Genomic DNA, 288,358 nt, shown 5'->3' on the forward strand with positions numbered 1-288,358 from the left:
AGAAAACTGTTTATGTTTTACAACAAAAACTTTTGTTGGTTTGTTTCAAAAAATAAACACTGCAACAAGACGTTTTGTGTGATCAGTGATTACAAGAAATGCAGCTAGGCCAGAAATAAGGAAAAAAGACAATTAACTGAAGAAAAAAAGTGGGATGCAAATTGATGCCGCAAAACTAAGTCTACTCTACCAGCAGTGTCTCTCCTTTCTGGCATAGAACATGCCATTGACTAAAATTAGGGCGGTAAACTAGAGTGGATAGCACGCTTTTCATTGACTAGCTACAAAAGTCTGAGATGTTTGGGTTGAGCATTTTGTTTTGGCCTTTTGTATCAAAGTCACAGCATTCAAAGCTGATCTTGAATCAGTACAAAAAACAACAAGGTATAATTGCCTTGTCCTGGATCCCAGTCAACAACAAAAACAGACATAGACAGTGACACTCTTCATCCTCATTTGCACAAAGCAAATGAGATTTAAAAAAAAAACATTCCAGACACAACACTGAGCATCCTTGTTTCCTTGTTTTTGGAATATTAAGTTGTAGTAACGGCAATTACATCATTAGTTTGGTAAACTATACTGTGCTCACACCTGACACATTCCATAGTGACAGCCTGTTAAAGTCTTAAAATAGGAAGGTGGAATGCTTCCCAGAACCAGGGTCTGACATGTCGAGAGGTCACAGCCAGACGGAAAGGGAATAACTGACAATGATGAGGAGTGTGATGACCACACCAAACATCAAATCAAGCACATGCAGAACAAAAGCAACTTGCAGATGAGAAGAGACGTTTGTAATTGCTTAGATAGGGTGTAGAATTCAGTGTCCGGCTGCTGTTAATGCATTGTGTTTCAGAATAATTACCATGAGCTTGGGAACCTCATTGTACATGGCAGCTGTCGAGAAATAATACAAGCCACGCTGCAGCGCGTTTAGAGGACGGAATGTACCAAGTCGTGTCGGCTTACTGTGCAGACGGGGGGTTGTCAGTCGGCTATAGATGCCACAGTGTTTCAGGCATTCGGTCTGCAATTGACTGAAATAAGGGCAGTAAAGTAGCATAGATTCCACCAAAAATGACTATGCAAACGAAACTTGTGAGAAGGGGAAGTTTTTCGGGTATGAAAATATGGTTTGAAGTTGGTGGGAATTAAGTTTAGGGTTGAGGTTTAGGTTAAAGTGATGACATGAAATTAAAACAATGAAAAATATCACAGTGTAGTATTCCTCATGTTGTTACCTGGAGGGTCCATGATTTGAAGGCTGTAACGAGCCTGTTGAATGAGCTCTATATATTTGCTTTATTAACTTGCTATCACTGCCTTTCTGTTGAACACTTTAGCGTGGCTTCATTGCACTGATACAACATAATGAAAAACATGGTATTTTTTTCTTTGGCACCTGGCAGCAATATGGTTCATGTTGCCTCTATTTGTTTTTGCTTTTATTGAAGTGGATTTGTGATTTAAACGTACATTTCAACATTGCACGCTGATGTTTTAAGGGCTCTACGTGTGTTTACCCAATCTGGTCTCCGCCTTTCTCTGTGGCTTCAGAGCTCTTCTCTCTCAGAAGTCCTTCAAGATGGGAAAACAGAGACGTTTCTCTGTGCTTTCTCTGAAGTTTCTCAACTTCCTGCACCCATAATCACAAACAGACAAACAAGAGACACGCAAGGTGGCTCAGCTTACTCTCCAACTCACAGATATTATCCTGCGACTCTGGAACAATACAGAGCAAGACTGATAAAATTGTAACAATCATGCTTCTTTCTGGAGTTCAAATAAAGCTAAAGGAAATAATCTGTCCTTACATCTTCAGACAGCAATCCTCTGTTTGGTTTGTGAAGCCTGTAAAGCAGAGTGGCAGCATGGGAGTCTGACAGAGTGCCCTTTAGGTCTCCTGAGGAGTCCACTCTGTCCTGAAACGACACACACAAATTGGCTTCCTGTCCAGATGGGGGAACACCCAGCCTGGCCTGAAACAGCTCCCCCAGACACTCCTGCAGTATCTGTGACATAAGATAAAAAAAGACATCCAACAGACAGTGAACCCCTAAAACAACTGCTAGAGTTTCAAAGTTCAGCTTTGTTTGAAGCTGAATTCGACATCAAAATGCACTCTGACAGCTACAATGTATTCCCAAACCGTTAATGATTCATGCACAGTCTGAGTGTTTGTGTGTACCTTGAAGAAAAGCCTCTGAAAGGCAGGACTGGAGTCAGAGCTCATGTCTTTAATTTTGACGTGGGACAGACAGTGGAGCAGCAACAGCGAGAAGCCTCCAACTGACTGGAGCCTCTGGCGACGGACGAAGAGTGTCTCTCCTGCCTCCTGTCAACAGAGCCAGAGTCATCAGCGTGCATCTGAGAGTTATTCTCAGTAACACACAGCAGCTGTGCAAAGACATATACAGCGCATGCATAATTCGCTGCTAAAAAGCAAGCACGGCACCACATTACATCACATGTATAATACAATGCTGTGTGTCTTTTGGCATTTGAAAGGAATTTAAAGATTTATATGTCACATTTTTAGTGTTATGATAACTGGAATATGCAAGTGAGGAAATACAGGGGGGCAAGCAGAGGAAGCCCCAACTTTGCTAATACAAACATCTCGTTTGCTGGAATGATTGTTTGCACTTAACAATGATAGATTATAAACTGGAGTTGCATCTATGTGCTTTGCTATGTAAGCAGCTGATATGTAGCAAGGAAATCATTTCAAACATTGCAAACTCTTCATTAAATCCTGTGTTTGTCCAACCATGGGATGAAGTGGTTGCCAATAGTCTGCAGCTGGATTCCTCCATCTGCTAGGAAGCGCAAATCCCTCTGCACTCTGAAGGAATCTGAATTAGTGAAACTTGACAACCTGGAAACAAACTTTATAACCCTGCACCCGCGCAGGAAAGCTGAAGGTTGTGGAATTGCAGGTTATTTACTGATTTAAGGGGTCTTTTAGTCTGACCGCTCTCCCCTGTGAGCAGAAAGAGATGAACAGAGAGGGAGTCTTTTGTGTCCAGAGATCAGTGGGGCTGAACAGGATGTTCTAAAAGGTCTTTCAATGTTGGGACTGTGTACTGACTTGCCCCTTCAGCATTAGTGGGGGCTCCAAAAAGATGTGAGCAGCAGATGGATAGAGCAAACTGCTGTTGTGGTGTTGTCTGAGCTCTTTCGCTTCAATTTTCTGGTAGTGACAAAGTTTGGTTGGGGGGCTGATAATTGTTCCACCTTCCTTGACTTTCTGCTGCATTTAATAGTATTCCCTCAATTTCTCCTTTAACTATTCTCTCTGCAGTATTTTGGATTTTGTTAAATCTCTTCCTCCTTTCTGAAGTCTCATAATTATCATGACAGTATTCAGCGGTGGGAGAGGTATTCAGATCTTTTGCTTAAGTAAAAATAGCGAAACAACAAATCCTTCACTCAAAATGTTAATTAAGTATTAACAGCAAAATATAGATACAGTATGTGGCTGTGGTACTCATTACAAAGCAAAATGTTAAAATAATAATTCTATATTGTATTTATGTTATCATATAATCTTGATATTGGATTACTGATGCATTAACATGGAAGCAGCATTCTCAAAGTGGGGGTGTTCCACATAGTTCAGGGTCATAAAAACTGAAAGCAGCCTCATCAGATTTCCTTTTGGAACTTTTCACATAAAGGTAGTGGAAGATCTAAGCAGCATCTCTTGTGAGGGCATACAATGAGAGGTTTTATGGATAAGTAAAAGGACTTCGCCATCAATTCTAAAAGATACCGAGAGCCAGTGCAGTGATGCGAGCAGAGGGATGATGTGATCTCTGTTTTTGGTGTTGGTGAAAATCTCGGCTGTGTTCTCACTTATCTGTAAGATTTTTTAGGGAGACCAGAAAATAGAGAGTTCCAATAATGTACTTGGCTGGTAATAAAATAATTTATCAGTTTGTATTGCGATTTTGATTTGCTTGGTCAGGCTGGTAAACACTGACTCTAATCTCTGCCTTTGTGCTTTTGAAGCTACCAGTGGAATTTCTTTTAAATGTTTTTCCCATCCAGGTGTTCATGTCAGTAAGATGGTTAAAAAGAGTGTTTAAAGAGCGTTGTCTGGTGAAACAGAGATATATAGTTGTGCATCACCAGCGTAACAGTGATATTTGACGTTATGGTGACTAATTATGTTGCTTAGAGAGAGCATGCACAAGAAAAAAAAGACTAGGACCTAGAATGCATCCCTGAGGAACATTGTATTCATTGTGACACAAAGTCGACTGAACTAACAAAAAATCTCCTTTCTGACAGGTATGAGCAAAACCAGTCAAGCACTGTGCCAGAGAGATCCACCCATCTCTCAAGATGATTGATTGATAACAACACCTTGGACGAGACAGTTTCAGAAGGTCATCCACTGTAACAACCTTGGAGACTCTGTGAAGAAGCCACCTCAGCTTGGTCATGAGAAGCCCCTGCTGCTCGGTGATTAGGCCTGGGAGATCGGCGAGAAACAGGCAGAAATTCTTGCTCATCCAGAATGCTGAACCTGTTGAACACCTGGATATCGTGAGATGAAGTAGCATGAGAGGAGCCCACTGCACAGAGTTTACCCGTAGTGTTCCAAGGATCATCACAATATGGAGCGGAGTTAACTAGAGCAACATTTGGTTTGGCTGTTCAGCTGGAGGAGGAGGCTCATCACATGGCACCGTGGAGTCAGTTCTCTGTCTGCTGTAATGTTGGCAGCGGGACCCAGGACAACTACTGAGCTGAAGAGCTGCTCATCTTCCTTAATCTGATGAAGGACAGAGATGCTTCCCTCCGGTTCAGTGATCTTCTTGCCCAAACAGACACAGCTGCTCACACGATGGAGGAGAGGTAAGGGGTGGCATACTGATGCCGGTTGACACACCGTGGAAGTTAACTGCCAGCTCCATTTACGTATGAAAGGCATTGAAGCTAAAGTGATGACAACAGTCAGCCACACAGCATCGCATGGTGGTGATGCCCGTGCAGTAAAGGTACATCATTTCCCTCTGAAATGCACTGAAATAAAAGTAGCACAAATTGAACCTACTCCACTGAGTAGTTAGTTACTTTCCACCTCTGATATTATGTTTGTAGTTCTCACAGTCAAACCAGCTGAAGGAACCAGTTAAGCTGCAGATTCTAACATTCTCCAACCCGTCATCCAAGCAAGTACACACACCGCCTACACTTTTTCTGGATCTCTGCCATGCATACTTATTTACCCACGGGTATCAACAGAATACATTATGACAACACAAAAACTCCAGGCAGACCAGCATCTGCACACCATGCTGTGCACAATATTGTTTCAGCAGAGAAAAGAAAGCCCTTAAAACCACACGATCACAAAGCCCTCACAGGTTTGAGCTGGAGAATATCATTACTGGAGTTTATAATTGAGACTGAGGTTCATACAAAAACAAGCAAACAAACAAACAAAACAGAAACTACATAATGTTCTCTAAACGGACTTTGGTAGCTCTGAAGTAATTCTCAGGATTTTACAGTTTTATGTGAACCACCACTATTTCACAACTTTTACAGAGCGCTTTCAAACATGGGCAGATTGTTCGAGGAGCACTGCTATCTGTGCTTCACAGTACAAATGCTCTTGATGAGCGAGGGACTAATCTTCAGACAACCTGCAGTGTGTGTGAAATGCTTTAATGCTTGAGCTTCCAGATAGCTAAAACCTAATCTCTGCAGCTTGTTTGGGTTTTAGATGGGTTTGGGTTTCAGAAGTCAGTATGTACAGTGAACACAGCAGGCGCACAACCAACTGGAAGTCCAGCTAGGGACAAAATCCTGTGATTTTTGGAAGTCATTTTAATATCCATTTCTGAGATATTTTGGGGTTTTCATTTAACATGCATTGTCTATTTTATTGGTCTTGTTTTAGGTGCGTCACTTGTGACTTTATTGGTAAATTAACTTGTGCTAATAATGCGCAAATATCTATCTTGTCAATGCCAATACACAGCATTGAGGACCTGCACTGAAAATGAAGAAAGTCTCAAAGGCCACATTCACACAAAATAGCTCTAAGTTTACCTGATAAAAGAAGGAATTTCTGAAGGCGTTGTTCATGTAGTTGTTGTTTGGGAGACTAGCTGCTATCTGAAGTGAAATGACTGGAGCCTGTTGAAAAAGAGAATAACAATTACAGCTTTGTTTATATATCTGCTGAAGCTCAGCCCACACTGAAAATGAAAAAAATTACATGTTGAGGCTAATATTTATGTAGGAATTAAAATAACACAGAATAATTCATAAAGAAAGAAAGAAATATGGGTCAGGGTGTGAGTTCTCACACCCAAGGCCAAGTCACCTTTGGTCTTTAAGCGAGATGCAGGGATAGTTAGAAGGTTTCCTGTCTGAGTGCGTCAGGAGGCTCATGAGAAATTAAACTTTTAAAGATAGCTTGGGTCAAGGCCACTTGACGCCTCAAAATTAAACAGACAAAACAATAAAAAAAGAACCAGCGACAAAGTTGAAGGTAAGACCAAAACTATGGCACCAACCAGTTTTAGATTATTCAATGTGCGCATCAGGAAGAGTCCGTGCTGATAGATCAGGAACTCTCTGGGGTTCAGGACGGACAGGTCCAAAGGGATCAGCTCTCCCTCACATTCCCACTGAGCGTCGAGGACATCTATGAAACTCTTGCCTCTGTCTGAACAAAACACAGAACATCACTTACTCTACTGTCATAGCTGCAAACTCGTCACCTTTTGACAAACTGAAATTTGCAAGGGAGGCATGAACGTTTGTACCAAATTTCATGAAAAATCCATTCAAAAGTTGTCAAGACATGTCACTTAAAGCCAGAAATGTCAAAGCCATGTTGGTATAAGGGGATCACCAAAGTCAGTAGGCTTCATCCTCGGAGGACTGTAAATGTCTGCACACAATTATCCAATATTCGTTGAGCTATTTCAGTCTGGACCAGAATAGTGGACTAACAGACCGACACTGCCGTGCCCCGAGTCACACCATGAGCATGGCACATGAAAAGCACCGTTTCTTGAAAGCCACACCCAGATCTATTTTCCACTGCATCATTTTACGTCGCCTCAGACAGACAGATCTGATGAAAGTTGCCTAATCAAACCCCTGAGTCTCTGAAGCCAAACAAACGAACATATTCCTAAACACTTGAGGCTCCAGAAATGTCTACCATCTGGGCCTCATCACGGCTCTGGAGAGGAAGAAAAAAAGAGCGGCTGAAAAGCAAGCAGGCTGTGCTGAAGTCTAGAGAATGGGCAATGTGAACAAGGTTGTAATCTGCCCATTTTACAAAATTACAACATCACATATGGGACCCTTAGTCAGTATTCATACATTTAAAGAATACCTTGAGAAATCAAGACTATATTCAAGTTTTCTCCAGGTTGGTTTGATTTGAGGAGAAAATATCTCTAACGAGTGTCATGCTTGATTTCAATGAATACCCAGTGATTATGCTAGCGGCGTCGTATGTGTGTGTGTGTGTGTGTGTGTGTGTGTGTGTGTATATATATACATATATGAGCCTCTGCTTACAGTTGGTGCCAATTACTCAACAAAAAAAAAAGTACTCTCAACTGTATCCAACCTACCAGCAAGCTCTCCTTGAACCAGCCCTGCCCCACAGGCCCAGCCCTTCAGCTGGAGCTGCACCCCTTTCAACAGCTGGAACAAAGGAGAGAGCTCCAGCAGCTTTCTCCACTCCTCTTCTGGGGAATAAAAGCAATATGGATGGATGAAGTGGATGTGACATGTAACGCGTTCCAACTGTGTATTTTTTCACATCATGGTGTTACCGGGAATTGCAGGGACAGACACATGTGAAGGCTGAGCAGAATCTTTCATCGGCTGGCTCTCTGCTGGGAAATCAAGGTTAAAATCGTCGTTATTGTTCAGGAATAGGTCGACATTTCTGTCTTCTTGCTGAGGGTTTAATAAGGAAATTAGCAGCTCTCTCAAATATGTGTTCAGCATGAAGCTACAGCCAGCAGCTGGGGGACAATCATCATTCCAATGGCCCATTATTCCTTCCACCAACACTCTGAAAAAATTCTAAATGGACCCAAGCAGTGTCCCTCTGATTGGCTAGTGTTCATTGCTTGATTAGGCTGAGAATCAGATGGTTGGTTAGGGTCAGAGCCAATCAGAGGGAGAGGCAGAGCCAATCAAAGACACACAGTGTGTATATATGTATGTCCTTTCCCAGAAGTCTGTTATTACAATCTAGTAAAGAAACTGCAGAATCACTGAAGCAAAGCCCAACACAGGACAACAGGGCGAACGGGGTCTTATATCCGGCACCACTGTATAGTTTGTGCTTTGTCTCACCCTGGGAGTGAATGCCAGAGGACGCGGTGTGTCTTTGCGAGTTGTGCGCCGGTGCTGAGCTGGCCTGCAGACCTGTGTCCTGGGACTGGGCTAAATTGACAGGCTCCCTCAAAGACTGGGTGGAGATTCCTTCAGAAACACAAACTGTTAGAGATCTTTTAAACGTTGCGAGCCAGAGATCAAGGCAAATAGTGTGGAAAAAAGCCATCTCCTCTAGCAGCTGAGAGAATTTGTTTTGTGAGGTTAGGTCTCTACAGACCTAAGACACATGATTTTGAGGTAATGCTTTTTATTTTAGAGGGTGAGTTTTGATAGATACATAAACTAACTGTAACACTTTCCCTTGTGGTTGCACAAATACAAGCTCTGTCCTCTCATAAAAAACATTATATTCAACACTTGTCCAGATCATGATAATCACCTGGTTCTCCACTGATCTCCTTCTACTCCATCTCTAATCCCCACATAAGTTAAAGAAGCAGAACAGCAGCCTAGTGCAATTGATTTCTCACTCCAGGTCACGTCAACATGGTGAATTTTTACCAGCACAGCGTCCGTTTCCCTTCTCACCCTTCTATCCCGATGCATTGAACATGCTTCACACTGTTTCGATACACACACACACACAGACATGTTATCACATGGCTTGAGTGGCTTAAGAAGCACATACCTTTCACCACAGGCACAGAGGCTGTCCAGACTCTGGAGGCTATTTCCAGCCCATATGCCTGCTTTGTTGACAAACCTGAAACATGTCAAGCTTAAAGGATAAGCCCAGTGATATAGGTTTTTCTTATTATCTACAAATCATGAAAAGACCAACACAAACAATGAATTGATCCTTCTAACAAGTAGTGTCTGTGTACTAAAAGCCTGACGTGCCATAGCTAATTAATTTGTGCCAAAAAGCTCTGTTGTTTGTTTTTTAGACTATTAAAAACACATAAATTAGCCTGGATGAAACATTCTTTCATTGGAATGGACATGGGTGCTGTAATTTGTTAACAGTGAATCCCACAACCACAAATATATATTAATACACAGCTAAAAATAGTCCCTTTTGAAAAATAAGTCAGCCTTTTTTTTTTTAATTAAAGGTTTGGGTCTTTTGAAGAAACCACAGATGCTTGGTTGTGTTCTTTTCATGGGATCTGTTGGCAAAAAGAAAAATATATAATAAAACAAGCCTTACCCTATAACCACAATAACAGAATGTGTTACGGAAAATGTAGATAATGGCTTCATATCTAGGAATTTTCAGGGTCAGGGGGGAAAGTCAAGGAAATGTGAGCTGCAGTAGGCCGAGAGCAATTTCAAAAATCATATATCAAAACACAAACTGAAGCAGAAATTAACTAAAGGGTCCAAATCATGGCATTATTCACTGAGGACCTGTGCTTTCTCCAGAACAATTTATCAAAACGTTTGCTTCCTATCCTGTATTAGTACCCCTATCATGTAGTAAATATAGTACCCCTATCTTGTACTGATTCAGTACCAGAGACGTGCTGGTTGCAGGTGTTGGGGGTAAAGCTGGCAGGCTGTTTGTCTTCCAGGAGCTGGTTCAATCTCTCCAGCAGAGGCAAAGTAATGTGCTGGAGCAAACCGATGACCTTCACAGTCGGCCTATGCACACTGCACTGGACCAGACCGTATTCCTTGTACCAAAAGTTCCCGCACAGTACTGCCTAGACAAGCAAGGAGAGAGAAAGAGAGTTCAGAATAACACTGGGAGAGAACAAAATAAACATCTCTCAACTTCTTGATAAAGCTCTATAATTACGCAGTTAAGCATAATTTTGCTTTGATGGTTTATCTTGGTTTAAACTAACTTTGAGAGTTAATGACAAGAAATGCAAATTTAAAAAAAACCCTTCCGCTTCCCTGCAACATATGATTAGGTTTGTTTACAGTCAGTGCTGTTTATGTAGTGAGTCTGTGTGTGTGTTGACCTGAGCGGTGTCGGCGCGAAGCTGAGAAAGGTGTCTGACAAAGTGCAGCGCATTAAGAGCAGCCTCCAACTCTGTCTGTCTGCAGCAGCACTGCTCCCACAACTCTCTGTGTCTCAGCTCTCTGTCCTGGAGGATGAGCAAACACAGGCTTATTTACATTTGCAACAATGCAGCCGAGTGTATTTCGCAGCACAGAGCTCAAGGTTCAGTCACTGGATTTTCCAAAACTCCCCATAGCATCATGAGTCATTTGGCACTGATGGCCTGAGAGGGACGTGGAACATCTTACATACAGGGCTAAAAAAATTGCCCATTATTCTGACCATAGCTTGGAGGGATGTAGCCCAGTCTCCTTCCTGTGATGTCCATTTTTCTTGGTCTTGCTGCCACTGCTCCATACATACGTCCACCTTATCAAGGCCTGACACAAGCTCTGAGTACCAAACACACTGCTGATCCCACTCCTCCCCGTCACCTATACACAAAGACAGAGATGCACAAAGATGTGCTGCTAACGCAAATAAAATATAGAGCATTGCATTTTTAAATGGCGTCCAAATGAAAGGTGCCATGTGAGAAGCGCCTCTGCTCTGGAAAGCGCTGAACGCAACAGCAGCGCACGGGCCATGAGTGTAATATCCTTCGCGCTTTTCATTCTGACAGCTTGCCAGGCAATTTACCCAGTGTGAGGATGCGTAATACATGTGGAGGCAAGATCAGAGCCAAGTGGGAGTGCTGAGCTGCTCTCCTCTGGGCCTCAGTCTGCGCTGAATCCTGCAGCTCCATGGCTGTTTCCCTCAGCTGCCTCCCTGACCACTGGACCTGCAGCAGAGCACGCACTTACACTTGGAACATGAAAAGTAGAGGCACATATTTGCATACTGGCACACAAAGAAAGACATCCGCACACACACTCAGTTTAAGGACCAAAGGCACCACACACAAAGATGCGTTGACTTTGCAGAAAAAACACAACCTGTTCACAGCAGGATGTGAGAAGCTTCGCTAGAATTGCTTTCCAATGCTGTTTGCCAGAGCATTCATGCATCCCCTCACTCATTTTTGCTTGTTCAAAAGGCTCGACAAATTTGAATTTCTCCAAACCAAATCAACAAACTCCCCCTGCCAACCTGAGACAAGTTCGCTTCTGTGACTCTGAAGAGGTGCTGGAACAGAGCAGAGTCCAGATCAGAGAGAATATCTTCCTCCCGCTGCCTCTGCTGCTGCCAGTGAGTGTTTCGCACACACACCTCTCTCTGCAGCGCCTCCACCTGGCATACAACAGCAGCAACAAAAGGAAGTCCATCAGATTGACTAAACTCCATGTCAGCAGATACAGTGGGCTGCAAAATGAAAAGCTGGAGATTAAAAGCATAAAGACTTGAATCACTTTCATCAAGTTCAGAAAAATTCCCTCTTGCTGAATCCATTAGACTGTAAAATCACATTTATTCACCTTGCTCACGCTAAAGGTGTCCTGTGTTTTTTCCATTACTTCCCCACCTGCACACTATCAGTTTGATCCTCCACCGTTAGCCAGTAGGAAGCTGAGACAGGTACAGCGTTTTTTCTGGATGCATCCAGCCTGGCTCCAACCACTGGGGCCAGCACCCCTGTCACTGGATCAATAGTCTGAGATCCATAACAGATGGCCACTAAACCTGAGAAGTGCAGCAGCATGGATGCAGAAGAGGGTCACCTTGTTTTTTTCTCTGTTGTTTAATGGATTTGAAATGTGGATTAGATAAACTGTGTCAGGATAGCAATGAGCTATGCCCATAGCTCATTTATTCACTATACCTTTTCCATCTGGGTCCTCCATGGTCCCTGCCAATGGTATCATAATCCCTGAGACAGGGTCAGTCTGACACCCCAGCACAGGTACGCTGAGGCCAGATCCCATGGGGTCAGGGTACTCCATCCCCAGCAGAGCTGGAACACACACATCTGAACCTGGGAGAGGCATCTCTCCTGGTTTGAAGTCAGAGGGTTAGAGTGGAGGAAAAGAAATACAGCAGGTGCTCAAATACTTATTTCCAAAATATTCCTGCACATTTCTTCTCACATTTCAACAGGATTTCTCCAACCGGTGTAGAAACATTAACATTAACGGAAATTTTACTTTACTTTAGTGACAGCTTAAAATACCGCTGTTAAAGCTGTTCCCTTTGGCTAAGATTAAACAACTTCTCAACTAAAGCAAATGCAAAAATAACCACAGCCAGAGTGAGGTACATGAAACAGGATTGTGGCTGCATGGTACATCTGGCAAAGCATATTAAGCACTATAAGAAGCAAGACTACGATGTAGACTATCAAGCAGAGGACACACGGCCATACAAGCACAGCAGATGAAATTAGCCAGAGTAGAGTTGCATTGTGGGCAAAAAGCAGACGACATGATAAGCCTGCCAAATGGCAACGGCCTGGAGCAGAGTTTTCAATACTGACATTTGATTATTGATGAGCTCAAACAACTAAAAAAAGAAGAGCCTACAGTGCAATTAACTGTCATATTTACAGAGTTGAATTTCAGTGAGACTTTTATCACGCTTGCCACTTTTATGAGATGAAGCAGATCTCTCCAACAGCATTGTGGGTAATCTGCTTCTCTGCATGTTTCAGCAGTGTGATGACTCCAAATTGTGTGTCCTGCAATAAAGGTTTTAATCTCTTTGAGTTCATGGCATCCATGTAATAGTTTTGTGTTCGCCATGTCCTTGTATATGGATATGGGTTACATGTAAGTGACTGTAGTGCATACGCCATTATAATGTGGTTATGTGAGAGAAGCAGGTCATATGGTTAACTTCTGTGGAGGGTGGCTGCTCGTGACAAATAAAGGTCATTGAGGTCTTTGAGGAAGGAAAATGTCATCCTCCTTAGGCTCATGAAACCTTTCCAAATCTCATTTTAAACTTAGACGAATACACAAGTAATTTTAGTCTTTTGTTTATTTTAAGGCATTTAAGGCCAACAGGCATTATCATATCTAAAATATTCACTGTTCTTACTTTCCACAGCAACAACAGGCTACACATATCTGTGTAGCGGAGAAACAGATTAGTAAATACAAAGTGATGGGTCTACACTGTATATTTTTCTACTCAGCAATGAACCGATTTGCGGCAGTGAGGACAAGCAGAGATTACACAATGAAAAGGTGAAGGGAGAAAAAAAATGGTACGACGTCTCTCCATTTCGGGTAATATTTTATCAGACACGAGCAGAAGTTTCACCAAAAGCGGAGGGCAAATAGCTTATAGGTGCAGAACAAAAGACAGAAGCTCACATACAGTAACAAAGTGAGGAGCGAGAGAGGATTATATCAGCACAGATGGAAGAAGGAGAAGGAATTTCAAAAGTTTCGTGATATATTGCCCACAACAGACTACTCAAATCCATGCATCCTCTCACTGGCATTTCCTCACCCAGAGTCCCTCCATCCTGCTGGAGACCCACAGCCCAGTCCTGCAGGATCTCCAACCTGGTCTGCAGCTGCAGCTGGCAGTGCAGGCTCCGTCCCCAGGCCTGCCGGAGCTCTTTTGCTGCAACGAGGAGGCGATCTTGCCGGCCGCTCCCTCTCTCGCTGCCCTGGTGGTGCTGCAAAGTTTGGACTGACCCCCACTCCTCGGTTAGTGGCTTCAGTAGCTCCAGTACTTTAAACATCACTGCCAGAACCTATTTGAGACAAGTTTTATATTCACTTTCTTTGGTCAAACATCTGCTGAATGAATCTGTCATTTTTCTCATAACATGTACCTCCTTCATAGAGCTACAAGAACTTTGAGTGAGTGGAAATCTGTGCTGTCATATTTCAAATACAGTACGTGTGCCATACCTCCACAAACAGCTACTAAATGGGCCGTGTGGTGAGATTAATTCTTTTATCTTCCATAAAATAACATTATCTTTGGATTTGTCTGACAGCACCTTGCAGTCTAGGAGAGTCTGGTATCCTCCCGTATTAGGCAGCAGTTGCCCAGCTCGTAAGCTGGCCCCCCCGACTCTCACCATCCGCCCACTCAGAGGTTCAATGATGGACTCGGCCAGCAGAACTCCACCTACTGGCAGCACAGCTCCTTCACAAACATATAGAAGGAGGTTAGCTCAGTGGAGATGCAGAAACCTCGACACAGGTTTTACTGAACACCCTCTGGCAGCTTTTACCTGTTACTGGGTCTAGACTGACCCCAACAGTGAGCACGACATTGCCTGTCCTGGAGTCCAGCATGGGATAGCCGATCTGTATGGGCTGTGGCAGGCGGGTGAGGGGACAGACATGCACCCCGCCCAGTGGGTAGACAAGTCCTGTCTGGGGGTGGATGGTTACAGCCAGAATAGGCACCGGGACCCCCGTGTCTGGGTCTGCCATGGGAGCACCGAGCTGCAGTCGCTGGCCTGGCCTGAGGCCTCTGAGCCGAGTGCTGGGCAGAGGTTGGTCTGAGTGGTGGGAGGTTGGGTAAGGAATGAAAGGAAGGAGGGGACTGTCCCACTTCCTGTTGTCTCCTGAGAGTAAGAATGGCACAGGTTAGGCTTTTAAAAACACTCAAAATCTTTCAAAATAATACATCATCCATCTGAGTAATCTTTTATACATGCAATGAGTTATTCTGTATGATAAATGTTTTTTTTTTATCTTTTAGTTATACCTACTTAACCACTATCTATGTCAGTTATTGACTACGCCCACTTCTACTAACACCTGTCAGCAAACCACAGACAATGAGCAGGATAGTGCTATATTCATCTTATTTTTAAGTTATTTCTGAATTCTCACCAATAAGGTGATCATGCTGAATTTATGATCAGTTTTCAGAAACAAGGAATCAGGAAAAATGCAGCCACCTTGTGACAAATGTAAAACACTAATGAGCTCCATTCAGTCTCCCTTGATATATGCACTAATTAGACCTCTAAGCCTCTGGCCAGTCCATCACCTACACATGTTATAGCATATAAAATGTGAGCAAATCAGTTTAATTATCTGAAAGTCAAGAGGAACAAAACAAAGAATAATAAAAGTCGTCCCTTATGCAAAACAATTGAAGAAAAGACATTTTCTCCTTCCTATTAGTTAACTGAGGCCACAGTCGAAGAGGAATCGCTGTTGGTACTGAACTTTATGCAAAATCATGAGTCTAGACAGAAGCTAATGAGCTTTGATCTCAGAGGGGCTGACAACAACACTTTAACTGCTTCATTCATATACTGTCGGCAGTTGAAACTTTTGCTGTCATCAAACTTTATTTCAGCTGCATTAGAAGCAGTTAAATGTAATGTTATGTGATGGATATTTGCTGCACAGGTACATCACCAGTGTTTCGGCCACCTCACACGCACCCCCCATGTTACCTGCACATGAGTCAGTTGTGAACACCAAAGTAGAGCTTGCGGGATCATAAGCCACGTTGCCAGCTACGGGCATGACTCTGCCAGTCTGTGGGTGGAGGAAGAAATCAGGTGGCACGGCCATGGTGTGGCCGCTGCTCAGCAACATATGGCTGTGAGCATTTGGCCTTACGAGGCCTGTGACTGAATCGCAATGAAGTGTCCGACAGACACGCAGGGACCCATCAGGACCTGGAGCGAGGCACAGGGAGAAATGGCTGAGAGCGCTCATCGTACTGTAAATGATTGTGACGAGGATTTAAGCTGTTTTGAACGAGAGAACAGTCACATGCTGGGTGGACAGGTTTTCATGCTGATTTCCTCTCAGGATTGGGGTTGTAAAAACGTGAGTCAAACAGAAAATTGTGTTTCTTTATGATTTAGGTACACTTCTGACCCTCTCACCAGCATAAAGTAGATAGATTTGTTCAAAATGCCTGTATTCCATTTTATGAGATAATTGTTAGTAGAAAATAATGTTTTTACTGTACCTAGAATGAGGGAAAACCTGAAAATACAAAATGAGTACAACTTGTAATTAGGGTCTTACCAACCTCTACAGTTACGTTTTAAAGTCATTTTTGGGACATTTAGACCTATTTGTCCAGAACTTGCAGATATCATACAGCTCAGACAATAAGATCTTCACAGGATGAGTGAATGAAGAATGAATGGACGTGTATGGATGTGAAAGGTGTGTCTGTACATTTCCAGGATACAAAAATGTGATTTCAATAAATTTACTCATTGTGAACATAACTCTTATTTGATAAATTAATTCTAACTTACATGTTTGGGGGTGTTTTACTGTTTCTTTGGGTTTTTCATTTAGGCCATCTTGTTGTTGTAGTGCATGTTTTTAGCAATAGATGGTGCTGTTCATCTAGGATTCAAGGATAGAGTTTTTGGACTATTTAAGAAATGGAACTCAAGGTTGTTGGACTCACCAAAGATGTGGTCCTTGGTCAGCACAGTTCCAGTATCAGGGCAGAGCAGCTTAGCCCCTGTACCCTCACCCAGTAACCCCCAGGCCCCCTGGCGCTGGCACTCTGCTGACACCAACTCTCCCATCTCATCAACCAGGGCTGTTAGCCTCTGAATCCATCTGAAAGACAACAGATTGAAGATGTGAGGGGGTTTCCTCTGTTCCACATGTTGTTTGTGGCACTTTACAAAGGACAAATGGCAGCTTTACATTTGCTGGTGTAGTTCACAGGACAACTGGTTGTTGTTGTAAACCTTGGACAGCAGTCTGGTGCACTCTCTGAGCTGAGCTGTGAACATGCTGTGGACCCTCTGCTGGGCCTGCTGCTCTCGCCTCAGAACCTGGAGAAACCAGCAAAACAATCACGCAAAATGCAATATACTAACATGGTAACTAGTATGTTGTAATTTAGTAAATTTAGTAAAATAGCACTGACAAAGTGCAGTTAATACCAAAAATAATGTGCAGATTAACTGAAAATGAAAATACTAGTTTAAAGTCTGTCTAGCGCCCATTAATACACAGTCTCATTATCTTTATCTTTCACTGTCCATTAGAGTTAGTTTTCAGAAGGAAAACAGGATTTTTCCTATGTTTTCTAATGGGATAATAGGGGCATTACAGTTGGGAATTAATGTAAACCTGCAGCTGACTGTCAAGCAGAGTCCTCAGCTGTGATGCCAGAGTCTTTCGTCGCACCACCTCCCTCTCCACCTCCCTCCTCATCCTCTCATAACCCTCCCCCATCCTCTCCTCAGTGATCAGGTGTGGGTGGAGTAGCTGCAGTTTTTCAAGCACTCCCTGGTATAACTCCTTTACCTGGAAACACACAGACAAATATATGAAAACAAAACAGTCTCTTCATAACTGCTAATCAAATCACACATGCGACCCCACCCCGATGCAGATAGGACGCAGCCAACACTGGTGGGACGTGTGTTTGAGGGATAACACAAGGGTGCGAGATGCGTCATCTCCCCTTACATCTTTATCGCTGCAGTTGTCCTGAGGGCTGTAATGCCAGCCTCTGTCTCCTACGCTGCAGCCAGCACTTTCATGGTACAAACAGGAAGGACACAGGTGAGAGAAGTGTGTGACAAAAAACAGAGAAATTCCAATGTGACACTCAATCTGTTTCAATAGAGCTGAACTTCATGCACGGAGAAGGGACAGAGGAGAAGAAGAGGAGATAGAGATAGGAGCGAGTGACTGGATTGAACCAATGATTGTGAGAAATGAGGGTATGTGAGGTTGATTGCAAGGCTATGATATCCAGTCCTGGAAAGCAAACTGCTAGTCCTGCCCTCCTCACTAGTTTTTGTACAAACTGAAGCATCCACACTTGCTTAAATACAGCATTTACCTGCAAATGGTGGCACCTAAGACCCAGCCTAATTCTTTGAGAATGATAAAAATAACAAAGAAACACTAAATAAGATGATAAATGCAGGCTGTCTGCATCTGTACATGCATATGAATGTTTTTTTTTTTCACTTTGCTTTTGTTTTCTTATCAAATTTTCCTGCTATGTCACAGCTCTGTGGCCATAACTCCAACCCTGCAGCCACAACCCAGCATTTGGCTATTTTGCCAATTACACCCATCTAACGCTTGCCAATGGTTAATAGATTATAGCACAAATCATCCCAAGCACTGTGAAAACAAATTCAGACCAACACAGGCAGGCATATGGATACAGATGAAATAGTATATTGCATGACCTATTTATTGTCGTGCATATCGCCTCAAGTTTGGAAATGTGCATATTCACGTTCTTGCTGAGATCAAGGACTCCAATATCTGTAGCGTCAACATGAAGCTGCAGTCAGGAGCTGCTTAGCTGTGGCACAAACACGGGAAACAGAGCTAAACAGCTGACCCGGTTCTGTCCAAGTGAACCTACCAGCACGTCTCTTTGGACTACAAGTCGCTGTTACAGTTACATTTTTACAAACTAAGCAAACAAGATGTAACATGTTCGCCAGTGAGCTCTACAGATGCTAGTAGGTGGATTTTGTTAATCTACAATTCTGACAGAGCCATGCTAGCTGCCCCCCCCAATTTCCAGTCATTGTGCTAAATTAAGCTAAAGAGCAGTAGCTTCATATTTAGCATACAGACATGAATGTGTGAATCTGGTTTCTGATGGGTGTAGGATGTTTTCCTTCCATTGGGACAGTGAAAAGGAAAGCTATATTAAATGAGTTGTTGCCTGAGGCCTCCTTCCACATTAACTATTCATGAACTATTCTTAAAACAGTAATGTAGGCATGTGTAATGTAGGATATTAATGCATCGATTTGCATGTAAGGCCGTTCAAAGGGCGATACGCTCTCAGAGGAAGGGCTTACATGCATCAGATTGTCTGTCTGTGTGTATGTGTGACAGAAAATAAGGGGGAATATTTCAATCCGTTCACATATTGTTTGTTTACTTTGCCTTTAAGCTGAGAGCTACAGACCTCCGTGGTGAGCTGTCCCAGGCGTGTGGTGACAGACAGGCTCTGTTTGAGCAGAAGGCCGTACAAGGTGTTGCTGCTGAATGCCTCCAAATCCACCTGGTGTTCGTAATCCCAGAACTCTTCCGCAGTGTCTGCACAGGCTGCCGTCAAGAGAGCGAAACACAAAGAGGGACAGAGCGGGAGATCAGTGGAATATAAAAACCACATCAAAAAACCTGTAACCTCTCTGTCACAAAGAGAACTTTTAAGAGGGAGCAAAATGTGCTGCCTGAGGAAGATCAATGAGCTTGAAACGTGTAGCCCACTGATCTGCATGTTTTGTCATCCACTCTCATGTTCTTTTGTGGCGTGTGCTTTTGTTAATGTATGCACATCAGAAGCTTTGATGAATAATTTCACTCTTTACGGCATCAGCGAGGCCCATTTCAGAAGGCCTTTATTTTGTCCTGGGAGCTCCGATAAGGCAGGATATTTTATGTGGTCTCAATGTTGCAAGGTTAAAAACTCACATCGTGACAACAGCATTCATAAAATGCACCATCTCAGGATGTCATTCGAGGTGATTTCCAAAGTCCTGTGACATTTGGACTGTTGTCATCTTTTATTGTTAGTCAGTGCACGTGATATCAGGTGCACGACAAGAGCCTTTTCAACAGTAATTGGTTGGGTGGGAGCAACACCCAGGGGTCACTGTCAGTGTTACATAAGATGTCACAGCGGCTCTCAAAAACCAGCAAAGTGTCAGTATGTGTTTATCCACATGTAACAGTGCGTGTGCCGTGTGCACACTGCTGGTGCGTTCATTGACGAGTTGCAGGTTACGTTTGAATGCAAGTTACGTAACGCAATGGCCTTTAGGCTTTCACATGAATGAGGTGAGTGGTCATGTGCATGTGTGTCACATGTTAGTCATGTTATGGGGACACAAATCTGTTTACACACTCACACTTGCCTTCCTTATGGGGACAAAACACAGGTACCCATAATGTAACTGATTAGATTTTGGGATGACACCTTGGGTAACGTTGGATTTTGATTAAGTTTAGAGTTAGGGTTAGGTAAGTAGTGGTTATGATTATGGTTGTGTTTGTGTGTGCCTTTACAGCTACTATGTTTCACCTGGTTGAATGGAGTCTTGCGTCATTCTAGCTTGTTGGTTTCGGTGAGTCTTACTAAGGGAGATCACCCTTGAACCTTTTGATGAGTAGTCATCCATGTGGTAGGCCAGCTGCAACAAGCGATACCGTGCTCTGATTGGCTCCTTCTCAGGCCATCCGTACTCACGGAACAGGATCTACACGTTGGATAGATTTAATTATTGTTGGATTTATTTCTAATGTTGTAGTAAAATGTTTTTGTGCATGCACACTAACCAGCAGTGTAACACATAAAGAGAGGATGACCACAGCTCCGAATAGCAGTCCCCCGGTCACCAGCCAATCTGGCCTCAGCAGCAGGTTGCGTCTCCTACTGATTCCCACCCTGGTCACATGACGAGGGATAGTGGGAGAGAAGGGGCCGGGCTCATAACACTGGCCGCCGGCAGGCATCACCCTCACATACTGAGTAAGAACAAAATGATGGGTCAGTTTGAGCAATTTGACAGTATTTTAATTATCCAAGTTGTGAATTTGCATTTTTGCACGAAATAACTTTGCCCAGACCCAAATCAAGGTATCTGTCAGGTTTTGCTTTAAATCTATAAAAACTCCAGATTATTTTGATTATTTTTATTGATTAGACAGTGCAATTTGAAGAAGAAAGCTGGATGTTTGTTTTTAATGAGAACTTCACAGAGTAGCTTTAATGCTTGTGTTATTTTAAATGTAGCTACCAAGTGTTTGTGCTGATGGCTGCTGAGTGAGAAAACGTATACTCCAGGCTGGCTAAAGACCACCGAAAAGAAGCTGGGAGGAGTCCAAGACAGGGTCAGCTCTTCTTTTAGGAGTCTGAACGCACCCCAGTCGAAGTCACTGTTTGTGTTGTACAAGTTGTCGCTGGAAGACATGAAATAAGGATTAAAGGCAAGCGCAAAGTGAGTCAAGACGCAGATTCAAAGCTGCAAAAACACACCTAGCATCTGACTCACAGATCATACTGAGGATAGTGATGCGTGTTGACAGTGAACAGCATAACGTCGCCCAAATGGAGACACGCTGTGGGGTTCAGAACTCCAGTTACACTCATTTCTCTTTCTTGTTCCTTCATATCTCCCCTATTTCCCGTCCTGCTGCTGGAGTTCATTTCTTGACCCACATTAGTGATATTTTCAACTTTGGTGACCTCCCACGGGGCGTCAGAATCGCTTTCTAAAAATAAACACAGCACAGGACCTTCATTATTGAGGTAATGCATGACGTAAGATGGCTTAAGTGTGTTTTAATGATCAAAAGGTATTGTTTTGTTGTGACAAACCAGCTGAGCTCAGAGTGTCCCGCTGCGTGGTGGCAGGAAACAGTTGCTGGAGCTCCTCTGGGAGGCCGCTGAGGAGGCCGAGGAAGCCTGCCTCTGCAGGCAGACAACAACAGAGGCCACGATAAGACACACACACACACACACAGAAAGTCACTTTGTGTGATGTGTCTCCACCTGTTGTCTGAACAATGTGGACAGGATGCGAGGAGCTGAGGTGGCTGTTGCACAGAAGAGTCCCCTGAGAGTCCCACCGTTTAAAAACCGTCTCCAGCAGGCTGCCTGAGAGGCCCGACACCTGCACACACACAATGGCAGTGTTTGCCATTAATAGGCCACTGCAACACAAGAGATGCTTGTCTTGTGCTTTCACTGCTGCTGCAATTAACGTGGATGGTGCATTGTGAGAGAGTTTTGTATATATTGTCTGACCAGGCAGCGTAGCTGAAACTATTCATAATGTTTACTCTAAGATGGTTTCAATGAAATACTGCATGCATCGGTATGGATATCACAAGGGTTTACGGTGGGTTTTAGAATAGCAGAAAGCATGCTTTCTTTCTTTCTTTCTTTCTTTCTTTTCTTCCTCTTGTGCATGAGCATGTTAATGTATGTGTGTTTTTATGTTATTCTGCAGCTGCCTATGCTCACCTGACTACCATAGCTCCACACCAGCTCCATTTCTCCACCGGACCGGCACTGGAGCTTCAGCTCAGCAGCCGACCTTCTCCTGCACAGGCCTTCACACGCAGCTCTTCCATGAGGCTCTCTGCAAATGCACAGACCCAGCTCTCCGTCGTAGCCCCGGTAGTCCTCTGCAGATTGGCACACCTGCAGGAAAACAAAGCTAGGCTAAGGTAAAGGCTTGGTCAGTCAACTCTAATTCTTTTTGAAACCAAGCAAATGTTAGTTATTTTTGTTACTTGTGTTCAGTTTGAGTAATTAACTAGGTGTAAGGTCATTTGTACCAAAGACTGCCATGGAGGACAGCAACAAAAATAAACACTGCATGGGGAGAAAAGTAAAGGCCTCGCTAACCGGCAGTCAGATGGAGCAGTTTGCGGTTAAAGATTAAAGGAGACTAATACAAGCCTGTACTAGATATACTATTGTAAGGTTCATGGAGGACAGGGCAAAGACATCTAGGTTGAACTCATTGCCTTGTCTATGTTAGCTGAGCATGCTTTGTCCGTTTCATAAACAGATCACAGTTTACAACATATCAAGCAAAATTCAAACAGATCTTCAGGGTGAGTTTCCTGCCGTTTGGTGAAAGACATGCCAATGACCTCTGCTCTACTTTGGTGAGTGCGTCTGTGTGTGACATGATTGCACAAGTCTAACCTGCTGCCTACAGTGAAGTAACCAGTGATATCTGTCCAAACAGTCTCCATACTGTGTACGTGTTTTTCCGTCTCTGCAGACATCGTACAGCTTGTGTACACACGCGTCTCCGTTGTTGGAAGGTTGGTAGCTGATGGTACAGTGGCACTGCCCATCACTGGGCTGCAAGAAAAAGCAGTTCAAACGTTATGCTGCAACACATGCTTCACTTTGTGCTCACAGTGTTTCATTGACTCTTATTGCTTTTTGCTTCCTTCTTTCCATCACTGACTCTTTCATCTGGCTTTCCCTCCATCTCTCCTCCTGTCCTTCATTCTTTTATTAATTCCATCAGCAGTTTTTTCCATCCTTCCTTCCACCCTTCCTTCCCTCCTTCCCTAACATTTCCTTCCTTTATTGATACCTTGATCTTTTTTCCTTCCTTCCGTCTTGCGTTGATTCTCCCATGTTTTTCCCTCCTTCTTTCCTTCCTTCCTCCCTTCCTTCCTTCCTTCCTTCCTTCCTTCCTTCCTTCAGTCATTCATTCATTCCTTCCTTTTATTCACTTACATTAACACCCATGCAGCAGTCAGAGAAGAAAATCTCATCTCAATCTCATTCACTTACCATGAGCTGATGAGTGGAGGACTCATCTCCCGTGCAAGCAGAAGCACAGTAGGAAACAAGATCCCACTGTGAGGGAACTTGATCTAGAGCGCTTTCAGCTTGAAGCTACAGATTGTTCGGTCTAAAGTTTCGGAGAGACAGTGAGGAAGCTGCTCTCATGTTAGCGTACACAAAGTATCCCAGGATACGAAAATTAATAGGCAGGAGAAATTAGAGTTCATCGTTGGGTTTATAGAATAAAGAAGGAGCTCACAGTACAGAAGAAGTGGATGACTGGAACAGCAGGAGGTGGTGGTGTTGATATGAAATTGAGGATTACATGAACAACACACATGCTGCAGAAATAATTGACTTGATCCTTCTGTTGTGTAAAAATGCAGTGTCACCTGGAAGCTTTGTCCTTCTCCAGGACAGACGCAGGAGTCCTGACCAGACAGAGGCTGCTGAGCCACAAGGCCACAGGGCAGGGAGGCATGCAGACCTGGTCTAGGACAGTAGTGGTGAGGAGGACACCTCAGACAGCTGTCTATGGACACAGCACCAACAGTTGGCCCATAGGTCCCCTTAGGACAGGGGACTGGACTGAGGCTCCCCAAAGGACAGTAGAAACCTGTTAAAAAATGTTATGTTCTGATAGGCAGTTTTATATATTGCTTTTTAATGATGATGCTGATTATATTTATTTAGATTGTAATATCTCTTAAGATGCATACTCGCTGTAATGTCCCTATCAATAATGGCTAAAAATACCAAAGAATAATAAAATGAATAATAATCAGATAGATTGGAGCTGAGAGGCTGTAACAGACAAAACTTTACTTTGTTTATAGATTTTGACAATTGCTTAAGAACATTTATGATTTTTCTGAAACACATTTCTCTAAATATTAAAGCAAGCTCCTTTTATACTGTGCATAATGTTGATCTGATGTTAGGAATCAAACACTGGTTTATTTTTTGCCTCGCTATTAAAAGATCATTATTTGCAGTCAGGGCAGCCTACCTGGCTGGCAGGGTGGCCTCTCCTGGAACTGTTGACTGAAGTTGTTTCCATGAACCAGAGTAAGGAGCACAGCACACAGCCCCCATGCACACCTAAAACTCCTATATCTGCTCGTCCTTAGCATGGTTGATATGTCCACTTGCTGAAGAGAATAACCTGTGCACCTGTAGCCCAGCTCAGGCCAGACTCAGATAGGATTTTTTTAATTCTTCATCCAGGATCTGTAAATCGTCTCCTGATTGCCTGCCATGTTTTGGTCATAGCCGAGAAAGTAGTTACGAAGATGCCGTATCAACCTCCCTCCTTTAAAAAAACCTCTCCTGACTGATGTTGTTCTGCACACATGACCCGATCTGTCTGTGGGTAGACAGAGCTGCGAGGTAAATAGTGAGCTAGTTAGTCTGCATAACTTTCGATGGTGTGCTGAATGATTTATGAGGCCTGTGAGGTAAGGTGACAGTGACAGTGGAGGGAGCGGTTGCTGGTGGAAAAGCAGTGGTGGAAACAGAGAGTACAGCTGCCTGGTGCCGCCGGATCATATTACTGCATTTGTTCCTCTAAGTCCTCCCATGAAACTGATTAAAGATTTGGCTCCCAGTGCACACCAACACAGCTTTGCTTTAGAGGAGTCTGCTGAGCACCATGTGCGTCTACCATGCTGCTTTCTGCAAGCTGGCTGCAACTGTTCAACTTCACCAATTTGACAAACACATAATAAATATTATTGGTGTTGTTAATTTGTGCGTACTTGTTGATATTGGCTCGCAATCTTGCACAAAGCAAAATAAGACTGTTATGCTAGGTCTGTGTGGTCCACAGCTGACATCAACAAACAGGAACACAGCTTGCAAATAAAACTGTTTTATTTGTAAGCTGATTGAGCAAATGCAATTTTTCAGGCATGCATTTATTTATGTAAGTAATCTGGTACACACATGTTGCTTTATTTGGTAAAATATAAATACACATTTGGAAAAATTACAGTTTTTTATGGAAACCTTGGACTTCTGAGTCTACGCCTGTATTCAGTAACCAGGGTGAGATTTTTAGCCTGTGCTCCATGTTGAAATGAAACAGGAGACCCAGCCCATGGTTAGCTTATGATTATTCTCATGTGTACGTGTGCATTAATGCACAGCTATGTGTGTAACAAGGCCTTCTGTCAGCACATACACCATGTTCAATACTGTCCAGCAATCAGCAGCACTGTTTTTATGTACAGTAACCAACTCACACTTGCACACTGTTGTTGTACTGAAATAAATGTTGGACTTTGGTTAAGTGGAATAACCTACATATTTCATCACGGTAGCCATGGACTATGATCCTCCAGTGACGTCTCGTAACTTATCTAACTGAACAGGATTCAACTTTCACCCACATGTCCATGTCACTGGTGCAAAAACCCTCCACATCGCATTCACAAATACTTGAGTGGCTAACAAGTGAACAATATCACAGACAGGAAATTGTCGGCATTTTTGAAGCTACCTATGCAGACACATCACATATTGTAAATGAGCAGTAATGCGCTTCAAGTTGACTTTGTACGTTGGCTTCTGTCTTGTTTTGTTGGCAAAAAGAACACAGAAAACAGAGAGTTGGATATAATCAGCAGTGTTTGCTCGGGTTGTTTTGTCCTAGTTGCAGCACAAACAGTCGTGTGTAAACTGTTGATTGTAAAGAATCCAAAATAAGCCTTCATAATCAAGGCTCTGTGAGCTGGTCCGATTAACTTCTACCTCATTTTCACTTTTTTATACGGATTAATAGCGCAAAAGTGTTGCTAAGTCGGCTGCATTCTTTCTATGCCATTATAAGGACAGAATTCTTATCCTACAGCAGTATTTTTGTAATTTTGTATTATTATTCTTATGCCGTCATACTACTTACGCCTTCTCCGCCTTTAAGACTGTATCTCAAAGTGTGGCTTCCTTATTGACATGACATAATTTCTGTCGACCAATGCTGCAAGAATGCTGATAAGTTTTATGAAGGTTCAACAGTGGATGCTAATAGCATGGCCTCATTCTGTTTGTCTGTGCATGTGTGTATGTGTGCGTGCGTGTGCGTAGCTCCGTGTGCGTAGCTCCGTGTGTTCTGTCATCAGTGTGACCCTCCACGTGTTGACTGTTGACACAGGCAGAGTTTGGGCTGCCGCTCTGATAACAAGGAGCTTTATAAGTCCGATGAGAGGGGAAGTCACTCTGCAGTGCCCTGATCCTCAGGTAAAGACCAGCCTTGTTTGCATATTGATCTTCCTGTCTGGTCCTAGACCGAGAAGTAACTTCTTATGGAAATGCTCTGAGTATTCAGTCGTTTGTTCATTCTAATGTGAATTCTCTCATCTGTCCCTCCACAGAAAGATGAACATGCATCTAAAAGTCGTGATCTTCACCCTGTCATTCTTGACAACTTCAGGTATACGCTGCTCCTCAAATGCACCTTAATATCATTTATTTTGCCCCCTTTTTTTTACCTATTTTTTTCTCTCTGTGTAGCATACCCACTCCACCGGAACAGCAGGCAGGCGACCTGGACTGATTCAATAGCCAACCAGGCTCATGATAAGACAGAACTCACAAAGGATGTGGAGTAAGTGACTGAACTAACTACTATAAACCAGTTAAAGCTGAAATAGATCTGCATTCATACGCTCAAGTCAAGGTGAAATATATAAGAGAATAAATATCAAAACACTTTTTAATAGAGTGCTGTTGTCCCTCTTTGCTCAGTGCGATTTACAAGAGCCACATAGACAGCAGCGGCCTTTACAACCAAGATAATCGCAGCAAAAACCCTGTTGCTGAAGAGGTGCAACGCAAACTCAACATGGAGTCAGAGCGTCTGCGTGCCCGTCTGCACCAAGAGCTGGCCGAGCTGCGGGAGAGGCTGTCCCCATCTCCGGCCCACCTCAGCTCCACCCTGGCCAGCATGAGAGAGCGCCTGGCTCCTCTCACCCAGCAGCTCCAGAGCTCTCTCAGCAGCAACACCCAAGATCTGTGTGGCCAGCTGAGCCTCTATCTGGAGGGTCTGGAGACAGCAGAGGCCCAAGCTAAGGCCAGTCCAGCTCTCTACCAGGAAGCCTTCCACTGGATGAGCCAGACCCTGGAGCAGAGTGGCTCCAAGGTGGCCGACATCGTCAGCAACTTCCATACCAAAACTGTCGGGGTGATCGAACATCTGAAAGAGATTAGTAGTAGTGAGGAAGAGGCAGCCAAGCCAGAGTTCTGGCAGGAAATTAGCTCCAGGCTGGGACAGGAAGTGAATTCACTGAGTTTGGAGGCACAGAACAGGGTCGCGGCTCTCAAAGCAGACCTTGCTGCTGTGCTAGAAACTGCACAGCCTCAGAAGGCTGAACTGACAGCCAGTATGGAGCGGTTCTGCCAAAATGCAGCCCTGCAGAGCCAAGTGTTTCAGGCCCGAATAGAGAGGCTGTTCCAGGAGCTGGAGGTACAGGGAGCCTCCAGCCTGTATCCTCCTTTTTCTTCCTCCTCATTCATACAGCCGGGAGGCTCTTTGCAGGAGGACTTCACAGTCAAACTCTCTGCTCTGATCCAAGACATTCTGCACTCAGTTCAGTGACAGAGGCAACAAACTAACTAACTGGTCACATTAAAATGATTCTTACATTCTTGTCCATGCATTTGGTTTGTTATTTGCCATTGTACAAGCAGCCTGCAAATCATACCTGTCAACATTAGGTTTTGAAAATGTGGGAGATTTTCTGGCATCCCGCCCTGAGCCGTCCCACCACCCTTACCACGGTCCACATACCCTTTACCCTTGGGCAAGGATACACAGAGTGAATCCTAAAATCACCACGAGGAAACCACATGCTTTAAAATATCAGAGCGACAAGGACTGGGTTAACAAGTTCCTGCAATAAGTAAGTGACGACAGTTAGGTGGTCGGAGTCAGATGAAATGCTGTGAACATCCCTGTAATATATAAGTGATACACACAAGGGCATAGAAATTCAGCACTTAGCTTAGTTATGTATTACTTGAAGGATATGGACACGTCACTTACAAATTATGTTTCAGCTGTGACTTTGAGAGAGGCTGCTGGCATGTGAGACCACTGGCAGGAGAGCATGACATGAAAATGCAAAAAGCATGACATTTGGTGAGTTACTTGCACCAAATTTAGCGAAGGAAACATCAAATAGGTAATTATGCATCCTGTCAAAACTACAGGCAGTTTGTTTGTTTTTTAAAAAAAGGTTAAAAATACGTGAGAGTCCCGATAAAAAGGGAGGTCAGGTCTGACTGTAAATATTTATGAATGTCTGGCTTAGGTTGATGCTTCATTCTGTAGGTGAATGAGTGTGTAAATGTCAGTTGATATTTCGTGGTCCATGTAAAAAGATTCTGCTTTTGTAGAATAAAGTTGTTGGTGATGCAAATGACCTGTTGTCGTCGTTTCATTGTGTGATCTCAACCACAGAACACCAGCCTGATTTCAAACTTTACTTTTAATCTGTACAAAACATGAGAACAAATGTCTGACTTACATAAAACTGCAAACTGATAAGACTGGCAGCACTCAGAAAAACAAAGGAAATTCATAATAAAATAAACATATTAAAATTACTCTATTGTTTAATTGCTTCCATAGTTAATTATGCTTTTTTTTTTACCCGTATTTAGGTTTAACTGTTCCTTCATAATCAATAAATGACGGTACTATAGACAGAAAAAGTTATATAACAATAATACCAGCGTATTTGCTTGGTTACCATGGTCACCTGGCAAGAACATTTGATAATCACTGGAAAATCACAAGGTTATCAGATTTTGTGATTTCCCAAAAAAAGCAGCAAAATGGTCGGTCGATCTGTCAGTTGAAGGCATGAGGTAATCCTCCCGCCCAGTAAAACTTCTTCAGGACGAACCAGCCACCCAGAACCAGCAAGGCAGCGGCAGCCGAGCCGAACACCACCCCCACCACCAGGCCCGTCACGTCCACATCGTCCCTCTCTGCCACGTCATTGCCTGATTCATGCACGGGGAGATTGATGGAGATTACTTTTTTGGGCTGTCGTTAAATCTTCCAAGATATTGAGATGTCTTTTCAGTATGATGAATGTGATTAAGATATACTCACTGTAGGCAGCTGAATATGGCCTGTCTTTAGTAGGAGAAGATAAGAAAGAAAGTCAGAGAAAAAAAATCCACTGTTTTAATCACAGTTCCCTAAAGTGTGTTTTGTTTTTACTGGGTCTCACCTTCTCTGGCCATGTAAAGGGGTCCAACTGACAAAGTGGCAGAATTGGTGCTTTCTTTTCCAAACGGAGTCACAGATCTTTTTCTTCTGCTATTACAGGCCTGAAAAACAACAAACACCCATTTAGTTTTTGTTTGATATGCATTATATGATGTAAAAATGACTCAGTTTTTGTGACTCAACACTAAGGATTTAAAGATTCTATGTCTATACATTGATTTCTATTTTCAGACGCAGAAAACAGGTCAGCTGTATGTGATAGTCATTCAGAGCTTCGCCCTGGAAACAACGCCATGGGGTACCTTTCAAAGTTAAATTACTGTTCCTTTTTCTGACATCTTTAAAGCAACTTACAGACAGCAGCTCTTGACATTTGCTGGGCTCACAGAGTCTCAGTATGCAGTGCAGATAGATGCTGGACTTTGGCTGGTCACGGTGCTGAATGAAGCGGAAGGCCTCAAAGTTAAACTGGGCCACCTTGGAAAGGCCGTTGCTCACCACAGATGTCCTTTGGTCCACTTCACAGCTAGAGGAGAAGTGTTTAGTTTACATTTTAAAAAGTTATTATTTTATTTCTCCTATGCGTGAAGCTAAGCTAATGATGTGTGCTACCGTACCCGATGAAGAAGTTGTGCTGCTCGCTGTGCGATATGTTGTAAGCAGTGGGAGTACTGAAGCAGTGATCCAGCAGGACATGGAAACTGAAAACAGGACAATGGGCCAATGAGCTTCTGTTCGCCACAAGTATACACTGCTCTTATTTTTATTTTTAGCTTTCAGGTAAATGAAATCATTATGAGCATCCACTCGTCCAAATGGGCTTTGCTTACTTTCCTGTGAGGTTAACAGCCACGACCTCCACATAGATCCTGGTTCGTAATTCAAGTCCTGTTGACGGTACCACTAACGGATAGCCGTAGTCGGTGTCCTAGAGAAAGAACACATTATATCAGATTAAAAGAAGCCAAGAGAAAGAGCTCTATAGAGAGTCTAAGGCAACTGAATCCAAACTTGCACTTACATTAAAAACACCCATTCTCAGTGTATCAATGAAGGTTCCATTATTATCACTGGTGGCCACAGAAACTGAGGAGCTGAAAAAAATGCATTAGGATAACTTTACAACCTGCTAACCTGCTTAAGTAATCGTCACAGATCTATAGCCCTACTGCACGGTGTAGACAGACAGAAACTCACGCTACAATCTGTGTGTTGTTCATCAGGTACTCCAGCGGGTAGCGGCAGGAGAAGTGATAATAGAGGTCTGTCGAGTAGCTGATCAGCCCCTGGTCAGATCTGGGTGTGTCGATGTACCCAGTGATGATAACTGACTGGATACTTGAGAAGCTGCTGAAGGGGCCAGTGGGGTCCGGGGCCTCATCCACAATCTGAACAAGACAACAGAAAACACAATCATTACATGACACTCTTCTGTATCACCACAAGATCCTAAATGTTCCTCTACACCCCTGTTGCAGAAAACCACTGGAACTACTCGTCTGTTTGAATGTATGTGACCATCTCCCAGGTGATTCAACATCACTCAGCATCTTATACAGGACACTTTCTGACCTGCAGAGACTGGCGGCAGGGGTTATCCTGACTGTGGTTAACAGGAAGCTGGTAACGGATGACTGGAGGGTCCACACTGGTGTCGACAGAACCCAGGCACTCAGTGGTGTTGTGGTTCCCGTTCAGAGCCAGGTCAGTGGTGTTGAAGCCCGCCCACTGAGCCGTGCACAGGTTGATCTCCAGGGTGATCGTACGGGCGCCGCAGTCAACTGTCAGGTCCGAATTGTCTGTGACACAGAGAGAAACCAGCTGATTTAAAGGATAGCTAGGATTTATGTCCTGATACTGCTGGAAAGACAAGCAATCAGGGGAAAAAGTAAATTGGCTGATAGTTAACCCACCTGGGGTCCTCTCATACTCGGATGAGCAGTTGTAGAGACATCGAGCTGGATGCAGCAGCACAACCAGCAGAGGGAGACAAAGGTACAGAGTCATGCTGGCTGGAGGAGGCTCACTCAGACTGATGAGTGCTGCACTTAGATGGAGAAAAAAAATAATGGTATCAACTGTAATTAAAACCAACATGAGTCAGAGAAGATGCACAAAAATGCTAATGATTATTTACAAAAAAAACATGATCGTGGTAATGATTTTCAGTGTCAAATTATGTTGCAAATTTTGTTTTGCAGAGCTGAAACTGTTGATTATTGCAATCTCTCACTAATTCCTTTTTAATTTAGGACAATCTGTTGTGACAATCTGTGGAGGGTCTTACCTTAGCTGGTACCTGAGCAGGTGTCATAGAAGTAGTCATGCAGTGTGGCTTTTATAGTGTTTGACATCCTTGAGACACCTAAAACCACAGAGGTGTGACTCTCAAGCCCTCCCTTCAACTAATTATAGACCCCACACACACACACACACACACACACTCACTTTCTCTGTGTTTCTGCCGTGACTTCTCGTTCAGGCAGCAGCAGCTCCTGGCTGGGTTCACTGTCAGGTCTTAATCCAGTAGATTAATGTGTCAGTGGGATTTGACACAGATCCCTTAGGTTGGCTGCAACTGCTGTTTCAGGTTTCCCTCCATCAAACATGTTCACTGATCATGCTACCTTTTTGTGCTGAGGCAGATGAGCTTTCAACTTGGATGCTCGGTAGATATTTATTGAAAAGCAAATTTGTCGTATTTCAGGGAAAGAACTGCATTCCAAAACTAATAACATAATAATTGGCCACAAGCACAGTTCATCCACATAATATATACTTTGCACCAAATTCAGGGAACTTTACCAAAAACCTGCAGGTTCTTGCTCATGGTTCTTGCATAAAACATGCTAATTCTGATCATACTCTATCGATAACCTCTCAATTATAACAGATACTGTAGTGCGTTACAAACAACTCTCAAAAGACAGATGGTCATTTTCAGAGATATAAACATCATTGTGTAGAGTCTTGAATAAAGGACTCATATGTTGAGAATGAAACACCTTGAATGGTTGAAAGGTGATCATGCTTGCCACAAGCTATGAAGCACTCAGCCAACCAGGACCAACCTTTGTTAATTTCCCTCGGATGTCAAACCACTCCTCTATTGTATCCAAAGACTTGCATTGCAGCTTCTGTATGCAGTAGCTATAGGCCACAACTGTTACGGCTCAACTGAGAAGCCCCATTGTTCCTCAGAAACATAGCATGAGAAGGAGCATTTTTGCCCAAGTGCTCATGGTGGGAGAAGACATTTGTTACACTATCCACAGATGCGTCACTCTTTCACAATCCCTCCAGTCGGCGGCTGCATCTGAGGACTTCACTCATTGGCTACTCTTCTGCACTCTAATCACATTCTCCATTTCATTTCCCTTTAATCCCTCTGGCTCCAAATACTCCATACATGAAATAATCATGAAAACAGCTAACAGCTCATAGTTCATAGCATGTTAAATATTTGAAAGAGCATGTTGTCGCTTCCAGGTGAAAACTATGCATCTCCAGTTTTAGGAATTTTGAGATAATCAGAAAGATTATTTGGAGTTGAATTGAATTTGTGGAGTGTGAACATTTTCCTACTTCACATGAGCTAAAGTGCTGGTTGTCATGGGATGGAGAGCACATGTGAGTTGTACTGATTTGAAGATAACAGCATAACAGAACAGGATACAAATGAATCACACAGCAACCATTATGTTATAGAGAGGCTAAATTTAGAAAGCTGCCAGGATTATAATGACAGTGTGCTGCCATCGTGAGCAGTGTACATCTTTACTGGCTCCTTTCACCAAGAGTGACAATGGGTTCTGTCATCCAATCACATTAGAAAACAATGACAACAAGTCCCAGGGCAAGACACGGATTTGGTTTTGGAAGAAAGGGGATACGCTGGGAAGCTTGTGAGGACACAGTACTGTACTCTGTGGGCATGTACAGTAAAGCAGATAATTAGTGGAGCTAATGACCCCTCAGGGTGTGAGTATACTATTGCACATAGACAACTAACTGAAATATGTTTAAAAATAGCTGCAGCCCTCCTGTTTACTTGTGCAGCTGCACAGATGAATTCATTCCCTCTTGTGACATAATGCTGCTATTTTGTCAAATATTTCTGGCACTTAAATCGGTGCTGCAGAGAATACATCGTCTGGAACTGGATGATCTGAACAGTTATATAAATGAAACCATCAAAGAAGAAACTTGAAAGAAGGAAAAGAGCCACAACAAAACACAGATTTTTTAGAAGTGGTCACAAGCAAAAAACATGGGTACATGGGGACGTGATGAGTTGTATTTTATAAACGTTTTAATGTAAAACCTTAAGAGAAACCACTGACGCCAGCTGCCAGATAAATACTGTGCAGTAAAGGAACATTTTTCCATCTGAATTGTAGTGGAGTAGAAGTATCTTAAAGTGGAAATACTCAAGTTAAGCACCATTACCTCAAAATTGTATCTAAACGCATTACTTGAATAAATGTACTTGGATAATTTCCACCACTTACACGATTGGGCAATAGCTGAGAACAAAGTTGCTGCTCTGCCTTATTTCACGAGTGGTTTGGTGTCATCTGCTGGCCAAAATTAGACAGAGCTGAAACGCCTTGTTGTTGTCTGGGTCTAACAGACTCGTGATTCTCCGGCGTTGAGGAGCGCAAGCCAAGAGGCACAGCTTCCTCCTCAGTGAGCAGACAGCACAGTGACAGCCATTGTGCATTTGTGTTGGCAGAGAAACGGCAATTAACATCCACTCCAGCAAAGAGAAGACAAATAATCTGGAATTGACAAAGACACAAAAGTAAAGTGATCAGCAGAAAAATCATGTTTTGTCCTGTCGCAACTGGGCAAAATGGGCAACCACTCTGGGGCCCTGAAAACTCCAGGCTTGCTGTTAACTGTTCTGTGCTAATTTAATGGAGAATATGTGTGAAAATATGCACCTCGTAAGTATCAACTAACGTAATAATGGCCTTAAGGGAATCCTGATCTTGAATTCTTTGAAGATGTCTTAAAATCTATCTAATTTTCAAGACAAGTTGGAGTAACAGATGTTAATGGTTGCCAATATGCTCGTTTTTGAGTCAGGGCCCCCTGTCAGGTTAATGTGGCAATGTGTCTGCTCTAATCCTGAAAGACAAATGTTTATCTACAAAAAGGACCTCCCACAGCCAAAACCAGACTGTGCAGCCTCCAAGACAGACTATGTGGCAGTGAATACAGTACAGAGGTGATTTACAGCAGCTCCCACCAGGACTCTGACTCCAGGTATAACGGAGACACAGCAGGTTCAGAGGCGTGAAGCAGAAAACCACCTCTGTGTTGTTGGACTGAGGGCAGGCTGGATGCTACAGTGACTCGCTATCACCTCCTGAGGTACAAAGTGGTATTACAAGACAGGACAGACCAGGGCTAGCTGGTTAGCTTTGACATAATGTCAAAATTCTTATTTCTTCACATTCTGTTGATGATTTTAGTTCATTTTTTAACTTAAATTCTTACATTTTGCTCCTTTAAAGCCTTGCTGTAAAATCATATGTATGTGCCTGTGCAGCACAAACAATTATTGAACCTGTTGCCCAACAATGAGCATGTGAGAAAAGGCCAGCGGGGGCCACGCTGGTAACACACAGTCACAGCTCTTCATCACATGATAAACATTTGCCTGCACTGACCAGTACTCAGATGAAGTTTAGAGGCTTTATAAGACCAAAACAAGGCAAAATCATTGTAGGTCACACATGACAAGCAAGGTCTGACAGCAAGCCTCCTGCGTGATGGACGCACTTATGCCATCCGTAGAAAGAGACAGATAGAGAGATGGCCTGAAGCCAGGTAATAGACAACAGACCCACACACAGAAAAAACAGCCTGTGACTGTCTGTCCTCTCTCAGCTCTCCACGGAGAGGAGCTGGTGTTTATTACTCTGCTTCCAAGGTCATCTGTTGATGGATGTTGTTAAAAATCATGCAGCACAAGAGGAGGATAAGCTGCAGGCTGTGGTGAGGTCTGTGTGTCTCTTTATGTCTTGTAACATCAGACTTACCCAGATTTAAATCTTACATTGTGCATGGTGTCACAGTACTTGACACAATAACATGGGTTGCAGACAATAAGCAAACTATGGAAGGGGCTACAAAGAGGGTCATGGCAGACCATTGTTGTGTTTTTGCTCTGTTCAGTCAGTTTTCAGTCAGAGTCTTTATGTGCTGCTCAGTACTGTGTTCAGAGCACTAGTTGGTTTGATGTAAGTGTATCGCTCTGGCTGCAATTTTTTGTTTTTGAGAATGTGAAAAGTTAGCTGAAAGTGTTCCATTTTGGTGGGGAAATGTGAGGTTTAGTGAAACAGGTGTGAAACGTGTGAACGCAGGTGGTAACTTGTGGTTTAATGTTGGTTGGTTTTTAAGGTAATAAGTAGATGCATGACAAAATCTCCCATAGGTGTGACTGCAAAGCCTGTAACAGTAATAATAAGAATAATAACAAACTTCATTTATAGCACCTTTCATACAGGAATTGCAGCTCAAAGTGCTTTACGAGAAAGAAATCACATGCATTTGCATGCCTTACATAGAAAAAGATAAAAAATGAATGTAAAAAAAAGACAGAGTAAATCTCTGATAATGAAAGGAAAAGTAAGATAGAATAAGGATGAAAATAGAAATAAAGATAATGCATAAAACCACAGAATAAAATAAAAACAGAAGAGGTTGCACAAGTGCAGCAGTGCATAGGCTCGCCTGCTGCTCGTCACGTGGCCTGACACTGGAAGAGACTGCTCCCATTACATAAAGGTGATCACTCTGAATAACTTTGCATTCATTTGCAGCGACCTGTTCCTGCAGCACAGCAGTAAATCCAGCCCCGCGACAACAATGTATCGCATGCTGCTACTGAGCCATTTGCTGCTATTTGTTTTCATTATATACTGCTGTTTATTGTCTCACAGGTTGAGTCACCTCTTTATATTTGGTTTAAATTGCATTCACTGGTCTCATTGATGTGTGATTTAAACTTTTTCTGTTGTTGTTGTTGTTGTTGTGTGGACCCCAGGAAGACCAGAGACCGCTTTGTGGGAGCTAATGTGGATCCAAGTGAAGAGTAAAGAATGTGAACACTGCATAGACCTGACATGAAGTCACAGCTGAACCTCCACAACTTCATGAAACACGTATCTCTTGAATTCAAACACAGTTTTGCTTTTACAGCTTCAGCCTATTTGTGCAGAACGGATTTTGGTCCCACATGCAGCAATGGAGAGCTGAGGACAGCCTTTAATAACAAAGCAGCAGCAGCAACAACAACAACAACAACAGGACTTTCATTCAGCTGTAACTGAGGCAGGCCTCCATTTAACTGCGTCACTCAGGGGAAAGTCTCAGTCTGATGGTTTTGCTGGATGAAGCAGAACGATTTATTTTTGCTTTGCCGACTCACACGACTTTCTCCAGACTTTCACAATCAGTCATATTCTGGATATTAGCCCGCAGTGCCTGGAAACCAAACCAAAGCGACGAACAGGAAGCACTGTTCTGGGAAAACAAAAAAATCCTTTCCTCTTCCTCCTCTGCTTTCCTGTTCCATGGGCAATCTCCCTCTGTCACCCTCTTCCTCTTTATCTCTTCCTCTGTCCCAGTCTCACTCTCATGTCTTTGCACGGTGTTTTCACTCCGTGCTCTGACTCAGTTTCCTAATGCTTATGCTTGCTTTATTGGATTTTTTTTCTTTATTCATTTGTGTGGCTCAGCTGCCTCAGACATGTGGTCTATTAACTTCACATCACATGAGATCAGCATGTTTACCCGACGACGAAAAGGAAAAACTGAGGTGTACTGTTAACACGCACCGTTTACATTTTTGAAGTCAGCCTTGTGTCTGTTTCTGTTTTCTCGCTTCATTTTCTCCTCTGAGCCTTTTTCCCCCAGACAGAACTCAATCACTGCATGTGTGTGTGTATTAGTAGAATAAGAATGAGAGATACTCATTTATTTTAACACAGGGAGCATGACATATGTATGCACAAAGAACTCTATTCATTGCATTAAAATGACATTACTACATGTGAAATGGGATTTTGCTAATTTAATAAAAAGGGGACACAAGCTGCCCACTGACTGCACAAATTCATCCCTCAGTGGTTTGAGTCGTTGTCCAGAGAGAAAAGAACCGCGGTAAAAAGCAACACTTTGTCTTTCTCAAAGCAAAAAAAATCTTGGACTTTCTCACTCTTGGTTTTTCCCCCCCTCAGCCAGACGCCATATGCACGCCTCCACCAGTCGACCCACTTTTGACTGGACGGACTCTGCTGCCTCTATCATTAGTCTGCGTCTGTCACAGAGTTTGAAAATCCGACGTTTATCTCACAGCAAACTGCTTCACACTTGATCTGAGAGTCCAGAACAGCCTCGTGAACATGTAGAGATGGATTTTATGAAGCTGTTTGGCACCGTTATCGCTGTTTTGTTCCACCCAGGATCCGCTTCTAAGTTAAATGGTAAGAACTTACGCACGAAAAGGCGCTTTAATGACGTTTACTGCTGTTTATTGTATTTGTGAGGCAAGACTTCGACTTGTTTGTGTTCACCGATAAAGTTTCTTTTTAAAGTGCGCGTGCAGCGCGGATCGAGCCCGTGCATTTGTCCTAGACACATTTTGTATTCGTGTTTTGTATCGAGGTTAATAGCAGAACTACGGTAAAGAAGCCTGGCGCACAGTCTGTGCATTACAATGACAAACAGGCCGCAGTCAAACTCTGATGTCTGATGCGGTGGAAACTGAACATCAGCAGCTTGTTTACGATTCAGATCACTGATCTGAAGTCAGGAGGTCGCACAACTACGCTTCAGAAGCTTTTGTGTGACCAGTGCACCATTACGCAACAGATGCCCACATCTATTGGCTGGCACTTTGACACCAAGGTAAAAATAGAAATATAATGATAATGTTTAAGTTAAGAGGTCCGAGATGGATCAATATCTCTTACTTATTTTAATTACTTGTTTGTGGTTTCCCAATCTGAGGCTCAGGATCCTCACAAGTGACCCTGAGATGAATCGAAGGGGTCACCAGATGAGCAAATAATAAAAAGATGAGTAAATAATAGAAATAAATAAGTTATGTTGTCTCTAGTCTTTGTGTTTTGTCTGGAAAAGTGAAACCCCTATGTCACATCACAATCTCAACTCGTTATGCAGCCTGTTATGGGGGAGTCAGAAGTAAGCAAAAAACAAAACAAAAGGTTGGTTTAATCTCTCTGTCTGTTTGTCTATTAGTTGGCATATTTAAAAATGTGTCTTGTCATTGTCTGTCACAGTGCACCACAGCATGAAAACTACTTAAAGTGGCACCAGTGTAGAAAAAAAGCCTTTTTTAAGCCCTTTAAAATATAGCTTTTATACTATAATTTCACTACCATATGGTTTACTCTACCCACATCGCAGGAAAATGTGGCTAGACTTTGGCAAAAAATTGTGGTTCCTAATTTGTCCATGATACTGTTGGTTGTTTATAATCTTCCTGCCACGTGGGTGCTACAGGAAGTCTTCAGGAAACAAACAAAAACAACAGCAATCCTGCACTGATGGCCTTGTTTTCTCCCTGATGTTGACTGTGGCGTCCAGGCCCAAGGATCTGTCGGCATGGGACAGAGCGCCCATGCTACAAGGTGTTCTACATCCAGGACAGCAGGCGGAGGCTGACGTTTGAGGATGCCAGGCAGGCCTGCAGGCTGGACGGAGGCGAGTTGCTCAGCATTGAAACGGAGCGCGAGCAGCGACTGATGGAGAGGTTCATCCAACAGCTGCAGGCTGGAGACGGGGACTTCTGGATCGGGCTCCGCCGCAGCCCACAGCGCTACAGGGCAGGAACCACAAGCCCGGGATGCCCCTCGCAGTACTATTGGCTGGATGGAAGCAAGGCCAAGTTCAGGTCTCTGCCATATTTTCAACATTTTGCTCTTTATGTCTGAATGTTTTGGCTGCATCAGTGAAAATGGACACAGCAGACTAAATATGGAAACATCAGTGGAAAAAGACTGTCATCAGTTGTGACTTAGGTCAAGTGATGCTTGTGTGGGAGTGAAGGAATGTCTACAGTCCTCTGCAACACTTTATGAATGATAAATCCAAATATGAATAAAACAGTGCAATGCAAATTTAAATGCGATACGAGTCTGAAAGCTCTTTTTTGCTGCAGGAACTGGCACTGGGATGAGCCATCGTGTGGTGGTGAAATGTGTGCGGTTCTGTACCACCAGCCCTCAGCGCCACCTGACGAAGAAGGTCATTTCCTGTTCCAGTGGAATGATGACAACTGCAACTCCAAGAACAACTTTGTCTGCAAATACCCAGAAGGTGAGCCAGTAGATCACAGACATCGTGTTGTTGTATCTGGCTGCTCAGCGCTGGGAACTACTGACATTTGGTACTGGCACTTGGTTTTATTTGGTTCTCGAATCCACAAAATTTGAATTTTATCTTCCAGAAACCATTACTAAAATGCGGCCACTGCCGTCAACAGCTAGCACTAAACACGTTTAATGTTGGTGGTCTGGATTACTGTAATCCTCGGCTCCCATGGCAGGCTGAAAATATTTTTCTGCCTGTGTTTAAGGTGTAACTGATGCCTTCAATATTTATTCTTGAAGTAATCTATTGGGTTTTTTTTTTTTTACTTGATTGCATACGGATCTCCTTAGAAACAACCCTTTCCTGAATCTGTGTGCACTTTGTGGTCATATTTATATGACAGTTAATAAAGTTAAGCATATCTTTTACTTTAAACGGTTTCATGTAGACTCCTCTGAAGATTATTCGCTTGTTTTTAGTCAATTAATTTGACTTCCTTTTTTAATGGTTCTTCCTGTTATCTGTCCTTTCTATTTCAGACTTGAAACAGTTTTTGAATGCATGCCTTTATTTTAGCTGACTGAAGCAGCGTTGATTACATAATTTTACAAAAATGCACTCTATATATAGAGTATTGAATGGCTGCATTGTGTGAACTTTTTTACTTATTTTCTCTGTCTTTTGCAGAAAAAGTACCAGTATTTACTGTGGAGGGGAGCAGAGCACATGCAGGTACAACATGCACTCGACTGCCCCTTGTCTACGTATGCATGACGTTTCTGTGGGATACAGATAACAAGAGTCTGCAGACTGCAGACTGTGTTTATACTTAGATGAAGAAAAGCCAGACTAAACCAGCACATCACTACTTTTTATCGCTTATCTTTAACGTCATTTGCCACATTCCTTTCGTGCAAATAAAGACCTCAAGTGATCAGAATGTGTTAAGGTTTGTTTACTTTGTATAAAAGCTGTGTCCATCAAGGATAGATGTTATTCAGGAAAAAAACAGACACATCATTCTAAAGTGGAAATTTAACCAATCAGGCACAATATATGCAATTTATTCTGTATGATACTTCTTAATGTTTCAAATCATGCTCTCACCTGCTTTTTATTGCTTTGTTTTGAAAGAAATCACTTCAAATCTGCAATGATTAGTTAAACAATCCTATGTGTCATATTTACTCCAGTTCCATCTCTGAGGCCAAACTTATTCTCAACTACAGAAAGGGATGAGAGGATAAAAATAGGACTGCCCGAGTCATCAGGTAAGAAAAGTTTTAATAAATTCACATTTTATTATTGATACTTTGAGGTAGCACTTAGAATTTATATCTTCAGTAGTAGCCAAATCATAATGGCAAGTAATATTCTTTCCTTTGCAGTGTCTCTCTCAGACGACACCCTGTATGTTTCATACATCCTTTATGCAACCATTCCTGCTCTGCTGCTGCTGCTGTTTGCAGCTGCTGGGTTCTTCTGCTACAAACAGCATGCTAAGAGGTAAAGCCCCCCCAAAAATATGCTGCTATCCTAAAAAGTATACCATATAGTTATCTGTTGTACTCCAAATATAAAACACTGTGTTTCTGGATGCGGAGTAGTATAATAGAAAGGATTATGGATTTATTTGCAGAAGCTTCTGTGTATAATGCATTTATGGAATATTTATTCTTCTCCAAGGATTTGCTCAATGTGAGCACACATTTCCAAACTATAGATAACTTATGTACTGTACAATTTGTTTCTTTGGTCTTTGAAAAGTTTGTGAGAAACCTCTAAGGGAAATGTGTTTTCTCCCTTTGTGTGATTTCAGTGTATTTCACTGATAAGATAAAATAAGATAAGATAAGATAAGATAAGATAAGATAAGATAAGATAAGATAGCACTTTAGTTATCCCCACCCAGGGAAATTTGGGTATTACAAGCAGCAGGCAATAGCAGTGTTTCTCCCTTTGAGCTACTTGTGATGATCCCACTGTGCTCTTTAATGTTATTTCTTTCACATTCAGGAGGAAAACAGAAACCCAGAGCTATCCCAGCAGATCAAAACCGTGGGCGCCAACGACAGCTTCACCTTATGCCGTACAAGGACCCTACGCCTTTAGTGACATTACCAAACTTCCTCACACTGCTCTGAGCAGCAGCGTGCCAGCAGACATCATGACCAAATACCCCTGTGCTCCTTCCCACGACTCCCAGTGTGACGATTATGAGAATGTGTCATGTGTGGACAGGCAGAGCGGCTTTGTCACCAACGACATCTATGAGACCTGCAAGGCGCAGAGCCGGCGCTGCCGCAGCCAGACTGGTTGGGTGGAAAATGAGATCTATGGCTAACTGTGTTGATGCCCATCTGGTGAAATTAATATGACCCAGCTAGACAGAGGAATGCAATGTTCTCCAACCTGTTCTTCACCCAAACATATCTCCAGTGTAGTATTGCATCCAAAGCATCCAGCATTCAAAGCTGCAAGTCAGATTAACGCTTAAAGCAGGTTTTCTCAAAGTTCTGTCGGCTGTGACTCCATATTTAGTCTGCAAATGTCCCAGAACCCCACCAGTAGAGAGTCCTAAAATTGTAAATCTGAGCGTGGCATACCTTTGGATTCGAGAGTAATGCATGGGTTATGTGAATATGATAATATATTTAAAATCTTATTAATACATTTTATTATTAAACATGACTAAAGAGTCATGAAGGCAGCTCTGTGAGGCTGTGTTGAGGTAAATGCGTCAGTGTGCTCACAAAGGCCAATGCTAACATGCTAATGTTCAGCAGGTATAAAGTAGACCATGTTCACCATCTCAGTGTATTGTGCTAACATTAGCTAAGTAGCACTAAACACAAAGTACAGCTAAGACAGTTTGGAATGTCATTAGTTTTGAATGTATTTTGTCATAAAACGAAGTATTAAATAGATGAAAAGTTAGAGCATCATCAAAGTTATTATAGTGATATGAGTAAGTGGTCCAAATTTCATGGCAGTGTTGAGACACTTCTCTTTAAACTTCACTGACATTGATGTAACTTCACAGCAGGTCTCAAACAGGCATTAATGAACTCAAATAAGCAGAAATGAGTCCGTTCAGTGCTGCTATATTTGGCATGGAGGATTGCACATTTAACCCGGGGAATAAGTGCAGGTTTTGAGGACTCACGCAAGGTTGCTCGTGTTGTAAACAATCCAAAATTAAACTACTCAGCCCTTTTTTCCAATCACGTCATCATATTATGACACACAAGGACAAAAAGATCCTGTTAGCGCTCTACGGCGGCGGAGTCGTCCTATTCCGGGACTTTCTCTAAACCTGAAGAGTTGTGTCAGCCCTGTGCAAGGCTTCCTGTTTGGACTCATGTCAGGGAACAGGACAGTACATGCGGAAACACTGATGACAGAACTCTGCTGACCCCAGTAAACCTCAAAGCTGTGGGCTTTCCCGACTCCACCTGACTGTGTGAGAAGCTCAACCCTCCCACTGATCTGACAGAGACTTTTTGGGGGGTTTGGAATATGTCACGGACTCATTCGTCAGCTTCTGCTTGTGAAAGCATGTGCCTGCCTTGTTAATTTTTAAACTAATCATGGATATACATTACTGAACACAAATGCCTGTGTTATTTCTGAGTGTGTACTGAGTGGGCTGTTGGGCCTGTGTCTTGGAAAGATGTGGCAAGCCCAGTAAGGAGAGGCTGAGTGTGTTCTTGGAGAATGTTAGACAGGAAATGCCAAAAGCACATCTGGAACTCTTACATTCAGGAAGTCTATGCGTGACAGCGGAGGCCTCCGGAGCGCTGCTCTGCCTGCCCGTTAAGTAATCCACTGTTCTGTGTTAGACTGTCACTGCACGAGCTGAAAAGAACGACTGCTGGGCGTGAGTGTGTGCTGTAGCTCAAAACATGACAAGATTTTGGCTGTCAAATAAAGTTTGGTTACAAGATATTGTGGTAAAATTGCTTATTTAACAAAAAAATGCATATATTCAAATGTGTTTGTATTTGTGTACGAATGTGTTACTGCGCCTGTTACTATGCCTGTTACTAAAGTACAAATACTACTGTACTGGGAACAGTATTTCAAAAAGGAAATGTGTAGCCTTGCTTCAATTTTCTATTTTTGCCAACAGATGGCGCTGTTATGTAGCTGACCAAAGTGTCTTTGTGGCTGGTAAAATGTCTAGTTTCACATGAGGTCCTGCATGTTATATTATATAATGCTATATATAATATGATATGACATATTTGTCATGGCCATTGTACTTTTTTCTGGATTATATGCCTAAAGGTGTGCATGCAATGGGATTATGTATCTTTTTGTCTTTTAATATTAGACCCTAGCAAATTGTTTTGTTTAATTGTTCTTTCCCATGCATTCTTGCAGAGCACATCACAATGAGGGAGCAAAAAAAGAAAGAAAAAAAAGAAATAAGGGGGTCAGTTTCAGGCTGATTTCGAATGAATTTAACCCCCCTCCCTGCACGTTTCACTCGCAGCCGACAAAAGCGTCTAAAACACCTGCGGGGCAAAACTTCAAAGTTACCTATGCGTGCAATCAAGGAGGGCAGGCGAGCAAACAGATTTCAGAATAGCAATTTTACCGGTTGACGTAAGAGGTGGGTCTGGTTGTCTTGGCAACCAATTGGCACTGAAGTGTGGAGCGGCTCCGTGGCCCCGCCCCCTGTACAAATACCCCTATGGCTTTGACGTCAATACACGTCAACCGGAGAACATGATGCCTCTTTGCAAGTCAACTCGTGTGCTCTGTAGCTGATAGAGGCACCTCGAGCTGAAATATTATAGCTCTATTGTATTGGAGGACGTGGTGTGACAGCCCCCGGCAGCAGTAAATGGCCTGCTTCGTACCGCCGCACTGAGGGAGAGTGTCGCCACATCGGCGTTCAAGCTGGCAGGGCGACACAGAAATCAACTTTGTCTATTTTTAATGGACGCGCTTCGAGCGGCGGCGGCGGCAGCGGCGGCAGAAGCGACGGCGGCGGGCGGTTTGTTTTCCTTGCGTCTTTATCTGTAGCTCGCCCGAAAAGCGAGCCCGTGCGGAGCCCCCCGTGTGTCCCCCCGCTCGTCTGGCTGCCTCCTGCTCGTCCACACAAAACAGTCCCAGTTAAGAACAGCATGGTCATGGCTGACAGTGTCCAAAAACCGCTGATCCGGGGTCCGGTCCGAGTGGGCTTCTACGACATCGAGCGCACTTTAGGAAAGGGCAATTTCGCTGTCGTGAAGCTGGCCCGACACCGCATAACCAAGACCGAGGTGAGTGTGTCGGTGAACTAGTTAGCCTGAAAGCTAACTTGTGCTACTGTTCAGCTGAGTTACATAACTTTTCGGCACTAGTTGACGCCACAGATATTCAAAGCAGATACCGAAATGCTGTCCACATCGTGCGCTAATAGAAACTTGGATCAGGTAACTGCCCGGTCTCTCGGCTGCTCCACTGCGAGCAACAGCTGCTAGGTTTGAGTCCCGCAGGTACACGAGCAGCGACTGAGTGACTGACTGCATGCTCGCCCCTCCTCAGCCAACATCACTGCCAGTAAAGGGGTCTGACCACCGGTGCTGCTGGGAAACACATACTGTAAACATGCGTGCTTTCTCCCCAGACCTGCACCGTACACCTGCACTACTTTGTGGTAATGACCCAGACAGTGGCACAGTGTAGCAGCTCAAGAGTCTTGGCCTGTGTAAACATCCTAGCCGCTGTATCTGGGGCATGCAGCATGGGTCGGTGGTCCCATTATGTAATCCAAATAATGATGTGATTTAGTGGTTTCTTGTGCCAGCAGTGCCGAGAGCTTTGTGAGGAGCAGGATATGCCAGCCAGAAATCTGTAATTGCAAAGTGTTCTGCACGAATGCATGCAGACAGCAGCCCACTGACACTGCTCTGAGGGGGGGGGGGGTCTTCACTTAGTTTGGTTTGATATCACAAAGGCTGCACACGCACAGGCCATGCAGCACGAGCGCAGAGCGAACAGGGCTTGGATTTGTCTGAGTTTGCTAATAGTTTTATGTCAGCTCTCTACAGAGAGGTCTTTCTTCACCAGTGCCACAGAGTGCCATGACTTTCTATTGTAATGGCAGAGACACGGGGATTAAATGTAAACAGTGTCCAGTCTGTGTGTGACAGAGGGAGTGATGGAAAAATAAACCGGGAGACTTGTGAAAGCACTCTTGCACACTTTGATCTTTGGTCTCTAGAGCCTCCGACTGTTTGTTGTGGAACGTGAGCAATCACACTTTACAGAAAAGCAAAGGTTTGCATCATCCAGATGAGGCCCTTGGTAGGTTTAATGAATAACTAGGCAAGAAAATGGCTCTTAAGAGTCTTATCGTGTTAATCTGGTTATCGAAGCCTGTGAGGTGACGCAGTGTTCGTCTAGCCAGGTAATCTGCCACTGTGTAATGCAAACAGCTATGTGAATGCAGGTTTCAATTCCACCCAAACACCAGGTGATTTCACCGACTGGCTGCACGTCTCCCTCAGTCGTTGTGATTGTGGAGCTTGAACGAAAACGTGCACAGTTTGGTAGAGGTCACTCGGTGCTGTTTGGTGCAGCTGCGTGGCTCAGCCACAGCCAGGCTGTTTGCTGGAGTGTCCAAGGTCGGCTGGTGAGGCAGGCTATCAACTTTATGTGGTGCCATCTGTCTTGAGCATTTGCCAGGGCAAAAAAGATGTTAGCCCAGAGCATGTGTGCAAAGAAAACCGGAGTTTAATGACATGTGAAACAGCAGCATATTCCTAGATAGGTGTACCTGTGTGTGCATAACCTACTTTTTCTACTCACAGCCCCTGCGTGTTATACTGACCCATTCATCCCATTATGTACATATTGCAGCCTGTGGGCTCACATCGCACCAGCCCGTTTCCATGTAGTCCTGTCTGTCAGCCCAGCAGGTTGTACAGTTATCCATCTCTGATTGTAGCGTCGTCCTGCCTTGTTCTGCTCCCATTACTTTGTGTTTAAACTGAATTCCCCTGCAACTAGATGCCCTCAAATGACCTTGTTCCAGCAGAGCTTGCAAGAAGTGTGTGTGTATGTTTGTGTAGTTGACAATGTAATCAGTTAGTTCAGATCTTTTCATGCAAAGTACGCTGTAATCCCTCTATACTAGGCCAGTGATTTAAAATTTTATGCCCTAGAGGCCTCGACTTGCAGCTGGAGTGCCATTAAAAGATTTGGATTTCTTCACAGGATTTAACGCCTAATTGCATACCTGCCTGTGCTCCGGCTAGGGAGATGATAATGGAGAGTGTTAAACGTATCAAAACACCCATTACTGCTCATCTGTGAGTGCTAACTACAAATATGCTGCAGAGGATCAAAATGGGTGTCAGCGACAGTCAAATGCACGCAATCGCACATTCCTGGTAAAGTAGTTTGTGACGTGAGCGGGGTATATCTGGTGTTTGGCTGCCAATCGTAAAGATGGAGGATAAAATGCTTGTCTCTGTGATAAGTCTCCAGAGGAAAAACCTGTGACAACATTATGAACTCCAATGCAGAGTTTTGGCATCTGGTAAACCTTTAGACCCACGGATCTGCTACTCAAACCAGCCTTCCTGGATCCTGTGTTATTATCTCACCTGTAGCTGCAGCTAATACTTACTCTCATTATTGATTACTGTAGTTTCTCACTTAATTGAGTAATCGCTCAGTGATAAATGCCATCACAATTCGGCAAAGGAACAAGTTGACATTCAGACGGCTTGTTTTGTGTGACCAAAAGCCAAAGATATTCAGGTTTGTATCATAAAAGACACATGCTTTTATTACAGATGCTCTTTTCCTGCGTATTAGCTTTAAACAAAGACTTAAATGATTGGCTAATTATCGAAATAATTGCAGTCATTTTCTGTCTCATGGCTTCCTGAAACAGCAGCCCCGTACACGTCTTTTAATGCCGTCCTGTTTTCAGTCAGAGTTTTCCAGCTCAATCTAACAGTGGTGTGTTTGCTGAGAGGGGAACCGGGGTCTTGTGTTGTTTACTCCCCCAGCTTTGGCTCACGAACGCTGGGAACAGTTGGGATCACACTGATGAAATGCTGTTTATGGGACCGTCTGAAGGAGAGATGTTAATATTGCCTTGTTACCTAGCGGACATCATTAATCAAAGCCAAGAGTGTTGAAGTTGTGAGTGTGCGTACGTGTCATTGTGCATGTGTGTGTATATCCGAGGAGGCCTGTGTTTGCCTCCTTCCTTCATGTGATGTTTCATCACGGCTCAGATTTTAAGACTGTTTATGAAGGTTTCAGCACAAGCTGTATTTAAGTATTTATCTTGTGTCTCTGAACATTCTGTCTGCTTTTGCCTCTCGGAGAATATTAAATTGCTGTCTGTGCTGGTGTGCATGTGAGTGTGGGGTGGTGTGTCTTACTGCCCATCAAGTCTGATGAGCCCTTACAATGATTTAGTTGTTTGTTATTGAGAAACCGGCTGATAACAGTTGTGTTGTTGATGCTCGCTCTGCAGGTGGCCATCAAGATCATCGACAAGACCCAACTGGACGCTGTGAACCTGGAGAAGATCTACAGGGAAGTGCAGATCATGAAGATGCTGGACCACCCCCACATCATCAAGCTCTACCAGGTGAGCCTGCCATCTAAAGTAGTTCAACATCTATGACGGCCTTGTATGCAAGATGTGGACAAAATTGGTAAAATTTTTGAGTGGTGCTGCTTTCCAATCAATCTCTAATGGAAATATCTTTGTATGTTGTTATTCCCCATGCTGCGATGCTGTGTCAAGATAAATGGTTTCATCTGGTTTTTGTTTGCTTCTTTTATAACTGGTGTTTTTGCATTCATGGCATTTTCTTGCTTGTCAAGCTGTGTCAATCAAGAGTTTTTCAGGAGATTTATTTCGGTCCTGGGTGCTTTGACCTCACCTTTGTTTCCTTTGTCCCATCACAACTCCAGGCAGTCTGTCACTGTCATTGTAGCAGCAGTGTTTACTCCAGTCCACACATAGGCAGGGATGTCTGTTAATTTAAGTAAAAGCTGTAATGTCTCTTACATGACCCCAAATTCACACACTTATTTGTGCCACAGCAGTTTGTCGTTTGATATAAACTGTTCCAAGGGGCGCTGTAAGCTCCTCGGGCCAGTTTCACAAACATATTTTGGGCTGGTGTATGCAGGTTAGACAGTTTCATAAAAATATAGTCTTGACTTATTTTAAGCCTGAAAAGTTAGTCACCCTACCCCTCAGTCTAACACAGAAATAAGACTCATGGGGCGCCCAAACAGCCCATGCACCAATGTACTAAGGCCTAACTGCAGCGGCCCAGGTTTGTTTCCAGTATGAGCCCTTTGCTGCCTGGCAGGCCCCTGCCTCTCTTCAACTGTCACTATCCAATAAAGGCAGAACAAAAAACAAAAAGGAAATAAGATACACTTGCTGACTATTGGCACCAAATAGTAAAAAAAGTACAGATCATGGTCAATGATTTGTGTTTTCTAACAATGTTGTTGAGAGAGCAATGAGAAGGGAAATAGATTTTAGAGAGCGCAGTCACCTGTTGGAAATAATCTCTCATGCTGCTGTCAGTTGTGGGACTATTCACTGTCATGCAGTTTTTCCCAGACCAGGTTTGTTTTTTTTTAATTATTGTTACATTGGTCTAAATGATTTTTTTTCTGGTAAAATGCCCTTCAACTGTTCAATTCTGCCAGAAAACAAACATTTTCTGCTGTAATGAACGGAACAGCCATTTTTGTACCTTGAAAAAGTGATTAATTTATCCCTTAAAAGGTTAAAAGATTCATTGAAAATTAGTCCAACTTAAGATAATCAAGAATGAGATGGTTTGTACGGCAGATGAATTCAGATGTCTATCTGAAGGATGGCTATCAGATAGATCTAAGCCACAGGCAAACTCTTAACATGCAATGCTGTGGGAGGGCCCCAGTGTAACATCTGTTGAGGAGGTATAGAATTAGCCGTGCCTCTGGCTAATCTGTGAGCAAGTCAGTTTCCTGGAGCGGAATTCACCGCTGCTCCTTGTTGATCTTCTGTCCGGGTTGTTTAGCAGTCGGCGGTGTTAATGCGCAGGACCAATCCAGGTCATTTTCTAATGCATTAGCAAACAGCCGCTGCCTAGCAGAACCTGCTACCGCTGGATAGTTTAAGATATGAGAGCGTAGTTAATGACTGACTGGCACTCGGCTCTGAGAGCGTCTGTGTGTGTTCCTCTGGCGTGATTCAAACTAAAAAATGGTAATAGTCAAAGGTTATTTGTATTAAATGTGTTTTTATTGTACTGTGACATCAGATCTGAGATTCACTGCAGTGTCAGACACTATTTAGACTGTTTAAGAATCAGATATGGATGTAAACCCTTGTTAAATAACATTATCTCTCCCCTTTACTCTATGGGACTACTTTACTACTACAGGTACCACAGGCAATGTTAGTGTTCAGCATGCGCAGTTTCCTTTGGTATTTCTCTTCACATTGTGCATAATAAGCTGAGCTGCAACAAGACTGGAGTTCCATGCAGATGAATCAGTCCAAAGCAAGTTGCTTCAGTTTCAGGGTCCCGGTATTGTGCACGATCCCTGTCATGGCTTTCTGGGACACCTGAATAGAACACAGCCAATGTTAATGTAGCACCTGTGCTTTTCCTACTATGACAAAGTCAAAATATGTGCTGTGAAAAAGGCTTGATTCCAATCATCTTTGTCTCTTCCTCTTGTCCAGAAATGCGTCCTTTGCATACTGTAGAAATTTGCTTTAACTATCTAACATCAAGAAGTAAAAATCTTGTGTGGTTGTCTTTGCACTTGCACTCTTCTGCTATTAAATCAGAGCCCATTGTCACTATCAGTAGTATGATGTGTGCTAAAAGCATCTTTAGAGAATCACATCCCATAAATGTCCCTGATGCCATCTGTTATAGTCGTTATATGCATGTCCAGGTGTGGAAGGCAAGTTCACATACATTTTTATGGTTTAAGTTTAAGTTTATTTTCCAAAATGATCTGTTCTGTCTGCAGCACTTTGTTGGCACCTTAACAAGGCAAAAGGAAACCTAGTTACCATGATGTCTGCTGTCTGGCACAAAATAGCCTGACCACAAATAAATCAACAGTTTTGGTGATTCACTTGCATTACATAAGCCTTTGGGTCCTTTTAGTTTGTTTAGGGAAAGTAAATGAGTGTTCATTATCATTACACAACCAGTGTGGCACTGTTCCAGCTTTCTGCTGTGGTATTTTGGTGTGTATCATTATTTCCAGCGGCCCGTCCATCCAATCAGCTCGGGTCAATTAGTGATTTCCTTTCCAGTCTCATAAGCTAGGGTTGGCCCTGTGGCCCAAAGCGAAGCCCGAGCCAATGAAGGCACACAGAGACAACCCAACAGTGGACCCCACACTAGTTTGTCATGTGTTGCGTGGCCTTTTCTCTGTTGACCCCAGTCTGCCGTCATTTTCTTCACTTTACCCCTTTTACATCTCACCGTCCTTCTTTGCACTTTCTAGACTGCCAAGAGTCTCTGTACAAAGGTTTTAAGTTAAGTTGTTTCCTGGATATTGTTTTCAGAATTACAAAACCACTCTCTGAATTTGATACCTGCAGCACGTTCCAAAAAAGTTGCAACAGGGGCATGTTTACCACTGTGTTACATCGTCTTTTCTTTTAACAACAACAACATTCTTGTCTTGCTTGATATATATGACCTCAGTTGCTCAACAGTCTCTGTTGTTGTATTTTTGTGCTTCAAAATGTGCCACACATTTCAGTGAGGGACAGGTCTGGACTGCAGACAGGCCGTTTTAGTGCCCACACTCTTTTACTACGAGACCATGCTGTTGTAACACGTGGAGGATGTGGCTTTGGCATTGTCTTGCTGGAATAGCAGGGACTTTCTGAAAATGATGGCAGCATGTGTTGCTCCAAAACCTGCATGCACCTTGCAGCATTAATAGTATTTGATAGTAATTTGATGCAGCAACATGTTTTAAAAAAGTTGGGACAACAAAAGCAACAAAAGACTGAGAAAGTTGTGGAATGCTCCAAACAGGTTCATTAGTAACAGGTGAAAGTATCATGATTGGGTATGAAAGGGGCATCGTGGAAAGGCTCGGTCATTCACAAGCGAGGATGGAGTGAGGGGTCCCCACTTTGTGAACACATGATGGATAAAGCACCTTCTGCATGGGCTCAGGAACACTTTGTAAAACTGTTGTCTGTAAACACAGCTGGTCTGCAAATGATTGCGTTCTGTTTATATTGATGTTTTACACAACGCAACAACTTTTTTTGAATCAGGGTTGTAAATAATATATATTGGTATAGTGATTATCGGCAGTGCATCAGTGCTTTTACTGTTAAGCAGCTGCAGGTATTTAATATATGTGGAAGACTTAAAGGTCCAGTGTGTACGATTTAGTGACATCTAGCTGTGAAGGTGCAGATTGCAATCAAATGAACACCCCTTGCATCGACCTCCCCCAGGATGGCCCCATTCTGGGATACTGTAGAAATGTGGCGGTGCAACATGGCGGACCTACACTCTCTGTAAATATAAATTGCGCCGTCTAAGGTAATGAAAACATGAGTCTTACTTAAATTCAGGTGACTATTCACTAATGACAACACAACTATGAATATCATGTTACATTTCTGCCAATGAAACCCCCTAAATCCTACACTCTGGACCTTAAAAGTGTGGCCACAGGGCCGCTGTAGGAAGGTCACACAGTACTAACATCCTGTTGAACTTCACTCATTTCACACAGAAGCACGAAGCATCAAGCTGGTTTAACATGTGGTCTTGCAAGCAGGGCTTAGTATCAAACCTCAGCATGTTTTTTTTTTTTTTGTATTAACGACTGTCATGAATGGAAAACCTTCATCAAATCTGTAAAAATAATCCCCTTTTCTCATTTGTTGATCTATTGTGCAACTGCTTGTGTTTAGACACAATTTAACAATTCTTTTGTTAAATGTGAAAAGTATTTTATAGAAAATCATGCTTTTATTTAATTAGCATCTCAGAAAAGGTTGTTTTTTTAAATTGGTGATGTATAACTTTAACCTGCAAAGAGACTGCACATAACTGCCACAGTTGCATCATGTCAGTGTTAATCAATGGTGCTAATGCCGATTTCGAAAATGCTGCCCAAAGCATCTGCTTTTTGCACTGATTAATACAGTTAATATGATCCATGAGGGAGAACATACGAAGCTAGTTACCATGTAGCTGCTGCATTCAATCACAGCAACAACAAACAATCGAAACATATCCGCCATAAATTGAAAACAGCCCTCTCTCATGGTGGATAATTTATCTTGTCAAACACAGGTGTAACTAATAACATTAATAATGGCTGCATTCCACTCAGGTGTGCCAATGCCAAGGCCCTGCTATTGTTCGTGCTGGTTTCCTGGCACACCTAAATGAAACAGGGCCATCGTTAATACTATTAGTTACACCTGTGCTTTTCCTGCTGTGACAAGTCAAAATGTCCGCTGTGAGAAGGGTTTCTGTCCCAGATTAGATGCCGCGCTGGCTCACAGTGCTATTTGTTTTGATTGGACGAGTACCTATAAATGAGCTTAATCCATCAATCAGTTGTATTCCAGCTCCACGATACAGAGAGGACAAACAAAAAGTTGTTTGTTACACAACCAAGGCCAGCCCAAAAAAAAAAATACTGGCTTTCATTTCCTTAATCCATGAATTGGTCAGTGTAACAGATGGAAAATTGATCATAAACAATGAGCGTGGGATTTCTAGTGTGAATGTCTGGCTCGCTGCGTCTGATTCATCCTCCCCCTTCCATCTGATTCTCCCCTCCGCATTTAATTCTATTCATCTCCCGAGTGTTTCTGCTTCTAAATCGGTCCTCCACCTCCTACACAACACGGCACCGTGTGAGGACCGAGAGGTTTTAAGTACCATTCAGATATACTCGGCAACACCAACCGTCCACCTCCGTTCTCTTACATGGATGCCATATTTAGAGCCTGTGCCATTCATGCATTTTGTTTCGCTCTTGAGTTCGTGGTTTCCAAACACTGCGGCTGAACCTCAGAGGAAGCCATGTGGACACTTGTGCAATGTTTTGGTCATTTGTGTGTTTTCTCTTTCCTCACTCTAATTCTCACTTGTTGCAGGAGACTGTTCATTTGGATTGTGTGATGATTATTGCTGTTGAAAAGTGGTCTTCAGTGTGTATTCACTCTCCCACTCTTTTCTCCCACCCCCCTCGGCCCCCGTTCCTTCGTCCCTCTCTCAGGTGATGGAGACGAAGAACATGCTTTACTTAGTCACGGAGTATGCCAAGAATGGGGAGATCTTCGGTGAGTGATCTTTTCAAGTACAAGACCAGTTTGACGTCAGTATCTTAAAAACTTTGTCCCACCCAGCTCATTCACGTTCTCCCCATATCAGCTGCACAGAAAAATCTGCACTGTTGCATCAGTGGTGTTTTTGACAAACAAGGAAGTATCAATGTTTGCTTTGCTCTTACACTTATCCCAGCCTCAATCTCAAAGGTCACATGATTGATGGATACCCGAGAACACTGTCCTGACATGGCCCGTGTCATGTGCTGCTGGTAATTGCTGTGTTAAATGTGCTGACTTTGCTTTCTTGTTGTATAAGTTGACATCACTGATGGCCTATGAAGGCCTCAGAGAAGCAGGAGGAGGAGAAGACTGATTTATTACCACATGTGGTGCAGAATCGCAGCTCACTGGTTTACTCTTAGGATGCAAGACATCACAAGTACTTTCTACATGAGCGTTACATGGCACGTAGATAAATTCTGAATACTCCCTGTTGAACTTTTGTTCTGCTTCTAACTTAAACTGTTGGGATGTTTAACAGCAGATCTGCAAAACGTCGGAATAAAACAGCCACCAGCTTAGTTAAGTTTGATTTTATTTGCACCATGAAGGTTTATGCAATGGACCTTTCCCCAAATCAATTACAATATGTATGGAAAAACATGAGTTCTCAAAGTAAAGACCCAGTATAAACAAAGCAATGTGGCACCAATCAACTGATTTATAATCATATAAAAACAGACAGAAGGAAGTAGTAGACTTCATCAAGACTAATTGAACTAATAGGTTAATTTTTCCTGATGGTTTAGCTAAGATTAGCTAATATTTTTTATGAAAATGTAGGACTGCCGCTAAGCATTTTCATTGAGTGATCTGCCTATTTTCTTAATAATCAACTAATCGTTTGGTCTTACAAAATGTAAGATAATGAAAAATGTCCATTATAATTTTTTTTGTCCAACCAAAACTCAACAATCCAAAGATAGTCCATTAACCAACGCAGAAGACAAAGAAAAGCAGCAAATTCACACGTCTGAAACAAGGGAATAATTGATAAATGAATCTGTTTGTGAAGAAAACATGGCAAAAAAAAAACAAGATGACATATTCAAATAGCTTATTTTCTTAAATAAACAGTCCAAAAGCCAACGATATTCAGTTTACTAGTGTACAGCCCCGATTCCAGAAAAGGTGGGATGCTTTATAAAACAAAAATAAAACGTAATGTGAAAATGTGCATTTAAAAAGCTGCAACCAGATTTTTGCTTAAAAAAGTACTTAAATGATTAATGACTTTTTAAATGTTTGCCAATGATTTTTCTGTCACTCACCAAATCTATCAGTCATCTAATGGTTTCGGCTATCTTAACATTTTCTCTTTTAGAAGAGCGAAACACCACGAAACATGCCAAAGGCAAACTTAATGCACGATTCTTAATTATAACGATCACACAGAACAGCATTCTTACATTCACAATATGAGCAGTGAACAGGTCTTAATGGGAGCGAAACAGATGTCACGTAAACAAAGAATCTGTGATTCATGGCTGTCTGAATGATTTTAAATTAAAACAGGCCAGATGTTGTAGTTTTGACTCCACGCAACACGTGGCGGAAGCAGATCACAGAGAAAATAACACAGCTCTCTTTATTCCCTTCGGACGTTTGGGACAGAGAGAGAGAAAAAACAAGGGGTTCCTTTGGTATAAGCAATAATTTCCAGTCAGTCATTTACCAATTTTTGAGACGCAGAAGTGATCAACAACGAAGCGGGCTCACATTTACCAGATAAACATTAAACAAGTTTCCGAGTGGACGGTTTGAACTTACATGATACAACAATGAGGTTTTACAGTATAAGTGGTTTCCACACGCTGCTTTAATAGTGAAGCACAAATAAAGACACATGTACTGGACAGAACGTAACCAAAATAGTACATAAAGATAAGAAATTATCTTAGTCTGCCACAGCACCACATACACTCTATCACCAAGACACACATGTACGGCACTGAAACAGCTATTTTTTATGTCTTGTTGATTTTATGATATCAATGTGTGTTAATTTACTTTATTAGAGTGTTTTAGTGAGTTTATATTTTCATTATTATGATGTCTGTTCAGGTTGAAGGAATAAGTGTGCTTGTGTTAAACTGTGAGCTTTTGTTATTTAAAGTTGCAAAAATGAAGACGGACATGTTTTGGGCTGCACACACGCAACAAACACACAGTTAATGCCACGTGTACACACTGCTATCTCAATTCAGTGTATTGGATATTAGTCTAAAGAAGGAGCATGTTTAGTGTACTTCTTTTGCATTTGTTGCAGGATTACAGATGTTCAGATCAAATGTCGCAGGATTATCTTTTCGAAATAAAAAAAAATCTTGATGTTATTCCAGTTCTGAACATGAACTAAATCGTACGTTCAAATATTTCTCAAATTTCTGAAACAAGTACGGACCTGTCTGATGCGGACAACCTGTAAGTGTATGATGATCCACAGAGATTATTGGCCTCACCTATTAGACAGTCTGAGAATGTTTAACACTTAGCCTACTTTCAGACACAGTAGCCGAGAGGATTAGTCTATGGTAAACTTAAAAGTCGTGTGTGTGTGTGTGTGTGTGTGTGTGTGTGTGTGTGTGTGTGTGTGTGTGTGTGTGTGTGTGTGTGTGTGTGTGTGTGTGTGTGTGTGTGTGTGTGTGTGTGTGTGTGTGTGTGTGTGTGTGTGTGTGTGTGTGTGTGTGTCTTTGAGGCCAGTGTTCCACTTGTGATGTTGACTCAGCAGCAACTCCTGCTCCTGTGACCTACAGAGAGCTGTGAAGCAGACATGAGAAAAAATGAATGAAAAAAGAGTGCGGGTTAAAAATATGAGGGAAGTACAGAAGTGCACAGCATCCTGTCCTCAGTAGCATTGTGTGTTTGTGTGTGTTATAGCCACTGCAGCTTATTGTGTTGAGACCAAACAGCAGCTTTTGTTAGTCTGTGTCAAACTCTGTAATGACAGCAATATTACAGACGTCTCACTGTACTATATGCTCTTATAAACTCTGGTTTAATTGCTTTGATGCAGCAGATTAGATGAGAAGAGCAACGCCATTGCCATACTTGTCTGTTAAATATGAAGCTCCAGCCAGGAAAAGGTCGGTTTAGCTTAGCTTAGCATAGAGACTGGAAGCAGGGGAAAACAGCTAGCTTTCTGTATCTTGGTTTTTGTACAAATGATTAACAAAGTAGGGCTGTACCGAATGTACTTTTTTTTTTTTTTTTACACTGGAAGCTTCTATTGAGGTTTTCAGTGAAGTCGTCTGTCATCGTATTTTTATAACATCATCGCCCAAAAGATATAAATAAAAAAAACCTTGAGCAAAATCCTCATTTTGGATAAAGTGATTCATCAGGTGAAATTAGTCTTTTTTTTTTTATTAAATTATAATGAATATAACTTCATCAACATACATGTAGGTAGCAGGCTAATCTTGATCAACAAAGCGACAGAGAAAAATGTTGCTGTGTCCCTTTAAATAACAGACATGATTGGTCAACCTCATTTTCCATTATCCATAGATTTTCTCATGGATCATCTCAGGCTATTATAAAACCATTGTGTCCTGATTCCTCAGACCCCTCTGCCCTGATTGCACAATGTAATATAGTTATGTAAGACATTCATATGTCATCATCAGCTGCAGCAATAGCACCGTTGACTCAGCCGGGCAGACACTGACTGGAAGCTGCAGCACTAGACTAGTATTAAAGTATTCAATCTCCCAAAATTGAACAATCATTTCTGATTTCCAAATACGCTTTCTGGAGATGGATCAAGTCATTCAGTCGTGATGCACTCAGACAAATGGATAAGCTGCCAAGCCACATCTCTAGCCTCTTCCTCCGCTGTCGCCCTCCAGAGAGTTGCCTCCGCTTTTCTGACATGATGAATTTCTCAGGTCTGCTCCTGGCCGTAGGTTACAAAGAGCGAAGGATGGGAAGTTGTTGTGGATGCTTAGCAGAGGCCAGCCTGTTACAGCGAATCAGTGAGACAATAGATGAGCCTCTGATTCTCTCTTCAGACCAAACAGTAAATGGTGTTGTGGAGGAGTAGGAGGGGTGTAGTGTGTAGTGTGTGTGTGTGTGTGTGTGTGTGTGTGTGTGTGTGTGTGTGTGTGTGTGTGTGTGTGTGTGTGTGTGTGTGTGTGTGTGTGTGTGTGTGTGTGTGTGTGTGTGTGTGTGTGTGTGTGTGTGTGTGTGTGTGCGTCTGCGTCTGGAGCCATAAAGACAAAGAAGCGGAGCTGGGTTTGGAACAAGGAGGCGGAGAGTGATGGGTTCATTCTCGCAAAGGGGTGGGTGGGCACGGTAATGGGCACAGCAGAGGCATCCATACCAGCTTGTTGGTGCGCCTTTGTGTCTGTCTGTCTGTCAGTCAGTCTGCCGCTCCACAGTGTGCCTCAAAACCGCAGGATGGATCAAACCTGGAAATTGGGTCAGCCACAAATAAAGCGGAGTTGCAGAGAGCAGAGGCAGGAGGGGAGAGGAGGCAGAAGAGAATAGAGGCGAGAGCAGGGGACATCCATTTGAATTTGGAAGGTGGTGGGGAAATGTAGGGCATGCATATTTAAGAAAGCACTGCTGGAGAGAGGGGCGTATGATAGCTGACAGTGAGTAGAATCACTCATGCAGATCTCTTGTCTGAGTGATGGAGAGGGAATGAGACAGGGAGACTGTTGACTTCAAAGAAATACTCAGGCTATTTTTTTGGGATGCGTTCTTATGTACTTAGCCTGTCAATTTCTATTTCACCATAAAGCATCCTTCATATTTACTGGGTCAGTTTTCTGCAGATCTGTCAGCAGGCAGGGTGTGGCAGCTTAGACTTTGATGACCAGAAGAGGAAAAACATAAATGAATGGAGGAATTGCTGCCCAAAGTAGGGCCAGTTGTTTGCTACCAAATCACTATAGTTAGTTATGGCGCCTATAAATCTCAGTTGACATGGCAGAGCCATGTCCAAAGAAATTATATGCATAGAGAAAATCATTCAATTATACATATTAGGCATGGGTGATATGATACCACCTCAGGGATTATGCCAGATATGTTGCACTCACTACATTTGTTAATTACAACAGCACACGTGGTCTTTGTTTTAGCCACGGCGTTCGTTTTCAGGGTGGATATATCCATGTCTAACTGATTCCAGCAGATGAAATATCTACCTTTCTGTGCAGGGTTTTGGTGAAGCTTTCATTTCCTCCCTTTTGATATTTACAATAAGTGTTTTCAGTTGAGTGACAGGCGGCATCTTGCATGGCAGCTTTCAAGGATCCACCTGCTGAAGGATGAATTGCAAGGAGGAAAATGTTGTACCAGAATAAACCTGACATGTTTTTTTTTTCTACATTCGAGCTGAGGTAATTTGTGCTCATCTTTGGTGATTGCAGACATTTGGAAACAGTGGAGTGTTTTTATACTAAATAATCAAAAGGTGTATAAATAACATGGCTTTTTTTTCATTTTTACGTCTGCATCTGTCAGTCCTTCGCCTAAATAAACTAAACTGAAAAGGTAGTGAGAAAATTTCAGTTGTAGCCTGCCATTGAATTCTTCACTAGTGTTTCTTAACCACCTGCATTCACCTCATACTGTATGAAGCAGAAAACTGTTGCACTGACATTAATCATCCTGTATAAGAAAGCCAACAAGGGTAATATCATCTACATTATCTTGAATGCTAAACATCTGTAAGAGAGGAAGGTTTGTTTCGTGGCACATAAAAACACCATGTCTGAAAATGATCTGACTCTCGGATGGCATCAAGAGGCAGTTCATCCAACCCAAACGGGTCTTGACCTGACCAGGCCTACGTGAGCACAGGGAACTCAGTCCTCTGAGGAATGAGTGAAGGATCTCACTATAGGAAGCGACAGCTGGTGCGACCAATCACCGAAGCTGCACTACTACCACGTCTGTCATGGCACGGACCAATCATCTGAAATATTTTATATATTAGTTAATATATTTTATAACAGGGCGTGGCCGCAAACACCATAAGCTTATTGTTTCCACATGCCCCAACACATGCAAGCAGGGCGGTGTTGTGAGATAGGCTGCTGTTAATTGCAGGTAGATGTGTGGCTGTGAAGAGCAACATAATGTGAAAGAGATTGAACGGATTAAATTTTGCAATGGTGTTCCAGAAACAAAAGAGTGTTATTTTAAAAAAAATCCCAACTCATTTGTGGATCATTAGCAGGTTTATGTGAAGATTAAAGGAAACATGATGACCATATGGTTTGTCAACATGTCCAGAAAACTCAAAGAGGCACATCGTCTGTTCTTGGCAGTATATTTGAGCTGCTGTATTCATATGTGAAGCTCTGCAGGTCCCAGACAGTATGTTTTCTCTGATGTAAGCTCTCCACGGGATTCCCAAACTGTCAGTGCGTCATGATGGGTGAGCCCTGCATTGAAAGGCGCAGAAAGTAATAAATGTGATTGTCACAGGCCTGCATATTCTGTTAAATTCAGAACTGTTTTGAGTAATTTGGGAATAAATGGGGTGGGAGTGGGAGACAGGAAAAGTTTTAACATATTGCCCAACTCTATTCAACCCTGCCCTGGAGGCTGGGTGAAATAGCCCATGAGTTTGAATGGAAAGGGTATTATAAGTTGGTGGTTCGCGCAGGAGTGAGTTATGAGCTTTGTTTTTTTAGGCAAAACAAATAGGATTACGCCTCCTGAATGAGCACTTGTAAGTATATCATGGAAGAGAAGTCACAACCAGTAGCAGCAGCTGATCTTTGGCGGGTTATGACTTGGATGAAAGGGCAGTGCTCAGCTCCAGCTGGCTCCAGCCTGATTTAACCCCTGAGGGTGCCAGTATTAAATCTGCACCAACATCTATCAACGCCCACATACACTGACTTTAATGTGGCTGCTGTATTTAAATGGTTTGGGTATCAGTTACTGATGTGGAAACAGAGTATGTGTTTGCCCCTTGTCCTCTACACACACTCACACACACACACACACACACACACACACACACACACACACACACACACACACGCTCCCCATGCTTGCCCGACTGTGTTATCTGAAGTCCAGCCAGAGGTCTAGCCAACATGCCAGTTTGTACCCATGATGTTTGTCCCCTCCAAACCTGAGCAGCTGTTAAGAGACTTAGCTCCTCATGCAGCTCTCAGCAGAAGTGGAACACAGTGGTTGTTGAGCTGTTCCCTAATACCCCTATGATTCATACTTGTTCTGTTTGCTTTCCCAGAATGCAGCTCTGTATGCCTCACTGTGCTGAGGTCCTTGGCCTCGCCAACATTGTATCAGTGGATTACTCATCCTTCCACTGGGGCAACATACCGCATTGTGTGTGTGTGTGTGTGTGTGTGTGTGTGTGTGTGTGCGCGGGTGCGTGCCCGTGTCTTGATTGCTCGGACAGTAATGACTTGTTTTTCAAGTGCTGCTGTCGAACAAGCAGTAGCAGCACAGTGCTGCCGTTCATACGCAATTAAGACCATTTGGTTTGTTTAGCATTTCAGTGTCCAAGTGTTAAAGAGTCTTTCAAAAGAAGTTTTTTAGAGCTGAAACCAGTAGTCGATTAATCGAGCAGTCAACTGATAAAAAAAAATTAATATGCCACAGTTTGTTTGTTTTTTCAACCAAAAGACATACATTTACTGATTCTTGCTCTTTTCAGTATAAAAGTGAATACAAGCTTTTCTTTCTTTTATATGATAGTAAACTGAATATCTGGACGGATGAATTATGGACTGTTGGTTAGACCATCAGGCAATATAAATTTGCCAGTTTGAACACTGGGAAATTGTGATTTTCTGACATTTTATAGACCAAACAATAAATCAAGAAAATAACTTAGGGCAATTGAACTCATATTGGAAATATCCTAGTTTTCTTATTATGATCTCAAAACTTTATGATGTTGTTTGAAGGAGGCATGGCTTTTGTAGGGCAAAAGATAATAGCTCTGTTTTAAGTGTATGTGTGAGAGTGAAGGCGTCAGTATGCAATAATCATGTGCTTGTTGGATGGTTAAACAGCGTCAGGAACCCCCACACCTTTCCATCTTCAGAATTGCGAGGGCTGTGTCCAGCCATTATGTTTTTTTCCTATGTTTTTCAGCAAACCACAGTCCAAACATGCACACCCACTTCACGCAGTGATTGGCCAGGTGTGCAGAAGTGAGAAAACATGCAGGGTTTCTCTTTTTTTTCCACACAAAACAACTTCAGTCCCCTTTTGTGTGTACAAATGAATGCAACACCATGTATTCCATACAGGAAAGTCAGAAAGTGTGCGCCACATTGAAGACAGTGGAGTTGAAGTGCTGCTGGGTCTTTGTTGTGGTCACGTACAGGTGCTCTTTGGATACTTGATGTCTTGTGAAAAGCTCAGTGCATGGGCGCAATATGGTCTAAAAAAATGTTAAATGCAAGTCTCCCTCAGAAATGATCCAAGGTACACATGCAAAATTGAGATGCCTTTATTTTACATAGCAATATGTATTTAAAATGAGCAACACATTGCAAGCAACATAGGTCTTCATCAGGGTCATTGTCAGCAGTAGCTTATAGACCTGTATTGAGTTAGATTAATGAGTTGAGTGGGAGGGTTGTTGTCTGTCAATATGTAAACCTATTGGTCAAAAACAAGGAAGCGATGCCTCACCAGTAGAAGGGAGTAAGAAGGAGAAGGGAAGAGACGTTTGTACAACTTGTTGCTCTTTGATCGTCTGACAGCTGCTTTGGTTGAAGCATACCAGGCCAAGAAAGAGCGAGGTTTGATCCCACTTTAGAGCCCTGTTCTCCTCACAGGTGCATACTTGGACCTCCTCGACACATTCCCCTCCCCAGTGTGTTTTTTGATTAGCAGCGTTGCATGAAAGCTGCCCTGGTCACTGAATGGCCTCCTCTATGGAATTTGCCAGCCGCTATCTAATCAGGTTTCCTCACTCTGTCAGATGTAAGCTATTTGTCAAGCACGCTGTTGAAGATGGAAAGCAACATCTCCTTGAAGCTTAATATAATTCCTTTATCCATTTTTATGGTACAGTCTTTGTCCCAATACACAGCTGGCCTTTGGTCAACCCTGAGTTGTTAAGATGAAGAGTTTGCAAGGTGATGCATGCCGCTAGCTGCGGGATATGTGTTGCTACTCTTTAAATATCTCATGCGAAGTTGATGGCACAATGTTTTTGATGTTAATGGACTGTGAAATTGGCTTAGTGTGACTTCTCTGCATCTTGACAGAGGCCTAGTTTCAAAATTCTGTCAGGGATTTTATCTTAAATAAATATGTGTGAACACAAGGGAAATCACAGCACAGCAATATTGTGTAAAAAAAGGCAAAGATATAAAGTATTTCTAACAAATGCAAAGACCAGGCAAAGGGTGCTTTTTTAATATCTTGAGCAAACAAAGCTGCAAGTCCCCGTCTGCCTAATGACTACAAAAACGCTCTTTTATGAGATTGACCTTGTGGGTCTTCAGATAATTGCGTTCCTTATATTTTGCACACTCCGTTTGCCGATATGAAGTTTTGTCGGCTGGGTTTGTTGTGGTTGTTGTGCATTGTCGTCAGGATTGGTCGGTGGTCTGTGTCCATGCCAGCTGGAAGGAAAGCCAACACAGAGTGTCCTATCTTGTTTGCCACAGAGTGTGAATTGAAGAGTTTGCGAGCTATCTGGACAGAGAGGTGTGAAGAGGAACCCTGCTGACAGCAACAAACACCACACTTTCCAAAGTTCACGGGGCTGCAAAAAATCATGCATCCCGTGAAAAATAGTCTGTCAGGCCGACTTTGTAAAAAAATTAGTGAACGCTGAGTGTGAAAGGTTAGAAAAACAGCGAGGGCGGCGTGAGAGCAGACAATGAGAAAAAGGTCAGTGATGTGGATGCTTGGAGAAAGAGGACAGTTAAATTTATGGCTTTGACCCTCAGGGGCAGCACAGACTCTGGTTTTATGCGTCTTTCTAAACAACCACAAACTCAGCCTGTCTTATTGAGTACGTTGATAGGCAGAATAATGAGTTTTGCTTTTTGTTGTGTACACTGGTATCTTGATTTCTCCCACTAATTGTAATGTGTGTGCACTGCAATCAAACACCTCTCACTAACCCTCCCCACTCACGCCCTGTTCCAACTCGTACTAATGTGGACATTATGTAGCAGAAGACCAGTTCTCAGAAATCTTGTCCTCCCCTTTCCTCCTCTGGCTATGACAACACATTGCATTCTCCGCTGTCAACCATTGCCCACTCAAACATTCGCAAGTGCAACACACTTTAACACACACACTTACATGCAGGGTTAGAACAGGGGAAAAATTGCACCGTACATCTTACACTGAGTCACTTGACAAAGCATCCTGTAATGTATAGCAGCTGTAAACTACTACTGGCACCAGGCCTGAACCTCATCAAAAGCAAATTATCCTTTCAACACAACCACCAACACTCAGTGGAATGAAAAATCTGCACAAATGCGCTCTTTTCAGCTGTGCAAATTGATACCTTATACTGTGTTTGAAAGGCCTGTTATATAAGTCAATGTAAAATATTATCTGTGTATACTTCTAACTTGACACCTCTCTCTGCTGTCTTGCTGCAGACTACCTGGCGAAGCACGGCCGTCTCAGTGAGCTAGAGGCCAGGAGGAAGTTCTGGCAGATCCTGTCGGCGGTGGAGTATTGTCACAACCGCAACATCGTCCACAGGGACCTGAAGGCGGAGAATCTGCTGCTGGATGGCCACATGAACATCAAGATTGCAGGTACCGTACTGTTGTAGCGCAGGAGGGCCCGGGAACGCATTTATGAATGAGAAACACAGGAATCATTTAGTTCTGATCCATTGCCTGCCATGATCTCAGTGGTGGTGTAGTTCAGAAATGTCTTGAACCCCTGCCCAGGCCATTTGCACAGTGTTGAGAAGTGGTCAGACGTTGCTCGCGGCACGGCTGTTGGCTGAAAGATGCCACGACAGACATCTTAAAATCACAGCAAGAATCCAAGGCTTCATCAAAACTGATCAGAGGACATCCAAAACCCCTCCCCAGTGACCCCTAGCTTTCATTTACAGGAAACATTAAAGATAGAGGACAGAAAGGGGAACAGACCCAGAGGCGGAGATTTGAGACTAAGCTGGAGGTCTGTAGTACAAGCTTCAAGGTGTGATTATTAAGCAACTGGCATTTAGAGCTAGCTAGTGAGAATGTCACCCTGCCGCTGTTTCCCAGAGTGGAGGAGGGGGAGGCTGGGATGGAGTGGGAGGGATGAGGGTGATGGGAGGGAAGGGTTTGATTTAATTGGAGGAGGAGGATAGGAGGTGATGATATGGATTGGTTACTTTGGAGACTGGAGAGTGGCGGATGAAGGGAGAATGAGAAGGGGCGGGGCATAGCCTGGTGGCGGGACTGCAGCTGTGAAAATGCTCTGAAAGAGGACAAGGTTTATCTTAGGCTTTGTTCGGAGATACTGATACTAAAATCCATCTAAGGTGAGCTGATCATATGAGGACGGCTATAAATACAGGTGTGAAAGGATACCAGACACACTGAGCACGAGTGTGTGCTCCAGGGAAAATGGCCTCTTGTCCTCAGAGGACTGCATATCATGTAGTGCTTTTCCACTGACACTTTTGGCCGCGCAGACCATGCCATGTTGCATTGCCATTATGCGCCAAGTTGCGTCCAAGATAGACCGTCTCCAGAGTCGGGTCGAAGCGTGCCGATCGCCTCCGAGCAGACTGGGGTGACGTCTGGATGATTGTCACTTAGGGACGATTCAGCGACATGTTTAAATTGTCTGCTTGCTCTTGCCAGACATAGCAGATACTTCATCAGTCTCTGTTTTTCAAGCAAAGTCGTAACAGCCTGAAAATCCATGATGAGGAGCTGGCCACAACAACTGTTGCACAGTGCAATAGTAAACGACGCTAAAGGGAGCGCTGCTTTTAAACGCCATTGGCTCAAGATGCAGATCTGTGCTGCACTGGGCTGACGTGCCGAGTCCAGCCAAGTCAGCATGTGTAAATGGGAAATAGATTCCAAATAATAAAATAAAATAATTGTTTATAAGTCCGATAAACGGTATTTAAGGGGTGAAAGGACAGATGAGTTTCCCAGTGAGCACCGCGGTTAACCTTCATACAAGTCATGCCCAGTGTTTTGTGGCTTTTATTTGTTCTAATAGGTAAAATCAGATAAGGACAAATTACGATCTATAAAATAACCGAGTGTTTCACTTGCATCATTACTCGCATCATCCTGTGTCCACTGTTTCTCAGAAGGGTCCAAGATGATAACCTGGAGATGTTATTACCCCAGCAGTAATTTTCACAAACAGGTCTGACTCACAGCCGATCGTCCGCACGGCAGATTAGATTTGAAGCAGGAAAACAAAGAACAGAACATTACCTGGCTTGTGATTGCAGAAGCAGCACGGTACGTACTGTACTGCTTTTACCCACAACGCGCTCAGACAAGTTTGGTAAATAGTACATAAAGTTTAGACACATGTCAGATTTGTACTGTGCATGAAACAGTCCTCGTTTCAGATGTCCTTAATGCATTAGTAAAACTGGTGTCAGTTAAGACCAGCCGTGGTGAAAGAGAGGTGAACATTTCCTTTTCTCTTTGTGCTCATTTAGGGCTAATCTGCATCCAGAGCTGCATCTAATGGTTGTTCTCATTATTAATTAAAGTGCTGATTTTTTTTTTTAGAGGTCTAAAAATCCATTACGTGTGAGTCCCCTTGAGATCTAATAAATGTGATGAATGCATGTCCTCTCTCATTAACAAAATAGCAAAGTTGACTTTTCTTAAAAGTTTGACACCTGCATTGTTTACATCCACGTACAACAGCAAACAGTCTTCTTCTTTGCTGCCTTTGTTGGCATGTTGCTGCATATCCTATGGCACATTACCACCACCTGTAGATCAGTGGAAAAGTGTGACACCATTGGCAGGACTGTGTATCGCCGTGTGTGGGCGACAAATAAAACGTGGAAGCATTGTGCTACGATACCAGAAACTCCACAGGTTACCTTTAAATAAAAATTTTGTCGGGCTGAAACCAACAGGGCCAGGTTTGCTCACTATGGTCCCCATATACATATATATATATTTATAAGGGTGTAGTACAGACCTTGCTCTCTGCAAGATGGGCCCTTGAGATTAGAAGCAGCAAATCCTTGCGTTTGTGAACCTGGCACTGCTGAATGTTGACCCTTTTTGCTTGATGGATGCCTTTTAATGAGTTAATCAATTATCAAAATGTCTTAGTTTTCTGTTTCTAGTCAGTAAATGCGTGTCTAGAAAGAGCACCTTTACCTCTGGGTTTCTCCAGCTGTGATGTCTCCCTGCTTTGGAAAGGCCACCTCTGGTCAGTCTGTATGAAGCTTAATCAGGCAGCGGTCAGTCAAAGAAAGGTCATGCTCATGGTGGCTGCAGAGGAGAGGGGAACTGCCGCAGCGGGGGGTGCCCTTCATGTTTTCACTTCAAACCGCCCCTTCACGTTCAAGTTGACAGATTGAAGGGGATAGAAAGAGAGGAGGAGAAATAGCAAAAAACAAAAGCGAGTTGCTGGAGGAGAGGAGGAGGGGCGGGGGGCAGCCTTTTGTGGCTGAGCAGGAAAATATGTATTCTATGTTTCGGGATGTGTTGAGTTTCTTAAAAACAGAGCAACACTGTTCTGGGGGAAACACTTTCTAAAGTAAAATCCGATGTGTCATACATTGTCTCACATCATCAAACTGTTTATAGCTTCATTAACTAGTATTTGAATTTTTCAAGGTTGAAACCATCCCGAGTGAAGTCATTGGAAGTGCACCAAACCCTAAAGGTGTTTCATGCTCCATTAAGTGTTGTAGAAAGTACAAACAATCTCCAGATCAAAGACATGTGTTGGAGAAACAGTCTCTATGTACTTTTTGTCTGGACATCTATAACAATAGAAATAAATGGAAACCACTGAGGTTGTACAATATGACGATATATAATATACCGTGAAACAATAGATAGAGATAGAGACTTTTTCCTGTTCTCTCTTCATCCTGGTCTTCTTTTATTATCTGTGATTAGACTGGGTTATTGTGGTCTGTGTTTGAAATCAGTGAACAGGACTTCTTTCTGGCTGAACGCTCGATTTCAAATCGGAAATACTTGTCAGATCAGACTCTGATGCAGATGTTGCTAAATCCTGATTGGCGCTCAGAGGTGCATGACACGCCGTTTTCCAACTGAGCCCCCTTTAAAAGAGTCGGAAGAGATACACACAAGCTAGTTGATTGAGAAAGTAGTTTATCAGGGCCTATCTAAGTCTCTAAAAGGTTATCCATGTCTATCTGTAAAGAGCTTGTCTAATGAGTCTATCAAAAATACTCAATGAAAAATCATTTTTACCATGTTAAATGTTGCGTACTCCGAGCGAACGTTATCACAAATGTCCTATAAGTGTATATGTCCTTTAAGTTTGCAGTGAAAGTTGCTTAAAGTGGAACATGTGACAGTTTGTGATAATGGTAAGTTAAGTGCGGGAATAGCTATCTGAAGTTTGTAGCTATAAGGTACTGCACTGGTTCCCAACCTGGAGAACCTGACCCCACTAGGGGTCGCCAAAAGCTGAGACCATGTCGAGAAAACGTTTTTTAAAATGTTAATTAAGCCTTTATGTCGCCGTTTTATTCATTTCTGTGAAGAAAACCGGATGAAATTCTTTGTGTTAAAGTTTAATTATTCAAGATATAAACTTGTAAAAAAAACAGGATAAGGGCATAATAGGAAACTGAGCTAATAGAAAACTGGTCAAGCACCAGTGAGAAGAAAACAAAAAAAAGGAGCCCATGAAATATGTATGATATTGTTAAGAGTTCTGAAAATATGTAATACAGAAAGATAATTGCATAAAAAGTTCATTAAAATATCAGGAAAACTCATCTCTGATGTAATATTCAGATGAAATACTTCATTCAAATCACTTGTGATACACAAACTTCCTGCAGTTTTTGTTTTCACTGTTTGGGTTAATTGTTCAGTTTATCAGGGTTCCTGCAGCGTTATTATTGTGCTTTGAACGCAGTATGAAATATCCATAAAATACGTCACTTAGTCAGGAGACATCTGCAGGCAAAACCTGACTGTACTGCATTATGCAAGTCATCGCTCATGAATTCAACTTTTTGTTTCAAAGTGAAAGAATGTGTTGGTTCTTCTTTCAAAAGTTAAGTAAATGGAGAACAAGTTTTTAGGAAATTAACAAGTGTGTGAGAAGAGACGAGGAGAGAAGAGTAAACCCAGGGCCGTGCATCCTGACTGCAGCCATAACAATATTAATGCTCACACCTTATTAGAAGTGAAACGCTAACACTTCTGACTGCTGCTGTCCTCTAACTGCAGCATGACGATATCCTACTGTACACTCATCACACACACACACAGTTTTATAAGCCGTTTGCTGGAGTGTGTTCCAGTGTGACATGTTTAGGCTAATATTATGCTAATACTGTTGTGCGCGGCACACACGCGCTCCCCCCGCCCCGCCCTTCCTGTTGAGCTCTGAGTGCTGTTAGTCGCCTGCAGTGTGCCGGAGCGTTTGACGTCAACCGGTCTGCTCAGTATTCAGCTCCATGAAATGGGTCACAGCTTCTGACGATAAACCAACTGCACTGCTCCACTCTGCTGCGCCTGCATCTCACATCTCACCTTCACAGCAACATCAGACAGTAAACATACATGTAATAAACCCCGCTGTGGCACTTCGCTTTACCCTCCACTTTATTTCAACCACACCTGCCGCTACCTGCACTGCAGTGATTAAATGGAGTGAACACATGCACTGACGTATGCTCTTTCCCTTTGGGCTGGAGTTTGCACTGTACTTATCTCTCAAACCTGATTTCGATGAACGGTGCGCGTTTCCTGCACCTCTCCTTTTCTGTACAGTCACAATACAGTATGCAGTCCACATGCGGCATCGTCCTCATCATCCACAGCCCTGTTTTTTGAAGTAGTTTTCAAGCATTTTGCCTTCCCCAGCCAGAAACAGGTTACAATCACAGTATATGGTATACCTTGAAACCATTAGACCTCCAGATGCCTTCACAACTTAAATTTTAGTGCTGAAAAACATAGTAAATCAAACAATTAGTCAATGGACACAAAACAAATAACAAAATGTCATCATTTAGCAAGGAGAAATAACAAATATTCATTGTGTCCTGCTTCATAAATTTGACGATCTGCTGTTTTTCTGTTTTATACTCTCAGTGGCCAGTTAATTAGGCACACCTAGCTAAAGCTAATGCAGTAGAGGTACTGATGATCATTTTTGGAGGATGTACTTTGTGGTGCTGTTGAACTGCACAGATTTTTCTGTTGTTTGCCCCATTTGTGTCAGTGAGGGTAGGCTAAATAACAGAAACACCTCTCTGTATAATGCAGTGCAATTCAACATCACATAGACAATTACTTATGTATTGATTAATTCTTGATTGAAAGTTATTGGATGCAGCTCAACGTAGGGCTGCTCAATTATGGCAACAATCATAATCATGATCATTGTTCTGGTCCACACTGAGATCATGATTAACACAATTACTCTTTAAGTTTTTCACATCATGCATTTATTGAACTTAAAACAAAAAAAAAACAACATAACATTGGATTTCCTTGAACTTTAAAAATTATTAATTTGAAAAAACATAAAAAAGTATAAGGATTGCTGGAGTGCGACACTCTTATCCTTTTTGGCCACTCCGAGCACCAGTACAGTAACAGCACGGGTAGAAGTTCATCCTAATCCGAGCTGGAGCTGACATGACCGGCCTTTCAAAAACAATGTTTGACTAGACCACAGCGAGCTGAAGAAAACATGCCGCAGCCTGGCCGAGAGTGAATTTGAGCTTTTAGGGTGGAGCGCTGTAAAGGAAAGGGGTGCGCTGGATTTATATCACAAAACGAGGCCATCATCGCAAAACAGAATGAAGCACAAGAGTCGTTTTATCTCGATTGTCTGGTTTGCATAATCTCTGGGGGCCAACATCATAATTGAAAATAAGATTTGACTAATCGACCATTCCTTGTTCACCACAGTGTGAGATGTGTGTGTGTGTGTGTGTGTGTGTGTGTCAGCCTGACTTACAGTAGGCTGTGTCTTTGTGTCTTGTTAACTGTAAATGATCACGATGGAAAGTAAAGGAAAAGGAATTGGTTATGCATTCTCTTACTGTCTCACACACTGCTTAGTCTGTGTGTGTGTGTGTGTGTGTGTGTGTGTGTGTGTGAACCCACATCACCTCCAGCCCCATTATGTAAGACATATTTTTTTTTTTTTTTTTTTTTATCAGTGTTATTTATTTGTTTTTCGGTACATTTTTTCTGTTTATGTAACCGTTTCGAATTCTGGAAAAAGGGGCAGGGGTGGATAGTTAAGCGAGCCTGATTGCCTGCTCCTGTTGCCAGGTCCCATGACACCATCACAGGGTCCCGATGATCATGAACTAACTAAGCATGGATTATTTTCCTGATCTATCATCTGCCGATTCACTTTGTTTCACGTATCGTTAAATCAGTCGGGCCAGTCCCTGTCACAAGTTGAAGAAATTCTATTTGCAGTGATAATGAGGCGGAGATAGCCGTGAAATCCTCACATCTGAGTGGATTCTTTTGATAAAGGATTTCAGTTATGAGAATACAATTTCTGTAGATGCACCAGTCATTGTAGCTGCAGTATCACCAGTCTTGTAAAACCAAATGAGGAAGAGGAGACAAAGGATCATTTACTGGAGAAGGTTTGAGAAGGAGGGAGGGAGAGTGATACGAAGTAATAGAAAAAAAGGGGGCTGGCAGAGTAATTGCAGCCACACTAGTTGGCTCGGTGTAATTTGGAAGATATTACTGCAGCTTTTAGTTGGATTTTAATGAAAGGCAGACGTGAACTTCTCAGCGTTTTGTGTGTAACTTGCGTGAGTATAAGTTAGACTTTTCTGTCGTGTTCCTCCAAAGAGTCAAATCAGAGTTTCAGTCACTCGACAGACAGCCAATCGACGCACAGCACTGGTGACCTCACGTCAGTCTCCGGGGGAGGTTACCTCATACAGCGGCCCATTTCCTCAACGTACAAATATGTGGCTCACATATTACATTATGCAAAACCTGCAGACCTCATGGAGACGCTGACAAACCCTCAGTCACAGGGCATAACCCACCTTTGTTCTGGACATTTTCTTTGTGCACTTGGAGCTCTTCAGATCACCGCAGCCCGAATGTAGATATCCTCCATGTGCCTAATCTCTTCCCTCTCTACAGTCACAAGTAATACAGTTAGAGGTTTTCTGTTTCATACGGCACCATGTGTAAAGCAGTTCTTGGAATGGCCTTCAGAGTTTTAATGTTTAAATTATTTTTACCTTTCCTCCAACTTCCCACCCCCGCCATTTTCCCCCCGTGTAGATTTCGGATTCGGGAACTTCTTCCAGCCCGGGGAGCCTCTGGCCACATGGTGCGGCAGCCCGCCTTATGCTGCTCCAGAGGTCTTTGAGGGCCAACAGTATGAGGGCCCACAGCTGGACATCTGGGTAAGATGAGTGAGTGCATGAAGCACACGATTGCACCACATCATTTTGAATGCACTGAACTGCAACTCGTTGATCTCTTTACTTGAGTGCAATTTTGTTCAGCATTTACTTCGCTAAGCCACAGGAAATCAGCTGATGCGATTCATTTTTGAGAATTATTATATAACATCACAATGAAAATAAAGTCTGGGTGATTGAGTCAGCAGCTTTTGCTCCTGTCATATGGCGCTGGCTTCCCAGCTGCAAGTCATTTGTCATATTTTTGCATGTTTCTGTTGTGTCAGGGCCATGCATTCGTGTGTACAGTATGTACACGCAAACAGTCTTGATATTATTAACATCCAGACACCTCTGACAGGTTTATCCACCGCCCTGACCTTGTTCTCTGTTTGCATCTTTTCATGTTGACAGAGTATGGGGGTGGTGCTATATGTGCTGGTGTGTGGAGCGTTGCCCTTCGATGGGCCCACTCTGCCTGTGCTTCGACAGAGAGTCCTAGAAGGAAGGTTTCGCATCCCCTATTTCATGACTGAAGGTAAGAAGAGCCGCCTCTCTGGGATATTAAACACAAAATAAGATTGGAGACTAAGCCACCTCCAAGCCCTCCGTACCGCACGTTCCTGTAAATTTGCACGCATGCATCTGTGAGACACCTTCCAGCCTTTTTTATCATGGTATGTCGTCGGGCCGAGGCGAAAATGGCACAAGAATTCCTGAGGGACAGTGGATCACCATACATACATTAATGTTCACCGGCAGCCTCTCTTGTGGGTGGGGGGGTCATTTCATTACGAGAGAGCATTAGGCTGATTTGACGGGGATACAGTGGGAGACACTCTGTCATTGTCCTCTGCAATGTGTGTACGTGCGTCAGTGTGTATGTGCACGCAGGCCGCGGGGTGAGTCAGATTGGCTAACTGTCTCAGAGCAGCCCTGCTGTTAGCGGCTGTGCTAGCTAGCTGGCAGCAGATTAAGTCCAGAGCTGGAGCTGTTTATGTAACCTGGTGAAGAGCCAGTGACGCCTTCCAGCAGCTTGCCTGTCTGTCTCTCCGAGCAGACTCTGCCTGTCTGTTTGTACGTCTGTCTGACTCATGCTCTCTATCTGTGAGACATCTTCCTGTCCGTCTGTGGCCCTGTCTGTTTCTCCTGTCTTGTTTCTCTGTATCCCATCTGCAAGTCTGCAGCACTTTCTCCACGGGGGGTGTGGTGAGAGAGTCCACCAGATTTCTTTTTTTTCTTTTTCTTTTCCGTTCAGGACCTTGAAACAGTTAAGACATAATGGGAATGTAGGAGTGTAAAGTCGGCTCAGTGGCCAAACTGACACTCAAACCCACCTCCCCACCCCCAGTCCAGCCCCAGTTCCCCGAACAAGGAGAACAGAGTGTGCCGATTTCCTCATCCATCTCATCTCTTCTTGTTTCTCTCGCCGGCCAGCCCTGTGGTACACGGCACAGCCTCGCACCACACAGTAAACTCTCACTGAAACATCTCAGCGCTGTGACAGTTGTGGTCTACTCCCAGCTTACTGAATTAATAACAACAGTAGATGTTGTTTTATGTTTCTCCTGCTGTTGTGCAGGCCCGGTAGATAGCACAGAACATCCTAGAGTCAAGTTATCCAGAAGAACAAACAACTCGATCTCTGAGTTTGTATCCTGTATGTGTGCATGACATTTGCTTCACAAGTTCCCAGAGTCCCGATCCATCACCCAAAATCCACCATCCTGAGGACACTAAATCAACAATGATATAAAACTGAGAAAAGCAGCACACATTTGGAATTTGTGCCTTGAGAAATGACTCAATTATTAATTTTTTTGCAGCTCTCTGATAAGTGAGAAAGTGGTTCAGCTTGACTCCCATTTGAAAACAAAAATACATGCGTTGCCTTTTAAGCGTAGCTGCTGGTGGCATTTGTTTTTGCGTCTGTCTTGTGTTGCAGCAAGCTAGCCAATCACAGCCCGCACTGAAACAAAACAGGGTGTCGGTTGTGAAATTCAAGTGAAATCTGGTGATGTTTCAAGCTTCAGATTGCAGCATTTCATTCACAAATGTCTTCATGTCGGGTTATGCTCATGTTTCATCGTCATGCGCTGCGGTTACATTTTTTAAATATCATTTATAAGCGCCTGTGTATGATACAATCAGTGAAATAGAGAACGTAAAGTCAGCCTCAGTACCTACTCTCTGCTGTTCAGCTCCTCACTTAGAGTGCTGTGCTCCTTCATTGGGGGACATGGTGTAACTCTACACCACTGGGACATTGCAAGTGTTAACTGGGATGGTTGTGTGGTTAAGTCATGGTGGTGTAACCTACTGGCTAAGAACAGTGTGTCAATCAATCAGCCAGAGAAGCTGGGCGGTTATGCAGCGTCGGCCTCTTTACATAGTCCAAGCTTCCCTTTGAAAAATGTGCTTAGCTTCAGCTGTTGCTATAAACACGGCTGTAGCAACGAGCAGAGCCTGAGTAACTTCTGGGTCGAACAAATTGTACCGTATTGTATTTGAAGCAGGTTGTAACTTAGCAGCTGCATAAGCTGCTAAGATGTCACAGCATGATGTAAAAGGGCGGTGAAGGGCGCGCTGCTTATGCACATAATGGGGGGAAAAAAAATTGAGTCGGCTGAACCGCCGACCACGAGGTAGAAAGAATGTGATGTAAGCAGACGTTTGTAGAGCAGGGCAACTGGGAAGAATGCGAAGCAGGGAGTTAATGTTGGCAGCCAGGTCCTTGGGATTATGAACTGCTGAGGCCTCTCTCCTAACTCTGACAGAAGTTAAGTAATATTAACCAAAAATGACTGATCCTGTGAAGTGTCACTTATATCTGAGAAGTTTAATTGCTGTGCCTCAAGACAGTATGTTAATTAGCTTTAACAATGTACTTCAATGTCCCTTAATGATGGAACATGACTACTGTAGAGATGATTCATTTTAAAAATATATCTCTGGGTTTATCTGTTGAAATTACACCCGTTTGGCCTGAAGACCACAGCAGCAGGGTATATGGGTAAAGATGGCCTGTGGCGGGCAGGAATGCAGTGCAGGCTGTAGGGCTGGCAGGCCAAAGCGCCACAGCCAGGGGAGCTGTAATCCTGTTCAGAACCCAGCTGTGTCTGACGTCAAACTCATCTCGCCACTAACTAGAGGTGAGGAGCTCTCATTAGGAGGGGAGGAAAGAAGAAAGAGAGAGTGTAGACACACAGTTTAGAAGTGACGGAGGAAAAGAGATTTAGCATTTACAGTTATTTCTGCCCCACTTCATCTGGGCCGCTTTGACGAGGACTCGACGCTTTGTGGCTTAATTTGCTTCATGATAGCTTACACACAAAGTGCTCAGTGTGATCGAACACAAGCAACAATTTCCTTTTCTTAAAAAGTGGTGAAATGCTATAAAAACCTTCTCACATCCCCTGTGATTGTTCTTTCCACCCCTCGCAGACTGTGAGCACCTGATCCGCAGGATGTTGGTCCTGGACCCATCGAAGCGTCTGACTGTGGCCCAGATCAAGGAGCACAAGTGGATGGCTCTGTATGTTCCCGTACAGAGGCCTGTTCTGTACCAACAGCCTCTGTCTACTGAGGGCGAGGCAGGTGTGGGAGAGTACAGCGAACAGGTCCTTCGCCTGATGCACAGCCTTGGCATCGACCAGCACAAGACGATAGAGGTGAGGGCTGAGCTGGAGGGAGGACTGTGCTTTATTTATTCAACAGGGGTATAAAGGGGTGAGGTTTAAAGGTCAGGGCCTCAGACTGTGAAAACTAGACGCTGGATGTGCATCGCTGTACACATGCAGGAAACAGAATTCTCTCTGTGCATCCAAGCAGAATGGCTGGTGTGAAGGTGAGTGCCCAGCAGCACAGCTGAACAGCATATAAATAGATACAAGCTGGATAAAAATAGGTGGAATAAGGCCCTCTTTCTTGTGGCAGATTGAATCATTTAGAGGCCCCAGGCAAACCCGGGCATGGGGCCTTCCTTGTGCCTGATTCTTTCCCAATTTGAGAATATTATTGGCTGCTAACTGGACAAGCCAGTGGGGGAAAGTGGCAAAGTACTTTTTGTGAAACGCTTCTTTTTTTCCGATAACAGCTGCTTATTTTATTCACCCCAATGGGAAATTGCAGCGTTACAGCAGCTGAGTCACACGTGAATCACAGAACAAACAACATAAGGGCATTCAAAGAGGTAGAGACTGTAAGAAAATTGAATAATGAAAATATAAATGATTCAAATGTTAACTAGAAACTGAACTGAAACTATGATTTAGGACTGTAAATGGGGCGAGCTTGCAGCCTAATGGGTAGTTTAGCAGTAAAATTAATTTGTAATAGTCAGTAAAAATATCACAGTGATGATATGCGATTGGAAAATAAAAGGAAAATATATCAACTCCATTGAACACACCACAAGCTCTGCATCAGTGTAATGGAAAGCTGTAATTTCTCTGCAGTACAGGGCGTGTGCTGCCTTTTCTTTAAATACAGTCCAGTTATTGTGTTTTTAATCTACACTCTGCTCTTTAGCAAAGCAATAACCCGATTTCAGTGAAGAATTATCTATGTTAAGAGCTGTCACAGTTAAGTCATCCAGAGAGGAAGGTGTGCTCCAGTAATAACTTCAATTACAGACGTCGCCATTTATGTTGTCTGTCACCCTCCAGTCTCTGCAGAACAAAAGCTACAACCACTTTGCTGCTATCTACTACCTGCTGGTGGAGCGGCTCAAGGCCCATCGCTGCAGCTTCCCCGTCGAACAGCGGCTCGACGCCCGCCAGCGACGGCCCAGCACCATCGCTGAGCAGACTGTCGTCAAGGTAACCACAGGGTTACGAGGGGGTTCTGAATAACCATTTCAGAGATTACCATCTCCACACCTCCCTGATCAAAGCTCTATTATTCACACCTGCACCCAGGAACAAACAACCGGACAGACACGGCCCATCCGTTCATTTATCCTGCCAGGTTCTGTCTTCACCTGGCCTCTCCCAGTCTTTTCTGCCCAGCCTTGATCTTACTGCTTCTCCCTCACTTACATTATTCATTATTTTATTTTCTTTGTCCGCTGTCTCTTCTTAGCAACACTGTGCAATTTCTCTTTCATTTCCCTCACCATGTCGGAGCTGGCTTTTGTGTCTCGTTTGGATTATAAAGTCAAATTCACAGCAGCTCAATTTTGTCGTAATTGGATTATTATCAAGGATGTTGTTAAGTATTGGCTGTGAATTGGGAGGTTTTTTGATGTAATGTCAAAGACTCTCTCTGTCTCTGTTTTCTCCCTCTCTGCAGTCGACCAGTGGTTCAGCCCAGGTGGGTTTAATCCCGCAGGGTGTTCGTCTGCTGCGCTCCCCTGCTGTGCCCCAAGCCTCCTCCGATGCTTTCACCTTCCCCCAGACTGCATGTCCCCTGGAGCAGAATTTCATGGTGGAGGACGTCAACACGCCCAAAGTAGGTCCAATACCAGTAAAAAAAAAAGAAAAAGAAAAAGGGTGAGGCTTCGGGGGCATGGGTGTTGTTTTGTTTGTGTGTTCGTCCCCTGCACTCAAATGACGGCTCACTCACATCCAGCCTGTCGGTCGTGGAAGTTGCAGTTATTACGGTTGTTATCAGCCTGCACAAGTATGTCCTGAAAAAATGATCCCGATAAGCTTGACAGTGATTCGCTTTGATAAGCATATCCGCTCACTGTGAATCAGAACTGTCTGTGCATGCTTGTGTGTGTGTGCGTGTGCATGTGTGTGTGCGTGTGTGTGTGTGTCAGACTCCTTTGAGGTTTCGAGCGCTGGCTTGCTCCGTCAACCTGCCAGAGTGCAGCTGACTTGTTCTGTTATGTAAGAACTCAGCCAGCACTCACATCAGACAGGACAGCTGCCTGTCCTGAACAGCTTCTACACACACACACACATACACACGCACACACACACACACACACAGTGCTCTTCCTCTTTCTCTGTTTATCTGTGCCAACCAGCGACCTTTTTCTCCAGACCTGTTGTTGAGCTGACCAACTATTAGAGAACACAGACACCAGTGGTCTGAGTTGACGGCCTCACACACCTGCAGGGCTACACACACACACACTCACACACATACACATACACATACACATACACAGCAGTATCATTCTTCAAGATAGATTTCTTTTCCATCCCACCCCCTCTCCTGGCTCCAATAAAGAGTGATGTGTATGTTGTTTTATGTGTGTGCGAGTGTGTGTCTGTGGTAAGCAGAGAGAGCGAGACAGAGGGTGCGTTATCTGCGTGAATGGAGCCTGGTTATGTAAGCAGTCCTGTGATGATGATGATGATGATGTGACCTAATGCGAAGCTGAGTGAACACACATGGACAGGAAGCTGCTGTGCTGCTCCAGCGATCTCACCGCGGTGACCCTCCTACCCATCAGCCAACAGCTCATCTTTTCTTTTTTAGTTTTTTGGCTCTCCTGTTGTTTCACATTTTTTCTTTTCCATTCAGCTTCTTCGCTCCCTCTCTCCTCTTCCTCATCCTTTAACTTCACTCTCCATTTAAGAGCCCTCCACCCTTTTCCATCGTCTATTTCTCAATGTCGTTTTCCCCTTCTTATTCTCTGTGTGTGTGTGAGTGTGTGTGTGTCAGTTGAGTAACAGCATTCCTCTCCCAGCACACTACAGAAAGCAGATGGGGAATTGGGCAAAGTTGCTCTTTCTAGGCCAACACCAGGCTTTCCGGTTGCTGCGGCCACTCATGCAGATGATCTTTGTCTGTGTGTGTGTGTGTGTGTGTGTGTGTGTGTGTGTGTGTGTGTGTCAGTCACACAGCACTTTCAGTCAAAGCTCACTTCCTGGCCCTGCATTCCTTAATCCCCACCCTCCACCTCTAGGCCAACACGCAGGCCTGTCTACATGCTGTAACACACACACACACACTCCCAGTATGACACAAACTGTGGTGAGTGGAGGGAAAACTGTGGGAGGAGAGTAACTAATGGAGCCCTCATTCTCAGTATGGTGGTCGCCTTTTGTCCATGTGGTCCAGTGCAAATGGATTTATTGTGTGTGTGTGAGATGTGTGTGTGTGTGTTTAAGATGCCTGATTTGACTAACAACGTGTCCCGGCTCGTGCTTTTTTCTTCCTGGCACAGTCAGTTTTGGATGTATGGTTATTGCTCTCCCTCTTTTTTTTCTCCACCCACCTAGGTGAACGGCTGCCTGCTGGACCCCCTGCCTCCCCCCACTGTCCTCCGCAAGTCCTCCACCTCGTCGCCTAGCAACATGATGGAGACGTCCATCGATGAGGGCATCGAGACCGAGGAGCCAGACGCGGAGGATGATCCGCCCCACCTGCTCTCGGCCTACCAGACAGCTCGGTTCGGCCAGCGGCGACACACCCTCTCTGAGGTGACCAACCAGCCGGGGCCTTCCAACCAAGGTATGACGTCACCTGATGAAACGCTCACCTGTAGACGCATGCATCGGACGCTGAAACGAAGCTGGTTTTCTAGATCACTTGAACTGAATGAAAACATTTGTCCCCCAGGTAAATTATTCACTCTAGGCCACAACCCCTCCATGGGTAGCGTGGACTCGGACATCGGCTACGACATGGGCTCCATGCACAGCGACCTCGGCCTGCTGGAGGACCCCCCCTCTCTCAGTGAGGTGGTAACGGCCAGCAGCCCCGCCCCCACTGTCACCCCTACGCCTTTCTTGAGCGCTCGGCCCGCCAACCCAGCAATGGCCGCCCTGACTTCCCAGCATAGGGAGGCGCACAACCGCTCCCCCATCAGCTTCAGAGAAGGACGCCGTGCCTCTGACACCTCCCTCACCCAAGGTCAGAACCACCATGTTAATTTATCTTTCCTTTCCTCCATATCTGTTCATTCTTCTCTTTGGACTGTCTCTCAAATCACCCACTTCTCTAAATGCACTCAGACTATTAAGGTCCTCGCCAAGTATCTGCAAATCCACCTTAAAGGGGAACTGCACCGGTTTTGCTTGTTGACCTGTTCTGACTTTTGACTCTGATGGAGCTGCATGAAAGCCTGTTAAACTGCCTTGAGTGATGTCACTTGAGTCAGCGTCAGTTTGGTTTGAGGACCAAAAATTTGACAATGGAAAGAATTTAAAAAGTGAGCTCATCAGACCTCTGCAGCCCATATCTCTGCTTGATAGCAGCTCGGAGCTTAGTTAGCCGCTACTAGCATAATGCAAACAAATCTCTGGCTGGCGGTCAAGTTGCATTGTGCATACTTCAATTTTGATGCTTTTTGCTGCCTTACTTAACAGTCAATAATATCCATATACTGAATAAAATCCCTATAGCCCCATCGACACAGCTAAATGCAGCAAAGTTCAGCTGTGCTCTCGAGAGATCATGCTGAAAGACATTCTGTGACTTATAGAAAATCACTGTCTTAAGTGGAAGTGAACAAGACAGGTTGAGTGAAAAGCTTCGAAATCCCAGTCAGTGACAACTGTCAATTAAATGCCAGATACGACACGTCTCCTTAAGCTCAGTCACTACAAACTGCAGAGAGCTTGATGTATCGAGTGTCACAGTGCATATGTCTGAGGCTCCAGGATCCACAGAGCACTGGAGCACCATTCAAGAGGAAGAGCATTGAGTCTTAAGACACAGATGCAACACCCTCACACCCTGCTGCACACACACACATATATATATATATATATATATATATGTACTGCCTTCTGGATAAAAGTGCCTCATTCCCACTCCCCCCTCCTCCTTTTCACACCCTTTTTTCCCCCCGTCTCTTCCTCCTCTCTGTTGCCTTCTCTCATCCTCTCCAGTCCCTCTGACGACTACCACGGTGATGATTCACGTTATGAATCACAGACAGATATTTGAAGGTTTCAGCCCACATCTCTCTCTCTCTTCCCCCTTCTCTCTCTCTATCCATCTCTTTTCCCTCGCTCTCTGTACCGCTCGTTCTCCGTCTTGCTTTTCTTTCTCTTTTCAAAGTTTCAGTCTGCAGCAGGCAGGATTTGTCTTTTACTCCACAACAGAGAGGAAGAGGAGCCGAGATATAAGAAGGGATATTAGCCAACCTATCCACCTCTCCATTTTTCTTCCTTTACAGCTACATTATTCTGTGCTTGCCGGTTGTAAATCACCTGCGCTTTAGTAGAAACTATAATTATAGCTTTAAAATGTGTTACTTCCTTGGCTCCACATTGACAGGCTGCACTGTGTACTCCCAGTTGGTATTTGCAGTTATTTATATATTTATTTTTCGTAATCCTCTTTGGAGAGTGTTGATGCGGTGGATTCTTTTGCGTCAGACCGCTGACTCTTGTTTTAAATAACTCCCACCATCACGGTGAGTCAGGTCCTGTCGTTCACAGCCACCGCTCATCACCACTGGATGGGTCTTATCAGAGCCACTTCACACAGATACTGTCACATGTGCACACACGAACACACACACCCACAGCGGCTCATGACGTACATCCAGACACATTGTCAGTAGGGGCGATGAAAAGTGTGAACCGGCCAGCCAGTTTGCTAACGTCAGTGAGGATTAAGCCCGACTCTCTGACCGGATGGAGCCTCTGACATCCTGTTATGAAGAGCTGTTGGATCAGCTGCAGAGAATCAATACTGACTTCGTATTGTTGGGATTTGTTTGTGCTCTCAGGTCTGGTTGCGTTTCGGCAGCACCTCCAGAACTTGGCGAGGACCAAAGGCATCCTGGAGCTAAACAAAGTCCAGATGCTAGTGGAGCAGATGGGCTCCGGGGAAGGGGCCGCCATGGGCCCCCTGGGACCACAGCACCACTTGCACAACCTCCTGGAGGTCAGTTTATGCATAATCATACAAAAACACACACGCATATCTTTCACTCATACCCATTCCTTCCCAAACCCGTTCTCAGCCTCAGCCCCTCGACTATCCTCACCCCATGTTGGCCAGAGAAAAAAAACAGGCACCCAGGCTGTTGTGTAACCCCAGGAGAGGCAGCCAACTGTGGCTTGTTTACTGTCTCCCGTCCCCCTGGGGCCTGGAGCCTGGAGCCTAGGCCAAAGTGAATGCAGCCATTGTTGAAGTCAGTCAGACTTAACCATAGTAGTGACTGGCACTCAGTAGGCCCAAACTGCAATCGCGCACAAAGACGGGCACACATAAACACAAAATAATACACTCACATGAACACACTGCAAGGGGAGCCATTTGAGGAAAGAGCCGTATCCCTTCCTGTAAAAAAAAAAGAAAAAAGAAAAACACACAAAATTAATTGTAGATGCAGACAAGATCTATCGTTTTACCATCTCTCATAATGCAATAACGCAGCTCTTTGTTGGTTATGATGCTCAGGCCCCATCATCCTTTTAATTTGCTTTCATTTCATTTAACTACTGTGTAATCCCTGTGGTACATGCCATTTAGAGAAAGGCATCTGGCTGATCAGTCACCACACAGGCATTTGGGCAGGAGACAGCATGGATAATCCAGTTACACCGCACGATGAAGCACCCAGACCCTGACACAGCTTTATTAACTGACGGGAGAGGGGATCTGGGATACGCGTGTCCACGTGCACGAGCGCACAAGTGCACGAGCGTAAACGCCCCTTGTTCTAATGCTTTGTGTTTTTGATCGAAGGGCGAGGCATCCAAGCAGCAGGAGGGCCTAGCTTTATACCAAGGTGGGCTGCATCCACCTCTCCTGTCCCGCAGACAGAGTTTGGAGACACAATACCTCACTCATAGACTACAGGTACAGTCTAACACCAACTACACTCCCTCATTATGACTTTATTCAACCGATTTATTACAAGTTTATGATATAGATACAGATGAGTGTTCCGATCTGTCTTCCCCTCTCAAGCCAAACAGCTGCTTTGTGTAACATTCAGTGATATCGGTTGGAAATTCACAGATTTTTAGAAATGATGCAACAGTGCTGCAACAGTTTGAAGCCTGTTACCATGGTAATTATCTTAAACAACAGTCACGAGTCCCAATCTCTCCTCTGCCCAAAAGGCCAACAGTCCTGCTAGCTGCCAACTATTCTGCAAGGAGACTCCTCGAAGTTTAGAGCAACAGCTGCAGGAGCACAGGTAAATCACGCCGTGAACGTCTGCTTCACACATTTTCTCATTTTTCTTTATTTCCATCTTCTGAAGTATTTTCAGTGTTTTTCTCTTGTGTTGATTTAGCTGTGGTGACCTTTCACTGCTGGAAGAGTTTATGTGGAGCCAAAAAAAGCATTTGCAATTATTTGCAATAAGAGTTAGTCATACATTGTAGTTTGGCAACATGAATGGAACTTTTTTTAATCACCCAGGAACGAAACTGCTGTCAGAGCAACAACGACCATTTGTTGTGCCATTCATTCACCCTGACACTGCGACCGTGTCAGCTGATTTCTCGATAGAAGGGGGTTATGTTGTTTATGTTTTGCCTTAACTTTGTCTGTAACAACTGACATTTTTCTGATGCTAATTATTTTGGATTTAGCCAAATAGCAAGCTAGCTCTGTAGGAAGATCGACCCCGTTCCTAGTCCCATATATCAAGCTCTGATTGGTTGACTGTTTCTCTGACCGTCAAAGAGCACCACAGACCTACTTGAATCGCTGAACATATTGATGATGTGGGCAACGATTCAGTGGTCGGGGACCAGGCAAACAATTACTGCCACATGTGCAAAATGTGCAGGAAACGCCACGAATTCAGCGTTTTGGCTTCCCATAAATGCGTAAATTGTACATTGTGTTTTGCTCTCACCTTGTGTTGATTCAAAGTGTTGTGGTACTGCTCTCTCCGCAGACTGCACCAGAAGAGGATGTACCTGCAGCAGTCACAGGGCATGGGGCTGCAGGCCTACTTCAACCAGATGCAGATCGCTGAAGGATCCTACCCGACAGGCAGCCCTGCTCTGGACCCGGCGGCATCCCAAAGTTCCCCTCAGGGCCCCCCTTTGTCAGCTGCCCACCAGCCTCAGCCCCAGCAGCAGGGCAGTCCTCAGGCCTCACCTCCATTCAGCCACCCCCATAGCCTGAGCCCTTTGATGGAACCGGGTGAGGGGCTAGTCTATGATCCCTACATGAGCCACCACCACTACACCCAGCACCTGCCCCCTGGATCTCACCTCCACCACCTCCATAATCCCCAGCCCCATGAAGGCCCTGCCAGCGGGCTGGCCTTCAGCTACCCTCCAGGCTGTGAGCAGCAGGTCCTGGGGCCTTCCACTGAGGCTCTTCTCCCAGAGCAGTATGAGTTCCCATTGGACCCCGCCTTGCTGCCCCCACCCGCTCCAGGAGAGGCAGAGGCCGCAGCTATGGCCGGGGTTTTGGCCGGTCCGGCGCAGTCAGACGGCCTGGGCCTGCCCGAGCTGCAGAGCTCCCTCCTGGACAGTGAGATGATGGAGACCGTGGACTCCCAGCATGGCTTCGTACTGGTCAACTAAAGCAAGCTGAGGGGTTATTAGAAAGCAGTATTAAGCAATGAGAACCCACGCAGCACTAAGAGCAGAGAGAATGGAGATATAAGTGGAGGCCACAACCGTAGCAACAGGGAAGGAGAAGTGTTAACTTTTGTACGACTAATACAAACTTCATTTCTTAGTTGTGACGAACCTCAGACGACCTTTCTACCAAAATCCTCCCTTAGCCTACCTCCCTTTCTCCCTCTCCTCCTCTGTTCTCGTTCTCATCAGCTCTGTGAGGCAGGAAAGGGTCCGATATGTGGCACAGCGTGAGCTTCGCCCCGCTGACTTGGCGAGACCGCTGTTGTCACGGACGTTGTGCCACCTGTGAGGACTGCGCCGTGCAGCCGGGGGGGGGGGCGTGCTGCACATCCTGGAGGCTGCCAGAGTGCAGCATTTCACCTAGAAATGGTTTGGAAGTGAACTAATTTAGGACTGACTGACAGGCAACCAAAAGGACAATGGCTGGCAGTGCTTTTTGTATTTAAAATAGGACACCATCGACAACAATAGACTGGTTCTTAAAACACTTTAGTGCATTTTTTTTATTTCAGTAGATAAAAAAAACAACTGAACAAGAGAAAATGGCCCTCATTTATCACGGTACCATGGATGTCTCCGCAAATTCATGTGTTAAAGGTGTTTTTGTTTTTTTGTCCTCTGTATAGAAAGGATCTCACACACTAATGTGAGCGCAAAGGCTAACGCGATGGTCGTATTCGTAGGTTTCAACACTAATATATACAGTATTCCTCCAGAAAAAACGTCAGGCTACTCTTGTTTGTCATTTCTCTAAACAAACAAATACCTGAAACATGCGGAATGAAGCACCAGGCTGGTGAGTAACGCACCATTTGTCGAGCTGCATTTGTGCTTTGAACGGCGCTAAACTCTCTCCAAGCTATTTTTAGTTGACTGACTAAATGAAAATAATAGAACGCCGATCTGTAGCTGCAGGGTTTCGTGTAGGCTATGTGACATGAATAGCTTTAGTTTTCTTTGTGTTTTTTGTGACTTGTAACTACTGATCCTGATTCATTTCTTACACTACTGAACCGCTGCTTCACCTTTCCATCCGATTGCACACACTCGCCAGGTTTCATTCTACTCAACACGATGAGAGATAATTACCAGTTTTAGCAGGAGAAATGGCCACGCGTCTATTTAACAGTTGAATTGTGGGTCACGTGTTTGCCTGATAAATGAGGGCTGATGTAATTAACGTGCATTTGGTTGAGAAGTAGCGGTGTTAGACAGTCAATATTATTCTATTTTTGTGGCAATACTGAAGCAATATTAATCTTTAATGTTTGAGGGATTGTGAATGGAAGACTCACCTGTACAGCCAACTCTGATTGGTTCCCGGGGACCTCTGAGTCGTCAGCAGTGACATCACTTGAGCTGATGATGTAACCAGGAGATAATCTCTCACTCGCTCGTCCTGGAAGTGCAGGGACAAGCCTGGAGACAGAGTGTGTGTGTGTGTGTGCGTGCGTGCGTGTGTGTTTGCACAATTCATACTTCAAATTTGTCAAATCATTTGTCGTCATTACTGAAAAAGACAAACACTGTATTGACGTCTCCACTCAGAAAAACACAAACTGTGCTCTTCCTTCGGTGCGCAGTCGTAGCTTTTAGATTAATTCTGGTTTACATCCTCAGTGCTCCAGTCGTGCCTCTGTGTTGTTTTCTTGATGAACCGTGTTTAGAATAATGGAACGACCCCTGCATTAGATTTCATGAAAGAATGTTTCCTCTCTGACGCTGTGGCTGCTGTGAGATGAAGACCAGCAGAACGTCGGTCACCTGACACTGGATTTTTGACTACAGGCTCACCACCGCTCTTTGACTGACAGCAAGCCGGCAACAAGACGAGAGATCTTTTTGCTTTTTTTTGTTTTTGTTTTTTGAAGAGCACATAGACTGTGTTCAATCTACTTGAAGCGCACAGATGTAACTTCTCTGACAGATGATGATGATAATGATGAAAAAATAACCTGCTTTTCATTTTAAGAACAGGACGGCGAGCGTCAGACGGCTGAGATGAGATTATCAGACTGTGACCATCTGCAGACTGTTTGACCTTCAGAGGTCGCGGGTTAAACTGGAGGAGTGCTTGTAGTCAGATTAGCCTTCAGACAGGACAGGCGCTCTCAGTCAGTCGGCTGGACTGAGCAGATGTATCTCAGAGTTCTCTCAGACTCTAAATACAGATCTGATTTGACTCTTTACAGCTGCAGTTAACAGGCTGGAGAATATGGACCAACTGCGGTTGCAGTCCTGTGCAAGACCTGAAGGAAAAATCCACCCTGATATGCTTTTGACACTGTTTCACAACAGATTAGGGCTGCAGCTAATGATCAAATTGTCATCTGATTATTTTCTTGAGTAATCAATAAGTTGTTTGGGCTATAAAATGTCAGAAAGTAGTGAAAATCACAATTTCTCAGGGCCCAAGTATTCACATTGCTTTTTTTTGTCTGACGAACAGCCCAAACCTCAAACATGTTTGGTTTATTCTCATAGAAGAGGAAACTTAACAAGAAAACAGCCAAATTTCTGTCAGTTTTGCATAAGAAAAGCAGATTGACACTGTTGACAATGCACACGTTACTGCTGGCCTCTTTTGTTCTGAGTATAACTGATCACAGTGAGGTCTCAATGAGATATTTCTGGCATTGAACACAGCTATCAAGAAAATACCGACTTTTGATGTCAGTCCCTCAGGATCTTAGTGCAAATGCTCAGTGAGTCACCATTTAGCTCTGACATTTAACAGACCTACTAATAACTCCAGCAACAATGGCCTCGATAGGGCAAAGTGCACAGCGGCCACAAGACATGTTGCAAAACAGGTCTTGTGGTTGCATTAATAGTTCCACCCTGAAATTTACAAACTAGTTGGTTAGCTAAATATGTTTATATGGCCATACCACAGTTTACTGACAGGAATAAGCTCACACCCAGTTTGTGGGTCATGTTTGAAAGTGGCCTTTAGAAAGAGAAGTAGAAGAGTGAGGCAGGTTTTTAGCATAAAATAATAATTCTGGACTTTATGGAACGGCAGTGCAGGAGTACTGAAGGGTGGATTTCGTCTTCAAGGGAACATTTTGATGATTGTTTTCTTTCATTCTGTCAATGGTCAGGCTAGAACAGCTACAGGACGACCTGTGGAAGTTGAATACTGGAGCACTTTGTCAACGAGGGGAAGACGAGACGTAGCGGGAGAGGAGGAGGCGGCGGAGGTGGAAAAGGTTGCTATTGCTCTGCTGCTTCCTGGCAGATGAAACGAAGCGTAATCTGTAGGAAACACCTTTCTCCTCTCTCTCTTCCCCACCAATAATGGACACAAAACAAATTTCTTTCAACGAAAGACCAGACACAGTAACACTTTATCTGATTGTTGATTTTGATCCAAGACAGAGTAACTCTTTCTTTGTACAGATTAGAGGTGTAGTGAATCTTCGGTGCGCGCTCAAGTTGCGCCGAGGTTGAATTTTGTGTTGAACGTGAAAAGTGTTCAGTGTGCCTTTTACTTTTTTCAATCTGAATGAAGATTTTTGAATAGCGCCATTTGTTTCTGTTTGGACCCTTCTCTCGTTTATTTTATTACTTTATTTTTCTTTTCTGTATTTTTTTTTTTCTTTTCTTCCGAAAGTCAGTAGAGCCAGGTTTTACAAAGGTACAAAACCAAAGTCCCTCAGAAGTTTCCCTGTACGACCCACCGTGTGGAGTTTTGGAGCTTCTTTATCAGCTTCTCTACCGTGCTTTTTTTTGTTGTTGTTGGTCAATCAGTGTATGCCATTTAAAAGTATTATAGCAATATTTCTCTAGTTGAAGACTAAAGTCATGAAGATTCTAGTGGACGTGTTTGCGAGTATCATAATTTCACCTCCTGCTGATAAAACAAAAACATCAATCTATCAATAGAAATCCAGTTTTATATTTACCTTCATTGATGTTGACCACACATAAGCTAACTTGCTGTTGAGATTAAAAAAAGGTTTATTGAACATAAAAAAAAAAATCCTGTCTGTGTTTTCTTTTGTGTGTCGCTGAGCCACATCACTTCTCAGTGTGTTGTGGCAATACTTTAATATTTATTTACGGTTCGTGTTCATACTGGTTATTGAAACTACAGAGCTGACGCTTAAGCATTTTCTAGCAGACACTCTGCCATCTTCTCCACATAATCCAATTGTCCTGTAACTACAAACTGCAGCCGTCTGATAGCACCCCAGCGTTGCATGGTGTAGGCGTAGGTTAATGACCTGGAAAAATGAATCACACCGAGTGCTTCGTATAAACTGTTGAGTCACCGCTGAACCTGAAATCATTTCAACCAGAGCTAAAGCCCCCGGGGCGGCCGATCCAGCAGGAGCCGCAGGACTGGCTCTGTTGCATCATTTAAATATTTATATTCTCCAACGCCAGACTTCAACTGCTAACAAAAACATCTGTTCATAGAGGTAACACTGTCACGGTTCTGGCTATAAAGGTGTTGCATATTCCTGGTCGCAGCCTTAAATGACAGATATGCAGCTCTGTCTCATGACAAAAGAATAAGTAGAAGGATGTTAAGGCAGTCGGAGGAAGTACTTAAAAGGTCGTATATTTACCTGTCAGTACCTGGACAGAATTACCCTGAGGCTGTAAACTCTACCCATCTGCTCGACAGGTGAGGAGACAAAAGAAGCAATTGAGCGGAGTCGCTTTCAAGTGCTGGTTTGGCTGAGGTTAGCAGAGGGGAATTTACATAAAATCAAAGAGCGTACACAAAGTAATGATTTAGACACGTCCAACCCTGCAACAGGAGAGGAAACAGCAGCCATCCAGCCCAGAAAGCCTGACTGTTAGATGCTTCATTTCCTGCATGCTGCTCACTTCTTCTGTGTGTACACAACCACAAAAACTACCTAAAATCCAGCCAAGGAAGAGGGGCACTGCAAGGGCCAATCACACTTCAGCTCTGGACAATGCCCCGCCCCTGGGTTATATCACCTGCCCTCAGGGGAAAACTAGGGCAATTTGGTTAAACACAAATTGGCTTAGGAACACTCACCATGTAAAGCACCTGCATCGATAATTTCAGTCCCAAACATTTGTGCCACGAATCAGCAACACAAACTGACACCGCAGGCAATATGAGGAACTCGAGGGCGGATGCCTGCACCAACACAATGGAAGCGATGAACAGAATTTTATATGTGGTGCTTTTGATTCCCGAGGTACCAAAAAGGGTTTGCACACACATATTAATCAAACCGCTCCTTTAATCCAGTTCTCAGTCTGTAAGTCCAGCACAAGGAGATAATGTTGCAGCGTCCTTAATTATGCAAGGAGGGTTGAATCAAGGGCAACTGGACTCGGCCTCGCCTCTCATCCAGGGGGCTTCTTCACTTCTGTCTGGCTGCCTCCCATCCCTCAACAGCGGAGGAGGTCTACAACACCACTTCTCAACCCAACCTGCTGCTTGAGTAATTTCAATTCTAAACTGAGTCCTTCATGTCTTATTTTGTTATTTAAAAGCATCAAAATCTGTGTAAGAGTGATGTAAGAATACTCCAACTTCTTTAATGCCACTGAACTTGTTTCAGGTACGTTCTCACATTTAATTTTTCATAATTCTCGTGTAGCAAACTGTCTCATTCTTTTTGGCTTCCAGCTACAGAAGTTCAGAGCATTGATTTAAATAAAAATGCAGGACTTAATCTCATATATTTAAAATAACAGCAGCAAATAAGCCCTTTTTTGCACGAGCTTGTTTGCTTTTAAATGAAGTTCATTTTGCTGATCACGCTTACATACTGTTAGTTAGGTGGGATTTTGAATATAGTGTGGAATTCCTACTTTTACCTGGGTAAAGGTTTTGTTCATCTACCACTGCCCCAAAGTCAATCCACTAAAACAAAAAGCAGCAAACAAGGAAAGATGGACAAATAAAAACTGTCTGTGATAAAAAGACAAAGAATCACACGTCAACCACATCAACCAGACTCTCTTCTTTGTACAAACAGATGTGAGCCACTGCAGCGCTTTGCTCAACTCTTCTGTGCTCAGACTGAACTGAGGCAGGAGGACGGACTGAATAATTCATCACCGCTGATAAGAACTGAAGCCCTGACCGGCGGCTGATCTGACATCACATTTAGCCCATCTCTCCCAGTATTTATCAAACTACCTGACACTCAAACAGCTGCTGGTAAAGCGCAGGCTGAGGGGGGCGGGCCAGAGCCGAGCTCTGATTGGCTGGCCTCAGCTGCACATCTGCAGGAGAACATGGCAGGTTTCTGTAAATACACTGAGAGCAAAATATGCTCGTGGAAAACGAAGGGACCTCTAAACGCTGTTTGAGAGCAGAGGTTTGTCCTTCCTGTGTGGAAAGGATCATGTAGAGAGAACACGTCAATCCAATCAGCCCACTCAGACTGAGAACAGCTAATCCCACTAATACACCGCCAGAGGTAGCTGGGGGTGTAGCAGGGTGTGGGGGGGTCAATCTGTTCATGGAAACCAGGGTCTCACTTCTTTTCCTGGGATCAGACCATGTACACAACACAGTGCTGGTACTGCTGATCCAAACTGATAAGTCTGACCCACGGCAGCTCACACTCAACCCGTATAAAACTCCCCCACGATAGCGATCAGGTTTCAGCTGACGTCGCCTCACATTTTGCATCTGTTGCCTTTAATGCAAAGTTAATTTGACTCTGTGAGAAGAGCTGCGAGACAGTGGCTTTAAAAGGGATCCACCCATGAGCTCTGCTGGGGATTAAATAAATAAATAAATAAAAATCTCCTCCCTGCTCTGGTATGAGGAGAAAAAAAAAACAGATACAACAAAAAGGGTATTTTGACACACTGAAATTTTACATTTGAAAAGTGTGACCTCAAAATTTCCATCCAGTGTTTTCCACTGAAACGCAGTTATTTATAGTATGTATTCAGAGCCATTGTCTGCCGTTGAGACTTCAGCAGGCTGCCTGTCACAGACACTCTTTGGGGGAAGAGACTGACGGAGAAAAGAGAGCTGATACGAGCGCATGCAGCCGTAATCTTCCTTTCCAATAAAATATCACAATATCGGAGGCCTATTCACTCATCAGGCCAAAGTATACTGTAATGACATCAATGGTTGCCATGACAACAGGGGGAGGGTGGATGACAACATCCTACTGCGTCTTTTTAGAGCAGGAGATCACAGCACTATTCAGAATTAGAGCTGCAAAAAAAAAAAAAAATGCTCTGAATGCAGAGGGGAAAAAAATAACTTTTATAACAAGCGGCGCCTTTTCTGTGATATTCACTGAGAAATAAATACAAAGAAACATCCCAGTGCAGCATGAGGACCTCGTAGCAAACCAGTCTGACGTCGTTGTCGTAGCTCAGGCCCGCCACTGAAACACTTTCATCTGAATTCAGCTCTTCAGAGAAGGTCATACAGCACTCATACGCGTGTCCCCCATTATTCAGCTTCAGTCCCTCGTCTCTGAATCCACGCTGAACACATGCTGGCCGGCAGATGGACAGAGTCAGAAATCCCAGTACAGATGACCCAGTAGTGTCTGGGAAAGAAAAAAAAAAATCAGCTCCTGCAGGCTCTGGGCTGGATGTTACAGCCGAGCCAAGAGTCACACACACTGCCTGAGCGACCGTGTTTGCTCTGATATTATCTACAGGAGAAAGTTTGCACAGTTTATAAAGTCTGTGCTGCAAGATTGACAGAATAAGAGGGGGGGGGGGGGGGGGCGGGGGGGTCTGAAGTGACAAGGTGACTTGAGGAAAATGAGTGGGCCAATGCTAGTCTTCTACCAGACTGATGTTTGTCATTTGTCACCCTGAGAGCTCTGACCTCTGTGTGTGTGTGTGTGTGTGTGTGTGTGTGCGTGTGCCGTGCTGCGTGGGGGGCTTTGCTTGACTCCTTTCATTATAAATGACACAGTCCTGGGAGGCAGCTGCATTGACGTCAGGGCTCTCAGCGCTGTCAAGAGCTCTGGCTGCTGAAAATCCCCCCAAATAACAGGACCTAAATAGAAAGAAATAGGTTGCTGCTGTTTCATTACTGCCTCATGAACTCTAGTGGATTTGAGGGGGGGGGGTGTTGGCCCTCGCCCTCCAGTAATCGTGTTTTAATGAAGATTTTAGGCTGCAGGAAAAACTGCAGTTCAAAGCTTGTCATGTTCCTCCTCCTGCGTCGAGATCACCAGAATAAAAAAAGACAACTCGTCATATGAAGCATGGTTTGTTATCAGTCCCAAAGGATCCATCTACCTTCAGTCCTCCTCCTACTGCGCACCGTTTCTTGAAGGCTCAGCCTCCCTTTGAAGCTGCTACGTTCTAAATAGCTCTCGAGGTGGTCTCGCCGTCGCAGAATGTGCTGACACACAGCAGCTACGCCAACCTGTGCATTACAGTATATGTGCATACGGCGCTCTGGCGATGAGATGTACAGTCGAAGGGCCGGGTGGAGGATTGGGAGGGCTCGTGGCTCAGAGGAGGGCTGATGGGAGATTTGAAGAGATTAAAAAAGGAAGGTTGAGATTCTCATAAAGATCTCTGCCATGTGATTTATTGCCCTAATCCTCTCTGCTGATTGCTCATTTGGAAACGGTGGTGCATCGAAGACCTGCTCAGCAAAAAGAAAAACGACGCACTGCTCAGACTTTGAAAACACGGGTCATGAACGTGTTTTCATACATCCAAACTAGACACTTGCTTGAGAAAGACCAATAAGCTTTCCCAACCCAGCCCTTATTTTGCAGCGTTCCTCTCCCCAGCAGTTGTCAGGGTGAGGGCAGTTGTCAGCTGCAGATCCTGCCCTGCTCCGCATGGTTCCCTGTGGCCATAACAGCCCGAAGGACCTGCGCTTTCATCTCCACAGCAGCTGCCTGCCAGGTTCGAGCTGACTAAATATGAGACCAGGAACATGTGAAATTAATCCCACATTTTCTAGAGTCTTTTACAGGCTGGGAAGCTATACTTTATGCTTAAAAGGGTATTGTTTCAAAGCCCGCAGAGTATTTATCATTCTTGGACTCAAGGTTTTACATCACAAAGTCACAGAGGATATAATTAGGCCTTTTTTCTTTAAAACTGAACAGCTTTGAACAAGGTTTTCGTGCACTGCAATAAACACTTGGTTTGCTGAGAGCACAACATCAGAAACACATCATCCCCGTCATGAAGCCTGGGGGTGGCATCATCCTGCTATGGGGATGCTTCTCTGCAGCGGGCCCTGGAAGGCTTGTCAGAACTGAGGAGGAAATGAATGCAGCAAGAGAGAAATCCTCGAGGAAAACCTGCTGCAGTCTGTGACTGGGTAATTTATTTTCCAGCAAGAAAATGAGCCCAACACCAAGACAAAGCTGCACAGAAATGGCTGCAAAACAACATCCGTAGTCCTGGAGTGGCCGATCCAGAATTCTGGCAGGACTTACTAGTTGTGCACTCATGTTCACCATGTAGCTGGACAAAAGTTGAGCAGTTTGCAACAAAGAATTTTTGTTTAATTTTTTTTTTTTTAATATTTCAACTGCAAAATTCCAGCAGTTAGTCAGATAATTCAGCATTTTCTTTTTTTTTAGTGTTTAACTTGCTGGGATTTTATTGATTACAAACATTATATATGTTAGTTTGTTGGTAGTAAGATGTTGCTTATCATCTGGACTCTTGCTTCTTTACGTCAAGGAAGTACATCAGATTTCACTATTGACATTTTCATAGCCGCGAGTTGTCCTTATGTCGAACTTGAACTTGTATTACTTGTATTTTAACTGTTGATTGTTGACAATAATTTCATGTGAATGTTGTTTATATGAACTACATATTCCCTGTTGTCACATTGCAGAAAATTGCCAATTACAGTGACAAGAGGCCTTGATGTACATGAGCAGAAAAAGGCTAGAAAATCAGGCACCAGTTCCTTTGTGTTACTTTATTCAGATCAAGATACAGTAGTACAGCATCCCAATTGTGAAGAGAATTCAAAATAAAAATAAAAGCACAGTCTTCTTGATACAGGACAATCAACAATCAGGGTTTATTCAAGAGAACAAAATGAGAGGGGAGAAGAAGGGAGCAGCAGGAGCAGTTCAGGGAAAGACAGAAGTTTCTTTTATCAACACAGACGATAAGTTTATTCAACCCGCCCATAACCACCCCAGCACCCACCCCATAATAAAACAATATGCAGCCTTACGTACACATGCTCCATGCCTCCATCCCACTTTCTTTGAAAGCATGCGTTTGTTCTCCATCGTGTAGAGATTTGTAAGCAATAATCTTGATGTTCGCTGACCTTATGCGTTTAAATCTCATGTTCGGTGGAGGACTTAGCATGGATTTAAGCGGAAAACTGGGTGGCTCTAGGACACAAGGAGTGCTGTGGTTTTGTTAGCCCCACTGCCTTAACAGCTGTTATGTATGTAGCTTTAACATCTCATTAACGTCCAAGGAATAAAGTGTCCCTTACAGAAAAGAACATTTTCTTTTCACGGAGCAGGGAAGGTGAAAACTGATTACCCAGGCATACTAAAAGAAAACACCACTGCTTATCAAAGTCATTGGCACAAAGATTAAGAGCAATGCCGAGAACATATTGCAGAAAATCACAACTACAACTTCCCGCCCTAGCACATCAACGAAATCACTGAGGATTTAGAGGAGGGATAATTATGAGCAATGCTTTAAGACTGAGCTGGTCCCTATTACAGTGGGCCGAGGTAATTCATTTGTTAGACCAATTCAATCTGCGTTACTGCCGAGAACAAACAGTGCAGGAGGGCAGGGCAGTCTGGTCGAGTTGGGAAAGGACACCATTTGAGATTGATTAGTACATGTAATCACTGAGAGTGTTCATCAGATTACATGCAGTAAAGGACACCCCATTATTTCTTTCTCAGAGCTTTGTACTGAACAATCCTGTATAGTATTTAGGAGACACGGCAGGTTTGCTCTGGTGGAGAAAAAAAAGACTGCCTACTAGACCTGCACAGACCTTTCAATACCTTCTCTGGAGAGCCATGCCAGAGCCTCGGGGATAAGAGAGCCATCAGAGGGCTGATTGAGGAGGAAGCTCAGCAAAATAAACAGCTTGTTGAAGCATCTGCTGCTCAAAGTTTGCATTTAGCATTGGGAGGAAAGTGCAGCAGCGCAGAGAGTTAGTATGGCCCTTGGTGCTAGGTAGCGAACATAGACGTGTGGTATGCTGCAATGACTGTGGCTCGAGTACAACAGTGGCCAAGGATGTAAAAGGGAGGAATGTGAGAGGGGTTCTGGTTCGCAATGCCTAGCTAGTACAGTAGCACATTAGTCAGCATGCACAACTTAATGAAATTTCATCACACTTCGTCTTTGTTAAAGCACCCATTTACAGCAAACAGGAAGGTTAATGAAGAAGTCTGTGCTATGCCTGGACATGGTCTACCATTGGACAATAAACAAAAGGAAAAAAGAAAAAGGATAAAACAATTGTTAACAGCTTTCTCTATACATTAACCAGTTGTTCCTGCACATCAATAAATATCTTGTAAAAGTGTTTGCGTTGTTGTTGTTGCTTCGGGTGGTTGTCTGGTTTAGCCTTGTTGGGTTGGTTTTATGCTAGGTCCAGAACTGTGTGAAAAGGAGAACACGATTTTTTTTTACTACATCAAGTTTCTAACGCATGTAAAACACAATTCAGGAGTGAGAAACAGGGGAGAGCTTCTTACCACTGATAGCCTCCTGGGCAAAGTACTTGACATCCATGTCTGTGTCTGTGGCCAGCTTCTCCAGCACTGGCTTCACTTCAGCTTGAAGAAGGGCACTTTGGGACAAAAGCAGACGAGAATTATTAAACACGCTGTCAATGCTGGCTCTTTGTTTCAGTGTAATAGAACATTTTTTGTGACTGGAAAGAAACAAAATCTGATTCTGAAATTACAAAGACAACCTACTTGCTGTCAAGGACGGGGCCGATCTTCTGAAGGGACTTGGCCACATTGAAGCGTACGTTGGCCACCTGGTCATTGGACATCTTGAGGACCACTGGTAGCATCTGCTTGGTGGTGATATCCTGGCCACATGCCTCTGACAAAGCCTGAGAAAAAATACAGGTGGTCACTTGTGATGACAACAGTGAACAACATTCACAGATAATGGACAAATAAGTTTTAAAAAAGAAACATGTATTCTTGTTTTAGACAGAAACTGATAATAGCACAGAGAAATGTGTACTATTGATGAGACGTTAAACCCTTAAAAGTAACTCCAAGGAACTAAGCATGGGAGCAAGCTTGCAAGGAAATGATGCCATTGACTCACATTGATGCAGAAAAGAGTAGTCATCCTGTGGAGGTAATTGGGGTCGTTGGCCATACCCAGCACTTTGGGCACGATGGTGTTCTGAGCCCACTCAGCTCCAAACCTCTTCACCAGCTTCATTAGGTTGCAGGTGGCCGCCTCACGGATGGCATAAACTAGAAAATTACAGCGATAACATTCTGTGTAAATGGTGCGCTCGGGTTTCGTCTCTCCAGGTCTTCATGGAGGAGGAGATCGCGTGGCTCAGGTGCCATCAGTTTGGCGGCACCTGGATGTTGCTCAGTGTCTCCCCCGTATCAAATTCTTCATATATATTTACAATCTATCTATAATTTTGCCATTCTGGCTGTCCATATTATAACTTTGCTATGTTGGCCTTTCTGGACACACATCGATTGCATGTCTGTTCATTCTGGAATAGAGTTCATCCTCTGTTGCTCCTACTGAGGTCTTTGTAATTTCCCCCCCCCCGTTAAGAGGGGGAGTTTTTACCCCCAGTTTGCTAAAAAAAAATCAGAAATCATTGCATTTGTGTTTCATGTGAAATGTCAAAAGGATACAAAGACATCTCTCTATAATACATGTCAGTGAGAGAAAAGATTCTAGGCTGATTTCTGTAGTCCCGTCTTTCTTTGAAGGGCTTACGTAAGGGTGGCACAGACCTAACCCCAGCCACACACAGACGAGCACACACACAGAAACTCACACCAGTAGCATTCCAATGATGTAACCCAGTTGGCCCTTTGTCCTCAATAGTGAGCGTGTGTCTCGCTAATTGGAAAACTTGATGTGAAGAGAACACTATATACTCTGAACGAAAAATTTATACAAAAGACAGTGTTCTAGGTTATAAAATGGAGCAGGCTGTGTCGTGTAGCTCTATGAGTACACAGCTCTTCCAGCATTTGTCTATGGGTGATTGTCTCACAGAACTGTTTAAACTGCTGGGTAAAGACAAGAGCCCAGGGCAAACCTGCTCAGACATAAACAGAGTGAGCCGGCTTTGCTGTGCTGAATTTTAAAGTCCATTAAGTACAGTATAAATGTATACAGGTAAAAAGGTTGCAGCCTGCAAGAATGAGGTTGAACCAAGGAAAAGTAACACAGCCAGAAAGGATGAAAGTGCAAATGAGTAGTTTAACTAACTCATGGCGACATAAATCGTGATAACTTGTCAAAACCATGTAGTTGTCTTTCACATTGCCCCTTGCCTACTCACAGCTGTAGTATTCTGACAAGGAGTTGGAAGGGTGTGAATAGGAGACTTTTTCTCTCTATTAGGCTGTAGATGATGGCAGAGAGCTGCAGATTCACACAGCTCTCTCTTACCTTAACCCCCAATTCTCTCACACCCATCTTATATGCTCATCAATCCATTTCCTTCAACCACAGGCTGTCTGTTCTGGTAATAATACAGTCTCAGAGTGGTGGGAGGAGACCTGCCGACTGCCCAGACTCAGGTGAGTAAGAGCACTGGGAAACTTAAGTCAAATACAGTGACGACTAAGGCAACCTTGCCAAAGTGTGTAATAGAAATAGAGCAGATATTGCAGGAGTTGTAGGATTGTTTAAAAAAAGGGTGAGTGCATTATAAGAAGTCACAGGCTGCAGCAAGTGTATCAAGTACCAAAGCAAATAAAATAATCACAACTGTAAAACATGGAACAAGGGATTTGTGGGTAGTTGGCAGAAACTTGGTTTGGAAATTGAGTGATTCTTTTCAAGGTTATGGTGTAAGGACATCAATAAAACTAGAAAACGGGGACAATATTTGGGACTAAATCTGTATTCATAGAGTAAAAGAATACTGGCAAAAGAGCTGCTAATTACTGCCTTGAGATTCTATGCCTTTGCCAACAAATCATGTTGCAGTTTACATCCATGTCTGTCCAGACTCATACTATGTGTAATGAAGACTTTGAAGGAAGTTAATAAAAGGTATTAAGTGTCTTTTTGGTGAAATGGAAGTTATCACTGTATTGACATACATGATTCCAGTGAATAATTCAACAATCACCTGAGGCTCAACATCAGCAGAACCAATGAGCTTGTGGTGGACTATACAGATATGGGTGTTGCTGCAAAGAAGCTACAAACTGTAAAACACGGATGCTTCACACCCAGCAGCACAGAAGATCGATACAATTACCACAGCTTCGAGGTAGACACCGAAGACTAGTGTCACCAAGTCAGTATCTGACCAAATGTGAAATATGGTCACATTCTCCCCCTCTGTTCTTGACTTATGGCATTGAATAATAGGAGATGTGCAAGTGTTGTTGCACAACATTTTGATGTCAGGGTAAAGTTGACCTTTGGGATATAAAATTCTTCACTTCATTATATCCTATTAGACATTTGTGTGTATTTTGCCACGTACATATGCACAGGCGAACAGATGGACAGACAACCCGAAAACACGCTGCCTCTGGCCGGATTGTCGCAACAGAAACAACCTGCTTTGTATCGGGATCGGGATCTCACATTTTATGAGATAAATTTGTGAACATTTCACATGACTCCTTGGAAAACTTGAACCCATAAGACTGCCTTACCGTGGTCAATAAGCCAGGCCATACAAAGGGTGTTGAGTTTCTCGTCAAAGAATTCCACTCCCTGAGAAAACATGGACAGCGTTATTAGTGCGTTTCCTGGATGTCGACAGTCAGGCCTCTGTTTGTCTGAGTATTTCTAATATTTCTGGTTCTACACATGGTACTAATTAGAAAGACCTTTAAAACATATTTTATACGAGTTTCTGCTGTGTTCTTATCCTCGATGACTCACCAGCTGTCCTGCCAACAGGGGCATGTACTCTATGATGGCGAGGCGGACCCTCCACTTTGCATCCTCTGCCAGCTCGACAATGGCGGGCAGCAGTGATTGGGAAAGCTGACGGATGCCAATCACCTCATTCACACAGTCTAGGTTGGAGATGATGTTGAGACGCACCTCAGGGCACTGTCACAGAAAATTTGACAGATTAACACGTTAAGCTTGCGGCTGCACAACAAAGAATTCAAATATTAGATTAATATTAGAAAAATCACATTTATCTCATTAACTTGAATTTAAAGTAAATTAAGCTCTTTAAGCTTTATTTTCAAAAACCTTAACACCGTGTTTTGTTTTGTTTTTTTACTCTCCTCAAGTAATTATCTCTTGGCTCTGGCCAAGGCAAGCAAATTTGGTTACTCTAAACAAGGTAGACTTCCAAGCAAGTTTTATCAAGAATAATGAAACCCAGGTTTATATCCAATAGCCTTAAACAAAGATCTGCTTTAGTTCTGATTTGGACACGATATCAACAACTGGGAGGGCTAAACAAACATTTTCATCTACATATTGCACACATGATTCGACATTCAGTCAGGCCTGTTAACTAAGTGAGAGCAGAGTAACGGCCAATAAGGCACAGTGACAACGTGAAATAATTTGGCTCTTAAATGAATGATATGTCTGCAGAATGTTGTCCATGTGGCTCCCTTTAAAACTGTCAGATATATGCACCTTGAATTATTGAAATTTGCAAGATAAAGCTGTCAGTTTAGACTGTAATCTAATTAGACACTCGTCATCTTGTGTTTGTGCTGCAAGGAAACGGGGCCATCTTTAAATAGGACTAAGGAAAGCAGGGGAACGACTGACAGCCGCAAGCAGTCCAAAGTATTCATATACCTTCATGCATAACCTGCCAAACTCGTGTATGATCTCACACATTTCCCAATATGCAAATTAATTTGCATTTTGGGAAATGTATTTGTTGAACAACATATTACCGGGCCATCTTTGTTCTGTTACGTTAGAGGAAGACAGAGCAAGGACATTAATCATCTAAAACCCATCCTATTGTCACTTTATGCAGGCTCATGAAACACACTGTACTACAATTTCTTACTGTAAAAGCTCCACAAACAAAATGATTTCAAAAGCATGTCTAATACTGATGGTCACAAAAATAACTGAAATGCAAAGCACACAGACTGATCAAAGGACGTGCCCAGTTTCATAACACAACTATCCTCTGTGCAGGTAGGACCCCTAGCCTTGTTCAGCATACTGTAACTAGTAAACACCTACATTTACTACTGTACAATCAAAATGCACCAAGCAATAACTTATCTGGTTGCACTGCGTCACGCTTTTCATTATGCTTTCCTCTAGCCACAACAATCAGTCTTTGAATCGTAAGGTCGCAGTTTGGCTGCCAACTGCATGAATCATACTCCTACCTGGCCAGGTGGCAAGCAGGTACGTCTGGTGGCTGCGACTAAGTGGCTTTACCCGGTCTTAGTCGTGCCAATCACTAAAGACTAACAAGGTTGGTCAAACTCAAGACGCTCCACAGGAAGCTTTTGAATGTTACCACACTAAACACTGCCTTGAGGATTTCCAAAGGCAGCTGTGTAGAGCAGAAAACAGAAATTGGGGCCCAGGATTACAAGTCTGCATTTCCTTTACCTCGTCCTTGAGCTGAGCCAGGAAAAGAGGCAGCAAGTGCTCTATTGTGTTGTCCTTGCCCAGGATGGTTGAAAGGCCCATAATGACCGAGGCCAGAGCTGACTTCACATGCTGGTTGGTGTCTGAAACAAGTTCCTGGAGACAGAGAGATCAGCACAAACAAATAGTTAAGTCAGAAAGTGCGTAAATAAACATCAAGACTCCTGCTATGGGTCATTTTCACAACACACTACGCAAGTCGATTATAGCCTCCCTCTCTGTAAATACACAGCAAAATGGACTTAATACGGGTGCAGACAACAGTCATTGCAGTTAACTACTGTAGGTGGAATAACTTCAAGTATGATACAGACACAAACAGATATGGCATAATATAAACAAGGGGCACAGAAATTGCATATTACCCATGTCTTATTCACTGATTATATTGAACACAACCGATCAAACCAATATCTTGTGGCAGGAACTGAGTACTGGAGTACTGTAGCACTGTTGAGCATATCAAGTTTGCTATTTATGAATTCTAAGTAGATCACCTACCCTGTACTATCATGATGCAAATGCTGTGAGGTATATGCTGTTTTATTACTTTGTGAGGTTGTGAGTTTGTTTCTACAACTGAACTTCTTATTGAACAAACACAAAAAAACAACAACAGTGCCATCTGCTGTTCAAAATCTGATCAACACTGGCAGACAGACATAATGTATAACCCACTACCTTTTGTAACTGCCCCACAATACTGTCCCCTCAGTAGCCACTGATGGTTAGGGTCACGTTAGTGGGATTTTTTTTTGATATCTAAAGGCTTTCTGTGTCTACTGTTTCATTCAATTTCTTGTTAAATGATTTGTGTTTACACCTTGGTTCTTCGAGCAATTCTAGTCATTGATCCCTGAGTCCCAAGTGAACATTTTGTACCAGATTTAATGAAATGTTCTGAAATATCACATTCACAAAAATGCACTGATCTGAATTATTGCATATTTTAATGAGTTTGTCTGACTGCAAACATGGAGTAAACTACAGGAGAATTAGGCCTCTTTTAACCTGGTCAGTCAGGAAATAGCTATGAAGTTTAAAAAAAAAAAAACCATCCACTTTCCTGACTGATCAGAACTATTGTAATTCAGGTCAGATGTATGATGTGGAAAAAACATATTACTGCAGGAAGATCCATCACAACATCACATGTTTTATTTATAAAAAGATGATGTAGAGCATCTGACATCAGTTTGCATAACTGATAAATGGCAAAAAATACACACTCTCAGGCACGTTAAACTGCAAAATTACAGTGTGAGGCTGAGGCATGACCTACATTTTCTTCCTATGACATAGGCCTGTTACTTTGACAGCATTGCCTGATTTAGTTTGTATTATTTATTGTAGAAGCTGAGGGAAAATGTGGGCATTTATATATACCCATATATAGATGGGCAAGCAATATACAGCTTGCAAACAAAGCCATGGGGACCACAGTGGGGAAAAAACTGAGGTTAATGCGAAAATAAATCAAAACTGTGAAACTTTGTAATAGACATTTTCAGTGTGCACACTTTCAGTTTTATAACTACTATATATAAGTGCTTCACCACATTTAAGACATCAGCAATCGAGCTGGTAAATAAATTATAGTCATTATCAAAAGGAATAATGGCCAACTTTCTAAAAATAAGACCAAGGTTGTATAAACAACCCAGTAAACACTCAGCTTTCATTCAAACAGAAAATCACAACACTCCATTCTGTATGAACACCCTGGGGAAGACGATAAAAAGATATGCCTCTGGTCGTTTCCATGCTTAATAACTCATAGCAAATCAAAGTATTTTTCTGTTCAACTGAGAAATGAAGCACCAGAAATATCACAATGTGGCAGACAAAGATTTTTTTTTCTTTACCTTGACGCAGGGCAGAATGTGAGTCATGATGATTTGCTCACGACTGTCCTCTGGGAGGTTCTCACAGAATTCTAATGAAAAGAAGAGTACACGGTCAAAATACGGAACAGACTAGACATGAAGTTGAAACAGTTGTTTAATTAACCCATGCCATTAATCTTTTCAGCAAGTCTCCCTCCGGCATAAAGGTTTTATGCAGTTATTGTGTATTCGTGTACTGACCTTTGACTTTGTTGGCTGCAGCAGCACGGACCTCAGCTTCACAGTCCTTCAGAAGATTCTGAAAGGCTGGGACCAGATCGTTCTTGGTGATCTCTGGCCCCACTGCTTTCTGGAGCTACATTCAGAGAGAAAGCAACAAGTGTCAATATACAAATAAGCATGTGGGAAAAATATCAATATAAAACACACATTATGAATTAAGGGTGTAATGAAAGATAAAACAGGTGAAATAACAATTATGATGACCAAAGTAATGTCTGTTTTTTCACCCAATCACTTGACCTCAACCATGTTAGAATTTAGTTAATATTAAAACTATAACCTCCATCTGCATCTGACATCAGTTTGCATAATTGATAAATGGCAAAAAATACACACTTGTTCTCAGACACGTTAAACTGCAAAATTACATTGTGAGGCTGAGGCATGACCTACATTTCTTTCTATGACATAGGCCTGTTACTTTGACAGCATTGCCATGATTTAGTTTGTGTTAGCACTGCATCTTAGAGATGCCTCTGCTGTAAAGAGTGCAAATAAAGTGGAAATAAAGATAAATCATTCAGTCATTAGACCATAAGCGTCTTTGTGGCATATATGGAAAATACAGCGCTTTCAGTGGATTTTTCATGCTTACTGCACAATTGTCAAGGTGCAGCCACTAGCGCTTTCTGTGTTTTCTGAAGCAGCCAGTGTAATGAGAATGTCCCCTGAGTGGGTTACCGTGTCATATAAAGATTTTGCGGCACTCTTTTTGAGTAAACTGTCATTGATACATTATGGTACCAAAACAAATTCCCGAAATAAACAACTAAATACTGAGACAAAACAAGATTCATTAAGTCCACATTAAATGTTAAACCTTGCTAACCCCAGAATTGATTGGCAGGATCACCGGGAGTCCTTAAATGAATAACGTGCTACAAAAAAAAATAACCAACTCTAAGTGATATTTCATTAAAATCACGTTATTCCACATGTCCCATTTAAAATTTTGCCGAAAGTAAACTGTTTGCACTAACCGGAAGCTGTAAAAAAACATTAAATTCTGTGCTCATCACGGCAACTTGCGAAGCAGCAAATTATTTCAATGACAATAGAACACAGAACAGAGAAATTAAAAATTACTAATTTGAAGCGATAGTAAAATGTATGTAATAGCATGGGTCTGGGACATGATTTGCGATACTGTAAGTATGTTGAGCTCAGTCAACAGTTAAATAAATACATTTATATGTATTGCTTTCAACAATATAACAACTGAAGTTGTATAATGTAGACCAGTGAATGCACGTTTTGAGTCTATTCATACGAGAGTCTACAAGAATAGTGTCACACACATCATTGCTAAAACACTGAATTACATTATATACAATTTGTACAAATTACAGTTAATTGTTAATTTCAGTTTAGTTTCTCACGCAAACATATTTGCCAGTAGTCTTCCTTTCAGCAACAAGTTGACTGAAAAGTATGCATGCAACAGTAGAAAACAAACACAAATTCAAGTGGCAAAAAAGTGACATAAGCACTCTGGAAGTACTTGCTGCACATCATGCTCCAACATCATCCAAGAGTCAAAATGGGGCAATGCTTAAAGTGCAACAAAACATTGATTTTCATTGATCTTCAAAATAGGCACTTATTCAACAATACTTAAGCTGTCTTTGGTTTTTATAAGAGATTTTAACATAACATCTGACCTATGCTCACACTTGTGCGAACATGAGGGAAAGCATCACATCTTTTTTTATAGGATGCATATCCCACAAAAAAAGTAAACATTTGGATTGTATTTCACCCTTATACTGTGTGCATGACCTAAAATATATCAATCACAGCATTAAGCCTTGTGTGCAATAAGTAGACGTCAATATTGTTTGCACTGCATGGCTCCTATGAGCTTGAAAACTTGACGGCGGCTCAAAATATGAGTTGATTCTCAGTTGTCATTTATACATCTAACCAGAATGACAGCAAGGGGAGAAGAAAAGGAAGGAAAAAAACTGTCTGCTTACCTCAGAGAACTTGTCAGCCACCATGTAGCGGACCCTCCAGGATTTGTCTTCTGCAGCCTGACGCAGGGTTGGCATCACCAGGGTCTCCAGGTCCTCCTGAGGCAGCAGAGTGGCAATGCTAACACAAGCCTCCACTGCAAGCAGCCGAACAGAGTCCTGATGGAGAGAGGTTATGGGGTTAGTATTGCCATTCTTGGGTTTGACCCCCAAAGAGACTTGGATGAGATTGCTGAAGACAGAATGCAAACGCCGTTCGGGTTGAGAAGAAGGAAAAAAAGTGCTTATACCTGCTCATCAGAGGCCAGAGCAGTGAAGAGGGAAATTATGTCACTTTTTACGTAATCCAGTTCCAGGACTTTGGCAAATTCTCCCAGTTTAGATGCCGCAGCACGACGCACCATAGGAGTGTCATCTGAGCACAAGGTGCGAAAATGCCTAGAGATAACCATCAACAGACATCTTATCAGAGAAACAAAACTGACTGCAGAACACCTCAGGTCTAAATTACATGCCTAATGCCATGTCATCCATAATGTACATAACTGCAAACAAGAATTTAGAGCAAAAAGGTATGCGTCTTTGTTCAAAAGCCACTTACTGGCGGATCTCAGCCTTGACAGTGCTGGAGACACGGGGGTAGCAGACACTAAAGAGGCCGCAGGCAGATGTGCGAGAAGTGAACCAGTCACCACTGGCCAGCCGCTTGACCAAAGGCTCAAAATGGACCTCCAGGTCAACTGGAGAGTGCTCCTGAGAGATCTTCCGCAGAGACTCCACGGCTTTATCTCTGACTACTGTCTCCTCCACTGTAGCAAGGCTCTCAAGAGGAGGCTGTGTGTCAAGGAGGAAGAAGTTTAAACAGGGGAATAGTCGACTAATCACACAAACAAGACATTATGAGGATGTGTATGTAGTTTTTAGTAGTAGTAAAGTAGAGGACAATATCAGAGATTTTACTCTCCGATTTTACATCTCTGCGAGGGGGGGGGGGGGGGGGGGGGTGTTTTCGGTCCAGTTTGTTTCTCTAGCTGCCTCTCAGCAGGATTACAAAAAACTAGCGGCCCAACGATTTTCATGAAACTCGTTGGAAGGGTGTAGCATGGGCCAAGGAAGAATCCATTAAATTTTGGAGTGGATCCAAATCACAGGGCGGATAAAACGTTTTTTTTCACTCTCATTAACATTGTGAGACAGGGCATTTGGCCCTGGCTTAATAAATACCAGACATTTTAAAATTCAGTAGACAACAATTATATTAAAATACTGACAAAACATTGCCAATTGTAGAAATATGATGATTCTGTGTCACAATCCACATTCAAAGGTAACAGCAATCCTCTTGGGTAGCCTACACATGTAGCTGCACAAACTTTCAAACAGAAAGCAGTCATTATGGAACACTTGGAGGCAGCGGTTTCATGGGACAACCGATACACTGCCACAACTGTAACAATACAAAAATCTGTATCCTGAGTTGTACCCTTGAATCATCTAAATTATTTATTATTTACAAATGACATGGCAGTATACTGTGCTGACAACACAGACTTCTCAAATGACTTGAGGTTGTCTGTCTCTACTTTAAAAGCAGAGGAAAATATGTCCCTAATGAACACAATGTTTTGACTTGACTTACCAAGAGACAGTGCACGTACTCTGGCCCTCCCACCAGCATAGTGAAATTGCCAAGCTGCTCAGCCAAGGCCAAGAGAACCTCATCTTCATCATAGATGGTGTCTACAGAATGACAGAGAGGCTAGTGAAAAACTTGTGTAGTGTATATATATGTATACATTCAAGTCTGGAAAAAAATGACACCACGACTGGTAGATCTTGCGACAGTTTTGAATGGTCAGTACCACGCATTCAGCATCTTTCCATGTGACAAATTTTGACAATACAGTTGAGTTCAAAGCTGTGTCAAACATCAGCTGATTTTCACGGGTAAGATAACGAATTTTACTACCTGTGAGGAAAGGAAGGAGTTCGGTGCGTGTCCTCTCAACACCGAGGGCCAGAGCAATAGTGGACAGCTTCTTGATGCTGTTCAGTCGCAACTGCATAAAAAATAGAAACACGTTAATGAGGCGTTCAGATACAAGTATAGGCATATTAAATAACCAAAGTCAATGTGTAACGTTAAGCCTCACTTATTCCCAAATATCCAATTTAGAATGTAGAATTATGTTTGTTAGTAGCCATATTACGGTCCGCCTCTTGGCATCAAATAGCTAACGTCAGCCCTCATTTCATAACGCGATGAAATTAAATAGCCGAATCGAAAGGCTAGCTTTACATTCATTGATAATACACACGCTAAAGGCAGTGAGCTCTGCCCACTGCGGCCTTGAACGCCCTGCTATTGTGATTGCTAACTTTCATGTTAGTTAGCTAACGTTACAGCTAGCCACTTACGATGTTAGCGCTAGCGGCTAAACCACTGACCTGGTTGGCTTGTCTTACCCAATTAATGTTATTACCTTTACATTTCGGTTGATAAACCGATCGTAGACTACATTAGTCGATACGCCAGATTTATAATTAACGTCGTAAATCATGACAGCAAATCAGCTACACTGGCATGGCAGGGTGCGCCCGGCATAAAATTCCTGTTAAAGTTAGGCCTAGACCGCGAACGTTAGCTAGCATATGCGCTAGTTAGCTAGTTGATAAACAGGATGAGAAAATACCTCAAAATGACTTAATCTTACTGTACAATTTTAACAACGATTGAAGTAGAACTCAATGTTTCTACCTGAACATCCTCATTTCGCAGTTCGTCAATGAGAACAGCGATAGGGTAGAGAGAGTCGTCTCCATCAGCTCCTGCCATTTTGGATACAATTGCAGTTACCGAATGGCGCTGTTGTGCAGCACTACGGGGTTTCTGTTAGAGACCAGCGGCTGCAGGACCCTCCCACTATATAATTTCCTAGGATGGCGAAGGAACGGCCCACCCTACTTTGACTATGATTGGCTTTGCCCTAATTTTAACCAATCATCACTCCTCAACAACCGACGGCAACGACTACTAGCCAATAAGAGACAGACTAGGGAGGGTCATTCGTTCACCATCCTAGCAAAAAAAAAACAAAAACATCCATACTTTTGAGAGTCCCAGATATTTAACCGTACAATACGAAGAGTGGTTAGTTTTAGTGGTAGTAGTAGAATAGATTTTAAGGGAAATTCAAGATTACACCTGACTGAAACGCCTTTTTAATGTTTGGCTTAACATTGATGACTAAAATATTTGTAATAAATAACATTCGAAAATATTATCTTATACAGTGTATAGTGTTAGCTTTACAGACAGATAGACTACATTTCATTTACAAAGTAAATACACACACAAGCACATACAGACACGTTAATATCTACAATGTAAATGCAAAGTAGTTGTTCAAAGAAGTTAGTGGGAGTGGAGTTGGTGTTGTATTCCATCAGCGTCAGGGAAGCTATTTCGTTGAGGAGACGCTTTTACTTTGAAAAACCATGAACCGGATATTTACCGTTCTTCCGGCTTGTGTGTCTTCCCGTTCAAAATGGCTTCTCAGCAGCAGCAGCAGCCCGGTGGGCCGATGTCCCAACCCGGATTACAGCAGTCCACCTCATTGCAACAGCAACAACAACAACTGAGCCAACAGCAAGACTTCGATCCAGTCCACAGGTTTAAGATGCTTATTCCACAACTGAAAGAGAGTCTACAGGTAATTGTGGCGCATCAAAAATGCTCAAAACATCTGGTAACAATAGCTAAAGTTGTCTTGACGAGTTAACAGTCGAAATACTGTAGTTTCACAAATAAATAAGTCATATGCATCATTGTGCTTTAAACCTATCGCTTTATTTAATTTATTTTTTTTTTACTTTCAGAATGTAATGAAGGTTGCATCCCTGAATTTGGCCCATAACACGTCAATTGACAACGGCATGTAAGTTACCCAGTTGTGTGAACGTTACAACAATGGTCCTGGAGAAGAATGTCATCCAGGTCTCAGCATTTATTTATTTAATTTTTAATGTATCTATTGTTTCTTCTGGTTTAGCAAAAGCAGCGACACATCTGTCCAGCGCTTTGACAAAAGCCTAGAGGAGTTTTATGCCCTTTGCGATCAACTGGAACTGTGTTTGGTAAGGCTTCAACACAGTAACACACACAACCTAAGTGTTGATATGAAACCAGGACTAAAATGTCAATTTATTTGGTACAAGCGCTCATTTGGGCACCACAGCTGATTTTAAGACAGTTTCCTCGCGTATTTTTAACTTAATTATTGAATTTCTGTTTCTGTTCTTTATCCCGCTAGGTTTGTCAAATATATAGAGATGCTTCTGAATGAATGCAGTGGAATGGATCATGATTATAACATAGTATTGAGGAAATAGTCATGTGTGTACTGCAGCCACAACACACTCTGACTGCTGCATCAAGATAAGACTGGAAATAAGTGGGAATTTCCTCTGAGGACTTTCACCTGAATTGGTTTTTAATCAAATTTTCCCTGTCCCGTAGTTTAAAATGTCGATTGAAAGAATTTTCCAACTTGTCTTGGTCAAACCTCACCTGTTAATGTTTAGCACACGCCACATAGTACACTATATGTACACTTGAAAGTCCAGTGTGTTGGATTTCGGGGGATCTATTGGCAGAAATTGATTATAATAATCATAGTGTGTTTTAGGAGCAATGGAATGAGCTCTTTATATCTACAGAAAGAGCAGGGGTCCTCTTCCACAAAGTCTGCCATGTTTCTACAGAAGCCCAGAGTGGACAAACCAAACACTGACTATCGAGAGTACCTTTTGTGTTTTTAGCAGCAAGGGGTGTTCACTTGTTTGCAATCTGCAACCTCACCGCTAGATTCCACTGACTAATTCCACTGGTCTTTATAAAGATACCATTTAGACTTACATTTTTTCTCCTCTGTGCAGCGGCTGGCATACGAGTGCCTCTCCCAGAGCATTGACAGCGCCAAACATTCACCCAACCTGGTCCCAACTGCCACCAAGCCAGACACAGTGCAGACAGAGTCCATGTCTTATGCCCAGTACCTCGGCATGATCAAGTCTCAGATTTCCTGCGCCAAAGACATCCACAACGCTTTGCTGGAGTGTTCCAAGAAGATCGCAGGAAAGGGTCAGCCTCAGGGAATCATGTAGACCTGCACCTGACGATCCCACCGCTCTGCATCTGGGGACTTTTTTGAGAAAGATGATGGGCTTTCATATTTGGGGCTGGCCCATGTTCAGAACTCATTTTTGTGCTACATTGGTCAAGATGCTGTTTAATTTCTCAAGATCCTGTATATTTGGTTAAGATTTTTAAGTAAGTTATGTTTCCTATCAACGACGTGTAAATATTCCTGACAGAAAGTCATGTGGTAAGATGACCAGCAGGTGGTGGCAGAGTTGTAACTGCCAGCTCAATATTCACAGGTCTTTTGTAGCCTATTTGTATTGAATATTAAAACCTTTCTACTCATACTAATGTTTTCTCATAATTCAAGATGCACAAGGAACAAAGGACCTGGCTATCAATAACATCGTAAACTGATAAGGAGGATGTAACGTTAGCATGATTCATAAGAGCAAACACCCATCAGTGGTGGATGCAGGTGCTGTAGAGGCAGATACATGAGAAGATTATAAAAGAAATCCTGCAGCTGAAGTTTCTTACAGCAAAGTCTTAAATAATTACTGGTTCAATTGTGCAGATGAATTAACACCATTTGATTTTACTGTTTATCTTGTCTGCAGTCAGTTTTTCTTTTTAAGATTTAACACACTGAAGTAGAAGAAGGGAAGAAACCATCAGACTCGAATGGACGCAGTAAAGTGTATTTTAAATAAAAGCAGTCACAGACATTGAGTAATAGCTGATCTCTTTATCCTGTGAAAGAGGCAGTGTTGATATAGCGGGTTAACTGATTTCCAGGAAGTCAGTGAACATTTTATAAGCTGTTAAGTCATCTCACCTACCTATGACAGTGATTTGTGTGAGATAGCTTACCTGTGATTGGCAGAGTTGGGGGATGTTTGCGCCCTCCTGGCCTCCATGACAAGTACATTTTTTTCAACTCCCCATAAAGTTCTCTTGAATGGCACATCTGCCACGTTACATAAACATGACTAAGGCAATGAGCTGACACGAGGATCCTTGTTGAGCTGCGGTATATGTTGGTCAGAAGCTTCTCCATTCCTTGCTATCTGTATGTTGACGCTGAGGGATTAATGAAGTCGGATAGACAAGCACGTGAGAGGGGAGCCTGGTGGGCTTGCAGCTGTGTTACATCTCAGAACAATCTGAGCCGCTGACAAGTGCTTAGATCCAAAAATACTAGCCTGGGTCACTACCAAACGAGAGATTCATCACAATACACGCTCACTCACACTCTCAAAGACCCTCTGCAGGCCTACAGTCACATACAAACAGAGGCTGATAAAAACAGAAAACACCAGGTCAATGTTCATATTTTTACATTTTCATTTCCAGACAACAGTCTGTGTTGGTACAGAACCTATTTCTAAAGCTTGAAAAAATATACAAGAACAAAGCCAGAATTATTGAGAATAATCCAGATGTCGTCAACATGCTGTGCTACGCAGCGGAGTTTATCCAATGAAAAACAAGAGAAACCAAAAGTAACATATAAAAAGGGAAGAGTACTATTTTTTTCTTTTTACAAAGATTACAGCAAATAAAATACATATATCTAGAGCATCAGTACTAGACAACATAATTACAAAATGACAATTTTGACATTTCGAAGTGCATTGGTGGATTTCAAACGGTCAATAAGTCAACATTTTGTGAAAATGACAATGTGAGAAACAGATGATGTCAATGTCAACAGAATACCTTACATAGAGCAAATTCCATTCATCTGATGCAAAATCATAAGAAGTAATTGCTCACTGGTTGTTCATGTGTAAGTACTGTCTACGTGTAATAAAATGTACGCATGACTTTTAATAAGCACACAAACATGTTTTTATTGCTTTGTTGAGCCTGAGCCTTTGACTTTGCTTTCACCCTCAGCGTTTCTCTTTGATTGGTCCCTGTGGAAAAGCAAGAAAACACAGTTCATTCAAATGACCTGCAGTATTATAACATGATAACATACTTATAAGGCACAGTGTATGTGTCTGCTATCAGTGTCTCCCACTTGTTTGTCATTTGACCCTGAACTGCAGATTCTGGCCTGTCTTCAATACTACACGCGGTCTGAGAACGTAATACTGACCTGACGGCCTGCTCAGAGCTGGTGAGGGCTGCCCTGTGAACACCACGGTGTCGGGGTTCCTCCAGGCGAGACATGGGGCCAGACGAATGAAAGCTGGACACCTTCTGCTGCCACTCAAAGTCAAATGACTGTGCTTCAGCTGGGGGTGGAGGATCAGGTTCAGTTTACATTATTTTACTTGTCAAAATGAAAAATGTTTTCCATACCGATCTCTGAAATAGCCTCTTCATGCAGTTACATTTTTGAAAATTGAAATAAATATGGCTGCACCCTCCTAAATAGCGACTGCAACCACTCAATGAAGAAGCTGAAGAAGCTGAATTCAGAGCGTTGACAGCAGATGATCAGGGAATGGAAAGCAGTCTATCTATACACTCCCTGTTTCAAGGTGAAAATAAATAAATACATATGTATATATCACTTTAACGTACATTCATCCATATTCTGGAAGTCCTGGCTGAGCTCCTTCTCTCCCGTTTTCTTGTTGTATTTCTTCTCAACAACATGTCCCCTGTCCTGGATGTGGTGACCAATGGCCATCTTCTCCATACCACTCTCAGAGTCTTTCAGTGCTCGCCGGGTCTCCTTGATCTGGCGGTTAAACATTAAACCCACGAGTCAAACATGAGTGCAGCTAATAATAGTCTTAATGGCCGCATTCCATTTATGAGTGCCAGTTCTAGGTACTGTGTTTGTGGGATGATTTCTGGCACATCTTGATGGAACACAGCCATGAAGTGCCATTGGGAGAGTTTGCTTATGGTAATGTTCTCACAAAGAACGGCCAGCGGGAAGTTATCACCATGATCACTCAGGAATGACAGCGTGAATCCAGGCTCAACGTCGTGAACTGTGCTCTAACGTACTGTGATATAAGGTACTAACACATGTGATGGGGCACTTACCCCTCCAGGGGCACGACGTGTCGATGAGCTCGCCTGGAAGACCTTCGGAGGCTCATTTCCAACCTTTGAATATGTCATGACGGATGAGGAGCTGAATGAGTGGGTGTTTGGATCTGCAGACATGTTTTCCTGAAACACACACAAACACAGACTATTAAGCAGCTGCAGTTCATGCACCACAGCAGTTTGAGAAGCCAGCATAACAAAAAAAAAGAGGACACAGAATCATTACATGAATAAACTCACAAAGTTTCTGTGCATCTCCTCCATACTGTTTCTCATGCTGGCCATCATGTTGTCAAACATGCCGAAAGGGTTCCTCATCATGTCCTGCGAAAACACAAAAGGGAAAGAACAGGGGAAGGCCACGGGGGTTGAATGGCTGGGCTCGTATGTTGCACGCTCACAAGGCATTATCAGCTCGTAAACAACTCCAGCGTGTGTACAAACACACATGCACAGAGCACAGGCCACTATATGTGTCTTCCATGTGTGCCATCTGGAACAATGTAGCCAGGACATTCACATTTTTTCACGTCACAATATGTGACCTAGTGCAACAACAGTCATAACAAAACGTCCAGCATGCACGTAAAAATGCTTTTCATGTCTTTATTAAGGGTTTATAGAGAATCTAATGGTGGACAACTTGCTCCAATTGTGTGCTGCTTTTGCCAAAACATAATAATAAAAATAAAACATCGCTAGTTAAATGCATTGACGTGACTGCATGTTTGATAAAGGTTGGGTTTATTGCAGGGCACATTTGTTTGTGTAAACTGTATCATTTACATCTAAAAACACATTCTATAAATATAACATTATATTTTATAATTGCAAAGCATCTGGTGGAACTGGATTGTAATTCACAAGCTTTTTTAGTTCTTAGGAACGAGTGCATGTTCACATTTATTTTGAAAAAAACACAATTAAAAAAAAGTATCTGTAGGTCACAGTCGAGGTACCACCTTTGCCTCATTTTGAGCCAGGAAAAACTGAGGACACCACTCAAGTCGGACAAGCATGTCGCAGTAGGATGCCATCACTCATCAAGCATTTAAAATAAATGTGTTCACATCAGATACTTTGATATCGTTGAGGGTGCAGCCACAAATTTTCTTTTTCTCGTTAAAATGGGCCCGCATCCGAAACACATCATCAGCCTTGTACAACAGACAGAGTCAGAGGAACAGGGGTGATGATGTTGCACTTTAGGAGGGCACGAATAGAAAGCAACCCACTGGTCATTCCACATACTGGTCACAGTGTTTCCACAAGAATTATGTTGTGTGGCAGTTGTGTGTATGCTTTTTTGCAGGGGGTGTAACAACAGGTTAGCCATTTGTGGGCTACATTCAAAATATTCCCTAAACTCTGCAAATGACTTGTTGTAAATCTATATTAATCTAACCTATTTGTCTCACTGTTAAACTTTGCATCCTGTTATACAGTATGTGGATCAGTCACCTTGCCTGTCTGGAGTTTAGTAAATTTTAATTTAACAGTTTTTAATGGAATTTGTAAAGTGACTGCAGAGGAAACACTGTGACCACTTTGCCGACCACTTTTAGTCATGCACGTGGCCGGTACGAGTATACATGAGAAACTCATGTGATTGAACAGGAGAGGACTCTACTGACCGTGTTATCAATACTGCCAAAGGGCAACAATGACCGGCTCATATCCTGAGGATTCAAACAATTTCAGTTTAGCAACATAGCATGGTATTGCATTGTAACATGGTATATATACGCACACACACACACGCAAGCACACACAAATCACGGTGACTTTTTGCATGTCTGTTGAGGTTGTTTCCAGTAAGCAGTTGGGGGGTCTTCGGTCACTAAGCCCTTGACACAGCTACACAGAGCCCTCCCTGTGGCCTTAAGCACAGCCCTTCAAGGCTGTGAACCCTCTAGAAGTGCATGCACCAAGGAGTGACAGGCCAGTGAGGAGGGAGCAGCCTGCAGCCAGACCCTGTGTTCTCTGGGCCAAAACCGCAGGTGTTTATGACCCCACAGCCCTGGATAAGCATCTCAGCAGTCATCGCTATGTGTGTGATGCATAGGGGTATTGTGCGTAATCAGTGGGGTGTTGAATGACTTGTGTTCCATGTGTAATTGGGTCGCATTGCCAGAGATTAACGTGGGTTTAACACTGAAACTGAGCTTCATTCTAGGAAGGCTGCAGTGTGCTGGACGGACCAGCCGGGACTGGGACCTAACAGGGGGCAAAGAGTCCAAGGCTGCTCTCTCAGCTCTTTTCAAATGTCAAGCTTACGTAAAACTCTCCTGACCAGTATCTATGAAGCCTCACAGCCAATTTTATCCCAGAGTGGCATGTATGAACTAATAAATGCCAGTTACATATCTGCCAGCATTATATTTAGACTGGGGTTGAGCAGAGGAGAGACTGAGGGTGCAAAATAAGGAACGTACACCAAATGGTCTTTAACACATTATTTTAGGCTGTCTGGACAACTGCAGATTGATATATTCTTTTCTATCTCTCTCTCTCTCTTTCAATCTGATATTGGACCTGCCACTGTGTCCTCTGAGGCGAGCTTCTCCTGCTCCTGGGGGAGCTATGGGTTTCACCACAGGGGACATGTACTGTAGATATGATTCCATCTTAAAAGGAGAAGTGGAGTTGTGCTGCAAACACATACTACAAGGAAGTGGCGCATCACCAGGGAGTTTAACTCATCTTCTCTGTGATCTTAAAAGATCACAGAGAAGATGAGGAGGCACTTAATCCGATTGTGTCGACTGTGATGTTTTTAAAGCAGTTGTAGGTGAAGGAGCGGTGTAGGAAACACATAATTTCTTATTGCCAAACTTTACTTCTCACTTTATTTTGGCAGACTGTCTGAGCGGAGGGAAAATCTGGCTTAAAGGGTATAAATCTACAACAAAGACAACATTAGCCCCACCTATGCTAGTTGCCGCGTTTTTTGCCAGCGCTAGCACCACCAGCCTTACTCAGTTCAAAAACCACAGAATCAAAGTAAGCACACCCAACTGATAATGATGCTTGATTGTCATTCAACAGTACTTTTATAAACAAGCGCTCAGATGAACAAGTACTTGGAAAGGTGATATGAACCTGGCAGTGGATTTTGGCAAGAGAATGGGAAATGTGAGAACTCACAGCTGCCTTGGAAGGTAAGACAGGACTTATTCTCCCATTGGGAATCTAATGCTTAGCAAGCTAATACAAGAAGTGCAAGCCTTCCAGCATTATGTATCCAATGAGTGTGTGTTTATTTGCATGCCAGCGTGTCTGTGTTATTTTGCATGCTGCGACTGTGCGTAACTGTGCTTGTGAGCATGTTTCAATACTGTATGTGTGTGTGTTTATGTATGTATTTCTGTGTGCACATTTGAGCCTGTGATATTGGAGAGCAGTATGAGAGTGAGCTGTCTGTCATCTTGCTGATAATGCACCAGCACTGCCAAGGCACGTTCTGCCAAGCAGATGGACCAAAAGAGCAACAATGAGAAAACAGAGGGTCCATGACATCCGCACACATGCCTTTACCAAGCCAACAGCTCAGCACCAGAGCTGCAGCCCTCTGACCCCCGCCGGGCACCACAAGACTGCTCCTTGTCTTCTCGTAAATGAGAGTGTGTGGGAGTTCGAGAGCCAAGATCTGTGATAAAACTGGATCCTTTTGGTTATTCAATTAACCTTAATTCCATGTATCTTGACATACATTAGAAATATTGTTCGCCACAGTTGAATTAGTCTAGAGATCGAGAGGCGATAGAGATGTTTTTTTCTTTTAAAGTGCAAAGACCCCACATCTGCATCTAATTTCCAACTCTCTGTGTGCGCATTAACAAAAACAGTTAATTGCTTTTGCTGCCACTTGTGATCCAGCTCAACAGAAACCTACTCTGTTTTTGTGCTGCAAAAACTTTACACCTCACACATAATTCAACCTTTCATGAATCCCCATAATATCCTGTTATTTTATAAAAAAGAAAAAAAAGCCTTCCAATAAACTGAGATACTGTTACCATACTCACAAGTAAACAACATTGTGTCAAATTTATAAAAACAGTTTAAAACTCCAAATATTAGATTAAATGATTCGTTTGGGTGGACAGTTTGCAGTGTAGCTCCATTTCAAGTGTTCAGAGCCCCCCCTCAGATGACGTTAGCTAGTTAAAGATGGAGCAAGTGATTCTGGAGAAAGACTGTTGATATTTGAGCCAAACGGCCAAACAAAACCCCCCTCCTCACTGCAAAAAGCAAAAGCTAAGTAAGATTAAATGTCTTAAATTGAAGGAATATATGCTTGTTTTCCATCTGACAAGGTATATCGTCTTACCACGCAGTTTTTGTTAGAGCTTTTCACTTGTTTAAAGCTTTTTGTCGTTAATTATCATAATGAGATATGACAACTTCTTACTGAGATTTACTGGTTCTGAGTAACTTACTGCTTGAAACCAGAATTATCAAGATGTTTGATCGACGCTGACAAGTACAAAACATTGGTTGAAGTAAGAATTTCTTTGTATCAGACAAATGTACTTGATTTTAGTCTGGCTACACTGCTTTTAAGATCACTGTGGGTTCTTTGAGACAAGATATTTTTACATGTTTAAAAATCATGGCAAGTGAAATTTGTCTGCTCTGTTGGCAGATCATTTTGCTGTTTTTAAGTCAAACTGACCTGAGAGCTGAGTTTTTCACTGAATCTGACAAACAGTGTATTGGATTAGAATGACGGTACCTTAAAGGTCATAACACTAATACAGAGAAAGCAGGTTGCTGGCTATTGAAGCTAGGCTTCTGATGAAAGTCATTAACAGGGATAAATATACAAGCTCTCATGAGGTAGTGGGATTAGAGCAGGTGACAGGGACTAAGTTTGACTTGCAGAGATATATAAGCAGTACAGGGCCTGATTTGATTTGGGAAAGGTTAACGGGTGCAAAACATGGCAGACCAAAAGTATCCCTCTGCCTGCCTCCCTGCCTCTTCATTATAATGCTGCACAAATAAAAGCAATATGGTCCAAAGTAAACAATTCGTCCATGATCCCTCCAAAAGGCCACAGTTTTTACAGCCCTATCCTGTATAAAAGTGTACAAAATCAAAGATATCTGGAGAAACAGTTATACTTGAAGACAAACTATACTTTAACGTGAATGTGACAACTAGGCCAACTGGAATGATATCAAAATAAACTGTTATTTTCAGCAGCGGCTCACCTCAGCACAGCAAATTCTCTGGGGTCCTATTGGTGTGAGTGTTAAAGGAGTCTGTGCGTGTATTCGCAAGAAAGCAGTGTGTCAGTGGAACAATGCACTATAAATAGGGCTCCTGAGGGCTAGATATAACTGTCCAGAGAGGCCAAGGGGGTTGCCCTTCCACTAAACCAGAGATTGACATGGCCCCATACTTCAGTGAGTGGTGCTCCAGTTACGCTGCCAGTGGCCAGCTTCCACTATAAACTTAGTAAACTTAGCGCCCATGAGCAGTGAACAGAGAGGGTCATAAGGCCTAACTGTATGAGTGAACTGCCGAACCGGCTTCATCCTTGGTCCTGCATAGACCCAAACAATATGTATGTATGCTAGTCAGTCACATGACACATATGGATACTGTCATAGTGCTTCTTGAAATGCATGTTCTCACCCTGTGTCCATCCCTCAGCGCCAAGGATGAGGTAGGGTGTTCTGCTCTGTCACAACCACGGCCTCTCCCATCCATTATACTGGACATAAAGGGCCCGCCGAATGGCTCAGAGAAGCTACGCATCATCTGCCGCATATGTTCCCTGTGAGCCCGGAAATTATCCCTGTGGCAGAAGAAGAGGAAGTACAGACAAAATGAATCTCAGCATTCACTGAGGAGGATTACAAACCATGATTACATTTCCAGGAGTGAAAAAATATATCAAATGTCTCTTAAACACAAACTGTACGCCTATATTTAGTGACTTCTATCACCTATGCCAGCTTGGAACCTATTGCAGATAAATTCTTCAATGAACATAACACACTGAAATAAGATGCACCCCTAAAATAATTTCAGCCACCCTTACTCTCCCCTCAGGTCAGGTCAAGTGTGGCCACACTAACTCAGCAGGTGTTCACTCATGCAGTCAGTCAAAGTCACTGTGTCAGGGTCAGTGTAGATACTTATTCAAAAATGAGCAATTACTTATAACCATTACTAAAAACTCTACTTCTGTACACCCCGTCTCCCCTGACATTTTTAATTTACCTACTGTTTACTTTCAAAAATATAAAGTTAGCTACATACAAATCAGTTAGTCCCCACAACAGTCCATTCCATATCACAGCAGCTGTTGCTAGGCAACTTCATTAAACTGCAGCAGAAATGGCTAATGCAGCTACATGTTATTTAGCTAGCTATGTCATAACAATTATGTTGAAATTCAGTGTAGCGGTAACGTTATTGATGTGATGTAGGCTGACAAACGTTAAAATCTGCTCAATGCAGAGTGGAAGAGACATGACAGTTAACAAGAAGCCATAAAATGTGGCTTCTTAAACATAAACTGCTTTTATGTGTAAGATGCTACATTTTATTGTTTTATAGATTACAAATCAAACGTTGGTGTGCAAACGGTTACCAAATATGCTAATAATGATGGACATAATCAGTCCGAGTTAAGAGGCTTAATACGTCAACGTCTCGTTTTAATAAAAGTAATTATTAGATGTGGAACTAAATGTTGACGTTAGTACTTCGGACAGTGACTCGCTCGTTCATTTAAGGTTAGCCTAGCTAAAAATATGTAAAAACGCTAACGTAAAAATCGCTAGCTTTCTGCGGTAAATTATTAGCTTGTGGGCATTACTTTGGAGTTGATTATTTTAGTTAATTTAGTTTGTCGGAACTTTTCTACACACTGTCCTGAAATCTCTTTACTCGGATATATCACCTCATATGCTATTGCATATGCTACTGCTGTTACACTGAATCGCACTTGAGAACCAACCTTCAGAAGCCAAAACATTTTAATAACAATTAACGTTATAACGTTAATAGACTCAATACAAGTTTAGTTTATCTACTCACGACAAGAAGAACGGATCCTCATCGAGTTCCCTGAGATTACTGTTGGACATTTCCACGGATTTTAAAGATGTACACAAAAATCTAGATTCAGGCTATTCAAGAAATAATCCGTTCCGCCGCAGGTGCCCCAGCTCCACCGCACAGCTTCGGTAATATTATGATGAAGGATACAGAACGAAACTTACTCCGACACCTGCCATGTGATGCAAACCCGGCCCTCCGATTGGCTGGTTATTCGGAGCTTCGAACGGCAGCTATCGGGCTGTATGTTGTGGATGGCTGCCATGACAACGGCGCTCTATTTCTTTAAAACTGAAATTTTCTTATCTTTCTCGCGCACGTCACCAGAAAATGTGCTTATCTCACTCACCCTCTCAGAAACTGTGCAACCTCTATGCAGCTAGTTATACTAATTAAGAAGTACAGAAATATCAATGGTTGTTAGGGTGAGGGAGAAATCACGAGGCAATTCTCCAGGATTACATTGCCAGACTTTTGTTTCTGATTGGGTAATTGCAGGGTGTGAAGACATGCAGGACAGCCACTTGGCTCATGAGGGGGGCTTCTACACAAATTTCACACATTCACAAAGCAAAGCTTAATTTGTGTGCTTGCCTTAGCAAATCATTTTGTACATTCTCATTTATTATTTCAGTACAACACAGACTATTTTGGAGGGCACGGCAGTGACACACCATGTCCCAGACGCAGTATAGATTTACCATCTGGCTCTTCCACAAATAGGCCTGACTGTGGACTCTACACTGCCTTTAATCCCTGCTCAAACAGGGACACTACATTAAACAAACATAAACATAAATCACTGATAAGCATTTATATTTAAGAGAAGAGGAAAGTTTAGGGAGGGCGAGAAGATGTTTATGCCAGTCTTATTTCAATCCTGTTACACACCAAAGAGATAAGGTTACCTCAGGGTGAGTCAGGCTACTTTTAGTAAGTTACTGTATGGCAGGGTGACTCATTTAACTGTAGCTAACTGAAGATACTCCTGCTATCTTACATTAAAACACATGTGTCCCACACTTTAGGTGAAGAAGGAGATGCTGTTTCTATCAAATCAATCCCACTTACAGGTCTATCTACATCATTCACCCACAAGACAGTTTTCACACACAAACACACACAAATACACACACACACACAAATCACAGCTAGCTTTATTTAACGAGTTGATTAGAAAAAACAAAATGTGTCAAATGCTACATCTATATGGTAAAACAGGTCACCTTATCTGACTGTAAGATCTTCCTTCATTAAAAATAAATGAAGCCAAATAAAGAACAGCAGATTGTTTAATTGAATTACATTAGCAGTAATAAAATAATCAGCACATCAGGACCAAAAAAAACTGTTCAATCTGCTCAAATGTTCACAAGTCTCTACATTAGGCAAGAGAAATTGGTGGAACAGTAAAGTAAGAAATATTGTCACATCCTAAAACAAGACAGACACAATATGGCGGTGACTGAGACAAAGTAAAAGCAACTGAAACATTCTGGAGAACAAGAAGGATCTTCTAGGTGTCTGGTGTGCTTTAGGTCACAGGACTTCCCATCAGCCTCTCTTGTCGCAGCGAGATCAGTCTGTTGAGCCACAGCTCTTCGGCCTTCTCCTTGTCCATGAACAACTACAGGACAGCGTAGAGAGGATGTGTTAGTTAGCAGACAGATAAACACGCAGACAAGAACAGGGACCACAAGACTAAAGAGAACCACCAAGGGTTTAACAGAAGTTTTGACTTAAACATCAGATCCAGGATTCAAGAACCAGTGCTGCTTTATTTTAGATCACACTGAGACAAACATAAAAACAACTATGGATGGACAGAAATCTCAGAAGAACAAAACAAGAAGTTCATTCTAGATGAAGCATGAATGAGTGGGAAAATCTGACAGTGTCCTGAAAAAGACAAGATTAAAAACTGCATCTTTTATGTGAAGGTAAAAAAATCTAAATCTTAGACTTGAGTGAACTTATTGTTCGGTAATCTTAAATCATGTTTGAAGACATTGAAAAAAAACTGTTTTGTTCAACTATCAGTCAGGGAACCCAAAAATATTAAATTTAATGTGATGTGAGACGCTAAAAGCATTTGATGGAGAAATAATATTTGTCTTGAAACCCAGTAAAAGCAAATGTGTTTTGTTTTTTTTCAGTTCCACTGCCTGTCTAAATAAAGGTACACAAACATGCAATCACAGGTATACACACGATATACATACACGACTAGACTGAAACAAATTTGTGAATTTGAGCTCCTCAAAACAAGTGACTTGACCAACAAAGGCCACCTCAACACACAGGGCTGCGCGATCTGACCAAAATCTCAGATTCCGATATCTCCTGATGACTGTGATTGTAGTGTTGTGGCTCCTCAATCCACCTTCCGAAACCCCTCACATGCAGAATGTGACAGAAATGAATAAGCTATGTTTGCTAGTAAGTTCCTGAGCATGGCACAGAATTGTCAGTACTGCACATCAACACCCATATTACCTCAGTGTGGACTTGTGAGTACCAGTGATGCTGCTTTAATACTAGAGGAAGGCTGTGGTATCTTGCATGTCATATTAGTCTTTCCCTGTCTACTCATTTCAAAATGAACACGAGGAGAAAAAAACCTTTACTTTAAAACATATAACTCATCTAGCTCAGTGAGCCCAGCAGTGCGTTAGCCTGGTGACAGAAAAAGACCTACACATGTGACTTTTATTCCTCGCAGTACATCACCAGCAGCAATGATATTGATTGTAAGGGGGCTATAAAACTGCTGCTGCAAGTGTCTGATGAATGAAGGCATCTGTTTATTAGGAAGTAACATAATGACTATGAGCCTGAGAGGCAAGGCACTGAGGCATAGGGAGAAATTGGAAGATGATTTCTATATTCACTGTGTGTTTGTGTGAGAGTTAATGTTGACATGCTGGCTATGTGTACATACTGTACATCTATGTGATGATCTGTGTCTATTATTATGCAGATTGTAGAGCAACCCCGGCCACGTCAATCCTTCATTCCTGAAGCTACGCTGCTTACAGCGGCACCGCATGTTATCTGTGTGTTAGATTCAACACCAGTGAGTTCTTGTCTGTCCGCCCTGCGCTGGTGTCATGGTGCTAATGAGGCTGTGTGTGTAGGATGACAGTATCTGGGCTGGGCTAATGGGACTCATCTGTTCTAATTGGAAGTGGATCTGGAGCTGAAGCTGAGGCCGGGGCCCGCCTGGGGCATATTGCTACCATACATCAGCCTGTCTGAGGGTGTGTATGTGTGTGCATTTCAGCTGGGGGGGGTGGTGTGTGTGTGTATTTGAAGGGGTTATCTGCATACGTCAGGGCATAACTTCGTTTCCCCGGTGGAGATAGATGACTGGGAAGCCCCAGAGAGCATTATTGGAGTTTAAAGTTTCCTTCTCGTTTTTCATCATTGGTCTGCAGGCAGGGGAAGAGGTGATGTTGGGAGGCTTTAATCTACTATCCCGCAGTGTCCTCTACTATACCAAGCACAGTGTCAGAATATGCAGGAATGGTGTAAATAGAGGTGGTGGTGTTAGTAGCAGCAGGAGCATTAAAAAGAAGAAAAAAAAAGTTTACAAAGTTTGTCCACCTATCAATAAGCGCTGCACTCATAAAAACAAGGCGGCAGCAAAAGATGAAATGACAAGAAGTGAGATCTACTTCAGCTGAGCCAGAGGCTTGGAAGTTGCTTTGTTGGGTGTTAAAAAGTCTGTGTTATAGAACTTCATGACAGCTTAGTTGTAAACCTAGAAGTGGAAGTTTGCCTTGTGTGTAAACTTACACTTGGATGAGCGAGCGTGTCAATGTCACTGTAGACTATGGAGATGGGAAGAGTGATGTCCTGAGAATCGGCCCTCTCGGACTCCTGCTTCACGCCAGCCGGCTCGTTCTGATCTCACAGAAACATACAAAACATGCAAAAAAAACACGTCACTCTCACACTAAAATGAGCACATTCAAGCATTTAAAGCATGACATGGTGATTAAATCTAAGCATATAAATGGCAGCTGTAATTAATAAAATATGAAACTAAAATGTTGAAAAAAAAGAATATAATAGCCAAACTAACAACAGTATCAACATAAACATACAATGCAAAATGCATGGAGGCACTATGCAGGGATATAAGATGTATAACTGCAAAAAGCTCCAGAAATTGCATAATTTCCTGTTGGTATAAAACATTAAAGTCTGACTGCAGTATTTCTGTAACCTAAGGCACACAGATATTTCGTAGAGTTTGGACACAGAAAATAATGGTGAGATGCAATACAACATTTGTGCAGCAGATGGCAGTGAAAGTCTGGCTAATGCAACAAGACTATGGAAAGCAGTGTATTGATGGTAACCAGCTTGTGTCCTCAATCTAATTCTTATGTCTCGTCTATCTGTGCATGTGTTCCTCCTCACATATTCTCAGCCCTACATGTTCTGTAAGTGAGTCTGATTGTGCTAAACCAGCAGCTGCAGAGTGAGCGGGCTCATGTAAATATTCAAACACCTCGAAGGATCAGCTTCATGACACCTCGGCTTGGTCAATTGTTCCCCAACGTTACACACAAGCCAAAAGAAATGTGTCTTCCCCTTCCTTTACGACTGAGGAGGACTTCAAGTAAAGACGAAGGCTCTCTGTTCCCCTCATGCTGCCGTGGGTCCAAGCCGATTGAAGAAAATATGATGTTTAAAAATGATTCTCCCTTCTCCCTAGAGGTATTACTTAAAACTATAATAAGCCCCATACTTGGACGGATGGCTTGTTCTCCTTGTTGTACTTGATGAAGAAGAAATACCAAAATTAATACTTTGCCAAGTGCATTCATGTTTCAAACACTCCTAAAACCTGCCCCAGAGCAAATGTTTACCCAGTTGGAAAGATCTATTTAAAATTCATTTGGCAGGATACAAAAAGTGAGCGAGATATAAAACACACAGACTAATAAGTATGGTGATGTGCCAAATATCAGACAGTATCACTGGTCATCACAATCCCTGCCAAAGATATGCTGAATATACATTTCTAATGAATGCAGCTTGTTGGCACAACTTAGTTTAAAAAGGGTTTAATTAATTATCAGTCTCATTAAATTGGAAATAACCCAACGATATCTGTCCTAGGGTAGTCAAACAATGTGCATTATATTCAGCCATCATCCTCTTCACTGCAGCCAAAAATGTGGCATAGATAACACAATAAAAGACAATGAAATCCTCCCAACTAAGGATGAATCGTGTGGATATCTTTAGTAATATTATACACAACTGAACCTTTTCAGTTACTGTGTCTTGGTACACACATGGCAAATACATTAATCAAATGCAAAAAAACCATTTAATTAAATATTAAAAGTGATTCTTTTCAAGCACAAATGCCAAATATTCACTTGTTACAGCTTCTCCAATGTTTCTCAACCTCTGTGTAAGCAGTGTCAGCCAAGTGCTCCAGACGTTGGTAACCTGAGGGTTAACCCAAAAAGCATCCACTTCCCTGGCTTAGCGGTAATGCTGCAATTAACTAGCATTAATGTTAGCCGAGATAGCTTTTGGAAATAAAACACCTTTTTTTTTTTTTTTTTTTAATAGAGTAATGCTATGCTTGTACATTGGTAAAATGAGGGTTGTCCATACTTAAATATTGCTTGGTCACCCAACTAATTCATCTAAATGATTCAACAATGCTAGTGCTATTAAGTTTAACTAATATGCTTGCGATGGTCCCTCTTGACTGCCGCTCAGACTTTGCAATCAACACTGCTCCCAGTCGACCATAAACACCAAAAATCCACTTGTGGATACTAAAGTGTGCAATATCAATATTCTCATGTATAACTAAACCACTGCCTTGTTTTCCTTATCACATTGTTTACATGCATATCATATCTTGCTATTTTGATTGATGCTTCTTACTACTACACCATCCCCTTTGCTGCTGCAACACTGCTGTGGGATTAATAAAGTATTATCATATCTTATCTTATCATAACGGTCAACCGTAACTGACATCTGACTGACTGAAGTTAGACCAGAATTTGATTCATGCTCATATCTGATGTGGAAACGCTCATACTAAAGAGACAGAGATTGCTGAAGTGCAAGAGCAATGTCTTGATCAGAAAAAGACCCTTTTGTGGCTCTTTGATTTGGGGGGATAGAACCCTGGGGGTCCTTATTGAACCTTTTTACAAGAGAATTTGTAAGCGTGTGAGGACGATTCTCAGAGAGCAGCTGATGAAAATATTGCAGAACTGCACCCCGTTTTTGTTCTTCAAATGCTATTTTCTTTAGAATTAAAAAAAGCCTTTCTCTATGTTCCTACATTAGGTTTTGTGAGTTGATTTTACAGTACGAATCTAATTTTACATCCATGTGAGAACAGACCTGACATGTATTTTTCTCCATAAAAGAGATCCTTATGTGAACAATGAAAGCTGCTACCCGGTTGGATGCTTGAACCTGGTTAGGATTCAGGTTCAATATGTGAAAGGCGCATTGCACTGGAAGGTAGAGTATCCTGTGCACGTGCAATCTGTGCAGACTGGCCAGGCCAGGGCTGTCCAAGCTGCAGCAACACGGGTCTTGACCTTCGTCAGACTCACCAGAATGTGTCCCAAATGTCTGTGCAGGTTTGCTGTCACATGTTGTCGCCTATCTTTTCAAAACAGCCATGAGCCCCAACAAATCTAATTCCTGCTCCTTCAGAGACATTTCGATAATGACTTCTGTGTTTTGTCTGCATCTGCCCGACCAGAGGGGGGAGAGAGAGAGACAGGGAGAGGAAGACAGAGGATGGCTGTTGCCTGCTGTGGCTTTTGTGTGGGTGCTGCCGCTTTGGAGGCGGCGAACAGTGGAGCGTCTGATGAAACCGTCTCCAGTCGGAACAAACGGCGCTGAATGAATGTTTGATTTGGTCTGGGCTGTCTCAGGACAGACGGCACAGCGTTGCAGAGGTAAATTCAATAAGAGACAGAGTGAAAAGATAGCGAGAGTGAGGGGTAGGGAGAGAAAGAGAGACAGAACGCACCTTTATATCATCCCTGGATGATTTGAAAGCCTGAGGAACAAAGGAATCACTCTCGATGGCCTCAATGTCCTTTATCCTTCGCACTTGCTCCTCCAGAGAAGTTCCCTCTGAAACACATGTTACACAGAAGGAAGGCGATGAACAAAAGCACGCACACATGTCCAGAAACACACACACATGTACACACACACACACGCACACAAACAGGGTCAGCCATCCCTTGTCATTCTCTGAAAAGAACCAGATTTCATTTGGACTGAGCTTAGTTGATTGTATGTTATCTCTCTTTATAATGCTCTTTGACACGTACAATATGGAATATCTGATATTCCCGTATTTTAATCTCGGCCGCCATGAAAAAGGACTCTTGCTAAGCCAAGGGCATAGAGTTGCAACAAAAGGCAAGTGGAAAAAAAAAAACTAACAAGATAATAGCCAGACAGTGAATTACGCTCAGATAATGCATTCTAAAATAATCAAAATATGAACACAAACTCACTGCAGTGGAATTTCATTATGGAGACTAAATGCGATTAGGTTTCATATAGTTTTCATGTATCAGAAAGTATTTTGCTTTAGCCCGTCCAATCAAACAAAAAGACAGAAAGGGTTTCCAGTAAATTACTCTGGGATATAAACACATCAGGATTCTGCATATCAGATAATAAGAATTCAAGAGCAGTCGTCGTAGCGTAGGAGGGCAAAAAATAGGTGTGCCAGGAAAGTTAGCAAGAGGAAAAAAAAAAAGACAGAGTCTGAATGCTCCCATTATTCTCTGGCTGTCAATCTTTCCACTGATCAGTCAATATTCATCCCTCTCTCCCCCATCCATCCGTCCTCTCCTGCACTCTCCCATCTCTCTATCTGTCAATCCAACAGACATCCATGTTTCTCTGCTCCACTCATGTAGGCTGTGTCATGAAAACAAGTACACAAATGGGAACACACACACACACACACACACACACACACACACACACACACACACACACACACACACACACACACACACACAAAACATCAGGATATAAGTACTCCCACATGTACACGTGTGTTTGCAAACTTACATACTTTGCATTCACACTCATGGCTGGCATTAATACATACACACACATGCACGCGCTCACACACAGAATTGGAGCTAATAGCAGGAATTAATTCAATCCATTAGCAGCTACAGAAAGGGTGTCACAACAGATCTTCATGGCCCTGGTGTTTAATGAATAAATGAATATTTGTTCCGGCTTTCACAGCAAAGCATCACATGCTATCTCACGCACACGTACACATGCATAAGCACACATACGCACACACACACACACACACACACACACACACACCCTATTATAGTTCATAATAGCACTCAAACAAACTGGGTTTTGATTTAAATGCACTGCAGAATTGGACAACTGAGTGACAAGTGGAATTAAGCTTTCCTATATGACTGACTATCAGCTTGTCATCCTGTGCGGGAAGATGTGAGCAGAGACACATTGCACAGCGGCTCCAAAAATAGTCATTACCTTGACTGGGCTGCTAAATGAAGTCTGAACACTGGCCCAATATCCTCCTGGCGACTGTGGCCTGTCCTTCACACCACTATCACCACTGCTCACTGCTCGGCAGCGTGAGCATGCGCGTGCTCGAATGAAGACTCGCCTGTGACTGGCCGGCAATTAATTCAGCACAAATAATTCACTTTTTCAATTACCCCTTCTCTGATGTCCCTGTGAGCATAAATGCCCTACATAAAGAACTACCATGCACACCGCCACACTGACTATGCATGCACACACTCACACACACAAACACACACACAACCCATATCTGCTAGCATCTCCTTGGCAGGCCCGTCTGTTGCTGGGCTTTCCGTGTGCGCTGGAGGAATCCATTAAGACCTCAGACTTTTTGACAAACACATTATTAGTAGATAAAATGACTTCCATATGCTGTTTGTCAGATGTCAGCGGGAAAAGATATGTATTTCATGAGAAAATCAAAAATAATGGACTTTGAGTGCGGGCCTTGCGAGCTTAGAGGCAGACAAAAATCAATACTCTAGCTGGGCGAGCGCACTCTGCAGCTCGGAGAGGTCAAAGTTGATATTTAATATTGACACATTATCCGGCAAATTAATTTAACAGGTCGACTCAATTGTCACCGCATTAGGGACGTTTCCCTGTCAGTGATGAGAGGAGGATAAAGTGAAAGCTGAGAGAGCGAAGAGGCAGCAAGGAAACAGAAACAAAAGCAGACACAACTGAGTGTACAGTATGTGCTGCTTTAAACTAGGTTATTGGTAGCGCTCTATGACAGTTGTGTTTAGATGCTGAAATGCATTACATCCGCCACTGCGAACCAGGAAATGGAATCAAACTCTGCAGATTAGAATAATGGATTGTGACTGAGCAATGTCCGTTTACATGTCCTTTACACCCATGCATGTGAGTGTGTGCGCGTATATAAAAGAGGGAGTCAGAAAACTCACTTGCCATCTCATTACTGAAATTAGTTGGACAGACTGCGCTGCTGATGAGTGGCTTGGAATCAATAGACTATTGTTCTCTCTAAATAGCTGTTTGTCCACTTCATTGATTAAGACCAGAAGACGAGAGAGAAAATCAAACCAGCCAATGAAAACAGATTTCAGCTCATCTCCTTCAGCCTTGAAGATGAGCCCATTATAAAGCAGCTGCACTTCTCCGCCAGAAGAGGGAGCTGTTCAACAACACATGTCTACATACGAGCAGAGGCCTTGGGCTATGGCAGCGTTGCCTTTGTAAACTTGACTTTGGTCTACAGTTTGTCAATCAAGAGCAGCCGAGCTGAATATATTGCTGCTGCTGATTAATTCTAGTAATTGAGTGCACTAGCGTGCCAGCTAAATTACCGCAGCTCTTGTTGTTGTGGGGAGAAAAATAAATAAAAAGGAGAACTAACTGCTTGTTTTATTGAGGTCTCGCAAATTGCAGAAAATCTTTGATGGTGTTTTAGAATTATATTGCAAACAGCGAACTTAATGAATGAATGCATTAAAACTGAATAGGCCACAGCAAAGAAAGGCCAAACTGTGCTGCTGCGTTTATGGTGGGTACTGCGACTTCAGCACCGCAAGTACAAGACTTGTGGAGACTCGTCACGTCAGAAAAAAAAAATGGAAGTCACATTTTTTTTTTCTGACGTGACGAGTAATTTGGCCAGTTTAATCAAAGAGAGATTCAAATTCACAAAGATTTGTTTTAAATTTTAGATATTTTCTCAATACCCTTCTGGAAGCATCACAGTCTCCTGCAAAGCCAGCAATGACACAAACCCCAGTTCTTAGGATACATGAGGATAAGCATTTATCTAAGTTTTGTAACCCACGGCCAGCTTTCACATGTGCACACGCTCACACACAGCAACATCTCTTGGTTTCCCAGGTTTCAATAACGTGCCCTCCCCTCTTCTGCCACCCCCCTCCACCTCTCTCCCTGCACCGCGGCAAAGATGTGTAATTCAATGCTCAATTTAGGCCCGTCTCAGTGGAGATTTTTTTGCCTGCTAATTGATAGAAATTAAGCCATTAATCAAGCCACTAGCCATCATTCAACCCAGGGAAGATGAATACAAACTTTCATAATAACCACCTTCCCCATTTTAGCCCTCATTAGCATTAATTTTTAATGTAATTATGCTATTCTTTTACACTGAGCTCATAAATTACTGCTCTTTTGTTGCTGGCTGGCCTTGTAAAATCCAAAGTAATGCTTTGTAGTCTGATCTTTAAGGCAATTACTGGCTTCTTCACTCTTTTATCTCCCTGCATTTCCAATAACCTGCTCTCTAATGATTTATCTCCGCTGTACCCCCCCCCCCTCCCTCCGATCCCCTTCCCCGCTCTTTCTCTCTCTGCACCAGCGGCCAACTGCCCCGCTGCCAGCCTCCGCCTCCAATCCCCCATCCGCCCACATTCTCCCCATCTCTTTGCAGCAGCCCCAGATACATCAGGGATGCACACAAACACATGCACGGATGCTTGCCTCCACCAAGTTAACTGTATTAACGCACGTGTATGAGTGCATTCAATGTGTGTGCGTGTGCTGTAACTTTGTTTACTATCTCCTTCAGTCATTTTCCAGCTCGCCCTTCATTAGTGAATATCCAGCTCCAGCAATGGCGACAACACCAAGGGAATGCCAAGGTAAGAGACTGGCGCTCCATCTCACTCTCTCTCTCTCGGCTGGTCTCCTGTGGGTCTTACCTGTAGGCTAGCTGCTCTTGTTTATGTAACCCCTGAGCTGGGTAAACACACACACACACACTGAACACACACTGCACACACACAGGCACACACTCGCAGCGCTTGGCATCAAACAGCTGAGTTAAGCTTAGCAGGGCTGTGTGCTAGGGGCGATAGAGGGGCTCCGGTCTGGCCCCGTTCTGAGCAGCAGCATCCTGGATGCATCAAAGTCTTTACCGTACGATTCTCCAGGCCCAAACAAACAGGCTGCTCCAACGCATGCCTGGGAATTGGACTGAACAACAACTGAAAAAATGAAACAATAGGTTACTTATTAAAATCCGACTGATGAAATATCATTATCAGCACCGGCGACTCTCTGTGAGACATTTGGCTTGGCGGATGAGGATTTCCACAAAACCGACACTAAAACAACTAAATTAAGAAACCTAATATGTCTGCTTGGTGTCTGGGAATGCTGCTGCTAATGACGTATTTTGTTGATATGACAGAGAAGCTAAAGCCTGTCCTGCTTAGGCTCAGAGCCATCGAGTCAGACTTATTGCTCTACTCCTACACAGAAAGCCAGACAGCCAACTTAGGTTATTAAAAAGGTGTGTGATGTGGGCCTTGGTTAGGTAATACTTTTAGACTGTATTGATTAGGGGCCGCTGACAGGTTCTGATGTTAGCCCTGGAAATGCATCAAGTGGCTAATGAGCAGCTATTAGGCCCATCGATTTGCTGATTTCAATTGATAGCTAGCAGGGCAAAGCTGCACGTCAATATTTGCATAACTAATACCCTGCAGCTTTAGGCACTGAAAAATGAGACCTCAATGAGTGAGGGAGACAGAGAAGAAAGAGAGAGATGCATCCAAAGAGAGACAGAGAGGAGATGAGGATAACAAGAGCAGACAAGTACAGATCAGAACCCAGAGAGTCAAGCAGAGAGACACCTGAACCATCAAACAAACCACCACAAGTTTCCTCCTCTCTGCACAGATTTGTAGGTCGTCTGTAAGGCAGCAAACCACCAATAGTGGCGTTGCAACAATGACAAGATGTGACGCTGATGCCTGTCTGACGCCTGTGGCTGCCGGGGGTCAACCGGTCACACGAAACGAAGGAAAATTCTGACAGGCTGAGCCAGATGTCCTGAGTGTGTCCCCGAGGAGTATGCACATATGTATGTATGCGTTTGTAAGTGCGCGTGTGAGCAGGGAGATGTCCAATGACAGAGCAGGTGGCTGAGCCAGTCTAATGTGCGTTCCCACGAGACCACACACACGCACACATAATACGCACAGTCACTCATATACTACCCCCACGCTGCTCCCGCTTGCCAAAAAAACCACATGTCTCCATAACCCACGTCTCCCAACAATGCACCTTCAACCACGAACACATACACGGGCCGCGTGATCCCCTGCGGTGCTCACCCTGTTATCATAGTGTCAACTGGTCTCTGCGGAGTCTGCCGTCCTGACGGCTCCTGTCACTGCCGTCAGAGGCCTGCCACACATCGCTCACGCTCATTTGTCTCCCTTAAGCCTCTAATATTAATTGCCAGGTATAGGTTTACTGGAACTTATGGAGAACGCCATATATGATCACATTCTTTGGATAAAACGGCCATGTAGCCTCGAGCATTATTTGACCTTAGCAGATAATGGCATGTGATATGTTTATGTGATATCTATTTGGCATCAGGAAATGAAGAGCAGCTGGTGACTGAGTGGCAAACACACGCGCTCCTTCTAGTGTCTCCGAGTGATAGCGATCTCCCACTCTCCAGTCAATAAAGGTCTGAATGATGAATTAAAGACCCAAACAACCCGCTAATGACAGGATGACATGGCAGCCACGCGCCATGCTTGGCTATCTCCTTCCACATCTTTGCTCATCCCTCCCTACTCGCCACTTCTCTCTCTTCTGTCATTCAACTACATTCTGCTCATCTATTCTCCCAATGTCCTCCCCTCAGCTGACCCCGATTCAGCTACTCTACAGTATATTCTCCCCGTTTGTCCTGAAAAATAATCCTGCCACAGAATTAAATGCATGTGTTTAGACTTTCTATCTGCACTCATAATAAAATCTTTGGGAGGAACAATAGATTGGCCCCAGTCCATCTATCCATCCATCCATCCATCCATCCATCCATCCAGCTATCACGCACAATACCTGAAGCCACAGACTCTATTTATAGGAAATGCATATAATTGTTTGATTCTGCCATAAGAAACTGCACTGACTGATCTAAATTGTTGCTGCATTATTTGTTTGCACACATACTTGTCATGCAAACCCCAGACATAACATAACATATGAGACTTTGATGAGACACATTTTTGGATGCTACATTCCTGCTCTCGAATACACTGTTTGCATTACAGCTCAAAAAAGGTAACATACAGTATTTACTTGTAATTGGCTCAGATGGAGAATTCATCAGGGCTGACATGTTTATTGTTGCCTTGTTGACATTGTACCTATCACTATCATGTGTATAAATAACGCACTCACTGTCATGCATTGAAGGGTCCACCTTTCGGGGAAACTAGTGCAAACAAAGTTTAAAAGCATCTACTGTATATTTACTGCACATAAGTCAGCTATTTATCTGAAATCCTAGCTAAGACCTGACTGCTCCTGCTGACCCGACTGCACAGTGCTAACTGCAAACATAGAGGTTATAACCAAAACCAGGTGGCTGTGTTTCCCTCACTGTGTGTGTGTGTGTGTGTGTGTGTGTGTGCGAAGGAGAGAAAGAGAGCAGTATGAGTGTTAGCCGATGTCCTGTGCCTGGGCAGCATCACAGAATCTCATTAAATAGTGAAGCTTTCACAGGCTGAGTGGTGAGATCTTCAAGATCACAGCCACTTTCTCTGTCGACCGGCTTGAAAGAGGGACTGGTGGCATTCCAAACATTTTGTATTACATTTTGTTTCCTTATATCCTATCAAATACCCGCCGAGTAAAAAGTTCTGCTTTTGTTAATCTTGTTATTTCAGACAAATTTAAAGTAACAATCTCAAAAGATTTTCATTTAAAGAAATGTGAAGTCACAATCTATCATGGAATGAGCCTGTGGCCTACCGATGAAAGCAGTTGCATTTGCAGTTTTACGAATTGGGTGTCTGTGGCGATATTCCAGGGAACAATCACCAGTGACAGTTAAGATAAGTTTTCCACCACCCAGCAGCAGTTGGTGGGCCAGAGGGGGTAGGCGGAGCTACTCACACAAGTACTCTTCAACTCACTTGTGTGTGAAGCGGCGGACAGTTTTTTCCACTCTCAACTAGCATTGCGAGTAAATAGTTAGTATAGCCAAACAGTCACACAAGCGACGCTTATCGCCACCAAGAACAAGGCAGAGATGTTCTTTAAGTAGACACTTATTGGCTAGAGCTGGTTTAATAAACACTTTCCACACACACAGAGTACAGAAGGGCAGATGGATTTACTGTAAAGCATGAGAGGCTTCGAAAGATGATGGAGGAGTGTTGTAAAAGCACAGCAGAACACAGATGAGGGAACATGTACCGTAAACTCTCCCTCTCCTAACTGTTAGAATAATACAATGATCTGTCAGTGAGACTCAAGGAGCTCTTTATCAAGCACTGTGCTGTTTTAGTGTGATTAGAATATAGAGTCCTGCCCTGCCCTTTAACAGAAATAACATGGATTTGACTGCATTAACTTGACGTTAAACCAGGCTGTGCATGTGTGCGCAGGGGGGGGAAAAAGTGCAGCGGTCGCCATTTTTTCAATCCCAGGCTGGTCAGCAGCTCTTTTATGAACAACTCTATAATTAGAGAAACACCACGAAACTAATTACTTAACTGGAGCAAGGTCTTTAAATTGAAAATGATGTAATCTGAATCCAGGAAATGGGCTTGATTTTCACACACACTAATGCATATACGCCAACACACAAACAGGAAGGCACGCACACGCCTCACGACCTACAGTCTTCTTGACATGTAGCCATCAAGCAACCAACTCTTAGTTGGGTTGTAATTGATTCTCCCCTTCACTCTGCTGCTCCTGACAGGGTGTGTGTGTGTGTGTGTGTGTGTGTGTGTTGGTGAGAGAGGAAAAGGGGCTGAGAAGCCGAGAGTCTCCTGTTTGTGTGGTCTGCTACAAACTATATTAGTAAAGGTCATGGCCGTGTGTGTGTGTGTGTGTGTGTGTGTGTGTGTGTGTGTGTGTGTGTGTGTGTGTCTGAGTAGTAATTAATTAGGCAAATGCCCCCCACCTCCTCCTCTTCTGACCTCAGTTGTAGACTAATAACCTTGGCACGGTGTAATATATTGCCCTCCTTTTTTCTGTTGCATTCCGCCTTATTGGAGGGACTCATGCAAAATAACAAAACAAAAGTGACATCATCATTTGCATGTAAATCCAAAACTCCTCACTGCAAATTATTTTCCTTCATGGCCTAAATTACAGGACAGAAATGCATGAATAGTTGCGTGAATATGATGTCCAGTCAGCGCTGATATGTTTGATTTATGTCAGCTGTGCCGGTGCGCAAGGGAGAGGGTGTATCCGTCCATCTGACCCTGATTATGTGTGTGCACAAGTATAAAATGGTATACCTGCCCTCCACAATCTCTGACTCTCACCCGAGCTCACGACACCAAACTCATCCAACTTGCTCACATTCAGCTGAGGAAAGCCATATACGGTGAACACTGCAAGTTTTAGTTTTTGATGGATGTACAACAGGGGCCCAGTTTGTCAGTAATGTATGCAGAAATACAGTTATAGTGTTTAGTGCATTGTGTCATATGTGGGTTTAAAATTGTTGCTATGCTTATGTCAGTATGTATAACTGACTTTTTTTACTATTGCGACTTTCTGGTATGTTGCTCCCTGTTTGCCGACAATATGCTCTTGGAAATTTCAGCAAAGTGTTGTGAGTTGGAGTGCAATACCTTGATGACACATTGTAGTGCTACCTAAGCCTCAGTGCACACACATCTCTTCCAAATCTCACACACACATACACACACACACACACACACGCACGCAGGCACGCACACAAACACACACACACACACACAGGGGACTGTCATACAACCTCACATCAACCATTCAAAAACAACACAATCGTCACGCACACACCATATTTCAATAAAAGGGGCACACAAGCACATATTACTCCCCCCTGGCACACACACTCTTAAGTGACCTCTGATGTCTAATGACAAACCTTGCAGGGGCCACCACATGGCCTCAGCCACCCAGGATGCCAGCACTTTGACCTGCAACAGTCTGCGGGTGTGTCTAATCACAGCAGTCTGACCACCCTGTTAGACTGCGCCAAGTACACTACTGCTGTGCATGATCAGTCCAGACTGACACGTGTGTGTGTGTGTGTGTGTGTGTGTGTGTGTGTGTGTGTGTGTGTCACTTTCACATATGTCATTGGGAGTGTTTTCTGTTTGAGCGATGAATCACTGCTCTACCTAACAACTCCTAATAGTAAGGCTACGTTGCTATGGCTCAAATTTTCGCACCGATTATTTAGCTACATTAAATTTTCTGAATTGTTAAAAACAGAAAACTTTTAACATAGATTTTAACTATTTATTGTAAAAAAAATGTTTCCAGTTGGAATCAGAACAGATTTTCACATTCAATACCTAATTTTAAACAAATGTGCGTGACACTATCCTATATCTAAATAGAGTGGATGGGAAATCCAGAAAACATATCCCAAGCAAGCGTGCTGAACATACATCTGCCTCCCGGTAGCAGGTTAATTGATAAGGGTGACCCAAGAAACGATTACCAATCACAGAGGGTAAAAGGGTGCTGTCAATCATCTGTCCGCTTGACCTGAGTGAACACAGGTTAGAGGCCTGCATGGCCAATTTCTGTGTAATCTAGCCTATGGCAGAGATAGCTTGGCTGCTATCGAGTCAGACGTGTGATTCCATAGATATCCTTATAGAAATGATTATGCTCTAGGCCCCATAGCTGCAGAAGTGACAGCCACACAGTGGCCGGGCAGCATCAGCATCCCATTACCCCGGGACAACAAAGGGTCACGCGGGGTTAGCAGAATTCGGCATGCGCCTCCACTCGTTCACAGGACCGGCAGGACAGGAGGTCACCTAATCACGTTGCTGGGCCGTCTCCGAGGCAGGAAAGGGGACGCAAGAGGTAGGGGGGGTAAAAAAAAAAAAAAAAATCAACTTTAAATTTGCCGTGATGAAAAATCAATAAAGCAGTAATTGCTTGGCTTATCACCGTGCAATGAAACAAATTGAGAGGAGAAGGAAGGCAAGGAGAGGGCTGGCGTCCATGCTGCACGCCAGGGTTTTTTTGGCTGCAGCATGTGGAGCTGTGCAGAGGAGAGAGAGAGAGGGGGAGAGATAGAGAGAGAGGGAGAGAGAGAGAGAGAGAGAGAGAGAGAGAGAGGAGTTTGGGCTTCAGTGGGCCAAGGCAAGGAAAAAAGGTCTCCTCGTGATAATTAAATCTTCTCACACTGATTTTCTGCCAAATTTATTTCCCCAGGGACCATAACTCTGATTCAGTGCTTACAAGCCTTGCATAACTAATCATTTCAACGTGGGGGGAACCACAAACCTGAATGAATAGGGAGGAGAGAGGAGAAAATAAAAAAGAGAGATGGCTAGACTGAATCTGTGGCACTATTCATCTCTAAATCAATCATTATTTAGGCAGGACAAAAATCGGAAATATGTGTGGAACGTTCTTCTGTAAGACTGAAAAAGACCTTTAAAGCGGAGGTGTAATTAATTGTCAATGTGCTCTCCTTTACACTTTCGCCGCAGTGCTATACGGGCAGAAAACATCTTTTAATTCCTGGAACAAATAGAACCCATAAAGCCAATGAAGTGTCGGCTCAATATTCCTCTGACTGTTCCTGGCATGATTGTGTTGAACATAATAACACAACAAATAAGGCCATTTATCTGAAGTAACGACAGGAGATGAGGCTAACTCCACTAATCAATACCGAATCGATACAAACCAGATTTTCTTACATCAAAATCACTGAGACAGATCTTCCTTCAGCGCAGAGTGCACAAGAGCAATACAGTGCCTCCCTGGAGCCCTACGGTAGATCATATAGCCAGCTGAGAGAACACAGCTTAAAAAAAGTATGATGCTCTTCCCTGAGAGAGGATGCTGGGAACTATAATTATAGCTTGGTATGATTCAGACACTCGACTTACTGAATACTCATGTTTTAGTTAATGTGATGAGATCATGGACACAAGATCACTCGTGTTTACCAGCAGATGAATTTCACCGCTTGTCCTTCAAGTGGCAGCCTGCGCAGCGCCGACGCTGCTCGGCAAGGTAGCGTGGCACGCCGCGCCATGGCCTCGGTAATTAAAACATTTAAAGCAGAGCCAGCCCCCCTGTGCTCCCGGGGTGTGATATGGGGGTCACGCGCCTGTAGATTCTAATTTGCGCACCATTTGTATTCATGACAGGCACGTGCTAAATATTTAACAGCAGCCCGGCAGGAGTTTTGTATTGTTAGGCTTTCCAGGTCAAATAATTTGATTTCAAGGCAGATTATATTAAGCGTCAATGTCCAAGCCACCACTCTCACTTGCCTCTCATTTCCTGTCTTTTATTACAGCCGAGATAGGCCAGAACTGAAGGGATACGGCTTTGGATTATACAAGAGCTTGTTATCCGTGGATTAGTTATTATTTTCAATTAGAAAAGGGATCACATCATTTATTATGGACACACACACCCACACCGGTGTTGCACGCAGAGCGGAAATTTTAGCTGACTGACAAATTGTTTAGTAGGGCATGTAATCACCCCTAACAAGAGAAATATTATTTCAAACAAATGACGGTGCAGGCACATGCACCCTTGATGATAGTTCACGTGTATTGACAGTCTTTGACTGAGGCCTCCTCCAGCTGTTACAGATGTGTATTCACTCTTATTTCTATATGTTGAACAAGTAAAGCAAAGAACCAAATCCAGATATTTTCTGTTTCAGCCGAGGCCCTGCGGTGATTGACAACAGACCTAGTTAAACGGTGATGAGGCATTAATGGATGCTAGGTCGAGGAAGTTGGGGGGGGCGAGCAGAAGGGGGCCTGCAGCTGAATATTTAATGGTCATATAATTCCTGAACACAGACACACACAGACAGGTACACACCCAACCCGTGACCTATCCTACACACCGCGTAATTAGGGAAACAGTCCTTTCGTTTAACTGCCCAAAGAGCAAACCGTAGGTATATATTCCCCTAATGATATGGGTTAAAGAGCTATTATACGTCTCATTAAAATATATGATCTCCCAATCTGGTGGTGGTTTTGAGGTAATGGGGACAGAGCAGCATAAGGGCTAAAATACCATCCGCAGGCTATACAGGCTACTGTCCAATCCATATCTACATAATTCTGTATGTCGGAGAGTGGCTGCACAGATTAAAAGATGTTTCACAGCACCCAAATCTCACTGGACGGCAGCGTTCAGAGTGTGTGTTTAGGGCCCTCTGAAGCAGCATGCGAGTGCGTGGGAACGAAACGGGGTTATCAAGCATTTGACACCAATTTTCACGCCAACTGGTTGAATGTGTTACCTTTCTCTTTAACTCTGCCGGACATGAAGCGTATAAAGAAAAGCAGGGGTTAACATAAAGTGTAATAAAGCCTAATGGAGCTCAGATTGATGGCAAACTTGAACACGCACTTAAAACGTACAGACACACGCACGCACACACCAGTTACTGGCACAATAGCTCTGTAGATCTGACAACACTGTCGTGGCTGAACGACATGACATAAAATGTACACTGAGAGTAAATCTGATCATCTATTTCAATAAGTTAAATTAAAAATTAAAAAATCTCAAATATTATAGTTTCAGTATTTTTCCCGCAAAAATGGCAAACATTTACTTCTTAAATTTGGTTAGAGTTTGACAATTTTTGTAAATTTGATGATTTGTCGTATATGATTGTGAAGTGAGCATCTTTTGATTTTAGAAATAGTTTGAGTGTGCAAATCATGATGGATGCTGTGAAATTAATACTATTTTTAGACACTTAATCGCCTAATTGTGAAAGTAATTGTAAGATTGATCAATAATGGATATAAGTTAGAGCCCTATATATCCTTCTCATGTTGGCTCACTTCTTATATCTTTGCCCTGTTTAATTATGGCACTACCACTGAAACATACTGTGCTGGCTGGTAGGTGAAACCTCTGTTTAAATATCAATAGTTGCTGCAGCTATTTTCAGTTTAAAGACATTTATTAAGTGCAACATGAGTAAATTTATCTTAAAAGTGAATTGATCTTATCTTGTATCTGACAATAATAAACAGAAAGCAGGTAGGTGCAATCGCGTCCACGAGGAAGGGCACAGATGAGTAAATTTAGGTCAGTAAGAGATTCAGAATTTGATATATTTGGTTTGTCGTGCAGCCCTACATACATTACAGTACTACCACACAGTGACTGGTTATTCAGTTAAGTGCCAGCTAACAGCACAGTGTGTTACACTGGCAGTCGGTCCATCTTATAAAAGCTGGACACAGTATGTTAGCTAAAAGCCTCCTGGGCACACAAACAACATCTCTCAGCTTTAATAGCCTAAACAAGGCATGCAACTAACAAAGGAATCATCCTCCCCTCTTATTCTCACACCCTTTCATATCACATGTTTCCCGTTTCAAGCACTAGCATCATCTGGCTGCCCTTAACCAGAGAGCCAAACACTCCTTTTAAGTGAACACTACTTTGTTAACTGATGACCACAGGGTCAGTTATTGATCCCATCCTTTCTCTCTCTCAGTTGCTGATAAAACCCCTCTTTTCTCGCAGGGCTCCGCAGTATACATACAGCCACAGTTCGCTACAATAATAGCTTGCATATCATAGCACTCACATGAATCAGATCTCGGTGGTTTCGATTAGGGCTAAACTAACTCAAACACATTGCCAGTCTAGGATGTGAATCTATTTATGAACGAGGAGTGTAGGTGGTAGTGTTCTTCACTTCTCCCCTCCGTTCTCTTTAAAGGTTTTCTCATTTCAGTTGACTTAGCGGTTCAAGTGTAAACTTTCTAGTTGTGTGGACCTCTAAGAGGCCCTGCGGGGAATAAGGAGACCCCTGGTGATCTGCTGTTTAGCAGCAACAGTGGCCCACCTCCTGCATTTTAGTTGTGCTGGGAGGAAGGGCAGAAGAGGATAGAGCTGGCTGACTGCTTGTGTGAGGATGAGTGTTCATGTGTATTTGCGACGCCGCCAGTGGCTTCTCTCGCTACCAAGGCGAGGGCAAGTCATCAGGGCCACTTTGTCGAGCCTCTATGATCTCACTTCATGTGTCCCCGTGCAGGGGAAGGAATAAAATGATGGTCCTCGAAGGCAGAGCATGCACAGCGCGCAGTGCTGCACCGCTCCACTACACCATCGAGCACAACACCTTATTTCACACAGAACGAACAGTTGGAGTGAAGAATGAGAGAGAGCTTTGAGCAAAGGGGAGAAAGAGTCAACTGAATCCAAAAAGAGGCAACAGTGCAGTGTGAACTTAGCTTAAGAAAGCTGTTTGACTGCGAGCCTTGCTCTGTTGCCCCAAGCGAGGCACTTAGTCACCACTTTGGCAACGCTTCCACCCAGAGAAGAGAGAAGCAAAAGAGTAAGAAAGACACAGAGAAGAGGGCAGGAGAGAGGTGGAAATGGTTGATGAGGACAAATGGAGGTGGGAAGAAAAAGAGTATGTGAGACAGAAAGTAGGAGGAGAAAACAGGAAGGGGAGGGAGGAAGAGACGGAGCGCTGAGGCCGAGAAATTAATGTGAGAATGGTGAAGAGGAGGGAAAGGAAAAAACAAAACAGTGCAATAGAGAGAAGGAGAGAACTGGGAGACCAAAGCAGGAGTGCAGGGCTAATTAGTTTCTGATGGCTGGACTTTCATTTGGCTGAAAGGTCAGCTAACTTTAAAGGTCACGCTGCCATGCCTGCTCGATGCAAACACTAAAAATGACACAGAAAGAGTGGAGAGAGGATCCAGCGATATAAAAACACCCACACAAGAACAAATTACACTACTACACACACCCGTGCATGCACGCATGCACATGCGCACGCACACACACACACACACACACACACACACACACACACACACACACACACACACACACACACACACACACACACACACACACACACACACACACAGTGTAGTTGATAACGGCACATTTGATATTCTCATTTATATCGTGCTCTGTTCAGAACAGGGACCAGGGTCATTATTCTATCTAAGGACTTTTATTACTGCTAGCATAGCCACTGCAAATTACTCTTGACTTTATTTGAATGTGTATTGAGATAATCTTTGTGTGTGTGTGTGTGTCCTATGTTGGTAACGGGGGGTTTCAGGCTGGCAGGATGAATTTACTGCGTGCAATGCTAAGCACATTTCTACGCTGCACATCTACTGTGCATCTTTATGTACATTACAGCTGCCTTAATAAAAACTAAGAAGTGCAATCAGCATCTCTGAGCTCACGATTTGCAAAGTATAGACAAACAGTGAAGGAAGAATTCTGCTTTACAAGACAAGAGCGCTCACATTAATGTGGAAATATCAATATATTAAATGTGTTTTGCATGTAAAATCACTAACTGCAAAACCTGACATGAGAAACAGGAGCAAAGTGAAGGTAGTGCTAATGAAACCGCATATTCTGCATTCTTGCAGTTCATTTTATGACATCTGTTGGCCTAAATTTATGACATGGGAGATTAAAGAAACTTGTTTAATAGTCTTTTCTTTTTATCATATAATTTTTTTTTTTTGTTACAATTGTTGGTTTCTTCTTTGCTTTTTGACTGTGCTGTCAATTGCAAACCGCTACAACTGGTTTGATATTGGTGCCACATGTCCCCTCCACATGTTGCATCTATGACAGACACACAAAACACTCACCTTCGTCTTCTTTCTTCCGGGCCTCCTCCTCTCTCTTGGCTACTTTAGCCCTCAGCACCTCATCCGTCTTAGCTGAAAAGAGAGACAACAGACGGCAGAGTCAGGAGCAAAGCAGGACTTCAGGAACCCGTTCGAGTGGTTTTACTCTGGAAAACATTTGTAACATTTTTAAAGGTTAACGGAGGTATTAAGGAATTCATTATAATTGTTATAATGATATTTAATGATATGATGATGTATGATTACATATTTGAACTGAAAATAAAATGGAAACAATTGAATACATATCCCCTTTTTTAATTTAAATCAGCATACATATTTCTATGCACAAGGCTAAAAGTTGTGAATCAAAACTCCTGTGTTTGGAAACAAACTGATGCTCGCCACAGAGAATGCAGAAAATTACCAGAGAACATATCATCGGATCAACAATAAGCGTACAAATCGACAAATTTGTGAGCGGTGCCTTCTTCTCATTTCCCTACCAGGCAGCACCCTTCTCTGCCTTTCCTTCACACCCCTGTAAAAGTCAGCGTGTCTTCCTGAGAGGTGTTTATCGTCTCGGCATAATGAAAAGCTTAAGAGAAAGTGAGGCAGCGGGAGTAAACACTCGTCAGGGCATTTTAAGCATCTCTCATCGTGAGCCGTGTTGTCTCGGCTCCCCTTTTCCTCCGCCTTTCCCCCTGAATAATCAAGATGTTAAGCCACATTAAAAAATATAATGCCATGTATGGCAGGACTATCAATACTGCCTCTAAATTAATTACATTTCCGTTGCGGTGCATCATTTATTTTGCAGCGTTAGGGCCTCAGCGGAGCCATTTGCCTTTATTGCTATCTCACTTGGTTGATGAGTGAGCTATGTAAAATTGAGTCTCCAATATCATTACACTTAATGAGTTTAAACTTTGAGAAAAAAAAAAAAAGGAGGAAGAGAGAGAGAAACAGAGGAGGAGAGCGAGCAGATGAGAGAGAATGAGAGCTCTGCACTGTTTGGGGGAAGTTTGCACAACATAAGAGTGGGTGTAAGTGTTTGTGAGCACTTACAGAATGTTTGTGTTAGGGCACAGCTGTGGGTGTCCGAATGTGGTTTATTGCACCACTTGAGATGTCGGCGCGTGCACGCGTGTGTCTCGCGTGCGCTCCCCATTTTGTGTCTGATTCTGTGTTAGACTTTGCGCTGCGAGCAAATGCATTGCATAAAATCCAACCCATACACATCTGTGTGCGTGTGTGTGTTTGGATGCAGGAGGCCATGGGTTGTGCTAGTCTCTCTGTGACTGCGCTGCTGTTTTTGTTCAGTAATTGGCGTAGACAAAGAACCCGTCACACTGCTGTTATGGCTGGTTAAGTCTGGAGGTTCCGCATCTTTACTAACAATGACTCTACATGGTTGACTGAACCCTCCTCTACCTTCCTCAGCCAGGGTGTGTATGTCTGTGTGTGTGTGTGTGTGCGCGAGGTATGGGTGCATGCCTAACCAATCAACAGCAACCAACCTATTTCTATTAGCCAACACAGCCATAATTTAGTAAAACCAACGCGCTGCACGATGCTGCGTGTGTTCACAGCTACATTCATGAGTTTTCTTGTATGCACAGATGTGTATTTGTGTGTGTTTTTCGTATGTGTGAGTGAACTCCTCAGCTCCCTCTTTGCTCGGGGCTACCGAGAGGCAGGTAGGAAACAGAGCGGCACTGGAGGTGTGATGGAGACAGAGGAGAACGAGGAGGGGGGAAAAAAAAAAAGAAAGGGAGATAGGCAGATAGATGGGGGCCATGCAGGGGGGAAAAAAGGAAGAATTGACAGCGAGGGAAACAGACAAACAAGCAGAAGTAAGAGAAAAAGGCTTGCCTGTGTGCACGCAAACATGCGCACACAAACAACAGGAGTGATTTGTCGCCTCTTTTTGTTTGCATGTTTATCCTCCACCTCTATCCCTTCATCCCTCCCCCAACAGGTTCTCTTATCCTCTCGCTCTCTCTTCTCTCCTTCTGTTTTGCCCTCTCCCACCCCTCCCCGTTTTTATGCTTTCTCTTCCTTCTCTTGCTCATCTCTCCAGTACACTGTGCCTGGGGGCGATAGCAGCAAATCAAACTGTTTATCCATCTCTCATCAGTGCACTGCCTCACGGGGCTCCTGCCCCCTCAAAACAATGAAAGTAGGCCTGAGCGCTGAGCCAGGGATACGATTTAATTACATCAATAAGGAGCTCTGCTAAAAAAAAAAAAAAAAAAAGATAAACTACAAAAAAAAATACATTACAGCAACACACTCATGAAAAGCCTGTTAACATTATAGCTATAAAAAGCATGTAAAAAGATTTGAGCTCACAGCTGCACCCATCTAGAAATATAGGCATGTCTGTGCAGAGGCCGCTTATTGGAAGTATATTTCTTGGCAACTTAGTGGCTCCAGTTCATTGTAGGATAATTCTGTGATGGACTTTTATTAGAGCGGGTAATAAACGGCCGGGTGTTGGGGAGAGGAGAGGCCTTTCACTTCATTTAGACTTCGTTCAGTCTTGGCTGCAGGGGCGGAGGGAAAGAGGAGGGATGGCAGCGGGAAGGGGCGGAGAGCGTCAGTGAAATCGCATTGTGATTATGAGTGTAATTGCAGCTCAGGGGCCCAGGGGCCATGTAGCTCTGATGGCGCTAGAAGATGTTTTATGCACGGCAACAGAGAGGAAGAAAGTGAGAAAGAGAGAACGAGGGAGAGTGGGAGGGAGAGGCAGGCTGCCAGGATGCTTTTTTTCCCGAACAGAATCTCCTCTTCTATCTCTTTTCTCCTCCCTTCTTTTTCTCCTCTCTTCTCCTCCTCCCCCAACATCCTCCTTCACTCCTCTCTTCCCCCCTCTCCTCCTCTCTCTTCTCTCCTGTCCTCCTCCCTTGGCAGGATTAGCTGGGTCTCGTTAGAGGGGAAATGTAATAATGCTCCCACCAGGTGGAATCGGGCCCGCTCCATTATCAGCCGGGAGATGGATGGGCCATGTAGGGCCGGCGGGGGCCACGCGCGCACGCAATTTAGATTCAATAAACTGGCAAAGCAAGACCCCCAATCTGATTTATCTCTTACACGCCGCCAATGCTTGCTGCTACGATGCTGATTCCCTATTACCACTCAGAGAAGGACTATTCATTGGATGTAAGGCACGGCAGTCAGAGAGGCTTGTCGGGCCCCCGGGACGGCGGCAAAACAGATACAGCAGAGGGTTAATACGTTTACACACAGATAAGCAATTAAATCTAAGGCTGAGGTGAGTTATAGAGTTATTAAGGTGGGATTGGGGGGGGGGAGAAAAGGAAGGAGAGAGATGTTATTCAACACAGGAGCGTGGTAGCTTTGGCCTTAGGTCGGGTACAGTAAGTATTAGACGTGAGAAAGGCTATCATATTATAGAGATCGTGAGGTGAGAGAACAACAGAGGAGCAGCAGTCTGCCCACGTTGTTCAATAAACTCAATACAACACTTACAAACTAGCAATACTGAAGACAGAGGTCAGCACAGCCGTTATCCACTTAGTCTGTGTGTGAGTTTACGAGTGAGTGTATATATATATATATATATATATATACATGCAAGTGCATGTCTTCATGTCTAAATCGAAGTGGGTATGTGTTGGTGTAATAGGCAAATTCATATCCACTGCATACCTGACGCTGAGCATGCAGAACATCACATTTGACTGTGTGTGTGTTTGTGCATGCGCGTGAGAGCCGCAGTGATGTTAGCGGCATTGGTAGTGGTGGGTGTCATTCCGACCAGCCGCCAATCAAAGTGAATCTGAATGTCAGCAGGAGAGGAGGCGTGATAAATCAGCCTCACACCCAACGACAAACAGAATATTAGAGGCAGCGCAGCGCCATTGGAAAAATGTCCCTTCCAATCAGTCGAGCACTTTACAGTGAAGCTCGGCAGCCGGGCCCCCGATCAACACTGAATACTAGAGAGACAGACAAGACAATAACTAAATAAATAAATAAGAGACAGACTGGTTGGAAGACAGGCAGACAGACAAACAGACCGACCTGTAGCAACGCTGACGATTAAGAGCCCTGACAGGCAGAAAGACGAGACAAAGAAACATAAGAACACAACGGGGCTGAAGGACAGACAGGTAGGCACACTAACAGACATGTGACGGGCCTGACAGGTAAGAAGGCAAGACAGACAGACAGACAGACAGACAGACAGACAGGTATGAAGAGAGACAGAAGCGTTCCACAACTTTCCCAGTCTTTAGTTGCTCCTGTCCTAACTTGTTTGAAACGTGTTGCTGCTATCAAATTAAGAATAAGCAGATATTCACAAAAATCAATGAAGCTGATAACATAAAGCATTAAACATATTGTCTCTGAACTTTCCGTTTTTTATTAAGTATATGTCAAAGAGGATGATCACATCCTGTTTATTTATGTTTTATACAGCGTCACAACATTCCAGGTTGCTCTTATCATGTGTTCACATCAAAATAAGTGAAGAAGTCAAAACAGCTACATCCGTTAGTTGGCAGCCATGAGAATTACACAAAATATCATGACTAATATATCTGACTATTTAGTCAGAAGTCGGCAGCAAATGCCATCCGATGTCATAAATGTACATTTTGGATGATTCAGTTTAGGCAAACATTGATGGGTTAAAGCTGAATTAAAATGTCATGATTAAATGACCAGGTAACTGATCACCTGCAGCAGTGTCTATAAAACAAGTTATCAGGAAGACAGACAGGACAGATGAGTGTTTAACGTAGCTCCATTAGCTTATACCACTTTACTGTGTGCAAATAGAACTTATAATAGTGACAGAGAGAGACAGTGATGGGCTTAATTCAGAGGGTTACTGGTCTTCCCACAAACAAAGCTGGATCACATTGTATGTACTGCATGGGATAGATCAAAGAGATGAAAGCACAAAATGGGTAAGTTGGAAAACCTTTTTTCTAACAGAACATGAACATAACATAGCTAAACAACAGGTCTGACCCAATCATCTGTCTTTCATGCTTTTTAACCATACATTAATTACAGGTTCCACCTGAATTAGTTAAAAACCTCGTGAACCCCACTGCATATAAACCGATAAATGTTCTTAAGACTTAATCAAATAGTGTTAATGTGAAAGAAGTGGAACCCACTGCATCTGAGGGAGCAGTGCGATGACACCGCTGTAGAAATGTACAGCAGGAGGAAAGCTTAAATCGATCACGGGAAAACGCATCACCCGAAGCAACCACTAGGTGGCACAGCACACAGACAACACAAGCGGGAGGCTCCAGCCAGGTCTTGCCATTATATATGTGTGTGTGTGTGTGTGTGTGTGTGTGTGTGTGTATAAATGCAGGTGCCTGTACACGACCCTCTATCAAAACCAGCTCATCTGTACCTTGCAGCTGTAAAGCATAACTTGACACGGGACATATCACAAATGTACCTGCACCCTGATTGGACGGGCAGACACGAGGAGATAAAACTTGAAGTAATTTAAATATTTAGCAGCACAACCATTCAAGGGCAAGCATGCATTATAGCAGCAGTTAATGTATGACATAGTGAAACTTGTGTTGGGCCTGAAAAAAGTGAAAAAGTGAAAACAAAAAAAAAAAAAAAAACACATGAAAGTGTAACCCTCTGTGTGTGTGAATCAGTGCATCTCAGCTATAACCAGATGATCGTTGCACTATGTGTGGAATTCAGCGAATTCCTTCAGGCAGAAGACAGGACACCTGAACTTGAATGATCTGCATCGCTTTATCTCTGCATCCGTCATCAGGCTGATTTAACGGCACCCATGAAATATTTACAAACTAAACAATTAGAGAGAGATATCTTACAAAATCAATTATTCATTGCCAATCGTCTGAAAAGCTTTTGTTTTGTTTCACAGCTATATTCTGATGCTGTTGAGGGGGGGTGCATCAATTAGGGCTTGTCCTCCTGTGGTGTTATGGATGCTTCAGAGAGGAACGATTGCCTAAATGCAGGAGCCAGATGCAAGCTGCCAGCACTGCATGCTGACACTGTGTTGTTGCAGAAACTAGACTAATGTCTACGCTATGTTATGTCGACACATAAAGTCAGAGGGGCAGTTCAGATCATCTCGATGTGTTAAGAATTTGGACTTTCTCTACCAACGCTGATTACGTCAGGACCGACATCCAAAACTCTGGAGCCTTCCTCGCGCATAACATTTGTTCTATTAATTTTTAAAACAGCCTCTTAAGTCTAGACACCTGGGCTCCTTGTTTGTATTTTCCTTTTCAGTGATCACGCTGAGACTGCATCTGTCAAACCCAAAAAGGTGAGGAATGATGTGAAGGGAAAAACAGGATGTAACTCTGTCCGCAGTTCATTTTCTCTGCAAACTACAACTCAAAAATTCTGATTTTATATACATACAGTTTATCTCAGTGCTCAAGCACCAACACATGGTTGATTAGATGGAAGCACCTTCCTCCCTTCTGTGTATACAGCCCATTCCTATAGTTGGAAACATGTTTGTGCTCATGCAAACATTTTCCTTTCACTGATATTAAACCAGTGTCCAAAGTTGCCATCCTTGCTTTTGTCAAACAGCAAAATCCACCTTTCTCCATTGTCATCCACAACATAAAGTGTCTTTGCAAACACGCCTTATACATAAAATGGACTTTGACAGAGTAAAATGAGGCTAAAAGGAAGCTCCTCTCTCTTTCACTTAAACTGTAGATCACAACAAAAAGTCAACCAAGAGTCACATTTCTTAGCTGATTTAACTTTATAATGGACCTTTCTAGACTTCATGCACTTTTGTACTTTGTCAAACTGACCAAGCCGAAAATGTGAAGAAACCTTTGTTTTACTTGTCTTCAAATATATTTTATGTCTCTGCAAATCGTAAGCTGTTGGTGCCCCACTCAGAGTCTAAGACAGGACAAGATAAGATGAACCAGTTCAAGATAATGTGCAACTCACCCTCCCCGCTCTCCCTGACCTTGCAGTCCTCAGCGTGTATAAAACATCTCCTGTGTTCAGGGCTCATTTGCTCAGTTCATTTATTTGACTGCGTTGAGAGCTCATTTACAATCAAACTTAGAGAAAGACAAGTTCGACTTTGTGCTTTACTCAACAGAAATTACCACCACAACTTTAACTTCAACCTGCTTCCATTCTCACCCCCACAAGAGAGTAAATGTAGTCATGCAGAAGGATGTATTTTAGACCTGAATGATTGGCACATGGACCAAAAGTCACATGCAGGAATGTGACTCATTTTTCAAACAAACAAACAAAGCAAAATCGATGCTGATCCCAGCCTCTGAAATGAGACGATTCCTGAGCTTTTCTTTGTCTTACATGATGGTCGATCTTAAGGTTCTGATCAAGCAATTTGAAGCCGTCACCTTGGGAACTTGTGAGCATATTTACAGATATCACAGATTTCTTGGTAATAACTATGCTAGTTGCTTCCCTGACCTGTTTAGATCTAGTGATTTTTACAGGCTCACAGGTTTCTAGTAATGATTAACAACTAGAAGCTCATCCCCATAAAGGCCACACAAAACAAATGGCTAAAAATGTCTTGGACCCTTATGACCAATGAGTCGACTACTTGACCAAGACAGGACAGCCCAGTCACTCTGACCATGTGACCAGCTGCGTGGAGCAATTCAATCAGGCAGCTTCCTTTGAATTGTTTGTCCTGATTTTGGTTTGACACTGGGCTCCATAGAGCACACTGGGGTCTGGATCTTATTCCCTTTGAGGAAACCTTTGCACAGCAGGTCTGGGGTTGAGAACAGGTTTCACGTGGGGCAAGCGAGCAAATACGCAGCTGAGCAGTGGGGTCTACGCGATGCATGTGGGTGGCTCGGGCCCAGCACAACAAATGCCCTTTCGACCCAAGGGCAAAAGTGTATCCCCTGACTCCGCAGCGCGATCCGGAGAGATGGAGGCCCCGGACCCTGGGCCAGAGAGGAGAGTTGCAGAAAAGGTGGGGAAGAGCAGAGGCCTCCAGCGGTCGGGGGAGATCAGAGAGGGAGGTTACTCTGAGGATCGCGCTCCGCCATGGGCTGCACATACACCAGCACACATAAACACACCTGAGAAACACACACGCAAGTCAATGTCAAAATATTCACATAAGGCATAAGAGCACTTCTCTCACTCACACACACTCACACACACACAAGCCTGAGGGGAGAAGCTAACAACAAAGCCTCTATAATGCAGCCACCAGGTCAAACAAAGTTCAACCCTGAAACCTCACTATGGAAATATCATATGTTAATTGCAAATGTTCTCGCCTTTTTGGGCTTACAGCAGATATTAAAGCATTACATTAATGTGTGTGTGCGTGTGTGCTGTAGAATTAGACTTCTTTTATTTTTTTTATTTGGTGGGAGGATGGGCATGCCTTTTAGATGACTACAAAAGTTCTGTCATGAGAACTTCACTGAGATGAGATGAGCGGGTAAGTGCTTAACTGATCTTGAGAGGGCAATCAGACCAAATCCATAATGCAGGGATCACACTGTAAAATATTAAGCATCTTGGGGCCTCTGAATGACATCTCACCCTCAACTTCAACCCTGTCATGTCTCCACATGCCACTGCCTCGTTCTTATGCCTCTCGATTTTTTCTTTTATCTCCTTTACGCCCTTCTCTTTTCCTCTGTTATCTTTTCCCTAACCTCTTGCTCTTTAAACACTCTCCTGCTTCTTTACATCCTTTTCTGTCTTTTAACCTGTGAACATGCCACCCTGTAAGATGCTGCAAATAGGTCCGGCCCACATTTGGCCATTCATGCCAGGCTACCTGTCACAAGTTTAAAAAAAAATTATATCATGATATGAGACGCTGAAGCTTTACAGCACTGTCTTTAAAAGTCGTCCCTGCGGTTCTGTCTTACACTGGAGGTTCAGCATTGTATGGTCTCAGTGCGAGAGGGGTGGGTCTACATTTGTTAGTGTCTGTTACCATGTGCTTAGACCGGCAGCAACTTTGTGTCACCAAACCAGCAAGGAGCTGTGTCTTGTGGCCAGAGACTCTGCTCTCACTTGTTGCCGTTGTGTGGATTCTTGGAGAAAAGACATGAACTGAAACCAATTGTTGTAGCTAAAAATTGTTGGTAAATGTCTGGAGCCAGGGGTTCCCAACCTTTTGCCTTATGGGACCCGTTTCAAACTGATGTTCCCTAAAAATGCGACATATTTTATGGATATTTCAGATTACATTCAATGCATAACAATAACAGAACAGAACAACCGATAATATGTACAATTAACCCAAACATTAAGCACAGTAACTGCAGGGAGCTTGGTAAAATGAGGGATTTGGATGAATTTTAAGTAGATTATTGCGTTTTTCTGATATATTTAGGAACTTTTTCTACAATTCTCTATCTGTTTTATGTATTTTTTAGAATATTTAACAATCATACATACTGAAAAGGCTTCTTTTTTTGACAAATACAGTGTTTTCTTCTCTCTGACACTTGGTCATTGCTCTATTAGCTCTTTGGTTGTTTTAACTGCGTACTTTAATAATTCAGAACGAGGCTGTTTAGCAGAAAGTGAAGGCTCTGTGGATACTGCGAACTCATCCTGTGAGATTTTAAGTTTGCATCTTAAATGATTCCAACTTAAAAAGAACAATTTCATTTAGTTTTCTTCACAGAAATGAATAAAATGGAACAGGTTTTCTTACACCCTTTAAATAAAGAAGGCCTTACGATGCGCCAGTGAAGTTTGGCGAATGCTAGTGGGGGTTGGGACCCCCAGGTTATTTGATTGGTAATGTTATCCACTATGATGCTGGTTAAAATATTCAGGGATACTTTCTTACATTTTATGACCAAATGAAGCAGACTGATAGGAACTAAAGCCGAAAGAAGTGTAACAACAGATGAACATAAGGTCACACACTCTTCAGATGGCCTTTGCTACACCACATCCACTGCCACGAAAACTGAGATCCCTCCGCCAGCTGTCGCTCCGCTCCCTCTCCGCTCCCTCTCTCTGATGCTTAACTCTCTGTTGCTTCATGTCTCACGGTGCTCATTCGAAAATGTTAAGCCATATTTATGCTTCTGCATCAAAGTGCTCCAGTAGTCCTATTGGTAACAGATGAGTTGTACATTGGAAAACAAAAGCAGCCCAATCTGGGTTGTCTACACGCCTGTACATCCTCTAAATGTAGCTTCTGCAACACCTTGACTCAGCTTTACAGTCACACTTTACAGTGTACATACTGTAATGCTGCCATGAATTGATGATATTCTGACTGCGAGGATTAAGGCAAAGTTTTGTGTTTTCCAATTTTGGTCAAATTGGAAAATACATACTAATTTGAACAAGATAATCCAGTTCAGAAGCCCAATTATGAGCTCAGTTCAAATTAAACTGTGAGTGGTACACCTACTGGAAATAAGCACATCATTCCATTTTTTGACTATAATTAGTCTTTTCTCTTGTGGACAACTACAGAAAAGCTTATAAACTCATCACATTTACCTATGAAAAATAAAGGTATTTATTCCAGTTACTATAATTCATTATATGTAGTAATTATTGGTGAGTAATTCCCAAATGTGTGATAGAATGAGTTGCACATGTGCTGAAATTTCAGTGCAAAAATATTCTCCCCTATTGTGTGTGTGTGTGTGTGTGTGTTTGTGTCTATGTGTTCATTTATTCCAGCGTGAATGCACTTGAGCGTGCTGTTGAATGGTGGAGAATAGGCTCTGGTTCCCCTGCTGAAAGCCTGTTGGATGCCATTGTGACGGCACACCACTGAGTGTGTGTCTCATGTGTGCGGTGGAGGTGGCGGCGGCGGGGGGAGATGGGACTAAGTCTATCAGGACCCCCGCACATGAAAGGTAAACTGGAGCCGCTAATCGCAGTGCTGACACAAGGAGGTTCAGAAGGGCGGCCACTTAGAAAAGAAAGGCAGGAGAGCCCGGACCCCGGCGGCGTCAATGGGGCTCGGCACAACTGACCACATTACAGGAACAAACACACGCTGCAGAATAGACACACAAACTTGGTGGTCTCGGCTAGTCCCTGCCTGCTCTTTGGTGTGGACTTCACGGATGGTGGGTCGAGTGTATGAGAGTGTGTGTGTGTGCATGTAATACTTCTCCAAAAGTATTGTGTATTCATGTTCTTTGATATCTTTTCACAGATTCTGCAGAGACACTGCCCAACATTGCCAACAGTGCATTTGAATAAAGTGTTTGATTTATTTTTTTTTTTCTTGAAGACAAAAATGAATAAGTGATTGAACGCATGTGAGAGTAATGAAATAAATAAGGCAAAGCATTACAAAATTAATACAAGTTCAGGGACATATTTGGCAATTAACGCTAAAATGATGAAGGAAAACAGAAAGACAGTAGGCACGACAGAGGGAGAGGGCAGAATGAGAGTGGCACCAGGGAGAGGGGGAAATGGGGGAGACGGGGGAGGCAGCAGGAGGGGTAGAAACACAGGGAGAGAGAGAGAGAGAGAGGGAGATTGGACAAATGACAGCCCCCCCACCCCCTCGAAGGTACTGTTGTGCACTCCCTTCTCTCTTTCTCATCTCTTAATGCTTATTTTCATCACTTTGCTTAAAATATTGATAATCAATTAGCACTACGTCTGTTTTGCTACAGAATCTGTGTCACGGTCTATCACTCTGTCAGAGCCAATTCGCCGCTCATTCAAAGTTCATTTTTCCTTGGCGGCTCTGTGCCTTTGGAGGAGTCATTACGCGGGGAACATAGCCCGGGGTGCAATCACCTATTCTCTTTCATTACTGGGGAGATGGAGAAGGTGAGAGAGATTATTAGAACTTTGGAATGATCACAAAGCTCCACGCCGCCTGTCAGATCCCCCCTGCGTGTAATTCATCTGGCCTCACTACCTCCCCCCCCCACCCCCTTCCCTTCCCTTCTCCTCACCACTCTATCCCTCCCCCCCAGCCTCAGCCAGGGGTTTGGCCACAGACATTATTCATGAACATCTGCAGCGCGCTGAATATTCCACAGCCTCCGCCGTGATGAAAAGGGAGCTGCCCCTTTGACTTGAAAATTAACATGACGGCACAGAGATTATGGACGCGCCGTTTCATTCCAAGCCGAGCTGGGCCACGCTGAGACCTGCCGAGCCGGTGGTACGGGGCTGGGCTTGAGCAAGGCAGAATAAACGGGACAGGAAATTATTTGATTTCAAAGTGCTGAAAAAGTGACCGTGGTGCAGGTGCACGGACACGAACCGACAGACGTCTGTGGCAGAGCTGTGATATGGTTGCATCAGTGGTAGGTTTACAACTCGCTGCAGTCACTTCAGTCTCCAGCCTACAGATCTCATCACTGTAATCAAGTCCTCTGATTAATGTCAGATGTGCTAAGCTAAAACAACTAAAACACGTATAACACAAAATAAAATACTATTAAAATTTTCAAAATAGGGCTGCCGCTAAGTACTATTTTCAGCATAGATTAATCTGCCAATGACTTTTTCCAGAAATTGATGAATCATTTTGTCTATAAACAGAAAATAGTGAAAAATGCCTGTTAGAATTTCTTTGACGTCTTCAATTGTTTTGTTTTGACCAACCGACCAACAGCCTAAAACTCAGGGATACTTAGTTTACGATCATGTTTGAAACAGAAAAGCTTCAGATAATCATATTTGAGAGGGTGGAAGCAGAAAATTTGGTATTTTTGCCTGACTCAAAGGGATTAAACGTGATAATTGTTGCAGCTCTATTTCAGAGACTGGTGGTAAACCTGGAGCAAAGCTAAAACGTTTCCTCGTAAACATCTCATTGCACCCTCTCACCTCTGTGTATGTCTTTCTTTCATTCTCTCCTGGGCGTCTCTACATGAAAGCCCAGCCAAAGAACGGAGACTCTTCCTCTCTCTCACACCAGGAGCACCACTGCTGGAGGGAGGCCAAGCACCCCCCCCACCCTCTTTCTGTCTCTCTCATGTCTATGAACGCTGCCCCTCACCCTCCCTGTGTCATCATAGACACTCAGTGGAGCGGCTCCTGGTTTTGTGACTGTGACATGCTCACAGAGAAATTGCATATACTGTATATATGTTCCACACATAATATATAAAATTCACAAGTGCAAAAATCATGTGATCTGACGTACTTGTACGGTTCACAAAGCTATAAAACAGTGGTAACACTCTATGTTAAGGCACACATATTTACTATTAACTAGCTGCTTGCTATCAATAAGCATCAATTAGGAGTTCATTAAGGGGAAACTCTTAATGGCCTAGTAGTTGTAGAATCTGGTCATGCAGAATGAGGCACATAATGTTTTATAATGACTAATACAGAGCAAATATGTTGCTAATATGCGTGCTAATAAGCAGCTAGTGAATGGTGAATGTGTACTTACTATAACGCGTTACCAAAATGGTAACTAAACAATAAAACAACTTGATGTTCTGTTTCCGACTATGAAAGAATAGTGTCTACAGTGAAGAGGCAGGGAATCCCACATGTGTGAACTCAAATATATCAATAATCTACGTTGTCAGTTATGCCCCCAATAAACACTATTACTGACAAACTATATTAAATCATTTCCAGTTCCAGATGATTTTAAATTCACAAAGACACATTTTGGAAACGGGCATTCATTCCAACTGAATAAAACAAATGTTTTTTTGTAAATAACACTGTGTTGGTAAGACGCGTTTCGGTCACTTTTTTGGGTTCAAGCTGTTGGAGACAAACTTCTAGAGTCCCTCATGACCACAAAACATGATGCCAAAAAACAAAACAAAACTGGGAGACCAGGGAATTCCCTGTTTGAAAATCAGTGGAATTAGCTTGCAATAACTCAATAATAATCTTGCCATATAGCAGCAGCCCATCAGACATCACTGGCAATATCAAAGGAGCATCTTCACTATTATCACAAGGTATTTTATGTCTGTAGGCAGACAGCATGGAGAAAAATAAACAGCGGGTGCTTCGTCAAACATAAGCAAAGACGATGAAAGTATGATAAAACAAACACTACCAAGATCAAAAAGTGTGTGTGTGTGTGCAGTACAGTACAACTACCTGTGTGTTTTTCCATGCATATGTCTTACGACGGCTATAAACATCTTAAACTGCACTCAGCAGTGTTTCCACCAGAGTAAATACAGAAAGATACACAACGGAGACGGAAAGAAAGAAAGAAAGACATACTGCGAAGAGAGGAAGAAAGGGAGAAAATACACTTTAATGCCTCTGAAAAGGGGAGCAGTTGGAGGGTTCTGACATGGGCTGGAGCGGGACTTTGCGCCGCCTCTTGTTGATTGTAAATGGCAGAGCAAGTTTACTCTGGCAGTTGGAGTCAAAATGGAGTCTGACAGCTTTGTCAGGGAGTTTGAGCGGCTCAGTGGCGGGGCAGGAATCGGGATGATTCCATGCCTTTCATCTCCAAATCGCCGATGTACGCTCGTGAAGCCTCCACGGTAATAATAAAAAAAAAAAAGGGGGGGTGGGGGGGGGGGGGGGGGGGGGGGTGGGCAGCCTGGCATAGTTTGGGGATGACAAGCGATTTTTTCGAAACACTTGTCAAAATAGAACAGAGGAATAAATTTTTTTTAAAAAGGAGCAAAGAATGAGAAAAATGGCAGACCCAAAGTCTGAAAGAGCTGGATGCAGAACAAACATGTCAGGAGATATTAGATATCAGATATTAATAATCCTCGCACTCATCCCACCTTTCTTCTCTCTTCCTCTCTCTTTTAAGTTATTCCACAAGATATCGCCGCATTACGACCCAGTCAAGATCTTGCCCTCTGTGTTTCCTAACTGCAGCCTCTATATGTTATTCTGGCCACTTCTGTAACCTTTGGCACTCTGCGAGACTCTTGTTTCTTTCATATCTGACCTAAAATCATGAACACTGCGGCAACTTTACATGCACTGTTTATCTCCCCGAGTCCTCTCCCCAAACTCTTCGCTTTTCTCAGGGAGACCGCTATGAAACATAAAGACAAGCCTATAGCGTGTGTTTGAGAGGAGGGATTGACAGAATAAAGGAAGCCTTACTAGCGCTGCTTTGTACGGTTACACTCCCATAGATTTATCCCTCTGATCCCTTCTACCTCTATCTGCTTGCCTCGCTTTTTTTTTTTTTTCAATTTACAGGATTTGTTTCTGTGTGTCTGACAGCGAGGAGGATGAGGTATAAAATTAATCTTTATCCCGGTTTTGTTGTGTTTCCTCCTCCTTGACAATGCATGTCAGTAATTAGCCGGCCAGTTTGGTTCCAGGCTTTTCAGTGGGTGCCTCCGTTTGCCAACTTTCGCCTTTTGTTCTTGCCACACAATGCCGCCCACTCGCCCTCTGTGTCTCTCTCCCTCTCTCTCCTCTCTGCTCCCCGCCTCACACCCACACAGGGCGTTACACAATCTATCCAAATGTGCTTCACTTTAAAACCCCATTACTTAGCCCCTGTTGTTTTGTTCAACACAATTAAAAGAACAGGCCCTTCATGAGAATTCGGAGAGCCTCGCTCATTCACTGCCTCCCCTTCTCTCCTTCACTCTCTCCCCTTCTGTGGTTCAGCGTTGGCCAAGGAGTTACTGTGAACAGGCCAGCTTAGTTCCCCTAATTCCCTGGGTTTTGTTTGCATATAGGCTTAGTTTGGTTCCATTTGAAACTACTCAATGCCATGCCTCATCCCCTGGCTGTAACCAGACCAGTGAGCAACTTTAAAGATCGGTCAGCCAAATGGAAACAGGGAAGTCCCCCCCCCGCCCCCAGACACACACACACACATACAGCTGAAGAGCCTGACAAGGTTAAAGGGCACGAGTATTGTTATGTCTCTAAGTACTGACACACTTCAAAAGGCTGGGAAAACTCAAAGGCTTTTTCAGTAATGACTACCTGGTCAGACTTTGGCAGAGGGTCTGGTGATAATTTCAGGCTCTGGCCTACCACACAAGCGTGTAAGCCCTGCAGAACCCCCCCCCCCCCCCCCCCCCCCGTTCAAAAGATATTCAGGTAAATGAGAGACAAGGCTACTGGTCAGTAATGACCACAAGGTCACTGTCAGGGAGGTGTCAAGAGGGAACAGAGAAGTCTAATGTCAGGTAATGTAGGATTCAGAGAATTAAACCCTCCAGTCTAAAATAACCACATCTCTCATGACATTTGTGCTACTGCATGCAGAAGTGCAACGAGCTCTTGCTCAAAAATCAAACTTCAAATTTACAATGAATTCAGCTATACTTTGGTCAAATGCGATGGCCATTTTTACTGTCTTGACATTTTGTAAACCAAACAATTAAATGATTAATAAAGAACGTACTTCGTGGATTTAATCGATGATGAAAATAATCATTAGTTGAAGCTTGAAAGTCTGCCGAACAGAATCTTTTTTGGAATGATCATTTACGGCCTGATATCTTAGTTGATCTTAACATTGAATTGTGTTAAATTTCAAAACACAATGACCTTCAAAACAACGTCCATTACAGGTGAAAACCCTGTAAGGAATTGCTAATAAAAAAAAAAAACACTCAGGACTGCAGTCTTACTCTGCTACACACTGGACAGTTTTCAAACCACGTGGAGCTTATTTGATCGACATTTACACCGGCGCAAATCAACTCAACGTAATGCGAGGTCATTGTGCTTCTAGTTAAATGCCTGAATGGAATTATGTCATGAAGTTGACTGACACCGGCCGAGCCAGCCTGTGCCTGAATACAGCAGACACACGTGGGCCTGCATTTAGCCAGCGGTGGTCTCCGTCTTTGTTGCAAAGTGGAGAGGAGGTCAACCCTGCCCATCAAATTACAGGTGTGAGGCTCTGGGAGTCGTCTCAGGCGATAGGCAGCTCTATAATTCACACTGGACAAGACTTTTAAGAACAAACACGCAGAAGCGGCTTGAAAGTGCATCGTGAAGCGTGTAGCCATGTGCACGTGTGTCTGAGAACATTCATGTCATTTCTTTTTGGCAAATGGCAGCAGAGAGGAAGTACAGCTATTTAAATTGACTGGGTAGAATCAGACTTATCATTAACATTTATATCCAGACATTTGAGCCATGTTTTCCCCTGTTGCATCACAGTCTGCAAACCAAGCTAATTAACTCAACCTCTGACACCCGCCGATATCAATGCCACGACAGTGAGTTCGACAGCCAAAATTAGATACAGCGATGCTTCATGCAATGCGGCTTGGCTGTTATTCGCCTCGCTGGCTGAGAGCTCTGTAGTGTGGTCATAAAATTAAAGGTTTAACTCGTTTGTACTGTGGAGCTAATAGCACTTGAACATCAGTGAGGACAATAACAATGGCTTGTTCTAATTATTTGACCATTTGCAGTCAGGCCACCCTGCTCAAGCTTATCACTTAATCAAGTTAATTAATAAAACAACCCTTTCTTAATAGGATAATACCAGATCTATATATTAATTTGATGAATTATGCAAAAGGGTTCAGGAGAAGAATTTAATTCTCGTGACTGTTAATTTTCACAGTTATCTAAACTGCACCAGCTGGTGTAGGTTAGGAAAAATAATGATTAATATTAATGGATAGATTTGAGTTTTTCAGCCTATATAACTACTGCCACAACTTGTACTCCCTTGTTTTATGTTCATATGTTCATGTAACCCTCTGCGTGGGCTGATATTGATTCCTCAATAATAAATACCAGCCCCCCTAAAATGCTGTCAGATAGGAGCGCAAAACTGGCTTAAAACCACTAATTACATCAGCACTGAAAGGAAATCATTGATCAGCGGCATTATGGGAAATTAAACTGGCCCCCCAAAACCGGATCAAAGTGAATGAAGTGGCTTAGCATGGTTTCACTGGGGCTCTGCAGACGGGAGACAGGATTATCACCCCTAGACACACACACGTACACACACACACACACACACACCCTCATTAAGACGATACAGTAGTATGTTACAGGACTTATATGATGCACACACACGATTTCTTTCAAGGCCATGGTTGTTCTCACACACACACATCCACACACACAAAACATATCTGCTGACTTTGAGCCTCCTCAGTCGATGCCGAACCAATCCAACACTCCAAACCTTTAACTTTGCGTGTTTCACCTGCTCCATTATAACACTTGTTTTAACAAAATGTTTGACACAAAAACAACCGCTTCATAAAGTGGTCCTGGCCTAATGTGAGCAGGCCCCATGTCCAGAACCTGTGGAGGGGTCCACTGGGAGAATGAATAAAAGAAAGGGGCCCCTGCTGGTTCATCTGGCCATCTATTGGTGTCCCGAGACTGCCGTAATCTGCTTCCCCGCATCCCACCAGCCCCACCACTGGCCCCTTAGGGCTCCCGGCCTGCTGTTAGGGGACCCCTTCATGTGTAATTAACAGTTCCCAAGCTGCAACACACACACACACACACACACACACACACACACACACACACACACACACACACACACACACACACACACACACACACACACACACACAGAACAATGTGTGTGTTTTTCAATGCAGTGATTACGTTTACATGCAATTTCCAATATTAACTCGATTAAGACAACTAAGTACATTTGCCATTTGCTGAGCTTGTTCTGATGATTATTATTGCTCTAATTTCAGTCACATTATTAAAGGATATTTGATGAATTCACACACACTACTACTACAGCAGCAACATGACTTGAATGACATGAATACAGGAGGGAAACAGTGATGTTGTAACATAACATGGAGGAGGAATCTTTACCAAGGGTCTATTTTTGAGCGCTCACACCTGAGAGCAACTGAAATGAACAACTGTCTGACATTACTGTCCAGTGCCCAACCTAGGTAGTCCAGTTAGGGGCTAAATACCTTGTTCAAGGGTGCTTTAATGCAGCAACAGTAACACATTTATCAAATGGAACTGCATTAACTTTAGGTCTCTTAACTTACCTTACCTTACTCATAGCATTATAAAATTAGTCATCAGATATCTTATGCAAAGTCTTGTTTGCTCAGTTTTCATGTCACCGTGGAGACATCTGCTGAGGATTCGCTGCACCGGACACACAGGAAGCTGCACAAACTAGCACACTACAAAGAGATGCTGAGGACTATGCTACGAGCAGCACCATATTTTGAAAAGGAAACTGCTTCTGGCTTTCACTGCCAAATGATAATGCACTTAAGTGAAGTAAGTAAAGCCTCAGTTGACACCAGTGAGCAAAATGAAACTCAATGGAGTATAAGAACCAATATTTAAGGACACTTAGCAATGCCAGCTAGAGACAATGCTTGCACTATGTTGGATTAAATCCTATACTTACCATCACAACTTAATTGTTTCGATGGAAGTATTCACAGTAAAATGTTGCTGGTTTCATTTCCAAAAGCGTCTGTTTGACTTCAAGTTTGCGACTTGTTCTCAGCTGTTCTCTGCTCTCAGTATCAAAACACGATTGTTGGACGCGCAAACACAACCACCAGTGAACAAAACAACCTACAGGTACACGACTCTCGCAGCTGCAGCCAGTTGTTGGTTACTGAAAGCTCAGTAAGAAACTCAATCTCAACAAAGGCCCTCACTAAGACACAGCAAGCTGCCATATAGTACAAAGTTAGCTACATCAACTCCACTTGTACTTACATTGTGCCCCAATCTACTTACACTGGCAAATCCAGGGCTTACATTACACTGAAATAAGCGGCGGATATTGGCAGAATGGGTTTACCCGGGCATTGTTTTAACTGGGCTTTTCTGAGGGAATTTTCTGGCCTACTGTTTAAGAAAGAAAATATTGAGGACAAAAATAAAGTAGTTGTTGTTGGCCACCGTCTTCAGGAGAAGGAGTTCAGGGGATTCAGGGGGGTGTTAAGATGATTTGTAGGCCTTTTCTCCTATCAGATCATCTAAAATGTGAGTGATTACACTGGTAATCAGCTGCAAGCCGACACTGGCACAATCTGTGTTTAAGAGATAAAGGGCGAGAGACAGAGTTAAGAATGGAGAGAGAGAGAGGCAGAGAATGAGAGACCTGTGACAGAGACAAGAGAAAGAAGGAGGAGAGGAGGAGGAAGGTGGCAGATTATTTCTCAATATTATCACATGCCAGGACGGCCATTCTCCCTCTCCTTCAGTTTTTCTTTCTCCCGCTCTCCCTCTCTCATACACTCTTTCTATTCAGAGATCCATTTGTGCTTGGCCAAACAAATAGCTGACACTGCCTCATCAAAGCTTTGGATTGGCAGCTCGGGCCAAGTGGGGCTGTTGACAAGCGAGGGCCGTGAAAGCAGAGGAGGAGAGGAAAGAGCAAGACAGAAAGAGAGACAACCGAAATCCCTGCCGTAATTCCCCTAGCTGTAATCCACTGGGTTTAATGGTGTGTGTGTGTGTGTGTGTGTGTGTGTGGGGATTATACGTTTATCATGAATGCTCATCCTTGCTCTCATACTGTTGTGTGTGTGTGTGTGTGTGTGTGCGTGCGTGAGGAGAAAAGCCAGCTTGTGTAGAAGGCCCAACAATGCCGGCTGAGGGATTTAAACCCTCGCTCTCTATCATATAACGACATATCCTGGCCAATTCAGAATAACGACTAGCCTATTCACTGCGGCTGATCCCTTAGATTAGTCCTGATCTGGAGACACCCCCATCACACACACATACACACACATACTCTCCCCCTCACCTCTACATCTTGTCAAACATACCGTACATTTTGTCAAAATTGAGGATCCCCCTCGTGTGTCCATCCCTCTCTCTCTCCAACTCTGTCCCAGCAGGAGTAATCAAGATTCCCATAAGTACATAAACTCTATCAACTCAAGGTTAAAGGTCATTCCCGGTTCTGTGAAACCTGGGAAGAACTGGGATTAAAAGGTTTGTCGCTATTAGAAATAAAACACATGTAATTCGCTACTGCAGCTCAGAAAATCTCAGACACAGATTTTGTACATAGAGCACATGTGTTTTCTCACACACTCACACACACACACATACACACACACACACACACACAGTGTGTGGAGGATGTAGTTCGTGGTGCTGTTGATTGCATTACACAGAGAGGTGTTTCTCCTATTTAGCCTGCCCCCATTGATATAAATGCGGTGAATATATAATGGGGCACCTGCAGTTATCAATTACAGGACTACAATGTGATAAAGACACTACGTTTATTTTAGCCTTTTTTTAGAGGTGATAAGGCTGCCTTAAACATGAAAGCAGCCCTGTGTGAAACAACGCCTGTCGTTCATGTGAATGAGGCTAAACAGGGATATCCACCAAAAAAGTGAACTTTTCAAGTTTTGTCACAACATCAATATCATCCTGTGAGGTGCTGCATCTGTCAATTAAACACAAGGGTTCAGGGTTAATACCTGGCAGATAACTCTGCAAGAACGCCATATATCCTTCCACATATTATAAAACACAACATTGCTCATCAATCTGCTACTCAAACAGGACATCCTGAATTGTATTTTATGAAACAACACAACCCCATCCACTCAGACCAAAAACAGAACGATCAATTTCTTCTTTTGACTGGAGATGTCATGATAATAAGTTCTATTGTTGAAGGTTTTCTGTGTTATCAACTGAGGTATAGAAAAGCAAAAATAAAATCTAATTTCTTTATTTCTTATTTACAATCACAAATAAAATAGTGCAGAGCAGCTGAATGTGTGGCAGATCCAACTTGAAAAGAAGTGAAACACTGTTCAAGATCTGCTTATACTTGTTTAATATGAAACGCTATATTGAACAAATCCCTATTGAAGGTATTTCAGACCAAAACGCTGTATTAAAATGAAAAGCCCAGCAGCTAGCAAGACAATTTCTTTCTTTGATTAAAGATGAACTCTCTTCCTGGCATTTTAGAGACTTTAGAGGCTCAGCTCAAAGTTCAGACGACTTTCAGATATGCGACTGTCACTATTATCGCTCTGCCACTTGTGGAGCCTGGATCTGGCCTCTAGACGTAGCCTCTGCATAGCTAAAACGTGTCCACAAAGCCAAGGATCAAGACAGGTTTATTCTGAGTAGTAACAGAGCTGATCGCTCCAATCTCTGCGTCGGAGTCTGCAGCCTGGATTGGCTTTGGCTTTGTCCATTGGCTCCAAAAAGACATGAATCAAGCAGAGGGAGACATATCAGCCTTTGGTAACAAGAAATAATGTTCAAGACATCAGAAAAACGTACTTTCACCATCAGCAGATACAGGCCCGCACATCTTTCTTTTTAGCTAACACACACTAATTCACAGCGTGCACAAATGTACATTTGCTGAACAGATGTCCTGCAGATGTAGTAGCTATGAAAAAGACCCTGTTCAGTGTGTGTATATGAAAGAGAGAGAGAGAGAGAGAGAGGGAAACATGGAGAGACAAGAAATACCTGAAGAATGCAAATATATGAGCAGAAGAAAGAAGGGAAATTAAATGAACATTAATTCTCCCACAGCAATTCCCTCTTCTCAGCACGAGGAGATGAAAGAGGAGCAATGTACTTTCTGATATTTATTTCTCCTTAAACACACGGCTGGAGTTCTGGTCTGGGAGACGGGGCCCTGGTTGGGAGGAGACCGGTACTCACGGGCCCCTTATTGCCTGGTTTACTAATTAGGGAGAAATATGCAAGATTGGGCCAATGGAGGATTAATCAACTGTTTATTTCTCTTCACCCCTCTGTTGGAGCCACTAGGTTTGGGCTGCAGAAGGAGAGAAGAAGAAAGGAGGAAGTGTTGGGCAAATGAAAAATTTAGATGGGTGTAAATGAGTGTGTGCGTGCCTGCACGTGGCCTACTGTAAATAACGTGGCAGTGCCGCCCTTTTGAATGAGCGAGGGTGGATGTCTCCGTCATCAGCCCCCTGCGCCGCACAGAGGAGGGCTGTTCGGGTTGTTATGTCTGAGTGTGGATAGCGCAAGCAATGCCAAGACTGAACGAAAAAGACATGAAGGGACAGCGTAAGGGAAGAAAGACATTTGGAGACGGGGGGCATGAGCGCTAAGAATACAGCATGTGTTGGGAAGAAGTGACCACATGGAATCAGAGCCAATAAGAGACGAATATGCCAGCTGATTTATGTGATATGCCTCTAGCGACACTGCCTTTGCATTGTTGGTAGAGTCAAACCGAACAATCTGTGAACGTGGGAGTTGCTCAGTCACAAATCAGCTATTACACAGACTTTGGAAGTTTTTGTCAAACCTCCACAGTCTGGATGTGAAGCTGCTGTGTAAGTACAGCCTGGAGTATTTGCTATGTAAATCAGCAAATTAGCAATACATGATTTCTTGCATTGAAATCAGATAAAACGCAGAATTTAATAAAAATGTGAAATACATGTAATTGTAAGAGTGGACGTATGGAGCACACAGCTAGCTTAAGCGATGCACTGGAGCTTTACAGTTTTACAGGTCGCTCAGAATGCACGTGAGGATTTAATGAATTAATCCAACGTGAGCAGACACTTCTGGATTGTTCCAAATTTTAAATTTCTTATTAGAGCAGCTGATAAAAGCATGGACAGACATCTAGACAGCTATTAAATGTTTTTTTTTTTTTATCATATAACATGTTAACAGCTCCCGTTAAAAGGCATTAAAAAGCAAAATCCCTTACAGGAATCACAGTTAATGCTTGTGGTTACCAGTGAGAAGCCATCGCAGAAATGGCGGCCTGTTTACTTCCGCCTGAAACCCGGATTCGTCTATATTGTAAGTTTAGGCTGAGAAAGGAAGCAGGAGACTTAGTGTGGGGGACAGAGACAGAAGCATGTAACAGGAGAGAGAGGAGAGAAGTAATAAGCTGTGTGTGTGTGTGTGTGTGTCTCAGTTGGGGCAGGGCAACAGCGCAATCTGCACGAAATTAGGACTCCATTAGAAGTTTGTAACCGCTCACGACTTCCATCTGTTCCTGAGGCCGGGAACGTGAGATTGGAGACGACAGGTGTCTAAATGTTTATCAGCCGCGCTGCGTTTATTCCTGTGTCTCTGAGTTAGGAGGAAAAATGACCCGCACTAATCTAATTCAAACTAACATTCACTTTGAAATGTTGCTGGTGTGGCAGGAATGAAACACATGCTGTTCAAATCCATTGGAGTCAGTACAATATGTGCCTTGGCATGTGAGTAGAACTTAACTCTTCAGCCCCATGAGAATAAACACAAATGTAAGCACGTGCACACATACTAATGCATCAATCTTACAAAAGAAGGTCATAATATGTAACTAACACTTTAATAATGAAGGTGTTAAAAGTATGTTGACACCAAATTAATTCCAGATCTGAAAAACAGCAATGTTAATCATAAATAATAAATATAATATTCCAGTCGAGGGCATCGGGACTGTTAGGCTTCGATTAACATTCAATAGTGCATCCAGAGCCAAAACCAGGTCCGGGGTGGCTGTAGTTTTCAGCCCTAGAATCTGGTGGGTTAGTTTTAGTAACACTGCAGCTGGTTTGCCAATGTTAGCCAGATGGCTGATTTTACATCCACAATGTGTGGTTTTCTAGACTCACTTATTTGAAATTAAAACAACTTCCTTTTGTTCCCCTACAGTACAGTTTAGACCCACGATTACAGGTCCATCCTGAACTCTTTTTAAATTAAATATAAAATCAGGTCAAGTCAAGACAAATAACACAAAGTGTTTGAGAAATAAAACATTTAGCAAGAATAAGCTAAAGATGGAGCGCATGTGTCTTCATTAACACATGCCTGTTAATGCAACTGTAATGTTATTATATTTAGTTTTATTTATCTATATTTGACCATTTCCTGACATTCCGATTGTATTTTATGTGCATCTGTGAAGCACCTTGTAACTCGCTATAGGAATATATATAAACATACTGTACATACGCACACAAATATATATTTATATTCCACGTATCATTATAGTAGGTGATGTAATTTGGCTGCTAAATTGATTAGTCAGTAGTGTTAGCACGTTAGCAAATGTTTAAAAACAGCAGTTCATGATTGATTTTATATAAAAACTGAATTAAGCAAAATGTTAGTATCTAAAATAAATAAAAAGCCATGTCCTCTGTTACGGCTATATATATAGTGTAATGAGTTTTTCCCCTAAAATGAAAACAATGCAGAAAAATTATCTGAAGTCATTTTACATCTTAAAAACACGTTGTAAAAATATGAAAATGGTTCGTGTTGACCCTTATTTCTGTTAAGCAGTTATCTTCATATGGTAAATCAACAGGCTCAACCACATTTTGAGGTTACTGGTCACAATGCAGAAACGTAACCTGACAACTTGCCAGAGTATTAAACAGGAGAGGTAAATGTAAGTGACTGCTGGGAGGTAAACAAAGAGCAGAAAAGCAGCTTTGCATGATTAAACAGCTCTGGAGTCAAGATTATCTCAAGTTATTTTATCAGAATCTGCTGTGAGATATCAGCCTGTGCCATAAAGTCTACGAGCTGTATCATAATCTCCACATGCCACGCCAACGTTTTAACCCCTTCCTCCTCCTAACCTGTAAATCAGCGCCATTCCCTGATCCACCTCCACATTTCACCCCCTGGGGCGAAGCGATCGCTCACTGTTGAGGTATTTCACACAGATTTGTTGCCAATTTGTTGCTTTCCAGTGGAAAAAGTAAATGTAATAATGAGGCGGGTGAAATTCATTAAACACGTGTATGAAATACTTTTCAAGTGCGAGAGGAAGATTCATGGGGATGTTCATACGGCGCATAATCATGCCTCCCGTCTGCACAGCCTGCAATGGCATAAAACATTTAATCTGGGATGAACACTTTCTGTCGCTTTCTCTCTCTTTGGACCCTCTCCCTGCAAACATCCCCCCCCCTCCCTCCCCCTTCCTCCCTCCCGCTACCCTCTATCTTCCTCTCCCTCTCTCTCGATCTCTCTCTGTGACTGCCAGAAACCACAATCATAAAATTATTAAAATGCTGTTTGGCTGCCATTAATCAGTGGTGGTGATAAATCCTTGTGTGGGAAGTGACAGAGCATTAGTCACATAACTCTTGGCCTCAACAGACAGAGAATAATGAGCCACGAGCCGGACCGGGTCAATCATAAACTCATCAAATGCGTCATTTAATTTCTTCATTTAGACAAACAGAATTTGTTTATGGGAAAGATATCAGGTGTTGTGGAATGAGAAACGGCGCTGAAACGCTGGTACATTAATCAGGGCTTGATTACACGCGACTCTGCGGTTGTTTATCCTAATTTCATTCATTTCCATCAACAAAGCAAACACAGGCGAACACAGCCATTAGTGATGGTTGGGGATGGCACAATTACAGCCTCGTATTAAATAAAGTGATGATGAATGGTCCAATACAAACTAAAACAAAGAGGTTTTTATTACTTCAATTCCATCCCAGCCCTCGCCTTCCTGTGTGTGTGTGTGTGTGTGTGTGTGTGTGGAGCCTCGCTGGTGTGAAAGGAGAGAAGAAGCTGTTTTAACTTTACTGCAACAGGAGGTCATACTGATGAGAGAAAAAAGAAAAGAAATGAAGAAAAAATCAAAAGTCTGAGAGAAGTATTGGCTCTGTTGAAATGATAGTTGGTTATATATGACACACACACACACACACACACACACACACACACACACACACACACACACACACACACACACACACACACACACACACACACACACACACACACACACACACACACACACACACACACACACACACAAGCTGATACAGATGAACAGCAGAGTCAGATATTTTTTTGTGAAGCATCAAGAAGCTAACCAGTGTGTTTGCAGCTTGTTGATGCAGTCCAGCAGACAGGTTTCAGAAGTGCACAGGTTATCCACCTTTTCCTCTGTACTGCTGTGTGTTCGCTGTAACAGCATCCAACATTGGCTTAAACAGATCTGTAAACTTATCTATGAATTGCATTATGTGATCTTTATGTGAACAGTAGCAGAGCTGGTGCGTTTAACAGTCTGGCACATAAAGGCAAAACACAGCTTGTCATTCTTACATTTTGGCTTCTGTTCAGAAAAAAGAGATATATTGTTATATATACTGTTCAGTAGTAAGCTTTAAAGGCGCTGGTAGGCAGATTTTGTTACCTTCGGATGGAGCCAGGCTAGTTGCTTCCCCTTGTTTCCAGTCTCCATGCTAAGCTAACTATTTTTTAAGGTACTTTTGAAGATGAGAAAAACAAAGATGTGATTATATGAGCTGTATGGACATTATTTCATTTTTATCTTAATTATATTAATATTTTGATATTGTAATAGTTGTTTTCTTTGTGTTTGTTGGTAATTTTATTACAAGAGGGGATACTGTCTATTTTCAGTTTACTGTCTATAGAGAACCAGGTGTAATCAATCTGTTTTCACTATTTAGACAGAAAACCAGTCAGCATTTTAGAAGTGCCCTGTGGAGGTTTCTTGTAAACAGTTACTCACCAAAAAGGTGGTTTGAAATAGTGTGAAACCAGCAGCAGCACTTATCACATACTGTATCGCACGTAACACACACATTAATGTTCATTCAGTAACTTGCTGAAGGACACTTTAACACGCTGTAATGACGAACTGGGAATTGAACCATCAACCTAGTAATTTTCCACCCTAACGTCTGGGCTACTGTCCCCCTCGACCCACTGTGCTATTAAATCAAGCATTCCTCAATTTTTCACATGAAGCCCTGCAAGCAATCACAGGTGTCGTGGCCACATCATTCATCGCATTTCTCTGCATTTACATCTGCCGTTCCCTGTGACTCAATCATGTAACACAACAGCTGATCAGCACATAATGGTATCATGAGGTAAAGTATGCGTAACCGGGGACTTGAGATTCATTAAAAAAAAAAGGTCTAACTGATTAGAATACTAGGATAAAGATCAAATGAAAAAAAAAGACAAACAACCAAAACACAGAAACATTTTAAACAAAATGTCAGCATCTATAATTACGAGATACTTCATTTGTAGACTAAGTGACGTCGAAAAAACCTTGGAGTTGCTGTTGCCCTTTAAAGTAATACAACCAATCAATTCAATCACCTAAAGAGCCATCAGAAGAACCCAGTGTGATTAGTGTACGAAGGCCAAGGTTGCTGCAGCAACCCATCCAGGTCCATCTATGACAGGAACACTGATCATCCATCCATCCATTTTCTATACTTATTCTTATTCAGGGTCACAGGGGGCCCAGCTTAGTCCCAGCATGCACTGGGTCAAAGCAGGGAAACATCCTGGATGAGCTGCTGGTCTATTAACATACATAGATCTCCAATTTTTTTAATATTATCTAAATATTATTTGTATTAAGATTTTTTTTCAATATTAGATTTATATAGGGACCACATGCAACATTAAAAATAAATGTTAGCATCTGATACGTTGTGCCAGAGCTAGTGTGGGAAATATTTAACCCATATCTAAACTGCATCTATTCATGCACAGAAAATAAATATTGATAGATCATATTTACTATACATGTACTGTCTCATGATTTCATATTTTTTATATATTGTTGTCATTAAGCTCTATAATTGTTCTAACCTGAAGTGAACTGCAGGATATAATGGTAACAGGCAGAGAGCTGCTTGATACTGTGAGAGTGCCCTTCGATACAATGGTGTCTTTTTCCTCGGAGTACAGGGGTGCGTTTGATATCCACTTCAGAGAGGATATCGCTTGTTGTGGAGGACGGACACAACACATTTCAGAGGCAGAGAAAAGCACCCAAAGTTAAACAACAGTGTATTGACAGGCCAAAAAGCGAGCACTGATGGGAATGGCCTTAGAGTGACGCTCCATATTAGCAGGAGTTAGAAGTGTGTATAAATGAGTGAGATTCAGTTGCCCCCTGGGACCACCTTGCTTTTGTTGCACCTGCTTTATGCCAATAAAACCTATTTAATATAGAACTCTGAAGACCGTTGGTGCTTATTGCATTTATAAATTATGTGGCTAGGGAGCCGAACCCATCTGGCCCTAGTGAAGATTTCTATTCCACACTAACTTAAAGCTAATTTTAACCATCATTTAACTAACGAAGCAATGTCTAAAACCAAGCGGCATACATAATACTTACATCTCATATGTTATATTTGCGATTAAATCACTTTGTGGACAATAAAGGGTCTTTTTCTGTTGATTCTTGTCACAAAAGCCATATCAAATCTACATAGGTTCAATGTTGTAACACAATAAAACATGAAAACCTCCAAGGGGGTGAATTCTTTTCTATGTTGCCACAGAAACGCTGCAAAGTCCCTCTGAATTTTCGTCATAAATCAACTCAGACCAAAGATCAAGATTAACAACCATGACCACAGTATTAGGCAAAATGCAAATAAAGTTTTGGCATTATTGTGCAGCTGGCTGTAAAATGAGGAATACTGTGTCAGAAGGTAGAAATTATTACAAATCACGAAGGCAGGAATGCACAGGTCTACACTTTGCTGCAATCTATTTATGTCTACCCCGGGTCCAATCAAACAGCTACATTCATTAAGTCCCTGTAGAAACATATAGAAACAAACAAATGTAAAGACATCATAAAAACCAGATGATGTCACATGTCTCTTTCCCACCTCTCCCTCGTAAAGGTGCCCCGGGAACAGAAAGATTTTCCATCAATACCTTCCACATGGTGAGGATTCAATAATACTGATGTTAGCAGTATACACCGTCTTTATTGTCTCCTTCTCATCTCTCTCGCTCTGCATTCTTTGCATTCAGCCTCCGTCTCCACCCCCTCCCGAAAAAGGCCCTGAGCGCCTGCCAGCGGTCCAAGGTAATTAAATTACTTAGCAAAGTTTACTTAACAGTAAATGGTTAGCAAAATTTAAGGTGATTGCAAATTTGCTTTCATTCCACTTCAATGGCTGGGCTGTTTAAGGCCCGTCTGCAAATAATTAGCACATACATTTGCATCAAAATCGTTTATACCATATGTTGCAAAATTATGGAGAGCAGCAAATTAAAAATATTCTTTTTCTGTTATGGAAATGTCTACATGTTGAGAGAGAGAGAGAGAGAGAGGCAGAAAAGCAGAGAGAGGGAGCGGCAAGGAGGGAAAGATATTGCCATGTGTCTCCAAACACTGACAACAAGGAGGAGAGAAAAAGGAGGGAGGAGGAAGGAGGGTGCAAAAATGATTCAGTTTGGATTTAAACATACTCATAACAGTCTTTTTCAAGAGCTCACCAGATGCTGTTTGAAATCTTCCCACAGAAGAAAAACAAAGCGTTCTCAATCTCCCTCCCTCTCTTTCTCTCACACACACACACAGAATCAGAGCGTTTCCTCTAAGTGGCTCTCTCTAGTACAGTATATATTGTTCACTAAAGCAGGGGAAGGAAAGTTGTACACTAATTTGACAAGTACTTTTCACACCTTGGACCTTCAATCTCAGGCAATTGACAACTATTGCTGAAATAAGGATAACCGACAACAAAATACGAAAACGTGGAAGCCAGGAGCAAAATAAAAACACAAACGACACCCACTCATGCATCAAATATAGCAACTGCTTTTGGGGCTTTAACTAATGGTTCTTTTCTCAACTAATCAATTCTCCGTTTTGTTTATGAAACGGAGGGAAATAATAAAAATTGTCCGTGGAGGCGTCTTCAAATGTCTTGTTGTGTCTAACTAATAGTCAAAAGCCCAAAGACGTTCACTTTGTAATGATATAAAAATGAGAAAATTCATAAATTCCCACATGTGAGAAGGTGGAACCAGAGAGGGTTTGACATTATTGTTGCAAAATGACCTAAAAGTTATTCAATTACCACAACAGCTGAATTTACTCTCTGTTAACAGAATATCAATTCACCAACGATCTAAGTGATTCTCTTATTTTAATTAGGGCCACTTTTTTTTATCAAATGATCTGTTGATTTATTTTTTTGATTAACTGATAAACTAATGACTCAAAATAATGAAATACAGTATGTTCATGACAATTGCCAAAAGGCCTGAGCGGGCATGTTGACATTTCTTTGTCCACACAGCAGTCTAAAACCCCAAGATATTTAGTTTAATATCATAGAAGATTTCACATCACATTTGAGGAGCTGGAAGCAGTGTACTTTTGGTGATTTTTAATAGCTTATCAAAATAGTTGAGAATTAATTTACTGAGCTACAATCAATTGACTAATGGTTGCATTTATGATTACAGTGTACATGTTCTGCAACTGAAGCACTGAAAGGTGGGAGGGCGAGAGGGGTGAGGGGGGTATCATGAGCTTACTTTAGCAACAAGAAAATCAGGGCACAGCAGGACCTGTGTTTATTATACCCATAAAACAAACAAAAAATCAATGGCACATAAAACTCCAATCCATGCACTCCTTAGGTCACTCAAGCCCGCCCCGCCATTGACAGACACCTTCGAGGTAGAAGGCTTATTTCTTACTGAAATAAACACAATCCACTTGTCGATGCACCTCAAACACATCCTTTCTTCAAACTCACATGCACCTTTAAAGCGTAAACAGGCTTCTTTTGAGAGGGTCAGCGCAACAGCTTGAGGCACACGGCTCTTAGCGTGAGGTATGGCTCTCTAACTGAGCTCGACAAACCCTTCCATCCATCCATCCACCCCTCTCATCTGGAGGTCAGCCGCTCTGCCACCAGTGTCAATCTGCTACTGCGTGAGTGGCAGGGGCTGTTTGATAAAAGCTTATTCAGGTACTCGCGACCTGTGTTACCGGCGGACCCGCACTCTCTCTCCCTCTCTCTGAGACATAATTACGACTGTTGACTGGAACAGTGAGGTAATGGCACATAAATCCAGCTGATCAATGGTTAGGGAGACTAAATTACAGGACACCCCTGTGCCATTACGCTCCCAAAGGACAACAGGAGACACATTCCTGCACTGATGCAAAGGGGATTTCTGTTGCTGTTGTGTAACTGTTTTGTTTAGTTGAATACGGTGGAAGCTATGTTGTTACATTTCCAGCTTTATGCTTGAATACTTCACACAAACATTTGAACAAAGAGAAAAAAACGGAAACCAAAACGAGCACCAAACTAAATCCCTACAATGCAGCTAACCTGGAAGCATCCATGCTGATTTGTTAAGTTGAGGCTTTTAAAACTGGTGTTTAAAAAGTGCTGCAGGCTAAGCATTAGCAAATCTCCTCTATGGACCAGGCTGTTTTAATCATTAAACTACGTGAGTCATGATTAGCTGTTTTATTCCCAGCCTTTTTTCCTTCTCTTTCTGATCTCTGACTGAATCTTTACTGTTAAATTCAACAACAGCGACTTAAAAAAAAAGAACCTCACAACAAAATATTAATATTCTTGAAAAAAAAAACCAAAACCAATTAAAAAAAAAAGCTGTCATCGAGTTGTTTACCGTCTTTTGGCTCAAAAATCCCCCATTCTCATGACAGCAAAAGCCCTCATTTCAGTTCAAACTGCTCACAGTGAAGTGGCATGCCGCTGCTGCTGTCGAAATAATTACACATTTAGCAAAGAGAACATGTAGTCAGGAGTTATTACTGGGTAATTCCCTTGTGTTTTTGCAGAGAAATCCCCTTCGAGATGAATATCACGGCTGACTGGCATTTGTGACAGTCACCTTGGGTCACGTCACACAAACAGTAGTGCTACGACCAGGGTGACGGCGATATGATGAAGATGGATGTTATGCGATAACTGCAATTTACCGCCTAACAAATCCAGTTCTTCCTTCCAGAGACGACTGCAAAATCGAGAGAGAGATTAATGAAAGTACAGAAGAGGAGAAAACTGGAAGAATGAGAGAGGAGGAAAACATGTTTACAGAGAAATAAAATATGCAAAGAGACCGGGGAAATAAAGGAGACTTGGGGAGCTAGGTCAGTCTCCCCATCCCCGTCACCTCTTATCCTGGCAGAACAAAGGGCGGCAGCCTCCTAAATGTGGCGCATTAGCCCTTTAGTTCCAGAGGGGGTAAGGTGACACCCTCCATGTATGTGGTCTGTTCAGCACACATCTGTCAGGGCCTAAGGGGGTGGGCTCTGGCGGTGGGAGGGACAGCGGGTACTGGAAGCACAAGGAAGATGGAGGAAAGAAGCAGAGAGCTCGAGAGAAAGGGTGTGTGTGTGTGTGTGTTTATTTGAGTCCCCTGCTGCGACAGAGAAGCCTAATACCCCGTATTTACTGTGGAAGAATTAGTCCGATCACATGGTGCTGCTAAGCTTGGCCACCCCCCCCCCCCTTTTTGCCTCTTTATGTCTGTCACTCGATCAGAGAGCTGATATAAACAGACAGAAAAACTTACAGCCACAAACACAGACACACTCCTACACACATGCACCATCACAGACATACACAAAATGGACAAAAACATGGCTGGCAGTCCTTTAACTTTAGCTAAATTGGGCGTCCTGGTGGGCCAGCGGTCCATGATACTGTACACATCACGTAACAGCAACACGCCTGATCAAATGGACCATTCAACCCTTGTTTTTCCCGTCTTTCTCTCCTCTCAACTATCTGCCAAAAAAGCGTGCATAAAAACAGATTTAAAGGGACATTTCCTGATATTGATGCTGAATGTCATAATTGGGTTTCTCTTAACTTCAAGATAAGCTTTTCTCTATTTTTTACATCAATATTGGCAGACTTTTAAACTGCATTAGTGCATCACCTGGAACACAAATTCAAATGGACATATCAATGTTTACTATCACACACAATCATTGACATCACGTGTACTTAAAATTGAATGGGAGCCAGCAGTAACAGGAAATGAGTCACAGCTAAATAATGTGCATTTTGTGGGCTGCAATATTCAAAAAACTTTCCCAATTATTGCTAAAAGTGGGAGATTCTAAATCATTTTGTCATGGTCTTTAGAAACAAACTTCATATTCAAATATATGATATTCAAATTCAATAAAAACAGAATGGTTTTGCAATCTACATAAATGCCTTTATTTTGCTGAGTATTAGCTGGGAACGGCACCACTGGTTGAAAGGTTACAAAAAGCACATTAGGAGAGAAAATCTGATTTATGCGTCATATTTATCCCCTTTCAATAAAGAGACTAATTCAATCCAATATACTCATTTGTAGGTCTGTGCTGCATTGCAAGGACTTCATTTTGACTGTACTTTAGACCTGTGTGGCGCTTTACTTATAAACCAAATACTGCATAGTAAGATAGCATCATTATTTTAAAAGAAATGAGAACATGTCTCCCCACCAACTCCAGCCAGGTGTCAAACTCAGACAAACCAATAGGGAAAGTTAATTCAGAGCCCTGCCAAGTTCAAGCCTCTGATGAGAGCTTAAGGATTGTTTGTTTTGTTGCCGTCAAAGGTTCAAATAGGGAGAAGACGGAGGTTTTGATGACCCTTGGCCCTCAGGTCCTTAGTGGGTGTTCTGCAAACACTCTCTATTGACGTGTGGATAAGGAGAGGGCCGCTGCCGCACAGCGCTCATGCTCATTTGAGTGGAAATGGACACCGCTCTGAAAAGAGGCAAGAACTCACCAAGTGGCTGAAAAGAAAAGAGTATAATAGATATGTTAGGGTGTCATAGTGTGTGTGTGTGTGTGTGTGTGTGTGTGTGTGTGTGCGTGTGCGTGTGTGTGTGTGTGCATGAAAGTACTGAGGAAAGAATGAATATGTGAGTGCTTTGGTTTTTAAAGTAGGAAGACTGCCACAGTGCATGTATATTTGTGATGTATGTTAGTGTCCAGTATGAGTGTCCGGAGATGCGCAGGCAAATTCAGACACTGAAAAGACACTGCAGGAGAACAGAACAGCAAGAAAACCGTTCCTGTCACAAAGAGGAGTCTGTCTAGAGGTACTCACTTGCTCACTTTCTGGTTTAGAAGACAGTGAGAAAGAGGAAAGCTGCTGATGAACCAAAACATACTGAGGGTGCTACATTGTAGGTAAACTGCTGCTTTTCGCTGTCACATAAACTTTATAGAATACTGTCTGACTACATGCAGCTGAACCTCATCCTCAACCACCTCAAACAGGAGGTTTCTCTGCAAGCTGGCAAAGGCAGACTGGGATAAGGCAATGGACAAAATGAGGTAATGAAAGAATCTCTTTTAACAAAGAAAACTCAGAAAACGATTAAAAGTCAGATACTTCAGAAATAATGATAAATATTTGTTTTTAAAATGCATGTATGTTATGTATATATTTTACAATAATAGGGTTTTATTAATATTAAGTCATTAATATAAAAGTCATGGCCATATGAATAATTAAAGCTACAACAATGAAATTGTGAAAATTATTACTGATGAAATTAGCAAGTGAGTTTGTCTCATACGGGGAATACGGGGTGTAGTGTGTGTGTGTGTGTGTGTGCGTGTGTGTGTGTGCATGCACGTGTATGTGTGTGTTCAATATGTAGGCCAAGCAGGAAGTGACCCATAAACATATCCATCCAACGCTTTCATTGAGGGCCAGTGTTGCCCTCCTCCTCTCACCTCCTCATCCCACTCCACACACACACACACACGCATGCACGCACATACACACACACATATGCACACGCAGACTCTCTCTCTCTCTCTCTCTCTCTCTCTCACACACACACACACACACACACACACACACTCTCAAAGCCCCCAGTGAGTGCTAAGCAGGCCAGCGGGCCAGCCGAGGGGGCTCATTACAGGTCCACAGAGCCCCCCAACACAAAGGCCTGAGCCGCTTTAGCCATGGGATGATCTGCTCTCTACTGACTAGAGAGAGTCCATAGACGGACAAAAGGAGGGAGGGAAGGGAGGGAGGGGATGGGAGAGAAAGAGGTGGAAGAGAGCAGAGAAGAGGAGTGGAGAGCCACGGGCTTTAAGGATGTCAGGAGACCCCAAGAGAGAAAGCCTGGCGGGCGCTCAGAGAGGAACGGAGGGAAGGAGGAGGAGGCTTAAGCTCCACGGCTACGTCAGGACATTAACATTCACACAACCTCCCAACATCTGCTGCTTCCTTCTCGCACTCCATCCCTCCCTCTCTCCATCCCTATCTCCCTCTGTCCGCTAACAGCACTGGAACAAAGACAGTGAGACGGAGAGTGAGAGGACAGATAGACGGAGAGGGACAAGAGGAAAGAAAATGGAGCGAATAAGAAGAGATATGAGACAGATGAATTTAGAAGGTTTGGCAGCTGCAGGGTCAGAGGACTTGAGAAAAAAAAAAGCTATCCCTAGAATTTGTAATTACAAAAACATGAGTTAAATTAGTGAGAGCAATGACAGATGCAGAAAACCAGGCTAAAAATAAAATGATAAACAAGTCCAAGGGCCACATATAAACAACTTATCAAGTTTTGGTAATTTGTATTTTACTGTAAATCATTATGAGCGTCATGATCACGGGCACCACAGGCCTGATGCGGTCCAGCCTGGGCTCTCTGGTGAAGACAGTCTTTGCCTGAGCCATAAACCTGTTCTGTTGGAGGCCTCCAGGAAAGAGACGAAAACCAGAGACTTGTCCAGTGCATTAAACCCTCTCCTCTAGCCCCGTGTCTGGCCCTGGGCCTGTGTCTGCACCAGTCTGGCCCACTGCACTCAGAGCCACATGCTCAATTTTATGACGCTTCACCACCATTAGTACAACATCAGCCTTGAGGTGGCAGGGCAGGGAGTGTTGGGTGTCTGATACACAATCAGGAATGTGCTTGATTAGTCGATTAAATTTTGCTACCCTCACTAGGCGGCACCAGACATAAAAGTCAGTTAAACATATTATTTTATTAATGTACTTTTAAATTACAGGTTAATGTGTTTGTAATGCACAGCAGGGTTTCAATTATCTGTTAATGACTGTTTTATTTTCAACCAGAAAATCTGTCTGACTTATTTAGGTCTCTCTGGTCATAATGTTAAGTGAAAATAATTCCCTGGTTAGATGTGAAATTATTTTCTGGCTTTCCATGCTGTATTCCCTGCTGCTTCTCTGATGTCCGCCCTCGCTCCTCTCCCTACTGGGTGAATTAAGGGTTTATTGTGACTAAACCAGAGTTGGTGGTGACTGAAAACATTTTGGTGAGTTTTATTTTGTATCTGTTGACTTTGAATGAAGTGCATTTTGCGATGCTAAAATTAGTGTTTTTGTAAATGGAGTCTGGTGGCTTTGGCGAGAGCAATATAACAGCTGTTTCTGGTTAAACAAAAAGGTATCTCTGCAGGGTTACTTTCCAAAATGTTGTTAGACAATATAAGAACAATCAGTGGCAAACACTTTGAGTGGACGTACACTGATGCTGCACCAATGACCTCAGGGACCACATTGCAGCCCGTTTTGTGGCTGCTGGCTTCAGCGCTCTCGCTCAATACTGGACCAGTTTCAAAAATTGCTATCCCCATTAGTCACTTACACACAGAAACATGGGAAAATAGTTCCCATAAACACATGTAATATTTGACCTGTGTTTCTCCCATTTGTATGGGACAAATCTTTTGAGGACACGTGGACCAGCACTGAAACCCTGACACACAGAGCAAAGAACCACACATTTCAGCTGAATTTAAAATAGGATTTAGTCATTGAAGAATGACTGAGAGTTTAAAATGGCTTTTATAATATACACAATATTTTTTTTGATAATGTTTTACCATATAAGTTTAATTGTGCTCAATTTTGACTGTTTCCCACGTGTTTTCTTACTTTTCAACGAGCCAGTTAGTCTAAGTTTAATCAGCAGGGACATCAGTCGTTAGGTACATCCATACATACAATAGAAACAAAATTGAGGAAATTGTCCCTGACTCCAAAAAATCTCAAAATCCCACATGTAAACTAGTCAATTCAAAGTGTGATGAAGTAAGTAAAACATGCCTCACAAAGTTCAAATCAGTGAAATCACAGCAGGGGATTGCAGCATTGTTCTGTGGCCTACAGTAAGGCAGAACAAGTCTTAAGTGAGGTAAGCGTGTGGCTGCTGGGTGCTTTAAAGATGATGGATAGATGCCTGGTTCTTTCATATATTTCCTGTGGTGAAATTAGAGCCCTGTTCTGAAGTGCTGGGCCGTGTGTGTGCGTGTGCATGACTGTAAACATGAAGACATCTTTCTCCACAGTCAATCTCTGCCTGTCACATCTGGCTCGCAACTCTACCCCTCGAATACACACTGGAATATATACACGCCGTGCATGGTGACATCTATGACTTATGTACTGGGAGGAGTGTTTGAAATTAAGCTGCAGTGAATATGGGCCCACAAGCACTCAAAGCGGAGAGCAGGAGCGTGTGTGTATGCATTTGTCTGTGTGTGTGAGTTTGTGGTAGTGTGTGTGTGTGTGTGCTTCTGGAGGTATGCTGTGGGTCTGTGTGTGGGAAAACAAGTACAATACCCATCCAGGTCCACAGTGGAGAGTGTGTATATGAGACTGTGGCTCATGCCAGTTCAATGCAGCATTTGAGGCTTAGGGCTGTGAAATATGGCCAAAAAATAGTTCTTTAAAAGTTCTTAATATATTATTTTATTTTTGAATATACAGTAAGTATATCTTGACAAGCAACCAGGCTTTACACCGCTACATTAACAGATTAGCACACAAATGATCACTGGAACATTGTATCACGCAGGTACAGGTTTTGGGCTGTCCTGTTTCACAGCTGCTCTACACGGTATTCTCAAACACCAGCATCCCTGAACCAGTGAGTGAGTGACAGGCAACGGCTCTGAACCACACTGTAACAAACAAAAGATAAGAGGGAAGAGAAATGAGAAGAAGAATCATCTACTTACCCGCCGCCTGCAGGACCATATGCATTCGAACTTTAGCCTGTTCTGCTGGAGTCTGCAGAGGAGTAACAGATAGCCAAAAAAAAATAACAACAGAGAATTAGTCAACAATTGAGTACTGAGTATACTATTGAGTTTATTCTTCTTTGACGAAGGTCAGGGGCAACTGCAGAATAAAGCCTCTAGCTGGTGGGGCTCAAGGGTTTTATAAGCATCGTCTTAAAGGATGATCTATTAGTTTACTGTACCACCCAGCTGCCTGAGATATGACATAGCACTGTTCATGACAGACAGCCTCCGCACTGACACAACTGTATCTACTGTACGTAATCCAGCTCTAAAACTGTTGCATCCCTTAGGCTGAAATATATTTTACCCATGATAATCTTTAACTGCAGCCATTAGAGCGGAACTGTCCTCGCGGAGCACCAAGGGGCAGCTTCACCAATCTACTAGTCTAGTCATCTGTAAAAGCCCTGCTAGTGAAAAACAGAAAGCAACAACATCTCTGACACACCAGGGAGAATCAATGAGGGTGAGATGAAGAGAAATTTAGAGACAAAGAGAGAGAGAGAGAGGAAGAGAGAAAACAAAAGCTGCTGTAACAAGTCTTTGGAGAGTTGGATAAGAGGGCACAGAGAGCACATTTTACAAAGATCACAGCCAAAGACTCAACATATTCCCCTTCCCATCGTGCATGCGTGTGTGTGTGTGTGTGCATCAGAAACGCTTAGCGGGCATGAACGGGAGGAGGGCCTTGTGCTTTGACAGATGTATGGGGAGGGGCAACCCTTTTTCCTGACATACCCTCAAAAGGGCCTCGCTGTAATTCCAATATCACTGCTATTAGATTTGAGGGTCTTAATTGTCAAGGAAGAATGATGGCTACGACAGGGCGCGGAGCTGAGAAAGGCGAGCGCGCTTGCAGATTGCTCTCTGAGGTTTTTCGGCGCTGCTGCGGCAGGGCGGCCCTCGTTACCATGCAGCGCTGGAGACTGTGTGTAGGATTAGAGAGAAATTAAATGCTAATGGGGATGGGATCTGAATCCGCTGCCTGGGAGCATCATTTAGACGACAGGGCCGAGGCGTCGCTGACAGGCAGCACTTCTTCCCTCCTCCCCCTCCTCCTCCTCCACAGACAACCCGGGTCTTCCTCCCACCATTCCTTCTCCCGGCTCCGCACCCCACCCGCAGCAACAAAATCTGATTTATCAAACTGTAAACTTGTCACTTTGTAAAAACGTCACTTTTCGGTGGCAGCCAGGGAAATATAATGACCCCCTTTAATGTAGCGATGTCAGGGTGCAGTATTCTAGATGGAACGCACATCAAGGCACTGCAGACAGACTGACGCACACTTAATGCAACATGGATGTGTGTGTGCGTGTGCACGTGCATCCCCTGTAGCAGGTGACACGGTGGATCACGCTCACACTGACTGGCACTGCTCGACAGCTGAAATTACTAATCACTATTATGCCGGAGAAAATGAAGAACACTTGAGGCCTTCACCCACACACAGATGTGCACGCACACACACACACACATATACACACACACACACACACCCTTCCCATTCCCCCTCATGACGAAGTGATAGGGGCACAATTCAAGTCTATTTTTTCACTGCTTTTTGGCATCTTTGCCTTAACAAGAGCAGTTTTGCAGCAAAAGAAAGGATTACATGCCGCAAAATTAAAGTCCTGAACAGGATTCGAACCCAGTGAAATGGTAAAGGGCTTAGCCTGCTGAGCAATTAGAACAACACAGAAATCAGTCTTGGTGCAACCAGTCATTTAAAGCAATAACACATCACAGCTTAACTAACCTGATCATTGTGTGCTGCGCAATCATCTTAGTTACAGTTTATTACGACGCCCCCTCAGTAATTACATTAGCATTTGTTTACATTGGCCTTAAGGCATGTGTAAGTCCATGCATCCTCAACGCGCACGCACACACACACAAACACACACACACTCTTGCCAGCTGAGGGTAATACAACACTGAAACACATGCTGCTGCAATCTCTGTCGCAGCTGAAACTTTTAAGCAACTTGCTTTTGTAAAGATGCTAATCAGCGGTGCCAAAGCAACTATTCCCTATCACCTGTGAATGGAAAAACACCTGCTTTAACATCAACTGGAGTGTGGCCTGAGGTGCAACATAGTTATAGTTTTACTAGATACATCGCAGTGGTTTTCTGCCATGTGTGATTCTACACTGAACTGCCCTTTAAATAAAGGCAGAAGATAGAGAAACAAGAAGAAAAAAAAAAGTTGTTTCCTGTGTACAGAAGTAAATGGAGGCTGATAGATGCTAATTTATACCAAACTATAATCACAAGTGAAAGGTACTCAGAAGTCAGCTCACAACTAAGCAAACATAATGATACAGAACCTACACACACGACATTGCATGTTTTTGCTTCCCAACAAACTCTCTATTTTCCTCTTTAATTCACACATGCGTGGCCGCTTCCTCTGTGTGTAATTCATTAGTGAACAATAAAAAGGAGTTAATTGTGCTCCCCAGAGGCAGATCTATGCTACCCCCACTGGGAGAGCCACCCGCTGCATCTGAAGTGGCGTCGCCCCTCAGTTACAACTGTGCCTTTCCAACGCACACAAACAAACACGAGACACCAAGGACTGTGTGTGTGTGTGTGTGTGTGTGTGTGTGTGTGTGTGTGTGTGTGTGTGCTGGGAATGAGCAGCGCTTTCCTTAAAGGGGCTTTAGATTATCACACAGTGAGGAAAGGGGAAACAGGCAGAGGGGGGAACAAAAGACAAGACAGACAGATAAAGTTGCTTTTGTTTTCTTCAGAGCCCAAGAAGTATAGCAGACAAAAAGGGTGTGTGAAGTGTGAAGGGAAGGTGAGGAAGAAATGTTACAATGACGACGATGAAGAAGAACATTTAGAGGAGAACAAACACATCAAGAGAGAAGCTTTTAGAAATGTCGAGACGTTTATTGTTAAAAAGGTGGTTTGTTAGAGAGTCACATATACATGTAGTTAATGCACTGTACTTGTAGCTGCTTTACAATGCCTTTGAATTACCCATGCACACATACAGAGCGACAGCGGCTAAGCTGCTGTGCAAGGAGCTGACCTGCTCATTAGAAGCAGTTTACGGTTCAGTGTCTCCGTCAAGGACACTTGACATGCAGACAAGGAGAGCCACCATGAAACCTAAGATTAACTGACCACCTGCATTAGCAATCATGCACTATGCTCAAAAAGAACGACTTGGTATGACATGCCATCAAACCACGCTGCATGTAAAAGTGTTTATGGCTGTTCCCGGCAGCCACATTCAAAGGCGGGGTGATGATCTGGCCATCGCAGACTGGGATGAGCTGCGATAATAGTTTAAATATAAGGATGACGGCGCACATGTTCCGACAATTTTCCCTGGGAGGCATTCATCGTGTTGCAAGTGTTGCACTCGGCTGTACACATGAAAACGGACAGAAATAGCTTTGCAAAGAATAAAAAAGAGCCTGATGGAGAAGTTCAAATCCTGCCTTCTTTCCTTCCCTCTGCACGCCTGACCAATCACTGTGACCCTCTGACAAGCACTGCAAGCGAGGAGTATTTCAGTTTTATGTGCCCAGGCTTTGAGGTTTCTGTCTCTTGTGTCTTATGGATGAAACACTTGGTAAGGGCGGGAGCCCTCTCTGAATGCGTCCACATTTTTAAGAAATCTCGTCATGCATGTATGGACTGGTATTATTATCAACAACACAGGCGATGCACGTTTCCTCTCTCTCTGTCGAGGTGTAAATGAAAGCCTTTTTTATAACATCCTCCTTTTCAAGTAGCTGTCATTAAAAAAAAAAAAAATCTACTATTAGGCACCCACGCCCGCTTGACTCAGGCTAACTCTTGCCCTAAATGTAACAGGAAGTATGGTCACAGTAGGCCTCCAGCTCATTCGCTTACCTCACCGCAGTGACGACAGACACACGAAGACTCGCGTAGCTGAGGCTAAGTGCCCAGAGTCTGTCCCATTAGTCAAAAATAAGCACGTCCCATTAGAAAAATAAATAGCCCTCACTCGGCTTGGTAAAAACAATGCTACACTGTGTATAATGAGGTACTGCATGCAGGAAATTTCTTCTATTTGTAGTCACACTGTGGCCCAAGGGACTATTATTATCATTGCTGGGCCTGAGGCCGACCAGACAAAGCAATGGAAGGGTGGGTCAGCAGATGAATAAATGCCTGTTAGAGCAGACAGAATGAAGCAGAGCAGGCCAGATTGTGGTCAGATAGTCAGACCGCTGTCTTACTGAAAGATTTACTCCCTCCATCGCACCACAGAACAAGAATTAATTTATGACTGAGCAGAAAGAGACGGGAATAAAACAGAAAAGGATAAACCTCCATAATATTGCTGCAAAGACTGTGAAAAAGGTTGAATAGCGGAACACGACACAAAAACTGAGGAGGTCAGACGAAGAGGAGAGAGGGTGGGACAGTGAAGCAGTGATGGGTTAGACAGATGCTGTAGGTCAGAGAGGGAGTGAAGCCTCGCTGGTCTTCCTGATGATTAGTTGAGCTCTAGAATCGGCCAACACAGTAAACCATCATCTCCCAGGCAATGCACCGCTACAACTCCACAACTCTACAGAACATCAGTCGCACAGTATATGACACCATGCACAAGAAAAATCGAAGAAATCGAAAAAGAAGACACTCCTAAACGTATTTTTTTTGTGAAGATTGCTGCTGAAATTACATGGAGAACTATTCTGAGATGTAAAAACAAAGATTTTTAGCTAGTTAGCTATTTTCTCATTCGAAACCTGAATTCATAAATGACAAAAAAAAAATCCCTCCAAGTTACATTCAAGTGAAAATAGATGATGTGGTGCCAGATCCTCATTTTTGTGTCATTTCAAGCATTCATTTCCTAAATAATTTCGACGTACTTCTCCACACATCACAAGATTATGAGTTTTAAACATAATTGCTTTCTTCGTGCTGAGATGAGCAAAATTACATACAATCTGTCAACGTGCTGGCACAAAAAATACAGAAGGACAGATTGGTGACTGCCTCTACTCTATGTCCTCTAAAGTAAAGAGCCAGTCTCCCAAAAACACACAAGTGCATTTCTTTAACACTTTTTAGAGAAATTAAATCACCCCTGCAGTAACAGTTTGTGATTGCTTTGTTCCTTATAAAACTGCTGTTTGAAATGATGTTTAACTGTGCTGAATACTCAAGGTCAACAGATATAATTGCAGCATTCTAAACACAGTGAATGGTTAATACACATTAAGAAATGCAGTAAAAGCCAGTGTCACATGTTACACTGCTTCCTATACTGTATCCTACCCAAAATCTAACGAATCTGAATTAATCAATAAGTGAAATGCAGGTTTGAGTCACCCAACAGTTTCAAATGTCTCCAAAACACACACAAAACACAACACTATCTTAGGGACACAGGATATCAACACCTACTGTAACATTAACCTTAATTGCACCACTGTAACCATTATTATCTGTTAATAAACAGTTGCAATACACACACACCCATGCAATCGCAGACACACACACACACACACACACACACGCACGCGACCTCAACCAGCTCTCTTTATGCTGCAGTTGATACGCTCAATATTCATCTCATTATATTTTTTAAGTCTTCATCTGTTTCCATTTTCTTTCATTTGTTGCTCGCCGCCTGGGCTTCCTCCTCGTCTCCTCTTCCTCCTCTACGCCTCCCTCCCACCACCCCCAAACAAACACACAGATATATCCCATACCCAAAAGAGGACAGGGGAAAACAGAGCCCCTAGAAAATGCAATATTTCTGTTTTTAATATCGAGGTCTATAAGATCAGGGCAGAGATGGGTTCCATGGCAATATGTTTATTTATATATTTTATAAGGAGGGGAAAAAATCTGCCTATCAGTGTATGTATTTGGGGGGCCTGGGCCACAGTATCTGAGCTCATCTTATATGAAAAATAATGTTGTGTATGGCTATACTTTTATATATAATGGCAATATGGGATCAGGGCTCTTTTACAATGTGCCATACTTCAGGCTAGGGCTAACAGCATTTTATGGCCCGCCAGCAGTTCATCTTCATGTCTCAGGCAGGCAGGAGCACTGCATAATAATGTCGTTTCCTGCCCCCAAATGCTATTTCACAGGCCGGGGCTCATTTCTCAAACTTCACCACTTTTACAATTTCCCAAACTTTTATTCCCGTCATTATTACCAACAAGATTTCATTACGTATTTAGAATGTAAACAAGTCTGAGTAATGACACTCCCCCGTCTCCCTGGAATCATTCCCGCTGATGGCTCTGCTGCTATCTCAGACACACAAGCGCAAACGCACACACACCAAAACATGCACGTGCATACAAATACACAAAATACGCACTGCAGTTCACCCACATACAACCATACAAGAAGTACGCATACGTACACTCGCGTAAACTGCCCCAGCTAAGATGCAACTCAAAGGCAGTAATTTACTACCCCATGTTTGTGTATGTGTGTGCGTGCACATGCATGTATGTGTACCCGATAAAGGGGGAGGTGGTGAGGGTGAAGGGGGGGAGAAGGAGAGAGTTTTATACTCAACTCACATAAATCATGTAGAAGAAAAATGAGCAAATGTGCAGGCTAACTCATCTTCTCCCCATCCGGAGAAAATGAAATTCACTGGAATACCTATCAAAACTGCAATCATCCAGAGATAATATCTTCTTTGGTCTATCTGCACTTTCCGATTTAATTTCCTCCATGCCCTTGACATCCAGCGATACCATTAAGATGAAGCACATACAGTAAGGGAGTAGTTCTCACATTTTGATATATGAGATCTCTGCGCTTAATGTAATATCATCATTTGAAAATTAATGCAATCTTTCTTTTGTTTGGGGGGTGTTGTTCTTTTTTTTTTTTTTTTGGGAAACACTCGAGGAGCGTGCCACAGAGAGACAGGCGACAAGACGGAGGGCAAGACAGGGACGGGGACATGTGAAAAGGAGACAGAAAAACAAGTGATTTGCAAGGGAGAAGGGAAAGACAGGGGGGATACTTTGTATTTGGAGCCCCCCCCCTCCTCCGTTTCTCCTATTTCAGTGCCAGAATGACATGCAATTACGTCTGGGCCTGCCCCAAGTCAGAGGTCACTCAAATTACTCCATCATTTAGCCGCAACGTCGAGATGAGAGAAAAAAAGACCACCCCACCCCCTCCACCCATGCTTCCACATCCTCCTCACCCCCCCACCACATCAAATATCATGAAATCATTAGTGTAATAAGCATGGAAATCTGTTTGCAGATTATCAACACCCCCCCTTCCTGTCCTTTATCGGTCCAGAATCTCTCTGTCTGCGCTGTTTTCACCTCTTTATCCTACACAATCACATTAGAGACGAAGAAATTCAAAGACAGAGATACAATCAGAGATCAAGAGAAAGTGTTTAATGACACAATTAAAGTCTGACGACATGGGCAGATGCAGAATAAATAAAAGAAACATATAAGCCATTCTGACCTCTGAACTCTCCTCAACTTGTAATTTACACTAAGACAATTTTAGGCCAGCTCACTGCGTCATTCAGAGAGGCCAAGTCCGTCACCATCTTGTTGCGTGAGCGCGTTGTCCTGACTACAGCTGCTGTTGCCGATCTGTCAGTAGGTCAACAAGGCTATCTGCCTCTGTAAACTCTTCAACTCTCCATGGGACACTGGGACGACATCAGCTACCCCTGAAGTAAGCCATGTGTACAGCAATCTGGTGACGCAACAGCAAACGACTCTCGTCAGGTTTTTAACATCCTGATAGCAATGACATCGAGTTAAGCAAGTTTAATTACTGACCTCTTCTAGTAATACTGATTCTGAGGAGGGGCTTTAAGACTAAACCTAAAGAATTACTGAGAAACCTGCCAATGGAAGCGTCTAGCACCAGCACAGGGACAGCAACCCAACACAGAAATTAAATGAGGTATTTTGCTGGCAGCGGATTTAACAAAGAGCCAGATATAGTAACTAAGCTGATGGAGTGAACTGGAAAATGTGTAGGAACGAATCCTGCTGGAAAAATTATGTAGCAGCACAACCTTTAAGGGATCAATTTAAGCGTTTGGGTGGTGCAGAAACACTTAATGGCTGTGTTGCAAAATAACTCTGACTTTATTCAATACAAGAAAGATTCATTATGTTTACTGAGCTGGCTGACTACATTTAAAGATGTCATTTAATGCAGAGGCTTGATGCATATTCTCCCCAAAGATGAGAGCACAAGGGGGCTTGATGTGTGCCTAACAACTGTAAATGATGCGGCTGTTAGTAATAAAATTAAAATTGTAATTTTTCTATACACAATCTTTAAAAGACCTTCTTGTTGCTTTTATAAAGGCCTGAGAATATCTCATCGAGACATAACGCAAATGCTCCAACGAGAAACAGATGTGTCATTTCAGTTTTCTGTGGCTTGTGACCTCAACTCACCCTGCAGCCCTGGACTGACCTGTGAACCAGCCTTTCCTGCTCAAACCCTATTCAAACTCCCTCTCTAAGGACCGATGACGTATCTCGCTTTCTCCCCTGATCTTCCTCTCCCCTTCGTCTCCCTTCTTCTTTGCTTCCCCGGGCAGTGTGTGCGGTAGAATGATGGGTACAGCTGCTGATTGAGCCAGTAATCCTGATGAGGCTGATTCCTCATGTATTGATTGAGCTGCTGGCTTTCTTCTACTTCTCTCTAAAAAGCTGTGCATCTGGACTGATTAGCTGCTGTAGGCCACCTCTTTCACTATCGCTCCATTTCTCCCACAGCAAAGAGTCGTCCAACTCAAACTTCAGTGTTTGTGTATGTGTGCTTCGTGTGTGCGCCTGGACGCGCACGTGCGTGTGTGTACAAAAGCCGAAACGAACGCAGAGCACTGGGAGCAATTAGCTTCAGTCTTTTTCTCTGTATCGCCACTGATCACTTTCAGTCAATCTGCTGAAATACGAAAACAAAACAAACACGAACAATAAAACAAACCTCAGACCACATAAATCTTAATTGCCCACCTAATTACTGCAGCAGTCATTCACTCAGACTGTTAACTTAACAGGAGGAGGTAACATTAGTATTCATCATGAAAAATCAAGCGCAAGAATTATTTGAACAGAAGCTTTATCGTCACATCAGTGTGAAAATCTGTATTTTTGTTATGAATAAACAATGAAACAGTTACTGACAACTATTGCATTCATTTAAATTAATATTAGAAAGTAAATTATCATCTTTAAGAATAAAGAGTGATTCCTTGAAAAAGACCAGGTTCAAGGTAGCTGATAATGTGCCTGGAGTTTGGCAACACGATGATAAGTGTCAATATGGTTGATGCACTAATCTTAAGAGCAGTACATCAACAGAGAGTCATAAATGCCTGCTTAGAAATCTACAGGGATATATGTGTGAGGTATAGAAGGAAACAACATTTTTGAACAGCCCGGCAACTCCACCTCAGAGGGAGACGAGCTCCATTATTTACGGTTCTCCGTCCCGAATCGTAATCAGAGTCTTGCGCTCCACAGGCAGCTGACTACTGGGGTGCAATCTCCCCATAAGCATAAACACACCCATAAATTCAAACACTCAGTATTCAGGGATTCAAATTCCCAGAGACATATACAGAAAAAAAAAAAAAAACACACACACACATTGGTAAACATGCCAGTGTGTGTTTGTGTATGTCTGTGTGTGTGTAAATGTTGTGTTTAACTCCTGCACTACCCCGATCAAGACACGGCAGTTACTACGAATCAAATGCAAACATGTTATAATCTGTCCCTAAAGGTCCACTCAATGCAAAAACCATATAAAACGCACATGCAAACTGGCTGCCTTAACGCCTGCCAAGAGACTAACATTAATGCAAATATACTCACATGCGCAATGCCAATCCCAGCTGGGGTGATTGTAAAAGATCTAGTTTACATTCCTCTACAGTGCTACTGTTGTGTAAAACTTCAGTAAATTAGTATAGAATGAGACACAGATACACAATTCAAGCCAACTTTGGCCAGATAAGTATGTAAGAAGCGTGAAAACCTGAAAAATCATTTGTGACTTCTCCTACATACGCAGAACATTTAGAGTTATTTCTCTGCACTATATTGACCCAGTATCACTTATGTCGTATAAACTAGTTCACATTCCTCCACTTGCCTTTCAGAGGAAGACTCATCTCAACATGAGACACACACTGCCTAATGTTTGCCCAGATGTAACTGCCAATACACATATTGATTAATGCTGTTTATGCATGTAATCCTCTCTTGAATAATTCACACCTTTTATGGAGTACCACATCAATCACACCTCCAGACCCACCCGCAGACCTCTCCAAACCCAAACTAGACCATTACTGTACTGTGCACTATATTTAATGTCCGTCATTTTATTGAAGTTTCTGAACTCTGAGTGGGAAAGCTGTTAACTATTTAGTGCCCTCAAAAATTCCTACAATGGAACAAAGTAGTGCCATTTGAAACTGTGCATGCAATAATAGTATGAATGCATTTTGGGTGCAACTCAATGAAGTTCTTAAGGGAACCCTTGTTAAACCTATCAGAGTTCTGAAGACAGTCAATAATAACATTAAGGAACAATTCTGTGACTGAGCTTCACGACGTTGAAATCTGAGGTCAACTTTATCTGATCTGCCGCTCACTCCAGTGGAGAGTTACTGCTAGCTGTTTGAATTTCGGGGTCAGTCATTTGTGTGGCATATTCAGGGTCATTTGCGTAGCGCGTGGTGGGGCGGGGGGTCATTTGCGTAGGGTGCTGGGAGCTGCGGTTTAGTATGCAGTGAGGCAAGGGAGGGAGGGCATGCGACATCCACAGAGAGCCGGGACCCTCGCTGACCCCTGTCTATAATTCATCCCCTGGAATATGGGGCACATCAAACCTCGGTTCCTTCCCACCCAAAAAGAGAAGAGAGAACCTTTTCACTTTGTTGCACGGCACTCTGACCCCGTATTAAAGCGAGTAGCAAGAGAAACCTCGGAAACGTTGGCATTAAATTTTCAAGGCTGTCCCAGGAGTGTGTTTCCACCAGGCCCTCCATTCATGGATGGGAGAAGACTGAGGCAAGGCCTCATGCTGGCAGAGGGAGGGAGAGGGAGAAGTAGAGAGGGTGTGGGTGTGTGAGTGTGTATGGCTCCAACTGTTATGACTGAATAAAAAATATTATCCTTTCGTACATCCATGTGCAAATAGATATGCACACACATGCAATAAAAATCCTGAAAATATCCACAAATAAATTAAGCAGACCAGACTGGATAACCTGTGTGTGTGTGTGTGTGTGTTTGTGTGTGTTTGGGCAGAATTGGGGATAAATGAAACGCTAATATAAAAGCTGGACCAGGCCCTAGGGGAGACACTACCCTCCCTCTATCCCCGTTTTCTCTGTCTCTGTCTCTCCCTGCCTGTTAGCTGCAGGTATTCAGCTCCAATTCCGGAGGTTTCATTAGAGATGCAGATATCACAGTGTGTGTGTGTGTGTGTGTGTGTGTGTGTGTGTGTGTGTATGGGGGATAAAAGGGGGATGTCAAATAGAACTTACCAGATGTTCTAATCTGCCTTTGATGTTCCCGGTGTCCCTGCAACACAACAACACATTTCCCCCACTGTAAATAAAGTGCCGACACAAAACGTCATTTAATAAAAAGAACAATTTTGCAGACACACACACACAAAATACATATACATGAATACACACATAAGAGACAGAAGAACAAACTCTATTCAAATGTGCTTTATTAACATTTCTGAACCAGTTACTGAGTATTTCATTGCATTAAATCAGAACAATTGGCTAGCAGGAATTAGGGCTGCAACTTTTTTTTTTATTATTTTAAAGAATCTGAAAAAAATACCTCAAACAATTAATCAATATCATACAGTTTATTTGCTATTGATGAACTGGCTAAATGTGTCATCTCTGGTTGGAATACAGTCAACAACTGTCACAATAATCTCATTATATTTCTCTTTCTGCTACTGAGCATAAAATGACAGTGCAAGAAAGTGGTGTGACATCAAAAAGGTTTTGGTTGATCAGAAGAAAGGAAAAATAGGTAATGAATTAACCTAATTGTTACCTTCCAGACTGCAGTGTTTGTGCGTGTGTGTGTGTTTGCGTTGACACCAGACAGAGGTTAACTAATGCTGTCGCCACGGTGCTGGCAGTCATAATAATCATTTCCAAGTACAGAGAGAGACCTCGAAGCTTATTATCTGCGAATTAATAAAAAATGTGTGTGTGATTATCAGAGTAGCAACGACAAAATGGCGAGTGGGGGAAGTGGAAGAGCGGGGGGGGGCAGTTGGTTTTAAAAAGAGCAAATTGGCAGTAAATAATAGATGCAGTTTTGGCACATTTTAAATTTGCAGCAGTGGAAATCAACAGATCAAGAGAACACAAACAGCCCCATGCCCAATCCAACCCCCCCCCCCCCCCAAAAAAAAAAAAAAAAAGAAAATCCAACTCTGGCCCCCATAACTGACAACTCCACTCTGGTCGTGGTGTTTCACTCTGTGTGTGTGTGTGTGTGTGTGTGTGTGTGTGTGTGTGTGTGTGTGCGTGTGCTGAGAGGGAGGAAGGCTTATCGACAGGCTTCAGTTGCTAATGCAGCCAGCAGCATCACAGTGTAAATCTACACCATCTCTAAAATTACATACTGTCTAATCCATCCCCACCCTCCCCTACTTTCCTCCATCCAGCCATCCATCCATCCATCCACCCATCAGGCCAGGTCCAATACCCAGTGTGACCACAGGCCTAAGCCATTCCCACATCATCAACATTTCTAAATAATGGCATGAAGGAATGGCAGAAATGCTAAACAGAGATATTTAAAAAAGCAAGAAGCGATTGGAGGAGAAGAAAAGTCATGAAGGATGCTTGCTTGTTTATTCTGTGCCCCCCCTCCCTCCGTCAGTGAGCCACATGCAGACAAGTCAAACACTTAAGGCAAACTTCATCTAGCTGTAATTACATTACATTCTGACAAACACCCCGCCACATTCATTATACATGACGGGCGCCCGGCAACCAGACAGCAAGACATTTGTTACCGTGGTGACAGTGTGTGTAATCCGCTAATGAAGCGCAATTAGTGAGAAACAATCTAACACAGGGGAGACTCAGCGCTCGATCCCTCCTCCTCCACTCATTTCCCTTCGCGTTTTTCTTCCCCCTCTCTCTCCCCCTCGCTCTCCTTTTTATAACGTCTTTTTTTTCCCCTGTCTTTTATTTTTGTGATCCAACCTTTATTAAGCTCTTCACTTGCATTTAATCTCTCCACTCTGTCATCTGTTGTCTTGACTTTATCAAGGGCAAGCTGTCCGGCGCTGTCCACACCAGGGCCAAAGGGATCACTCTAGCCATTAGATAGACACACACACACACACACACACACACACACACACACACACACACACACACACACACACACACACACACACACACACACACACACACACACGCACGCACGCACGCACGCACGCACGCACACACACCATTTTACATCCTCATCTCTCTTTTCAAAACATCATATAATCTGCTGAGGTCTTCAGGGACAGAGCTTTCCTTTTCTCCTTATCTCCCTCTTCCCTCCCTCCCTCCGTTCTCTGTGCCTTCAACGCAGAGGCGGCATCGATTTCTGAATTACGCCACAATATTAAATAATTAATATACTTGCCATGATTGATGTTTTGCATTAGGCCAATATTAGGTTATCAATCAAAATCCACTTGGTTTAATGTAATAATATTGAAAATGTGTCAGTGCCTGTTCATCCAATTTGTTGTGGAGGCAAGCCAGATAGTAATGGTGGTGTAGCACAAGGCCTCAGAGACACTGTGGCCTGCTTACTACAACCATAGGAGCACATTATAGCCCCGGCACACAGCGGGGAGGGAGGAAGGGGAGTGACGGAAGGAGAGATGAAGCGAAGACATGGAAAGACAGGACTGAGAGAGCAGACGGTGACTCCTGATGCACTGTGACAGGCGTGGCCGTCACGTCAACCCCGAAAGTTCTCCAAATGTGAGTTGCTTTAGATCTGTTTGAATAAAGAATCGAATGTTTACCCGTTTAGTCACTGACTTCAATTAGGAAAATACTAATACGATGGACCTTATTCGCAGCAGAAAGTTTGACTTGTTATAAGAAGAAAAGCAGAAGTGTCAATGGACAGTCAGTGAGCCTTTAGAGCTGTGACCTGCCATGACACGTGCCTGAACATGCTTGAAGGTTTTCAGGGACTGAATCACTAATCAGGCCAGTTAAAAAGTGTTGCATCATTCAATTTCTGGGATTAGTGGTTATTTCATGCGCAGGCTACCTCCCTTCGAAGCCGCTACAAGCCAGAAAGACAGAGACTGGCACGTCGGAGGGGGTGAGACAGAGGGAGAGTAATGTGCTGTTGTTCCAGGAAATGGTAATCAGTTATCCAAGGTCAATTAAGTAAAATTGGACAAACAAGTGTGAGTGTTAAACTGAGCCCGGCGAGGCGAGGTCAATACTGACCAATTTAACATGGCCACTGGATCCATCACACTGTCTGCACTTGCAGCTCTTTTATCTCCCTCGCCTCCCCCTTCCTTCACCCACTCCAATCGCACACTTTTCCCTCTCGACTCCTCACCCTCGTATTCTCTCGGCCGATATCACTCACAGTACGTGTTCCCTTTCACTGTCTCTTGCAGTGTAACGACGATCTTTAAGCTGTTGCCTCATCTTACCTCATCTACTTCCCTGTGTCTCTCTTCGCTTGTCATTTTTGCCCTCTCCCAATCAACCACCTGCCTCTCTTTCTCTGCTCTCGCTCCCTCACCCCACCCTCCTCACGCCACCCCTCACCCTCCCAAACCCCTGCGCCCCTGCTAGCAGACAATTAATTACAGAGCCAGTACCAGATGAGTTGTCATTTGTGGTCAAGTTTCTAATAATTGCATTAGGCCTTCAGGTTTTTCTAAGATGCCCTCCCCTTCTTTCCCTTTCGCTTCCTCTCTTTACTTGAACAATCCTCCTCCTCTTCCTCTCCCCCCCCCCCACCCCTTGACACAGCAGAGATAAATATCTTTAGTCAGTCAATGGAGGCGACAGAGGGACTTAAAATGCAGAGGCAGTCATTTGATTTCCAGCTAACAGAGCTGCCCATTAGCCAGGCACTCATCAGCCATGCATTACCTCTCAGGCCTGCTGTCCTGAGTGCGGAGGCTTTAACCCTTTCACTGTGCACTAGTGGCCAGGTTTACCACGTAATAACAGGTATACTTCGACCGGCTCTCTTCCACTGGCCATATCAATACTTTTAACTGTCCCCTTTATGCGACTGCAACCACGCACCTGTCAGCAGGCAGTAAAATGACGAAAATGGAAAAAATCCGTCCCACATTTTCCATAAGGAAGCTTTTTCTAAGGCTCAGAGTTTTTTACAGTGTTCTCCTCCTCCGCTGTGTGGAGAGTTTCAGCCTCTCCCCTCCGGGCGGAGACATTAACTTTGACGACTCTAAAGAGTAATAAATGGCCATCAAAACTTCTTGATGATGCCATTAAATTGCTCCTTTTGTGTGACCGACACTTGAAACCGGAAAAAATTGGAAAATAGTTAAAGATAACTTATCTGTCAGTTGGTTTAATCTGAAAATTCCTTAAACATTATATGGAAGTATTTGTGCTAATTCTACTAAGCTCCTCAATATGAAATCAGAAGCAGAGTCCCAGAATTAAGATGTGCTGGACCACATAACGTTTTACTAGGATTAGAAACCTGTGACCACGTTGTATGAACTTGCTCAGCGTTTTTTGCCCTTCTTATCTCCTTTGCTAGGTGCACTTTAGCTGCAGAAATAACATTTTGGCCTACAGCAGCCTCTCAACCTGATATCACTCAGTGATGGAGTGAGGAGAGGAGCAAAAAAAAAAAGAGGAGCAGCAAAGGGAAGATGGGATGCTGTAATGCTATGAAAGAGACATCATTCACAAGTGTGTGTGTGTGTGCCCCATTTGCCACAGTTACATGCCTTGTCAAGCGTGTCATTGAGCATTCATATGTTGTTTGACTGCTGATAGAATGGCAGGCATATTTATTAAAGAGTCAGTGTGATGGGGACACCAGAGCAAGCAAGCCTGCACGCACGCACGTGCACACACACACACACACACACACACGCACGCACGCACGCACGCACGCACGCACGCACGCACGCACGCACGCACACACACACAAATAAAACACAATGCACTAATACACAGTCCACATCAGTGACATCTGCCTGTTTAACTAATAGAAGCCAAAAGCTTGATATTAAGCAGTTGAGGGACACACACACACAAACACACCCGCACACACACACAAGCACAATAATACAGGGAGCTCAGCTTTCCCCCAGGCCTGATTGCCATCTCCATAGCTCCTTTTTAACAGGGCTGCCAATTGAAATTGAAATTGTATTCTTGTGTGTGTACTATCAGAGCTACCTCTCAGGGCTTTATACAACTAAGAGGAGGGCTGGGGACACACACACACACACACACACACACAAGCACGCAAACACACACTCACAAGAAGGGATAATGCAGGGGTAAGTCAGGGGCTGTCACTCTCCCATGCAGAACACACAAGAGGGAACAAAACACAGATTTATGCTTCTATGCTTTCTATGTAATTCGGCATGCATACACACACACATGCACGCATACATTCACGGGTTCACGAGCTGCCCCCCCCTCCCAATAGAGGGGGCTCTATTTTAGCATAATCCCAAAATGGTGGAGAAAAGCAGTCCATTAAAAATGGGGCGAACAAATTCAGCACTTAATGTTTCTCAGAGGGAGGGTTAAGTGCAGTCAATAAAAAAAAGTCAGAACAGGAGGAATAAGAAAGGAAGAAGTTGATTTACGGCCGGCCTTTCATATGTGGCCCATGTCTGACACCTGGTCGTGGACAACACGCAAGAGAAAGAGGGTGCTGGAAACACTTGTGCAGCAAATTTCTAGAAACTTTGGAAGATTTGTTTTACTTTAACAAATGAGAGTGTGTGTCGTGATAAGTTAACAGCATTATCATTCCTAACAAGTAACAGGTGCGTTGTCGCTCTGTAGCATTAATAAGCACTTTTATGGTTAAAAGCCATATGGATGGTTATAATACCAATGTGGTTGCACTTTGGAGAGTTTGTTGAAGTGATGAACTCTTGCTCACATCCTCCCTCTGTGTGTGTGTGTGTGTGTGTGTGCATGTGTGTGTGACATAGAGAGACACCAAAACTCAGCAGCATAGTGTTTTTTCTGTGCATTTGGCTTAGGTGCTGTGAAAAAAACACTCAAAATTGTAGAGAAAACCATGACTTTTATAAATAGCATCCACATTTTTGCAATTTCTGCAATAGTCCATTTTTTACAGTTGATTCCATTTTTACTATCAAATTCTGCAATTCTGTCCATGTTTCCTCCATTGCTGAAATTATACAGCTCTACTTAAGGCAGAAGTAGGCAGATGGGGCCTTGTGCCTGTGCTTTGGACCCGGCACATGGTTACATTTTTTTTGCTATTAAAGAAATCATGCATCGGTAGCATCATGGTTGCAGAAACATCTTCAACTCACTTTGAGCCAGGAAAAACCGAACCAACACACAGATCCATCCACACACGTATTTAAACACGCAGAAAATATCACAGAGTGAGCACTTCTCCCTTCAGACTGCCCAAATCTCCCTATTCTCCGCCTGTACACACCAACTCGGTGCTGAGGGGAATTGAATGCTTGGGCCAAGTTTTAAAAGAAAATTGACTTCTTTTTAGTGTGATACATAGAGGGAGAGCGGGACAAAGACAGATCGAGAAAAAGCAAAAGGGAGACATGGAGAGCAATCAATTTCCCCGCGGTTTCTTCAATAGCCGGCGGTCCTTTTCATACCTCCCAATTAGACCCTCTCCTAATCAGAGAAATACCTCTCCATTATTGAGATGGAGACAATGACGCTCCCCAACATTTCCGCCTGCTCCAAAACTCTGTAGATTGCAGTGCCGGTACACAAAGAATAAAGCACTGGGCTATACTGCAGGGGGGGTGCGCTTGTGTTAAAATCACATGTGGAAATCTTTTGGCTCTCCTCGCGGCCCCAGAAAAACTGATGGGGAACAATGGCAGCCCGGCACAGCATCTGTCATGGCACAATATAAAAAGATGATCTTGGCACCGAATGGACAAAAAAAAAAAAAAAAAAGAACGAGAGAGAGGGAGGAAGACGGGGGAGTGGAGGGGAGGGGGAAGGGGAGTGCCGGGCGAGAGGTAATTCATTTGCAAATCAGGCCCTGGCGCTCAGGTCTATTTCAAGCTGCCAGTGGGTGCCAGGAGTTAACAAGGTAATCAGTTTCAATCCTGCCCTTCAATTGTACATCACACCCTCATCCAGAGAATACCCAGGCCTTTCTATAGGGGCAGAGGGGGGAAATAGCAATCTGGCTGCCGGCTGGCTGCACACATTAGACACACACGTACGTGCACGCACGCGCACACACAAACACACACCTGAAGACACGTGTGTACACATATACAGACACCCACAAATTTGCACGTACACCTACACAGAGTTTATTAATAGCCACGTATCCAAAACATGTCCTTACAAGCAACTGTACCCAGAAGAAGAGCTGAAACAAACTACAGTCCATTCAGCAAATTAATCAAGTAATTTTAATAATGGTTTCAGTCCTTGTATCAGGAAAACATATCTAATATTTGTGAATGCCAGCTTCTGAAATGTGAGGATGTATCTGAATTTAATTTGAATACCTTTCAGTTTCGGACTGTTAATGGCACAAAACAAGACATCTGAAGATGTTCCGTCGGCTCTCAGACCCAAAAGAGAGATTTTTATTGATTTATCAAAACAAATAATGACAAAAGTAATACTAATTAATCTTTCTCTCCTCTCATCTGTCTGTTTCCTTGTTTGCACATAGCCATATTTCCAATTGCTCCTGACCATAAGGTCAAACAACATCAAAAAAATTCTAAAACCATGCTTTTCTTTCTAGCAATATAGGTTGTTTTTAGGTTATGTTTGTCATGTTTACTGTAAGCCTCTTTGATTTAAACTAGTTAACTGAACATTACAGTCTCCCTCCAGACACAATGTTAGTCTCAACCTCACCAAAAGATAAAGTAGCGAGGGGGACAATGCTGCTCTGAACCTAAAAGTGGTACATGCAAAACGGTAGAAAGAAAACAGCAAGCTACATTTGTCCTAATCCCTTCTTCCTCATGTCAGCTGTAACCGGCTGGCCGAGAGGCAGTTAGCCCCCGTTAGTCCCTCATCTGCATAATCAATATGACAACCTTATTTTTCTGATGCAAACAGGATTTTGTTGCTGAGCTGTTTGTTGATGTGTGTGTGTGTGTTTGTGTGTGTGTGCCCAGTCTGCTTCTGGCCAGCCTCAGTCATGGCCCTCTTTAGCCTTAATTAGATTAGATGCGATTATCCCGGCTCTACCTTACAAGTGTACAGGCGGGATAAAGTGGCCACAAAGGCCAGCCTGTCATAGGGAGCAGGCTCTGGTCTGCAGGTTATCAGGGTCCAGGGAGACACACCGCGTACATTGTTATTCATATCATCTACACACCGTTTTCTACGGTGCCTTTTTCACTTCTCTTCACACACTGATCCCCCCACCCCCATGTCTGTGGTGTCAAACTGGCGTAATCACTGGCCAGGATAAGTCTCTCTTTTTTCCTCTCTTTCTGTCTGTCCATCAGAAGACAAAACAACATGGCCCGAAGCGCTCTGCTGTCTGGCCAACAGGGAGAGATGTCAGGAGTGTGTGAGAGTGTGTGTGTGTGTCTGTAGAGTTCAAGGAGAAGTGGTACAAAGAAAAGTTAACCCAAGTCTCACACTAATGCAAATAGACGCACGAACACAACACAGACTTACATGCACACACAGATGTTTAGGACAGAGTGGGTGCACATGTTGACACCTTGCAAACACAATCCTATTCTGACGACCTGACCGCTCCGTTCAACTAAACATACGGGCTGGGTGTCGAACCTCAGCACAAGTCCATAGCTCACAGTATCGACAGCTATCACATGCTGAAAGTTGGCTTGAATGTTTGGTTTAGAATTGTAATCTTGTGTACTAAATCTGTGATGAGATAAGTGCTCATTTAAATAAAGAATCGGCCAAGTTTAGACCATTTTATTTAGGCAAATTTCTTGTTTGGCTTTTTGTGTTTAGACAATGTTCAACACTTGAGATTCTTGGCTTCTTTTGCTAAATGAAGAAAAGAGATTTGCAGAAAAACATGTCTGTATTTCTCAAAGTAAGTTATCAAAATTTATTGCAGTGATGTCCAAAAATGTCAACACTGCTTTCATACACCCTTAACATACAGCATGACCACATAAAAACTCAACATAACTGCCACGTATGGATACCTGCAAGAACGTGCGTGCCATATCATTGGCTCCGAACGGCATTTTTCAGCCTGATTCATATGTGTTTAAAAATTTAACCACATGATTTGTTACTCTGCTTCATTTTCTGAAACTTTAAAACATTTTCCATTCAGAGCTCCACACTGACAGATTTCAGTCGGTCTGCGTCGATGAGTGTATGCACGGGGAAAAACAAGTGAAATATTTCGCTCACTCTGTTGATTAGACCTCAGTGCCCAAGATATTTATACACAGCTGTACATACTTTCCATGCCGTCAGGTCTGGGCATAGAAAGAGGGGGAAACAGAGTGGCAGGGGTGCATTATAAAAAGGAGAAAAGGGCTGAATAGTAGTGAGATACTGAAAGGAAAGACAGATGAAAACCTGTGAAGAAGGAAAAGTGCAAGGTGGAGTGGAGGGAAGGAGCAAAGGTTCTAACTTTGACTAAAAGGCCAGAGACAAAATGAATGAGTCGGCGATGCTCAAGAATTCACTGATGGAGGTGAGAGACACAAAGTGCGAGCTAAGAGAAAACTGCCATCATGGTGAAACTGTATCAAGTATGACTCTTACATATATTTTAGCTACAGCTGGCACAAAATCAACACTGTCATTTAGAGATTTTCAGCAAATGTGATCTTATGTTAGTGTTATACAAAATTTCCTGTCCAAATTAATAATCAAAGCTAAACACACATACACACACACACGCACGCACACGCGCGCGCGCACACACACACACACACACACACACACACACACACACACACACACACACACACACACACACACACAAGGAGTTTGATCTCATAATGCACAACAATGCAGCTTTAAATATAATAGGTATTATTGTAAAATATCCCTTTTAACATTCTGAGAATGATTTCAACCATAGTGCACAACCCCATGTACAGCTGCCATATTCCCTACTGGCAAAAAGTGGACAGAAGCATGTGTGTGCATGTGTATGTGTGTGTGTGTGTGTGTGTGTGCCAGTGGGTGAGCCTGGGACACAAGGTAAAACAACTCTATTAGAGAACTGCAGGGACTGGGCTGGCGAGAGAGCAAGAGAGAGCACATGAGAATGAAGGAGAGCATGAGTGAGCGAGACATTAGTACAAATGAATTAAACATCCTCCCAGAGATCTAAACTTGTGCTGAAAAAGTGGCAGGCTAAATGGGTAGGAGGGCGAGGGGAGGAGGGAAGCTTCATAACTTTCCCGTGGCTATACAAAGTTCAATATGAGCCGCGTAAGACCTCCAACTCTATCAGTGACACAGATAAGCCCTTCCATCACCTCAGCCGTCGCAATCAAGCACACACGCTCTTGTGTGATTGGTTACCGTGCACAAAACTCTTTTGTTTCAGCTCATTTGTGAAAGAAAATACTCTGAAAATGGCTTGCGATTTGAAACCTCCACCGAGAATGCTTATTATATATGCTTCTCTCAGGCAATATTTATTTCCAAGACTGAGTCATGGTACTTAACTGTATGTCTGGAGCGCTGTTTACCCAGTCTGAAGGAGGTATTCTTGTAATGATCAATGCCATTAGGCAAGACCTGCAGAGCCATATTTCTGTCTCAGTGCAGCAGAGGTTAAAATGCATGACGAAAGGTGCTCTCTGCTAACTGAAAACTCTCCTCTGCTCTGCTGCCTGTCTTGTCTGTCTTTCTCTCCTCTTCTCTGCGTTACTTTGTCTGCTCTCTCCAACTAAAAAGAACACCTCTCTCTATAATGTATTCTCACTCTCAGCCTTTCTCATAAAGACTTCAGTCAACACCTTTCCTTGCCCCTGGTGCAGATGAATAAGCACTGGAGTCTGGAGAAAATTAAACATTAACGGTGTGTCTCTTTTACACATCATTCTCCATAACAATCTTCTCTTTCAGCTCCGCTCTCTGCCTTCACCACCACTCTGCTTCCTGCAAACCAAAAGTACCCAGCTTTTCCAGAGAGAGAGAGAGAGAAAGAAAATACTGAGGGCAGAGAAACATATTTTGTCGACAAGCACATTTACATAACCCTCCTAAATCGGAGCTGGCCTGTCATGTTTGCTGCTCATAACCTGCTGCTTATAATCCTGCCTGCATCCTCTTCTGATCCATAAAGCGGAGTAGCCAGCCACTTCAACAGCAGCCAGGACTGCCATCACTGGCTCCTGCTAAGACGGGGCCGTAAGGAAAGGGAAAGGAAAGGACAGAGAGAAGAACGGGAAAAGGAAAGGAGGAGAGGAGAGAAAAAAAAAGAGAGGAACGGGGTAATTGGATTGGGGGGATCTTCTATTTGGCCGGGTCTGGTCTCTGTCATCATGCTCCAGGCCTGGCTTCTCTCGGTGGCTACAGCAGGTCTCAAACACATCAACACACACAGTCGTACACACTCTAAACGTGTTAGAGCACAGAATCGCTACCCGGTTCAGAAGGAGGACTGTCCTGCCCATCTCTAAAGCCTGCAGGGCATCTAGTGTGAGTTTTTTTACACACACATATGTGTGTGTGAGTGTTCGCATACTCCTCTAAGAACTCACTAAATGGTTAAACAGATTACAGAGCGCACTAAGTGGATTGTCACAGCTCTCTATCGCTCGCTCAGGGTGTCTCTCCTGTGATTAAAAGTGGCCAGATTTCTCTCTCTATCTATCTACATACACAAATGTGCACAAAGATAGAAAAACAGAGAGAGGTCATTCTCAGACATAGACAGCTTCTCCTACAATAACTGACCATTAAGGCAACAAAAAAGTCTCATTCTTTTAAGCTGCACCCAAGCTTTTCAGATACAATCTTATCAAATGCTCAAATGTGTCAGTGTGAATTAATTCTCAAAATATCAAATTGAATACATGCAATCAAATATTAGACCTAGTACTAATGATCATTTTCATTGTGGCTTCTAATCTGACTCCTTTGTTTAAAAAATTTAAAGTTATGTTCTCCTTTTTTATTTTCTTGATTGTAGCATTTTATTGCTATTTAATCTCTAGAAATTGTAACAAATCTTGAACTTCAGGAGGCAACATTAATCTAACTAACATGGATGATTATCACGGGTTATGTATCTGTTACTCCGCTCGCCTGGACTTCCTGTACTCGACACATCCTGCGATCATTCAGGGTTTAAGACACTGTCACTGACAAAGGAAAAAGTTGGGTGACAGAACGTTGCTCCGCTTGAGGAAAAAAAAGAAAGGGCAACTCAAAAAACAGACATTCCCAGCAAAAAAAACAGAAAACTCTTGTTTATGTCATTTAATTTCAAGAGCGTCGATCAAATTATAGTTTTTGCATTTGCAATATGGCAAATTTTCATAGACCGTATGCACCATCTACACAGCACAAGTGTGAATACACTGGCACATGCTGTGTCTGCTGCTAGTCACCTGTGCAGACTGGGCAGTACCAATGACCGTTTCACATTACAGGGAGTTGCTTGACTTACTGCTGAAGATTCATGGAGCTTTGATGCAAAATGTATGGCCTAGGGCTTGAAGCTGAATGGGCATTCTTAAAAATTACAGCGATCAATGATAATTCCATTGAAAATTTTGATAAACCTATTGTTATTATATTGTTCACTCTTTTCCTGCTTGGAGCAGAGTCATGGAGACAGGTAACAGGTCTCAACAGGACATTCATCTGCCTTGTGTGTATGTGTGTGTGTGTAAATAAATGTCCATCTAGTGAAGATCGAGTTTATGTGGCCGGGCTGTTTTCTATCCAATATATGCTCATTATTTGTGTGGAAAAAAGCAGCTAATGACTACATACAGCCATGGGCCAAGAAACACTACAGCTGCACCGCTCTGTGTGTGCATGAGTTTGTCTACTGGGACTCGTGTATTTGTGTGTGTGTGTGTGTGTGTGTGTGCACTGTCCACCTTTTGCATGTAGGCATCACTCCTATTTCACCCACCCAGCCCCCACCCAAACTGCACACACACTTACAGACACACATGCACATCTATTCCTCTTCAGCTTCACCCATGTCTCTTCTTGCTCCTGGCCACTAGGCTACCCCCCTTGACGCACACACAAATAATACACACACTTACAGCTCATTGATTTAAGTCAATGTGAGTGTATCCTAACCTTCCGAGGACGGCGTTTGAAGTCTCTCTTACCTCCCCAGACCCGCTCCCAGAGCCAGACACAGCCTAGAGTCCTGCAAGAGTGCAGACAAACGCGCAAACACACATGCAGCAGCAGCCAGTGGTCCCATCCACACCACCCATACAAACAGTCCCAGCAGGCTGAGAGGATGCCGCAGGCAGGGGCTACATACGCGCAAACACACACACAAACACACTTACTTTCTCTGTGTATTACCAACACTAATGAGCTGATAGATGTTCAACAGAGGCAAAGAAGCAGACAATCATTTCCTCAGAGTGAGACAAGGAGGGAGAGAAAATCAACAGCAGTGAGCATGAATGTGTGTGTGCGCTTGTGTCTGGGGTCTTGTTTTATTTTCTCTCTGCCTCACAGCCTCTAGGCTTCCAGAGGTTAAGGCTGAGCGATGGAGCAGAGCTAGCCAAACTGAGGCCTGCGGGTCCTGACGAGACCCCTGTGGTGAGGCTGGGTTCTGTTTAGCTTGTCCGGGGAAAACACAGTAATGAGAGGAATTACTAAACAATCACATTCACGGAAAGAGATGGGACTGGGCGGTTTGGTGGGGACGGCTCTGTGGGCAAAAATGTAAGGAAGGCATGCTTTACTTTAAAGATTTCAGAAAAAGAAACTCCACCCTCATAAAATAAGCTATTTTACAAGCGTGAACAATGGCTGCTGTTGAAGTTCTGCCCCTCGCTAGCAGAGAGAAATGATTCTTTCATAGACAAAGACATCAAAAAAGGCTTTAATGAAAGGTAGGCAGTCATTTCATTTCTTTAACCCTAATCTCATTATACCAGCTCTGGTTTTACATGCACAGGGAAAGCATGGCTCTCTGCTGCCATGAGAGGTCTCCACACTGCCCTCTGTGCCTCTGCTGCCCAGCCTCTGCCCATTTCTCACTCAAATGACACGAAATTGAGTCTGATAGACCAACGCTCCTCCCGTGACCCAGCACAGACAAGGAGTTCAGCCTAATTGGACAGCCCTATCTGATTGAGGATGTGGAGAAAGGCAGCCAGCCCACAGTCCTCCACTACCTTGGTGATCTGTTACAGAGGAAAGCGAAGAAGTCGACACTGCCCAAAGTAAAAGGGTGAAGACTTCCCCTGAAAGCAGACTTTTTTTTTTGACGAAGGAGTAAAGTTTGAGGAGGGTGGCGAACATGGAACGGGAATGGTAAAGAGCGAAAGTAATGCATCACTTTGCATATGTGTGCATTTACATTATGAGCTAACCCAAAAAAAAAAAAATCCTGACTGTACTCTATCCATACTCTAACCAAATTCCTTTAAGCCTGATCAAAGCCTGAACCTCTACAGCATTTAATGATGCCAACACCTTATAAAACACTGACATGTAATTATTTTTAAAAACCTGTCACTTTCTGTGGAGGAACAGCCATCTGTTAACTGTGGTTTCTACATTTCTGCTCATTAATTACAGGTGGGAATTGGGTCAGAACATCAGGTGACGAATGCTGTTAGATTCAAATTCTGCTTCTGTCTATTACCTGCCTGGGGGCAGATGTGCCGGTGTTAACACTGTTTGTTTCTCCTGCTCCGATTTAGGAAAAAACACTGACAAATAACATTAATGAAATGAAAACAGGCCTGACCGGAGCCACAAGGAGTGAAGAGAAAGTGTCGGGTCCAGTCGCATGCAGTTGAGATTCAAAGCCAGGTTTTGTTTGTGTGTTCATTATTGCATTATGCTGTAATAACATTGGTTGAGGACAACCAGGAAGAGATAAGTCAGGATATATGGAGCGATTGTTGAGTCGCTCAGCTAACTAAGAAAAAAAATTCAAAATTCAAATTTTCTAAAAAAAAAAAAAAAAAAAAAAAAAAAAAAGAAAGTTTGCCACCAACGTCAGACATAACACAGTGACGGAACATTCTGCAATTAAGAGTGCCTGAAAACTAGTTAGCAAGCCAGCAGAGAGGTATGAATAGATCCCTAAAAATAACAGATAAATAGAGTCCAGTGTTCAACAACATCAAGTTTTGTATCAGCTGAAAAAAAACATATTTGAAAAATGACAGGTGTTGATGGAGGGGTACTTGAGCACATCTGATAGGGCCGAGGGGGTATGTCAGACAAAAAAAGGTTGGGGTCCAAGGAGACATTCCACTTAATGCGGATTTTGCAACAATACACAAGTTAGGCTTTTTGTTGAGACAATTACAACACAAACAGTGTCTCTTTCTTAAAGGAAGCTCTTCTGTTGTCTCCTTAAATACAAAGCCAGAGGATTACACAGAGCAAAGCTGACCTACTGACCCTGTACACTAGTCTGGGTAAACACACACACACACACACACGCACACACACACACGCACGCACGCACACGCACGCACGCACACACGCACACACGCACAACCCTACAATCACCCACTTACCCTTTGCCACTGGTGAAAGGCAACAAGATCTCTTAACAACAGCTCGTCTTTTTCAATAAATTTTGCATGAAAACATGCCGCTGGAGCACCAAGTTGCCTGCTGTCATACTAGAGGAGTGTTAAATGTTTAATGACGACAACACCACACACGCGCGCGCACACACACAGAGTCAGTGTCAGGGTGCCGCTCTGAGGGGCCCCTCTTTCATCCTGACAGACACTATAAAGCTCCTGAGCCTCTTCTCCACCCCGCCCCGCCATCAACATCACACTGCTTCACTCCTCTCCCACCAGCCAGCAAGGAAACCTGGATGTAAATGAGGCTAGAGTGTTACAGTGTGTTTGTGTGTAAGTGGTGAGGATCAGGGGCTTACATAAAGATCCTACCCCCCCATCACCATTAAGAGCAGATGAAGAAGAATGGAAGAGACAGAGGAAAAAGAAGTGGCTTGCCATAGACAGGATATACTGCAGAGAGCCTTGTTTTACATATTCCTGAAACATCTCACTGCTTCTGCCTTTCTTCTGCTACAGGAGGACTCTGTTAGGCATCTCATCTCCTGTGGGAGCATTTGGGGAATATTAGGAACATCCATGTCAGGCAACTTTTGGACGCTAATAACGTCATATCAAGGTCCACAGCTAGACAAACTAAATTTTAGTGTAAGTGTGAGGATAGGAACAACAAAGTGGGAAAATGATCTTGCTACTTAATTTATTATGTAGCAAAATATACATCAATTTACAAATAAATGCCACAAATTGCATTATGGTGTATTTTATTCATGTAATAATTGTATTACTTTGACTTCCTGGATCAGAGTGTGTCTTAAGTGATTACCCAATGTTCCAGTGAATGTAAAATTCATGTTAAAATGTTGAAACCAGCCAAAACAAGTATACATTTTTGAACAATCCACCCACTCCGCCCACTGCCTTTCTTTTTCTAACTGCTAAACTGTGAATTACAGAAGCAAGAATTTTAAACCTGTCATTCAATAGTGACTTGAAGTGACAAAAAAAAACTGCATGTTATAATTTTTCAAAACAAGATTGTTTTTTCAAATCAAAAAGAGTAAGTTACATGTAGCAAACAGTCAGCAACCATCTGTAGTACCTAGATTCAAGGAAACCAAAGTAGGCATTATCTTTTTATGTATATATAGATATGTATATGTGTGTATACTGTATGCCTGGTAAGATGGCAGGTCAGCACCACATGGTTTAGTCACAATTATTCCAACATCATACCACCACAGGTTTAAGTAAATTGGAAGGCCAGATAGTAGGATAGACAGTTTGAAATATATTAACGTTGCCACAGGTGGAAATGTGCACACACACACACACACACACACACACACACACACACACACACCGACTTACTACGTATATCAGCACACTCACGTGCACACAGACAAGCTAAAGCAGGGTCAGAGATAAAGGAAGAGATTCTTATCAATGCTGAAGGATATTGAAGCCGTAATAAGAAAATAGATATAGTCTCCTGGCCTTAAATTTCACTGTTAGCTTTATTTGTTTTCCTGATATTGATCTAAGAAAGGCAATATGTAATAGCGCCAAATACGGAGCACTTTTCCCTTAAAAATCAAATCTCCATGTTCTGTTCACATGCAGAAATTTGGAGGCCCATCGTCTTCTTTGAAGACTGATAAAGCCTCCAAAAGGATGAGAAAACGAGTTCTAAATACATGGAAACTGCATTAAATAAGACTTTTTATTACAATCAACCAATCTATTCTATCTTTTCTGCTAACAACTACACTAAACATATTATTTGACAGACCATTCACAAATTGTGTAATTCTAAACAAACAACAAATCATATCTTAAATAATATGTAAATGCTTAACCCTCATTCCTAATCATGCGCATGTTTTCCTCAGTTACATCTATCTATAGCACTTGCTGAATACATAAAATGAGTTGTGTTTAAAAAATCTCAGTTAAGGTTCACCGTCAAAGATACATTTTCTCAATAATTAGCATCTACTTCACTCAATGAGATACAGGCGCAGCACCACGCACACACACATACACACTAAATTTCCATAAAAAGTGACAGTGTGACAGTTTGACAGCAGTGCACAAGCAAAGTTAAAAAATGTTGTTAGATATGCTGCAGTTTTGTCTTACGGCAATTGCCACAGTGATAAATTTCATCATCTGATTGCACTGTTGCATCAAGAATACATCTGAGGAATGGAGATCATTTTCAGTCAGATCAAACAGCTGTAAAAATCATAAACTGCCATTTGGCTATTACTGCATATTTCTGGAAGTAAATCCGATGAAAAGCCTAGAAAATGCCGCCTCAAAATGTTTTCTCTCTGGCAAGTTTATGTGCAAAGTATTCAAAATATTAATTTGTTTGAAAAACCAAATAGCATCTTAATGCTCGATACCTGGTTTCACATTTGGATGTGTACATCACAAAAATCACAGGTTGATTATCATACAATATACACTTAATCAATGCACTTAAATGCAAAGTTGTCTGTTAACCGACAAGGGCAGAACATAGACTGTACCATGAGTTTAGATACAGTTTACCTGGGGGAGCTGAAGACACGCAGCACAGCAGCTGGCCTGCACCACTCATGGGATCCATAGTCTGATACACACATCTGTGCCATTCAATATAACAGACAACAACTGGGTACCAGTCACATTACAGTTGTCTCCAATCACATTAGAGCAAGCCGTGCTGGGGACGGATTGAGGGTGCTATTCTGGTCGAGGCAAGGAGAGGCCGCTAAAGTAGTTAGACCTGCAGTGGACTGTGACGCTGTTTAAAGGTCCACTACTCTAAACTTGTTTCTGTGTGAATTACAGCCTTTGGAAGACATAAGATTGTTGCTTCTTGGTATAAACACATCAGAGATGCATATGATCTTGTTATGTTTCGAGACTTATTGCAGGAGAGCCCAGAGGGTGACGAGGAGAGTTAAAGACATCAGACATCATCTGGTGACCAGAACATTCTCTAAACGCTGGACCTGTGCAGCACTCCACCTACCACCTTTTCTTCCTTCTCCATGACATCTTCTCTTACAAGAGGGAAATTATAGAACATTACAAGGCCAGTGTAGCCTGGTGCTTGATTGCAAGGGGAAACAGAGGAAGAAAGGGATTGATGGATTGATGGATGGAAGGATCAAGTGATGGATGGAGAAGCTGACACTGAGCTCCATCTTTGTGTCTGTATTATACTGACCAAAACCTCGTGCACTGCTGTGGAGCCTGCAGCTAAGCCTGAGCTGGGCCAACCCAACGCTTGTTTGGTATGTTTGCATGTACAAAGTCATTCATCACTTACCCCTTTTTGTCTGCCTTGTCTTTACTCTTGTCCTTCTCTCTGTCCCTCCCTCTGTCCCTCTCCTTCTCTTTCTCCCTCTCCCGGTCGCGGCCCTTGCGCCGGCTCCGGTCCCGCTCTCTGCTGCGACTCCTGTGGCTGCGGCTCCTCCGCCGGCTGCGGCTCCTTCGCCGGCTGCGGCTGCCGCTCCCGCTGCGAGACATAGTTTGCAGCTGATAAAGCGCTGATGATACAACAAACTAAATGTTTTTTTTTTCTTTTTTCCTCGATGAATAAGAAGTGAGATGCTGGAAGTCTTAACACAAATGAGATTTAACATGTTATTGCAGTGTTAAATATCACCTTGGCAAGTTCTAAGTCGTAATTAAGATATATCCACTTTCTGCTTGTCTACTTCTATTTTAGTTAATCATTGCCTGTATTTCCCAGAAAGCCTTTTGATCACTCCCAGCAAATGTGGCTGAGAATGTTTCACTTAGCTGTCAGTTATGCATGTGTGTGGCAACAGTGATAGGAAACAGAAATAGGAATAGTCAGAGCGATGGAGTGTGTTCCCACATCTTGTGGATGCATTGCAGTGCTTGTTGAGAAAATCTCTGGCTGCTCTGCGATGAATTTCTCCCTGTAAGGTGTTGTAAAATAGTCACGATGCTAAAGAATCAGCTGAAATGACAAACATTTCTTCTTTCCTTTACCACATGCATCTTAATGGCTGCCTAAATATGCAGAAAATAAAAGGGTTTTGCTTTCAACATATTTTGATTTTTGTACATGCAGCTGACATAATTTTACATGTAATAAAGACTTGTAAACAGGCTTTCAAAACCTGAATCAATAGGCACAGCTGGATTCCTCTGTAAATGACACCCAACCCAATGCAAGGCCAACTCCGTGCAGATGGTGACTTTACAATACCACACGAAACAATGAAACACTTGTATCTGCAAACAAACCTTGAAATAAAATAGATTAGAATAACATTTTCCCAGAGTGGATAAATTCATCCTTGGATGGACCTAATAACACACTTGTATAGAACCTCAAACACACACACACACATACACAGTCACTGTAGAAATGGAGCCAATTAGACGCAGGCTCAGAGGAAGGCCTGTCCTCAGTATTGATCCTGACACTGGCCCTCTGGTCTCAAAAAGATTTACAGTGGGAGATTTACTCTGTTAGTTATGGCACGCAAACATAAACACACACAGAGTTACACACACACACCTTCTAAACACCAGCAAAAACAAACAATTGAACGTATAACTCATGGCTCAATATGGTGCCATACGCACAGAGACACAAACCACCAAAACATAACCGTGTATTTATGTGTCACTGCACATGCTTCGATTAATGCAGATAAAACCCATGTTCTGCTCAAGTGTGTGTGTGTGTGTGTGTGTGAGCCTGCTTCAGCGTACATGCACATGTGTGTCTGTGTGTGTGTGTGTGTGTGTGGGAAGGACCGTGATTTGAAACCCCAGTAGAAATCGGCAGCTGAGATGCCGTTATTTTCCATCATCTATCATTTTATTGATTTGTCTATAAAAACAGTCAAACCTGCTGTCCACGAGCTTTATTGCTTTCCCCCCTTTATTAGTTTGCAGTTTGGGACATCCAGAGCTGTCTCTCTCCCGACAGAAAACTAATCATTTTCTTCAGACGCCTGTCACCATCCTAACAGACAACACTCTGACAACTGTTGCAATCAATTAGGCTGGGGCGATCCTGATCACTGGAGAGTAGCTGCACTCGTTCAAGGTCTCAGAAAGAGAGTCTCTCTTTGAGGGGAAAAGAAAAGTTCCACAGAAGTGACTCTGCAGTGAATAAACCTGCTTCATAAGCAACAGTCAGACAATGGCCGATATCATCAAAACATCACCGTCAATTTAGCGCATGATGCACAAAGTTTATGAATCAGTTTCAACTCAGTGTTTCATTTCATGTTCACTTCATATATTTTTCATTTAAGTTTTACAATCAGGGCTACAAAGATAATCAACTAACTCTCACAGAGGAAAAAACCTTCCTACTGCTACTATTCCCCAAAGCCCAAGATTTTGTATTCAAATTGCTTGTTTTTGTGACAAAATCCAAAAATTGCCAGTTTATAAGAAAAACTGCAAATCATCGCATTTGAGAAACTTCAATCAACTAATAGCTGCATCTTGAGTCAAGACCAGTACTTGATTGGCCTTTTTTGCTTTAAGAAATAACCTCAGTGATTAATTAGCTGATAATTTTAATAGTAATAGTCCAGTTTTGTGAGCAGCAGTCCTCTTTTTTTGACATTAATAACTAATAATAATCTCATTGTAATCTGCAGAACAGATACTAAAGCGTACACCCTGCAGTGATTATCAAAAGTAATTAATATGAAACATCTGATTCAGAGGAAGAGGTGAAAGCAGTCATCAGTCGCAGGACATTTGATTTACCATGTTTGATACAGCGTTTACTGGAGCTACGATGAGGCTAGTCACAGAATCACAGCTAATGGAAAAAAGGAAAAGAAAAACATTGGCATTTTTGGGGTTTGGAGTCTCCAGGCGAGATAATCCATCAATGGCCCAAACAGACCTTGGAGTGAGTGAATCTATGTGTTGACAATGCCTGCGTATGTTTGTAATCAACAGTACATGAGAGGGAATACAACAGAGTTGCAGTGTTCCAAGTCTAAGTCTTATATTTTCAGCCAAGCAAATTGTGGCCAGAAGCAGCAGATGCAATAAACACAATCTCTCTCTGTTTCTCTGTCTCCCTCTCCCTTTCTCCCTCTGATGGCAAAGAAAACAGCCCACTTCTGGGGTGTGCAGCAAATTAAATTTACTGTAGTTAATAGAGTGAGCCTATGCTGCTAAATGTCAATTTCCCGACCAAGTCCTTCCCCTTGGAGAATGATTAGCTAATTTGAGGCTGGGGATAAATGGACTAATGCAGGACACACACAGATAAACAGCCACAGTTGGACCCCATGCCAAGCCCTTCCCCTGCTTTACATTTTATTGGCCTTATTATCTCCAGGGAAAATGGGTCCCCCTATGGCCTAAACATATTTTCATTTCTAATAAAAGGCCCTTGCTGGTCGCCCCCATGTACAACCCCCCCACCCACACACACACACAGACACTCGCTTGCCCCTCACAGCCTTCCTTTCCTCCATCCCTCCCTCGTTTCGCCGTCCAATCCATTAAATTGGAGCTCTGCAATTGGCTGGGACCGTTTTCCTGGTGAATTATCAATAGAGTAATTATGCTGCATGTTGGGAGCTCGGCTGAAGCTTATCGCCGCTGACCCCCCGGTGCGCGCCAGGATATGATCCCTCACCACAGCCCATTGGGGTAATTATGTGGTCGGGTGTGAAGCTGGATGGTGTGTTACCCTTATCAGTCTGTATTCTATTTCTGTTTTCATTGAAAATTGGACATTAATGGCAGCAACGCGATACCACTAGTGTCAGATACAGGTGAACGTCTCCAATGGAATCTGACCCCGGTTAAATCATTATTCATACAACGCAGTGCAGGGACGGGGAACACAGGAACACACACACACACACACACAAAAAGACCAATCATCCACACTGTTCCTTTAACCTTATCTTCCCCCATTCGAGCGGCAGCGACGGACATTCATATTGTTTCTTCATTTTCACCAACCGTCATCCACTGCGGCAAAAAAAAAAACAAAGTTTGTGTCCTTGTTGTATTCGGAAGAAAACGCCAACGTAACTGCTGGGTGATGTTCCCAGTGATGCCCCGAGCAGCGTCGCTGTCCATTAGGCCATACTGTGGCGCAGCAGTGATTAATGGCTGTGTAACTTTAACCCTATCGCATTTCAGTGGACGCTGGCAACAGTGACCCCTGTCTGACCAGGGTCTTTCTTATCAACGGCACGCTAAAAGCTAGAGAGGAGTTATCATGAGACATAGACAAACAGCTGTGTTATTATATGTAAAAATGGCCAGTTCAGTTTCCTGACAAGATACTGTGTTAATGATAAGGAATAAAAATTATTCATCATAATGACATGAGTAGGATTTGATATTTTGACTATGTTCACCTACAGAAGCTAAAGGCCAGCCTTCGGGCTTCCATTGCATATTAGGCATTTGTCTTTTCTCATTAGCTTCCTTAAATGCTGAAACTTGGCTCTGAAGTTATCTGTACACATTCTGGTTTTAGCTAAATGGCTACTGCTGTGCTGTCCAGTAAAACACTTGTCATGTAACAAAACTATTTTGTTAACAACTACAACTTTTGTGAGTCTAAGCCATAGGTGAACTCAAACGAGTTAGCCTTTGTAAAATGATGGGGTCGTCAGCTTTCACAAGCACACACCACCAGTGGACACTCATTAAGCTTAAAATTTGGACAGAAAATCATAGTATCATGTTTTTCAGAGACAGCGGAGAGAGAAATTGTCCATGAAAAAGTTTTTTTAAAAAGCCAGTAGATCAGAGGCTAACCCAAAGGTGGTGACTGATATGCTCACTATTCTTTGTAAGTAATACCACAATAATTACAACCTCGATATGCCTTTAAACAATATTAACTGTGTGATGTCACATAGACTTGACAAAGATGGTGCCATAACCTGTTTGTTAAAAACTATAGGTGCAATGTGGCCTAAAAAAAATACAAAGCCACAGCAGTTTTTTGTTTTCTCTTGTACATAAAGTGTTTTTATAATTACTGCACTGGCACATACAACAACGCTAAAATTATTTTCAAAACTTCGGTATTTATTTTTTGTATTTACAATGTACATATTCACTAAAGAGCCTTAACCAACCCACCCCGCAGGTGGTGCAGCTAATAGTAAAACCTTAGATTTCATCATTCTCCAGCCACACACACGCACGCACACACGCACGCACACATGCACACACACACACACTACAAAAAAGCTTGCCAGTCGACTTTTCCAAGCAATAGACAGATTGAAAAAGAAACAGGCCTATTGAAAGTGAGAAGATCCATATTTGAAGAACTTCATTAATGCGCTGTTCCCCGCCGAGTTCTTTCCAGTGACAGAGCACACAGCAGCAGCTTCATGTTCAAGTTAAAAGTCACTTTTCTTTTTTCTGCCATTTCAATGTGTCTAAAAGCACCTTGAGTGAGCAATGTGCATTTCCTGCTGCCAAAAGACGTGGAAAACAGCTGTTCCTGCCTGACGCTGCCTGCTGAATGGAATGCAAATATGTTAACCATCCAGAATTTATTGCTTTTGAGTGCTCTTCAAACGCAACGGCAGACACAAGTTTAATTTATGATATTCCTCTAATTATGAGAGCTGTTGAAATCATTTCCCAAGCTGCTTCCTCCTTCCAGGCAGCCACATTATCTGTTCCCTCGGTTCACAGTACATACACGCACACGCAAACACACACACACACACACACACACACACACACACACACAGACTCAGTCATCCACCATGCACACCCACACAGAAACATAAATATACATACACACACACACAGACTAAATAACACACATGGAATCGCTGCGAAATAGCTGATTGTGAGCACAATTAACACAGCAAAGACAGAGCATGAAAGATTCACAGAAATGTTTTTTCTTCGTCCCCCTCTGCTTCATAAAAGCAATGTTTAGATTTGTCATAATCTTCAGTTTGCTTTTAATTTAGCAGTCGTCAACACAAACGTCTGCAAAGCCCTGCTATGCTGTGAAGCAGAAATGAGACCCCATGCAGGCCACCCACTCACTACCGCCACCCCCCCCAACCAATACCCACCCAAACACACACACACGCACACACATGGTTACAGCCACAAGCCACAAGGTCAAGTCATTTAGCAGAGTTCAAAGGCCTTCAAAGACCCCTCAGATCTATATGAACCTACAACAGCCAGTCGACGATGAGGGAAAAGATGACTTTCTGCAGCAAGATGTGGTTTCCATGCGCGTGCATGCATGTGTGTGTATATATATGCGTGGCCGAGTGTGCTTTGCTACATGCACACGTGTTGATTACCAGTCGTCTTCATCGGCGCATATGCCAATTGTCACTCAGCCTCCTCATCGCAATCCTAAACTTGGCCGTCTGGTGTGCGCCCGCGACCTCTGACCTCTGTGCAGCCGCAGTTCGACATGACACCCATTAGCAGCTGGAGCCGAGGGGGGCCCTGGCTCAGCCACTCAGCCCAGACACAAGGTCAAGTGGAGGTCACAATCAGACTAGGTGCTAACTTGCCAACTCCCTCACAGCCACTCACGCAATCGAAACCCCACTTTTTTCTCCCCCTTCCTTCCATCCATCACGGCCCGGAACAATTAGTTACAGGGAGTTAGGAGAGAGTTGTTTTGGTTGTCATTGCCTCCCTCTGTAAGAGGGTGGAAAGCAGGGAGGGAGGAAAAAAGCTGAAGGACAGAAGAGGAGCAAGAGGAGGAGGAGAGGCAGAGGGAGTGCAGACTAGACGAGGGGAGACTATACGTGAAGGACAGCAGGCTAGGGAGGGAAAAGTAGTGATAAGATAAAAGAAAAAAGGTTATAAAAGTTGGGGAGTCAAGGACAATGCGGGTAAGAAAAAAGAGGGGAAAAGAAAAGAAAAAAAACGATTGGGACTTTTGGAGAAGACAGAGCAGACAGCCGTGCTTCACATCAAGCTGGCTCCAATTAGCAGGTGTGCTCTCAGACGCTCGCTCTCCCTCTCTCTCTGGTCAGGGAAGATGTATTTTTCTGCCTTTTATACGCATGTATTTATGAAGTGGTGGGAGATCTGAGGGCCCTTAGCATAACAGCCTTTTATTGTTTAAATGTGGACCGCTCAGCCCCGTGTGCTTAAGTGATTTAGGAACCTCACAACTCCGGTATAAGAAAAATCATAAACGCTGAGACAAACCATGTGGGTGGACTGTAAAAGGCACCGAGGAACGGGCCGACAAAAAGCAGACACACATTCCACTACTAAAGGGAAACTACACTTAATTAAACACCCAAGACACAACTGGAATAGTGCCCTGTAAAAAACATAGCACTATTAGTTTCCCCTCTTCAGTGAAATAACATAAAGTTGTCTTCTGACAGAACAGAGGCTTGTCTCATAAAGAAGTTTCTAAAAATCTTTTTTTTTTCTTTTTTTTATGAACTGCTGTCAAGATTGAACAAGGAGACAGAGAAGGAGAGAGAGACGAACACAGAAAGAGAGATCAAGAAATGAACAGAAAGAGAAAACACTCCACCTTTCTGAGGGGGGGGGGGGGGGGGGGGGGGGGGGGGGGGGGGGGCGTCTCCCCTCCACAACATCTGTCACTTCTTGTAGTCTACATGTCCGATGCACAGATTTAGTCTTTTAACAATCACTGTGGATGACTGTGACACTGAACCAAAAGGATATCCACCTTTCTGGCCACCATCTTCTGAAAAATGGCATACATGAATGATATGTTGTGGGATGACTGCATACAGCTTTTCACACCTTGCCAAATGTTTTTCTCTGGTCTATTAAGAAGCTTATTGCTGATGTAGCCAAGGTCAATACAATATTACTATTTTTTAATATATTATTATATCTATTTCATATCTTTCTATTCTTCTATCTCATGAAGTCTAAACCTTTAGTAGGACTGGCAACAGATATTCTTCAAGTGTAGGAGCCAAAAGATTGACCTGATTTGCTTTACACAGTTGAAAGCAGGATCCAGATGATGCCACGTGTTACAGTGATGGTGTTAGGGTTGGGCAGTATACCATGCAATGGTAGAAAGGTGTCCACCGGTACAGATGTGGCAATACCGTTTCTAACACGGGAATATCCCTTAGGTTGTATTTGCACACTGTCATTCACAGCGTATGCACTGCTACCCTGCTACACAGCGAGCGAGTGGGCGCGTTGATGTTATTTCACGTAGGACAGCTTTCACTGATACTGCGGATATGTCCACATACATGCAGTATTGATATCGATGCAAAAACAGTCATCATTCAGCATGGGTTCTCCTCTTCCTCCTGCACGTTCTACCCAGGCGCCACCCCTCATTTAAACCATTTTAGATTTCCAGTAAGTCAAAACACGCTTTAGTGTCTCCTCTATATGTGCAGGGCGGGAAGCGCAATATAGTAAACCAGCTGCTTCGCAAAGTCACGTGATTTGGCCAGCAGGACTGTTTACCACAGTAAACAGTTGGTGGGGATAATGCACCTCTGTTGCATCTCCATTGTTCTCACTTAAACCTTCCATTTTAAAGGTAAGTTAATTTTACTGTTTTGAGTCTTTGTATTTTAATTCAAGTGTTGTCATGTGAGGCAGCTGTTTTTGTTTATAAAATATAAACAAATAAAACCTTACATATATAAAATTACATACATCCTGACTGAAGATTTTGGCCACCCCTGGATGACATAAATATCATTCTTTACACATCTGCAGGAGCACATGAAAGACAGGGTGCACACTTGGTTCTCCCACTTTTTCTGAGTGTCAATATCCTGCAGAGTTTACAGAGGACTCTGGCAAACTTCCACTCTAACAAAACTGTTGACTGCATTTAAAATAATTACATTTTTCCTGTTTTGATTTCAAGCCAAAATCACAACGTTGAGTTGTCTGTTCAACCAGTCACAGAAGTGTTCTGCTCTTTGTTCAGCCAATCATACGACAGTTGGCCACGTATTCTTTTGGGCGATCCATCTATCTCCACTTCCTCCTCATGTCCTCAAGTCTGCCAAAACCCCGAATGGATAGACTGAACAAAAAAGGAAGACAAATTTCAAATAGAAAAACTCATGCACATGCTGAGAAAGTGTTTCATTACTTTCAAAAAGATTGTCAAGGTTTCAGTCAAGGCGCACATGATCCTTGTTTCATTTCTCTGCCATTCTCTCTCATTTTTCTCTTCTTTTTCCAGAAATAAATTACTAAACGTGTGAGTGAAACCACATGCTTGTGTGTGTGCCTGTGTGTTTGTGTGGTTCCTTCACTCGTCCGCAGTGAACTGACAAGTGCAGGCAGTGGTTCCATTAGCTGGCAATTTGCTCTCAAGTTGTCCGGGAGGACGAGGGAGACGGAGTGTTTTTTGGCAGGACAACGCACGTGGCTCTGCTTAGGACGAGTTAAGTGAGGTGCTCACACACATAATCCTAGGCCATCAGTCAAACACCATCGTAACATATGCGATCTCAAACATGCAACAAGGTCTTCCACGTGATTATGACACAGCCTAAACTGAGATCAATGCCTCAAATCACGGAAATTTGAATCTACTGTAAAAGTACACGCATTTATGAATGCTTAAAAACCCTTTGATAAATGTGTGCTTAAGAGTCAACACTAAGTACGAGCCTGAATTGGACTGTGCCAACATACTGTAAAGACAAACTATGTAAGTCTACACATGCGCCCTCTCAGTCCCAGAGAATGATGGTGTCCATATGGTTTGAGCCAGAGCATAACTAGAGTACAAGGTAAACACGCCTGACTGAGGTTTGTCCATGCATGCTCTCTTAGCATGTGTCTCTACGGACTGGCTCAAAAGCTGGCCACTGAATCACACACAGCACATAAACATACCTCCCTCCCTCCCTCCCTCTGTGTGTGTGTGTTGCATGTTTAAGAGTGAAAAAGAAGAACTGTGGACAGACGGTGGTGTTTAGCTGTGCATAAATTAAGAGCAGAAGCTGTTAATTAAAAGGGGGGAAAATAAGCACAGATAAAATAAAACTTTGCTAATCGGCTACTTGGCAAGGTGACCTCTGAGTGCACCGGGCGTCATTCTAGGACCCGCTGTCCTGCTGGGTGAGTGGCACAGGGGGGCAATGTGCAGGTCCGGCTATGAGCACCAGGCAACTGGTAGAGGCCCCCCCTTGTCTTTACTCTCACTCTCTCTCTTTATGTATCGCTGTCTCTCTATCTCTCTCCCCCCTCCTTCTCCGCCCTGAGCGTTATTAGACCCAGGGCTCCGCTGCGGCTCCAAACAGCTCAATGACAACACACAGGGCCTGCCAATTAGAAATAATTAGACAGTCATTTCAGTGGCAAGTCTTTTTAAGTGCATATATAACGATGCAATGATGCTTATTAGCCGGCCTGAGCCGGCGAGGACCAGGGCCTCAAACGCTTTGGCGCTGGAGAAAATAATTATGCCAGTGATCACAAAGCGAGCTGCACATCTCTGTACTTCACCTCCACGCGTTTCAAAAATCCACTTCATTAGCTCCCGTAATTAATCCTCCATTAATTGCAGGAAAAGCCCAGTTTACCTCCCTTCGTTTCTAATTATCATCTTATAAATAGTTATGGTTCTAATTAATGTGTTCATTAGGCAGGATATTTCTCTCAAAGCCTCGCTGGGAGCCAAAGGTCCGGCTCGGCTCTCTCTGAAGCCTAACCAGCCAGAAGGTGAGGCCATCCTGCCTGCATTTGCTTTTATTTTACTACATTCAACCTCCTAATTGGCATTTAAAACCCAATTTGGAAGAACTTCAAGAAGCTTAAATAGGAGAGAGAGACAGAGAGAAGGCAGGAGAGAAAGAGAGAGAGATACATTTGGTGTTCATTTTCGGATGCCAGAGCTAAAAGCGTTTCTATCTCCGTCTTTCTCTCGGTCTGGACAGACGGATGAGGCTTTTCACTGTCATAAAGTGAACACAATGAGGGCTGAGTGCATGGTGTTGGTCTTCTGCATTATAGAGGTTCTATATGCAAAACAGTTCAAGTGTGTTTCCACCAAAGAAATAACAGTAGGAGTGTCATACTGGGTTTCAGTCATCAAACAGCAACATTTAGTCTTTGGTATACACATATTAAGTAACTAGCCTGGTCCTAATTGATCACAACGATTTGCATTGATTCAAAAAACATTCAAACATAAAAATGACTCAGTGCTCTCAATGATTAGAGCTGTAAACTTCAAAGAAAGTTACACTTTTTTGTCAACTTCTGTTAAATTCCAACATATATAGTGCAATAAAATGTATAGTTAAGTTATTTGGGAAAATTGAATCGAACATGTTTTACTGGTTAAGATTTATGATGTTCATTGCAATTGGGGGGGGGGGGGGGGGCAGAATTAAATTAGCAAACAGTGCTTATTTCACTGTTTCACTACATAATACTCATTATGTCACTTTCATTTTTATTTGACCTTGTTTGAACTTTTCACAGAAAACAGGCTTTATCTTCCCACATCCACATTAAAAACGTAAACAAGACAAAATAATGATAAATAAAAGAAAAGCTATTATTCCATTATTAGATAGCATTTCATTTCTCTGCATCTCGGTAGTGGTTAAAGGCTACAGTAATTGCCTTTAACATCCTACATATTTAACCCTGACTTCACCTGGATGAACAGGTAGATTAACTGGGGGAAATATGCACAGATGACTGGCATCACAGCCCACTGATGCCTGCAGAAAAAGCTCTTTTTATGTCCTTTCAAACTGCAAGTAAAGCAATGATGTTCCCCCATATTACCAAATTCCGCTGAACTGCAACACTTGTCAGAGTTGCCTCTCGTTATAACCATATAAATGAGAACAATGAACACTTTTTGAGATCACTTTCTGATTTACAGACAAATCTGTGTGCTTCAGTCATTTCTGACGCACTGATTGGGCAACTGACGGCAAAGAGATTCCTCCTTTCCCCCCTTTCACACAACCACCACCTGTCCAGCCGAGGCTATACCACGACAGGCTTCACGTGTCATTACTCCCAGTTTGTTTAACAGATGGATAAAAAGAGAGAAGGGACAACTCTTTGATGTTAAACTAGTCTTTGTTTGTGACCATCGGACTAACTCATTTGATAGGCTGTGTGAGAGGACTGGTGTGATGCCTTTTGTGAGGTAAATTTTGTATGTGTGTGTGTGTGTCTGTGCTGCACAGTGCAGACTCTACAGCTAGGTTGCTACCCAAGGGAGTGGGCTAGTGTGTTGTGAGCCTGCAGGATGGAGGGGTTCAGTGGAGTGGGATGTGGTGGTGGTGGTGGTGGGGGGGTGGCGGCTTGGCAGAAGTGAGGGGTGTGAGGGGTGGGGGTTTCCTCTGGCAGTAGAGGGGAACACTGCTTGCGGCGAGGCAGGGATGAAAGAGGCTGTCTGTGTCAGTCACTTATTCCTCCCTTTGGTAAATAAAGGTTTCTGACAACAAAGCCGAGCAGCGCTTGACTGGCCTTTACAGCAGATAAATAAAAAAGACAACACAGAGAAAGAGAGTAAGACAGAGAGAGAGAGAGAGAGGGAAAGAGAGCAACACAACAACAAACGTGTTCAGATCTCACGACTGGAAGCATGTTGATTTTTATGGGGTAGAGAAGACGCAGCCGAACTAAACCAGGTCATCTTTCAGTTTAAATCAACACTTTGCAAGTCCGGTAATAGGGGAAGAAGGAAGAAAGGGCTAAATGTCATCCTGTGGAAGGGGGAGAAGAAAAGATGTTGAGAGTCCATGGGATAACAGACAGATAGATGAAAAACAGCCAGGAGCCTGCCCTTAAATTCCTGCATAGTTCACTCTAGAATAACCTAAGACTACTATAAAACTGTGAGAACACCAAGCGAGATACTGCAACTTAGACAAGAAAAAGGATTTAAGGGTTGTTCGCATTCTTCCTCATCTTATTTCCTATCCATCAGCACCACCATTCATGCCTTATGGTTCTCTCATAATGGCAAGATCTCTGTATTTTGTTGAGGAAACCAGATTTCACTTGTCATGTCCTCAAAACACACTCAGGGCTGTTTTCCTTATGAAGCCAGCGACACCCAAAACCACCTGCCACATCACACACACTCTAAACTGTGTGAATAAATATATGTTAGACAAAAATGCACAGAAAAATTCCACCCTGCCACCTGGCGGGGGAATTGCTGACCCAGGTGCAATGAAAAGCTGGGAGGCTGCACTGCTCACCCACAGTAAAGTCACCCATGTACCTCACCCCAGCTCTGTCTTCTTTAACCCAATCGCCCTGCCTTCCAATTCTCCCCCTCTAAAACCCTTTCCACTCCTCCTTTCAGTTCCTCACCTCGGCCCTCCCCTTTTCCCAAGCCGCCTGGATGACCTTCGCTGCTACATGTCGGTGCTAGGCAGGAAAAGCTATCCAGCAGATGTACGACACCTCATCTCATACAGGGGGAAAATTGCCGTGCGAAATAAATACCAGGCCATCGCTCAACCCCTGCAAGCACACACACATGCACACACACACATGCCTTGAGTCCTTCTGTGCAGAGAGCAGAGCTCATGTCATGGAACTACAACGTCTAGATTACCTGTTTCTAGCTGCAGCAAGACGTGGCATGGTGGCTCAGCGGTCGACTGTCTCATAACCGGAAAAACAAGGCCATGAAACCAGCTAGCTATGAGTGCAGCTCTTTCGTTAACCCTGACCTCTGACCTTCCCGAAGGAGAACAGCAGAATGTCGCCAGGAGGATCACTCAAATATCTCATTGCTATTGTTATTACTACATCCTATGTTTCATGTTGGCCTCTGTGTAGGAGACCAGATCTGGGACCTGACCCAAAGCTCTAGCAGGTAAATCTGGGGGCTTATTTGTAACCCATGCTTTGCACTGAAACTCAGACACTGCACACTGAACACTACCAACTACTGATTTTTACACCACAAGAACTGTAGATATCACACTTTCAGCTTGGACTTACAGTAGCCAAACAAAGCCATGAGATTTGTCTGTCTTTGACCTAACCCATGTCGTACCCACAGTCCTGTCCCAGAACCAGTTCTGAACTCATCCCAGCCTCTGTGGCTCGAAGGCGGCTGAGATAATCCTGACTCTGATCGGCTAGCCTAGCATTGTGGGTGGTGTGTGTAGCTTTCTATCTATCTCCTCTAGGGGAAAGACAGATAATTAGAGGTCTCATTCTCCTCCTCCGAGTCATGACAGCAGCCCAGTGATGAAACCGCTCTGGTGTTAGCAGGGCTAAACCCTGACGCTAGCACTCTTGCCCTGCTAACTCAACACACTCCTGAAATATTAATGAGGAAAATGTAAGCATTTGTGCATGCCCTGCAGTATGAGCTCACCTGTGTGAGCGCATGCACACGTGTGAACATCCACCAATGAATGAAATGCTCAGCTCCTCTTTGATGGGTCAAGTGGTGGATTTGTCGCACCTGCACCTGCGGAGGCACATCTTCCAACAGTACCTCCGCAGCTAACTGTTAAGTGAATGAACCACTGACAGAATGACTGACTGAGCCACACACATTTAGCCCCTGCTGTGGCCGCCTATAAAAGCTCAGCACTACACCGCTCCGCTGAGCTCACCTAAAGACGTGCCTGTGATCCGACTGTGATGAGAGGCTGTGTCGTCTTTGTTGGACTGGGTACACATCAGATCACTGTACGCTGCTGCTGCCATGCTCCACTCTGCTCTGCTCTCCCCAGCGGACTAGGCAGTGACACCCCCCCCAACCCATGAGCACACATTCACGCAAATCAGCACATACATGCATACGCTCAATCAGCCTCACACATGCTCGCTTGCTGGTGTGTGCGCACACACACACACACACACACACACACACACACACACACACACACACACACACACACACACACACACACACACACACACACCACACACACACCACACACACACACCACACACACACCACACACACACACCACACACACACACAAAGCAGCCTGATATGCCTGCTCACATCAAAGAGAATAAACATTAATGGCAAATAGGTAATCTGCTCCTCTTGTCTGTTTTACATTTCAGGGCAAGACTGACTGCCTCTGGGGGACCTGGCCCTTCTCAGATTGAGGGCAGGGGAAAAAAGGAGAAAGAGAGGAGAGAGGGAGTAAGCAACGATAGATGGTAAACACAAGATAGAGCATTATTCTTATTTCATGTATCTCTTTATTTTTTATTTATACATGAGAGATTGAAAAGAAGGTAATAATATTCCCTTCCTTCAACCCACGACGGCCCCACTATGGTCCTAATCTTCTCCCCAGCAATATTCTGATGCAGACATTATTATTCTCATTTCTTCTGAATAATATCCCTCTCTCAAGCCTATCTGTTCTCGCTACGCTTTTGTCTTTCCTCTTCATTTTCCTCCACTAGGATCTTCTCCGCTCCCTCCCTCTCCTGCACACTCGACCTATTCTCTCCACACTTTTCCATTCCCTTCTAACTTCTCGTCCCTTCTTTCTGTTTCTTCTCTCCAGTCAGCGCACTCGGTCTCCCTCTTGCTTCTCTCTTTCATATTCTGAGGGTGGTGCCGGGTTGGTGTGGCTGAGGTGGGGGTGGCGGGCAGCACCTCATATCCTATCTGCGTATCAATCATGAGGTCCTGTCCACTCAATCCTCCTCTGATCCATCAGCCAGCCTCTCAGCCAGCTCAGGCAGCCTCATCCAGACACACACACACACACACCACTGACTAATGGCAGTCAAGGCACCTGTGCACGGCGCACACCAACCTGCTTTCATCCCTCGAATACAGTGGATGCAGAATGTGCAGTATCCCACAACAGAGCTGTGCAGAACAGGATTATAAAATCACCCCTAGAACTGCAGAAAACACTCAAAACACTAAATGCACAACATTCACATTATATGTCTTAACTAGTCCCATTAAGGGCATCAATTAACAATTATTTTAGTATCAATTCGTCTCCAGATTCTTTTGTTGATTAATTGATTAATCATTTGGTCTATAAATTGTCAGAAATAATGAAATATTCCTATTTCAGTCTCCAGAGTGCAAAGTGACTTCTTCAAATTGCTCATTCCTCCATACAATAGTCTAAAACCCTAACAGACTGAGTTTACTCTCAAACAAGACCAAGAAAAGCAGCAAATCCTCACATTTGAGAGGATGGAACTGGATTCTTTCCATCATTTGTGCTTGAAAAATGTCTGAAACAATTAGCCAATTATGAAAATTGCTTCTCATTATTTTTCTGTCAATGGACAAATCAATTAATCAACGAATCATTTCAGCTCTAGTCCCGTTCATGAGACGACACATGTGAAATGCCCACTGGTTTGTTGGAATGCTCAAACAGGAGCTCACATGTGGCAGCCAACGACAAAGTTTTGCAGACACAAACTGCAGCTGCCATCACATAAACACATAAATTTATCATCAATGCCATCATTTTGCACATCCCCACCTCCAACACCGCCTTCCCCTCGTAGCACCCCACCACGCACTCCCACCGACACCAGCCCAACCCACCTGCTCCTCGCTCACCGCTAAGCCGATTACACAACGCAACCCTCCTAATCACAGTACAGCATTTGTAAACACCAATGTCATCGACTGTAGTTCTAAATCTCCCAAATCCCCTCCACCCTTCATCTCACACCATACTAGTAATGCCATTTTCGACTGATGCTTTAATCACCAGTGTGGCTGTGAGTGACTGCCACTATACCACAGAGAGTAGGGGGAGAATCTGTGAAAACGGTTTGGCCAAAATTCTCTCCATAAATGGTTTCAGTTCACAGTGCAACAGGGAAACGTGCTGCTTGTTCAGAAGCCGCAAAATGCTCTGTGACCATTAGGTTGGAGAGCTGAGGTGTGGTGTCCTTTTATGGCTCCATCAACCACTGTTATGTCAAAACATCTCTGTTGCACCATCCGTTCATCCTGACAACTCTGTAATGGAGATATTAAAACACTTTTTCCTTTGTGATTAAAATGATCTCTGCTCTCCCCCGCAGCCATACACAAGTAAACAAAGGGCCTTGCTCGCGCATATATTATGACAACCTTTTCTTCAATTGTGCATCTGTGCATGTTTTTATGTGTGTGTGAATGTGTGTGTGTGAGGGATTTAAAAACTGCACAGTTTACTGGTTCATTAACACCAGATTAGCTATGCTAATGACATGGACCACCACACACAGAGACTTTGCCATTATGTTTCTGAAAGGGATACACGGCTGACTATGGCCGTGTGTGTGTGTGTGTGTGTGTGTGTGTGTGTGAGAGAGAGAGAGAGAGAGAGAGAGAGAGAGAGAGAGAGAGAGAGAGAGAGAGAGAGAGAGAGAGAGAGAGAGAGAGAGAGAGAGAGAGAGAGAGAGAGAGAGAGAGAGAGAGAGAGAGAGAGAGAGAGAGAGAGAGAGAGAGAGAGAGAGAGAGAGAGACAGAGAAGTGTGATGCAGGTGTGTACACATTAGTCTTGCATGAATAAGTTAGTCCCTTGTAAAAAAAAAAAAAAAAAAAAGCCACACAAATAGTAATCATAATTCAACAAAGTATGTATGGGTAATGATGTTTTAATTGCATTAATGAGTGAAGGAGATATGCCTCCAGCAGAGATTTGGGAGGGATTGGACTGGTGTTGCCTATGACCTGTCTCTGTTTCATTAACACTTGCACAGTAAGACAGATAGTCAGGGTAAACTGACATGAGTACAAACAACATACTAATCCAGACGCAAGATTGCACGTGCCTCCATCTGATGACATGAGAAATAAATAAGAAATGATGTGTTTGTTGACATTGAAGTAAACTTTCAAAAGTCTTTTTGTTTTTTTAATACGAAAAGTCTGCGAAGGCATTCCACATACTGATTTGTAATACAAAGACCCAAAAACCGTTTCAAGTCACACTTTTTTTGTCCTGCTAAATTATCTAGCCTTCGCTCATCACTCCTCCTCTTCACATATTAAATACTTTGTCTTCAGTAGGAATGAAACATACTGTTAAAAAACTGAAAGTGATATTATTATTGTAAGACCTAGCAGCAATATGAAGTATGAAATATTCACAAACCAAACAGCCAAGCATCAAAAAATTCCAATGGAAATGTTTATATTCAAAAGAGTTTGAGTTTTTGTGTGAACATTAATTGTTGGTGGCTACACAATCCAAGACTGAATAAAAAGTTAGACTGTGCAGAATAAACATTGAGCTGTGAATGTGTGTGTGTGTGTGTGGTGTTACCTCCTCTCTCGGCTGCGTGACCTGTGCGAGCGGTGGCTCCTCCCTTTGTCTCTCTCCGCACTGCGACTCCTCCTCTTGCGAGGTGAACTGTGGGACGAAGTGCTGCTGGAGCGTCGTCTTCTCCTGCAGCACACAGACCAAAAATGTACTAATTCAGTTCTATTATTGTCAGGATCCTTAAAACAAAGCTTCAATCAGACAGCAGGGTTCTGGTTTCTACAATTAATCATTGTGTTTTTGGCAAATCAGCAACAGCACAACATGTGAATTTGACCTGAATGCCCAGTGTGGTTCCTGGAAAAAATGGAGCGCTACATTAATTATTAGTGATTCAAATTTAACCATGGTCATTCAGCTTCATTGTTTAGTGTCTCTTTAGTTTACTATCAATAAAACAAACACTTCTCATACCAGCTCCCCGACTTCATGCTCCACCCTGCCATGACAAGCAGAATTTTCTATTATCCTCTGTGTTCATTCACACCCTCATCTGAAATTCTTGCATAAGTGAATGCTATATTCCTAATTTGTTTTGCTGTTCATTTTAAGAGCAAATATGCCCAAATGTCCCAGACAACCTCACCTATTATCAGCAGCGCTGACGGCTACTTTGCATTCGTGAGCATGCTGATATACGGCCGAGAGCAGCAGAGCCATGCAGGCTGCCCTACAGTTCCTCCACAGGGGCCCTTTGGTGCTCCGCTACTCTTTAATGTGGCTACAGCAGTGTGTGTAGCGTCTATTTTCCAAACACCACTCACACAGCGTTCCTATTGATCATCATGTAGCAGGAGGCATTTATGGGGGTGAATGTAAATGCAGAACCCTCCCCTCTTCTACTGCGCAAACAGTTTGAGCAATATTCATTATTTAAAATCTCCTCTTTTGTTTCACCAAAGCCCAAAATATCCAAATCTTTTTAGCACACACGCACAAAAAAAACATACACGGTCCTATGGGAGCTCTGCAAGATAGAGGAGAAGAGAAAAAGGAAAGCAATACAAATAACACAGAGGCTGAACTATCAAACCAGATTTGTACCACTTACAGTAGCGCAGGAAAAAGATCCATTAGTATTCCAAAGGCTGGATCCCATGAGCGGGGCCTTATGAAATAAGTTCCACAGACCTCGTACAACCACTTCACACATTACCAAGAAGAAACACACAGGAGAGAGCTGAGGTTTTTTTGGAAGGTTGCGTTCGCTCACACGCCTTCTCAGAAGCCTTGTCGAAACGTAAACATAATAAAAACATAATGGCTCAAACACGTGGGAAGTGCTGGTAGACACAGAAGCCTTTCACATGAATACACCAAACACCTGACAAAGTTGGATTTCATCCCTCCTGTTAACACATACACTTTTTTCCTATCTTGCTCCCTCTTTGTATCTCACACACATAGTCACAGACACAATTACTTTACGCAAGCATGTTTACCATGTAGTCATGATGTCACCAGCCAAGGGCATAAGCACTCCTCTGTTTTACCACAAGTGAGGTCTCTTTAAAACGTTTGTATGTATGCAGGCTAAAAATGCCACAGAATGTGTGTCCTCTTTCATAGGAACCTATTTAAGGACCTAGTTTCACATATACAAACGTATACACAAACAAGGTCTTAGTTAATTGATCAAAACACATGGCTAATAGATGAGGGACTGTGGTCCTAGGGTTTACACTGCCCACCCAGCCCCACCCCATGCAGACAGGCAATGACTTCCAATCAGCAGTAATGGACCTTGACCAAGACTCATAAATAATTACTATCAACTGGCCTTGTCTGAACAGACAGCCATAACCACAGCCAGTGGCAGCTGTGGATGGATGGAGGGTGGATGGAGGAGGCCAGGTCCAGCCACTAGCCACCTGTAATGATGTCTGATGAATCTCCCCATTCCTCTGACACTGCTCAGTAACAAAGTGTGGTATTTTGCAAACATGAGGAGAAGCTTAGAAAACTGGTATAAGGTTGTAACCTTTCATGTCCCTGCGAAGACAAGCCTTCATATTTCATTTATTTTCTGAGAGTAGACACAAAATTATCAATTGATTGAAATTCATATCTGGATTCTCTTAACAGAATCCTCGTCTGGAATTCATTCTCAACACTACTGGAGTCCTTCACTGTCCACTGTTTCATGTGAATCAATACTGAGACTAAATATTCCATCCTGAAAGGGGTCTTCAATTATCCTGAGTGAGGACGAAAACTAACAATAGCGGACAGTAGTCTTACTTGGGCTATGGTGACAACTGAAACCATGAAATATAAACAAGTGTATTTTAGAAAATCAGAATGGAGCACTTTCTGTGATCTTAGGCTTTTTAATTAAGTTACTGCATGTTGATGAAACACAGAATGATATCAAATTCAAACTAATGAGCATTTCAGTTATTTGTCAGTAAAAGCATCTGTTCCCTTACCCACATGGGTTTACCCTGCATAAATATGTTTCTGAAGCCACAGCAAGTCAACACCCATTATTTTCTCATCTAAAAACAGTCACATAAATGCCACAATAGGCCTTTTTCTCAGAAGACAGTTTGACATGTCACAGTACAATAAAGCTCAGGTGTTAATAATAATAATACCAAAAAAATGATGGCTGAATTTCATTTTGCTGTTTCAGTATCAAGATCCTGGTGTTGCACTTGCTGGCTCACTGTCACACTGTCATGGCTTACTGGGACATCAGCAACATGTGCGCCTTTCCTGCTCTGACAAATCAAAATGTGTGCTGTCTAAATGGCATAACAGAAAAATACTGGCAGTAGACCTACACTGACAATGCATTGATGTCTGCAAGTATAATGGTGAGAACTAAACTACGGCTGCATTGTCACTTCAATAAAAATATGTCAGAGTCCTGAAGATGAACAACTGTTAAACTGACTGTGGCTGCAAAGTCAGACGTTTAGTCTTAATACAGGAACCATTGATTTTAGCCTCCAATGAGATGTAAAAAGAAAGCAAGCCAACACAATAAACCAACACAAGAAGACAAGACGTGTACAAACAACATTTTCAATCTTTGATCAACTTTTGCGAACACAGATGGTTCATCTTCTCTTATTACTTATTTTACACTTAATAAAACATTGGAGGAAAAGCGAATTCCAAGTTTCTTGAAAATGCAGCATCAGAGCAGAGCCTCTGGAGATGAAAAACAGTCTGTCTTGATCAAGGACACTTCAGCAGGACAGTCACCCACTCAGTGATCATCCCTGCTACCTCTGCTTAGAAAAGAAAAGCTTGTTGTACACCCTTACCTCCTCTCTCTGTCCCTGTCTTTGGAGCGAGAACGGCTCCGGCGACTGGACCTCCGACTCCGGCTGCTGGTCACCCTACTTCCGGAGGATGAAGACGAAGACGAGGAAGAGGAGGATGAACGGCGACGCTGTTTTCTCTTCTTCCTGCTCCGACTGTCATCCTCACTATCAGACGAGCGCCGACCCATGCTGGCTGGCTGTCAGCTGGCATAACACACACAAGAGCAGGGTTACTGATGAGCTTACTCTGACGACTTTTAGCAACAACTTGAGACACAACTAAATTTAGAGTATAGACATGAACATGCTACACAGCTTAACAGAGCCCAAAGTACGTTTCACCCCAAATCTTTTACACTAAATGTTTTAACAATGTAGCTTCTTTGACCACAAAGGTCTAGTAAGGGACCTAGCTCTTTAGCTAGCGAATTCAATGGTAACTTAGCTTGTCAACCACATGGACAGAAAAAACAGTTATGTGATTTAAATCACCATCACAGCTTTGGCAACAACACTGTCACACATGCCGTGAATATTAAGGGGATAGATTAAATAAAAAATCTGCTTTCTGTGGAGGCTAGCTAGCAGGCTAACTGTGCTAACTCCACCAACGTTGGACTGTTGTTCTTGTTTTGACTGAAGGCTTACAGTAAACATGTCACACACCGCAGTCAGTGAACGGTACACGACAGAGAACGTGCAGCAAAAAACAAAACGAAACAAAACGAGACGTTACCTTGAAATGAAAAGCCCGCTCCTCGCCTTTAAATCGTTGTGAAGCTCCACAACTCAGCCATGCACTACTGAGGAGACTTTACTCGTCAAACTGGAACACATCGCTCGACTCCAGACAGCACAGTCGAACACAGAGCAATCGACCGCTCTGTGCTCTCATCTATCATCATGATGATTCATGATTTGCCCTAAATGGCATCTTCAGTCTCAAATAACGCCTAAATACTGTAGCATTTTTTCGTTTTGTTTTTTTCCCACATTAGGTAGACCTATAATTTAAAACAGTTTAAAACAAATACTAAGATACAACAACAAATAGCTTGATTATATTTAGAGGTTTAAGGGCACATCTTGATTCAGTGAGCCTGCATGTGACTTCCATCATTGCATGACTGATGTAGACTTTTTGAGGGAGAAAAAAGGCTTGACAACACTGAACATTTTTTTGGATGATGCTTATTCCAATGTGGCCACTTTTGACACCAACACTGAGACACTTATCCATAGGTCAATTAACGGAGCAGCAACATTTCTTCACTTATTATTTTTAAGAGTTATATTGTATACCTCTCCCATTTTTTAAATCTCAATCTCCAGTCAATTGCAAATAAAAATGAATAGGGCTATAACGCCATTTTTTGTTTTGATCTGATGGTAGCTACATACCCAAAAAAAATCATAACATAGGCAAATGCATGTGTGAGTTGTGGCTCTCTGTGATCATTTGCATGAGATCATCCTCTCAGACAAAATCAGGTTTTACAGCAACACACACACACACACACACACACACACACACACACATAGCGAGCTGCAGGGGCAGGCAGAGCATCCAAACAATTTTCACCAAAGCAGAATAATTAACGCAAAATTCAAACACATATAACGGGACTGATGGTGAAACGACGACTGCTTATCTGACAACGTGAAGGAGTGAATGAATCAAGTTGAATGAGTTAATGGGGTTTTCACTGCAAACAGACACAAGAGGCTGCTTATCACTGCGTTTAGGAGCACATCCTGCTTTGAGAAGCAGCAGAAATACTAGTAATTAATGCCTAAGGTTCAAGCTGAAACATGGTTAATATTTAATTAGGGGAATTGTTAGAGTCCTTGCGTGGAAATTGGGCCTTATATAGATTATCAGTAAGCACGCTTAATTTTGCATCAAATACATCCCGGCGTTCAAAATCCCGCTGAATCCTGTTTTCTTGTCTGGCTATATGTTGCCTCCTCTTCTCACTTAATTGCTCTCACTGCGCAGCACTCCCTTACCGTCACCGCAAGTGAACCATTGTTTATTTATTTTCGCAAATATAGGCAATCATTTCGGCGAGGGTGGGGTGCAGAGAGTTGAAAACGTTAATTAGTGAGCCCAATGGCAACGCTTCGCAAGAGGCATTATAATTAAACGTTTAGCTGCTTTAACATCCTAATGGCTGAAAAAGTCCGCTGAGAATTAATATTAAACGATATCCTCTCACTAATGATGACAATTTAAAATACATAATTGCCGATTAGAAACGTAAAGCGACACTGCGTCGCGTGCAAACATTCAATGATTTGTTTCGCAGGGTCCCCAAACTTTGACGTCAGACTTATTTCACACAATTCAGCAGCCTGCTGTCATGCACGTGTGATAACATTAATAATAACACCAATGATAATAACTGTTATTATTAATTGTAATAATAATAGTTGTTATTAATAGCACTATTATTGTTATTATTTTTTTTTTAGAATAACAAATTAGGCCTCTCCTAGGAACACCTTACCTTTTTTTAAATCTTTATTTACTTATTCTTTTATTTTATTTTGCGGTAAAATTCCGTGTTAAATCAAAAGTGACAACGCGGACGCATAGAAACACGCCGAAAAGTTCTGGATAAATGGAGCAGGCCTAAAGCCAACTGTGTGCAACTGGGGTTAAAGCCAAATATGTTCACTTGAGCTTCCTCTGAAGCTCCTTGTGTGAGTCGTCGCTGCTCCTCTCGGCATTCCCAGCTGGTCCGCTTTTTCTTTTTCTTTTTTTTTTATCTCTTTACTTTCCGTGTCATCGTTGTGACTTATTTTCCCCCTCAGATCACAGAGATATACTGAGGAAGGACTCCTCGTCCATGCGCTTCCCTCTCTCTCCCTCTTGTCATTTTCAGTTTTTTTTTAAGCCACGCCCCTGCAGAGAGAGAGAGAGAGAGAGAGAGAGAGAGAGAGAGAGAGAGAGAGAGAGAGAGAGAGAGATCCATGACCATCTCCCGGGTGTTTAAAAAACTAACTCAGGACAATAGCAGCGAATGAGCGCTTAATTAAATTAATTAGTCCTTCTTGTCAATCTCGGATTAATGGCCAATAGCGACGGTGCTGCTTAATGTTTTTTTTTTCCTCCTCTTCTCTCTCTCTCTCTCTCTCCCATATCAGTGAAGGGGAAGGGGGGCTCATCCCGGCATCCTGAGGGGAGGTAATTTGCACGGATCAAGGGGGCAAGGCGCCGCAAAGTATAAATACTGTGACTTCAATAGAGGATCACCAGCAGGTTCCCAACTCCGCTACCAAAGGAGGAGGAATTGGCTGAGAAGATATATTCTTTCTACATTTTTTACCTTCTTCCAGAGTTGGCAGCATCATCTCGTATCATTTTCAAGGGGGTCGACTTTAAAACGAGCCACATCATTGATGTCTTAAGCTGTCGCGGAGCAAAGGGGAGAGAGTGTGTGAGTGAGTGTGGTGCGTGCGTGCGTGTGTGTATGTGTGTGTGTGGTGTGGTGTGTGTGTGTGATTTTTTTTTTTTTTTTTTTTTAAAGAGGGGAGAAGGCAGGGATGGAAGAGCTCACCGCTTTCGTGTCTAAGTCTTTCGATCAGAAAGTGAAGGAGAAGAAGGAAGTGATAACCTACAGGGAGGTGTTGGAGACCGGCTCGACGCGAGCAGGGAGCAGGGAGTCTTTATCCGGAGAGCCGGGGAGCCGAGAGGAGGCGGCAGCCGTCACCCGGAACGTTGCGCTCTCGCCGGGCAGGGAAACGGACATGCTCGGCCCGGAAAGAATCAGGGACGCCGGGAGCCCAAAACTCATTGACGGTAGGAGTGCATGGTGTACACAGTCTTTATCAGCAGAAGGGGGTCTGGAGGACTTACAGACTTGTAGAGGAGTAAGGCGGATCGAACATCACAGCCACGCTTTTATTTGCAAAACAGAGTTAAAACATCTTGTTTGCTCTCCGATCCAAGCGGATCCTGCAGCTTTTAGCAGCCGAACAGTGACAGTGTCGTTGTAGGCCTAAGTTGCAGGACGACCGAGCGCTGCAAAAGCGGAAATAATTAACAGGAGCTCCTTGAAAGTCTCCTTTATTTTTCGCTCTTGTTAGTTGTTATGCACCGTCAAAATCGCCCTCAGTATGGGCTTTGAGCCGGGCATCGCTGCGCGTAACAATTTCCATCTTCATAAGACGCTTGCGGTTTATAATGTCTCACCGTGGCACAGTTAAAAAGTTTCAATTCGTAGATCTAGAGCATCGGAAAAGGCCTAACCAGGAATTATGATAAACAACAAGGCCTCCTGTGGCAAACTAAGAAGCATTCTTCTATAATATGATGAGACTTGAGCCAAATGTCTTTATATCACAAGTTTATACAAGTATTATTGGTGCGTTGTGGTTCTTAATTGCTACTTCAGACTGTTTAGAAGCCTTGTAACCATGTAGCTGTGGCTGACTTATATTCATTAAATAAGCGTCATTGATTTTCAGTCGTCTGGGGAATCTTTCCTACAGATATAATGGAAATGTCTCAACGAAAAGAAGGCGTAGCAAACACCTGACGCACAGATCATCATGAGAGGTGGAAATCAAGTGTGGTGTGACAGCACACCAGGTGCAACAGTGGATGGCTCGAATACAAATCTGATGATGTCATATCACAAATATGAAATAGACAGAGGTGGGAGAAATGTTTTTGTCCTCAGTAATTACAGTATAAAAATATATATAAACGCACAATGGAAAATAATATCAAATGCAAGAAATCGGGGATTTCAGGCAAAAAAAAATCACATTTTAAACTACAAATGTTTAATTAAATAACACAAATGGCTTTTGAGTTTAATGCTTTCAATCAGGCCAATTCCAGTTGCATTAAAGTAATCTATTGTGCACGTTTTAAGAAAAGTGATGCTCAGCTGACCTGTGCAGCCTGGTCGCCGTGCGCGTGACACCTGGACAAAAAAAAAAAAAAAATGTGACAACACAACAGGACAAGATATCTCAGAGCTGGGTGGCTCATTACAATGACATCTGCTCGTCATGGGCAGCGTGGTTAAAAGCGGAACTGCGACAAGCATGTATCAGACATCCAACAGTGGGCACAGCGTTGCATATTTATAAGCGGTTAATAATTAAAGAGCTTTATGTAGCTCTACAAAACATCCGAGGTCTGATGGCTGTGTGCTCTTTGAGGGCTGGGAGGGCAAGTCTTTCTTCCTTTCTTTCTTATCATGTGGGTTTTATTTCAGCTTGCTGTGGGTCGATAATAATTCCTCGCTCTTTTTTTGTGGAGTTTTTAGCGCCTATAGTGATGGACACCTTCCAGTTCTTGTACCCTTTAATCTAGAGTTTACACACCCATTAGTTTGGTTCATTCTTACTGTATGGATATATGTATTGAGCTGCATCAGTTGCGCGATTTCCATCAGAATAAACCTTATTTCTAAGAGTAAAAACACATTGTAACACGTGATAAATATGTGCGGATGAAGGCGATGGATTGGAGGTCACAGGACAGCTCCGTGGTGTTTCATGTCTCCTCTCGTCTGCCACACAGGCAACACGGACGTGAAAGAAAGGAAAGAGGACTCGAAGCCTATAGAGGACGAGGCACAGACTAAAATCAAACAGAGGAGAAGTCGGACTAACTTCACGTTAGAGCAGCTCAACGAGCTGGAGCGGCTGTTCGACGAGACCCACTACCCGGACGCCTTCATGCGGGAGGAGCTAAGCCAGCGGCTGGGACTGTCGGAGGCCCGAGTGCAGGTGGGGACAGACGTTTCACTCTTTAAAAAAAAAAAAAAAAAATTATAAAAAAGGAATAAAAATAACAATAATAATAATAATAACAACAACAACATTGAGGTAGAGTGCCCTTAATCTAAAATAGATATTATCAACAAACTGAAAAAATATCAAAAAATAATATTTCTTGTCATTATCATTAACAACATTATCATAACCATGACAGTGTGAGTATGTCTACATGAGTGTATGTGTGTCAAAAGCAATGCATGACAGAGTGAGCCACGTGCTTAAATTTAAATAATAATAACAATAATAATAATAATAATAATAATAATAGAGTAAGAATGATAAGAAATGTACAGACTCCCATTTTTCTGTTCTCTTTTTCGTGCAGGGATTTTAATAAAACAGTCACTGATTTTTGTTATGATAAGCTTGATATCACGCATAAACACCGTCTGAAGATGATAGCACTTTGTTTTTAAAGAGCTTTTTTCCGTGTAGAACAGAAATGTGCGCAGACAAACACTTGCTCGACTCCAGCAGGCCTGAAATAGTGAAACGGCTCTCAGAGGAGCCCCATGGGCGTTTGGAAGTTTTAATAAGTTGAACAAGGTTTTTCTCGCCATTAAAACGTTATTTTATCCCCCCTGTCATTTTATCTCAGCATGTTTCGATTATTTAATTTGTGTCAATTATCTAAATTATGCCCCACTAGTGTCACGAGAGTGGATTTAATCTTTATTGTCCGAATCCACCGAAACAAATAAGCCTGCAAATATTTGCCTTCAGTTCCTGGGTGTATGTTACCGAGGCCCTGTTTGTCGGAGGTGCTGTCGTTTTTCACGGGGACAGACCATCTGCGCAGAAACCCTGTAAGGCTTCAGCCAGTCTGGGGGTGGGAGGGTGGTGGGGGTCTCTCAGACATGTCTTGTGTAACGGGAGTAGGGGGACGACGAACATATAGACAACTCCTCTCATCTGATTTATCAATTTTATTCCAGTCTCTTTCATCCAGTGTGCCCCGGCTCAGGGGAGGACTGAGCATTTGTCTCCATATTGAATCGTTGTGGGGGGAAAAAAAGAAATCATAAACCGGGTCCAAAAGATCCCAAACTCACCCCCAACCCCCCTAGAAAAAAAAAAAAAAAAAAAAAAAAAAAAAAGTTAAAGGCAGCTTTTTGCGGGGCTCTCCCAGCCTGGACTGGAATCTCACCAATAAGGCGTATTGTGTCCCGAACAAGGAGCACAGCTCGGGGATTTGCATAAATTATGTATTATTTTCTATCCAAATCAAGAGCAGCTCCCTCTCTCTCCCTCTCCCTGTTCGAGCATTATATCTTTACCAGTTGCATGCAGAGACCACACATTTATTTTCACCCCCCCTCAAAAAATATTCTGCCTCAATCAATAAAAGCAGCGCATTATCTTTTTTATCATCGCGATAAATTAGACCCGAATCGTGCACAAAAGGACTTCCGATTGACAAATACTGTGGTCAATAAATGAAGCCAGCTGACAGCCAAATCAATAAGATATTTCAATCGCGCTCTCGCTCTGTGTGTATGGACCTAATGTAAGGCACAGTCCAGATTGACATGTTGCATTGTGGGCTAATTTAGCCCGAGCTTTGTCTGCGAGATTCAAAGCAGATTAATCGTTTAATCTGTGTTTCAAGGCGTTCTTCTGAAATTGACGCTTGTCGATTTCAACAGAGGGAAAAGAGAAGTGAGCTGTCTTTGAAGCGGGTTTTCTGTGTGTGTGTGTGTGTGTGTGTGTGTGTGTGTGTGTGTGTGTGTGTAAGTGCGCGTTATGGCGGTGATTAGACGAAACTGCGAGGCATTTAAGCGTTTCTCTGACATGGATTTTGTGCAGATAAGGGTAATTAATTTCAGCGGTCATTTAATGAGAGGGAGATGGAAAGGGAAAGAGGGAGATGTTCTCAGATCGCCTTGCTCTGATGTCCAAAACCGTAATAGCGCTGCTGCTATTCGATATCTGAGAGTCCCATTCAACTCTTCGGGGACACTAATCTATGGAAAGATGAAACCAACGCTGACAAGGTTATTTATTATAGTCCAATCGTCCTGCACGTTTCCAACAAGGGTGTTTCACTTCTCCTAATAAGGTCTTCATGCTCCCCTTTTCGTGGATTTGCTATTTGCTCCGCTATCTCTCTCCTCCCTGTTCCAACCCCCCCGCTCTCCCTCGCTGCACACTAAATGTAATAATTCAGATCCGGGGGTTAAGCAGTGTCATTAATATTTCAGTGCTCCTCGGGGATATTGTTTTTCTGCGGTTGTTGTCACTTTGAGAGGAATTACACATGGTCTCACAAGCAGCTGCCAATCAGTAGGTCTCTAATTAATTTCTGTCCCTGCAGGTTTGGTTCCAGAATAGAAGAGCCAAATGCAGAAAGCAGGAGAACCAGCTACATAAAGGTACGCTTCTTCTCCTGCATGCTCCCAGAAACACCAAACTCCAGTTGCGACTACACGCGCAAATGCATGCAGCATCCTTCATCTTTGCGCACGGTTGCCATTTGGTGCGTGACTGTCTCTCCTGGACGTTATTAAAGTTTACCCCGGCAGTCAGCTTGCTGCTCGTTGTTCAGTCCTGCAGTTTGCTCTTTGTGGTTTTGAATGCTCCTCTCACAATTAGGCTATCATCTGTGCTTTCGCAGGAGTCCTGATTGGAGCAGCGAATCAGTTTGAAGCTTGTCGTGTAGCGCCATATGTCAACGTGGGGGCTTTACGGATGCCATTCCAACAGGCAAGTCACTTTGAAGCGTCTTAAACCAGACCAATCCCCGGACTGCTGTCTTGGCACAGGCTCTGCCCAAGTGCTATGCAGAGACTCCAGTTCCAATGTAGGGGGTAACTAAACTCTTATTACCACACTGACAAAAACACTGTGCCAACACAGCGTAGCCTGGACACCCCAACTGAAAAAAAATCCCTCTATTGTTTTATGGATCGTTTATATGCTTATTTTACTGGAGCACGCAAACACATTAGTAAGGCCAAGTGCTGCAGGGTGCAGGATAGGTCACCAACAACAGGATTTTCTTATTTTCCGTTGAGGGATCGGTTTATTTTTGACACACTGAACTGTGCACCTGTATGAAGGGGACAGAAGAGTCTGGTCAGAATAATAAAATCATGTAGATAAGTCATTCTGCATTTCATCTGAGTGAAGTCCAGCCCTCACTATGAGCCCCACTGGCCTGGACTTGGGTTTATTATGTTGCAGGCACCAAGACCCGAGATTCCCAAAGGCCATGAAAGGTTGAACAGAGATTAGATTTCATACTGATGTCCTAATAAAAAAAAGATTCACAAGGGTTGCAGCAGCCAACAATATCCCTAGAAGGAGATGACATCCAGTGATATTGCTCAATGACACTTGGGTCAGTGAACCCTGAAGTCCCGCTGAACGGTGACCTCTTTGAGCGGCCATCCTGCTTCCTCACAGGAACACACAGTAAACAGTTGAACCACACCTGCAGCAGTCACACTAGTGAAATGAGCCTTCAGACAACCCGCTGAAAGTTAACGCATGTTCTCCCCCTTCTCTCCCCATCCGTGCGTCCCGTCCCGTAGGATAGTCATTGCAACGTGCCGCCCTTCTCCTTTCAGGTGCAGGCGCAACTACAGCTGGATAGCGCCGTGGCCCACGCGCAGCACCACCTGCACTCTCACCTGGCGGCGCACGCGCCCTACATGATGTTCCCCGCGCCGCCGTTCGGGCTGCCCCTGGCGACGCTCGCGGCCGAGTCCGCGTCCGCCGCCTCGGTCGTGGCCGCCGCCGCCGCCGCCAAGAACACCAGCAAGAACTCCAGCATCGCCGACTTGAGGCTGAAGGCCAAGAAGCACGCGGCCGCGCTGGGACTGTGACGCCAGGTAGACTGGATGGCGCGAGGCGTGTGCGCGCGATCCGCCACGTCCTCGCGACGGAGAGACACAAAGTGAAAAAAATCCGAGGACAAACAAATTATCCAAGGACGATATTTATGTTTTGTTTTTTGTTTTTTTAATGAAGGACAACGAGTATAACTATAAAAATATAGGCTATTTATGAGATAAAGAACAATGAAAAAAAGAGACTGTGACGTGATAGCCTACACAGATGTGATTTTTGGACGCCAGAAAAAGTGGCGGATGGGATGGATAGCGAGGCTCCGCAGGGTCCTCCTGTGCAGCCACATGGCTGAGGAGGACGGCGGGACATCCCGAGGAGGAGGAAGAGGAGGAAGATGACGATGATGCAGCTGGGACGGTCGATACTTTGTCAAACAAGGCGAACCATTCTGCAGTTGTTTTGTTCTGTTTTAATATTATATTACTATTGTTAAATTTTCATTTTGAACCTATATAGAGGCTGGCCTCGTTATAAAAACACTTTCTCTGTAAAAGGACAGAGCGGGATTTCTTTGACAACAACAACAAAAAAAAGGACAGTATTAGAAATGTTTGTCCCTCCCCGTTTCTTGTTGGAAATTCAAAAATGCCCAAGCAGTGTTTGCATGAGTTTGTCTTCACGGATGACGTGATGTGAGCCACCTCTCCTCCGTCCTCTCTCTCTCTCTCTCTTCTGCCCTCTTCCTCCTCTTTCCTCCCCTCTCTGAGGAAGGGCAGCTCTCACTTGAATGTTTGCCACATTTGACCCTGTTCGGACCCCCCTCTGGTAAAAGGCGACATGCCGCAGATGTGAGATTATAATATATGTGTAGGCTATGCTGAACTTTTTGTCAGGATAACCCGATCTAGTGTCCATGTAAGGTGGTGATTTGTCCCCCTTTAGAGGAGAGCGTTATGTCATAAATGCCATCTTTAACACAGAGAACAAACGAGCAAACGACGGTGACACGAGGACTGTAGGCGAACCGGTACGGGCACGTGTAAAATATGTTTATACACAAGAAACATGCATTATTTTTATTATTTAGTGGCTTTATGAATGCCTTGTGGGGAATTCGTTCATTTTGTATTTTACTTTATTTCCGTGTATTAAACAGATCATGTGCTTTCTGTATGTAATTTTGATGTTTTTATAACAGTGAAAGTGAACTTAACTGAGGCACGGGTTTCTAAAAAAAAAAAAGAAAAAAGAATATTCATGACATTGTTTTACTTTTTCCATCACATGTGAAACGTGAATCCACCTAAACAAAATGTTTTTCGTTCCTACAATAAATTAACAAAAGTTTCTTTAATGAGTTGACATTATTTTTACATTCTTGATTGGCTTTTATCTGCTAAATTTATTATTATTATTATTATTATTATTATTATTATTATTATTATTATTATTATTATTGCTGGCGGTAAAGCTTTGAGGGCAGCAGGTTTTTAATAATTCATGCCTGTAGCTATAGGTCTTTTGATAACGTCACAGTTGTGACAGGCCCGTTTAGGCAGTAACATGGGTGTCTGTTGCTGCTCCCATGCCAAACCGATGCATTATTCATAATTTGGTTATGGAGCGTTTGGAGAGGAGGACTGGTAATTTCCAGTACAAGCTACAAAAACTGGCAGATAAAGGAGAGAGAGACAGGGGCCGCTCCGTGGCTCAAAGATAAAGTTTTGCAGGGTTGAAGGGCTTGAAAATGCACACAGTTATATTATTATTTGACAACAGGCTTCTCACTTAGATTTGAAACCGCTTGCTATAATTAAAGGAGTTAACCCAAACGGCCTAACGGTTATATTAAACAAAGACACATTTTTAATTTAATTATAGCCACAGTTTGTTTATGGTATCAGTTTGCAGCCTAAATGCCTAGTTTAAATTCGTTTTTATTCACTAGCAACGTTTTAGATATTGTCAGAAATAAACATTTTTCCATAAAGTAAAATAGGTTAATGTTATTCGATGTAATTCCAGCTGTGATTCCCCGTGTTTCGCCTTGAATCTGGCCTCCTGCCCATCTCCACTGAATGAAAATGTAGCCGGTGTATGTGTCATGACCTGAAGTTTGCCATTACGCATGAAAATATCTGCAAAACACACACGCGGCTCACACAGCAAAACAAAGCCGATGTCTCTGTAAAAAATAATTTATTAACGCCTGCCTCACTCGACTCGCAGATCTGCCTGATTCACTTCCTGACATCTTAACCGCCTCTTATTGAACATTTAATAAACACCTGACACGGGAGCCTGGAATTATAGGAATCCAGATCGCATTACCCTTCCGATATTTCCACACAAAACACAATGTCTTTAGCTATTAATTAATACTGATCTCACAGAGTCTGCACTATAGAGTCTGGAGTGTTTGTGTATCTCGCCGTTTGGGGCAGGATTTAGACGCCAAAACTATTGAATTATTGATTCTGAGCCTCGCCAGTAATGGAGGAGACGGAACTGGGAAACTGCTGAGCCGGGAGCGCGCACAGCTACCCTGCGACGGAACAGAAACACCGGGGTCGGGGGCGCGCCTGTCCTGCGCCTGCACCGTTGTGGAAGACTGTCGAGTTTTTTTGAGTTCATCAGAGCGGTTAAGTCACATTAATTACACCGTTAAGACATTATTTACTACATAAGCTATGTCACGCAGAAAAGTTGGGCCTAAGGCATCTAATTTTGCTTCAAGGCATAAAAAAATGTTAATAATAATGAGATTTTTTTTTTTAAAAGTGATTTTAAAGGTTAAGAAAGACATATCGTAATATGAGATTAAAACATGCCATAAATGACTAAAGTGTCACTACCCCTAATTGAGTACACCACAATGATATTCCTGTATAGTTTCATGAAAACTACCACAATGATATTAGGAAGGGGTAATCCATTTCCAGAAATATTTGGCATCTCCTGTAGGACTGATCTCCTGCAAAGACAGAAATATTTGCAGTTTTGAAGAACAGATTTTTAAACATTTTCCAATCCAAAGTCTTGATTCCTGTGTGACCCGTGAGGCTGCCGCCGTGGACTGGACCGGCGGCTATATCAGCATGTCCTGAGGTGTAGCAGTGGAGTGGAGGGCCTCCGCCCTGAGGGGCCCAGGAGACAATGAGACGGGGACACACAAGTGTTCTCCTGATTAGACATGGAGACGACCAGTGCTCTCGCTCTCCTCTCAACACACTCTTAAGACACACACACCCCCACGCAGCCAGCCGGGAGCCAGCCATGCAGGCTGTCTCTGGCTGCTTCTTCTTCTCGCTCGCTCCAATGCCTTCCCCTGGTCTCTCCCTCCCTCCTCAACCTACACACACACACACACACACACACACACACACACACACACACACACACACACACACACTCTCTCTCTATTGTAATTGAGTATTGTACACCATGCTGGAAGAGTCAAGAGTGGGCCAATTATATTCAAGTTCATCAAATGAATGAGAACAACACTGGACATGTATAAATCCAAGTGCATGTAAGTAAACACACACACACACATGCACACACGCACGCACACACACATCATCATAGCCTGGTGAGTCACAACAGCACTCCACACCATGGAATCCTTCATATCAACTGGTGCTGTCTTGTTGCTATATTTACCCCACTACAACCCCTGAGACAAACACACTACTCTCTCATTTCCCGCACTTGGCCCTTTATCAAATCAGGGCACGTTAAACAACCACACAGAGCAGTTTCTACTGACAGCGGAGGCTTTTTTTTTTTTTTTTTTGGTGCACATGAATGGCTGTGGCTAAATGTGACTGTATATGCCGTTTGCATCCATGCTTGTGCATGTATGAATCCATGTGAGAGAAAGTGTGCGAGAGAGAGCTCCCTCGCTCTCCTTTTCTCTCTAAGGGCTCGCCTTTGTTACATGTTAGGAGTGCTCAAAGAGCAGGGCGCACACTGCACCGCACCAAAGACAACAGCCATCAGGAGCAACAGCAGATAAAAGGCCAGCTTCAAAGACATCAAATGGAGCGAAAGTGAAAAAGAAACCTGCTGAAAACTCCCTCCAATAGCACTCAGGCCAGCAATTAGGACGCCATATCGCTGCCTGTTATCGCATGCGTGCACCGTACAGGCCTGGGTGGCTAACCGCAGCACTTGGTGTGGGTTGCAGTCAGTTGAGAATTACAGCATTCACCAACACTGTATTTAATTTCACTGTAGGATGAAAAGTGGGTGTTCACACAGATTTGACCCCTGCTATGACCAGGGAGGCTTAGCCGCGGTGATTACAGACACAGAAAAACAACAGGCTCTATCTCCAGCTCCTTCTATTCAGCAGCTAAGTAGAACAAAACAAAACAGAGGTCAGAACAAAACAAGAAGTCTAATTGTTTCTCTGTTTCCTGTTTAGGTGCCCAGAGGCAATCTACACATTTTTATGTACTGGGTGCATTTTATTTGTTATTAATTCATTTCCAGTTGCAGCTGGTTTGCAGATTAGGGAGATAACATAATGTATAACTCCCTGCCCAGGGATGAAGACATAACAAGGGTGTATGTGTTGAGACCTGTGGGCACTAGTAGCTCTGAGGGGATTTTATTGTTTCCATTGAAAAAAGGTGACATTTGGTGTATTGTGGAAGCACTGGGGGGTGAGTTTGTGTGCATTTCTGCGTGTACGCGTTTATGTGCTCATTGTGGTCTCGGCGCAAAAGGGAACAAAATGAAATGCTGAGCGAGAGAGGGAGAGAGAGAGTGATGAGGGGCACACAGTAAATGTTAAACATTTGGCCCATGCCGCTCTGTATTTACAAGCTGGTAAGATCCAATCATCTGTGTGTGAGTATAATCGAGTACTTGCTTTTCAATCATCAGATGTTTGTACACAGACTCTTAAATTACAAAAAGCCTCTTGGAAACACAGGCCTAACTCATCTCATATTGATTGTATTCACGCTGTCTGAAGTTTACAAAATGTCATTTTAAAATGTCATGAAATGACAAAAATGCCGACAAATCACCCAATATTTGTATCAGGATGCTCAAGTGTCTTTTTAATGTGGCTAAATCCGGGGAGGTCCAGGATCATTCATTCCGGGGTTAAAGGCTTTTTCAACATTCTGTCCAGGGAACCATTTATGACCATTTATATATCTGTCAACCACATTCGAATGCTCTCCAAACTGGTGACAGACGTGTGTGGTCAAGGCAAAGTTTAGATGTGATGGAAAATCGCCCCTGGTTTTCAGCTGAAGCATCAATCACCTGTGTACTGTGAGTGTTGCACTCATAAAGCTGTTAGTTGTTTTCACATAGCCATGACTCTACGTTCGCGCAGCATAAAAATCAATACATCTTTCTGATGTTAGAAAACATACAACTCTGTAATGGATACACTGGTTGCAATTTACTTACAGTTTTCCATTGGGTTGTTGCATACAAACACATCATAACTTTATGAGAAATGCATTGTGATTTTGTCAGAACGTGACGTAATAATGAGTAAACATTAACAAAATGTCATATTTATTATATGAAATTGCCCTGAACTATTGGCAAATGTGTCAACAGGCAAAGTTAATCAACCCTCAAGATCTGGACTCTTTCCTTTAATATGTGAACACTTCTGTCGTGCCCATCTGTTCAAGCCAGTCTGAGATACATAGGCAAAGGATTTCTTAAAGATCAGACAACTTATTGACTATTCTTCTCATAAACATTGTTTATGCCGTCCAAAACCCATTTTTACTGTATCAAGAGAGAGAAGCAAAAAGAAAACTGTCAAAAGAGACAGAAAAAAAAAAGATTGGCGTATTGTTCCTGTCAGCTCTCTACTGTCACTCTTCAGTAAAAGCAAAACATCTGCTTCTCAACTATATAAATTAAAGCCCAAAATGCCTGGAAAATAATCTTAAAAAAAAAAAAAAAAACGCCTCCATTCCAGTATACACAGATCATTTAATTTCCACTCAAGCAACTCTTGTATTTTATCAATCTTTGTTACACTGGTTTGTGTCATTATGCAATCACCTAATGTATGTATTCATCATTAAAGCACTAGGCATGAAAATTAAAGTTTACCTTTCGTAAGTACCATCCTGTATATTAATAAGCCTTCGGGGCAGCAGAATATGGCAGCAAGAGGTCAAGTGCTTTAGAAGTAATAGAATTTTAAAGCAGGAAAGTATCTGTCATCTCGGGCATCTTATTCAGATGTTTTCATTGATCCTGCCACTTGTGTCCCCTCACTGATGCAGCAGTATTGACAGCTGTATTGCTATGGTAATTTACTCCTCAGGCAAGTGCATGTAAGTCGCTGTCCCCGGGCTGGAAGATAAATACATATGAGAACTGCACACGCGCGCATGTACACATGCCTTATTATAGGCTAATAAGATGAGCACGAAAAGGTAATGTGTAATGGTGGGGGACCATGTCAAGTTCAACTGGGAAGAGTGGGTTGAGTGGGCTGTGTGTGTGTGTGTGTGCGTGTGTACTCGGGTGAGTCACCAGTGGGAAGGATGCATCTTGTTTCAGTGCAGGCTAATGTAAATTGATGTCACAAGCTGAGAGAAGGGCAGATAAAATGCGAAGAGCTGACTGAGCCGCATTATGGGGCCAAGGAGGCATCGGAGGAAGCAGGACCCCGTGGCGGTGCGACATTCTATTGGATTACAGTGTTGGCTCAACAATCTGCCAACGTCTAATTAAATAGGCCTGCATTAGCTTCCTCCACAGCGGGAGGTGTGAGAGAAGGACACTATCTCATTCTGAAATGGGATGTAAAAATAGATCTCGCAACTTGGCCCTCACTCGTGCTCCCTCCCTCCCTCCCTCCCGCGATATCGCTGCCTCTCAGTGTGTGACAGTCTCTGTCTCTTTGAGTTTCTCACACTCGTGTTTTTCAGACGCTTCATATTGTTCTCATGGATATAAACTAAACAAAGAGAGTGACTGTTAGAATTTGTCAGTGTAGCTGTTGGTATTACACGCAATTTAATGCAAGACGGTGTTTATTCGGCGGGTTCATCGATGACGAGAGCTCGCAAGGCAGATGCTGGGAGAATGGGAGAGTGTTTTGCTTCCACAGGAGCGAATCTTTCAAAGTTTAACATCAAAAACGGTGGGTTGCAGCATGTGACAGCCAGCAAAACTTTTCCTCCCTTTTTCTTTCGCGATTGGGAGAAAATTCAAGGAAGTGACAAGCGTACAGAGAATGAATATCGCATGCATCCTAAAATAGCTGCCACTTGCTGTGGCAGATAACTGGTCGTGTTATAGACAGGAAGGAAGCAAGTGGATTGAAAACAAGTACATCTCTCAACCCGCAGTGAACCCAAATCCTTTGACTGACTGACTGGCATTGAATTTGGGCTCCAGTGGACTAAAGAGCGTGGAATGCAGAGGAGGGCAGGGACAGAGAGAAAGTCCCACAGAAAGAGAGGGCAGAGTTGCGAGGACAAGGGCAGCGATATGAGCAGAATAGATAGAGAGAAGAGTATGTTGGAGAAGGTAGATGGAGGTGCCAAAGACATGAGTGTGCCAAAGAGGAAGCACTTTGTCGAACTAAAGCATGTTTGAGAGACTGCCTCTTATCTTAATGATGACAGGGACCCTTTTAAAGGGTCACATGTAACGCACTGTGCACTGGAAGTGCTCTGGCAGGACCACCTACGACAGGCTGCTGGGGACAGGAGCTGGTTTAAGTTAAATCCATGCTGGCAAATCTTCCCTAATGCACAGAATGCTGCACCTGATGTGATGGAGACTCATAGATCTGCAAAGGTTCATGGCAACAACTTCTGGAGGTCAAACAAGTCCAGAGTCTGGTTTTCTTTCCTAACATTGTAGTTGTAGATTGTAACCACTGCACCAGCATTGTAATAAACAGAAATACATGTCCGGAAGCTTTGAATGTTTAACTGTTGATGAGACTGCTGAGTTTTGAGGCACTGGTTTTACATGCAATAGAAGGTGGGAGGGGCTGTTTGAGGAACGGCAAAGGAATAAAGGAATAGTTTGACATTTTGGGAAATACTCCCAATTTTTTTGTGGTGGAAAGTTAAATGAGAAGATTGAGACCACAATCATGTCTGTGCAGTACTGGTTAGCTTAGCTTAGAATAGAGACTGGAAACAGGGGAACAGATTGCCTGGTTGTGTCCGAAGGCACCTCCATAGCTCACTAATTAACAAGTTACATATCATTGGGTTCATCTGTACCAAAATCAGAGTGTAAAAATTTTTTTTGCTGGACTAGTTCTTGGCTCTGGGCACTCACTGCAGCTGGCAATGAAACAGTCCGACGTACATAATCTCCAGCGAAAAGGCGCATTTTAATTTTTTTCACACTTTTTGTATGGATTAAACAAACAAAGCACAAAATGTTCATTGGTGAGATTTAGAGTTGCTGGTAGGTGTTTTTTGTTACCTTTGGACATAGCCAGGCTAACTGTTTTCTCCCATTTCCTGTCTCCGTGCTAAGCTAAGCTAACCGGCTGCTAGCTTCATATTCAACAGACGACGGGACCGAGGTGTGGATGTTTTCATCTAATTCTGCGACAGAAAGAAATCAAGCCCATTTCCCAAAATGTCACCCCGCTGCGTTTCGCATTATTTCCCTTTTTTCGTTGTCGCGAGCGACGATTTTGGCTTGAGGAAATTCTAAAGCAACAACAGCAAGACAAATAACAAACAGGTATTTTGCAGAGAAAATATTTTTCAACACATTTACCACATCATGGAGCGATAGCATTCTTGTCTTGCTTTCATGAAGCTATTCTGTAAACACTGGAATGGTAACATGAGATCATCTCGAAAGTAGTCTTTCCATCAAGTAGTGAGTAATTTTAGGGGTAAACATTGCAAGGGTAATTTGCACCAGAATATATTGTTTTCATCTGTAAAGAGAAAACAAAGCTAAGTATTTCAGTAATATAAAATATTGCATAAACAGATTTTTGCAACCAAGGCCTCTGTCTCTCTAAGCCAAACAAGTACGCTTTCTTTTTAAGCCAGCTATCATTTTACGAGAGCAAGACTCAGTTCGCGGTCCATGACTTCGACGGATCCACATCTGTCTCCTGACTAATACTGGTACTAATAAACAACATTATTGCTCCATATGTGGTGGGAGGTTATATGGAAAAACATAAGCAATATGATATTCTGGGCCTGCATAGCGCAGTTTATATAGACCTGCACCACTGCTAATAAAAGCATTACTACAGTCTTTTTTATAGGAACTTTGAGACTTGTTTAACATGCTGTATGTGCAAAATTGTCGATTCTAAATGACAAAGATTATATTGCGATTGTCTTCCTCTTGAGCCTTGCGTACACATAAAAAACATGAATGCATTCACAGAAGCTCTCTCCAGCATTTTCCCTCTCATACCAGCCTTTACAATGTATAATTGTGATCTCTGTGCTGCTGCTAACGTCAACACTTCTTCATATTAGTCACATTTGCTTACTCTATTCCCTAAAAGCCATTTTTCTTTCGTGAGTGGGCTGGATAAATATAGCGCTGCCTCTCTCGCAGAGGTTTTAGAAGCTCGTGATGGAGCAAATGCAGTGTATCTTTATAACACATCCTTTGGGTGATATTTACAATCCCAACACTCATATCACAGCGATTCTCCCTAAATACTATTAGGAATAATTTGAGGAAACAGCAACATGCTGGAGTGACTGAACTTCTCATAACTGCTCACTCAATTGGCTCTATGACCAAAATCCGAAATGAAAACCTGAGTTGAGAGCCTGCAGACCACAGAGAGATAGTGTGGTGTGGTCTGGAGGGGGTGCGCGGACACAGAAGACATCCAAGCACTGTAAAAACACATCCCTCCGGCACCATTATATAAGCATACATATGGGACAGTAAAAATGGAAGACGACACTTTAAATGACATTATTATAAAATGCAATACTCCTGGAATGATCCCTTATTAAATTAGGCCCTATGATCCAAGATGAATTTCCCGCTTCCATAATCCATCAAGAGGGGAATATTAAAAGATAGGCCTCAACTGGCATTAGAAGCTCACTCCGTCTTGACTTTCATTATTCTGCATTAGGGTGCTGCTGGGGGAGAGCCTCTTAATGAGAATTACAATGATTCACTGGCCCCGGCCCCACTTCTGACAAGTCAAATATTAACTCCTCAGTCACAGCTGTCGAAATTAAAATACTTTGTAGCCGCGGACGTGCTAAATTAAATTGGCCTTTTATGTTCCTTACATGGCTGACCCCCGTGGGGCTCCGCAGCCTCAGTGGCGACTGAGGCGGCTATGACAGAGCAAGAGAAAGAGACGGAGCACATGCACACAGTAGGGCACGCATGTACGCTGCGCACACACAGGCAGGCGCTCGCAAAAACAAACATTTCTGTACCCCGTGTGTCATTCTGTCATCTTCTCTCGCCGTCGCTCTATTCTCCCCCTTTTTCCCTCGCTCTGCGTGTCTCACCAGAGGCTGCTTCCTTGCCAGACATCTTCCCTGTGCAGTTTGTTTGATAGCCAGTGTCAGCCGCTGTCGACTACTGTCTGTGCTTCGCTACAGTCTCTCTCTATTTGCGGGGCCGCAGACACACATAAAGGCTGCTCACCTGTTGCTTGGCCTTCATGTTGAACAGCCAAAAAGATTAACATAACAGAGCAGGCTTTTCAAAGAGCGGGGGAACTTTGTTCTAATGTGATTAAGCTTTAGTATGCAGGCAACAAATCACATTTATATTGACCTTTAAAAGTTTTATTTCAGTTAATTTGCACTCACTTAAGCAGAGGGCTAGGGCTCGCGGACCCGCAGTCCACTCTGCCTTCCAAATTCCTCTGTGTATGCACCAACGCATGCTGGGCGGTTCCTCCGCCCGCTCGCTAGCTCGCTCTCTCTGGCCCCAAGGTCATGTGCACTGACGGTGAGAGTGGGGAGGTTTTCTGACTTTTGCCTACCTCTTTCCCCAGCAGCATTTCTGCTCTGCTCGCGCTGCCAGCAGAGCTCTGAATCCTTCTCCCGCTCCGTTTGAGCTCCTCACAAACAAACGATCGATTTCACAGGGAGAGAGAGAGAGAGAGAGAGAGAGAGAGAGAGAGAGGAGGGAGAGGGAAAATATAACTGCCAGTGACCCTGCAGTCTGCAAATGTTACACTTGAAATCACTGGATTTGAAAAAAAATAAATAAATAAACAACCCAAAAAAAAAAACAAAACACACACATACATGCCCCGGGACATGTCACCTCTCCCCTTTCAAAAGTCAACTGAATGAATAAAGAAATGGATGGAGCTGATAAAGAAAAAAACGGCCAAATGGAAGAGAGTGGAGTATTAATTCAGTGGGCAGATGGGTCTTGGTGTCAATTTGAGCTATTCTGATCCACTGAATTGAAACCAGAGCTTCAACCAAGCCCCAAACAAGTCACCTCTGACCCTCATGACAGACATAATACTGATACTCTATATTCATTCAGTTCCTCTGCACGCTTTGTTTTGACCAAAACCACTTTCACTGCTCTGGCCTTACTTTAAAACTCTGCACCTTAGGTCAACATGATTAGCATAAGACAGTATACAATGGATTGCAATAGACAGCTTGCCCACAGCTGGCTATAAGGTACACGGTTCTATAGTGGAAGAGCTTACTTTGTAACACTTTAAATAACTTTTAAATTATAAATTAAAAGCATCAATGCATTCTTGACCCAGGGTTACCATTAAGGTTATTAATTACCACCCAGAAAGTAATTACTTCTTGTTGAAAGCGTTATTTCTTTTAGTATCGAGTTTCTCGGTGCCTTTGGGAAAATGTATCCCCTATTATGTAAGCTATTAGAATTAAAAACTGTCCTGACCTTAAGATTGAATATCGAACATTTTCATGGTTCTAATTATCTAGTTATAATTAGCTTCAAGTGCTAGTAGTAGCATTCACATGCGCAGAACAAAAGTAAGCAGAGGGTTGTATTAGAATCCTCCAAATCGATGTTTCCTAAAGGGATGAGCATAAATGGCTCCATTACTGTGCTCAGAGGCTTCAGCGGGGAGTGATTTAGATGACACCCCCGCAGTGGACCATCAGTCACTCTTTTAGAGTTAAATAAGCCACGTGAAGGACTGTTATCCTTACTGGCTTAAGCCCCCATTAATCAGTCCTCTTCACCTGTCAATACAGCCACTGGCTTCCAATCAAACAACCATTACAACAGAGAGCGTCCCAATAAAGGAGATCTTTGTTTCTTATTGAGTTAATCACCCAGCGTACACACGGCGCGCTCATCAGACTGGCACTGGCAGTGCATATTCCTCTCCTCATGCGTGGAGGAGCGCAGGGGTCAGGCTCAACACACATGGTGACTTGGAATGTGGAGGAGGCGTAGGATGAAATGATATAATGAAATCGCTTTGCAATTACAACCGTGCGGAGACAGATCCTTGTTTGAGATTGCCCTTTGAAGGTGTACCACTGATCTATGCAAATTGATGGCCAATGAAAATAATACCTGCTCAATGTGAGTGTCATTATCTCTAAAGTTCTGATTTATGCGGTGTGACGGTGTAACAGTGTGATAGTAGCGAGCGAGGCAGAGGTGAAGAAGGATTGGGCCGGAGCGACGTGATGGACCGATGTGTCATCCGCAGTCTGAGTTGGAGGATATAGCTCCGAGCAGGTGGGAGTGAACGACCCTCTGACAGCCCTTTTCAAAATGACAAAATCCATCCTTCTGTATTGATCAGTTATTTTTCCAGTGGGCACCCTCAGACCCTCCCTCCCTCTCTTCATTCCTCTGTCGCACCGCCATACACCCCACCCCCAACCTGCCCAGCCGCTCCCTATTGATCCCCGCCGGTGATTGGTCGAGCTGTAATTTGAGATGGACATTGACGGATGGGCGCAAACTGTTTTTCTTTCTCTCTCTTCCTCTCCTCTCGAGGGTGATGAAGTCATAATGCTAGTGACAGAGCCAGAGAGGGACCAATTGCAATGGAGTGCTAGCCCGAGTAACCTTTCGAGCCAGTGCGGGATGTCTCCGGGACTGTCGCACATGCCCCCTGGGTGCTCCGTGGTCACAGGACTCATAAATGCTCCCATACAGGCAGAGTGGATGGAGAGAAGAGAGGCTGTACAGTAGCTGCAAAGCAGAGGGTATCTGAAATTAAAGAAGGGCAACAGTATCTGCATAAAACAGTAGATAAGTATCGTGTTGTAGAATGTAAATCTTGTGGTTTGTCACTACCTGTCCAGCAACAAATGGTAGACAGGCGCAGTGAGCAACTAGCTAGTGAACATAAATGAGCATTTAGCAGCTAAAGAGCCAGACATTTCTCTCAGCAGTTGGTAGAGCTAAAAGAGAGGGAATATTGTCTTTAAATTCGGGTCAGGTGGACATAATCATGAATCAAAAGAAAGATAATGTTGCTCTGTATCTGCTGGGTGTGTAAATAAGCAACTGTTTGCTAACAAGTTCGTCATATCGACATAAATGGTGGTGATATGTCAATGTTGTGTTCACAACTTGTTTCTGCTGCTCCCAAGTGGACAAGAAAAAAAAACACTTATGTAGGTTTAAGGTTAGGAAAAGATCATGATTAATAACAAAAGCAAATGATCAATGCAAGTCTGTGATACGTTTCCTGCATAAAAATTTGACCCATTTCCAACCTCACCTTTACTTCACACCTTGCTACATAAATAGCAAGATACCTACTGCACTGGCACTGAACGTCAGCGTTGGACGTAACTAAACCCTCCTGGAAGAGTCTCGACTAAGCTGTTGTTAGATACAACCAATTCGGGTCCATGACTGTGTTTACATGCACGCTAATATTCCACTATTATTCCGAACACGACAATATTCAGAAATTGGTACGGGAATTTTGTGATTAAGACATGCTGGATATGCTGATATTATTTGCGTCTTGGAGGTTTTTTTTTTACCACAGTCTATCCCTTGCAGTTTTGAATGCCTTACACACATTGTTTTGTACATCTGTGAAGTAAAATTTGAGCCTATTGTGTCTAACATGGGTCAAAATAACCATATTTTAGTTTGGATCAATAATAATAATAACACAGCCAAAAGAATCCCTTGGTACTGGGTAAAGTAAACCCAGTACTGCAGCACATAATAAACACTGACATCAATAATATTAAATATAAAGTGTAACACCTGCGATAAATGCTACAGTCATGAAGCATAACGTTTTGGTCATGTGGGAGCCTGTCCTGTCCTGTGTCCTACCTGTCAAGCACATACAGCTGAGTATCATCAATCACAAGAGTAGAAGACCTATTAATCTGTGTATATCAGACGTTTGAGAGCTTTCTTGACCAGCTCTGTTACTCTTGAAAAAGAGGGATAACTCTTGATCAGCACTTGTGGTAAATAACCAGCCAATTAAGAGCAAACGCACAGACAGAGAATCGCGCCAGAAGCAAGATGTCAGAGAGCAGCAGAGATACCGACGTGCAGGAATAACTTTGAGGAATGACAAAGATCAAGAGGATAATGAGATAAAGAAAAATAAAAAAAATGAAGCAGTCGGTATCTGCCCACACGAGCATACCCTCTGGTTTTTACTCGAAACCAATTGCAGCTCTACAGTCCTAAACTGTTTATTGCGATGTGTGAATAAAATAAGTATCCAAAATGCTTTATACATGCCATCTTAAAGTGGCATGTCTTAAAATGGCCTTCTCTGTCTGTGATTACAGCCGAGGCGACACGTTTTAACAGCATCCCTGTCTCTGTAATTGCATGCATATTGGATTTTAATAATGGTGTAGAATATTATCAGACAGTGAACACGCTGATAACGAGCCTGGTGCTTTGACTGTTTGACAACTCAATCTTTCACTGCCGTTTACTCTGCCTAATGCCATTACGCACACACAGAGGAAGGAGGAGGAGTGATGGCTACATTTAGAAAAGAAATCATTGTTTGACTGCATGTTATACCCTCTATTTCTTATTTCCTTCATTTTTCAACCGTCTTTTTCATCTCGTTCAACCTGCAATGCCGTGTGACCGCGCGTTTAGTGGAACAATCACTCTTCTATAAAGAATTGCTTGTGCCAGTGGTTAAACAGGAGACATTTTGATTAATATTTTCCATTTGTTTAGCAAGCTTTGAGCTAAAATTAGATGGCCACCTCGACAGGACAGCAGCGACTTTGGTTTCCCCGCCAGGCCAGTCCAACACGCACACACACCAGTTCCAGGGAGGAGAGGAAGGGAGGGAGGGCTGGTGCCGGAGTAATTTCAGCGGATTGTGAGCGGACAGTAGCTCCGCTGGGAGAGCTGGCAATCATGGGGGAAACAATGTTTACATCGATCAGCTGTCAGGAAGATTTATGGCCTCATTTTGCTGTAATGGAGAATTAGTGGGGAGATTATCAGCGACTCAACACCACTGCTTGTTACCCGTGTCCAGGCCTGGCAATTTGTCTCTCCCCAGGAGCAGCCCAAACACTTGTGACAGCACCAGCACTTGGCCTAATTCAATCAAGAGAAAATGTTGGAATTAATTTGTTACAAGAAAATTTAAATATGTTCCAGCCGAGCAGTGGCCTATAGCCACTTGAAAAAGCAAAGGGGAAAAGAGAGACGGGGAGAGAAAGCATCTGATTTATTGTGCCGGGCAAGATATTGATCCAGTTCGATCCTGGCCTGTGCGGAGAGGGTTTAATGTGTAATAATTTCCAATTTAAAGCTCCTTCTCAAGATCATGGCTGTAAGGAGAGGAGAGGAGAAGGCAGGTCGGGGCTGCGCAGCCAGCCCGCTGATTAAGGAGCCTGTTGCTAAAGCTTTGTCAAAAGCTCCTTTTGAATGTAAATGTGGGGTTATCTGGCCCGGCATCTCCCATGTGCCTAACGCAGACTTTATTTGTCTGTCATGCAGACGGGCACGAGGACGGGGTGGGTGCTCGGGCCATGTAATGACACACAAGCAGGTATAATTCCAGGCAGCCCGTCTGTGTCCAGTCATTACACAAAAGAATCACAGAGGGTGAAATGCAAACTGTTGCTGGCTGGGGATAAACAGTAAAGGTCTATGTTTTATAGTCTCCGCTTTAAAACACACATAGCCTGGATTACTACATATCACAGTGATGATGATGATGATGAAAGTACAGAGCAGGAAAAGAAGAAAAAGAAAATCTGATTGTGTTTTGTTTTGACCTCTTGTACGCCAGTTAGTTCAGGTTTTGGCATCAAGGTATGAGAGAAGTGACTCCACGTATTTAGTTGGCTGGGGTTAGGGTCATCTGTTAAATGAGTGTTTTGTGGGTTTTGTTCATCCTGCTGAGGTGCTTCTGGTGGACACATGATCACCCTTAAATACCCCCTTCCCCAACCCACCCAGTCCCCTCCCTCGACCGGGACCCTGAGGACTGCTGTCAGCACACTGACCTATTGATCAAGCTGTCGGTATGCTGCTAAGAGTCCTCAATGTGAGCGGGCTAAGGTTAACAGAACACAGCCAGATAGCTTGATAACCATCGTACATATCAGCAGTCAGATGACACAGGGCATGTTACTCGATGCTGGGTGTTGGATTTTATTTCATGTAACATTTTGCTCCGGCCTGAGCTGTGCTTTATTTTTCAGCCCTATTCTGTAGATGCTTCTATCATCGACAGAAAAAAAGAGATTTAATGGTGTATTTTACTGCGAACTTGATGACACTAAGTTTTAAATATGTGCGAATATGAAGTATGTGAAAAAATGCATGAAGTAGTGAATGGGTTCAGCTCTTTATCTCTATATATCTGTCTATATATGGATATGAATGAATATATGCAAGTTTGACGATCCCTTGACTTTTCTCCATAAACCAGACAACCAGTGTTCTTCGCTGTTGAAGCAGCTAGCCCACTATTAACACAAGAGCTGTTGGAAACCTCCTGGCAAAAGAGAGCGTCGAGACAGCGGGCTCAAAACACACACACTCACACACACACTTTCTCTGAACTCTACCTTTGGGGGTTCCCTGCCGAACCAGCAGCCTGTTAAGAGCGAAGCAACAAATAAACGCCTCACTTCCCTTTCCTCTCCCTCCATCTCACTTTCTCACTCTCTCCGTCTTTCTGTGACTGTGTGTGTGTGTGTGTGTGTATGTGTGTGTGTGCGTGTGTGCGTGTGTGCGTGTAGCTCGCAGGCCGGTCCAGGCCAGGGACACACTTAAATGAAGAGGAGAAGCAGGCTCCAGCGCTGTGACCCCTGCAGACCACATTCTCCTCCTCCTCCAGCTTTGTTTATTAACATCTCAAGGCTTTTCTCTATTCCACTCTGATTTCATATTTTTCTCTGTGTATGAGAAAATAGCCTACAAGACACTGTCTGTTCCCAACTGTTGACGTTTCTGTGAAACAGTTTTTACAAATTAGTTGACAGGCGGGCTCTTAAAAAAAATTCAATGCATACACATTAGCATGAGTTAATTGATGCCTAATTAATTTCTGCTGCCATGCATAAATTTGGGTCTGCCTTCGCTCGCTGTCACAGGAGACCAAGACAAGGGCGATGATTTCCAGGCTTCCCATAAATAAATGAATAAACATCGAGATGGGCCAGAGAGAAGCTGGTCTCGCAGAGCAGCCAGGTGTGCAAGGTTAAAGACCAACTATGTGGGCGTACACAAACACGCACGCACGCACATACACATGCAGCACAGCAGGCGCAGGTGCAAATACAAATGATCTTTGAAACACACCAGAGGTGGCAGGCTAAAGCACCCAGGCACGGCGCTAAGTGCACGGCACAGCAACACATGCACAATGTTAACAGCATCCTCTCTGAACATCACACCTCCAGAAATCCAAAATGCACGTCACTGTCACCATCCTTTTTTTTTTTTTGTTTGGTGCCTTGTAATTCATTCTACCTCAGCATCCCCTTACATCCAAATCCCACAGAACTGTTGAGGAGAGTGTGTGGAGTGGATGATAGCAGTGGCCTCTCTCTCGCCTAATTTGTAGTAATTGGTAGCTCATTAGGTGAAGCAGGTCAGTGTCACGGGGAGCAGGCTGTCAGGGCGTGAGGTTAATAACAGAGAGGAGACACAGACAGACAGATTAAAAACTCTGCCGTCTGCCATGCCTCTCCTCTGCTTGCTCGTCTCCTGCCAGAGGTCCAGCTGTCCGCCATATGCAGCGCTCTGAACATATCTATCCCAGCACTCATTGGGAAACTTCACTGTGAGGTGGCTGCTTTATGATGAGATGATGGTATTGCTCTTGTCACGTTATTGTTTGAGAGATAGAGCTGCTTCTCCAGCCCAGCCCTCCCACGCGACTCACATCCGGACCAGGGATGAACACACGTTGGAGGCTGCCCAGCTTTAGTGAAATAATGTTTCTATTAGTGATGGAGGATGTTTTGACTTACTGACATTTAACTGACCGACAAGAGAGAAACAGAAAACGAAGAATGAAAGAGAAAGGAAGGGAGAGGAATAGAAAGCGTGCACGTGTGGGCTAGCAAGAGAGATGGAGCTTGTGTATCGACAGGAGGAGAGAGGCGAAACTGAAACTTTTGTTTATTATTTAATGTATATGCGAATGGGTCCAAGCGAGCTTTATGAAAGGGATATTTGAGTCAGCTGCTGTAAAGAGGCCATTTTTAGGCAACTTTAAAACAACAAACGTGTGTCCTGGTCTGATGCCCGCCTTCGTTTTACTGTGATAAAACTGTTTAAATGTTCATCTGTGACATGAGTTAGGCAACAGCAAGTAAAAAAAAAAAAAAAGAGTCATAAAACCAGCTAAGTTACTCAATAATGTCTAAAATTATGCCACACTCACGTCATATCATGCAGAATATGATTGCATGTTGCTGCATGAGAAAAACTTGGCATGTCTTCAACTCAATTCAGAGAGGTAGATATCAGGAAGTTCTGAGAGCAACAGAAAGCCAACACTTGCTGAAAAAAAATACAGAAATATAGCTATAGAAATTGCTGCAAAGCCAGTTATATCTAAATAAAACAACTAAAAAAGTGTAAATAGTTTCTATCTGGAGCAGAAACTTCCTGGAGTCTCCGCTGACTTCCTGGCAACTGCTCCCCAAGAAATAGTCCAGCACATGACCCCCTGTGAAAATTTAGCTAAAAACAGTCATTTTTACACTTTGGTTTTCATACTGATTAAATAAATGAGACAAAATGTGTTTTGAGTAAGCTTTGGAGGTGCTGGTAAGCGTATTTTGAGCAAAGCTATCTGTTTCATTCATTTCCAGTCTTTATGCTAAGCTAAGCTAATGCTGGTACCAGACTACCCATTTTTTTTTGGTCTTTGACGAAGGCCACCGTGTCAGATCTAACGATCAGAGTGCCATAAACTCTTGCTGTATGTTGGTCGGATGACCTGCAAGACTACACCTATGACCCTGACCAATCACAGCACGTCTTATTTCACAATCACGCACAAGTTCAGACGTCATCCGGGAGGCAGGTGAAGCTATTGTCAATCAAACTGACAAAAGTGTAGTGTGTGATGCTGGTGTTCTTGTTTACCGAAAAAGTGAATGCATGAGGCAGAGTAAACTTCAGCCCATTCAGTCATTATTTATACATATGCTGGGTAGCATACGGACAACTATTAGGACAGGGACGAGTTTCACATATGGTAATTTTATTTCCATAGTTATTTATTCTACACGGATAGCAACAAGGGTAACCATAAAGCTCCCAGTTGCCACCAAGCAATCAGTCATAAAAAGCCAAGTGACACTGTAATGTAAGTTGAATAGATTTAATCTTCCACATTTGAATAGAATATTGTGTTATTTCTTTTATCAAATGTCTCACTTCAGGTTGTGCAGCTAGTTCAAAATTACCTTACCCACCAACAACCAGCATTCAGCGACATGGAAAGTGACGTCACACTGAGTCACCGCACGCCTGGAGCGTGCACGCTCATGTTTGAGCATGTGAGACAGCAGGAGCGGGCCTGGGCTGCTATTTATTTCTCCAGAAATGACCACAGGATGCATTAAGTGAGATCTATCAGGACACGGCAGCGTTAACCTGATAGCGAGATGACAGTAAGATATACAGACCTGAGGCTGCACTTAGCATGCGGCCTGAGAGGACGGCGGACGGCACTTTCACATCCAGGTGGTTTGAACATGAGACAGAGTTCTATCAGTCCTACTTGAGAGTGTGTGTGTGTGTGTGTGTGTGTGTGTGTGTGTGAGTGTGCGTGTGTGTGTGTGTGTGTGGTCTCTCTGTGGAGAAAACAGTTCCTAATGGATGACATAAAGAGAGTAACTGTGTAACTTAAGAGTGACGGCTAAATGAATGAAACTGAGCTTGTAAGAGCTCTTATGGTTATGTAAATCTAACCCAAGAATCTTTTTCATTTATCCACGTTACATAGGCCTTTTCCCATCATAACCTGGAATGGATTACTGTACCTAATTTAGATTGTGTTTCATCAATTTTCTTTTGCAAAGAGTCAAACCGCTGGCATGAATTGTGGGTAATTATCAGCTGCCAGTTTCCCCAGACATAATCTGGTACTTTTGACAGGTGAGTTATTAAATTGTCCTCTGTACCTGATAAACATATTAATTTATTTCAAGATAGATAATTTCATCAGTGCAGGAGTCATATCATATATGGGGCAGACGATACCCTCTCCTTTTTAATTATACAAATATCACAGTCGTCAAAATGACAGATTTTTAGACATTTGGATTCTTCGACGCCTATTCTCCTCAGTGAAGTTTTGATTAAAATGGAGCACCACTGCTCACACAGCAGGGCTGTTTGTTCACAGGATCATAAGCTGTTCTTGTTGTATTTGCCCGCGTGTTTTATTCAAAATATCCACAAGCTATTCACAGAGAAAACTGTCCTAATCAGGGTGATTTCTCCTCAAGAACCATTAAGCCTTCAGACAGCACTCACTCACACCACCTCTTATAAGATAATCAATGCTGTCCTCAAACACGAGTGTCGTCTGCATTCATTTAACTGACAGTTATTGAGTTCTGGTAATGAAATTACTCATGATGGTTCAAGCATAAGAAAGTACCTTCAATTTATGCAAACAGAAAGGTTATATGCAAGACACAAGGGGATGTCTGTACTATATTCAGAGAAACCTTTTTGAAGCTGTAACCCACTAACAGATTCAGTGCAGCATGTTCTCTAAATGCAGTTCTTGCCACCATTATTAACTTTCCAGAGCCGAACAATCGCACCTGCAAAAACACAGCCGCCGCTGTCGGTCTGCAGATGAGCCGTGAGACCAGCTCTTCCTGACGCTCACGCTGCTTCCTAACTGGAAGCGATGCGAACAATCAGATTGCTTCAGTTTTTCCCAATGATGATGTCCCAACCTGGTACGTGCGTCAGCGAACAGGCTGAGCAACGTTTGAAAAATCAGTTGCCCTGGTTGTATTTTTGCGTCGTTTTGCACGACCTGTTCAAAAAAAGGTGATGTCCTTGAAGTTTCCATTTCCCCTCCAATCAGCAGCATGGACAACGAGGGACTTATTTACGAGGCTGAGAAGCAGCACATCTAATATGATCCACACCACCGTTTTTATAAGGACAAGGTGCGGGAGGACATCAGCGAGATGTTGGGAGCGACAAGTAGGTAAAGTGTCCCCCGACTACGCAGAAATAAGGCTGACAAAAGGTAACTCATCTTAACAAATGTTAGTTTACTCATTTACAGAGGAGGACATCACAAGCGGCCTCCTCGCTCTGCGACATCGCTCGTAGTGCAGCCGGACAGTTTTTGGTGCTCCATCCACTAGAGTTTGCTCCCTCACTGTCTGTTAGGAAGCGGCGTGACACTGCATCTGTAACAGAGGTGAGAGATGGTGGACAGATGGTGTATCTCTGGGTTCACACTCACAGATTTGATACGCTTCTAAATTCTAGCACATCTGAATTTATTGAAAGAGTTTCTTACTAATTGAAGGGGGTTTGAACTTTTGGACCAAGTCAAAAATGCATTACCAAAAGGCACGTCTGTGTCATTTTTAAGATACACTGTACATGATTTTCCACCTCACAGTGGCGGTGTGTGTAAGGTATTGCCAGTACAGTGCGCAGTTATCTCCATTAGGTTAGCTCTAACAGATTTCTTCACAGTGAGAGTGAGAGCAAAGACAACTCCCTCTGGTAAATCCAAATGGCCCACATTGTAAGACAGCTAGCCCATCACAGCAGCCTGTGTGTGTGTGTGTTTGGCTGTGTCCTTTTTGCACAAACATATTAGAAACGTAAAGCCTTTGTACATCTAACCCACAGTTTGCGCCTTTATTCTCGGCTCACAATCACAGATGGGCTGCTTTACATTCACGATTTTGCATTATGCAGCACAGCAATCAGTGCTGACATATGCACATTACAACATACTGCTTGTGTCTCGTCGAGAGCAGCAACGACAACAAGAACAAGTACAGAACGTTGGCAAAATGAGAAAAGCAGTCAATCCAAAAACAGTCGGAACATGAACATTTCCCTGGTGTGGAGCTTCTGTCTTCCTGTTGTAAAGTGTTTCTGGTGACTGTGAGCTGTGTTTTGAATATGATGACCCTGCAGCGGTGGCCCTCGGTGTGTGTGTGTACACACAGCTGTGTAGCCTCTGTGCAGGCATTGTCCTGCAGATTCAAATGTTGCTCCTGGACAAAAAGATATCTGGGGTCAGCTCAGATGTTTATACAGCTCGTCAGCTGTGTTAGTTTTAGTAGACACATGCAGACGTCCAGGCACACACGCACATGCAGCAGACGGTCACGTCCAGAAGACTGACAGCCAAATGAATGACGTTTGAAAGGAATACACTGACATTTCGGAAAATACACATACTTGATTACTTGCGGACAGTAGGTGGCCAGTACTGGCCTCTCACAGATATTTGAGATATATGAAAAAAAGTGTGTATATATTGGTCGATATATCAATATCAGCATCAGCTGGGCTCTGCTTAGCTTAGCACAAAGGCTGGAAATGGGGAAAGTGCAAGCCTGGCTCTGTCCAAAGGTTAGAAAATGGACCTACTGGCCAGGAAGTTGATGGTCTTAGTGAAGAAACAGGCCTGTACAAAACCACCAATGAATAGGTGAATTACTTGTTTTTACATTTTTTTACCAATTAGATCTAAAAAAAAGGAACATTCTCCAAAAACAACTTCTTTATGTCTGCTTCAAAGTCAGTATCACTGTACTAGTTCCCTATTATTCATCATGCTCTTGACTGTATCAAGGACTTAATTCCATAATGAGACATTTGACAAATATCTACAAAACACACCTTTGCTTTTAAACACTCATATTTTTAAAGGATACAATAATCTGTGTTTTCAATTAAACAGCTTCACACACTTTGAAATGACAACCTTTTCTATGCAAGACTATAATGTGCTAATATTGTTTCGATTGTATGATCAGATTTCACACGCTGTCTGCCAACAAACTGGTGTGTCATCTCATCACAAGGTTCAGGGGAATATCTTTGAGCCAAGATAAATTAATAGTTTCATTTAATAATTTGCAACTTTGTCGGTTAACACAAATCAGAGCTCGGCCAAAAATCTTATTCAGGTTCCTCTTCAACCAAAACTCTTTCCAATTTGGAGGTCTGGGGGTTTGGGATTCCCTGTCTGAGGTGACCCCAGCAGACCAGGCCTTGGCCCGGAGCAGTGTGATTGACAGGTAAGGCTGACCTCATCTGTGGAGGTGGGTCCCTGAAGACTGATTACGATCACACGACATGGGGCAGATGGGATGAAAGCCCTCTCTAACAACACCGCTGATGGGACGCAGCAGCACCTCAAGGGTTCCTCTTTGTCTCACTTTGTTTCTCCTGTCTTTGGTTTTCTTAAATTCTGTCTCTTTCTGGGCAACTCGTACTTTGTTTAACTTCCTTGTTTGCCTGTTTCTTGTCTTTTTAATTTAGTTTAATAAAATATCCCCTCGTATCATACATCTGAGGCCTTTACCCGCTGATATAAAGTGAAAAAACCTCACATCACACGTCTAATGGCTGCAGAAAAGTCACTTGAATACACTTCACATCACTTTCAGCTGCGAGCACACACAAGTTGCACGTAATAACTTGATAATAAATTGTCAAGTTTGAAATGAAAGTAGAACATAAGGTCTGTGCTGATCATTAGGTATCAATTAATCACTCAATTATCTAAATGGTTCAGCGTGTGCGTTGAGGCAGACAGGATCTAAGACAGCAACATCAGTTAAAACAGTCTAATGAACTGAGCTGAATTCATCATGAAACACCAAATAATTAGCAACCGTGTCTTAGGGGAATACTTCAAAAGGAACCTCAAAGTGGTTCGGTTTAGTGAAGCTTTCCCTTCAAAAGCAGAACATAAACACACCGCTTAAAACTACACAGGCAGGAAAAGCTGTCCCCCATGCCTTTCATTTACAGCAATAAATAATGATTCATCACCAAAAAAGTTTAGAGAGGGTGTATTTGTTTGCATCAGAAGACGGTGACCTTTGTGGCGCTTTTCTGAGATTAAAGTGACACAGCAGACAAACATGCTCAGAATCAACAAATTAACATAAACCCGGGCCTGTCATAGCTTTGCTTGACAGGAAGGAGAGTTCAGTTTGTTAGTTTTTGTAAAGCTCTTCTGGGACTCGGTGCGGTAGCATGCATGGCAGCAGAGCTGAGAGACTGAAGGATCACTGGTGGCTCCACTGCTGGGGACCACAACGTAATTAAAATGACACAAACAAAGTGAATCTAATTAGGAATCCCTCCGCTCTAGCTCGTTAGCGCCTTACACTGCTAAATTATTTTCCTCCGAGGAAATAAATGAGGCCACTTGTCTGTGCAGATTTGGGGGCTGTGAGGTGCTCAGGGATGGAGCACACGCTGAAAGTAATTATTGAAGTGCAACTAGCACCGCAGAGTGCCTCGACGCAAAGTCTTGTGCACTCACATATGCTGACATCTATATCGGTCAGCGGAGGCATGCGTCAGTACAAACACACACCTGAAAACACATGTTTCGCTGGCCGACACGGGCCGTCCGCTCCACGCAGACTTGTCGGGTAGGTGGCTGTGAGAATGTACGACCTCCAGCTCTCCCATCCACCGTCTGCATGCCACTACACAGAAAACACGTAGCTCATCAGAAACAGTTGGACCTCCTCTGCGTTTCTGTCTGTCTGTCTGTGGTCTGGCTTTTTGTCTCACACCTACACTCATTCACACACACACACACACACACACTTTCTTTGCAGTGTGCCACGTCCCCACCACTCAGACCCCCCACACACACACCCTGGTTGGTGTTGTGAGGTAAGTGAATCCAGTGGCTGATAGTTTTGAGGGAGCCATGGGAGCCATTGAGAGCCCATTAGGAGGTTAAGTGGAGGAAGCTCTCCATTGTTCTGCTGTTTGATTCCTGCCCTGTGACCCACACTCTCCTGGCCAGAGCCTGGGAAACCCTGTTAGTGATGATGAGGGGGGATAAAAGATGATCGCACATGCATGAGCGTGCATGCGTGCACACATACACATACACACACACACACAACCACACAGCCGCACAGCCAACATGCGCGAGGTTGGAACAGTACAGAGCACTGACAGTTGGATGACTCTCTGTGGACTGGCTGTCCGTAAGGGCGGAGAGGTTTCCGGCCAGACGACAGAGGTGGTGCAAAGGGCCAACTAAAGGGCAAACTGAGAACTCGCTGTTTACTAATGCTTTCTAGATCAGGCATTAGCCATAGTCAGACCAGCTTTTGGGTTGGCCAGGTTGTTGGAAAATCCCTTTGACTGGTGATTAGTCAGTCTTTTTACCTCTTTAGTTCATCGTGGAGAACGCTCTAAAAGAATGTTTGACCAATTACCCTCTCGAGGGCTGGAGGATAAAACAAGAAAGCCACACAAGCAGCTCTGTGAGGCTGTACTTACTGTCATGTAATGTAATAAATGCTTACCTGCATGCAGGTATAATGTTTACCATGTTATCCATCTTTGTTAGCCACATTAGCATGCTAAGATTTGCTAATTAGCCGCAAGTCATTACAATTCATCCTCTGGGGACCACGAACATCTGCAGCAAAATGTCAAGGCATTCCCACCAATAGTAGTGAAAAAACTAAACCAAACAACCTCATTGTGCCCTTAGAGAAGAAGTCAGAGGATCACCAAAGTCAATGAGATATATCATCTGGGAGCCATGAATACCTGCACCAAGTTCAATGGCAATCCATTCACTAATTGCTGAGACATTTCAATGTGGAACAAAGCAGCAGACTGACTGATTATAGCCACTAGCATGGCTAAAAACCCATAACCCTTTGTTATTGACTTACTAAGTCTAACTAAGAAAACACTCATGGTCTTCTACTGTATAATTAACTGACAAGGCTGCAGTTATAGGTGTGAGGGTGAAATGATCTAAGAGGACAAATTAAGAGTCGTTCTGGAGGAAGATAAACACCAGCAACAGAAATTTCTCACAATCTGGCAACCCAAAAGTGGCTGTTTTTAATCGCTCATAACTGATCTTTAAAGCATTAGTTAAAGATTTATTTACTAATAATAAGCCATAATGAAGGGTACCTAATTAGAAAAAGTGGAAATCCTGAACTAGTGTCTGCAATCATATACAGAATGAGAAGATCAAACAACATCACACTTTTCCCCCTTTTCAGGTCTTTTAAAGCCTCTCCTGCCCTCTCACAGCTGAGGAAGATCGTCTTAAGGGGAAGCTGGTGGAGGTGTAGCTAAGCAGGAGGAGGTGATGGGTACCACTGGGTGGAGGAACGCAGGAGGTCGTATTAGTGAATGGGAAAAAGGAAGGAAAGGCGACAGCCCCAAAAGAGGAAGACCGGAGGGTAACGTGGGAGATAGCGGCGTAGTGGGTGGAGGAGAGAGGAGGGAGGGAGAAAAGGGGAGGAGGGGGAGCGAGGCTGGATGTCTTGTTTGGCTGATAGTAATCTGACAGCTATTAGAGAGGGGACAGTTAGAGACCTGCTGGCTTGGGGTGGTGGGTGGTGGTGGTGTTTTTTGGGGGGGGTGTAATGGTGGTGTTGGGGTGATGTGATATATGCTCCCCTTCACATGGAAACCAGCCTGAGTGTGTGTGTGTGTGTGTGTGTGTGTGTGTGTGTGTGTGTGTGTGTGTGTCTATATTACTTCATTCTTCTACATTCAATTCTCCCTTAGCCTCAATGGCCTCTCATCTTTTCTCCCCCCCATCCATTTCTTGCTCTCTCTCTTTCCTCCCTCCATCTCCACTTCCTCCCCCAATCTCCCCTCTTCCTCGTGTGTAGCGGGTGCCACTGTACATTTCAGTGGCTCGCCGCGTTACAAGGCTTGCCCTTAATTTGACAGTGTCACGGGGATCCATCTTCATTCTCTCACTCTTTTCATAATCTGATCCTCTACCTCTAGCATGCAATTAGTGCCCCTCCCCTTTTTTCCCTCCTCCCGTCGCTCCGTCCACGGTCCCCTCGCGGCCCCCGAGCAGCGTGCCGCTGCCCCCGCCGAGCGGCCTGGATGATTGCTACAGCTTTCCCTGTGCAATCCATTTAGAGCCGGGGCCCTGTAATGAATATGTACATTGAGAGGGACCTCGGCAGGGGGGAGGGTCACGAGCAATCAACCTTGAATTCAATTATGCCAGTGAAGGTTAATGACTGTGCTCAGTGGTCAGAGGCACGCGCCACATCGCCCATTAAAGCAGCTTGTCAGAACTGACAACGTGGGGGCAGGGATGCACTGGCTTGGAGGGAGAGTGTGGGTGGGTGAGAGAGCTGGGAGGAAGATTGAGGTGGAGGGTGGGTGGGGGTGGGGGTGGCGAGCAGAGAAAACAAGCGAGAGGAAGGGATGAGGAAGAGTTTGCAGGGTGGATGTGTGCTGAAGAGGTAGAGGGGGAGACGGCGCGAGCTGGTGAGCAGGGGTGGAGTCGTGTGGTGCACGCAGCACGATAGATGGACAGATAGATAAAACGGTGTCAGTCGGAGGTGCTAGATTACATTGAGTTCTCCCGGACAAATCAGATTGTAAAGTTCTCCAACCTCCACCGCCGTCGAATCTCTCCCCCCTCCTCCCCCTGTCTCCCCCCGGGGTGAAGCTGAGCGCGCTAGCTGTAATATGATTAGTCTACATAAAGACGTGTCTGGAGTGTAATTCACTGCTCACTAATGAGGCCCTGTCTGAACCCAGGACAGATGAATCCCCCTGGTGGCACACACTCACCTGCTGCCTGAATCACCCCCTCCCAGCCCTGTCTCAGTCAGATCCTCCAGTCCTCTGTATGCCTGCTTCCTCACCCTTACTCCTCCCAATGTTTCACCTTCACCTCACCCACAAAACTCCACCCAAGTTAGGCACAGTGCCAAGCAGTGTCTCGCACATTATCCACTGCCTTTGCTCTAACTTGTGCACTGTCTGATATGTCTGTCTCCTAACGACTGTCTTGTCAGAGCTGATTTTAACTCTTCTAGGGGACGTCCAAGTTAAGTCACACGTCAAACCGCACTAAAAGTCCTTAAAGCTCAAAGTTTAAACGCGGATTCAGGCCTTTACCAGGTCGCACCTTGTCATGTAAAGTCATGTCTTAACCATGCATTTTGTGACTTAAGTCTGACTCATGTCTAAGTCTCACCTCCAAAGCTGCTGCACACTTTTTTCCTCCTTTTTCACCCACCACCCCACAGATATTTCTCTTGATATTGTTACTATAGTATGTATTTTGTCCTGCACTGCACTCAGTTTTCTTCCTCATGTGTACCACATAGCGCCCTGTAAAACATCTGTGCTCGAAAGTGGTCAAACACACCTCCCCAAAGCAGTTTTCTCCAATAAAATTTCACACATTTTTTAAATAAACAGAAAAACTGCACGGACACAAACTAAAATAATAAAGAATAAAACATGCAGAACAAATTATGAAAGAGTCAATTTTTAGAATGGACTTTTCTGAAGTGATGTAATGCATAATGCTGATTTGACCAGCCTAAACTTTGGATGCTTTGTAGAGTTTAGAAGGTCTGACAGTGAAACCCCGCTCACCTTTTGTCCTTAGCCTAGAATTTGGAGCAGCCAAGAGAGCCATGCCTGAGGATCTATAGCTGAGCTCTGGTTCAGAAAGGGTTAAAATGTCAGCGAGGTAGCCAGGAGCAGGGCCTTGATGACCCTTGAAAGTTTGCATTAAAATCCTAAAATCAATTTCAAACCTGACACCCGAGTGTGAAGATGCCAAACTGGGTGCAAATCACCTTCTCTTAGTGCTGGTCAAAGTCTTGTGCAGCATCTCGCGCAGTCGGGAAACATGCCACGGCTCGTTGGCTACTCCGTACCACTGACAGACAATATCTTTATAGTGGGATTGAGTGGACTTGGTTGAATAACTAGAATGCAGACACAGGCCCCTACTGTGTGAGCATCGCCACACACAAACAGAGCCTGTTGGTGGTGGTGGTAGCAGCAGGTTGGGGGCCATCTGGACGTAGATGCTTGTGTAGAGATAATGACATTCTCTGGGACTGATGTCTTTGATGGCGATACAATACAGTCCTGCTGTACTGTTTTCTGCCTTCTTCACACTGACCTGCTGGCGTTTACAGCCAACATCTAACCAGTCAAGTTTAACGTGACTATCGTTTAAGAGCATCAATCTAACGTGCTGCTACATAGATCTAATTCTCATCACACCATGTATGTTTATTCCGCCCAATCATCATTCATCAGACACTGCGCCGCATGAAGACACTGCAAACAGATTCAACGTAAAAGAGGCTGTCCTCAGCAGAAAAACAACAGCAACGCTTGTTTGTTCAGACGCTGACCAGTTCTGGTCCTGAGGATAATGGCTGTCCTCACTCAGAAGCAAAGGTGTAAACAGAGTGGAGCTGCTCCGCTGCTGCAGGTTGTGGGTGGATGGTTTGACTGTGAGTTTGCATCATGTGACCAAAACAACAGTCAATGTTTACTTCTTATAACCACAAACAACAGCATCTAAACAAGAATTTGTACACTTTTAATTTTTGTTATAGCTTGCTTGTTTGCAAATTAATGGTTTTAATTATTGATCATATGCAATGTTTATTATAAACACACAAAAGCTCATTTGGAACAGAAGTGCATTGTTTTTTCTTTGCTTACCAAACCTTAAGCAAAGAGGCAGCAGATGAGAACACTCAAATATGAGAGGACTTATTTGGTTGTCGTTCTGATCGGGATGTCAGATCAGACAACACTCAAAAGGCAGAAGAGCTACTTTTCATTTATTGTTGGAGGATTTGTGAAAGAGGAGCACGAATACATATGGTAAACATTAATCTGGTCAATTAGATGCTCTTGTTCTGGCCATCCACTGCAATATGTCTGTATGTGTTTTATATTATGGACATGAAACAGGTTACGCAGGTAAAACAGATGACTTTCATCACTTGAGAGACAAACTGGGGATTTATGAGTAGCATTTAATAAATAAACAGGTTAGTCTTTGAAAAGAGTTAGACCTGACAGGGAAAATAAATGATTTATGAATGGAACATGCAGGGTCTTGGATGTTGTGATGAGGCTTACTCCATCTGCGATGTGTGTGTGTGCCCAAGTGTATGCTACTCTAGCTGCCCAATATGTGAATCCCTCCTACGCTGACTCCTGCTGAGGTATCCATCACGAGGGAATATCCAAAAGCAAATTTAGAGACGGGAGGAAAAGTTTGCCACACCAGCATCCTCTTTAAACAGTTTATGTTGTTCACCGATGAAGAAAATATCAAATTCCAGATGAAAATTTATGGAAATTAGATCAGTGCTATTACGGCAGCGACTTTTTAAAGCAATATATTCTTTCCAGCGACAGTCTATGTGCAGATGATAAATAGAAGATAGTCGGAGAGAGTTGCGAGGGTCTTTCCTCCTGTGGAGCGGACCTACGAATCTGTTATTGCATTTCTGCCTAACAGGATCAACATGCATACTAAAAAATGCGGCTTCCCAAGAAAACCCCCATCCCAACATTCCCGTCGTTCTCTAGCCCTCTTCCTCACTCTCTTTATTTGTCATCAAGAATCTAATAGCGCTTTCACCACAGTGGAGTGTCAGGTTATTGTAAATAAGATGATATTTTCCTGGGCAGCCTGTGTGTGTGCGTGTGTGTGTGTGTGTGTGTGTGTGTGTGTGTGTGTGTGTGAATTCACAAAAGGAGACAGTAAAGTGTTATAATGTTGATTTATCAGCTTGTCAGAGTCAAGTATCTCTCAGACACTAAGGTGTGTGAGAGTGTGTGTGTGTGTGTGTGTGTGTGTGTGCATGCCCGTGCGTGTGTGTTTGAGTGACAGCAGCTCATACGCTCTGATCCTGTCACAGCCCCACAAAATCTGTGCAGGCTTCCCATCGGCTCGTGCTGACGGCTAGTTCAGTCACATCAAACCAGCGCCTTAATCCTGATCATTTATTGGCCGTTCTCTCATCGCGCGGGTTGGTCGGCCGGCTGCAAGGTATTGGCTTTCCAATCAATGAGCTGATTGTTAATGGGGTGGGGGTATTTATTCATAACTGGATGCCTTTTCTGTCTTTACAGCCTCCTTTGACCGCACGTGGCATTGATTTTCTATTCTTCACAAGCAGCTGTTAAGTTTCTTCTTTCACAAACAATGAGCTGTTTAAGTAAAACGATAATCATCGGAAGTGAGGCTTTTATTCTGAGGCTGTATTACCTCGAATGGTTTGTGTACTGCTGTGTACTTTTCTGTAGCTACAACCTGGAAATTACTATGTGACCTCACAGTGTAGCTCTTTTTCTTTCACTCTAAATAATGCACTAACATTTATTCTAGTAGTGTGATGAGATAAGAAACTTAGTATCTTATTAAAACTGCTGACATTCGTAATTCACCTTTTTTTTAACTAATAGAGGGGTTAAATAGTGCTATAAGATTTGAGGAACTGTGTCTGTCAGTGTGTAGTAGCGTAAAAAAATACAATTTGAAACTCAATTTCCTGTTGAAACTTGTCAAAATTGAAACCTATTGTAACCAACAAGCATTTCAGCTGACAGCAGGTGCTGTTTATATGAAGGACAAACCAACATTCAAGCTTTCAAGTCAACATGTGAGTATTTGATAGTAAAACTATATATTTTGGGTTGAACAGGAGTAGCAGAATCCATTGTTACAAACATGACTTAAAGCAGACCGCAACCACTATAACAACATTCTGTCAATCAGCAATGAGTTTTTGTTGTGTGAAAACCACAAAATGGGGATTTTCTTACTATTTGAAGGGTTACATGGTCCTTAGGTTTGACAGTTCTGTGGGACATTACTAACTGTAGGGCTTTCACTCTTTGTTTATCTCTTCTCTCCTGTTTACTCTGTAGACATTACATCTATTGCACGTCTGTCCAGTGTCAAAACATGTTTTTATGTTGTTGTTCATTTAGCTTTTAATATTTTATGCAAATAATAATCATGGGTTTAAGGACAGGATGATGCATTTTAAACAGTTTGTAAAACCCTGTAAAATTTATGATTTTAGGCTATATTAATGAAAATTACTTGGCTCTTTATGGATTTCATAGTAAAGATACAGGTTTTGGGTTGGAGCATCACTCTTTGGACAAGCTCTATGAAAAGAGCAGTTCTGTACAGCATTTCAGAACTAGTGAACATGATCTTACCAAGATATTATGGTATATACAATAATAACACATTTATACAAGCAAACTGTATACTCACAACACATGTATACTGCATGTTAAAACAACGTATACACAGTCAAATGACTTAACTGATAAGAATACCAAGTCACCAACAGTTTTTTTTTTCTTCTGCAGGGACAATGAGGTCCTCAAATGAATGCAGGGAAGTGTGATAATTACTGCTATTCTGAGAAGCAGACACAGAAGGCAGGAGAAGGAGGGAATTATTGTTCTGCAGCTAGGGAGGGGAAATACAAGTTTCCTTTCCTGGACCTAAATATTTACCCTCTTCTACGGCCAGCTGACTCGCGCTCAGACGACGGCGCGCACGGACCCGGAAAGCCCCCCCTATTGCTGGGTCCCGGTGATGCCAAAATCTCTGGACTCCTGAAACATGCCTGCCATTAGTGCTCCGCTGAGTTTAACACACACACACACACACACACACACACACACACACACACACACACACACACACACTCTCCATCTCCAAGACACACACACCCAGCTTCCTGATCTGATTAGCGGACTGCGGTGCCCTGTTAGCCTGTTGATAGCCCATTTCCCAATTTCCCATCAGGCCACTGTCCTGCCCTCGCCCTGCATGGGACATTTGTTGGAGCAGGTGACAAAAGATTTTCGGAAGTGAGACAGCGTGTGTGTGCCGTGTGTGTTTGTCATGAACTTGCTCCTTCAGGGACATGCCGACTCGTTTCAAAAATGTAGATTTACAACATCATTTGGCATTTTGTTGCCACCCAAAATTCAACAATATATTTTTTTTTATTTGTGTGTGACAGAAAACAGAAAACTGTTCAAGGCATTTTTCTTTTAAGCCAGCTTGGTGTTTAAATGCTTTCATGCTATATTCCTGTATATTACATAGCATCCTGCTAACTAGGCAATCTAGGGAACAGGTGGTCAGATACTGTAGTTTCCTCACAGTGCAGAGCAGCCTTATAAAGAATTTCTAATATGATATCATTAGACTTAAACACTATTAGAAGGGCTTTGAGAGCAGGGTTTCATACTGACCATAGTGACTTGAAAGCTGCAGCCCTTCTGTCACCTGTGTTTGGGTTTTTTCTTGGTGTTTTTCTTGTCTCTTCCCCCAGTGTGTGGTCAATCTGTCTTCATGACCATAATGCGCGCACACACACACACACACACACACGTGCACTTTGCTATACAGTATGCCGAGACCTATCACCTCATCTGCTTACGCCTCTGCAGAAACGGAGACACTAAGATGTCAGCTAGTTTACAAAGACAGAGCCACGCTCCAAAAAGAGTGGAGCACAAACGGGAACAAATGAGAGAAAAAACATTTATGCACGCAAGCAGCCTCTGTGCTCATAATTCAGTGAATGAAAAGAGAATTTAAATGCACTATATCAAAAGGTGGGAGGTTAATGAAAAATTGCCCTTCATAGTTCATTTAAATATTCAATGTGCACATTTGTGGCTCTAGGCGCAAACTGTTCACTGTGATTGTACTGGGCCATCCTGAGACATCAAATAATAATCTATAAAAATAAAAATAAAAAGGAAGTCTGGAACTTTACCTGCGTTTCAACCAGAGGAACCAGGGGCTATCGGCGTTAATAGGCTCACCACCATTTAAGCATCTTTTGCTATGCATATCATTCAATATATCCAACAGTAAATGCGTAGAACAATGGGATGACTCTGTGTCATTGTTTCCATGCATAAATAGGCTTTTTAGTTCTCAATTTACTGTAGTTCCTGAGTTTAGTTCCTTGGCTCCTGGAACTATTTGGTCAAAAAGGACTTCTAGTAAAGAGTGAGAGCGCAACATGTGTGTTTTGTTTGAAGTGGAGGGGATGGGAGGAGAAAATCTTTGCAGATTTGAGAAACACGCTGCAGAGCATCATCAACAAGACTTATTTCTCCAGTTCTCCCCAAAGCCATTACCTCTGTTCTGTATGTGCTATGGATGTGAGACAGGGAGAGAGAGGGAATGAGAGAAAGATAAAAAAAATTCTGTGTATTTTCACTTTGTCTTTTTCAACTTGCAAACTGAATGTGGGTGCATCAGTCAGTTTGTGTTTTCCAACAAGAGTAACACCCTCACTTTAAAGCAAAGCCGTTTTGAAGGCTCATGGTAGAACGAAGGCTAACTGCTGTATTCACCGCCGCAATCCCGAGTGAAAACAAAAGAGACAATAAATAATAAATGGTGCTCTTTAAGCTGTGTTCCTAACATCAAAAAGTAATGCCTCTAATATGCATCTAATATCCCATATTTTGTCCTCAGTGGAATCTAATGAATAACAGAGCTATACCAATTAGGTGCAGGAAGTTACTGTTAATTACATTTCTAAGTTCTATTATGTAGTTAGCATGCATTAATCACAATGTTATTTTTCCAAATCCTATTTGTAGTTAGAGCAGAGTCAAAGTGTATTTGGAGTGGATAATGGCTCATCTACTGGATGTAAAGTTCTCAGATAAATAGCAACAACGGACCACAATACAATGTTATCAGATAAGAAAAAGACATTCTCAAAAGGGGCATGATTCAATAATATGCATTCAGATTCACATTGTTACAGTTTAAATATGCAATTATAAAAGCAAAGACCAGACACGACAAAGTCCATTATAATTAGGCACAGTACACAGTAGTGCAATATCTAAACCGAGCTATCAGAATGTGTGTGTAATTAGTTTTGTATTTCAGTATTACATAAACTAAATTTTGACCCAATGATGGTACTAGATGGAAAGTTAAGGGATCACCAAAGTTATTACAATTCCTCTTGAAGAAAAACAATTCATGTTTGTAACAAAGGTCATGGTAATCCATCCAATAGTCATAGAGGCATTTCTCTCAAAACATGAAATGTAATGCTAGCCTTTTGGTGGCGCTAGAGATAAAAAAAAATCCCCTAAGTCTCCTGGATTCATCCTCTAGGAACCATGAAAGTCTGTACAATATGTCTTGGCAGTCTATGCAGTGGATAGCTTAGTCTGGACCAACCGATGGACCGACTGACAGACTGCTGGACTGACACTGCCGTGCTGCATGCTAGAAAAGGCAATAACGCAATAATAGCTAGAAACAACAATTACACTGACCGCGCCGAGGACAGTGACATGTGGACGAGGGCTGGAGGGAGACAATAATTGTTTTCCTGAGGTCAAAGAGAGAGTGTATAGAGACACACTTCCTTCTAATCAAATCCAGTACAACAATCTCCAGCTTCCTCCTCTCCACTCTGTATACTCCTGAAGAAGGAAATGATTGGCTAAACAGGAAATGTCAGATTATAAAACCAGGAAGTAAGAGTTAGATTATCAAATCACAGAGGAAGAGAAAGTTTAAAAACTATGAGCCATTCTGAAACTTTAGTCCCACACACCCAGCTGCTCGGTTCGGACCCTTTAGTTTTCTTAAAACAATGTAGTCCATCCATCCATCCATCCATTAATGTTCACCCCTCACTCACCACCTCATCACCTGACATTTGTAAGAGCTCCTCTCAGTCTCACTGTGGAGTTAAACTCAGACATCTGCAGGCAGAACAAACCAACAAACGCCATGTGTTTACCAAAACAAACGATGGGGACAAAAAGGGGCTTTTTCAGCGGTGATGCACAATAGAGCTTGTCAACATTTGGACTGTTTCTAGCCAAGCAGCACCTAAAAATAGACAAAAGCATTTGTCAGAGGAAGAGAATGAATGAGGAGCGGGGAATGGTGAGAGAAGTGGAGGACTGCATCAGTGTAACCATCTACCCTGACCCTAATCCACTATTCAAGAACCAAGACAACCTATTGGCATCCATTAATCGTGAATTGGCTTACAATCAATGGGCTCCTCAATAAGTCCTAATTCATTCATTCATCAATACCTAAAGACTACTCCCAGTCTCCATATGTCCCACCTGTCACATGCATGTCCCCGCTCCCCAGGTGCCACCCTTTTGCCTCCATTTTTTTGAGCCATACTGTATTGGCATTATTGGTCGGTTGGTTGGTCCAGACCGAAAGATATCAACAACTATTGGATGGATTCTCGTGAGAGTTCGGTGATCCTCTGACTCAATCAAAATTTTATTTTGTACTCATTGACGACAAAATATCTCATGACAAGAACTAAAGACATTCCCATCAACCTCAGCTGTTCTGTTTTTAGCGCTAATTTGCAATTTTTAGCATGCTAACACACTAGTGAAAGAATTGAACATGGTAAGCGTAACACCTGCTAAAGATCAGCACGGTAGCATTGTCACTGTGAGCATGTTGGAATACTTATGTAAGCATTCATGGCTGTTGACTGTCTTATCAGGTCCGGACACTGTCCAAAGACCTGCCCTTTCAGACATGTGACACACAAGAGGAGAGGAGTCCTTGTCAGACAACTTCTCACCGACTGGACTCAATCAATGCGACATGCAGGGTACATTGAACATATGTGTGCTATCAACCAAAGAATGGACGGTCTGCTGTATTCACACAGGGGCTAAATCGGCCATGATGTGAACTTAGTACTTGGGAGCCGGGAGGGGAAAGTCCAGTTCAGCTGATTCGGACATGGGTAAAAGTTCAGAGCAGCAGTGCATGCGTGAATACGGTTATACGGTTTTGTTTTCAGATTTTCTTCATTAGTAATAAAAATGTGATGGCCTTTGAATCCCCCTGCAGATCTGTGATGTCACAGCTGGTGACCCATCTGTGTTTGTGAGTGTGTGTGTGTGTGTGTGTGTGCATGTGCTGCAGAGGAAGGGGATCCCACCGCATGGCACTGACACTTGGTGATTACATGCATGTGTGAAGGGGTGTGTCATTGTGCACAAAGTAAATCAATTAAGCAGAGGGAATCTCCCGGGAGAGAAAGAGAGGTCCCTGTCCTCAACTCCCCAAAGACCCTTAAAATACACACCATTTAAAAAGTAATCTGTGTTTCCATGACAAGCCGTATAACCACACTTTAGATACATGTCTGGTCTTCAGCGTTGTTAAACCCTATAATACTGTGTCCCACAATAAAAAAAATCAGCTCTGATTATATCTCGTTCGCTGTATCTTAGACTTGAGCATCAAACCAATTTTGCTTAATCAACTCCATCTTTAATCACATTAGGTTACGATCAACCGTAAAATCTAATCCAGTCTCCTGGTACCTCAGGTGTTAGACAGCAAAGACTTATTTCGGATTAGACTCGCTGGGTGCTCGTACGATGATGCTGAAGATACAGGGCGTGAAAACCACTAATACACATTGCATTCTGGGTTATTTAACTACATCATCAATGAGTGTAAGTAAAGATAAACGTTTCAGTGATCATTTACACTGAAACCACTGGAGTGTTGTGCAGAGGTTGTGAAGCCAAACCCCAGCGCTCAAAGGTTGAATGGTCCCTAAGGGGAGTGTGGAGGGGTTATAGCGGGTGACAGGAGGGTGCACGTGGTGTAAACGGGGTGGGCCGAGCATCTAGGGTACGCTTAGCCTCTTGAAGGGGAAGACCCAAACCCTGGCCCTAAGAGAGAGGTCCACAGGGACAGACTCACCCCGTTTTATTAGGAATTTATTATTGAACCTCGCTCATGTTTTCAGCCTGTGTGAGCACAAGAAACATATAAAAATGCAATAAATAGGAGCACTGTTTCAAGCAAGATATTGTGATTGGACCTTTATATCAACAACAATTTACTCAGATCAATTCAGCTTCACTAAAACGTCCTGGAGCAGCCCTCACCCCCCCTGCTCTCCCACCTCCGTTCTCACCCTGAACCTTCACCCTCACTCCCTGAGAGGCAGAGGGGGTGCAGGAAGGGGACACAGGCGATAGATGAGGGCGGTGAAAAAGAGCAGCGTTTTAATTGACACCCTTTAAGTTATCTGCAAGATAATTATGGCCAACAGCTGTAGACGGTGCAACATGCAACAATGGGACTTATTTGCATTCTGGTGGAGGTCTGTCGGGGAGTGCCAGACCACATGAATGACTCTTAAACGATGTTGATATGTAGTATAAGTGCACACAAATATGTACGCATTTATACACAGTGGAAATATTCATACACAAAAGGCATACACACAAAAGCCTCATGACGCTTTGGTGGGAAAACAGTTGAAAAGAAGCTGCAGCTGATGACTTTTGTTATTTTGTTGCATGGAGGGGTCACAGCTCTTTAAAATCCACACTCTGCACTCTGCCTCAAAGCAACAGCGGACCCCACTGAGCTTAAGAATATGTGCTCCCCATTTTAGTCCTAATGCGAGAATTAATTATGAATTAATTAACATTACACTTAGGAGAGGCTACTTTTAAATCTCTCCCTCTTTTTTCTCTCTCTCTCTCTTTCTGTGTAGTCAGGAATAATAGGAGCCGGAGCCGGCGAGAGACAAAGAGGAGGGATCGCGATATGGATGCATTGTGTTCTTATGTCTAAGGCTATCTGCAGGTTATGAATTAGAGAATGTGTGTGGAGTTTGTTTCTCCCGGCAAGCCATTAAATATTTCATGGAGGGGGATAAATACTGGGAGAATGCCACCCCCTCCCATCCTGATCCACGCTGCAATTAGAGGCCCATTATCCCTCTCTCAACCCTCACGCTCTGTACAAACTGGGCCTCAAAAGCAGCAATAAAGAGCCCTGTGATGAGATCTGATCACAGAAATGATGAACAGAATACTTATCTTTAGGATTTATAATGAAATTACATAGTTTTGCTACCCCTTGTATTTTTATAGGTCATTTCCTGCTAAACATCATCAAAAAAAAAAAAAAAAAGAGGAAACCCTCCAGCTTCACACTATTGGGTTTCATTCATTTCATTTGATTTGACATATCATGCTTCTGTGCCTTGGCAATAAGGACACAACATTGCAGCATATTGGCAAGCTCATTTGCTTTTCATAGTGAGCGTTGTGTCCAAAAAAAAGTGCCCCCTGGGATAAACACGTGTACAGGGACTGCGGGCTCGCCGCCCCAGCAGCAGGTGGCCCATTGCTGCCTAATGAACACCGCAATCTGTTACTATCGCAGCGGTGCTTTTCACTAGACAATTAGGCGACTAAGCATGTCATTATTCCAGGCCAACAAGAAGAGCCTCTTCTCTAATTTCATCTTTTCATTCCTGTTTACTCACCCACACTCCCCTCATTAACGAGAGATTTTCCAGTCCATGCTAATTGGTTTCAATAACATTCATTTTAGTTGAAAGGAAACGATTCTGTTAATTGAGGAGCGCAGAGAGAGGAGAGAGGGAGCGAGGAGGGGGGGGGGAGAGCGGGGCTTCTTTTCATTTTCAAGTGCGTCCATGAGATGACGCTTTTGAAAAAGCGCTCTACAGGTTCAGAGCTAATGAAATTAAGTGATGCCGGCCGTGGCAAAAAGGGAAGCCCAAATTAAAAGCAATTTATTTTCATTGAGGCATGTGGCACTGTTCGGGCACAATTAATGGGTTGAGCATAGACACAGAGATATGGAGAGAGAGAACAAAAAAGAGACAAAGATACAAAGGAGTGACTGGTGGCACGGATGAGTCAAAAGAGCGCAAAGTCTAGACCTGGACAGATTAACTGTAATGGTTTAAATTATTGCATTTCTAGTGCTTTTTCCTATCTCGCTAAGTTTTAATAGGAAATACAGACACTGGATGTTCAAATACTTAAAACGATCTCAAATACTGTAGATGTTTGTCTAAAGTCTGGCACAGAATAATAGTGTGTGTGGCTCACCATCAGAATAACTGCAATCAGGGCTAACGTTTGGTTGAAAATGATTATGCAGCATTTCATTTCATCTTACTATTTATTTCCCAGTAATTACACTCATATGACTATAATCATGGGATTTCCTACATTTTGCACGACTGCAAAATTCACATTATTATGTGAAAAATGCTTTTCTTTAGTTGAGAAAATAATCTCACCTCAAGGTTAAATTAGTAGCTGTACTGGAGTTTTTGCTCCTATCATCAGAAGATGGATTTGTCCAAATTATAGAATTTGGAATTGTAGCATTTCCATTTTGAGCATAAATAAATAAATAAATTATCCAATTTGATTTGATTAATCATTATTTCCTAATTCCTAACTAATCTACTTGAACACTGGAAATGCAACGACAACTGGGAAAACACCATCTATTGACGAGGATCAAGAGATCTGATTGAAAGCTTTGGAAGAGATACTAAATGGAGCTTGTGCTGGGACTGTTCTCTGAACTAAAAAGCGTCATGTTTCACGCACTAATAATAAAATAAGTTAGAAAATTGCGGGTGCTTACATGAAATGAATTAAATTCAGATTTAACTCATTTAACTCATCTTAATTAATTAACCAAACTGAATTGGTGCTCAGCAAAAAAAAGGCAACATCTACAATTTCATGACAACTGAACAACCTCCATCTGCTGATGAAGTTCATGTGATATCATCAAAAGTTCCAGAACAGCTACTAAATGGACCCTACTTGCTGTTTCTAGGTTCAAGAAAGAACGTTGAACTTCATGACTCTCTTTAGTTTAAATGCCAACGATGAAACTAATAGCATGGCTTCAAATGTCGTCAACTCTTCATAATAATAATATATATAAAATTATGATATCATAATAATGACTATAAGTCATAGTGCAACACCACCAGCTTGTCAAGCAAAATTATTTTGCCTGAACCTGCAGAGTAAAAGCTACAGCTTAAGCTGCAATGCAATTTTATAGGTCTTCCAGGCAGCGTCAGCCTGATTAAATGAGTCTTCCGGGAAGTAAATCTAATGTTAAAGCCTAAATAGCAGAGCCACGGTTGGGGCCATAACCCCTCCACAGCATTCAGATACGGTCAGTCAGCTGCCTAACCAGCCATTGTATGGTTGTTTAGTGACGGCAGACTGAGCGCGTTAATGGCCTGTCTAAACAGTCTCAGCTGGGGGCCCCAAGGAGGGGTAGACAGTCTCTGCAGGCTGGAGGTGTGGCAGGTTTGAGCCTGTAGAAGCATCTGGAGACCACGGGAAGAAGAAACAGAAGGGATGAGTGAAGCGGCGATAATAATTACTGATCGATATGTTGAAATGCAGAGAGACGGGCAGGAGGGAGCTCGAGATGGAAAACAAAAGAATTCTTTGCAGCGCTGTCTGTTTCCTAGCTGAACCGTCAGTATATCTGTCTCTGCCTGTGTTTCAGCCAATGAGAAACCAAACTAGTATAAAGTATGACTAAATGCCCTGCTAGTCTCCGAGGAGCTCTGAGTGCGGAGCTAGCGGGAGATCAGTGCAGGTAATTTACATAGCATTTGCATTATGTCAGGACATGAGCTACAAATAGGTATGAGTGTGTGGCTTAATTAGAAATGAGCCAGGCTTTTCAAAAACACCCTTTTGCATCATAATTGAGTCAGCTCAGCGCTGGAGTAGACGCCAGTGAGTGGGGGAAAAGATGCCTGTTTCTGAACACGCTCAGAGATGATTAGTAATTATGATACACCTACCTGGGCTCAGAGGAAGTTGTATTATTTTTATACAAAACATTTGTGTGTGCTTTGAACAGCAGCAGAGGAAACTGCCCTATAATAGCTTGGTCAAAACAATGAAATATATGATAAACAGTGTATATAATGATAATAATAAAAATAGTGCTTTGTATCCAGAGGGGGTTGTGATTGTTAGGTTGCAGGCGTTTCAATATGTGGGCAGTCTTTGATCAAGAGGACATGGACCATGGACCATGGAGGATCACTGCTAACAGCAGGAGGTCCAAAGAGCAAGCGTAAGCACAAGGCTGACAGTCAAAGTGAAAAAAAAACAATAACACATACAGTGCAATTCTTTTGGCAACATTGTCTGTACGTTGGTTTCTGCAAATAAATATCAAATGTAGGACAAAGTTTATACAAGGATTTGTTTGACTCACAGCATTAAAAGATTATTCAGGTGAAAAGGGAAACTATGGGCTGAAGCATGAAATATCAGCTGCATATTAAAGCTGTTCTTTCTATCAAAGAGAGCCTATTAGTCTCTAAAAGCGGCGGTTATCCTGGGGGCTTCGAACCCGAGGAACCCCTGAGAGAGTTGTGCAACTATTTTGGGATAGATGATAAAAAAATCCTCCATACAAATGTACTTACATGTCTATTTCTCCTCTATTTTCAGATATTTCGGAATGGAGGCTCCATAATGGATTAAATAAAACGGCGTGAAAAGAGAAAATTGCAGCTGAGCTGATCACCGCTTGACATGCGGCCATCCTCATTTTTAAGGTTACGACAAATCCCATGAGAGGACCAAGACCAAAACAGTCTGTCTCTCAATACTTGATTGTCTCTTATTTGTCTGTGGTACTTTGTGCAAACCCACCTGTTCAATACAACTCACAAATATACAGCTTCAGAAATCTTTACACAAACAGGAGTAAAAAGTGCATTTGTTGGGGACTACTTTCACATGCGGATTGATACACGTTTGGTGCAATTGTGAGCATTCACAGCTGCAGGACGCTGTGCTTAACTCAAAATAAACTACAGCACCAATTTTAATTATATCGAAGTAACATGTGGCTCAATTGGAGCCACACTATGGCACAAAGGAATAAACTACATCAGGCTTTAACTTAACAAAAAAATCAAAAAAAATAAATCAACAATATAATCTTTCATTGTGGATAATATTAGGGCGTAAGGGTGAGGGTTAAACAATCAATGCTAGCAAAGCCTCTGCGTCAGCATTGACAAATCACATTTCAAGGGCCGGGTGTCGTCCAACTACACCCGAGGATGCCACTGACAGCAATTACTCCTTCTGGTCGACAGTTTTCTCAGACGTGGCTTCCATCAAGCTACACAAACCCCAAATAACCATCTAAAGCTGATCTGTGGCCAAATGGTCAATAACCTTGTGTCCCACCTGCATACTCTGCCGACACCCCTCCACCTCTCCATGCATTTATTGGTCTCTCCAACTCTCATCAACTATGTCTTTATTCTCATACTCCCTACTCATAAGTTGAGTACGTGGTCGTCTTTATATGCAGACTGCGCTGATGTTTGCACTACCTGCTTTAAGTGCATGATGTACAGCATTTTCTGATTGCGATGTTCTTGTATTTGAACTTG

General features: G+C 43.0%; 9 protein-coding genes across 10 annotated transcripts; 5 read left to right on the top strand and 4 right to left on the bottom strand.

The window, feature by feature from the left end:
• Positions 1-26,881: 26,881 nt before the first annotated feature.
• zgc:162608 (uncharacterized protein LOC100037332 homolog) lies at positions 26,882-28,094 on the top strand. Its single transcript, XM_041941437.1, has 3 exons — positions 26,882-26,930; positions 27,011-27,104; positions 27,245-28,094. The coding sequence occupies exons 1-3, from the start codon at positions 26,882-26,884 to the stop codon at positions 28,092-28,094; spliced, it is 993 nt and encodes a 330-aa protein (XP_041797371.1).
• Positions 28,095-29,351: 1,257 nt separating this feature from the next.
• On the bottom strand, positions 29,352-31,745 carry LOC121609199 (zona pellucida-like domain-containing protein 1). Its single transcript, XM_041940772.1, has 10 exons — positions 31,652-31,745; positions 31,311-31,537; positions 30,936-31,126; positions 30,760-30,832; positions 30,569-30,666; positions 30,356-30,439; positions 30,093-30,264; positions 29,740-29,839; positions 29,619-29,642; positions 29,352-29,506 (listed from the first exon to the last, which is right to left on the bottom strand). The coding sequence occupies exons 1-10, from the start codon at positions 31,743-31,745 to the stop codon at positions 29,352-29,354; spliced, it is 1,218 nt and encodes a 405-aa protein (XP_041796706.1).
• A 6,261-nt stretch (positions 31,746-38,006) lies between these two features.
• Positions 38,007-44,034, top strand: laynb (layilin b). The gene is made up of 7 exons (XM_041940989.1): positions 38,007-38,236; positions 39,363-39,669; positions 39,937-40,094; positions 40,776-40,820; positions 41,282-41,359; positions 41,477-41,594; positions 42,105-44,034. The coding sequence occupies exons 1-7, from the start codon at positions 38,164-38,166 to the stop codon at positions 42,430-42,432; spliced, it is 1,107 nt and encodes a 368-aa protein (XP_041796923.1). The 5' UTR covers positions 38,007-38,163; the 3' UTR covers positions 42,433-44,034.
• Positions 44,035-44,833: 799 nt separating this feature from the next.
• On the top strand, positions 44,834-89,453 carry sik2b (salt-inducible kinase 2b). Its single transcript, XM_041940516.1, has 15 exons — positions 44,834-45,361; positions 48,580-48,696; positions 54,354-54,417; positions 65,046-65,207; positions 72,885-73,009; positions 73,421-73,544; positions 76,451-76,677; positions 77,674-77,826; positions 78,299-78,457; positions 80,185-80,416; positions 80,525-80,818; positions 82,647-82,804; positions 83,612-83,725; positions 83,992-84,068; positions 84,780-89,453. Exons 1-15 carry the CDS (start codon positions 45,224-45,226, stop codon positions 85,417-85,419), a joined length of 2,784 nt encoding a protein of 927 aa, XP_041796450.1. The 5' UTR covers positions 44,834-45,223; the 3' UTR covers positions 85,420-89,453.
• A 5,899-nt stretch (positions 89,454-95,352) lies between these two features.
• ppp2r1bb (protein phosphatase 2, regulatory subunit A, beta b) lies at positions 95,353-109,224 on the bottom strand. Its single transcript, XM_041941139.1, has 15 exons — positions 109,098-109,224; positions 108,309-108,399; positions 107,979-108,079; positions 106,941-107,173; positions 106,630-106,777; positions 106,343-106,498; positions 104,325-104,439; positions 104,103-104,173; positions 102,199-102,333; positions 100,525-100,698; positions 100,293-100,353; positions 97,738-97,892; positions 97,371-97,513; positions 97,146-97,240; positions 95,353-97,047 (listed from the first exon to the last, which is right to left on the bottom strand). The coding sequence occupies exons 1-15, from the start codon at positions 109,173-109,175 to the stop codon at positions 97,031-97,033; spliced, it is 1,773 nt and encodes a 590-aa protein (XP_041797073.1). The 5' UTR covers positions 109,176-109,224; the 3' UTR covers positions 95,353-97,030.
• Positions 109,225-109,883: 659 nt separating this feature from the next.
• med29 (mediator complex subunit 29) lies at positions 109,884-112,214 on the top strand. The gene is made up of 4 exons (XM_041940293.1): positions 109,884-110,052; positions 110,219-110,277; positions 110,392-110,476; positions 111,278-112,214. Exons 1-4 carry the CDS (start codon positions 109,888-109,890, stop codon positions 111,503-111,505), a joined length of 537 nt encoding a protein of 178 aa, XP_041796227.1. The 5' UTR covers positions 109,884-109,887; the 3' UTR covers positions 111,506-112,214.
• Positions 112,212-121,697, bottom strand: mlf1 (myeloid leukemia factor 1). Of its 2 annotated transcripts, XM_041940291.1 has the most exons (8): positions 121,560-121,697; positions 120,147-120,309; positions 116,135-116,179; positions 114,741-114,824; positions 114,495-114,623; positions 114,021-114,180; positions 113,590-113,728; positions 112,212-113,404 (listed from the first exon to the last, which is right to left on the bottom strand). In XM_041940291.1, the coding sequence occupies exons 1-8, from the start codon at positions 121,607-121,609 to the stop codon at positions 113,338-113,340; spliced, it is 837 nt and encodes a 278-aa protein (XP_041796225.1). In that variant the 5' UTR covers positions 121,610-121,697; the 3' UTR covers positions 112,212-113,337. The 2 variants fall into 2 exon arrangements, with proteins under 2 accessions (XP_041796225.1, XP_041796226.1); XM_041940292.1 differs by lacking the exon at positions 116,135-116,179 and having other exon boundaries at positions 112,215-113,404.
• Positions 121,698-122,719: 1,022 nt separating this feature from the next.
• rsrc1 (arginine/serine-rich coiled-coil 1) lies at positions 122,720-235,811 on the bottom strand. Its single transcript, XM_041941306.1, has 10 exons — positions 235,735-235,811; positions 234,999-235,202; positions 231,727-231,849; positions 213,816-214,004; positions 195,072-195,108; positions 183,465-183,516; positions 144,803-144,874; positions 128,617-128,723; positions 125,379-125,486; positions 122,720-123,207 (listed from the first exon to the last, which is right to left on the bottom strand). The coding sequence occupies exons 2-10, from the start codon at positions 235,184-235,186 to the stop codon at positions 123,115-123,117; spliced, it is 969 nt and encodes a 322-aa protein (XP_041797240.1). The 5' UTR covers positions 235,187-235,202; positions 235,735-235,811; the 3' UTR covers positions 122,720-123,114.
• A 2,736-nt stretch (positions 235,812-238,547) lies between these two features.
• Positions 238,548-245,851, top strand: shox2 (short stature homeobox 2). Its single transcript, XM_041941150.1, has 5 exons — positions 238,548-238,803; positions 240,541-240,749; positions 243,115-243,172; positions 243,415-243,503; positions 244,370-245,851. Exons 1-5 carry the CDS (start codon positions 238,548-238,550, stop codon positions 244,625-244,627), a joined length of 870 nt encoding a protein of 289 aa, XP_041797084.1. The 3' UTR covers positions 244,628-245,851.
• The last annotated feature ends 42,507 nt before the right edge of the window (positions 245,852-288,358 follow it).

Source organism: Chelmon rostratus, chromosome 7 (assembly GCF_017976325.1).
Source record: "Chelmon rostratus isolate fCheRos1 chromosome 7, fCheRos1.pri, whole genome shotgun sequence".
NCBI lineage: Eukaryota > Metazoa > Chordata > Actinopteri > Chaetodontiformes > Chaetodontidae > Chelmon > Chelmon rostratus.

Bases quoted from the DNA above. Each gene is read 5' to 3' on its own strand.
- med29 (XM_041940293.1), top strand. From the start codon at position 109,888: ATGGCTTCTCAGCAGCAGCAGCAGCCCGGTGGGCCGATGTCCCAACCC. The intron at 110,278-110,391 runs GTAAGTTACCCA...CTTCTGGTTTAG, and splicing joins ACGTCAATTGACAACGGCAT to CAAAAGCAGCGACACATCTG. The intron at 110,477-111,277 runs GTAAGGCTTCAA...TCCTCTGTGCAG, and splicing joins ATCAACTGGAACTGTGTTTG to CGGCTGGCATACGAGTGCCT.
- shox2 (XM_041941150.1), top strand. From the start codon at position 238,548: ATGGAAGAGCTCACCGCTTTCGTGTCTAAGTCTTTCGATCAGAAAGTG. The intron at 240,750-243,114 runs GTGGGGACAGAC...CTGTCCCTGCAG, and splicing joins TGTCGGAGGCCCGAGTGCAG to GTTTGGTTCCAGAATAGAAG. The intron at 243,173-243,414 runs GTACGCTTCTTC...GTGCTTTCGCAG, and splicing joins GGAGAACCAGCTACATAAAG to GAGTCCTGATTGGAGCAGCG.
- mlf1 (XM_041940291.1), bottom strand. From the start codon at position 121,609: ATGTCCAACAGTAATCTCAGGGAACTCGATGAGGATCCGTTCTTCTTG. The intron at 114,825-116,134 runs GTCAGTAGAGTC...GTGTTTTCGCAG, and splicing joins TTGGCAGTATTGATAACACG to GACATGATGAGGAACCCTTT. The intron at 113,405-113,589 runs GTCAGTATTACG...GCTTTTCCACAG, and splicing joins AGCTCTGAGCAGGCCGTCAG to GGACCAATCAAAGAGAAACG.
- ppp2r1bb (XM_041941139.1), bottom strand. From the start codon at position 109,175: ATGGCAGGAGCTGATGGAGACGACTCTCTCTACCCTATCGCTGTTCTC. The intron at 106,499-106,629 runs GTATAAGCACTT...TCTCTCCATCAG, and splicing joins CTCTGGCCTCTGATGAGCAG to GACTCTGTTCGGCTGCTTGC. The intron at 102,334-104,102 runs GTAAAGAAAAAA...CTCTGTCTCCAG, and splicing joins ACATTCTGCCCTGCGTCAAG to GAACTTGTTTCAGACACCAA.
- LOC121609199 (XM_041940772.1), bottom strand. From the start codon at position 31,745: ATGACTCTGTACCTTTGTCTCCCTCTGCTGGTTGTGCTGCTGCATCCA. The intron at 30,667-30,759 runs GTAAGTGCAAGT...TTCTTTCTCTAG, and splicing joins TGAGAATGGGTGTTTTTAAT to GACACCGACTACGGCTATCC. The intron at 29,840-30,092 runs GTAAGTTGCTTT...GTTGTTTTTCAG, and splicing joins AATGTCAAGAGCTGCTGTCT to GCCTGTAATAGCAGAAGAAA.
- sik2b (XM_041940516.1), top strand. From the start codon at position 45,224: ATGGTCATGGCTGACAGTGTCCAAAAACCGCTGATCCGGGGTCCGGTC. The intron at 48,697-54,353 runs GTGAGCCTGCCA...TCCCTCTCTCAG, and splicing joins ACATCATCAAGCTCTACCAG to GTGATGGAGACGAAGAACAT. The intron at 77,827-78,298 runs GTAACCACAGGG...CCCTCTCTGCAG, and splicing joins CTGAGCAGACTGTCGTCAAG to TCGACCAGTGGTTCAGCCCA.
- rsrc1 (XM_041941306.1), bottom strand. From the start codon at position 235,186: ATGGGTCGGCGCTCGTCTGATAGTGAGGATGACAGTCGGAGCAGGAAG. The intron at 125,487-128,616 runs GTGCGTTCTGTC...CTGTGAGATCAG, and splicing joins CATCCAGGGATGATATAAAG to AACGAGCCGGCTGGCGTGAA. The intron at 123,208-125,378 runs GTAAGTTTACAC...GCTGTCCTGTAG, and splicing joins ACACGCTCGCTCATCCAAGT to TTGTTCATGGACAAGGAGAA.
- laynb (XM_041940989.1), top strand. From the start codon at position 38,164: ATGGATTTTATGAAGCTGTTTGGCACCGTTATCGCTGTTTTGTTCCAC. The intron at 38,237-39,362 runs GTAAGAACTTAC...TGTGGCGTCCAG, and splicing joins ATCCGCTTCTAAGTTAAATG to GCCCAAGGATCTGTCGGCAT. The intron at 40,821-41,281 runs GTACAACATGCA...TATTTACTCCAG, and splicing joins GGGGAGCAGAGCACATGCAG to TTCCATCTCTGAGGCCAAAC.
- zgc:162608 (XM_041941437.1), top strand. From the start codon at position 26,882: ATGCATCTAAAAGTCGTGATCTTCACCCTGTCATTCTTGACAACTTCA. The intron at 26,931-27,010 runs GTATACGCTGCT...CTCTCTGTGTAG, and splicing joins GTCATTCTTGACAACTTCAG to CATACCCACTCCACCGGAAC. The intron at 27,105-27,244 runs GTAAGTGACTGA...CTCTTTGCTCAG, and splicing joins GAACTCACAAAGGATGTGGA to TGCGATTTACAAGAGCCACA.